At 40.9% G+C, this 288,358-nt stretch overlaps 9 protein-coding genes and 2 long non-coding RNA genes across 23 annotated transcripts in view; 6 read left to right on the top strand and 5 right to left on the bottom strand.

The window, feature by feature from the left end:
- Positions 1–60,047: 60,047 nt before the first annotated feature.
- epha4b (eph receptor A4b) lies at positions 60,048–138,384 on the bottom strand. Of its 3 annotated transcripts, none has more exons than XM_040022007.1 (19): positions 138,182–138,384; positions 124,234–124,298; positions 118,754–118,954; positions 117,502–117,609; positions 117,035–117,386; positions 99,118–99,273; positions 96,444–96,779; positions 95,540–95,652; positions 94,164–94,326; positions 91,824–91,932; positions 79,104–79,171; positions 78,262–78,387; positions 77,936–78,121; positions 70,236–70,297; positions 67,435–67,644; positions 65,906–66,055; positions 65,521–65,714; positions 64,476–64,616; positions 60,048–64,295 (listed from the first exon to the last, which is right to left on the bottom strand). In XM_040022007.1, exons 1-19 carry the CDS (start codon positions 138,294–138,296, stop codon positions 64,196–64,198), a joined length of 2,955 nt encoding a protein of 984 aa, XP_039877941.1. In that variant the 5' UTR covers positions 138,297–138,384; the 3' UTR covers positions 60,048–64,195. The 3 variants fall into 3 exon arrangements, with proteins under 3 accessions (XP_039877941.1, XP_039877942.1, XP_039877943.1); XM_040022008.1 differs by having other exon boundaries at positions 64,476–64,613; XM_040022009.1 differs by lacking the exon at positions 64,476–64,616.
- A 16,638-nt stretch (positions 138,385–155,022) lies between these two features.
- Positions 155,023–160,024, top strand: LOC120727626 (eotaxin-like). 2 transcript variants are annotated; one of them, XM_040022010.1, is made up of 4 exons: positions 155,037–155,205; positions 155,307–155,421; positions 158,105–158,272; positions 159,139–160,024. In XM_040022010.1, the coding sequence occupies exons 1-4, from the start codon at positions 155,139–155,141 to the stop codon at positions 159,368–159,370; spliced, it is 582 nt and encodes a 193-aa protein (XP_039877944.1). In that variant the 5' UTR covers positions 155,037–155,138; the 3' UTR covers positions 159,371–160,024. The 2 variants fall into 2 exon arrangements, with proteins under 2 accessions (XP_039877945.1, XP_039877944.1); XM_040022011.1 differs by lacking the exon at positions 158,105–158,272 and having other exon boundaries at positions 155,023–155,205.
- A 4,136-nt stretch (positions 160,025–164,160) lies between these two features.
- LOC120727627 (eotaxin-like) lies at positions 164,161–166,774 on the top strand. Its single transcript, XM_040022012.1, has 3 exons — positions 164,161–164,398; positions 164,500–164,614; positions 165,591–166,774. Exons 1-3 carry the CDS (start codon positions 164,332–164,334, stop codon positions 165,865–165,867), a joined length of 459 nt encoding a protein of 152 aa, XP_039877946.1. The 5' UTR covers positions 164,161–164,331; the 3' UTR covers positions 165,868–166,774.
- A 4,276-nt stretch (positions 166,775–171,050) lies between these two features.
- LOC120722693 lies at positions 171,051–171,901 on the bottom strand. Its single transcript, XR_005693567.1, has 3 exons — positions 171,759–171,901; positions 171,539–171,647; positions 171,051–171,415 (listed from the first exon to the last, which is right to left on the bottom strand). It is a non-coding gene; the product is annotated as an uncharacterized LOC120722693 (long non-coding RNA).
- A 17,464-nt stretch (positions 171,902–189,365) lies between these two features.
- LOC120727623 (C-C motif chemokine 20-like) lies at positions 189,366–190,859 on the bottom strand. The gene is made up of 4 exons (XM_040022006.1): positions 190,724–190,859; positions 190,492–190,603; positions 189,897–189,974; positions 189,366–189,770 (listed from the first exon to the last, which is right to left on the bottom strand). Exons 1-4 carry the CDS (start codon positions 190,803–190,805, stop codon positions 189,656–189,658), a joined length of 387 nt encoding a protein of 128 aa, XP_039877940.1. The 5' UTR covers positions 190,806–190,859; the 3' UTR covers positions 189,366–189,655.
- Positions 190,860–197,790: 6,931 nt separating this feature from the next.
- Positions 197,791–227,689, top strand: LOC120727621 (ephrin type-A receptor 4-A-like). Its single transcript, XM_040022005.1, has 19 exons — positions 197,791–198,477; positions 199,132–199,199; positions 201,399–201,596; positions 201,912–202,022; positions 202,434–202,788; positions 214,647–214,802; positions 215,394–215,930; positions 218,325–218,449; positions 218,594–218,753; positions 218,843–218,954; positions 219,771–219,829; positions 220,030–220,143; positions 220,243–220,428; positions 220,501–220,562; positions 220,756–220,965; positions 221,275–221,451; positions 223,746–223,933; positions 224,134–224,319; positions 226,637–227,689. Exons 1-19 carry the CDS (start codon positions 198,321–198,323, stop codon positions 226,752–226,754), a joined length of 3,279 nt encoding a protein of 1,092 aa, XP_039877939.1. The 5' UTR covers positions 197,791–198,320; the 3' UTR covers positions 226,755–227,689.
- LOC120727622 lies at positions 205,377–206,423 on the top strand. The gene is made up of 2 exons (XR_005694564.1): positions 205,377–205,425; positions 205,989–206,423. It is a non-coding gene; the product is annotated as an uncharacterized LOC120727622 (long non-coding RNA).
- Positions 227,690–237,564: 9,875 nt separating the features above from the next.
- Positions 237,565–252,970, bottom strand: LOC120727615 (phosphatidylinositol 4-phosphate 5-kinase type-1 gamma-like). 10 transcript variants are annotated; one of them, XR_005694563.1, is made up of 18 exons: positions 251,729–252,970; positions 247,989–248,017; positions 247,758–247,847; positions 247,484–247,614; positions 247,279–247,396; positions 245,439–245,591; positions 244,705–245,004; positions 244,264–244,472; positions 244,102–244,185; positions 243,676–243,724; positions 243,427–243,511; positions 243,166–243,336; positions 242,129–242,285; positions 241,959–242,027; positions 241,277–241,835; positions 241,045–241,079; positions 238,731–238,814; positions 237,565–238,625 (listed from the first exon to the last, which is right to left on the bottom strand). XR_005694563.1 is itself a non-coding variant. In XM_040021995.1 (18 exons), the coding sequence occupies exons 1-18, from the start codon at positions 251,820–251,822 to the stop codon at positions 238,623–238,625; spliced, it is 2,463 nt and encodes an 820-aa protein (XP_039877929.1). In that variant the 5' UTR covers positions 251,823–252,970; the 3' UTR covers positions 237,565–238,622. The 10 variants fall into 10 exon arrangements, 7 of the variants coding, with proteins under 7 accessions (XP_039877929.1, XP_039877931.1, XP_039877932.1 ...); XM_040021995.1 differs by lacking the exon at positions 241,045–241,079 and adding an exon at positions 240,592–240,666 and having other exon boundaries at positions 238,731–238,817; XM_040021997.1 differs by lacking the exon at positions 241,045–241,079 and adding an exon at positions 240,592–240,666.
- Positions 252,971–253,153: 183 nt separating this feature from the next.
- On the bottom strand, positions 253,154–256,799 carry LOC120727619 (phospholipid hydroperoxide glutathione peroxidase-like). Its single transcript, XM_040022004.1, has 7 exons — positions 256,666–256,799; positions 255,837–255,931; positions 255,599–255,743; positions 255,170–255,321; positions 254,262–254,286; positions 254,053–254,112; positions 253,154–253,679 (listed from the first exon to the last, which is right to left on the bottom strand). The coding sequence occupies exons 1-7, from the start codon at positions 256,729–256,731 to the stop codon at positions 253,647–253,649; spliced, it is 576 nt and encodes a 191-aa protein (XP_039877938.1). The 5' UTR covers positions 256,732–256,799; the 3' UTR covers positions 253,154–253,646.
- A 24,601-nt stretch (positions 256,800–281,400) lies between these two features.
- On the top strand, positions 281,401–284,261 carry LOC120727617 (C2 calcium-dependent domain-containing protein 4C-like). The gene is made up of 3 exons (XM_040022001.1): positions 281,401–281,688; positions 282,205–282,952; positions 283,102–284,261. Exons 2-3 carry the CDS (start codon positions 282,236–282,238, stop codon positions 283,654–283,656), a joined length of 1,272 nt encoding a protein of 423 aa, XP_039877935.1. The 5' UTR covers positions 281,401–281,688; positions 282,205–282,235; the 3' UTR covers positions 283,657–284,261.
- A 3,473-nt stretch (positions 284,262–287,734) lies between these two features.
- The window catches only part of fem1a (fem-1 homolog a), a 3,754-nt gene continuing 3,130 nt past the window's right edge, over positions 287,735–288,358 (top strand). Inside the window, exon 1 of the mRNA XM_040022000.1 lies at positions 287,735–288,358. This exon is cut by the window's right edge and continues 3,130 nt beyond it. Coding sequence (XP_039877934.1) covers positions 287,939–288,358 — 420 coding nt within the window. The 5' untranslated portion in view covers positions 287,735–287,938.

The following is a 288,358-nucleotide window of genomic DNA, read 5'->3' as shown; positions in this document are numbered from 1 at the left end:
TTTCTAAAAGACATCACAGCAGGGCTCACTTATCTGTGAGGACTGATATAGCGAATGCGTTTGAAGGTGTGCATTTGTGTGCTTGTGTGAGTCTGTCTGGGTAAGTTCTATAATATTTCAAGCCAAAGATACCTCGTCTACGTGCATATGTGGGCGTGTGTGTGTGTCCCAGGGAGTGTGTGTGCATGGGAACATGCCATAGCAGGCCACAGTGAGCACTCCCACATCCAGGCTATCATCATCTCACCTCCTGCTATTATTACCACTTCTGACAGCCCACTCCTGACTAAATTAATTTCCCCCTCCTTTCCAAGCGCTCATCCCCCCTGCTCAAATCTCTCTCCGTCTGCCATCACCACCCTGACCAACGCATTTTTCTGGCATTTGCGCTCATCCACTTTCTTTTTTTTTTTGTTCTCCCTTTTCCTCTGTGTCTTACAACGCAAGGAAAAGCCGGTTTTCCACGCCGTTTTATTCATTTATACCTCCTAAGAGGTTGCTATGCCTTACTGAGATGTGTCTACATTGAGTATCTAACGTCTGCTGGACATACGCCTCACCCACAAAGACAAACGGAGAAGGGAAAGAAAGAGAAAAAGCAGAAATTGAGAGAAAAAATGGAAAGGAGGCTGCAATTGTTTGGAAACCAATTGGTTGTATTCACTTTGCAGAAACCCATTTGCACATCATTTCCATTTTAAAGCGGAAGACAAAGACTTAGATGGTGGCTACGCAGTGGTTTGAGCTTCTGTAATTTACATGTTTTCAGGGTCTCTTTGGAATATTTTTTCATTTCTGTCACATGCCTGTTCCTCTGGAAAACCCACTTATGACTGTTACACACGCAAATCTTAAATAAAATTAAGTCACAGTCAACTAAGAAAAGGAATCCAGCTCAGACAATTAGACACGCCATCTGTCTCGCCTCCCACCAGTCCCCTATGTGATCGAAGTAAATATCTGCCAAGTTGGTTAAATAAATGCCACCGACCCTCTGCTTCTGTGTTTAGAATGGATGGGCGATTATTAATACGGTTGTATTGTCTAGTATGTTGATGTATGGGAGGACTCTATCTGTGATGTTTACCGAGAAGGGCAGAGGTAAATTGTTAGCTTGATTAAGCTGGGACATATGCTTCAGTCACAGCGAAGAACCCAGAAAACTACACAAAACAACAACAGCCCTGAATCACAATGAAGACGCACTCATTTGCCTGCTGCTCACAGAGGATGCACAGGACCACACAAGATTTGTTGCCTTCTGTCTCCGTAGGCACTTTGCGTTCTGGCGTGTAGCTTAAGATGCAGCTTTATGACAGAAAAGTAAGTATTTTCCTGAGGCGAGGCAATACATGCCTTTATTTGTGCTCTTTTCATATTTTAGTGACTCACTGTTGAACAGCAAATTGGAAGAAGCTGTTTGCGGAGAGTCCCTCTGCAGTGTCATTGTCAAGGTAGATTGGGCCTTGTGCTGATCAGCAAGGAGGTCAACAAGGCTGATCAAGTGCAATTATGTTACGTGTTGTGCCACGAACTTGAGTAATGTTTTAATGAATATGTCGATTTATTTATGGAAGGTATCGCTGAAGTGTGTGATCGTATAACGTGAGAGGAATTTTATTACGAAACCAAATTAATTCAAACTATTGTTGTCAGATTTTGTGAGAGATAATAAACCTTATTAAAACCAACCAAGAATGACGCAAGCGATTTTTGCAAATCACTATATTTCGAGTCATTATGCACTGATTACAAAAAAGCCACCTACTATGATATGATTCAAAAGAAGGCAGGCACAAAGTAGGATAATAAAGTTCTGTTACACAGCCCATAGAAAACCAAAAACCTTTCCTAATGATGCAAATATGGATAATTTCCCTCTTGACCTCTTCCAGCACCCCCCACACTATTTTTTGGATTACTCCTTGGAAGTCCTCTTAGTGCATAGTCATCTCCGATTTCACTGCATCATAGTGACCTTATTATACGTCAAGGATCATCACTGGTGAAGAGGTGGCATGCACCACCTAACCCCGTGGTGGTGGCCACATTGCACAGCACATGTTTTTTAGACACACCAACACAATTTTCTCTCATCAGCCCCACTCTGCCCTGCTCATCAGATTTCTCTCTCAGCGACCTTTGAAAGGTCACTGTTTCGACTCTGTATGAAATCCAGGAGGCGTCACAGTCGCAAAAGCACAAGTGGTCCGAATGAGACATCCAGGGAGCGATCTAAAAATAGCAGCTGTGCTGGAACCATTGCAGAAGTGCCCAAAGAGATTATCTTGAAGGGAAAAATGGACTAAAACCTAAAAATTAGATTTTCTTTTTTTTTAGTCGGTGCACTTGCAGATCCGTGATTGTACAAGGTACGCTGGCGTGGGGGTGGAGGTGGGCGACTCTTCAGTTCTTCAGAAAGTCTTCACTCAAACAGTGCTGTTTCACCATGGCAATGCATTCCTATATCTATTCTTAATAATGGATATTTGAGTACCAGAAAACATAACTTGATTCTGATCACATCTTGTGTGCTCTGTTCTTTGTTCTGTTGAATATAAAAAATGTGTCTAATCCCATTCTATATATTGTATTATATGTATTGTTTTGCCTTTCCGTGTTCTTTATCCCTTATTTTCACCTTATTTCCAAATAGCGCACTGTATATATTTCCTTCCCAACGTATATATTCCTGTACTTCCTTGGGGCATTTTTTCTGCCCTTTCCTTCACCTCTTTTCCTCCCTCTCTCCATCACAGCATGCTGAACTGTGATGAATTAACCTTTCTGAGGAACAATGCCATTACAAGCATGGGTGCATCCCACTATGCATGTGTATGTGTGTCTGCAAACGCGTGTCGTTGGGTAAGCTTGTGTGTACATGACAAACGGCGCACACACAGTCGCAGAGAGTCTTCCTGGGGGAAAACAAGGATACAGCCTTTTGTTTTTGCTCTTGTTTCAGATTACAGTTTGTTTTATTAATGCTATGGTAATCTGGGATCCCCTCCCTGTCTGGTTGTTGTGCTTCTCGAAATGGAGGAAAGCTCAAAGGAACCCACTGATCTAAGCAACCCCAGAGATTTTGTGCCACTCAGGCAGTTTCTACCGTGTCAGTCTTTCATGGAGGTGGAGGAAAGTGGCTGCTGGGGAACTGCAGCAGACAATACGCTTAAAACAAAGGCTTAAAACTCAGCGGAAGGAAAGGCCCGACCCTTAAGGGGCTGCATGGCCAACTTGTTTTTCATTATATGCTTATTTACACCGCTGTTTTCCACTTGACTGAATGAATGCTACAAAATGCCTGCACTAAAGACGTTGCATAATAATGGAGGTAAAAAAAAATAGTGACTGTGTTGCTGTCCTGCTGGATAATGTCAGTCAGCATTTGATTTCATACTTCAAGAAGATTTCACCCAACAAACAATGCATTTAATCCTTTATATGACTAATTTCAGCTGTTTTGGGAAACGCCATCTTTATTTAAAAAAGCAAAAGAAGCAATACTTGAAGTGAATCCTGCAGATTATTCACAAGCACTCTGATTTGTACACATGATCACATGTAGCGCATGTTAGCACATAGAAATTTACATATTTACACAATTTGAATATTCCTTTGTTTGTTTGTCTCTTCTTTTTCTTTTCTTATTTTCATCTCTCCATCGAGTCTTCTTTTGCTTTCACCTGCAGGAGACAGCCTATGAAATATTAATTATGATGCACTATCAAGACTATGTGCTTGGCCTACTGAGAAGCCCCTGTGTGTGTACATGTGTGCCTTTCTCGGGGCTACTGTTCTGCCTGCTAATGACCACTGTTTTTCAGACCTTTTGCCCTTTTTCTCTCTACTCTTGTCTGTCGCTTCCTTCTCTGCCCCTTTCCACCTCTAATCTCGTGCCTCATCCTTCTGTTACTTCTTCCCTTCTCCCACTTCTCCGCTGCCCAACCGCACATGCAGACTCAAACACTAGCCTCGAGCACCGCTTACCCTTCGTCAGCGCAAACCAAATCTTCCCAAAACTCTCGTGTCTTAGCTGTCTCTCTCTGTTTTCACTTTGTGTCAGGGATTATGTGGTAATGAGGGTGTCTTGTTTGTAGAGCAAGGCCTTCCTAACCCTGCTTCTTTTGCTCTCTCTCTCTCTCTCTCGCATGTCGCCACTCTCTCATTCTGTCCTCTCCATCTGCCTTCCTCCTGTTTCATTAATTACAAGTATACGTGGTTGTGTGTGTGGGCCAGAGGTGACCTGGGTGTTAATGTGAAGAGAGAGACCTCAAGGCCTGTTTCAACTGGTTTGTGCTCAAATGTATTTTTAAGTCATTGTGGATTTTTACATGACTGAGTATGCGAGGGATGGCAAGAAATGAGCCTATTACAATTTTTATTAGAGATGACTCTCTGTTTATATGTGTATACGTGTGTATATAGTGTGTTGTAAAGCATACTGTGCTTTACAACACACAAGTATTGGCCATCTTCCTGATTTTCTACTTCTTTGGATATTTGTCACACTTTTTCTCTTGCCAGTCTGACCAGACTTGTTGAATCAAGAAATCACTTGATTTAGGCTAAACAACACATCATGTCACAATCTAAAGAAGTAATTGACATCTATCAGTCTTTAAAGGGTTACAAAGTTAACTTGGACCTCAGTAAGAGACATAATCCATAGGTGAAGAAAACCTGGAACAATGGTGAAGCTTCTCAAGAGTGCCTGGACTACAGTACCAAAATTACTCCAAGAGTGCAACGCTCATCCAGGAACAACCTCACTTGCCTCACTTAAAGTCAGTGCTCTTTGTCCAACAATAAGATTGGGATAAAATGGTATCCATGGGAGAGTACCAAGTTGGAAACCAATGCTGATCAAAAAGAACACAAAGGCTCATCAAAAAAACATCTTGATGATCTCCAAGACTTTGGGGAAAATATCCTGTGGACTGACGAGACAAAAGTTGAACATTTTGTAAGCTTCAAGTCCTGTTATATCTGGTGAAAAACTAATGCAGCATTTCATGAAAGAACATCAAACTGACATTTAAACAAGGTGGTGGTAGTGTGGTGGTGGTTGCTGTTACTGATGTAGACATGAATTCTGCTCAGTACCAGAAAATCCTGAAGGAGAATCTCTGGCCATCAGTTTGTGTCCTAAAGCTCAAGCACATTTGGGTTATGCAGCAGGACAACGATCTGAAAAATACAAGCAAGCCCACCTCTGGAAAAAAAAAAGGTTTTGGAGTCAACTTAAGTTTATTAAGAAGCTTTGGCATGACCTTAAACAGGCTGTTCACATTCGAAACCCCTCTATTGTGACTGAATTAAAACAATTCTGCAAAGACGAGTGGGCCAAAATTCCTCCAGAGTGATGCTTGAAATGCTCAGTTGCAGTGGTTGGTGCCAAGAGTGGCACAACCAGTTATTACATTGACTTTTTCACACAGGGTTAGGCAGGTTTGCATAACCTTTGTTTTTTTCCTTGAATAAATGAGATTATACTTTGAAAACTGCATTTTGTATTTAGGTTATCTTAACCTAATATTACAATTTTGAGTATCTGAAACATTTAAGTGTAACTAATATGCAAAAATGGAAAAAATCCTGGCTGTACAGAAGCTTTTTAGAATAAAGTTGGACAAAACATTATTACAACAGAAACACATGAATGGACAAGTTTTGATCAGTCATTTACATTAAGGTACCTTCCTATCTGTGATGTATTGAAAAAATAGACATATAATACTTTGCTTTACAGCAAATAAATTATTTTTGTTTTCCATTTTTTGTTGTTGTTTTTTTTTTTCAAATGAACTGAAGGTTGTCCTCTTAAAGAAACTTATTTTTCTCTTCTTTCAATTACCTCATTCAAACCCATGTAAAATAATTCCTGCTTCTTAACCGTGTCTTCCATTGCTCCCTCATTTTCCATACAAATATACATGGCATTAATGAAGGCAGTGAAAAGTTGTCCACATGTAATGTGTTTTTGAGTGAGACAGAAATAAATGGTCTTTTTCAGTTACAATCTATTATCATGCATTTGAATCCTCAACAAGAGCCTGGCCCAGCGTGGTAGAAAATGTCACCTGTCACATTAGATGATAATTGTGCCAAGATGAAGGCAGTGGAGGCAGTAGCCCTGCTAAGCTTTTCAGCTTGCAATGTGACTGCATTAGAAATGCACATGCGGGATGAAGGGTTTTGCAAATGGCTCCCCACATAGAAAATTAGACCCTCACTTCATGTGTTCACTTGGTTGGAAAGATTCATGCGCTGTATGTGTCTTGAAAAGAGAGGCTAGAAGGATAGCAATGTGTACAGTGTAGCATTTTTAGAGGCATATAGATGCATGTTGCCCTTTGAGCCAGCTGTGCAACGAATTCCCATGGTGCTCATGGTGACTGACTTCTGGTGGCAGATGACTATTAGTGTCTGTTTGTGTGTGCAGGATGGTGTAAATATTTCTTCAAATGAGGACATCACCGTAAAAAGAGAAGATGTAACAACACAGCCTGCAAAGTAAAAAGATATCTTCATACATACAGCACTGTGCAAAAGACTTGAGCCAACCTTTACTTCTTTATAATTTTCTGGGAAATGGGAAATAGATGCAGTGATTAATTGAAACATGTGCAAACATGCATGGAAGTAAATGAGGCAAAAACAGCGCCAGACTTGTTGAAGGATATTCAAAGTTCTTCTACAGAAAACGCTATGAATGGAAGTAATGTCTTTCTTGTGTAAATGTAAATGTGTATATGCTATTGTGTAAATACTTATGCTATTGTGTACTTCACACACATGGAGAGATGCCAAACTGCCTTTCATTGTTCTTGTAACAGTGACAATAAAGAGCTATTCTATTCTATTCTATTCTATTCTACTCTAAAGAGCGAGATGCATCTCTCAGCTCCTGTGTCAGATCTTTACTAACTTTCTGCCTGCCTGTTTCTTAAGAAAATTAATTTCAAAATCTTGGTCATCTGCTGTAGATAGTTTTTTGTTTACATGTCTTTGTCAAGTTTCTTTGAATTTTTAAGGACACGCACAGAAATTCAATGACAAGTTCTCGGCTAATAGCTCTTTGGGAATCACCTTGTTGTTGCAAAAACACAATTTTATGCCTGTTAAACTGTTATCTTTGGCATTTTTCATAGATTCAACTAAAAACATGAAAACAAATGATCTGTTTTTGTGACAGTCTTAGTAACAAAGTGCTGAAGATACAATTTAAAATTGTAGATGCAACATCGGTTCATCCCTTGCGTTAGGCATCTCTTTTGTCCTTGAATGATTCATAGGTCAGTGTGAAGTGGGCTTACCAAACATTTAGCCAAAAATGGTCAGGTGCAAGGACTGGACTGAAGATGAGTGAAAAAGGATTGGCATTCATAGAGAGTGTGAGGGTCAGGATGGACTGGAGCTGGTTCTGTTGTTTTTTCTCTTTTCCTTTTGTCTGTGAGCAGGTGTGCTTGGGCCGAGCTGCCCAGCTGAGGTGTTTCACTCAGCTGTGCCTCATCTCCCTCATCAAAGTGCTGTGCTTTTAGAAATAGAAATGCAGTATCTCGACAGATGCTTACTCTGGATGGATTTACCCTGATCCCAAGAAACATTGTGAGGAATCATGGAGTCATTTTTGACCAGGATGTGTTCTTCAATACATGTACTGAACAAATATGTCGGACTGCTTTCTTCCATTAGTCCAATATCTTTGAATTTAGAAACATTCTCTCTCACAGTGATTCTGAAAAACTAGTTCATGTGTTTATTGCTTTTAGGCTGGGCTACTGTTATTCTTTATTATCCTAGAGTATTTCAAAGTAGAATGGGTTGCGGCAGATGGCGGCCCCTTCCTGAGCCTGGTTCTGCCGGTGGTTTCTTCCTGTTAAAAAGAAGTTTTTCCTTCCCACTGTCGCCAAAGCGCTTGCTCATAGGGGGTCATATGATTGTTGGAGTTTTCTTTGTTTTCTTTGTATTATTGTAGGGTGTGTACCTTACAATGCAAAGCGCCTTAAAGCAACTGTTGTTTTCATTTGGTCTATATACAGTTTCGCCAAATCATTCTTGGTATCACCCTTCCTGGTAACATTAGATCACTCTAGTCTTTGCTCTAACGCCTCTGTTTCTAGTTCTAACCTTGTTTTTTCCTGTGATATTTCACTCACCCTGCTCTCTCCTGATTCGTGGAATTGTATTTGACTTTCCAGAAGAACTTCACCCCTGCACTTTTCATACACCTGGCTTATCCACTCACCTGGCTGCCCTCCCTCCGCTGCCATCTTGTCTCTCCATCCTGCCCTCTTTCAGTAACCGGCCTCTCTCCTCTCGTCAGTGTGACATGTAGGCGCATTTGTTTGTTCCTGTCATTTTATTTTGATACTCTTTGTTATTTCTAACTCTGGCTCTCTCTCTTTATCAGATCCCTCCTTGAAGTGAAGAGCTGTGTTTTCCTAGTTTCACACTATTTTTATTCTAGAGAGGCATTACAGGGTTAAACTCAGAATCTCACCCCAACTATACTTGCTATTAATTATTTATTTTGTGTAATATAATCATGGTCTATACTCTAGCTACCCCAGTCTACATATAATAGTCCCACTGGAGGTTCTTAACCTGATGTCTTTAGGTACTTAAGATATATTTAGCAGCACAGTTATGTCATAATGGTGAAGTTATACCACTCACCTTGTTAAGCTCCTCCTTGTGCAGGGGCAGGAAAGCACACAGTAGTTAGAGGGGTGCTTCCTCTTATCCACAGCTTAAGATAATTACACAACTCTTTTTCTTTTTCTTTTTTTTACAGTGAAATGCAGACGGTTCCCTGTTAGATTAGTGTAGAGTTAACTCACAGCCCTGATGCATTTTCCTGCTGTTACCACTGAATTAGAGAGAATGACGCTGGTTGTTTTGGCCAAGAGAGACGTGTGTTTCTTCTGTGTTTACATTTGAAACCAGCAATAGAGGCTCCAACTACTCTACTACTACTGACCCAGTTAGGAAGTGAGATATGGAGATAGATCTCTTAGGGGAAAAGTTTGCTGTAATGGGTAACGGCTTTCTTTCTCAGCTCAAAATGAAAAGCGCTGAAATAGCTTCTTGTACAGCAAAATGCACACACACTGTTATCACACTCTTAGTTCATGTTTAAGTCATGACATTTCACAGCTCTTTTGCTTACATCCATTAAGTTTTTGCAAATTCACTTCACCCTTGACTCCCATCCTTAGCAACAACCCTCTAAACTGCATCTGAAAAATGTCCCTTGCCATTTGTTTGGATTCATAAATGAAAACCCCAAAGTTACTGTGTTTATACAGTTGTGTTTTTTTAGTGTACAGCTAAGCCAAACTCCTGCAGAAAATGAGCAGTTGTTTACAGTAATGCACTGCAAGTCTTTATTTCATGAAAAAGAACAAAAAAGAAATTAAACAGTGGCAAAGTGCAGAAAATACACCTTTTACTTGGCTAGTCTTAGGACATAATTGGCTGGTGGGGCATTAATTGTCAGCTGGTGACAATTTTAGAGCTTGATGATGCTTTTGAGTTGAGAAAGATAGGCATGTCCAGTTGATTGGACAAAAAAATCCTAAAAAGCAGGTTTCAGAGCACTTAAAAGGAACTTCTCAAGACCATTTGTAATGTTTCAAACGTTTGCTTGAAATTGGTCTTTTTTTCAGACAATTGAATGTGCATAGTCTCTCTAATAAGACAATATAACATATAACAAACAGAAATTAACTCTTTCTTACTATGCCAGGTGAATTCACCTGCCCGGAGTTCTCAGCTGCATGTGGCATCAGCTTTCTCATAGAGAGCTGGCAAATAAAAGACAGACCATATCCAGCATGATTTTCACATGCACCTCTGTCAAGTACTGTCTAGATCATTTTTGTCTTCATACTACTTGCGTTCATTCCTTCGCCCTACAGCGACAAACCATATCTTCAAACTAAAAGTAGAGGCAAGAGGAAGCGTAATTAAGTTTGAGTATAAACTGTGCAAACATGTCCTCCCAAGTAATAAACACACACACATTACATTTTGTAGCTGAGTATATGGCGAGCCAGATAAGCACAATCAATGCTGGCTAATTATCCTTGTTGCTCTACGTGATTAGCTGTGCATCAGAGTGCCCTCCCTGCATTTATTTGTGTGATGTGCTTTTTTGATAGCTTAATACTGAACTGTTTCTGCATAAAGTGACCATCGGTGTTCTTCGTTATCCGTTGGGACTTGATGAAGGAGCCTTGGTGTATTTTTCTGCCTACTTGATGAAGTGTTTGTAGTTGCAGTGTTCACGCCTAAAAGCTGATACGCATGCAAACAAAGTAATGAGTCTTCTGATGTGGATGATACAAAGCGTAATACTCATGATGTGTGCTGGGTTTTTTTCCCCCCCAAGGCGTTAAACACCTTTGGAAAATGCCTCTTTCAAGGACAAGTGTCCATTTGCACTCATGTCATGCCCTCAAAATGGAACATGAAGATGATAAGGTCAAAAGACTCCCAGCAGACTGTCATGCTGTTTGTAGCCAAGGTCAACATTTCTCAGTCTTTGTGAGAATAAAACACAACGAGACAAGATGTGTTAAAAGTCTAATAGAGATGAATTGTGTGTAAACTGAACGAAATGATAGTTTGCATCTGTTTCTAGAAAGAGGGAGAGAGAAAAAACGAGAAGGAGAGGAAATCAGACAAATAAATCAGGGTCATCCCTCTCTTGCTCTCTTTGCTCGGGGTGATTCATGAGTTGAACACCTCAAAATGGGGCTCCATATTTAATAACCTTGAACGCCTTTCCCTTCTTCCCTCCCCTATCACATTAGCCCACATCCATTCCCTACAGTATAATGTTCACTGAATAACTGCTTTTACTGCTAGTTTGGGTATGATACAGTGTAGGAGGCGGAGAAGGTTAGACCAGGAGGCCAGGATGAGGCATGCAGGAGGAACTCTCTCATGAATTATGGATAGAAGCAAAGGTTCTGTGTAAGACTTGAATATGAATGGCCTCCCCTGCAGTCACCTGGTTAGATCAGTGCTCATACTTACACCTCAGGGAGGTGCTTTGAATGTTAACTCTCTCTTTCTAGTAGGAGGTCATTACACCTATTCTGATAACTTATTATAGGTGACTTGCTGTGGAAGACCACTCCTAGGTGCTGTTAAGTGTTCTGGAGAAAAAATGGCACTTGCAACTGATATTTTAATATATCAGAGCATACCCTGCATTGAACTGCTGAAGCAGAGCAGGTTGTGAATTTTTTTTTTTTTTTATATTTTTGTCCAGTGGTTCTGGTTAAAAAATAGTGGTTTACAATATCTTTTTTTTTTTTTTTTTTTTTTTTAAATTATATTTTTATTGAAAAAAAAAAAAAAAGGGACTTGTTACAATAAAGTGCATTGACATTATTTAGTCAAAAAAAAGAGAAAAGGAAAATAGAAAAACAAAAAAACAAAACCCTTTTTCTTAGTCCTTTTGTTTTACATTCTGGTAGCAAAAAAATAAAATTAACTCATTGGCTTGACAATGTGGTACATAATGCAGCATGTTTAACTTATTTACAAAAACTACATTAGGTACATATTATGAAGTTGAGGGTCAACCTGACATTGTACGATACATGGGAGATACACCAATTCAGGGCTGGTCTTACCTAAATTCAGGGCGGATGGGGGACACAAAACTAATCCATTTATTCCATATTTTGTAGAATTTGTCTTTCCGAATTTTTAAAAAGAATGTCAATTTTTCCATTTTAAATATTTCGAAAACCACATTAAACCAATCCTCAAGTGTTGGCGGAGGGTTTACAACTATCAAACTTGTCTTCTGTCTTTAAAACTCAGTGTGAAATTCGGTACATAAAGCATGGACGCAGCTTCCAGGTCAGAAAAATTAAATGAGTGTGGAACTGCCTTAAAACTGCATGTTATACGAAGGTAAATGGCCTGTATTTATATAGTGCTTTACTAGTCCCTAAGGACCCCAAAGCGCTTTACATATCCAGTCATCCACCCATTCACACACTGCCACAGCCACCCTGGGGCGCACTGACAGAGGCGAGGCTGCCGGATACTGGCGCCACCGGGCCCTCTGACCACCACCAGTAGGCAACGGGTGAAGTGTCTTGCCCAAGGACACAACGACCGAGACTGTCCAAGCTGGGGCTCGAACCGGCAACCTTCCGATTACAAGGCGAACTCCCAACTCTTGAGCCACAATCGCCCCAGAAGGCCACCAGATGGCCACCAGATGGCGATGGCTGTAGTTGTGGACTCATTGAACTCTACAGGAAAACAGCTTTCTGACTTGACCTATCCAAACACTTTCCTGCTGAGTTTATGGTCTCAGACAATCGTTTTTCATTTTATATTGAATAAGAAATCAAGTCTTTTTTTGTAGATCTTGCATATATGATGTTGTGGTATGAAATGTCACAGCCATTGGCCAGTGAGAATAAAGTTTCATACCACAGTTTTCTTTTTTTTCCAAACCAAGATGAAAAAGGAAATTCTCATCTCAAGGCTGTAAGAGGCTTTAGGTACTTCGGATGATGTCAGCTGTAACTACGTCCATTTATTATACCGTCTGTGGTTGTTTTTCTTTGTTGCTGTGTTTTTAGTTGTGTTTCAGGAGCTCAGAGTTGGCTCACTTTCAGAAACTTTTCTTCACTCTCAAACCGATGACTTCACTTACTTTTTGGTAATGAACAGTTTCTGTTTTCAAAAATTAGACTCATATATCACAAAAACATGAAGCAGCAAGCGGATCCCCCTATCTTAGTAAATACACATGCACACACACACAGGCAGGCACACAGACACGCGCACAGATTCAGACACAGGGATTAGGTTTTTTTTTGGTCAGAAGCCACTGATTACAATATGTTTATTGCTCTACAAGCCAACTGCAGAGCTCTTATCAAACACGCACACACACAAACAGAGTTTTTTTGCGCTGCTTGTGAACTGCAGAGTTCTTATTAAAAATTGATCTTCAAGCTGTTGTGTGTCGCTGCTTCGCTGAGGAATTCATTACCGCCTTGCAATGCACCGCTGTAGCTCGCGCGCACGCGTGCACATACAGACACACACGTGGAAGGCGCGCACAGTGCAGACGCTCAGCGTGCCCACGAGCAATCTCGACCTGCCGAGTAAAGCAACACCCTTTCATTTAGAATATTTGCGATGCAAACAAACAAATGCTCCATTGGGAGAGGGGGTGAGACAGGCTGAAGGAAAATGATGAAGACAGACAGACCAAAACAGACACAGGATGAGGAGAGGAAGAAGCAAACAGGCATCGAGATGGTGTGAGGTTGATGAAGAGGAAGACGCGATGACAGGGACACAGCCAGCGAGGAATGGGAAAGAGCAAAACACTTTCCTCATCAGATTGTTCTTTGATGGCAGCTGTTTTAAAGGGAAGTTTGCCTGTGTGTGATGGTATACACGCCTCTCTCTGCATTTCACCCCCTCCTCCCGATTCTTCTGTGGCTTCTCCTTCTCTTACCGCTCTTTCATCTTCTCAAACCCACTACTTTGACAAATCATTCCTCCATCTTTTTTCATCATTTTCTTCTCTCCATCCCTCTCCCCATCTCAGTCCGCTCTCTGTCTCTGCCATAACAACTTCTACTCTCTTCACCTCGCTCATCTATTGCTTAAACCTTCTCCCCCCCCTTCAGAACTGTAAATGTGAACAAACAAGGCGTGAGCAGTAGAAATTGAATTCTGGTTGGATGATTTGCTCGATTTTTACCCACTGTTCTTGTGTATTAACTAAAATGATCCTGATTGAAATTCAGCACCATGCCCTGCAACCTGCCAAGTGTCCCTGAAAACCTTGTTCAGAGTGGAGTGCAGATGAAGACACACATACATACACACGCGCACAGACACACACATCGAGATAAGGGAAACAGAGACAATGATGAGAGGGACCAATCGGTTTTTCTGCCTGTCTATTCTCCTGCCTGTGTGTCTGTCTATCTCCTTTGGTCATAATGACCTCTCCACATGATCAGCGCACCTCAAAGAATAGCTATTCACCTTCTCCTGTCACTGTCATTTTCTTCCTGGCTGCCACTTCTAAGTCACTCCCTTTTTTCTGTAAATCTCACTCTGCTGTAACGATTTCATCTAGTTTCTGTTTTCTGTCTTATTTTATGTCTGAGTTACTTGGTTGGCCATATTACATCTCAGAATCTCTGTAATTTTCTTCTATCTCTTTAATTTCACACGCTGCTCTACCAGTCTGTAGCCATCTTGTAATATATACACACACACAAAAAAGTGAAAAGAATCCTTTACATGTAAAGTTAGGGCTGTGTGTTTTTGGATGATGACACAGTTTTGTAATTTTGCTTCTGTACACCACCAGAGTTGATTTTAAATCAAGCACTCAAGATGCGATTAAAGCTTTAGTTCATGGGATATTCAAAGTATTTTAATATGTGTTCAGGAATGACAGACATTTATATACACACTTCCCCATTTTCAATGTTTAAAAAATAATTGGGCAGCAATTTTATGACCCGGTGTGACCTGGCCTGTTTTATTTTGGGGCAAATTAAGGGAAACAAAAGATCTGGAAATGACTCCAAGTGTTAAACTTGCTTTTCGTATCTTTTCACGGGCAGGCAGTATGAGGCCCAAAGACCGAAAAACTCAAATAAACATATCAGCAAGATAGCAAAATCTTTTGGAGTGGACATATCTACAATGTGGTACATTCTTAAGAAGAATAAATGCACTGGCCAGATCAACAACACCAACACCATATTTCCTGAAAGTGGAAATAAAATTCTTTCCTTGGTTAAGAAAAATCCCTTCACAATATCTAAGGAAGTCAAGAACTCTCATGATTAGGTAGGAATATTATGGTCAAAGACTACAATCAAGAAACACCTTTATCAGTCGAAACCCTCAAGAACAAGAAGGCCAGATTGTACGTACTTTGTCAGAAAACATCTAACAGAGCCTGAAGAGTTTTGAAAATATCAAACTAAACCAAGATGAACTTGTGCCAGAATGACAGGCAGAGAAAAGTATGAGAAATGAAACAGCTCATGAAACGAAGTGTAACACACCATCTGTCAGCCACTATGGAAGCAGTGTTGCGGTATAGGTATGTATAGCTGCCAGTGGAACTGGGTCACTAGTGTTTATTGATGTGATTCCTGAATGAAGTAGCAGGATGAAGTGCACAGGGTTATACTCACTGCTCAGATTCAGACAAACTAATGGCGCAAATGGTTAATGAGTCAAAGCAACCCAACAGTTTCTGAAGGCAAAGTAATGGGATGAATCACCTGGTGTCAGCTCAATAGATCAAGCTTTTCTGTTACTGAAGACAAAGATCCACAAACATACCAGAAGCTGAACATGTTTGCAGTAAAGCCCTCATGGCTTCTACATTTCAGGAGGTCATTGACTGTAAAAGTTAATTCAATTATTTAAAAACAACCCTTATATTTAAAATTATGATCGTTTGTCCAATTGTTAATAAAATCAACTGTGGTGATGTAGAGAAACAAAAAAACAAAAACAATAAAACTATTGTCTCCAGAAAGTAAATTTAAGAAAATTTGAGTTTTTATTTAGCACGTGTTTTCTGGCTCTTTAAGAGAATCAATGTATTATTTCCTTAAATACTGGAAAGCAAACAAAACTGCACAAGAAGACAAAAACAAGTGATGCCACCAAAGTTCTCATAGTGTCATTGTATTGTGATTTATGATGAAAAACGTCTGTTCCTCCAACATGAGACAATTTACAGAGCTGCTCAAATTTGGTATTTTCTCTTTTATATGAATGATTAAATTGTTTGAATCCACCAACAGTTTATGAACCCCATTAAGGAGTACTTGACTTTCTCTTATCTAAGAAAACGAAGTCATGTACTGAGTGTGTATCTGACCAAAGATAACAAAATCTGACACCAGCAACGTGGAATTGTTTCTTTAATAAGTGTGTTGTTGATTTTGAGTATGCAAGCACACCGACCCACACGTTTTATTTTTTTCATAGTATTAACTCATTTATAGAAATTCTAGGCTAAAGCAACAAGTGCAAAGCTGGGCTCCCCCTGAACTGCCCTGATTGTAAAAAAAAGATTGCAATTGTACCTCGCACAGCAGCGACCGAGCCTCAGCTCTCAGATCTCCTTTTGCTCCTTTGCTTTGTGAATTTATTTAGTACAAGATAAGCAAAAATAATCTCAATCACAAGCATATTCATAGTCTTGTTGGATTTTCACAGCATGCTTTTGATTTTGAGCTGATTAGGAGATTATGAAATGGATGTTGAAGCTCTTTGGTATGTTTTATTACTACACATTGATCTTTAGTGCTGGCTGCATGCTGCATTAGAGCCGCTGCTTATCTACAAGCCCAAGGGCGTGGGAAAATCTACCAAGTCAACCTCCAGCTGATTTACAGTTATGGAAGTCAAACAGCATCAGAGCTTCTCTGAGTGCAGTTCAGTGATGTTTAACACTGCAGTAACAGCATGAAGTGTACATATGTGAATTACGAAGATGGATGGTTAATAGCACATTGGCCACAGTATAAAAAAACACCTGGATGATACGAGGTAGTTCTACTCATGCGTGATTTTGCAAGATATGGGCACCATGTGGACACAGGACCATGGGCCTTTGGTGTCTGACAACAGGAAACTGGCAGACAGTGGATTATTTGGATTATTTGGGGCAGTGAATTATTTGGCTTGCTGGGTCAGGCCATCGTGGTTTGGATGCTCAATCATATTTGAGTATTGGGAATTTCGAGGTTGAGTCTTAGGCTCTTTGTCATTTTTCTTGGGTTGATCCAATAATTTTCACAGGATGGCAGAGTGAATTGTCCTGCTGGGGTGTCTGCTTCTATAACGTCCAAAAGAATGCCTGTCTTCCCAACAAACATTGCATTGTAATCCGATTATCCATTTGATTCACTTCAACCTGCAGCGTAATACATCTGTGTGAGGTTTACAAAGTTTCACCTGCTATGACCACATCCTCGTTTAGGTTTGACAGCATTTCTAGTAGATAATGGCAGATTGCTTGAGCATTAATTAAAGCTCCGGTTTGCGGAAGCCCTCACAGGGGACTGGATTTGGCTCCCCATGGACTAATGAGAGGTGAATGAATTGAAAAAGGGAGGGAGGGTGGGGCTCGAAAATAAGAACAAACCGTTTTTAATGCAGGGGTGTCATATATAGGCAGGGAACCAGAAGGTGGTGTGTATGAGGTGTGCTCCTGCTCCTGAAATTCAGATAAATTATCTCACACAGTCCTAAGTTTTCTAGAAAGAATCACCAGCCACAAAAACTTGAAATTCTTGTCTTCTGCTCCTATCTCTATCGCCAGGATTTTTGCTTAGCCACCTTGCCCAAAATAACTTTGGTATGCAAGCTTTACGGGGATGAATATCCTCAAATTTTGGAGCAGTCAGCTCATAAATATTCCACACTCTCACCGATTTTAATTTCACAGAGAGCAAGTGCCATTTAGAGTTTTTGTGCACAGATGAAGGAACACATTTCGAATGTTTTGGAGACTTGCGTTCTTCAGTAAACAAAGTCTTTCCAAGTCTTTTTCTGTCTGTCAAAGAGAGATGGAAATCACCCAAAGGAGAGGCCCTGGCATGCTAAGATAATAGGATATCTGCTTGTCTCTGTGTTGGTTTTGGTCTTTGCAAGAGCCAAACCTGCCACACTAAACACTTTTGAATTCTTCCTTCATGAAATATGGATTTGTGTACAGGCGGGCACAAATGCTAATCACTGGGCAAGTGTGTAAGTGTGTGTGTGTATATCTCTTTGTGCACATGCGTAAATGCTAGTGACTTTGTGTTAAGTATGTGTACGCGTACGTGTATGCACATGTATGTGTGTATTTCACCCAGGCCGAATTAGATTTGGGTTTCGAGGCGAGAAAAGGAAGAGACGCATGGAGGAATTTAGCTATGAGGCTCATAAATAGTTTAGCCACCCAGAGCAGATTCATCAAGTAGCGTGAGGGATAAATCATATTCCTCCCCTCCTTCCTTTACCCCTCCTTCCCCTTCCTTGGCTCCTGTCTCACCCTGAAGAGAGGCATGGAATAAAAGATGCTACATGGTAATCCTGAGACTTCAGAGCACCTAATACCTACTTGTGTTGCTCAGATCCTTGATAGGCATCTAACTGCATGCTCCAAACTGCTTAAGTTTTAGACATGTGCTTGCAGATGCACATAAATGAACAAAACTGCGCATCCACTTATGTGCACATTTTTTACCAACACGTTCAGTGCACTTTCTCTTGCCTGTGTCAGGGAATCTGGCATCAGACAGTATTGACACTAATGAAAAATCATCATCTACACGTAGGTTGATATACTCTAGTTTCTCCTCTCTCTCTCTAAAACACACACACACACACACACACACACACACACACACACACACACATTCGTGCTGACATACCGACTTCACGCAGCAGACCTTTTCCTGTGAATCATGTCACGTAAAACCCGAGCAGTTCAATCGATAGTGATATGTTGCTCTGGATTGTCCAGTGACGTGACAAATATCCCTGTATGCTGCTGCGAGCAACAATTTCCCCCAAATTGAAAGGCCCTGAGGCCCTCTAGGCACTGGTGTTATTTGGCTGCTGTTTTCCCCTCATGGCCATCCAAGGAGGATGAACCTCTCTATATATCATTTCTGTCTCTTTGGATAGAGCCCAAGCTCCATCACCATAGCAATGGGTGTTTAGCCTACATCCCAAGAGACATAGTCATTCTGCAGATTGCCTGAAAGAATGAGATTGTGTGTGTGGCGATGGGTTTTGAGGCTTTGAAAGTGTGTGTGCATACGACTTGTGTTCCTGCTGGTGTTGCCTCCATTTGTCGGTATGAATTATAGATCAGGGTAGCCGTGGGATTTACGATAAAGGCCGAAGAGTCTCCCAGTCACACACCTGAGCCCTGTCGTCTAATTTGAAGCAAGTGGCAACAACTTTGAGGCAACCTGTTTCATAGCAAAGTGCTGAGATGACCACATGACTTTCAAACAATGTATCCTTTTCCAGTGACTCCAGGTAGCTTGTTCTTCACCCCTGCTCTTAATGTCAAATGCATGCAAATGTATTTCCATGCGTGACTCATATCCCCTGCCCCCAGTGCTCTCTAACCTGTACTATCTCATCTCATTTCTTTAGCTCCCTGTCTGTTTCCATTCTTCTGTGCTCCAGACACACTGCTTTCTCCAAACTGCAAGCTGTTTGCTCCTTCATTACTTCATTACTTCACTCTCTCATTCCTCTTCTTCCCAGTGTCTCTCACAGGAGGACTACAGTGGGTTTTCATTACTCAGCAAGCCAATCTTAATCAGAGTGTCCTTTGTGTGCTCTCATTAGCTCAAACGCACATAGTCCCAAACAGATGAATCCAGGTGAACTGCAAGAAGAAGAAAAGAAGAAGAGTGTGTGTGTGTGTCTGTGTGCGTGTCTGCAGTCAGATCCCACATTTAACAGTCTTTGGCCTGCTGGCTCCATGGAAAAAACTACAGAATTTCTGATTGCACCAATGTATGAATAGCACAAATAATAGTCCCGTGTATTCACTGCTAGTAAGTGGGTGTCATGCCCTGCTCCTTTTTCTACACAATGAAGTATTTACAATAATGCACATCAGAATATGTGGGAAATGTCTGACACTTGTCTGAGAAATTGTCCAAAGTTCGTGTGCGAACACACCTTAACAGGGCGGCTCACACTAGAATAAGCAGTGAGACATCGCACATATTATAATATATAATGTGGAATATGTTGTCTTTTCCCCGAAACCCATTAAGTTGTAGTTGCTGTCTTGCTTATCTGCAGTGGGCCTGTGGGAGAGCAAAGCTGCCACACAGAATACCAAGTATGAGTACATGCATATTTACACTTCTCGTTGTTTTCGGTTTGCAAAGAAGCATCATCGTGGAGGCTTATTGTTGAATCAGGGAGATGATTTCAAAGGCTGTATCTTTATACACACATTGTTTTGAGGCTGAGTTACCTGTAGCACAGTGTCTTTGTGTTTGTGCTGTGTTTGTGCGCGTGTGTATGTGTTTATTTCATTACTATTGTCTACTTAGCAATTAATTTGGGAGAATATAAAGTACTTTTTTTCTTGCATGTGCCTCAGAGACCTCGCTGTGTTTGATTGTCTTGAAAATGAACTCCAATGCACACACAAACACACACACACATATGAATTTTATCTCCCCTTGTTTGGAACCTCCAGAGAAGAGACAGTCTGTAGCTGGCTACCACCTTACCACTGAGACAGAATCTTGTTTAGCATTTAGATTGGCCTGATCAACCACCAGTTAGCCACTGTGTGTGTGTGCGCGTCTATGTGTGTAGGCATCTATGAATGTGTGCACCAGCACATATGAAAATGCATAGGCTGCTTTGTTTTGTGCGCATGTGTGTGTGTGTATGTGTCTACGCGTGTCTGCACACCTTTGTGCGACAACTTTTGCTTATATATTGCACAGCGGGTGATTGGTTTTTGTGAGTATGTGCACATGTGTGCATGTGTGTGATGAGCCATGCCTCACAGCACTTGGTGAGCACTCCAGGCCAAGGTTGCCAATGAGACTTAGTGAGGCAGTGAGCTGGGGTCACACAAAGTTACACATTAATCTTTTAGAGGAAAACTTGGCACCGCCATCACCAGAGTGCACCACAGCTTTACCGCACAAGAAATCCCCAGCACCATCTACCTTAACCCTGCTCATACCTGCAGGTGAAAAGCTAAAATAAAATATAATAATCATAACCATAACACTATGCAAATTAAAAGAAAACAATTTTATGTGTTTTTTAAAAACTTTTTTTTTCAGGGAGTACATATATGTTCGCTATGATCATCCCTTGTGTGTCTGATGTGCAAGGGGAATATGGCGGTGCTTTTCTCCAATCCATAATTGATGGGGGATTTCAATAACACTCAATCACTCAGCTGTATTTAAGGGAGGAGGTTTGTAAAGGTTAATGGGATTCTGACTACAGGCATGCACATGCACACACATGCAGGGTTAAATTGAGTGTGTGTGTTCTCGGCTTCCCCGGATGTACATTAAAGTTAAAACCCCATAATTTAAGATTAAAAACATCATCTGTATGTGTCCAAGCAACCTGCAGTTGGCCACACACTATTTGTCATAATACCACTGGGTGTTTATGTGAGTATCTGTCCGTGCACGTGAGTGGCACTGCCTCTCACCTCTCTTCTACCCCGAGTTCAACCAGAGTTCACAGTCTCCCCTACGCCACTTAATGCGTGTGCTGAGGAAGAGAAAGGGAGACACGGAGATACTGTGTCTGCGTCTGTCTTCCGTTCATGCCTCGAGTCTCCCCAAAAGCCACTTACAAGCTCACAAAGTTATAACTGTGTGGAAAGAGACAATTAGCGTGTGTACGTGTGTTCACTGTTGTGTTTATGTCCTGCCCAGGAGTGCGTGTCGGCGTTTGTGACAGATGTCCGGTCTCTGAAGACCTGAGGTTCTGCGATATTGTTGCCCCTGAGCGTCTGTTTTATAGCTCACTATGACATTATGGTTTCAGCTCTATTTCCCTCTATTACACAGCTGACGGATGTGCGGTGTTTGACAAATTACATTAGCTTCTTTTAATACTCCTCCAGAAGAGTTCCACGTGCTTACTACAAAGCAAGCGTCCAACTTCTGTCCTGTCGTTCGTGTAATGCTTTGCCACTCGGTGATTGTGAGCCAGCCAGGAAAGATGAGTATGATGCATTTACTCTGTGTGCACACATGTGTGTATCGGGCTTAAATAATTCAGCCCAGAGGTGGTGTGCTGGTAATGGTGCGCCCAAAGTGAGCCCGTCTTTCTCTTCCTTTCAGGAAAACACACATCACCACAGTCACAGCGATGCGCACTTGTTGTGGTCTGTGGGGAAGAAGGCAGTTGTGTGTTGATGTTCATGTGACGGTAGCACTGTGCAAACAGGACGGAGAGCTAAAGCAGATTTGACAGGCTGTCCACAGCACTAACGCCACAAATGGCTGCTTGGATGGAAATATCTTCATCATCCCAAACAAATAGGCTGTCCCTCATTCCTGCAAAAACTCCTGCAGTGAATCTCGCAGGTAGACACCTTTTTTTTCTTTCTCCCAAACCATCACTTTTGTTTTCATGATCTCTGTTCCTCTGGAGTGAGAGAAACTCCACATTCTGCACATGCATGTGTGGAAAAATAAGTGTATGTGTGGGGGAGATCATAAGTGAGGCAGACACGTGGCCTTTGTTTGAAAAATGAAACCGCTCTCAGCTGTATAATATTACAGCAATAGAACGGCAATCAGACGTTAATTGAATCTGGGCTATGACTTTTCTGTGTTCTTACTCAGCTGAGCGTCTCTCCAATTTTCCCTTTCTGTCTGTCTCCCTCCCACTCTCCTCCGTTTCAGTGACTCTTATTTTCTCATTTTTCCTGTATCACCAGCTAGCTCACTTTCTAACTATCCCAAACATGTATCTCCTGCATCCTGGCCCTATCTCATTTGAACTAATATTGCAACATTAAGCGTGGTCCCCTCTGCTGTTTCACTTACACATTTCATTAAAAGGCCCTTTGGTGAAATGTCACCATCTCAACTACCCTTTGACGTGGGGCACTGATTTCAGAATCTGGACCGATGGGTGTCTTTGTGCATGTAAGTGTCCTCCCATGCATGTCATGGAATCTGCACACTTTCATACTGTCTGTTGCTCTGCGTCTGCATGCCTGTGTGTTCATTTATTCATTCTCACACTAAAGCTAACACTACTTATTACACGACAATATGCGTATATGTGTGTGTGCGCGTGTGCTTCTCCTCCTTCACGAAAGCGGAGACTATCTATTCAGCCTGACCTTTTCCTTAATTGCTTAGTTTGGGTTCTGTCGCAGCTCATTTCAGGAACAGCGGTCTCCCTAAAATGACTTCTGACTCCCAATTGTCTCCGGCAAAACCTCACTTTACCTGTCGCAGGAGACATCCCACAGACCCAGGTTTGAGCAGAGATGCAAAGGCACACATGTACACCGGGAAAACCGGGAAAGTAAGGCAATTTGTTTTTACTGTCACTCAAGGTCATTTGAAAGTATCGATCATGGAGAATGGGGGTTGTAGAGTTTTATGTCATATCTGCATCCTTCTTTATGTTTCATTATGTTTCAGTAGCTAGTACACCTTCAGTATCTATGCTTTGTCATTCGTACGTGGACTATTTTCTCATTATCCCTCTTTTGTATGCTCTTTTAAGGGGTCACCATAACAGATCCCCAGTATCTTCCTCAGTCACACCAACCCTCTGCATGACCTCCCTCACTACATCCATGAATCTTCTCTGTGGTCTTCCTGTTCTCACCCTCTTCATCATCTTGCCACCTCTCAACCTGCCTTCATCCTCTTCTGTTCCTTTGTCTTTGGCCAACAGTAGTAGTTTGCTACTAGTAGTAGCTTTGAAACAGAGCGCTGATAATAAGCTGGATGGTCCATGTTTTCCAAATATGAGGAGATTTGATTGTTAATGATCTCGTACTACAAAATCACAGATAGTCTTCGTCTTCTTTCTCTTTTTCAGAGCTAATTTCTGGTTTTAATGCATTTGAGTTACTCCTGTTTTACAACCTTTGTGGCAAAGGGTAGCTTTACAGTGCAGGTAGTCAATGCTGAATTTGCATTGGCATTGGCGATGGAATTTATAGATTCATGCATACTAAACAAAGGCAAATGAGATGTGCTTTTAAGAGTTTAATCAATGCCGGGAGAGCAACGTTAAAAATCTAATTCTAATCAGTTAGTTTAATTTAGCATCAATGCATAAAATGTGGTGCAATTAAAGGGCAGCGTAGACTAAACAGGCAAAGTTTATCTGGAGGTGATTAACTGAATGCAGTTTTTCATTATTCAAATCTTTGAGATATTTGGGTTAGTGTTCTGCTGAATCTTGCCATTTTTGCACGAGATCTAGGAGACTTTTTTTTTCCTTTGAAAAACGGCTTGGAGGAGCAAGTAGTAATCTCTTTAACTGCTCAGACACTACAAGAATGAATGTGTACTCTAATAAGGACACATTTTCAGGCTAGTAGAAGAGATATTTTGAAAATGGCAGACTGATATGGGCCAAGTGCTATGGTCAGTTTAGTGAGAAGAAAAGAAAAATTTGTCTGAGATTGTCTTGTTTCTCTGTGTTATTCCGTTTGCTTCAAATTGAAGAGGCAACTGTTTCCTCGATCCCATCATCTAATAAAGGGAATCTAAAACCACTGCTTCTCCTTCTTAGCGCACATGGTAGACTAATCAGCTTGCACTTTATTAACCTTGTTAGGTGCACCTGTAGCGTACTAACTCCAGCTCTTGGCACAGTTGCCAGCATTCAAACCAAAGCACTCCACAAAGCTGGGAAATAATGGCGCAGGTTGATTATAGGGTTCATCTGAAAGACATTAATCAGATGAAGTATGATCTAAATCTGTAGTTTATTTGTATAAATTGTTTAATGTTTACATTTGTGCTTAATTAACTGGTTGATTTTATTAGATATTTAAAGCTGGCCTTTAAGATTGTACTTGTAGTCTGAGCAGAATGTGTTCTCAAAGAACTACAATGCACTATCTCGGACATATTGTCTGGGCTCTAGTTGACTTCTCTAAATGAGCATTTCGGCGCTGCCAGCCTACCTAGGCTTTCCTCACTATCTCGTCTCTTCCTTTTTCTCTGTCTAGCTGACAGTCTAATTGTCATGTGGGCAGCCTCTGCTGCATGGATTTAGTGTCGCGCTTGCCTTAATTTAATTGAAAAGCTGCGGAAAGGAAGGAGGAGGGAAAGGAGGGTGGGGATGAAAAACAGATAAATAAAAAGTGGAACCAATCTTTGCCGGGTGCGCTGGGCGGTAAAATGGCTGTGTGTGGTGAATAATGCATGGGGGAGATGGATAGGTCTGTGTGGTTAGAGCCCAGGACTGCTGGCGCTTCATTACTGAGGTGTTTGTATGCTGATGCTGTGATGCTGGTTTCTTCGCTCTGTGACAGAAAAGTGGCTGCAGAGGTGGCACCTCCCTAAGCTATTGCATATTTTGTCATTTATCCCCTCTTTAGGCTTTTTTTCCTCCCTCTTCTGTAAATTTTAACACTTCATTTCCCACAATATTCTTCACTCTTGCCTTATATGCCTTAATTATTACCTCATATGCTCAGATGGTCACACGCACGCACACACAGACACACATGTACACACAAACAGAGCTAGTTTATGGGAAAAACAACCTCTGGGAAGAAAGAAAAGTTCTGCTTTTGACCTTTGACACATGCTGCTCCTGTTCTGTTTGTCCTACAGCTCTTCTATAACAGCCTCTGTACATTATTATTTCTGCTGTAGAGGTTCAATAACAACTGGTTGGTATGTTTGTTTTAGCTTTAACCACAAAGGTCGTGGGACATAAAGGCTTTTTAACCAAAAACATGTTTATATACCTAAACGTAACCTTATTAACTTAAAAAAGCTTTGCCTAACCATGTTTTGAAATCTTGTCTCGTGGTTGGGTTTGGTTGTAGCTTTTTTCTTCTTTACAGGAAAATTGCATTGAAGTTTGATGAGAATGCATTAGCGAATATATGCTGAAGATTTTAGGTTCTCTAAGACCAAAGATGCTTGAAAAGGAGTAAAATGAAACAGTGATGTAGCAAAAAATATTGCTACATCAGTGTGGTATATAATAATATTGTATTATATACTAATATATACTAGTGTAGTATGTAATAAGAGTGTGGTGTCTACTTCAAAGAGAAAGAAGAGAGCTGAATTGTTCTTGATAATTAGATCCACTGGAGCATTGGATTGTGGTTTTTTTTCCTTTACATGATGCATTGATATTAAAGCACAAACAAAAATCAATCATCAAAAACATATTTTAACGCTCTCCGATATTAATATGAATACCACCCAGTGATTTAATTTATAGCAAACTACTGTACAAAGAAAGCAGGTGCTGTGTTCTGTTTGTACTCACTTTGTTTTCAGTACTGTGACTGTTACATTTGAGCAGGGAATGCTGCATGTTACTCAGACAAAGTAAACACCTCACAATGCAGAAGGTACTCTGGAGATTTTTGTTGTTTTGAAAATCCAGGAGAGGGGCGAGGTTGCGTTATTGTTGTTGTCTGTCTCCCACCTTTTCTGCCTTTTTTCACATGAAAGAAAAGCAAAGATGTAAATGCAAATATAGGGGAGGATGTCACTTTACCTCAAGCTCTGATTGCAGAGATTTTGATTTTAATTATCTTGAGGCCGACAGCGCGTTACGTAGCTATCAATAGCTGGAGCAAACGTGGAAAAACAAGTCGAAATTTTCCCCAGTGGTTACTCCTGGGAGTAGAAAAACAGTGCAATATGATTACCCCGTACGCAATATCAACCCTTATGCACTCATTTTACTTTGACTTACAAAAAAAGAAGAAGAAAAAGAAGAAAACGAACAACTCAATTCTGTCTTGTAGCTGTGGTGGGATTTTGTGAGAACCTATTGGTATGCTATGTCGAAGCAGCAGGTATCTGTAAGGACAGGCTTATGGTGTTCCAGCATCCTGTAATGTATTCCTTTTCATTATATTCAACCTCCCAGCCTGCTCTCATCAGTGGATCAGGAGTGTGCCGTCTTGGAGGCATACTGAGATATAATTACTTTCTAACTCGTGAAGAGCAGAGAAAGAGAGTGGCAAAGAGGCAGGGGGAGGATGGAGGAATGAACAATGAAGTTTAATTATGCTTTATGGCAACAATTATGGAAAGAAAACAGTAAGTCAATAGGCAGAAATACTGTCTCATTTTCTCTGCTGAGGTGGACTGGGTTTTCCACGGGACCCGAGGCAAACCAAAATAAGAAACAGTCAAGAGGAAACAGAGAAAAGAGGGAGAACTATGCGGGATCGTATTTATTAAAGAAACAGGAGAACTGGTGCAAACTCCATCTGCAATCCCCCCACTGCTCCTCCGTACTTCCTCGTGCAAACCAAGAGCACTGCTTTTGTTAATTGCACCCTTTACAGGAAATTAGGAGACCATAGTGGACTCCACTTGTAGTCTCTCCACCTTGACACCTCGTAGGTGTGCAGTTTTGCCCTGCTCTGAGAATTCAAGGAGCTCCACATGCTGCATAAATCCTGCCACTTATTTCCAGAGCGCTGGGATCACTGGGTCACATTTGCAGTGTTGCCTACATACAAAGTCGCCCACACAAGTACACAAGCACACTGTGCGCTCACACACACGGACAAACACTCGCTCAGTCAAAGGCAGATTAATTAAAGGGAACAGTCTAATTAGTGCCATTAAGGAAGGAATAATAGAGAGGCTTGTACATGGGGATAAGAACAGAGGCAGGCTGTCAGTGTGTTTACACACACACACACACACACACACACACACACACACACACACACACACACACACACACACACACACACACGCAGACATTCTAGGACACAAATCCCCATCTCTCCTACATGACTTTTCTATTTTATTGATGCCCTTAAGAATAAATAGTGCATCAATTTGTTTGCTGGTGTTTACCTGTGTTGAATCAATAATGCACTGTGTAACACATTTGAGAGGGCACAAGTCTTTTTCTTTTTTGCTCCATTGTTCACCATCGTGCCTCTTTTGTGTCGGACCAGAGCAGACAAAAGTGGACACAGCTGAATTTTTCAACTGCCCAAAAATGCCTCGTGGACTGTTGAACTCAAGCGCCAAGGAGCCAATCAGTAAGATGGTTTCCAAATGCAAATATACAGTTCAGACTGCACAAAAGTACACACGAATACATGCACACACACACACACGCGCACGCGCACACACCTGGGGTTACAAGAGGCAAAATTTATACAAAAAGTAAGATGCCCTGTAGCAGAAAAACCTCTGAACGCCCTCCTCTTTCTTTTTCCTCCCCCTTCATACTCTCATAGAGGCAGACATGAAAAAACAGAGCGTCTCTCTCTCTCTCACACACACACACACACACACTGCTGATTTTATGCTAAAGGCTGCATAAATATGAATCAGGGGTGACAATGGCGTGCAGAGTGGAGCCCTGTGCATCCTATTTTCATCATTTACCTCAGGCTAAATGGATTTGGAACACCGTTGGATGGCTCACCTCTCACATCGGTTTGCCTGCTTAAATGTGAAAAATGGTACAGTTCCAAACTCAACCTTACTTCCTTTCATTTCCCCCCCCATTCTCTCACTCGCCTCCGCTCCAGCACTTACTACCACCAATTCAAGGACTCTTTGGGAAGAAAAAAAGATGACCAAAAAAAATTGCAGAGGTATTATCACTAAAGTAATATGCATTCGCGCCGACGGAGGTGGTTGATGTGCACACATTTCACTTGCAAATGGAGTAGAAACGGCATTAACTGTTACAAAGTGACAAAAGTGGCTAAAAAAGGTTTTTTTTTCCTAGTTTCATGGTTACTCGTAAAAGAAAAGTTGTTTGCAGTAACACCGTATTAAAATGTTTTTTTTTACCCAAATTAATGAAATAATTTTTTTTTAGGGATGTTTTGGTTTTTGCTGATTTATTTGGAGTCTACCATGTTTGTCTCCGAGCTTCACCGCAGTGCAGTGAAGGTGACTTTAAGTTAATGTTTAGAAAAAACCTTTAACGTCTTCCTTAGTCATCTTCCCCTCACCTGCGTCTGTGGGAGTGTTTTTGTCGTTCTCACCTCCTCGTTTCCACTAACCTCTTCTATGCGCTTGTCCTTTGTTGCAACTCTTTACCCTTTCTCCCAGGTCCTCTATTTCTCTCCATGACTCCTTCTCCTTCACTCCCTCCTGATGGTAACATGTTTATCCATTATTGATATTCTGACTGGGCTCACTTCCCGCCCCCCTGTTGCCCCACTTTCCTCCAGCCTGCCCTACTTCACCAGAGTCCTCATGAGACACACACACACAAATGTGCAAGTTTGTGTGTGAGACAAAAGTTGTGATAACCTTGAGTGTTTGTTGAGGGGTGTGTGCTTGCGCGCGCGCGTGTGTGCGTTCAAGCCAGTCAGACAGAAACAGGGAGACTAAGTGAGAGTCCACAGGCAGCAAGAGCAGAGTTCCTATATTTAGGTCCATATAAGAGACTGTTCCCGGCATCCAACTGTGCATACACAAGTCTCAGTAATACATTATTCTCTCAGGTATTTCATCTGCGACCCTCGCAGCTCTGTGGTGCCGTCTCCATGTGCCTTGTGTGCACATACATGCAGCTTCACATACATTAAAAAACAGCATTTTTTCCCTAAAAAAAAGCCTTTCACAGTTTTTAAAGTTCTTTCTCCTGTTTGTTTGCTTTTTTTATTTATCTCTGAGATTTATGTTACATGATGAACAAAAAATGTCTTTCAGTAGACTTTGTGAAGCTTTTGAAACATCAACACATCTTTGGGGGTTTACTGCAATTAACAGTTGGCTACCTTTTCCTTTTATACTCATGGGTCTGTGTGCAAGGGCTGTGTGTGTGTGTGGATCACGGGAAAATGAGAAAAACATATGAACATACATCATGCAACACGGATATACACACATACTGACTGACGTGTATGCGTTCATACTCACCCACTCCGAGGCCTTTGATAAGCCAGACTGTGGAGTGTATTAACTTTATGATTCTTTGAAGAGAAAACATAAAAATGTTTGTTTTGCTTGGAGCAAAAGGTTTGTTTGTAGCTGTCACTGGATTTGGCTCATTTGGGCCCTCCCAGTTGTGGGCTGTTTTTGAAGCTCTTATCAAATAAAGATTTCACAGCTTCTGCTTTTCTCTAGCAGCAGATTGGCGTTAAGCTCTATTGAATCATCTTCCACTTTTATGTACATAAGCTTTGTGGTGATGTGTTCATTCGTCTAAGTCTGGTCTCCTTGAATGTCCTCTGTAAGACTACATTTGCACTTGAGTATTTGCTGAATAGATTAGTAATATTAGTGCATGCCACACACACACACACGCACACACACACACACACACACACACACACACGCCTCAAAAAGATCTTGTAAGTATATGCAGAAAAAAGGAAGGGGGCAAATACCTAATGTGTGTGTATAAATTTTTCCCTCATGCTGACTTTTAATTGTTCAGTGCTTCTGAGAGTGTGTGTTCAGTCCAAAGCAATTGATCTGCAGAGTAATGCTTGGTGAATAGTCCGAGGTCTTCAGAATCACGGTCTGAAACTTTTTATAATTACCTCTGGGAGCACTGGCAATGATGACGGGAGTAGGAGACAGAGTGAGAGCAAATATGTGCAAAGCACAGACATGTGAGGCTCATCTCATGGCAGTAAGAGGTTTCAGAGATTCTTGGGAGCAGATGGGTTTGTTGCCCATTTGTTTGTCTGACTGAAAGAATACACTGATCCCCACTGTGAAAGAAAAGCTCAAAACTCAACAGGCCATCACTTGGTAAATCAATTACTACCTTTAAAATGTTTTAATATTTTTTCCAGTTGGGTATGGGTAAAAATATAAATATAAATAAAATTTAAATTTCTTTGAAAAAAGAAAGAAAACATGACTTCTAAATATTCTGCAGAAGCCCTGCAACACACTGTTCAGTGTGTCTAATGACAGCTGGGATAGGCTCCAGCCCCCCACAGCCTTGAACTGGATGAGCGGTAGAAGATTGTGAAGAACAGGAAGTGCATGGTCTGTATGTCTAGAATAAAGGTAGCGAGTGTTTTTATTTTGTTTGTGCCACAGATTGGAGTTCAGGCCACTTTCTCAGAAGTTGTTAAGCTATTAAGAGGAAAGCAGCTCAGTGTGTGTAAGTTTGTGTGTGTGTGCTGCGATCCAATCAACATCTGACATCCTTGTGCAGGGTAAAGGCCAGAAACAAACACACTCACACACACGCTTCTGAGTTATCAGTGCTAACAAGTACAGGGGTGCAGTGAGCTCCCAGCAGAGTTGCAGGCTTTGGAAAATTGTTTAAGGCCTCTGTCATTGTTTTCTTCTTCTTCGTGCATGTCTGCTTTAACGTGTCATTTTCTGTCAACCGCACAACGTTCAAATTTGAACTGATCCAAATCCAATAGATAAAGGTGAGAACTGATTCGGTGTGTCTTGCGAAGTGATGATGCTCATTTCAGGGGTATTCACGCAAATGGACTTGCATACACAAGCACACAAACACATTCGCCTGCAAACACGGGGGAGATGAACATCATCAGTACCTCCAGCGGTAAAAGCAAATAGCTTTTGTGTCGTTGTTAAGGTATCATCATTTCTCTTTCTCTTTTATTCCTTATCCGTAAAGAGATTACATCGGAAAAAAGCCGGCAGATGAAACCGTGGAGCAAAAGAGCAGAGGGAAAGGGGATAGAAAGAGCGACTGTGCCGAAATGAAAATAGGAGATTACCGATCGACGGGTAACACAGGATGAATATTTGATTCAGCCTTTTTGTGATGTTTTCCCATCTGGAAACACATAATGTTGTTATATTGGTGTGTTAAGAACAAGCAGCGCGGGGAGGTTCAACGCAGACGCAGAGGATTATTGTTAGATAGAACATTTAAAAATCAGCAATTTTGAATGTTGCTGGGGCACCGGAGAGGCTCTGTTGGTGGTGTCATGGTGAAATTGTGTTTCATCTAACAGAGATTTCAGTGTTTGTTCCCTTTTGAATCAAATAAAGCCTTTGGGGCGTTTGAGGCACTTAGTGCTGAACCTTCTAAACTACCACATTGTTGCTGTAGCTTCACACACACATATATAAGTAGTGTCAGTGTGAGCAATACTTAGAAAATTTAGAAGATAAACCAATGTAAACTATGGTACTGATTTAGAAGGGATTTATTACACTACGTGTGCATTACTGGGTTGAAATTACTGCAGGATAAGGATCATGTCCTTGTACTGGAGATCATCTGTAAGCAGTGGTGCATATCAGAGGGCTGATGACATATTAAACATTGATGCAACTTTGAAAATAACGTATTAGGAGTTTATTGGCTTTGAGAGGTAAACGCTGGCAGGTGTGCTTGTGTGTGTGTATATACAGACGTGCAGAGACACACTCACCAGACATCCCTGTCCTTGTAATTGCTCCTCTCATTGCCCCAAGGCACCGTGAGCTGGCATATAAGCTATATAATAAAGAGTATTATCCTGGCTGGTAATGTATTCCTGCCTCCTCTAGCCTGATGACAGCTGGAATTGAGCACTGCGTGCTGCAGAAGGTGATCCACCCTAAATTCCTTTAGGCAGCTTAGAGGTCTGTGTCATAGTCCTGACCTTCTCCTGACAACTAGCATAATGAGTTTTGGAATAGCAGCATCTTTCATGAATGAACAAGGTTGCTATTTAGGTTATTACTTTGAAGTCCCTACACCTAAGGCTTTGATTTCAACCGTCCAGGAAACCTCTGCCTCTCTATATCCTCTAGAGCCAAGTTCGGCTGAGACAATTGAAAAAAGCAGAAACTTCACTTCCCCTTTAACCGTATTTTCTAATCACAGAAGTTAAGCGAGATCAAGGACTTTGAAAAAAAAAAAAAGTGCACAAACAAAAGCAGCAGCATGCCAGTCGAGTAAAGTGATGTGTCCCATTTTGCTCTGATCCGTGGCATCAAAATCAGCTCCAATCCATCTGTCAAGTTGTAAAGGGAGCTGTAAATAGAGTTTTCCTGCCACTCATTTTGTATCCACCTGTACTTGTACAGCTGTGCTTTGACACAACACGGTGCTTTTCCAGTGGAGCAAAAATGCCTGCAGTTTTGGTGATTCTTTGATCTGAGTGAAGCAAACTGTCAGCTGTGCCAGGTTGAAGTGTTTGGTAGTGTTACAACGGAGAGACAGGTGAAGTCAGTCAGAGACAGTGGAAATAAAGCCACAAATAATCCACTTTTTTCCTTGGCTGTAATATGTTGCTACTGTACAGTATATAGCAGGACAGCTTTCACGGAGCTGTGACAGATGGAAATGTGACTGGTCACTGACTGTATATAAAATATGAATGCTGTGACCTTGATGCCACCCATTGGTTATTAGATTAGACTTAGAAGCCTCAAGTTTGGCAAGATGGCAACACATATTTTGCAGCCAGAAATGACCATAAGGGGGGAACGTGCAACATTATGAGCTAACTGGCTTAACAAGGTGCATAGATACTGTATAGATAGCATAAAACATAAATGTGGCTTCTGGGGCAGAAAAAAGTTTGTTAAACCTGCATCTAATCTGGAGACCACCGAATGGCGATAGCTGTGGTGGCAAAAGGACTTTAAAAGGTCCTGTAAAAATCTATGGGAAAGCATAGACTGGAAAGCAAATTGGTCAACTATGTTGTTTTTTAAGTGCTCTATAAATAAAGTTGGATTGGAATTGAATTTATTGAATATTTAAAATGCTTCAGACTGCAGCAAACACTGTCAAGAGGTTCAATTCAATGGTTTGAATTAGTTAATTTTTTACAATTGTTGTATTCGGTTGCAATGTTTTGTTCACGTACAACAATTACAGTAGTAATTACACTGATGTCTTAATCGCTTAAAGCTCATCTAAACTATTATCACATGCACAGCCTTTGTTAAATCTGACCCATCAGGTTAATAATTTCATAAAATGTTTGCTAGTTTGAGTCACATTTCAGTAATTTCATTATTTGCATTTGCTGTCAACAACAACTAAAGACAGTTTAGCCTCGGTTTTTGTTTGAGGCTTTTTCATCGTGTGCTTTGAATTTTAATGTCTTTTAAGCTGAGGGAAGTTTAGATGGCTGTCATCAGGAATTAATCCAGCATTCATTTCTGCTTCTTCAAAGGGACACCCAGCTGAAAGTCACATTACTGCTACATGCACCTGCTGTATGCAACTGCCTTTAAAAATGCTGTTGATAATTCCTTGTTTTGCATATATAAATATCAGCGTGGTGGTCTTCATAGTTTGGGATTTGTGTCAGCTGTTTTAATGATGGATCTAAATTCAGGTAAATGTGGTTCAGAAATATATATATATATATATATAGATATAGATAGATTGATATATTTTTGAAGTTTACATTTCATTACACAACAGGAAGTGCAATTAAATCACTTATTAAAGGAATTATTCTAGTAATGTTATCCTGTTATATGAGGCGATATGAAGTCTAAGAGTATGTCACACTTATTAAACTACTTTGACATTTAGCAAAGCATCAACACAAAACATGAACTACTGATAAGTATCAGTGGAATCCTAAAACAGCTTATACTGTGGATGGTAAAGTCTGATAACTTGCCATTGTTTAATGCAAAATAGATGATCTCATGTAATTTACTTCTTAAATAGAACAGAAGAGAATGTTAATCACAATACAGACAGCTTCAGTGGTTAAACAAGGTTTTTTTTTTTCTGCGACGGGTACATCGTAATAGATGAGGTGTGTAAAAAATGATAGTGTAAAAGCGAGCGTGGCTCCTGCTGTATTCTTCAGTGGTCTGAAGGTGTATGATTCATGCACCATCGTGCTTTTTGTGTCTGTGTGGGCTAATGTTTGTGTGAGCAAACTGATACTGGTGTAAAAATGCCCCAGCGGTATACTTTCGATGTGTATAAAAGAAAAGTGCTGGGGGTTTGCGAGGAGAGAGGGGGAAATGTGAGAGAGAAAGTGTGCGTGTGTGTGAAAGAGAACAGGGGTTATTTAATGATCAGAGCAGTGTAATTACCTCCCAGTGTGTTTCAGCCTTTTAGATGGATGATTATTCAAGGGGAGAAATCTCATTTGCATCTTGTACAGTAATATGTAAAAGTGTTCATTCTACACTAAATTAAATTGCCACATTGATTTTTTACCCTCCCCTTACTTAAAGCACTTTTTTGTCCTTTTTCAGCAGAATTATGGTTTTTAATGTAAATTTATCTGTGAGCCAAAAAAAAAAAAAACGAAAGAAGACTTTCTACATCCATCAGTTTGTATCTCATCGTGTCTCGGGGGTTCAACTCGCAGATCATTAACAAGGTTTTATACTCTGTACTTTATGATAAGGAGCTGGGAAAAGAGACACCATGCAGGGAACCTGTGTCACGGCCTCGCTAAAACTAGGCAGGGAGTACCAGTGAGAATGAACAGTTTCTTGCCATAATTATCAAAACATCTGCAGTACTTAAAACTGCATGTCCTCCCCTTTTCACTCTCTGTAGTGTTAGATTTCACACCAGCCACCCACACATACATACACGTAGACTTACACACACCTACACCTGCTCTTACACACACACACACACACACCTCCCCTTGGCAAGTGCACGGCTGGCTATCAGTCTCTTCAAAGTATGAAATCAAGGACCCTACTTTCATTCACAGCACCTCCAATTACAGTGGGAATGAAATAGCACAGAGTGAGTGTAATGACAGCAATCTAAGCCGTGTGTGGGGAGTGGAGCAGCACATCTTACTGAGCTCATGTCACATTTGTTGCTGTTCCACCTGGGGACAAATGGAGAGCCAGAGGAAAAAGAAGGATTCAGGGGGGAATATAACATTAGGCTTTATTGGATTGTCAGGATAAGAATGCGTAAATAAAGGTGGAGAACAGAGAGAGGTGTGGTGAGATTAAGAAAAAAAATAGAACCCCAGGATGATTGACAGCGAGCCATCTGTTGATCTTCATGCTTATTTGTGTTGCTCTGAGCCTTTCCCCTCCCAGCTAGTCCCCTGCGTGGCTGACTGGGGGTCAGCTGTGACTGATAGTCTGCGCTCCTGTTTTCGGCTGACAGATGGGCGCAGGGACCGACTCTGGTGCAGCCTGAAAAAGGATTCTCCATGCCTCTGTGTGCTGCCACAGCCATTTTACGCAGCTGTCAGTCACAGACAGCATGGTTGACTTTATCAGTTGTACTGCGCTTAACGGTGGAGGTCTGCTCAGAACTGCTGCTGGGTAGGAGTCAAATGGAAAAGACAGTGAGGCTGGGAGGCGACGGAGAAGATGTAGGCACAAAGCAAATGGGTAGAAGTGGGGGGAAAAAGAAAAAGGGTGAAGGCAGGTATGAAATGGAAAATGAAGGAGAGCTATGGCATGTTAGATATGAGTGCAGAGTAATTAAAATGACATCAGACGGCGGGGCCACTAACACTGTCTCCTTCTGTAGACGCACACTTAATGAAGATGGCTTCCAAGGCCTTTGGCTCCGCACCAAGAGCAGAGGGGCTAAAGATGAAGTACAACAAGAGAATCAATTCACTCCTCCCTCCTCTCTGCTTCCACTCAGGGAGAGATTTACAAGCCAAGTTATGACAGCATACAATAACGGCAGCCATATTTTATTCCTGCTGTCTGACAACAGCATCCGTGGCCAATCAAAACTACCACAAAACCAAAGTTGTTATCAGTGATGGGTGTATGCGTGCGTGCGTGCGTGCGTGCGTGCGTGCGTGCGTGTGTGTGTGAGCACGCATGCATGCATGTGTTTGGGTGTTGAAAACTGCTTGTCATTGCTAAATGTGATTGTGCCACACTGAGTTGATCCGCTCAATTTATTGCTGTCAGAGATAAGGGATCCTGAGGATAAGGAGACTTTTATGGGAAACACATTAGAAAAATAAACATCCATAAAAGAGCCGGTTTCAATCACTCAGAGATAAATTGAATGGAAACATGATCGGGAAATGCAGTATGCTCTTAAAAGTTCACCTAAGTCCTAAAGGGGGGGCAAGGGAGATGGAAAAAAGAAAGAAATATGAGCGCGCAAGAGAAAATACGGGATACTTTTGGAGCCTGGACAGCCAAACAGAATGAGGTGGAAAAAAGAATGAGAAGAGGAGATGCAGAGAAAAGGGAAAACAGCAACCAGAGAGTTACTTAAAGCTGGATGAAAGTGTGCATGGATCAATAGATATGGATGTGAATAGGGAGACTTTTAAATAAGGCTCTCGCTTGTGTCCTCAGATCCTGTTTCACAAAGAAACTCAAACTCTGCAGATCAATACCCAGCTCATCTCTCTGGTCTGAGTCCTGTAAAGCCTGTAGCCAGTGGCTCCTTTGTATGCCACTGTCTGTCTGTTTGTCTCTCACAGCACTTGAAACCCACTCAAACAGTCTCTTTATATTTGCATTCCCTGGTTCCCTCAACATCCACACCACCTTTGCTCATTTGCTGCTTGTTTATCCATTTCCCAACAAAGTAACCATCTTTCGAATGACTGCCAAGCAACGATTTGCCATATTTCGATTCCATTTAAATACATGCCAGTTCTGCTCTTCTCTATGGCAGTTTGGTATAACAATGGCAGTGATTCCAGTCTGTACCCAATTCAAGACAGAAAAAGGCTTTATATAATTGCTGTTTTGACATCTGGTATCGGGTAGGACTTGGAAACCTTTAGAAGCATTTTGGTAGTTTTATAGTCCTGACAGCAGTTGGATTTGCCATGAAATTTTGTACACACATTTAATGCCACCCCCAGGATGAAATCTAATAGCTGGCTTGTCATATAACTTTTTGCATTGAGCGCCATTATCAGATCAGATTTTTAGATTCATCCTGTAATGGCCAAAAAGAGTTAGCTTGATATGTTGATACAGATATTTGTAGATATGGTGAACTTAGAAAACAAAGCAGTGCTAGCCAGCCAGTTGCCTGCTAAAAAATAAAAATAAAATATACAGCAAGGATGAGACAAAAACATAATTAAAGAAGACAGATGTCATTTAATAAAAGACTTACATTTGCAGTACAGAAGAACACACATTTTTCATTAATTCCTGACCAGCTAGTGTGAGTCATCGACAGCCCTGAGACGTCTGTTATTGAGATGCAGAGAGACTGCCAATGGTTAGTTTAAACTGAGGCTGTGCTCCACTGCTTCACAGTAGCCTCTGGTCATGTGTGCATCGATACTCCGAATATGCTACATTAGAGCTCTGTTTGACCCGAGGCTTTTTGGATTTTGCTAGGTGTATGCGTGCGTAAGCACAGGTGTGTCAGCATGCACTCCTGGTACTCAAGAAACATTTTATTAGTCACATCTGAGTCAAACAAGCAAAGACACTGTTTTTATGGACCAAAAAGGGTGTTTTGTTACACATGTGTTTGTTTCTCTGTGTGCGAACATACAGATGTAAGGCCATCTCTCTGCCCGCTTTCTTCCTTGTTTTTCTCATTAGTAAATCGTCATTATGCTGTGGCGGTCAGTTCCCACTGTGCAAATGTCACCAGAGCCCTCTCCCTGTGTCACCTCTGTCTGCTTCCTGCTGTCCACTTTGACACCTCTGGGACCCTCCATGCCCTTTCTCTGACAAGGAATCCTGATGAACATGGTATACACACACGCACACACACACACACACACACACACACACACACACACACACACACACACACACACATACACGTACTTTTGCACATGGGCATACAGACTCACTGATGAAAAAATACACAGATACACCGACATTACCATACTAGATGACACCTACGATGTAGCGCGTTGTGCCTGTGGTAAATCTACTTCACACTCCGACAGCGAATCGCTTTGACACAACCTACCTACACAACAAATCCAACATGGCCAAATTAACACTGTCAGATTTGATTTAAACACTACTGTCGTGTCTATATGGGTCCACACCAGAGAGTGTTAATTTAACTCTTTTTGGAGAGTTAGTATATTAGCTCTGATTTAGTGTTAAATACCAAATTTGTCTGGAGTTGATAATTTAACACTTATTAACACTAACTAGAGTTTATATATTAACTCTCATAGAGTATTTTATCTTAACTACATACGAGTTATCTTCTAATTAATTCTAAAAGGTGTAAATTTGACTGTTCTGAATTGTGTATTATTGTAGTGTCTACCTTACAAATATAAAGCGCCTTGAGATGACTGTTGTTCTGATTTGTTCTCTATATAAATGAAATTGAATTGAATTTATCAAAGGGTCTGACGTAGGTGAGATTGGTCAATGCAAATAACAGCATGCTCATTACTCTTTTCTTCAATACGATATGCATGTCCTCCATTAATCACTTTGTGGAACTTTAACATACTTCTGCACTCCCCCATTTTCCACCTTTGCAAGCATATACTGTGTGGAGATTCAATAAAAATTTGTTGTGCAGTAGTTAATTGCACAAATAATCTGGTAAACAACTGCAGCACAGTAAAAAAAGAATCATTTTGAGCCATAAGTTGTGTAAAGTATTTTCCTAAAAGATAATTCTAGATTCCAGATTTCATTGCCCATATTTAAAGGCAACATTATACCCAGAACACATTTGTTAAAATGGTGCTCTCTGAAACAACTGAAGAACACAGACAACAGTTAATGCTGAAATAAACATTATGCCAACATTTCATGATTTAAACATTGTTTTAGCTTTGAGTTTGAGTTTGACTGAATATTCATATGCAAACTTTTTTTTTCAACACTATAGTATTTGCCTGCATACAATAAATTTCAGCGAGCTAAAACAGATTATTATGCTATCACTGAGCAACATGGCTAATGCCTTTCACACAGCTTTACTTCAGCTCAAAAAAAGCCACAGAAGCAAAAGCTGATAATAATGATTAAAACAATCTCAGAAAACACCTCCAGATATGATATAGAATCGCTCGTTTTTAACACGATTTTAAATAATATTATTTTACACCTCAGAGTTTCATGAAAAGAATGTGGCTCTACTTAGAGTAAAATTGACTCTACTTTTCCACAAAGTCTACTAACACCAAAATGTTTAACACTTTTAAATTTGCTGTGTACTATACAACACAATACAACTTTATTTATATAGCACATTTAAAAGCAAAGGTACATCAAAGTGCTTCACAATAATACAATAGATCAAAAAGAAATTTATATAAAAGACATTAACAAAATACAAAACAAGCACTAGCACTAACAGTAGCAGATGGGAAGCACTAATTACACCAGAAGTGTGGGCTAAATAAAGTAGGTATCAGACCTCAATTCGGAGATAGGGTCAATTCATACATATAAAATATCAACTAGGAGGCTAAACAAAGATCCAATAATAGGATTAAAATAGATGAGACGAGATGAGAGCACTGGCTAGTCAGGAATGCTAGATTAAATAGGTAAATTTTCAACCGTGATTTGAAAGATTGGATAGAGTCCGAGGCATGAATAGTAGCAGGAAGGCTGTTCCAGAGGTTAGGCGCACCTGAGACAAAAGCACAATTGCCTCTGGTCCTCAGCTGAGACTTAGGTTGCACCAAGAGTAATTGACCTGATGATCTTAGCGCTCTGGTTGATCATTGAAGTGACCTGGAAAGTGTTATGACCACAACAAAGATTTGACTAAAGACAAACCTAAATACTGCTTCTTATTGTAGCTGGCTATTAGCACCATGGTATTGATGTGCCATGTGGTCGTGATGCTTTCAGTATCCTTCCTGTAACAGTTTACAGTACAGTCTGTTGTAAAAACATTTTATTGCCATGGAAGACTCAAGAAATGTAAACACTTCAGTTAAATTCAAATAAATACTCATGTGCAAAGTGTTAAGGCCAATGTGTGAACCACCTGCCACTGGAACAAAAACAGAGAGGTAAATGTGGGTAAGACGACTGTGTAATAACAAAAACTAACCATGTCTTTTTACTATTTTTAATTTACTTTTTATATAAATAAAAGAATTGATACAAATATGTATTTGTATACATACTTGCGTTTAATTTCAAACTGAATTTCTGTTATTACTGTGGCCCTTCAGGATTCACTGGTTTAAGGTAAAAATCCTACAATAGTAATGAGAAAAGCCCAACAATCTGACTATGAGCAAGCACTTGGCAACAGTGGGAACGAAGAACTCCTTTTTAAGAAGAAGAGATCTCCAGCAGAAGCAGGTTCAGGCCATCTGCTGTGACCAGCTGAGCAGTGAGGCAAAAGAAAAGTGAAGAAAGGAGAGACAAGGACAAAACATAAACTGTAGGAGGTGAGTGAAAACAAGGGAACAACATGAGTGGAGGAGAAATGGGAAGTCCCTCAGCAGCCCGAGCCTATTTCAGCGTAACTAAATCCAATTAAGTATTTTACTGTCGACATAAATCATATTTTTATAATAACACATAAAAAAATTAGTAATTCAGCATGATTAATAAGATTAATAAGACACATCAAAACTCAAATGATAAAACACGTTTTCTGTTAGTCGGTTTAGAAAGAAAAATGAATAGAATGTATGTTTTGTTGTTGGATAAGCCTTTCCTGCCTATATTATTCCTTCTTATTTGTGTAGCCCTTTGCTATGCTTACAGGCTCCAAGAGCTTTGCGAAAACGCCCACAGTCTGATAACAGTAAATGAAAACGACATTGCTGATGTTAGAGTGGCAGTGACAACAAGGGGAAAAACTCCCACAACAGCATCAGCAGGAAGTAATAGATCCTGTGCTCTGATCTTCATGTGCAGAGAGCTATTCAAAACTGTAAATAAAACTATATATATTTTTAGCTCTGATTATGTATTTTCATAAAGTGGTAACTCTACAAAGCAGTTATCTAGATAGTGTATATAAATCCATACCTCAACAGGGCTTTTCATTTTTGTGAAGTTATTGCATTATAATGCCTCGTGTGAATCAGTTTTTAAAAATTTAGATACGTTTAAATTTCTTTTTTGTAGCATTGTTGGCACTGAAGTAGTTTTTTACTGCTCAAAATAATTGGGCTGAAGGAGGAGTGTGAGGCAGCTTTGACCCCCGCTGGTTGCTAAAGGGAGTTGTTTGACTCCGAGCTGACCAAGCCTGGCTGCTCGCCAGCATGCCCTTACAGCAGTCTGGCTCTTGCCTTCCATGTTGTTCATCTCTGTAGAGAAGCTGCTCCTCAGAGGAGAGTATATAAGACAAGAGAGCTGTGGGGGAAACCCCGCTGTGCAGCAGTAGACTGTAGTTCATCTGATGAGAGGATTTAGAGATCAGTAGTTAAAGCGTTGTAGGTATGTAGGCAGAAAGCTGGAAGAATCTGAGAGTTGTTGAAACAATAGCTTGTCTTAACAGCACTGTGGTGTTGAAAGATAAAGACATGGTGTTTGGCACATGTTTACTAAACCTTTTTCTTATTGCGCTGATCCCCTATGCAACAGTTCAGTGCCCTTCCAAAATATGCCTGTCTGGAATTAGCTGATGTTTTCACAAAGCCATCAGAGATACGAAATAGTGGCATGGCTGAGAGTTACAGAGTCGACACAACATGCAACAATCTGAAGTAAATGTTGGTCCATTTGCTCTGGCAAAATCCTGCTAGATTTTCCTACAGGTTGTAAATTAACCGCTGGAGGTTGATCACAGTGCATGCAAAGAGTCACACACTGATAATATGCAGCCTACATTGTATGAAAAAGTTTTGCTCTCTTTCTGATTTCTTTCTGGTTTTTTGGATATTTTTTAAACTTCCATGATTCAGATCATCAAACAAATAAACAAAGACAACCTGAGTAAACACAGTTATTTCATTGTTTCATTCATTAAGAGGGGAAAAAAGCTAATTGGCCCTGTGTGAAAAAGCAATTCTTCACCTTTGTTGAATCATGAATTAAGTTTGATTAACCGCATTTTTTCGGAAAACTGAGTTTAATTTCACCAGCCACAGGCCTGTTGATTTAAGAAATCACTTAAATAGAATCTGTCTGACAAAGTGAAGCAGGTTCAAATATCTCAAAAAGCAACACATTATGCTACAATCTATTGTAAAGAAAATCAAGAAGGGTTACAAAGCTATTTCTAAAGCTGAGAGCCATCTGAGAGCCATTATCCACAAATGGAGAAAACATGGAACAGTGGTGAACCTTCCCAGGATTGGTCGACCTGCTAAAATTACTCCAACAGTGCATCAACAAGTCATGCACTGCTAACAAAAGAATCTAGAACAACATCTAAAGATCTCAGTTAAAGTCAGAGTTCATGATCCAACAATAAGAACGAGATTTTGAAGGTGAAAATCGCTTTTGGCTGAAGAGAACACAAAGGCTCGTCTCACATTTGCCAAACACATGAAGTAGTGTTTGGGAAAAGAGTGCTCAGGAGAAAAACCGAACTTTTTGGAAGGTTTGAGTCTCATTGCATCTGACATAAAACTAACGCAGCATTTAATAAAAAGAACATTATGCCACCAGTGAAACATGGTGCTGGTAGTGTGTCGGTCTGGGGCTGCTTTGCTGCTACAGAACCTGGATGACTTGCTGTAACCATGAATTCTGCTCTTGACTGCTCTTGAGTGCTCAGGTTATGCAGCAGAACAGTGATACGAAACACACCAGCAAGTCCACCTCTTAATGGCCCACAAAAAACCCAAAATGAAGGTTTTGGAGTGGCCTAGTCAAAGTCTAATTGAGATGCTCGAAAACCCTCCAATGTCGCTGAATTAAAACAATTCTGCAAAGAAAAGTGGCCCAAATTGCCTTCACAATGATGTGAAAGATTTATTGCCAGTTATCACAAACACTTGATTGCAGTTCTTGCTGTTAAGGGTGTCACAACCAGTTATTAGGTGTAGAGGATATCTTTTTTCCCTTAATAAGTCATTTAAAAACCACTTTTTTTTTCAGGTTGTCTTTCTTTAATATTAAAATTTGATGATCTGAAACATGTCTGTGTGTTAACTCAGGAATAGGGCGGATACTTTTTCGCAGCACCTTAGGCTATCAGTATGGTTAGCCAAAATACGATCACAACAGTTCAAAATCTGTCAAGAAGCACAAAGTGCACAAACTAAAATCAGAAATATTACTGGACTTAAATGATTGCTAAATCAGACAATCGGGCACACAGCATGACTTTACTTAGTCGTCCTTACACAATGTAACTGCCTCCACCAACACTGGGCTTTGTTTAATAGGAAATACTAAAAAATAAAACAGAAACACACAAACACAAAACAATCCTCAAACAGAATTTCGAATGAGTTAAAAAAGAAGGAAAATAATGAGGTCAAGGACCTTAACACTAAGGAATATATTGATCTCATTCAGATGAAGATAACTAATCAGTACCTCTTCTTTTTACAGTCTTTGTATTACTGTATGTTTTTAGCCTGTCTAGTCTGTATTGTGTGTTATCTGTGACAGCACCAACCAAATCATGCCATCAGTAGCCATTGATGAATGTGCTAGAACTTTGAGCCCTACACTTAAAACATCAAAAGAAAGACTCCAGTAATTGCAGGTGGTGTGTTCAGGGTCAATTATCCATTGAAGTGAACATAAAGGAAGAGCGAGTGTTTAACTCTGTATTAAGATTGTGTATAAGTCATTTAACCTTTAGCTTTAGGCAATTATGAATTGCCCTGTCATGTTTGACCAATGCTACTGAACGCTGTTGTTAGGACTGTATTAATTGGACTTGTCAAAAGCCATAATTTGGTCACCGTGAGCCTGCATCTGCATCCCAGGAGAGGTTATCGCCAGGGATCAGAGCTGAATGGTAATGAGGCTGCATGGGCAGGAGAGATAAACCCAGAGACACGTATGTATGAGAAAGAGAGACTGTTTTGTTGTCTTTGTGGGTGCACGCGTGTTGCAGAGGTACACTGGAGGCTGTGTGTGTGTGTGTGTTTGGAATTTAAATGATGACACCACCTACTGCGGAGTACACTATTGTTCACAAGCATAATACATTCCCTTCACGTTTTCCTTTTTCCTCCCCCTCTTTGAGTGTGTTTATGTATTTGTTTTAATCCCATCATGGAAACACAAATCTGTTCACATTGTCACATTAATGATTGTTAGCGCTTACTTTGGGGGCAAAACGCTCCTCCACAAAAAATACAACTTTTTCTTTGGTCTAATCAACATAGCTATACACAGCTACGTGTAAAATATGTGAAACAGCTCGTGGTGATTAAAACACAGAGCTCCTGCTATTTTACACTGATTAATGTGTAATACTGTTGTTCATGTGACTGGGAGCATCGGCCAGCTGTTTGCAGTGAAAAGGCACTGAAAAACGAACTGTACACGTGCTGTCTGGCTCCAAATGCTAAATAGTGTAGTTACAACTACCTGCTGAACATAGTGAAGGATTTAGTTGCTAAAAACCTGTAAATTTTTCTCAAGAGTTGCTGAAGACTAACTGAAAAGAAACATACGCTTAAGAAGTAATTTATATCTGCCAGATGTGTAAATAGGTAACTGCTTGCTATCAATTCAAGCTTACAAAAGCTTAAAAAAGTGGATTAATTTTCTGTGCATTTTAGTACACAGGAAATTCCCATTTTTGCTCATCAGCAACCCACAATATTTAAGTGAAGACACTGAAAATAAATGTTTTACATGTTCATGGCCAGATACATAATTTGTTTTACTTATCCTTGAGCTACATCTAGAGCCTGATTGGAGTGTGATAAACTGAAATGACTGGGTGCAAATTCCAGGGAGCTTTCCATGGTGTACCAAAGAGTACACAAAGAGCAAAACTTTTTTTTGTCTTTTGTATAGTCCACTCATTAATTGGAAATAGACAGATTTTGTACCTTTAATTACCAAAGGTCCATGAGTTCTAGAGTTGGACAAACTTAATGAATGAACAGCAAGGGCTTTAGGTGGCCAAGAATCTACTGATTAATAAGACAGAGATTGTGTGCATAGGCTGAAGAACCTGCTTGAAGGACAACCGTCTCAGCAGCAGACATCAATCAGGACTTTATGGTACAGTGCCCATGGATAAGTCTCTTTTGACTTCAAGGTACCTGACAGCCTGCTCAGTTGATTAAAGAATTCAGAGATCACGAGAAAAAACATTCTCTTGTCTGGGGAAGATAAAACTTTGCTCTGGAGGGACTTCTGAGCAGCAGGAACAGCAAAACTGGTCAAAAAGAGTGGAGGTTGAATGCAGAGAAATACATGGAGAAAAAAGTGTGCAGATCTCATTAACCCAAGACTGGGTCAGCAGCGTACCTCTCTGTGTGTATTCACTGAAGCATAATGCCAACACTGGCTTCAGGACTGTCGTCAGCATCAGTAGAAAAACATGAACATGGCACTTCACAGATGATAATGCAATCTAATGAATCTGGAGAAGATAAACGCCACAAATTGAGGTGACTTACGTAGACTTACATACGAGGACTCAAGGCGGTATTATTTCCTCTCTGAATTCACTGCATTGCAGATTTTAGGGTAAGCTTAGAGTTAGTATTTATTTCAGGTCATGAGTGATGAGTTTTGGTATCAATGGGTGTGATTGGGATAAGTCAGACTCCAGGGAATGATTAAGAGCCAATAAAAATGTATCATGAGCCAAAACAACCTTGTGTCAATTGAAGAATTGCTGGGTTAGTCTTTGCATGTCATGCAAAAAGTTTTGCCTTCTTGGAGACAAATCTGTTACTCCAGCTGCACACTTTGGGTTAACATAAGTTATGTTATATCGAGAAACCAGAAAATAATGAAGATCACCTTATCACAAGGACTTTTAATTTCTTGCTAAATTACTTAATCATGGGTGAGTGGAATCATTAGATTGCAGTATGCAATATAGTATAAAGCCTTAACGTATGATGTCGGGGTAAAGCCTTAGTGCATAGAGTTTTGCTGAGTGTTGACTGTGTGAGTCTATAACATCAGCGATGCGAGGGCAGTGGGAAGGGTACATTGCTGCCACACACATTTACAATAAAAGTCAGAGGAAACATGCACACACAACGCATTGATTTGTTTGCAGCTGCTGTTTGCTGTTATGGATCGATACAACACAATGACCAAAACCTCTCTTTCTTTTTCTTTTTTTTTTGCTGTCATCAAATGAAACATAGCTTATAAGCTCAAAATGTATTAAATTACCTGCTTTGTGAAACAGAACGTTGATGCTTTTTTTTTTACTTCAGGTTGGGCTGTTAGATGGGTTTTCAGCAGAGTCAGCTTATTCTAAATAATTTTTCTTGTTCCAAATCTGTAATCTTTCCACACAATTCATTGTCTTGATGCTTTATTCCCATTCCGTCCAACAATCATGCATACAAATAACATGCATCCCCTAAATTTGATCAGGTGTCCTCTCCAGCTTCAACTGTGTGGCCTTAAAATCAGCTCTTACCATCCATCACACTTTACAGCACATCACGCATTATAACAATCTGGGAGCACCTAAGAGAGGCAGGGAAATTCTGAAACAGCTATGGTGGGAGGGAGAGGATTAAAAGGAGCAAAACAGCAAGGGAATGTGTGTGTGTGGAGGGGTGGGTGGAGGAAAAAAATTGAGGAGTGGGGGGGAAAAAAGCATCAACCTTTTCTAATCAATATCCATTTCCCCGGGCTGTCATGTTGTTGCGAGAGTGGCTGTTGCATTACCAAACAGAGAGCGTCTGATCCTAAATAAAATATCACCTTCAATGCAAACCATCCCATTCATCTTCATTTAACAAACGCTCAGCTTTTGGCAATACCTTTTATGCACCCTCCCTGCCACAGTTAGAATGAATATGTCAAAATGACAGTTCCTGGCACCTGCATATGGGAGCATTTCTTCACAGAACGACACTTGACTGTTGGTTTCATTATTGCATTGCACAATTCATGCAAGCAACATGCAGTTTAATTTACAGTTCATGACTTATGAGCATATGAACAGTATATTACATTACAATAGTTTTGCTTTTTTATAATGAATTACTATGCAGCAAATCCAAATAGTTTTTTTTTGTGTCTGCAGGGCATTCAATTCAATTCAGTTCTTTTAGCGCCCAATCCCAACAACAGTTAAGTTATATTGTAAGTTTAAAAACTAAGTAATATTCTGGATAAAACCCCAACCATCAAACGATCCCCTGTGAGCAAGCACTTTGCGACAGTGGAAAGGAAAAACTCCCTTTTAACAGGAAGAATCTAGCGGAAGCAGGCTCAGGGAGGGGCGGCCATCTGCTTCGACTGGTTGGGGAAAGAGAAAAGAAGAAATAGAAGAGAAAAAAAGATCGCAAAGGGAGTCAGGACAAAACACAGACTAAGGGAGAGAGAGAAGAGAGTGAGAGTATGCGGTCATTATTTGCTTTATTGGTAAATTCAGTAAAAACACTGTATAACATGCACTTTGTGTCTGTGTGTGTGGGTATGTGCTATAAGTGTCCTAATGACGCAACATCAGTTTAAAAAAAAACAGTTTGTGCGTATAGCTGCGTATGTGTCTGCTTGTGCATATCGACTCCTTTAAATACATCTCGACTGACAGCTGACCTTATCAGCAGAAAGCAGGACCTAATTTGTGTGATGATAAGTCTGAGAAAAATATCTGAACGCACAAATTGGCTGTCCCCTCTCTCTCTTTTCCCCTCCTGGTTTTCCCTCTTTTTCTCTCCTTTCTTCCTCCGCTCTCTGTCCATCCTGAGTATGAGTACGGTATTATGTAAATCATCTGACTGTGTATCAAAAGAAAAAAAGAAGAGCATAATGTCATTACTGACATGCCGCTTGCTTCCGTGATTCTCATGGCTCTCTATCAATAGGGTCTCTGTAGAGGAGAAGAAAAAGAGAGACTCCTTTGGACTGGCTCGTCTCTCTGCTACTGCTCTTGAGTTTAATGCGAATGAGAAGAAAATTGAGTTTTTCGGATGCTGTGCAGCAATTCTGCTTATGTCGCTTGCAGCCTTTCTCTGATTAGTCATCGCAAATGCCAATATCACTGATCAAATTCAGCTGTTATCGTTGTACGCATTAAGATTTCTTTTCTAACAGCAATTTAGCTGATGTCTATCTGCAACTGCACAAGGTTAAAAACTAGCAGTTGCAGCATGGGAATATGCTGAATGTTGCATCTCTAATGAGATTTTGCACACCTGCAGAGCATTTAGTTTGCACAGGGTCCCTAAACCATTCCTGTGTATACCTTCCTGCTCTCCTCATTTGCTCAGTACCTTTCTTCACAAGTAGGCTTAGCACATATTTTTAACAATGTGAAGAAAAGAGCCTCTTCTGGTGGAATTAAAAAAAGAAAACAACTCCCAAAACATTGGTTTGGGTGCATGAAATCAGTTCTGGAAGTCACGTTGAGAATGCAGTGCAGCTGCTCCAAGTGGGATTACGACATGATTTTAATGTTTGTTCAGTATTCCAAGAACAAAACCGCACAGCAGAACCAAATCAGAGTTTGGCTGTAGTTGTAGCAACAGTAACAAAGGACACAATGGAGGCTTAACCGGTTAACGTTAACACAGATTTCAGTTGGGATAAACACTGTGGTCGGGCATCCTGACAGGGGAAGAGTTTAGCTGTTGTTACTCGTGTTTATGTTTACTTAACCTTTTCATCGTCAGTTTTCAGTGCAGATCGAGGTGACTAGAATTTTTTTTTTTTTTAAATGTGTGGACACACGAGGTCTAAACTGTTTTTAAGATACACTGCAGACATGAAAAAGAAAGCAAAAGAGCCCTTCATGTATGAAAGCACTCATTTGTCCGTCTTTGCGCTCTCCTCCTCTCTCGTGGCAGCTTGTCGCTCTGCACTCTGATCTGTGGAGCAGAGACAGGACCCTGATCCTCAGAGCTGCATCTCCACTTCAAGTGCTGAGGCAAATGACCCGCTATGGGGCAGGAGGGTAGGACAGAGGATTATATGCATGCAAGCACATGCAGGCACACTTGCGCATAAAACTATAAGAGGGATTGCGAGGTCTTAACTCGTCCTTGGGGTCTGCCCCGAGATGTCATCTCCTCCAGCAGGCAGTTGCTAAGCAGTCCATTTCAGCCTCTAACCCTGCCTGGGGCCAGCACCTTTGAATAGAGTACTAATGATGCCTTCTTTATGTCTGCGTTTTACTCCCTCTATTCCTCACTGCCTTTATAACTATTTATCTATCATATTTACCCCTCATACTATACTGTACAGTTTTTGCTTTTCATAGCATTTGTTTATAACACTGCCCGTCACTGGCTGCACCTGTTCAATATTCTTGTTTGTGAGCATGTCTGTAATTACGTGCACAGCCTCCCATTTGCAGCTGAACACATCTTTGTAAACCTCAGTGTCCATTAACATTGCATTTACTGTCTCTGTATCATTAAGGACCACAGACGTGTGTCCTAGTAAAAGACTAGGACATAAACTGAAGTGATGTAGCCACGGTCAGACTCACATTATTCTCTGTTCTATTTCCATGGCTGCCTGGGAGCCTAAAAGCCTTCATAAATTACACTGTTATTTGGGTCAAACCTCTGTTAGTAAGCACGTGGCAGATTTAGAGCCTCAACTGCCTACCCTTAGCTGAAAATTTGAGCTGCATGTGTGTATAACCATGTTACTGCACACACACACACATGCATGCACAAAAAATGCACTGTTGTAATGATATAAACAATGAACATTCATTCATGTCACACACAGTTCAACAGCAAGAAACAGACAGGGAGAACAGTTTAAATGTTTTTTTGTTTTTGTGAGTAGACCACAAGAGGAGTTGGAGTCAGCAGTTGCACAATGTTTTAGGAACCCATCTTGTGTGGTCAAACATCAACTATCCCAGCGTGTGAGCTCAGTCCATGTGGTTATGGATGGTGTGTGTGTGTGCGCGCGTATGTTGGTGGGCCTCCAAAGTCGCTGTTAGTTTTCCATGACATTTTACAAACCCCATGCTTGTGGTTTTACACTTCAAAAACCCACCGAGAGTTATTCCTCTCTCAAACTTATAATTTGACTGTCCTGCTGTTTTTTTTCTTTATACCTCATTTTCTTCAATTCTACTCAAGCTGCTCTGTGATTGTGTGCGTACTACTATGAAATGAATGGGATGATTTAACTGAATAGGTTGTCTGAAAGCTACATTGGTTTATAACTTAAACATTGTCAGTCACTATCTATTAAAAAAAAACGTAACCAGAAGGCTGTTAACATCATGTTGCCATAGCTGCAGTACACAGACAGCTTTCGGGTGCAGCACTGAGTTGTAGGATGTCAGAGAGCAATACATAGTCGGGGTAAAATGTGCATTTTCAAATGACTTTTTGGATACAGGAAATCATTTTGCCACCTGTGTGTACAGGTAAATTCATTAGTATATCTTGCTGATTTTAACATTAAGGTTGGAACATGTTCATGAATGCTGGTTTTTACCAGGTATAATGTTTGTAATATTAATCACTAGTTTGCCATGTTAATAATTAGCCCTAAACAAAAGGTTAGCATGTCTTCTTTTCTGTTGACCGCTCCTATTAAGAGTCACCACAGGATCATCTACCTCCATCTCACCCTATCCCTTGCAACTTTTACTGTCACACCATTTCTCTACATGCCCTCCTTCACAACATCCATAAATCTTCTCTGTGGTCTTCCTCTTTTCCTCCTGCGTGGCAGCTCCATCTTCAACACCCTTTGTCCTTTATGTGCACTATCCCTCCTCCGCTCATATCCAAACCGTCTCAGCCTTGTCTCTCTAACTTTGTCTCTAAATCAACCAACCCGAGCTGTCCCTTTGATATACTGGCTTCTAATCCCGTCTATTCTGGTCGTTTCCAATAAAGGTTAGCAGGTATTTACCAAAGTATTCAAAATTTTGACCTTACTGTGGCAGAACCAGAGCAGTAGATCTGGGGCCAGCTAAAAATTAGGATTCTCACCTGAGACAGGAAAACTTAAAACCAGCAAGATGCCAGTGCGTAGATGTTATGTTGTTTTAACAGTTTCCTTCTTCATCCAACCTGTAATCATTTTATATGCAAGAATCTGAAGATTTAAATTCTACTTAGGTTTAATGCTTGCAATAGCTACTTTGTGACAAGTGACATTTTTAAAAAAGTTATAATATAAACAAATAAATGAATAAAACTTTTTTTTTTTTAAATTCCTTTATTTATGTTTTTTTTTTTTTGCAGGGAGGTCAGTTTAAGTACTTTTTATACTCAAAATTTACATTTCCAACACCATTTTGATGAGCTCTGATTAGCAGCACCTCTCAGCCATGCTTCCCTTTTAAGACACTTCGCAAATTCCCAGAGCCATCACCAATCAATCAAAAAGTAGACATGCCCACCTGTCAGTGATGGCCGTTATGTTGATGACAAACTGTAGGGAGTAGGAAGAAGAGGAGATATGAAAGAGGAAAGCAACCAAATCAAGGTAGTGATTTATATAAAGAAAAAAATGCATCCATACATCCCCTTAACTTCACCATATCCTTCATGTAATCAATCATAGCTCCTGACAGAGTAAGAATAATACCACAGCATGGAGACAATTGTGTAACAAAGGCAGCTTTCCCAGCCTAATGATGTCTCTCAGCTTCAAATGTTTCCAAACTGACAGTAAAATGTTGAGAGCGTTCCATTTAAAACTTTGGAAAATTTGACAGACCACTCCACATGTCTGGAATATCATATTGTGGTAGCTACCCAACTTTCTTCAAAGGATCAAAGGATCACAACTGTTACAAAGAAGTACTTTATGTTGGCTCTGATACTTTATTTAATTGGGATTCTGGTGTGCTATGACACAATCGAAAGCAAAACAGTAACGCTGCAACAGCTGCTTCTGCAACACCGTTACTCCATAATCATTCCAGATGGGGGGAAAAAAAATGATTGTAGCAGTTGATGAAGATGAAACAATAAAATAAAAGCAGCGTGTATATCCAGGCTAATGCACAGAACACAACCATATTGTTTTAATGCCTATTTTGCTGTTAAGACATTACAGAGGGCCGCAGATAACCTTGTTTAATGGGCTACAGAAATGCAAATAGTCATTTGTTGGCCCCACAGGTTCTGCAAATCCATTTAATTTAGAAAACAATACCTTTGGATGCTCCAGCAGTAAAACTGCTTCCCCTGGCCCAGCCCCAGCACAAGGAGGGGGTTGCTCCTCCCTGTAACACCAAAGCTTGATTGATGGCACTTGAAGAGCTGTGTTTGATTATACGGGATAGGAGAAACACATAAATATGTGGTGTGTACAAAAGAACTCTGATGTCTCTGCACCCCACAAACACATGTACACACGCAGGCATCAGACGTAGGAAATCATGCAATGTACTGCAATCAGCCGTCAGACACACACACACACACACACACACACACACAGTTTACGAAATGATTTTGCAGGAAGGCAGAAGCAGGCTTGTGCATTTCTGAGTAGGAAGATGTTAGACGTATGTTTATGTTTAAATAAATAAGACCTCTAGAAACACCATCACCCCGCATGAGTCACTGGATCACTCCATGGCTCGTGTGTGTTTATATTTCATAGATCAGAACATGTCATCTTGCTACACTAGGATTAAATTGCGATTTTCATCATTTTTCTGTGTCGATAGAGAGCACGGTCTGAGCGAGAACAAGCTCACCTTTGGTTCGACTCCTATTTGAGTCAGCCAACAGCAGTTCAGCATGTCAGATCTGCCATGCATTAAACAGTGATTTCCACATCTGTAAAGGATTATGTGGTCAATATTATCTCAGTCCTTCCAAACCCCTCCAAGTTTTTCTTCACCTTTTTTCTTTTCCCAAACTCAAATGTTATTTATTTATATCTGCCTCTGCTCCATTTCGAAATCTGTTACTGATTTGGAGAAAGGGGTTCAATAAGGCAGAATTCGTGCTGATTTTGTGTTTCTTGTTAGCTGTTTGGCTTGAGTCAAAATAAACAGCATTAGAAAATTCTTCAGTTTTTTGTTTTATTTGTGATAATCATGGATAGATTACAAGGCGGTCAACTCCACTGCACGGTCTCTCTTCTTAGGGGGTAGTGCCTAGTTGTCACCATCGTTATGCCTTTTTGACTTTTTATTCATTTAGATCTTGCTATATTACAGTATTGCAATATTTAAGTTTTGCAGGTAAGTGTGATGCAGGCTTTTCTAGGAGGTTTTCTGGGTAGTAAAAGGACACAAACAGGTAAGAACAAGGCTGATGAACACTGATCAAACAGGTAAGCAAAGTAAAAGGCTTTAGCTACACTACCACATGAGCAGGATAACAATCTGTGGTGGATTGGTGGAGACTGGGTTTAAATACTGCATCGACTGATGATGGAAAACAGGTGAACCTGGCAGGGGTTTCCTGAGACCACACCCACTACTACAAGAGATCGATTGTTCACACCTAAATTCACAGAGACAGGAGACAAAAAGAGGGGGAGAAGACTGAGAGTGGCCACGACAAGTCTTCTTGTCACTGCAGAGCCTTTGCCTCCGTGTAGTTTTTATCTCAGTGTTTCTCTGTTAAATGATTTTCATTGCTTTATCAGTGAAACTCTACTATTTGCTGAAGGAATAAAGCTGAAATCACAGCCCTGGCAGCATCCATTTTCTTGTTCTACTGCATTCACAAGAACTTGTACACACACTCAGACCATGACGCAGACATACACCCGGGGTGGCGTCTCGTTCCTGTGGCTGATGAGAGCAGGCATGATGGGAGTGAGGCATGTAATGAGATTTATAGAGCCGGGCTCACTTTTCAAATTCAATCAGGAACTTTGATTACTGATGAAAATTTGAGACAGGAAATCGCTTTGATAGCAAACTAAAACCTCATGAGACAGAAGAGCACTGATGTGTGCATGTGTGTTCAGACCCGGGGAATACTGAGCCTGTCTGAACTTGGCCATATTTGATTAGCGCGAACACACGCAATGCAATCAAGAGCTGCAAAGCAGGAACTTCTGTGATTTTTGCCAATGACTGATGAAATCTTTCTCGTGGATCAGATTTTATCTACTTCTCTCATTTTGGCTGCACAAACTCAAATACTCAAAGTAAATAAATAATGTTAAATGAAATTCTGTAAAAAGTCTAATAACTTTACTGAATATTTTTAGTTCCTGTGAGATTTTTTTACTGTTTGAGTTAATCTAACCACCTTTTTAAATAAAATAAAATAAAAATGTGGCCCATTTTGTGGAACAGAATAATATTTTTCCACTTATTTCTGCCATATGTCTGCTAAAATCTGCACTTGCCCTTTGTTTTTTTGTAGCATCCTGAGTAGGCGTATTGGGGAAGTTCTGGATTTGCAGGAGCAAATTAAGGACGGTGGCAAATATTATGCTCATGTTGCAATAATGACGCGTTCTGCTTTTGTGCCATTATGGTTGAATCTCAGTTGCTCAATTTGTGCTTTATTTCACTTCACATTATAGCAGAGCTGTGACACTATTACTTCAGTGGGTTAGTGGGTTGATGAGAATCGTGTTAGCACAGAATTTGACATGTGCAGAATAAAAAATTTGCTTTTTGGAAAAGAAAAGCTCGACAAGGCATTGTTAAAGAATGACTTAGTCCCATTGGTGAAGTAAAAAAAAAAAGTCTTATAACTGATAATATTATATATAAAATTGATCTCTTTGCCTGACCCTTGGCCGAGGTGGTGGATCTATCGATGTTTGCTCCTCTGTGTTATATTAATGGCTGCTGTTGCACATGAGGGGACACTAACCCACACCTGACATCATGACAGAGGAGCCCAATTACCATTCACAGGGGAATGTGTTTCCATGTGTTCATGTGTGTCTGTGGATCACAAAAAAAAGACAGAGAGGGAGAGGGACAGAAACAAAGGCAAAGACTGGAGATGAGAGATAGAGTGCTTGTGCATGTATGTGATACAAATATGACAGGCTCATCAGTCACCAATGGCCTTTTAAAGTGTTCTCCATAGGGACATCTGACCTTTTCACATGATGCCAATAGCAGCTGCATGATGAATCAATCCTGTAAACCTTTGGCTCCTGGTAGCCTCTGTTATCCAGAGTAAATATGTGAGATGACATTCCGCCTGCAGAGACACCTGGAGACTAAAGCCCAAAGTTATGGATCTGCCTTCAATGGTGAGAGGAAACCCATGGTGATAGCAGTAAGACAGAAAGAGGCAATGAACCTCAAAGAGAGAGCTCCATGTGGAGAAAAGTTTTGGATGGATGGGTGGTTGTATAGATGGATGGAGGTGAGGGGAATTAAAAAGCTATGAGAAAAGGGAAAAAGCAAGGAGAGGAAGATAATGGGGTAGTCGAGGTCAGAGAACTGGCCACAACCTTTCCGTCTGTCTGCACAGGATGGATTGGAAGGGGGAGGAAAAAATGGGGATGCACAAGGGCAGCAGGAAGATTAAGAAGAGGGCAGTGGGAGGAGATAGATACTGAGGAAATGGCGAACAGGGCCTGCATTTTTTGCATGTCACGCCTTGTGTGAGTGTGTGTGTGTGTCCGTGTGTGTAGCGATGGTTGAAAGAGGGAGACGGAGTGAGCGAGCGATAGGGGAATATGGAGCCCAATATGATGGGCTAAATGAGGTGTAATGGTGGTAACATAGAGTGACAGCAACTGGGCCAGTGCATTAAGGGGTTAACCAAGGCCAGAAGTCACTGACCTTCCCTTTCCCCTGAGACAGAATTATCTCTCAGTAAGGAACACACACACAGCACACACACATTGACAATGAAGATGTGGTTGCTGGGCTGCTTTATATTGCCATTCAAGAATGTTATGATGGGAATTTCACCAGCGCTATCACCATTAGAGCAGAGCTAGGGACAAAAAAAAACAAAAAAAAAAACCACCATTGGATTTGCCAGCCATGCATGGATTTTATGGTAGGCTGATACTCACCAAAACAACATTTTGTACTGCACCCTTTGGTACACATACAGAAAAATAACCCTTCACAATACTTTCATCTACACATCATTTGTATTTTTTCTTGTTCCACTGAAGTCTTATATGGAAAAAAATATATTAATAAAGCTGACTGAATTTCTTTTATCTGAAACCTGTAAGTAGTATGTGACAGACAAAACACAGACTAAATCCTCAGTATTTCTTCTAATATAATAATATACCTGGACGTTACTTTAAGTTAGTTTCCTTATATATGATTTTAAACTGTTATATTAAATGTGATTTAGGCAAAGATTGTTAAAAAAAAATCTGCAGGTAATGTATATAAGTCCCCCAAGACAACATCATCAGTAATCATGTGTTAGAAACCAATAATAAAATATTCAAAATGAACAATAATGAGATAATGAGTTGTAGGTTACATCTGAATATAACATATAAAAACTTCACCTCATCACTGTGGCTTTGGCTCAGGTAGTAGAGTGAGTTGTCCACTAATCAGTACTGGAGGTTTAATCCCTGAGCCAAATCTTTTGGCCAGACAGTGAAACCACTGAACCCAAAGTGTCTCCCAGTGGCAGGCAAGCACCTTCCCTCGAAGCTACCATTGCTCTCGCTGCGGCTGTGTGTGTGTGTGTGTGTGTGTATGTGTGTGTGTGTGTGTGTGTGTGTTTGAGAGAGAGTGAGAAACAGAATGGGCAAAAAAACTGTAGAGCACTCAGGCTGTTATGGTAAAAACGTGATATAAGCGCAGTGCATTTACTACTAATTGAGAATTTAATTAAAATGGATATATGGAAAACATAGTTTGCCATGTTAGTTTATCCAAACAATACACTTATTATTATAAATCATACTTGTATTAGTATGATTCATAAAACATGACTTAATGTTTTATGAATCATACTATGAGAACTGATTAAGATACCAGTAGAAATATTGCTTTAAGTTTGTTTTTAATTGATGTTTGTTTTGAAATTTTACTAACAAGCACTGCTTGCCTTGGTTGTTCTCACAGAATGTGTTTTATATAAAAAATCTCTCTCTCGCTCCCCTCTGGGGTAATATATGTTTGTTCTTCAAGCTTGGGTCCTCAACCTGAGGCCTCGGCGTTTGAGGGTGCTGTGCAGTATCTTAGCTCTTCCTATGATTGCACGCTTCTGGACAGAAACCTCTGATTGGCCTGGAGCTGGTGGAGTCACTCTTATAGTTTTGACAATTTTTCTGGCTTTTGTGGTTGCCATTCCCATGTCTATCACAAATGCAGTTTTCTGCTCCTTATTGCCCAACACTATTTCTTGTTGGTTGGCCAGCAGTTGCTTGTCTGTCTGGAACTCACCAGGGGTGTTTGGGGACATCTAGTCTGTATGTGGCACCAATGTTCCTGTACACTATGCCACCTGCTTGGTTGTGCCTCTCAGTGTATGCTTTCCCAACTAGCTTCTTACATGTTGCTACTATGTGGTGGGTTTTTTCTTGTACCTGCCTCTATGGGTCTGATGTTTAAGGCCTATTCTTGTGCTGCCATGATCAGAGCCTCTGTACTATCCTTTACATTGGCTTTTTCTAGCTACTTGTAGGATTTCTTGACATCAGCCACTTCTTCTGTCTGTCAATGCTACATCCCATGCAGGGGCTTGGTCATCCATGATAGTTCCTCCTCCTGTTGCTCACCGTCAGTCTTCAGCTGTTTGAGGCTTTCTTGAAACAGCTCATATCAGGGGGCCATCTTAATGATGTGTTTGGGGATGCTCAGTGTTTCATCCTGGATTGTGGCTCTTATTTTTTACCATTCAACTGGTTTCTCAGCCCCTTCTGGAAGTATTTGGCTATGGATAAGATTTGTGCACCTTTATCAGGGTACCTGTTGTGGGAAGCCTAAGTACTTGACGTTGTCTTATATGTTTGCTATTCTACCTTCTGGTAATTCCACCCTTTCACTCCAGATCACCTTCCCTTTCTTGCCAAACATTTGTCCACACCTATGAGTCCAAATGACATCCCGATGACCTTGCTGTAGATCCTGGTGAGGTGAATCAGTCAATATCTTGTTCACTCCCAGCATACATTTCGATGTCATTCATGTATAGAAGGTGGCTGATGGTCGCATCACTCCTGAATCTGTTTATGTAATAGTGGGGACAGTGCATCACCTTCATTTGTCTTCATTTGTTGATGATTTGAGCAGTTGCCTTGGAATTGGCGTCCAGTCCTTAGCAGTCCAATTGAGTTTCTGATGAATGCTATTAGTGCACTATTAGCCTTGTATAATCCCAAGTACTCCAATATCCATGTCTGTCATATAGTCTAAGGAGCTTGGAGAGAAAAGTGTCTGGACTTCTTTAAGTTGATTCAAGAAACTTAAAGAAGCAACTTAAAGAAGTCCAAACACTTTTCTCTCAAGGCTCCTTAGACTACCAAGACCTGGATGACCGAGACCCTTCACAGACATACTGTCTGTCATATACTTTTGTGTAATCAATCTAGGCGGGGGTCAAGTTGGTCCAATTGATCTTAGAGCCCTGTTGTACTGCTTTATCAACCAGGATCTGGCTTGGTGTTATTTCCAATATCTGAGAGGAGCTTCTATGTTGTTGTGAGGGAGGTAATCGGCTGCCGTGATCAAGATTGTTTTGCCCTGTGTTAACCAGTCTGGATGAGTAGCCGCTGTTAGTAGTTTCCTTATTTGTGGTGCTAGGTGACCACTGACTTCTGTTAACTACTTTAGCCAGTAGACATGAATCATGTTAGGTCCCGGTGCTGTCCAGACCTTCATTACGGAGACTCATTGTTGGATGTCTGCCTTTTTAATGTCACTCCGACTCATGGAAGGTGCTGTGATTGGATCTTAGGTCCACCAGCCACTTGGCGCTGGTGTTGTTTGCCATCACTGTTGTAGATATTTTATTGTCCTTCCTTTTCATCCAGGACCTGTCTCTCATGTGCCCATCTTCTTCCTTAATAGTGGCTTCCAGCCTTCTTCTCCATGGGGAACTTTCTCTACATGCATGCTTTATATTATATCCAAGTGCAGCTAGGATTACTGTGGCAATATATATGAGCTCATTGGTTTCAGTGTTACTGACAGTGGGGATGGTGTGTAGAGCAGTGTTCACATCAGCAAGCATCTACTGTAATGGGACTCACTATCAGTATATATATCAGCCTCGATAGTGTAGTGGTAGCAACATTACTGTCATTACTGTCAACACATACAAGGCCAAGGCTGAGAATATGGAATTAATGGAATACCAGCCGACCCAATGAGATGCGTTTTATGCGATACGTGACAACTACAAAGCCATCATCTACACCTGACCACCTAGTAGCTCAGTTCAATAAGTAAAATAAAACGTTAGATGGATGCTGGGACTGCATTTTTTTTGTATATATAATATTTGTAAGCTTTTTCAATTTTCTCTGGGATCTTCTCTCTGAGGGAGCAAGACAAGAAGGAAATTTGTTGAAGAAAAAGACACTGCAGGCTTCAGGTGAGAAATTAGAAATATTAGCATATTTATTACAGCGACATGAAAGACATTAAAATGCCTACACCCTTTACAACAAGCAACGCAGAGGAAATTGGCATGGGGACAAATAAGCCTTGTATGATGGCCAAACAAAGAGAGAGAGGAGGACAAAGAGGGAGATAGAGAGAGTGCTAAAAGTCTCAGATGAGAATCACTCATTAACATTTACGATACAGACTTTGTGGAGAATGGATACAAACACTGTATTTAAGTTCAAGCAAACCAGCCCACGTAGCTAACCTTGACATGGTGAAAAGTGATAAAAACCAGGGAGTTCAGAGTAGAAACCAAAATGGTTTCTTCTAAAGTGAGAGTGCTGATGAATAAGTGGGTCAAAAAAAGGACAATGTCAACAATTCACCGTTATTTTGCAGGCAGTAACATAATGTTAAAAATGCAAGAGGAATTTGGCACTTATAAAGAAAAGAACTGAAATCCAATCATATTCATAATTTGCAAATAAATAACAACACTGTGATTTTCCCCGTCCACTTTTACAGGTCTTCATGTGTGACGGTTCTAATAGTATCTACTTAAAGGTATGGAAGTTATGATGGTACAGTTTGAGGGGGCCTCTGGGATGTTATAAAACCAGGGTGTTAATGTGAGGTCACCTTAAGAACACAGATAAATACACTTTACTCTCAATATCCCCTGTATAGGGCAACAAAACAGAAAAATAGTTCAGAAAATAAGGCATCTAAAAGGCCAGCGGTCACGGGTAGTCCGCTAGAGTGAAATCATAGAGTTAGCAAGAGTAGAATGAACAGTTTCAAACTCTGAATTTGCATCTGCGGCTTATGCTGAAAAAAGCAGAACAGTTTGTCACGCCTCTATTTTACTAGTACTAAAACATTGGGGCCGAACAACACAATTGAAAAAGCAACTTTTCACTGGCAGCAGAGTGGCTCAGATTTTATAACTATCAGGGCTGTCTGGATTTCCCTTCTAGCATGGTGCATGTTACTAATTGTATTTTTGAAATGTTAGACAAACGTAGGTTTCTACTTCAGAATAACAATATGCTAAATTACAACCACCAGGGGCACATTTTATCTGTTGTAGATAACTAATCAATTAAATTTACAGGTTTAGTCAGAGGCGGTACAAAAAATGAAGATAGCTTCTGGGTCCGAAAAGGACTTTAAATCTGCAATCTATTTATTGGCCACTGGGGTTGATACTGGTGGTTGCAAAAACACTTCCAGTCTTGTAGGAGTTGATAGAAAAATGTCACTCTGCTCTAACCTCAGGGGACAGTTTCCTCAGTATGAGGAACGGTGACTCATTTGAAGGCATACTGAATACAATGAATAGCATAATTCATTATTATTATTCAGAATATGATCACTGGCTAATGACATGTGATTGACAAGCCATTAGCAAATGAGAGTGTGGTTTTCCCTCATTAAATCCAGTTTAAAAATGCCAAGATGATGATGAGGTAAACACACACCTTGGGGCTTCAAAGCAGAACTTCACGCGCAAAAGTATGTAAGAGCACATTGGCTACGTCCATCTTTTATACCGTCTATCACCTTAGCTAAGGTCTCTCTTGGCTAACTGAGTTTCCAGGTGACTTCCAAAGCCACATGTACTAATTGGACATATACATGTACTGGATTTAAAATACCCTGTAACTCCAGAAAATAAAGCAATTTAGTAAGTAAAAGATGTACTTCTTAGCCTTTGAAGTAAAGTCTTGTTACAAAGCTAATAGATAAGCTAACAGTCACACTTACATTAGTTCCGACAAACATGCTGCAGAAACCATTTCTTACACTTTTACTCTTTTGCTCTTGACTTTAGGGAAGCAGCATTACCCTTCATACTCTTCACCCTCTAAAAATACTCTTATACCATGCAAACTACTGCAGCATGTATAGAAATGCAATGCTTGACAAGTCTGCTAAGCTCAGCTATCATTTCTAGGGTAAGGAGAGAGCAAATGTTCAATCTGTGATATCAGATCCAAGTTTAAATGGAGGATTTTTCGTGTTAGACTTTTCGTCCTTCCCTCTCCTGAACAAGCATCTTTTTAAAATTGTGTTGTATGCAGTCCAAGGTCAAAAAAGTGCATGTAACGACTCTTTAAGGTGGATATGCAAATGAAGCCAGTGTATCAATAAAGAAAGTCCATTCTACTCATCCTAACGCTATAGTAGAAACTGCAGTCACTCTCACCTGTCAATAAAAGCTGAAGCTTTGCACCATGCTACATTCCTTTGTTCAGACCAACGTATCACCTTCACCTCTGTATGACCCACCCCTGAACGAGAACTTCAGAAATCTCTTTTTCACAATAAAAGTACATCATAGTCATCATCATTGTTATCATTACAAACATTCTAACATTGGAAATCAACACTGTACATATTTTACACTATGATACAATCATATATTCTGTACTTTATGCCACTGTTGGTCCTATGGAGTACCACAAATATTAAAACTGGGTGCAGAAATACACTAAAAGCGGGTTCAGTGCCATTATTACAGTGTACACAAAGAGGGTCCCTTCATATATTACTGTATAATTATTGTGATAGTTATTGTGATAAGCCGCAGTTTCCTTCTAATACAGAAAAAAATGCTGCTTTACGGTTATGGGTATTTCTTTTTAAATAAGGGTGTTCAAAATGACAGATACCAGGGAAGTGATGGAATACAACACGCACAAATCATCTTTCTTTTTTTTAAAGTCAAATTTACCCTCTTGTGGTGGCACCGCTGAAAGTCAACACTGCTTCTATTTCATTTTGCTGAAAAAGGGTCCAATGCTTCTTTTCATCAAGCAGACTATTTGGAAAACACAAACCACTGTAATTATTCTAACTGGCCTTGTGTAACCATCCAGCCACGGGAACTGATGAAAGAAAACCATAGAGTCGGAATGGTGGGTCGTTATTTAGATTTCAAAGTTACTGTACATGGCACAACACTGGAAAAACAAGTCATACGTCCTTAACAGTGTCAAGTCTGTCACGACATCTGTCCTGACATCTGTCTGCATCAACTTTGCTCTTCACAAAACACTATAAACTTCTTAACATACCTGAAATACTGGAAGGCAAACTTCTGGGCTGATGTGTTTGCAACAACACCATACTATAACACCTGTGATAGACTGCTGTTTGGAAAAGACGGCGGAAGAGTAACATTTTCTCTGTGCTAACTGCACCGTAGCTGTTTCTGCTGTATTCTCTGCTGTTAGTTAGGTTGTACTGTAAATGCAAGAGTACTTGCAAACATGCACTGGGTATAGTTTTTATGGAAGTGTGTCTGGGAGCAGTCACTAAGGAAGCCCTGGTCTTGGTCCAATACACTATTTAAAAACGAATCATAGTTCCATCCTGTGTGAGCTAGCAAATCTATATCCCTCTCTATCCCTAAAGGTCCAGTTTTTCAGTTCCCCTCTCCCCAAACCCAAACATTCATTTCATTCAAAATCTTGGCTCATTCACTGGCTTTCTGTGTACAGAGAGCAATGCAAGGGGCCACACGCGTACTAAGTAATTACGTCTGTTAAGGTTGAGCCTATAAACCTCACCAACAATACAAACTTTAGGTCCATCTCTATGGTTGTGAGACACACAGCCCATATAAACATATATCTACACATGTACATACCATCTGACCCTTTTTAAACTCTTCAAGGTGAAAACTCAAAGCCAACAAAATGACAGAAAAAAACAACTGTACACCTAACAGACAGTGATATTATATTCTAATTTGTTTTTTTGTCATTTCTTTTGTTTAAAGTCTTTTTCCCTCCTGTTTTGTTGAGTTGACACGGTGTGAAATGATCAGGGATGCTTCAGGTGCAGCCTTGCAGTTGGAAATGTGTCTCTTTGATGCTCCATAATGGTGACCGTATTGCTGGGACTCTGAGAGCTAAAGCCAGAAGTGCCCACCAAGGATGGTACAAATGGGGAAACTGCGAGAAGGTGAAGGAGGCAAGCGTCCATGTCGTCTCCATCTTAATGTGTCTTCAAATCCAAGAAGGCCCAAGCACAGAGCTTATATCACAACTCTGTTGCTGTGGGGAAACTCTTAACAGGGGCATCCAGTTTGACTTTGTCTCCTCGTGTTTCTCTAATGTTGAAAGTGTTATACTTGGACGTGCGTCCCCTGGGTCTGCAGGCTCTGCACACTGGACAAAATCTTCTTCTGGTGGCCAGCCAGGGACACTCCCATCTTAGCCAGTTCACTAGATGGAAAACACAAAAAAATACAGGCAAAGTATTACGAAGCTATTTTGTTATGAAGAAAATGCATCTGTTTTACATTTAAAATACCAAGTTTCATGCCCAATTCACTGTCTTCACATTCAAATGACACCAAAGTAGATTGTGTTATTACTCGTGCTGAAAATCCTGTAAGTCTGCACCTGACACTGATGTAAAGGATAGAGTCCAAGCTGACATATCCAGCACTGGAAAAGTTCTCCTTGTAGTGGCCCATCTTGATAGCATCTAACCACTCATCCACTGTATTAACACTGAACTCTGGCGTGGACGGGTCCTCCCTGCTGGGATTTAAAAAAAACACAAATACAAATTCAATGAAGCTTTGGCCGGTTAATGGCTAGAAAAACAGTTTGTTGTTACTGCCGAAATCAATAATTTGTGCTTGGACACAGATTCGTAAAAATAAAAACTATTCGCATCAGTCTTGGTTCTGCCGACAGAATCATTATAATTCTGCAATGACCACAGCACGACAGCCTCAAATCCCCGCTGAAAAGAAAAACATAAACTTTAAACCCAACCATTAGCGGGTAAGTATGATTAATGCTGCCCTCACCCCAGAGCAAGCTTGTGTGGTATTACTTATAAAACCCTTGACTTGTTTGCTTGCTTTTTTTTCTTATAAATTGTTAGAAATGATCTATTTGTCATTGCACACTCAAAGGTAACACAATCTTTTTTGCTAAAAGAACTTACGATATTCACTTACATAGTGCAGTATATGCTTTTGTTTAAGCCTGTGTAAGTCTTTTCGTCTTGTTACATAGTTCTCTGAGTCTGCTGTGTTCTGCCTTTTTTTAGAGGGGCCTGCATTTGTTTTTTTCTGTTGAGTATGTCGGAGTGGAAAAGGATTGGAACGTCTGCATGCTGTTTTCATTCTGAGGGTTAGCTAAATGCCTGAAGTTACAAAATGCAAATGCACAAATAATTATATTCAGTGGATGAGTGCAATATAACTGGGGATTAGGGGCATCTACACTGAATGTGAAACAAGCACGCGAGTCTGTATCAATAAATTTCCATTTCATAAATACGGCTTTGTTTATAAAAGATAATAATGTTCTTTCATGTCACCTCATTTACTGCTTTGCACTTTGTACCTCTACTCTCCTACAATTTAATCCAGGCATGGCAAGATTTATCAGTGAAATTTGCAGTCATAATTCACATCTTTCTCTCACTGACCATACTGAGCTGTTTGCCAGCTCTCTGAGACTGGCTGGGTTTCTGATGAGCTTGTCCAGGATTGTGACAATCTGTGCAAACTTTGGCCTGTCGCTTCGCCCCTTCTCCCAGCAATCCAGCATGAGCTGGTGCAACACCACAGGGCAATCCATAGGAGCAGGAAGACGGTAGCCTTCGTCTATTGCTTTGATCACCTGCATGGAGAGAGGTATCGAGTTCTGTGATCAGTACTATACAGGAAAAATGTAAAATGTGCAAACTTCTTGTTATAGATAGGAATTTTACTGAAGACTGAAAAAGTAGCTCTTTATCGCTGGCAGCACTGTGTAAGTGCACTAATTTGATTAACATCGAACCTGAGACCGTGTGTTTATGTGTGACTCACATCCTGGTTGGACATCTCCCAGTAGGGTCTCTCTCCATATGAAATCACCTCCCACATGACAATGCCGTAACTCCACACATCACTTGCTGAGGTAAACTTCCTGTAGGCTATTGCCTCTGGAGCTGTCCATCTGATGGGGATCTTCCCTCCCTGTAAATGGTCCCAGAGGCAGTCAGCATTTATTCACATACTGAATATCAGCCGCTCTGGGCCCACTGCATCGTGCTGCCAATAATAGAGTGAATACTTCAAGGCTGTTGTATTAGCGCTGTAATAAATCAAGATACAGCAGAGTACTGTAGAGGAGAGAAAACAAATTATAAAATGGTTGCTGCAAAGAAGCCTGGTGCAGTGCTGTTTTTAGGAACAGAGCAGGAGAGGTTATACACTAAGCAGCGCTCTGCTTTAATATGACAACAGGGGTTAATGTTTGCTCCAGTGTTTGTTCTTATACTTGTCTTTCTTCTGTTATCTTTTTTTCCCTGCACCGCCGCCCCTGCCTTTGTCGTCGATCCTCAGATCAAAAGGATTCATATAGCCCACTGTATACACACAATAGGCAGCAAGAGCTCTCGCTCTCTTTCACTCTGACACACACACACAGACACATTGTACCTCTATAGGCTCCGTTCAGCTTTTTAACATGCGGCAGCTGCCTCTGCACCACCTAGCATCCCCCATCTCTGCTCGGTCAAAGTCAAATAAAAGGCAAAGCTTCCAAGTCGCTCTGCACTGTACTTTTGTTTCCTCCACCTCTGTACACACCTACCGCACCCCTTTATCTCCCCCCTCCTAACTACGCTTACTCCATCCTTCTGCCACCTTCCCCCCTTTCTCTCGCTCTCTGTTCTCTTCCTGAATCATCTTCGTTTTCGGGCTCTACAACCCCCACCTACTCCCCCCTGCACCCCTCAGTGCCTGCAGCTCTCCATCTACGTCTCCTGACATCAGTAGGAGTTTGTGTGTGATTGCAATAGAGCAGTCAGCGGCTGATACACTCCTCCCAGGGCAATGCTAATGCCATATTAAAAATAACATCCAACCCTTCCTATGAATATGAATAATGCCATCTCCTTGTGGACATTTTAGATGAGTTACTCCGCAGTGGTTTAACTTACTGACATTTAAGTTTCTCCATTCTCTCCGAGCTCAGTGAGAGGATGCTCTCGTTGCCAAAGACTGCTGTGATTTGACTTGACAGCATGGGTTTATGGTATTGGCTGTGAGTAAAGCCTTTGTAGAACAATGTTTAAAACACACTTGCCTAGTGCAGCTTGAGCTTGCATCCTTGAAGAAAAGGGCCAGTGAGGTCACTGCTGAGAATACTGGGAATGTGGAGAGGCAGAGTGCCCACTTTGCATCTAAGACTGTATTCCGGTTGCACACCGTGCAGTAAAACTAATCTGAACTTCCTGAAAGTGGAAATCTCAATAGTGACGAGTGCATGAAAGCTTTCCGTCTACAGTGTTTTGCCTTAGCTGGCTCCAGCTGCTGTTATGACAGCAGTACACTGTGAGAGTGTGTCTTACCCTTGTAGTGTAGGCGGCCTCTGGGTCGTCCTCCAGAACTCGGCTCAGGCCAAAGTCGGACACCTTACACACCAGGTTGCTGTTCACCAGGATGTTTCGAGCTGCCAGGTCTCTGTGCACGTAGCTCATGTCTGACAGGTACTTCATACCTGAAGCGATACCACGGAGCATGCCGACGAGTTGGATCACCGTGAACTGGCCGTCATGTTTCTGGAAGGAAGACCAAAGAGAAAGGTTGATTGAATTGTGCCCAGTTCCAGTATTTCTGTCCTGGGACTCCACTAGAGAATCTTTACACGAGTCGCAGTTCAGCGTATCTTTATTCATCCTTGTTTTTCTTTTACTGGCCATTTATGCAACCATCAGTTTATCCACTGTTTTAACTCTTAATGCCTTTAAAAGCCCACTTTCTTCTGATTGGTAGGCTTTGCTGAAACATTTGTTTTGGGGCAGCAGAAAACTGGTAGATCCATAATACTTGGATAATATTCCCAAAAGTAAAATTTAACACAATTTGTCAAACTTTGACAAATGGCAACTTTTTAATATCCATCCCTTCATGTTTAAATAATACACTGTATTCATAATACGAGCAATGTGTTCAGTAAATTCCATTGCTTACCTGCTCATTGTAAATCATGACAGCCCCACACAGGCTTAAATGTCAACTGAAGTGGAAAAGGTCTGCCGTCAGATTATATGAGTAAAATGTTATTCTGTGGTCACCAAATGACCAGTAAGTCCCAGGATTTGAGCTTCTGCAGTGTCAGCAATACACACTTAGCAAATGTCCTGGTGTAAGGCTGTGAATCTCTTTTAGATCCAGCTAACCCCACAGTTTAACCTCCCTTTGGAGCATGGCAAGCAAAAGATGGATGTCGCCTTCCAGGGATCAATGGAGGATCACATAGAAATCCAACTTGCAGAGGATTGGACCTGACAGAGGAGACAAAAGTTTCCTCTCAAACGCTGACCGCGTGCCCATGCAGAGCTCACTGGATTTCAGATTTGAGCTGTCTTTGGCAGAGAGTGGAGGCCGTTGATCGATGATGGTCCAGCTCACCTTCCTGTGCCAATTATTTCTGCCCTGGGCCAATGGTCCCCGTTAAAAAACCATTCATGTTATCAGTCACCCTCTGTCCTTTATATCAACTCTCCTTCCTCTGTCTCTTTGTTCTCTCCATCCATCTTTGTCTCTCCTCAAGACTGTGTCTCAGAGAGGGAGAAACTCTGTAATACTTTGACTCAGTCTCGATCTCTCCATCCATCTTCCTTCATCTTTCTGCATCTGTGCCTCCCCTACACCCTCTTCCTCTATCGTTTCTTTTCTCTCTCTCTCTCGCTCCCTCCCTCGGCAGCTGTGGACTAAGTTAATTAGCTGGTGGTTTTGTGAGATGCTGATTGATTGGACTGTCTAACAAACCTACAGACTTCCTCTATCAATCTGCCCACCATGTTGCATTGCCAGTAAAGAGGAGGAAGAGTGGAGAGGACAGGGAAAGAGAGATGAGACAAATGCAGGCCAGAGAGGCTGACAATGAGATGAATGAAAGAGATGAGAGAAGCAAGAAGCGGGAATATTAGGCTAATTTGGGCATGTTATTTTATAATAATAATATTTTTTTTTGTTACCTCAAAAAACAGAACAAAAAAATTAGGAACTTAATGGACCGTAAACTATAACCAACTATAAAGATGACTCCATGTTTATACTGCTCCCTGTGGACACGTTTAGGACCCTCGCTACAGTACATGCTCTCACACAAAACGTGTGGCTGTGTGTGGCAGTCACACTGTGCCTGAGCCATTTTTTTTTTGCTTTTACTGTGTTTTGCTTCAGTTTGCTGCCAGGATTGGTGTCTATTAAGCAATGGGCCTATCATCACAGCCTTAATGGCTCTGAGCACTGCAGTGAATTTACTGCCTGACAAACGACACTGAATCTAAATCTGTTCATCTCGGTGTATGGAAACCGTGATTCAGCTAATTTACTACACAATCTTTACTACTTCTACTATATTTCTATTTTGTGCTTGTAGATATCACGATTTTAACATTTTCATAATGCTATCTTTGCTGTCTGAGTAGTTCATTAAAGTATTCAATCGATTAAATAAAAGTATTCACATAGAAATCTGTTACTTAAAGTTAAAACAGAAGCCACCGCTACAGTTTCATTGTTGTTTTTAATATATATCCTGACAGAGCAAAATGCACAAAAAGCAATATACTTTCTTTGTTTTATTGCCTACCAGTCAGCATTCGGATGCAGTTTTCCCCTCTGGAATATGGACTCTAAGTGCATTTCATTGACCGATTATCAAAAACTGTGTGAGGAAAGCATTACCCATCTAAATGTTTCTGTTTGCTTTGCTTTCCCCCCCCCCAAAGTGTTTGTGTTCGTGCTCATAACATGACTACAAACCCTTCTTAAATTCCCTATATATTGTACCCATGACGACAGTGATATTATCCTCCTTTAACTGTACCATTAAGTGAAAATGTGTCTTTTTTATTAAAAAAATGTCAGGTGTTTCCCACCTTTTACCCGATAATAAAGAACATAATAATTTTAGATTCTGTACAACAAAAGCCTTTATAGATATTTTGTTGAAAACTACTTAAAATAATTCCACCAAAGTGTTGGTGGAATGAATTCTTCAGCTTTAAGAGATGAACAACAACTTAAAATTTCAATGTCTCTTCAGCTGGGACATCATTTTCTTTGTGGCATCTGTAAAGACTCGTGGCCCTGACCTTGGAAGAAAAGATGTATTCCTTCCAGCTGAGCCGTGACTCACCTTGAGGAAAGTGTCCAGAGATCCATTTTCCATGAACTCCGTTATGATCATCACTGGCTTACCTACAGAGGAACATTACAAGACAGCTGTTAGTAAGGCTGAGTTACAAGGAAGAAATACACAAACTATAAAGAGCCGAGGACAGAGAGGAGGCAGAGTCCACAGCTGTGACCAGCCGTTCCCTCCGTCTCCGTCTCTCTCTAGGGGATAGCATGGCATGTCGTCATCAGTCACACTGACAGCTTCTAATCAGCCCTCTCCATAAACGCCAGGAGATAATTAGAATAGACCAATCCACCAGAATATGTGTGTGTGTGTGTGTGTGAGTGAGTTTAAGGGGGCCTCCTGAGATCTCATGAATACTAATCAGCCTCAAGGGAAGGGGGTTGTGTTGTTGGATCGCTGTGCACCTGCACCTGCATGAGTGTGTATGTGTGATGAAGGCGTGGGTTGACTGACAGGCCCTGTGCACTATGGTCCCCTGCATGGCATCTGGTGCGGCTTACAAATGATTAACAAAGTACCTGCAATCACATACACACCCATGCACGCACACACGAATACCAAAAACTGCAGTTGTCCGTGCTTTAAGGGGGTTCTCCCTTGGTACCACCCCCTACAGCCGAGCTTTGCCAATCACAAACAAACATACAATGTGCAGTTACAAATGACTGTGCGTATGTGTATGTAGGTGGGTGTGTGAGTAGCTTGTAAACATGATGAATAGGTCACGTTTCCCAAATCAGGCCTCAGAGATGCTGGGAAAAAAACCTAAGGGAAAGATAAATGAGGGAAAAAGTATTTTAAAAAGAGTCTTTCTTGCTTGTATGCATCGAAGTACTTAGCTCAAGTAAGCTCAAGAAAGACAAAAACCATTGGATCAGAGAAGATGGGGAATGATGGAAGGGTGGGGTCTGAAAGCAATGAGGAGACAGGAGGAAAAGGGAGGAAAGGAAAGTATGGATGAGCGAGAGAAGAGAAAGATAAAGAAGAAGAAAGGGAAAGCAGGGGAGAAGAGACGAGAGGAGAGGCGGAGGCGGAGGCGGAGGCGGAGGGATGGTGGGAGGATAGGTCAAAAGCATGTTGTGAAAAGGCAGGAACAACACCACCGAGGCCTACAGTAAGATTGTAGGTAAAGACAGCAATACATCACCTTAAATGAATTCAGTATCTCACCACAGCAAACACACACACACACAAACAGAGTCGGCCGGTCTCTGGTGGTGGTGTCTTCTTTGACAGTAACATTAGTCTCAGGGATAAAAGTGAAAGAGAATTGGATTTTCTTCTGCTGGGGGTGAGGACTGCTGGTCACATTTATCTCCACACGGGGCCTGTGTTGTGTGTGGCCTGTCGCTGTGCTTGTGTGTGTGCGTGGGTGTGTGTGTGAGAGAAAGAGACAGAGAAAAGGAGAACTGAACTCAGGGGTGAGACAACTCAATGATGACTGTTTGATTTCAGCTCAGATCATAGGTGGAGAACGTACGCGAGCGTCTGCGCATGTAAACGCAGCACTGGCAATAATCTGGTCCTGAATGATGACTGAAAGAAGTGCTGACTCTTCATACCGTTTTGTTTACCTGCACGAGATGTGTTTGTTTCAGTTTTTGCGAATGCTTAATTGCACTTTGTGGACTCCATAAACGTGAATGCATGTATGTAATTCTGCGACAAGCATCTGTGCATATGGTATTCTACAAAGCAGACAGCCATGAAATGGAAAAGAGCTGTAAAAGACTAACCCTAAAAACCAATTATGTGTTTGAGTGTGTGTGTGTGTGTTACATGGGTGTCAGCAGCATGTATGTATGCTACAAGTGAAGACTGCCCTCAGGTTTGCAGTGTTGGAAGCGGTCAAGAGTGAAGCACAATGAAACACATTCATCCTTTTGTCTCTGCCTTGTGGGCCGTGTTAGTCTGGCATGTACTCACACACACACACACACTGCTATCACTAGCCATCATCTGTACACCTGCCATACAGAATTACCCCTCCAACTCTAAAAGATAACAGAGGTTACCAATGAAACGGCCACACACACACACACACACACACACACACACACACACACACACACACACACACACACACACACACACACTCATGTTATATATTAGCTCATTTCATCTATTTTTTGTCAGGTGCTCATGCAAACACACACGTGCACACATACACACACATACACACACTTAACGGTACAATGAATCCCTTTTACTTCTTGCAGCAACTTCATCACATGCCATTCACACTTCACTTCAGCTCGTCATGGAGCTCTCTCAGCCAAATCTTCGCAGGCGCTTCTCAATTTCCTCCTGAAAGCACATAATTAACTAATCACATTCATATTCATTCGAATTTATTGCCTTTCATTGGCTTCAGAATTAACACATCCGTTTGCAGAGCCGAAAGTGCCTCCCACTGTATGCACGTACGTGTATGTGTATTTTAGTGCAGACTGCAGATTGGGTCTTGATGTTTTGTGTGCTTTAGTGTGTTATGAAATGGATCAGAAAGGAGTTTGCTCTTATTTTACATCACTTTATTAAGTGAAAGAAGAAGAAAGTGTTGTCTCTTCTCTCTCTGGGATAAAGGTGGGATCATTTAGGCGTTGCACGCATGTGCGTGTGTGCGTAGATGCGTGTGTTTGTGTGAATCTGTGAATTGCCGTGTATGTATGAAAGTGATAGAGACAACATATATACACTCTATCTGGCAAATTACATTATGAGAGGCTGTTTCTGTGCGTGTTGGTGCGAGCGTAAACGAAAGTGATAGACTCTGTGTGTGCGCCAGTGGGCCGCATTACCGCATTATTGAATGAGGCGGCCCAAGGTACAAACGAGAAAATGAAATAACTGCTGTATTGATTAATGTTAAGGGTCTGAACTAAATTATACAATGCTTTTAACACAGGACAGATCTCTGTTCTGGGAAGAGCCACGCGAGGTTGTGGGGGAGCGGAGCAACAGAAAGACAGAAACTCAATAACCTTATCTCCTCTCTTCACCTCTCCTCCTCCCTCTTTGCTTTCTCATCTCCTCTCATTTCCTCACGTTTGTCTCCTCCCTCCTTTCCTCAAATCTCTTTGCACATCTTCCCCCCATCACCCTCATTTATTCCCAAGCCCCATCCTCTTTCATTTCCTCCCTCTTGTATCCTCTCTCATCCATCCATGCCCCCTGCTTCCCCACATCCCGTTGTCACCTTTTCTCTTCGGTCCCCCTCCCGCTTCCCCGTGTCGTTGTCCGTGCAGTCCAATCTACAAAGCTACATGCATATTCAGAATACTTTCAAAGAGTCTGACAGGAAATATTGAAACACCTATTGTTCAGCGCACAAAGGTACACAGTTAAAACTAATCACTAGTTTCTTCAAACAGAAGACGAGAGGAAAATGTGGTTTTGCAGGGTTTAACAGCACCTTTGTAGAGCAGCCTTTTTAATGTTTGTGCGTGTGTGTGCATGTGTGTGTGTGTGTGTGTGTGTCAGATGAGAAGGACTTCGGTAATTGAGGGTTTTCCAAATGGGCCAATTGTTGCAGCGATTGTAAAACGCATAGAGGATGGATGGATAAAATGAGGGACGGTGGAGATAAAAAGGAGATAAGGAGATGGAGAGGGGCAGGGAGGAGGGGATGATGGGATGGGGGTAGATTGCTGCACTTTTCTGATGTGCAGTGAGACAGACAGAAAAAAAGAGCATTTTTTCCCCTCCTTTTCTGCATGTGGCCCTCTAATTACCATGACAATAGCAGCAATCAGGTGATAGACAGCAGAGCAGGTTATTAGTGTGGCACATAGGAGCGGATGAAGGCTTATGAGGTTTTAAGCAGTGAACACAGACACACATACACTCACACTGATAGTCAGAATATTGTGCCAGAACTGTGCCAGATTTGTTACTACTACCACAACTTTGGTTGAATCAGCCACACTTTTACTAAAGATACTTATAGTACTTTTACTATTGGCACATCACAGCCATTTAGATAATTAGTACAACAAAGGCTCCTATTGTACTTCATGTAACAACAAGATCAAGAGCCCCAATGCCGCCAACAGTTAACATTACTCCTGTCTGCACTGTTGAAACAAGTAATCCATTATCCAATTAAAGATCAAAAGAAAATTATGCTGCAGTTATTAAGATAATTTAGTGACTTCTCAAGAAAAATATTACATCATAGCAAAATAGTGTTTGAATTCCGGACTACTTGCAAAAATATGATTTTAGCCTTGAAAATGGAAATACTTATTATCAGGAGTTCTGTTGCAGTACATTCTGTCATTTGTATAAGAAAGTATTGTGCAGTACAACACGACTCCCTTCAAGTTTGAGCTTCTCCGTAATTACACCTACCTACTTACTCCTACTCAAACCAATACTCCACCTTCTACTTGTAAGTCTGCTACTGTTTACACCAACACCTGAGTCTAGATCAGCTGGAGTCAGCCTGTCTGATTAGACTGAGGGTGGTGTAAAAGGACCAGCTGGGGCCGCAGAAAAGGGCCTGAAGGAATTATTGACCCCTCTCAACTCTCACCCCCTCGCCCGCACATGCACACCCGGGGCTGTGACCTGTGAAATTACTGCTTTGCTCGTGAGATTTGTTTCTGAGGGGCTCTATCAGCTTCTCAATGTGCCGTGAAGACAGGTGAGAAGGCAGACACAAAGTAATACGTGTAGAAGAAGGCGAGTGCTCATTAAATACACCTGCTAAAAGCACGCCAAAGCGCATAAACGTATTTTTACATTCAACGAACACTACGAAGTAATGAGTACTTGATTATGTTAAAGCAAATCACTTGTCAAGTCGTTGCTCAGCTCTTTAACCGTCTCCTGTGTCAACCCCGCTGATGTCCTCTGACCCAAAACGTCAAGGATGTGGCAGTAATTCTTCAATTAATTCTGTTTTTTTAAAACAGAATAGTGGCAGTTACTGGAAAAAAAGAGTGCTATAATTACACGTTTACATGTTACATGTCTCTCATGTCTGAAAGAGCAAGAGAGATAGACACAGACAGAGCGAGAGAGAGACAAAGAGAGTGACAGCACAAGAAGAAATTAATAAGAAATGCAGTGAAGTCTCATTTGTAATATGCATGCTGTTGAATATTCATGGGGCCAAATACACATCCAATTAACTTTATGAATTATTAATAATTGCAATAAAAGGCCGTGTATATGCACTTGCTCTTTGTTGGCCTGAGTTGCACTGAACAGCTTGGTGTGATGGACTGAAAATCTTTGTTTGTGTCACTAAGCAGGAAGAGGAGGGAGTCCGATTAGGGGAAAAGCCGAGGCTTATTTTGGTGCCCGTATCTTTATAAATATGACTATTCTCTCTCTTATTTGCTTGTCTATAGACCGCCCTCAAATATCTGTCAGATCAGAAGAAGCTTTCAGATTGAACCTATACTGTGCTGTAATGCAGGCGAGCTAATTGTTAGGGTTGACACATTTTCAGTATTTGTAACTGGGCATCTTAACCATTATAACGTGACTGTTATCCAGTGCTGCACAGCCAAGAGAAATATTTCTGTAAATAACTCTTAATTTGTAAATTATCAGTTAATTAAATATGTAATAATCCATAAAGTTAATTAAACATGAGTAATTCATGTTACTTTGTCGTGTAATCAAATTCTGATGACATCAGCACACAAAAAATTATATTCTTTAGTCATTATTATCATTTTGTTGTAAAAAGTTAAAGTGGACTTGTTTTATTCCCATGGGAGGGTCAATAGGCCACAAGCAAGCAGCATCCGAGAGAGATGGACAATGTGATGAGAATAGTGAGATGGGTGTCAGTCATCATTGATCTTCATTTATATAATGATGCTTGGGCTCTTAAAATCACATTTTAACACAGTGGTAACCTAAGTGTCATTTCTCATCCCACAGGGTCATGTTTGTGAATGGGCCTATTTTGTAAGTGAAAGAAACAAGCAGGGAATAAGCTGTACAATTATTTTTAACTTTAGCGATCCAAATACTGTTTATAGATGCATTACACTGTATTTATTAACAATTTCCAAGGTGCTTTAAACATTAGTTGCAGTTTTACAATAATATCTGATTCATTATAGATGATTTACAAACTAATTATTAACTAATTTGATTACGATGAATAAGAATTAGTTCATTGTTTGTTAACATCCAGATATTAACTGAAGATGAATCAGCTATAAATGTGCAATTGTTAATTGTTGAGAAATGAAAAATCTTCTTAACTTTAATGCCTCCAGCCACTAACAAGTGTGTATGATACTTATTGTAAAATAGTTTTGCAGAAATCCAAAAGTTGAAATTATGATGGGACCACTGACGCAAACAAAATATTGTAGATTACTCAGGCTACAGTCTCAAAGAGCTAGAGACAAGGAAAAATGTACATTTCCCAACTGTTTGGCAAGTAGTTTCTGGAAAATCGGCGGCTAAAGCCCAGTTACACAGGTCTAGAGATTGATCTGTCAGTCCAGTGCAGCTCAACCAGTTACCCACAGTGACTGCCAGCAACCTACTGTAACCACTTCCAACAGTTAGAGAATATGTATTTTTCCCTAGCAACCTGTGGTTGCCAGGGGGTCGCTGATTGATCGCAATGCCTGCATGACTGAGCTGCGCAACAGATTTCATAGTGAAAGCTAGAAACCTCCAGTAACTACTTACCAACTAGTTAGGGAATATGCATTTTTCCCAAGCCTGTGGTTTCCAGGGATTTAACCTGTAAGCCTGAGCGATTGAAACCATAGTACAAAAAAACAGAAAAGATCCTTTTTTTTCCAAAATTAAAAATTGTGACATAAAATCAATAAAATTAATAATTATCTATTGGCTGTCTGCTCATAGTCACATGTATATTTGACATTTTCCTTTATGGATTTTGGTTGTGAACCTGTCATAAGGGCAGATATATCCAGACATAGCAAGAATCAGGATTTCCTTCGAATTGCTTTGATGAATCCTTGCACTTCTTTCAATCTTTGGGCTCAAAGGCATTACGTCGATAGAGATAGTCAGCTGGAGGTGTCCGTGTAGTATTTTCACATTTATCTGGGTAAACGTAGCAGTTACGTTGTCAGACATGGAGTGAGAATGACAAAGAGAGTGAGAGAAAGAGAGTGCTAGAGGGTGAGGAGATGAGACTGGGATTAAGTGAATGAGACAGACAGCGAGAATGGAATAGAGCGAACCAGGGGAGCCACTGAAAGAGAGGGATGGACACTGACTGAGAGAGAAAGCAGCAGCGCGAGATAGGGGTCTGAGACAAGAGCCGAATAGATTTCGAGAAAGATGGAGTGAATGATCGAGAGAGCGTGGCTCAGTGATAACCAATCAACTATCTTGTTGTACCAGCGCTGCCTTATCTAACACGAACACACGCACTCATTCTAATTTGCCTAAAAACAATCCTGTGAAGTAAACAAATGGTCATTTAAGAGGAGGATGGTTACATCACATGCACACTGCCATGCGTCACCGCTGTGTTACCATGGTAATGGAGCTTTTATCTGATCCAGGGTCAGCTTCGATTTACATCACTGACAGCTCTGCTAAGTCTCACACAGGTGTGCGACACACAGAGATCGACACAAGAGAAGGGAGAGGGGAGCGAAGGACTCCTTAAAAACATCGTCGAACCAGCCACAAACAGAATAGTGTAAAGGCTTCGTCACACTGTTGCCTTCACTTACATCTCGTGACGACGCCCTCCAACCTGATGATGTTCGCGTGGTCAAACTGTCCCATAATGGAGGCCTCAGACAGGAAGTCCCGCCTCTGTTTGTCAGAGTATCCTGCTTTCAAACTCTTGATGGCAACGTAGATCTCTCTTTTCCCCTGCATACGCAGCCGGCCACTGCACACCTCGCCAAACTCTCCTACACGTGTGCACAGACACATACATTGAGTTTAACATGGTCTTTTATTGACTCCTTTTAATCCTTAAAATTAAGAAATCATTTAATCCCTTTTTCCTTTATTAAAGTAGTCTACTGCTGGGTTTTTTATGCCAACTCACCAGCTCCGATGACTCTCTCTATGCGAATATTGGAAGCATCTATCTCTTTGGCAAAGTCTCTGACAGCCTGGTTGGGGTCTTCGTAGGTGTGAGGATGGATGTAAGTCCTGCTGCCTGGAAGCTTGACTGCACAAGTGGAAAAGTGAGGAAATGGGCACAGAATTTAATTTGCTTACAGCTTAAAAACATGCACTGTAAGAAAACCAGGCCATGTTGGAGATATGGTCTGGAATATTAGGAAAGTTCATGGAATTTTTATGGTAGTTTGGAAACACTTTCCTCAACACTGACTTAGTGTCTAAGCAGATATTTGCACAGCGTAAATTCGTGTTGAGACGGGAGCTTGAGCGCTTTGTCTGAGTGACATTACAAATGATTACATAATAATAAACACATATCTACTTTGTTAGCAGTGGTGTGAAAATGACTCAGAATTTTAACAGGAACCCATAAGGCGCTTCGCTCTGCCAGCAAACATTTATGCAAGAAACTGTGAAACAATGTGGTTTATTCGGTTAGGATGTGAAAAAATTACAGATTTATGTTCTGGCTCCAACTGTTAAAGTTCTTATTGTACATTTCATTTACAAACAAAGCCCGACTGCATTACATGCATGTGAAAAAATAAGGGGTTAACTCTGAGGACGTTGTCACATTAGTGCTTGCCTTTGTTCATTTACTGAAAAATATCCCACCATCTGTTTGTTGTTTACAGCCATAAATACACGCAGTGATATGATTCATAACATGTGGGTGGCAAGTCTGGTTTTAAGACAAATGACATGCAGATAATATTTATCTAATATAATATTATCTGGATCTGCACATGCTCGTGTCTTTACCTCGCCCATGTTGGAACTGCATCTTTTCTTCATCGGGGTCTTGCTTGGCTTTGATATATCCACAGTGCCTGAAAAAGAGATCATTTGTGTTCTAATGCTGTACAATAAATAACTCTAAGCTCACAGTAGTGACTATTCTTCCACCACAGCAACGTTGTGGACATGCACACTCACTGGCCACTTTGTTAGGTACACCTGTTCAGCTTCTTGTTAATGCAAATATGCAATAAGATAATCACATGACAGCAACTCAGTGCATCTTTGGAACATCATGATGACCTGGGGTACTTTAAATGTAGCATCAAAATAGGGAAGAAAGGTAACTATGAACTGAGCAGGAATGGACTGACTACTCATGGTGAAAATGTCTTATAATGCCACTGGTTAGAGGAGAATGGTCTGCTTTGAGTTAACTGGAAAGCAACAGTAACTCAAATATTCACTCACTACAACCAAGCCATGCAGAAGAGCATCTCTGAATGCACAACACGTGGAAGAAATATGTGGAGGTGCCACAGATGCCAGAGGACACCTAGATTTTGAGGCAGTTTTGAAGGAAAAAGTGGGTCCAATCCAGTACTAGTAAGGTGTACCTACTAAAGTGGACTGTGGAGTATGTAAGTAATTTGCACATATCTGTTTGCTATTTTAAATCAATGTTATTTTCAGGGAAATCTCTCCACACACCTCTTTCCTCTGAATAAAAGAAGGCTGGAGAAAAAAATAAAAACAACCCTTTTTATATTTCTCTGCTTCCAGCGTTCATTGCAGTCCTCCTCTCTGAGCTCTTATGCCCGAGGTTAGAGAATTAATGTGTTTGTATATGTATATGGCAGAGATCAATGCACTAATGCACTCCTCTGTAACTTCCCTTGGACCCTTCTGGCCATCAAGCACCGCTTTTAACTGTGGCCACACACACACCCACATTTATGCCCTTTCCCCAGCCCCCTCTGGGCAGCCTGCAGCAAGGGTCAGCCCAATGATCAAGACAAAATATTGACAAATTGATCAGCTCAATCTTGCACTGCAGCTGTGTGGAAGTGTTAACTTTTTCTGTCTTACAGACCTCGCGGGGGAGGGTTTGTGCTTCCGTGTGTGTTTGTGTGTTCCTGACAGAACGGTGTATTTTCTCTCCACTTTGTTGGTCGTTTGCCTCAAACAGTGTTTAAGAGCTATAATCAACCATAACACTGTCTCTGAGATTTACCGCACCTTTAAATTTAGATCAAAACTTCAGGACAAAAACATAAAATGTAAAAGCAGTATCATATAATGGTTCACTAACCACAACATAAATGCCACATGGTTTCTATTTTTCTCTCCTCCTCTTTCATTTCAAGGTAATTTACAATAAGTGAATTTGTGGATGTTTATTTATTTGTTTTTTCTTTGCTTTGTATTCTTTAGTTTATTACTATAATCTAAGAGGACTGCTAAAGGTCATAGGTCTCCCCTCCTTTCCTCCCTTTTATCACATTCTCCTTGAGTCTTGTACAGGTAAAGGAGGACTTAGCCAGTATGTCTGTCCATCATGAAGACAAATTGATTTGGGCTCAGGGCCAGGAGTAAGAAATCTGAAGCATAGACAGCGCGCGATTTAAGAAAGCAGTGGAGAGGAGGACGAAAGAGAAACGGAGACCGAAAGAAACAGCGAGCCAAGATTTGATAAAGCAAAGGAGAGGAGAAATGAGATAAAGACAAAAATAATAAAAGAGAGGACTACTGAGGGAAGAAGAAATATGATGTGCTCTGACTAAGAATGAAGCACACGGCAACAGAAATGCAGAAAGGTGGGGTTCCACTAGGCTCAGAAAATCTCAGTCATTTGGTGTTTAATCCTTGTGTTGATTTTACACAGCTGAATGCATGGCATAACCCAGACATCAATAGGTTGTCTTGGGAATACACACAAACACATACACACTTAACGGCAGAGACTGGTTACTGGTATTTGAGGATAAAGAGGAGGGGGGCATAATGTTCTTATGAAATGGGAGGTGGGGCCCACCTGGTTATCAGCTGAGCTCAAGCTAGCTGAGCACCAAGGGTCTGTCATTACCCCCTTGACTCACACTCCCACACACAAAGAGCTTTGGGGCATGCGTTTAAAACATATGGGGAATGGGTACATGGGTCACACCTCAACTCTAGCTGTGATAATCTCGTGGGGATGCGTACACACACACACGCAAACACACACGTGTGTATATGATCGGCAAAACACCAAAACCAACGGTTGAAACACCTCCGGATCACTCTTTTAGTTTGTAACCATGGGTGCATGCTGCTTATCTGTGAGTGTGTGTGTGTCTGATGGGAAATGAACACATTTCCATAGTAATTACAGAGCAACTCATTTCTCCTCTCCAGTTAGAAGTGTCATGAATCATTAGCGCTGCAGTTTTAAACACGGTGCAAAACCTGACATGGCTGTGGCTTTTGTTTCCCCCTGACAGCTGTATCTATGTGTGTGCGTCTAAAACAGATATTTAATATCTCCAATTAAACCTGACCTGTGATTGCTCGACTAAAGACGCTGGAATAAGACCTTTCCATTTTTTTACTTGCTAATTTTAGTGATTTTTCACGTTTCACTTTTAAACGAAAATTTACGAATAGTAATAGAAAAATTGCACAGCTGAAAACAAGCATTGCACTGTCAATACTTTGCCATGTTTAAACACTTTAAACAGTTCATCTGCTCCTCCAGTCGAAGGTCATTTTTTTCCCCATACAGTCTAATCTGTTCCATCCATTGATCACAGCTAGTATTCAATCCTAGCATCTGATGTGGTGTGGTTAAAGTCGAGAAGATTTACAAAAATCTTAACCAAACAGTATCTGTTTTAACAGAGTGACAACCTTCCCCCCCGTCTGTTTGCTCTCAGCGTGTTGGGTTTGGCGTCCCAGTTCAAGAGCTAATAAGCAGAGCAGTGAAAGACATCGCAGAATAGCACAGCTTGGGGTGCTTTAGTGGCTTCACAACTTAAGATAATTTTGTTTCTCCTTCCAGGCATCAACACAGTGGTGCACAGTTTCAATGATTTATCCACACACTGCATCCACCCACCTTTCTGGCTTAAATTATTCATTTCCATTTTAGAATCCATGTTCTTGTCATTCACTCGGGATTAATTAACCAAATCTTAGAATATCAGTCTCAGATACTGTGTGCTGTAGGTTAAGATACCCTTCTTTCTCTTTACAAGTGATACAGGAGTCAAGGAGATGATATAGTTGTGTTATGTTTTATAATTATATATACACTGACCAAAAACCGACTGAGTGCAACTGCTTAAAACACTGTGTTGCCCGTGACGTACCCTTGTTCAATTACTAGTTTCTTGCCGCATGGATTTACCATACATTATGAACACTCATAGAGTCTGGTGCAGGAACAGACTTTATAATGAGGAAGTCCTCCTGGATTTCCACTAGCGGATCCTCGATCATGCTGTACTGCACTGTGACGTGAACGGTCCTGGGCTATACTTTGCTGCGTCTGATATAAAGTACACCCACCAATCACGCAAAAACACACATTAATGGACTTCTGTATCAGTATCAAAGCTGGGCTCTCACCTTTCTCTCTGCCTCACTGTTCCACTTCAGTGAGGACAACAGGCTATCCCTGTCCTCCAAAGCCACACACTCCACATTTGCATATCAATTTGCTTTTTAATATAATACTCTGTCACTCGAGACCCATTTGTCATTCGGCAAGAAAGCTTCTACCCTCGCAGAACTCCATCCATATATTATTTTCGTCGTGGCCCCTCCCCGTTTTCTTCCCTCTTCCTTTCCCCCGCTGCACTTTATCTCTCTGAGGTGTTAAATTCTTCCCTAATTCTGCCTTTAAGTGTCTGACTGCCAACATGTCCTCTCTTTCTTCTTTTTGTTGCAATCCATTCATCCCCTCTGAACAGGCCCTGACTTGTGCTCTTTATGTAGTTGTGCTGCTTTCTTTGTCAGAGAGCAAGATTCACCACTAGGAGCTGGAAGGGGGGATAAAGAAAGATATAGGGAGAAGGAAAGGGAGATTGAGAACGAGAGTGCTGACAGGCAAGAATGCACAATAGGGGTCCAAGCCTGCATACCAACTAACAAGCAATCAGATGGAGGGGAAGAGTAAGGCGAGACAGGAAGGCAGCCGTAGGAATAGAAACTCCAAGGTTAACATAAGTGATGTGGACAGAGAGCGGGAGAGCAGGGGTAGCGTTTGTGCTGCAGCAATCTGAGCTGAAGGTAAAGCAGAAGAGAAAGAAGAGATGCAAACAAAAGGGGGAAAAGTTAAACAGATAAAGCAGCAAGGAGAAGTAAAATCTGGAAACAATCCAGTGTAGGCTGTATGAACTGGGGATACAAGGAGACAAGAAGAACGGGATCAGCAAACTGCTGTTCACCCCTTAAGGAAAGAGAAGAAAGAGAGAAAGAATAAAAGACTTGATAGACAGATTGAGAGCAGATGACAAAAAGAAGAGTGTCAGGCACCAGTTTGGCTGCAGGACATGTCCTGAGAAAGAAAGAACAGCATCTATGTGTCTTGGCTAAACCACAAGGTAATAGGGAAAAAGAAGATGAGAAGAACTGGAGAAATTAAGGAGTCGATTGGACAAATAACAGATGTGTTTACTTCATCTTATAAAATACATCATATTCACTCAGTTTTTATTAATCCACGCATTCCTGCTCTAAATTAAAGGAAGCCAGATCATTTCATATTGTTATCCTTGCAGATTACTGCAGTGTATGATGGCAAGAACACACCAAAAAACCTGGCCAGGTTTCCAGTTCATTACAAGACAAGCAGAAGATATATCCACACTGAAATGTACTCAAACAGACACTTTGGGGTAGTCGGCCCACTTGACTCTGGGAGGGTAACAGAGCACACAGAGGTTAACTCACATGGACACGAGGTGAATGCTCGATATCAGACTGTGCCGTTGACACTAATGTGGGCTAAAACATCAGACCTTCCGATGCATGCATCCGTCTTTACTATTAAAGTTTAAGTGATGCGTCTCTCCTCAGGAGGTCAGGATTGTAAAACCTGTAAAATCATCTGGCCTCCTGCATGGATTTTGCTTTGCATGTGGGACATATGCACATTTTAATTTTTCTCATTCTAATTTATACTTTAACCAATTAAATTTTTGTATACAGTTAGCTATTTAATTACAATAAAATAAAAAAAATCTCAGCATTTATTTTGTTTTAGCCGTCATTTGATCACTGAGAAAATATGGTTAAAAGTTATTACACAGAGGTTTCTAACACATTACACACACTACACTAACCCCTGCAGCGCCCTGTTCCAATGATTGTTTTCCTGTGTGTTTGTAAGTCATTTTGTCCTCGTCCTGGATATGTCTTTTTTCAGTTGTTGTCCTGTTTTGTTCATAAACAAAGCAAATTAAAAACTATTTTTAATCTTCATCAGTATTTCACAGTAGCCCAAATATAGATGCCACATGTGTATGAGTGCAGGAAGTGTGAAAAAGCAAGCCCCGTCTTTCTCTGATATTGTCAGTGTTATGCCAAGTCTTCATTTTTTGGTCTATTAGCCTCGGGTTCCATTGCTGCTTCCCATTTTCCCCTCAGTCTGACTCCAAACTATTGAGAGAAAGCGAGTGGGAGACAACACCATCGACAGCAACGAGCTGTGCTGATTTGTGCTTCCTCTGATAATTGAATTAAGTAGTCAGTGATTCTGCTGTCATTTTATTAGACCGGGGCTGGACTAGGTTGCTAAAGCTCATCAGTGCAGTGTGGAATTAGGACAATGACCACTGTCAGATATTGATTGTGTCCTCTGTTCTGTAATATGTTGTTTCAGAGGATGCAATAGCCTGCAGCTTGTAAAAAGCTATTTTGTCAAAGAATCATTAACATCTCTCTATGCTAAACACTGAGTGTAGCATAGAGAGAAGAAAAAGAAAGCTTGGAGTTGGAAGCGCATGGAGCAGCAGAAATACGAGAGGGACGAGTTATAGCGAAAGAGTGAGAATGCAGGCAGGGTGGAGTGGGTGGAGATGGGTGTCAGGGGTGATGTGTTACAGAATAGCGGGAAGAGTGAAAGGGAAGGTTTACAAGCTGGTAGTGAGCTATGATGTATGGTTTGGAAACGGTGGCACTAACAAAAAGCCCGGAGGCGGAGTTGGAGGTGGCACAGCCGATGATGCTAAGATTTTCATCTGAAGTGACCAGGAGGGACAGGATTAGAAAGGAGTATATCATAGGCACAGTTCAGGTTGAGCAGTTTGGAGACAAAGTTAAAGATTCAAGGCTGAGATGGTTGAAAGAAAAAGTGGAGAGTGGAGAACAGTGCCACCTGAGAAAGAACCAGACAGGGACGCAAACAGGCCGATCAAACGAAAGGAAACTTTGGCCGGACAGTATGAGGAGATCGATTTTTCACAAAAGGCAGAGAAAGTTCGAAGGGATGAGAGCGATGCAAATACAGACGGTGGAATAACCTTGAAACTGAGCAGGACAGAGGCCACTCTTTGAAAAAGTATAAAGAGAAGGTCCAAAGACATAAACAAAGCAGCAATGTGAAGCAAAGAGAAGAAGCCAAAGCTGTAACCTTGGACTAGTTTTAGCTTGAACTTGAATGTTCGGGGGGGTAATGACCAGCCATCTTTTATAAGAAGTTAGAAGTCGGCTGTCAACTAAAAAAATGGATACACTCGAAGGTACGGAAGAGTCCAAAGAGGATCATTCGTGTAAAAACTGCATTCATTTCCTTTCCTCTCTTCTCCTCCTCATCTCCTCGCCTGTCACCTCCTCTCTTCCCTCTCGTCACCTCTCATCTCCTCTCCTCTCCTCTTTCATTTCCTGTCTCTCCACATTATTTTCCCACTGCTAATCAGAATGACTAGAAAAATGAAATCAGTAAATCATTAGTCACCCCTCCAGCATGACACAATGAAATGACACATCTATCCACACACATAAATAAAAAACACCCTGCTGTGGGCATCTGCTCTCGTCATTACTCGTGATAATGGTGATTCCATTTAATATCAAGCTATTAAATAAAAAATAATTACTGGGAATGAAATCAATGGATTAAATTCACTCTCATTATTTTCGCAGCAAAACCGAAAACCTGAAAGCTTGAGCGCCGACAAACACTGAGGTGATTGTGGATAATTAATTGAGTCAAAGCAGCATGGAATCAAAAAAACAAACAAACAAACAAAGACAGACTGATTTTTAAAAGTTACTGAGCGTCGATGAACAGAACGAGCGAGTACGATTTCTTCTTCTGGCTCTTTTCACTCTCCATCTTGGCTGCGTCTGGCACCAGCTCAGCACTCTCTGACCACAGTGTAAAAAGATTTACTCAGCTCGGGCTAATTATTAGGAAGGGGAAATGATTAGCTGAAGAGTTATGACTAATAAATCTGTCTATGTTTCATTAACACCCTGTTTGGAAACATTTCATTCCGGTGTCTCTCATTAAAGAGAGTGGAGTCGAAGAAGGAAAGGAAAAAGAAGGCAGGGGAAAGAAAAGGTAGGACGTGAGGGAATCCTAGCAGTGAGGTCTGAAGCCGCGCTTTGGTAATGGGTGTTATGTAGCAGAATCTTTAACAGCACGGTGAAAGGTCAAATTGTACAGGATGCAAAAAGAGAGGGAGAAGCATGTCATCTGTATCATTAAGTGAAGTGCATTTTGTATTTGCAGCGAGATCCGTGTGAAACTAATTTCCCTAATGATGTTACTACACCGACGCAACTTGATTAGGTCATGTTCGTAATATGTGCGCTTATATAAGTGTGTGTGTAGTGGATAAAAGCTTTTAAATGCACCATAAAACCCTGGATGAAAACAGTTTTTGAGGTTTTTCAGATGTTTATAGGGCATTTGATCTGTCCCACTGCAACATCTGCTCATTTGCATAGATCCTGCCTGATACATTCTTGCACCTGCGGCAACTAGCTGCTGTTATTGCACTGTTTGCACGCTACTTTCTAGGCATTCTGCAGACAAAGCTGTATTTGGCTACACCCTACAGCTTAGCTGCATTCGCTGAAAGCGCCGCCATCCAAGCAATACGTACAAATGACACCCTTGCATATGTCTACACGCGTGTCGCCAAACCTGGCCTGTTTTAGATTTTTACACAGAACCTTCTGGCTGACAAACCATTATTAATGTTGTTATTGAGCAAACAGACCAACAGCACCCACAGGGGAAGCTGCATTGGCTGATTTTAACCTCAGTCAAACTCACCGTTTGGAAATAGCAGGTGTGTTGCTTATGCCTTTGTTTTTTTTCTATGTCCTGGGGTGGGGGGTTCTAATTTTTTTCATTTTTTCGAAATACAAACTGAATATCTTTTTCTCACGGCATCTTTGAAATACAAAAACAGCCCCCACCCCCAACACGCTTATACATTTTCGAGCTGTTTTACACTCCGCGTTGTAGATCTTCAGCCTCCTTCTCTCAATGCGTCTTCACTCTGCTCTCTCCTCTCTCAGCAGCGTGTTTTCATTAGCACATGCCTCACGTTTTTTTCATCCTTCCTCTCCTCTTTTGTGTCATTAAGTTTTTAAGAATAACCCTGGGCTCCACAACAGATGCTGTGGTGGTAAAAGAGCTTACACGCACAGACACGATTGCACATCAACAGGATATGCTATTGTGTTTGCGAGGTAGAGCTGTTACCGCTCTCTGTTAGTGAGACTGAAAAGTCTTTCTCCTACTATGACAGCTTACTTTCCTTTGCGTTTCTTTCTCGCCGCCTTTCACCTTTTGTTATTCCGTACTCCGCTTTAAAAAAAAAGTTTCCTTTCTCAGAAATAAGAATAATACATAACAATGAAGATGATAAGATTCGAAACACTGCAAGATGGCGATCAGCAGATTTCTATTAGATCCCAATTCAATGGAAAAATAACAAAAAACACAGCTTTGGTAAATAGTAGTACGTCTTATTTTGAAGTAAGATTCGAGTTGGTTTCTTTTTTTCATATTTCTTTTGACGTTTGCTTTAACAGATTGTGACCCTTGACTCCCTGCCGGATATCTACAGCTCTGACAACAGATGTGCTTCACGCAGGGACAGACTACAGACGAACCAACTTAAAAAACACGGGCATGACATAGATGGAACAACTTCACGCAAACTTCTCGCCAAAACTCCTACTTTAAAAACACGAAAACAGAAAGAAAGAGAAAAAAAGGCATGCAGGAACCTGGCATATAACCAAAATCTACGGCTGTTTGGAAAAGGAGACGGTTGTGAGGCCGAAGGATCATTAGACTGCAAACAAAGCAGAAGCACAAACACACACACGCACACCGATGCTGAGAGGCAGAAGCTGTAACATGTTTAACAAGAAGAACGAGAGAAAGTGAGGAACAGCGGAGAGAGCGTTTTCTGAGTGAAAGGCCATCTGCTGAATCCATGGCTATGCCAGTTGCTTTCTAGCTCCCCATCGTTCGCACCTGCCAGCACGCCAAAGCACCCTCAGGAGGACAAAAGCACCTTCGCATTTTGCACACTTTCGCACACAAACACACACCGTAACGCGTGTACTCGCCTCGCAATAATGGCACGCACACAGCAATAGCGGGTGTGATTTGTCAGCGCAGCGCTGTGTCTGAGGAGCTTTCGATGTTTTTCCATGTTTTCCCTCCTGCGGTAACAATAACATAACCGCACTTTAATAAACGAGAGCAGGACAGAATAGAATAGCTGCAAATCAAACCGTTTATGAGGCTGAGCTGTTCAGCGTGCAGCCAGGAAAGGCTACAGGAAGCTTGTATGTGCTTCTGTGGCTGTGAAACTTTCACAGCCACAGTTGAGCGATAGGAAGCGCTGATCACATTGTTCAAAATGTTGTTAGCATTCTGGACTTAGTAAGGCCCTTTTTACACATGGTTTTAAAATGTATTGCTAGCAATAAGTTTAGAAGTGTCCAGTTAGGAAATAGTGCCGTTTGCACCTGTGTCATCATGATCCTCCAAGGACTTCCTTACTGTATATGTCAAAGAGCCCCTGTGCATCCCTTCATTTGCTGTCTATTGCCAACCAAGTTCCAGGCTTGTTTAGCACGAGCTATAAAAGACAACACAATGGTTTGAGAAGAAAGGTGTGATTTATTTCAGCATCTGAGACTGCCATTTGTCAGGGTGCAGGATAAGATGAAAAACAGCCGCCACATATGGACACATTAGCATTCATACCATGTTAAGAAGCTGGATCAAAATGCATTTCTGCAGTTGCTTACATTTTGTTCTTAGCGCCGCCCACTTGCGATCTGACTGCACTTCCATTCAATTTAGTGATTACTGGGGGAAATTATTTACACAGCGAGTAAAGGTTGGGGAGCTATGGAGAAAAACGCACCACACACGTCTCGTGGAAAATCAATCAAGAACAGAACAGGAAATGAAAACTGAGGAGCCAAAAGACGTCCAAAATAATGAGAAAAGCAGAAGCAGAGAGAGTGAAATTAGAGAAGGGAGAATCTGACTGATTGACAGATACGATGGAACGGGTGAAAAGAGAGAAGAATGGACAACACGAGGAGACATTTGAAAAAATAAAAATGTTCTCCCAGTTCCTCAGAAACCTCAAGGACGACACTCTTATTGCACACAGAAGTGCAATCGCCCACCCATCAGCTCTCCTAGTCTTACTCCACGTCTCTCTCTACTCTTTCAAACTCGCTTGTAATCTGCCTTTTCATCTTTTACCCCTTGCACCTCTGCCTTCTTCCCCTGGCTCTCCTTCTCCTTCCATCTACTTTTCTCTCCTCCTCTTTAAAGCCCACCTCCTCTTTCTCTCTATCTCTCACACCATCTGAAAATGTAGCTCTCTTGTGGCTCAAACATACTTCAAATGTACTTCTCCCCCCCTTTGCTGCAGCCTGTCATTCTCGCTGCCTATCTAATATGTTTATTCTCCACTTGTGTCTCTCCTTTACCTCGCTTCTGTCCATCTCTCTCCCCCCTGAGCTCTCTCTCTCCCGCTCTTGTCTCTCTAGTGATGCAGCTTTGATCCTCGCTTCCTTCCCCAGTTACAAATGCACTCCACCTATGCACGCATGCACACAAATACACACACGCGCACACACTCTTGACAGGTGTACAGATGTTGTTTAATAGAAAGCAGTAATCAACACTGCCTTCTCCCCGGCATCCACACCTCTGTGAGTAAATGAAAGAAAGACAGATACAGAGAGAGAGAATAACAGAGGAAGAGAGGGAGACCTTAAATTGATGGCAGTGCATCGACCCCTCTGTAAAACCTAGTTAACACCTCGCCAGCCTGTGAAACCCGATTAGACAAGCGGTAGTGTGTGTTTGTGTCATCGCGTCGCGTTCAAAGCACAAAATGTTGCACAGGTTGTTTTTCTTTGCAGACGGACAATCCCATTACAGGCTCTTGATTAAAAAAATGTTGATGCGATCCCGTTCACGTGCCTTGAGTGCAGTGTGCGTCTGTGTTTCTTTGCTGATTACCTTCCTCTTACTCAATAGTGAATAGAGCACTCAGCTTGATAAGCAATCACCTGAATCAATACTAATCTTTTAAGCGAGAGCATGTGCATGTTTGCATGGATGCATAGTAGCAAAGTTCTTAAAATGTGGCTAATCTCCTGTAATTTGAACTCATACAGGATAAACATTTAATTACAGGTACAGTGAGTCACGAATGCCTGTCATCCCTACTTCTCTCCCCTCATCCATTTCTTCCTCTCTAAAGAGCCTTCTTTTAACTTACATCCTTTCATCTTCTAGCCTCTCAACCAATCTGCATTCTTTTACTTTCCTTTCTTCTTCTTCTCTCACGTCCTTCTCTTCTACGGCCTTCTGTGGGCCAGAGCATTACCAGCAGTCTAACCTTCAAAGAGAGTGATCATTGAAAGTCCATGCTCTTCACATACAGAATAACACGGCCTTTAGTTGGACTTTGGCGCCTGTGTAAATGTCAAAGTTGGAGGGCCTGCTTTGGCACACCCATGCGTAATCCCTCAGAGACAGACAGAGAGATATGAAGAGCGCTTAGCTTGCGTGTGCATGAATGCACATGTTCATAGGGCTCACTGAATTTAAGTTCAGTCAATTTCAGCCTAAATCTTTTTTGTTGGTGACCCAATAAAGTAGAACAACTGAGAATATAGCTGTCTGGAGTTTAGCTCATTTGCTGTGTTAGAGTGGCCAAAAAACTGTATCCCATCAATTTAAAGGGTAAAATTTCTGATATTTTATGTTCTTTTTATATCTTTCCTCAGGCAAGCCCACTGGTTCATGCTGAACATGGGAACTGTTTAGTCAGAAATATTATATAATTTTATTTTTTTTAAATAACAAAAAAAGCATTTCTTACAACTAGCTGATTTTTTTCAACAATTGTTATTCCAAAGGAGTAAATATTGTGAAAAGAACTTGAAATTGTGGCCCATTTTCAGCTGCGTTTAAGTGCGCCTTTGAGCAACACTGTGCGAAACTGACTCCAAATAAAGTCGCCACATTCAGTGCATCAAAAGAACGTGTCACCCACAGCAACAGTGTAGCTCATAACTGTGCTTTTTAATAGTTGTTGGACAACAATAAAGGTCTGTGGCCCAGCGAGACAGTAAGATGTACCAGGCTTTGGCTACAGGGATTATTTCCAATACATTTAAGAATGGTGACAAAATGACATAATATTAACAGGGAGGTAATTGCCAACCCCTTCTTACTGCTGGCCCTACCTTCCGCTGACAACGAAGCAAGTCACCAGGAAGATGAGGAGAACAATTCCCCCTGCGATCGACACAGCCAGAATGGTAGACTGATTAGGGTCCCCTATGGCCAAAACATCTACAAAAGAGAAAAAGTGAAGACTGTTATTTAATCAAGCATAAATGAGATTGGGAAAAAAAAGTCAGCAATGTTTTCTACAGGGGAAAATTGACAGAAGAAAATACTAAGGAAGGCTGGGAGTTAAAAAAGATAACAAGTGAGAGTGAGAAAGTGGCGGAGGAGGATAGAGATAGAATGAAATATGATAGCAATAGAAAAAGAGGTAAAAGACAGAGGCTGAGGGAGACTGAAAAAAGAGAGGGCCGCAAACGAGTAAAGGAAAGAAAGGGAGGTGGATGGAATAGTAAGTAAGGTCCTTGATGAAAAGCGCTCTCCCTCTCTACATTCCCTGCGAGGGTATGAGAGTAGACATGAAAGCTATTCCCATTCTTCTGTGCTGTCCAAATGGATATGTTAACATTGCACATAACAAGGCTACCACCGAGAACTTTCTGCAAAGATGCATCGATTTTTACGCCACACCAATCGAGCCATTACTCAAAACAAATACCTCATTTATCTGGTTTAGCTAAGCATGAGCAGACATGTGCGACTGAGTGTGTATGCACTGCATATATGTGTGTGCTTGTGCCTGTGTTGAAGAGGCAAATTAAAGCTCCAAGGTAAGTACAGATAAGCATTGATCTCCTGTTATATTTTGTGGTGCACACGTACTCACCCCTTCTTTAACAATCAATAGAATTGATCTAATTAGATTACTGGATCAGCTGCATAAGGCAGATCCTGTATTTTAGAACACTGAACTTGACTGTGAACCTTTATTTGAAGGCACAGCAACAGCTCTATATACTTTTGAGCATAGAAGAAGTGAGATCAGAATTTTCCACGGATTCATCAGCTGACATTCTATAAACTACGGAGTATTTTGGTGACAGCCAAGAAAAGATAATTTACACCTTGTTGTATTAATTAAAATTTGATACTAGGAATTGAAACCATAAACTCAATAGCACACAAATTTAAAGAGGTTACAAATTAATTTAACTGTAGGTATATTTTCCCGTAGACTTGTATAAACTCTAATTTCTTTTTGCCCTCTACTGTCACCCTTAAAGAATGCATAATTTGCACAACTTACGTAATTGTTCTCATTTTTTATGTTTTATATAAACGCTCTAAATATTGAGATGTATATGTTGCATTAGTAGGAGCAATTTAAAGGCATTTGTTGCAGGACCAAGTTTATAATTACTTTAACTGATTACTGAATTACTTGAACTGTCATCCGTATGTATGCTATTCGTATGCCTTCCAGACAGCGTATAGTGCAGTTCCAACCATTTACACATGTATCCCCCTCTACTTTCCTCCACTTTGTCTTGGAATCATTGATCACGTTGAAGAACACATTATGCAACCTCTAAAGTAGAAAATCCTAGCACGCACAATAAGGTGATAATGAAAATGAATGACCCCAACCTTAACATCAACAACAACAATAAAAAGAATCGATGAACACGGGGAATTTGAAAACAACATGACAGAGAAGCAACACAAAGCTGTTTATGAGGCCTGAACAACCCCGCTGAACTTAACCAGGCATGGATTTGCCTTTGGTATAAATTCCTAGTCTATTAAAATCTAAGTATAAGGCATGTATGTCATGTATTAAGCTTTTGCCTTTAATGATGACTGGATATATATATATATATATATATATCCAGTGTTCTGTGCAAATCAAGATTTTCAATCCAACGGCACATCCTTCCTTGTGAAACTGGCTTGTCTCCCTTTCACCTGATAAGTATTCCACAAAACTTTCGAGCCACTGGTTCAGATACATAGATGACAACCTATGAGACTGCCAAGGTGTCTCTGTCTGACAGCAGAACTGAAGAAGCTGTTCGGATGAAAGTAAGATATTCCATAACCATACAGTCGATTGATTTAAACAGCAGGGATGACTTCAAATCTTAGTACACTTGATATAATATGGATGTACATTTTGCTCTAGAGGTAATCTTTGTCCCGTTTTTTTTTTTTTACCAGCACTTTTAGATTTCTAATATTGAGAATGCATACTGCATTTGAAGAACAGGCATGTATTAAACATGGACTGGCTGCTATTCCAATTTTCAGCTGACCACATGGAAATTTAGTAGGAGGAAAAGAGATGAAAAAGAAACAAATCAACTGGACAAAGTGGGACAAAACAGCTGGGAGGAAAACTGAAATATCCGATTCCCTATAAGTAAACAAAAAATCTATTATTCCTTGTTTTACTGTACCTTCGTGACTTGTTTCTAGCTCAATCTCCCCACCGTAGCTCCCATACCCCCCATCAGTCCGAGCCCGGACCCTGAACACATAAGTGGTCCCAGGTTTGAGCCCTTCCACTGTCATCATGTTGGAGCGAGTCTTCAGAACTGTATAGTTCTGTTCTCGTTGGTTCTGGAGCAGAAAAAAAGAGTGAAACAGTGAGTGAAAAAGGAGAGAAACTTAAAATAGATGATATTAAGTGTCCAAGAAATTAAATGAGTCTGGATTTTAAAAAATGGTTGAATATACAAAAACCTCTAAAGAGGTTTATACAGAGCAAATAATAATATATAATATAATAAACAAAAATAGTCTGAAAATAATAAAAACCTCAAATTGTTGAATTTAAATGTCTCCAGGGTCCAAATACACCTCACTAAGTTTTCATTTGTTCATCGCTGGACCATTTGGTGGCATTTATACATGAGCATCTGTCAACTCTCAAATCTTTTCCTCTCCACACTCCAAAGCATTATGCGGTTACTAGTCCCGCTTCACTTCCTTCCTCAACTACCTTGTGGGTGTGCGTGCACTTATATACATGTGTGCAGGAGGATGAATAAAGAATAAGTGTGTCTGTCAGTAAGCTGATTCCCTGCAGAGAGGCTGATACTCTACCTAATGGAAGACACTTTACAACACGGATTAACACTGTTTTACTGGTAATGCCTGCCAGCCCACACACACACATGATCAGATAGCGTGCACGCACACAGACACACAATCTTGTTCCATCGTCCACACGAGGACACTCATTAATCGAATGCAATCCCAAGCCACTTACCCTGACTTAGAACATCAAATTTCAATGCTTTTTCCTAATCCCAAACTATTTCTCAACCTTTTTTCTAAAATAAAGTTTTAACCCTAAAAAAAACACCTATGGGGACTTGTTTGAATGCTTGTCCTTACTGTGACGCAAGTCCCCATACGTTGGTAAGTATTTAGGCTTAAGTCCCCGCCGGAATATAAAAACAAGCTCAAAACCCCCACACATACAGAGACTCAATTTCATCACCTCATCCAGGTTTTACGAGGTTTGTTCAACAGATGTTTGCTTAATTAGCTTGGCATGAACAGTAAAGGAGACGTTAGTGATAAGGCAGTGAAAACATAGAAAGGGAGAAACTGAAAAAAGGCATTGTAGATGTTTGTAATGAACAAGTCATTAGTGATATACCCAAAGGCTGCAGTACAAACAACAAGAAGATTAGAAAATATGTAGTGTTACGGGGTACTCGAGATATTTTCAGCTGCGCATAATGACCTTTTGGGAGAAATACTTATTTAGGTAAGACAGTTTATCCCACTTGTGCATTTTAGTGTATGTGTAGGTCTTACTCACCTTCTCATAGTAGATAACCTCATATTCCACGATCACTCCATTGGGTCTCTCTGGGCCCTGCCAGGCCAAAGTCACACTGTCCTTGCTCCGCCTTTCCTTCAACACTACGCTGACTATAGAAAATAGAAAAAACAAAGGGAGAAAGCGTGAGTAAAAGAGAAAGTAGAGCTCTGCAAGACAGGCTGGTGCAGGACCATGACATGAGAAGACCCATACTGCAATATGTCAGACATTTTATTGTGTTAATGAAACAGCTTACAAGATGTGTGACACTCATGTTATCATGTTATCTGCTCATGTGATCAGTGCAAACCCCAAACCCTACGACTTCCGATCCATTCACACATCGGAGCAGATGCTTGTGCGGTTTGAAAGTGTGTTTGCTTGTGCATGTGTGTGTGTGTGTGTGTATGTGTGTGCATAGTTGAGAGCGACAATCAAGGCATGTGGGGATTTTAATGAGGTTAACAACCTCCCACACCCCTTTCACCTTCCTCCCACCTCTCATACACAGTAGTATGAGACCTGAAAGAGATCGTCACCTTGCTACACTTCTGTTACGCAGTCCCTGCATGTGACATATGCAAATATGATTGCACATGCAGGCAAGGGTGCAAAGATGTCATTTAGAGTCAGAGTGTTAGAGATGCTTCACATCAATGTTTATAGTTCTCACATAAGCATGATGCTATTTATAAACAGAAGATGTTCAGGCCACATAATATGTTGCTTTTTATATATATATTTTTATATTTATCTATTTTTTATAAGTATTTACTGCATATTAAATCCCCAAATGTCTTGAAACATAATAAATAATACTGTGAAAGAGCTTCCCGGCATCAACAAATACATTCATATGCAAATTGGGATGTCTTTGTTTAGGACTTGCACATGTTCTCACCTGTCTGCGATGTTGTGACATTTATCACGACTTTTCCCTTGGGTGTTGGACTTAAGGCCGACACTCCATTCTCACTCTCAATTGTGAAGCTGTAGTTGGAGTCTGGCTCCAAGTCGGTAACCAACACGGTTGTTGATGACAGACCAAAGTTCCTGGGAACAAAATGGACGTTGCTACCGCATTTTGTGCACTTCTTGCCATCACCAGAGCACTTTGTGCAATTGAGGTTGTAGATGATGTCTCCTCTGCCTCCGGTGTCTCTGGGTGGCGCCCACTCCAAGGTGACGCAGGTTTCATTCACAGTTGAGATGGGATTCTCAGGAGCAGATGGAGGACCTGAGAGAATACAAAGGCTCTGATCAGTTTCTGTATCTTTTTACTATTCATTACTTATTTATTACATTGTTTTAAAGTTCCTTTTAAACTGCTTTAACAACACTAAATCTAGTGTAAATGTTTCTAAATGGAAACCTTGGTGAAACTGTGCACAGCATTGGTTAACCATCATTGTCACTGCCTTCAAATGTTGCTTAAAAAGGACTACAAAATCTCACAGGTTACAACTGGATTTAATAATGCACATCCAAATATATAGTCATCTATAAAATAGTATTGCAATACATGTGGCACCCTGCTAATTAATCCAAGCTATTCTAGCTTTTAATTGGTGAGAAGCATGGCATAAAACTGTCTTTATCAGAGCCCCTCCTTGAAATACAGACAAATATTATTTTTTGAAATATCCAGTCTTTCAGTGTGCATCGTCTTCATGCTCATTACCAAATGAATTGCGATTTCTATAAAGAACAGACATCACGCTGATTAAATTACAAATTTAATAATTGACTTCAACCACGAGGTGCATATTTTTCCAGTCTGTTAATTAGCTTTGAAATCGACAGTGATTGAAAGAGTTTGGCAGATTGTCACATCGAAGAATAATGTATCATATTGCACTTTCCAATTTCAATCTTAAACCTTTAAAGAGAATTCGTATAATATTAAATAGCCGATACTTGACTGCACAAAGATTTTTTACCATGTGAAATTAACTCACACCCTGAGAGTGCTCTGCAGATAATAAATAGTAAGAGGACAATGATCTATGGAAAGTGCCCAAAGTAATTCTCACAAGTCAGTTGCATTTTATGATTTAGGTGGTTAAAATCACTCTGAGCTTCAGCTGAAATAATTAGTTTATCAATTTATTTATTATGTCAGTAATCATTCTCAAGGAACCAAAGAAAGTTGCACGCAAATGCTCTCCAATATACCTTTAGATGCAGTGCATTCTTCTTGAAAGACAGATTAATATAATATCCAGAGCTATGTGTTTAACATTCAGAACACCAAACTTAGGAAAATATATTTTAGATTCCATTAAACTCTTTTAAGACCACGGATATATCAGTGGAAAGGTCAGTTCTGAATCTGAAGAATCCTTGAAACACAAACACATCATCAAGGTAAGCTATTCCTGTAGCATGAGAACCACTCATATAGAAACCCCCGACTGTGGATACCCACAGCACAGCAAGGTGCCAGTATTTCAACCATATGGAATTTGGCAGCACATTCCATGCTGACATCTCATCAGGGTCCTGGCTGAGCCGTGAGCCCCAGGAGGGGACCAGCAGAGCTTGAGACTTTCTTGACTGGCCCTCCCAGTGCTGAGACCCGGCAGCATGCGACGGAGCCCCTACTACATATAATTGAGGCCGTTGGTTATAAATCTTCTAAGAGAGTGTGCTGACTTATTCTAATTCTGTCTTTTTTTTCTTTTCTCCATCCTCACTTCCCTTGGCTGCACTTAACTGTCCATCATCACCGTTGGTACTGATCGGTCTTTTATGACACTTAGATTATATGCCTCTGATACTCAACGATTTCCCCCACTGTTCTATTCTTTTCTTATGTCTCGAGTGTCACTCTCCATCTTTCCATGACTAACTCTCTCACCGTTTCTCCTTATTTTCTCATTTTCCTTCCTCAATCCTCCATAGTGCTCTTCACCATTCAAGAGAGATGGCGTGCGCGTGTCTGCCCATACATATTTGAACAAACCGTTACTCATTTCCAGCTGATAACACCTGTCACATCTCACCTGCTACAACGATTAATGAGTGTAATCTACCATAACCTGATAATGGGTTTGAGTATGCATGTGCATGCTTGTGTGTGTGTGTGTGTGTGTGTGTGTGTGTGTGTGCACGCGTTCCTCAATATTTCTCAAGTTCCGTCTCTCTCCTCTGCCATGACAATGTCCTTTCCCGCCTCCACTTCCCTCCGTCTATCTTAATCTATCTGTTTCTGTTTCTCCTGCACACTCAATCATCCCCCATCTTTTTGCGTCCTCTCTGTGTCTTTCCATGACTATGTAGCCCAAACTCTCTGGCTGTATGTGTGTGTGTGTGTGTGTGTGTGTGTGTGTGTGTGTGTGTGTGTGTGTGTGTGTGTGTGTGTCTACGCGTAAGAGAGAACGGAAACCGAAAGAGAGAGCATTTGAACCACGTATCTGTGTGCTGTTCTTGCAGCAATTGTATCCACTGCAAACTGATTAAATGAAAAGTAACTAAATAATTTCATAGCCCAACAATAATTTCACTATAGTGAACTGTAGTGAATATTGTGACTGTGATGGCTTGAACTTTCTGACAGTGTTTGAATCACTCACGTGTGCAAGCCATTGAGCGAGGGTCGTTCTCAGCACGGTAGAAACCTTTCTCACAAATGCACTCTGTGGCTTGTTCCTGTGGGGAGGAGCTGTGAGGGGGGCATTTGGTGCAGTAGGCATCTGTAGCTGAAGCTTTGTAGGTGCCAGGTCTGCATGCTGGAGTGAGGAAAGAAGATGAATATGGAATAAGAAGTTGTACCATTGCAACAAACACAATACACAGTCAGCATTTATTAACCATAAAGAAAAGTGTTGCCAAACACTTTTGTTGTGAACACTTAAACACCAATTTACTATATTGTTGTTTGTAATGTGATGATAAAAGCTAGTAGTTGCAATTGCAGCAGAAATCCCTGCCTTGCTACAATGTGATTGTCTAAATTTGGCTGATTTGGACATAATACTGTCACTTACTGTGACATTGTACAGGCCAAAGAAATTGCTGAGCTCTTAGAACAAAGCTGTGTTGCTAGAGAAACAAGAAATACACACAATCAGATGACTACTTTTGTTTTTATCTCTCGATCAAAAAAATCCAAACAATCTGAATTTATGTCTGCACGTGTCTCATCTGTCATGACGTTTTGTCGTCAAGTCCCCAAATCTTACTTTTAAGTTAATATTGCTATCATAATTTAAAAACATAAATAATACAGAAAGTATACAGAATTATACTTGAAGCCTGCATATAATAAAGAGAAGTCAGAGAAAAACTTACAAGTGTCCTACACTTCTCCAAAAATGATTATTATTGGTCTAAGTTCTTATTTTGACTCTTAGTTATGTTTTAAACATAAGGATGGTCAAGTGTGTAACTGCAAAGTAACATGAGTGCTGGTGTTGCCACTCTTAACTAAAACTACATGCTGCTTCCTAACATAGACCAAATGAACACAAATCACATTTTTTTCCTCTCAACCAAGTAATTGCTTTGCCTAAATGTAACCAAGCAGTTTCAGTGTCAGTGCAAAAACATGTGAAAATAAAAGCAAATGGTACGATTGGAGCTTAAAAACGATCTCTTTGAGACTTCTTAATACATACTTTTTTGGCCTTTTGAAGTAGAAATTGTCTTATATCTCATTTAAAGATCAATATAATTGCTTGTTCAGATAAGATGGTTACAATTCTATAACACGTACCAAAAAATACAAACAATGCAGTAAAAGATTTTTCTTTTCTTCTTTGTTTTTTGCAAAAGATAGATACTACAGATACAGGTGGGTCACAGAATGTGCCATGCAGCGCTCGTGGCAAAGAACAGGAAAACAAAGTCTGATTTAATATGTTGTGACAATAGGTCTACGTGAGCGCCTTTCACATGAGGCCAAAAGACTGGTGTAACAACAGAGTTGTACGATACAATAACACAGTTCAACAGCAGATCAACTGTCATTCCTGTTATATAAGCATTAGATCTTCGGGCAACCGAGGGCTCAAAAATATATACAGCCGCAGTCACAGCAATAGTTACAATAATATAATATGACTACTGGTAGAGCTGTTACAGTAGCTGCACATTAGTCATTATGTGGAGTCATAAAACTGGGGAGGGAAAACCGTGATACCGCTCAACAGGAGCAACCTATTGTAATAGACTGGGGACGTGAATGATTTCCCTTTTGCATCCTAGGCTGGAAAATAGAATTCCTGACTTTCCCTTTGGTAATCTGAATATAGATTACGCATGTATTTATTTATACATTCATAGTCCTGGTATTCCCGTTATTGTGAGGCTTTTTCTGCCACGGTGGTAAATAGTATTACAGTGTACAAAACTCTATGTAAGGAAAATGAGGGTGTCTCAAATGCAATTTGATAGGCGCCTGGCGTGTGTATGTGCACGTTTGTGTGGATATGTATACATGCAGCTATGAACAGGTTGGATCAATGATGCGACCGATTCCACCAGGTGCTGATTGCACCAAGCGCTCCTGTGTGAGAAGGTGTTAAGTATGCAGCGTGTGTGTGTGTGCGAACGCATGTGTTCGCCTGCTGATTGCTTGTGCTGCTGGTGAAGGTCATGGATTTAATCAAGCTACGCGTCACTTGTCCCAGAAAGGCTGTATATTACCACGCTAACACACACACGCACGCATATTCAATGCCGCGGTTAACCTGCAGACAGCGGAATAGAAAAGTGGCCTAAAAGTAGTTTGATTTCTCACTGTGCAGGTAAGTTCCTCCACCTGGATGCTGTGTGCTCACATACAGACAGTATTTTTAGGTAAATCATTCATCATAGGGGAGCAAAGTCCACTGGCACAATCCCCAAAAGACCTGAGAGAACACTGAGAGAAAAAAAAGGGGATGTGGGTGTGTAGGTGTAAAAATGAGAGAAAGAAAACGAGAAAGAAATGAAAGGAAAATAAAGGGAGTAGTAATTCTCAGAGGGTTTCTGCTCTCTTTCCTCCTTCCTGTCAGCCTTTAAGGTAATGGGTGCCTATGTGCTGTGCTGGTGACTGTGTGTGTTCCTGTTGGCTGGGCCGTAGGAGCACGGTGGAAAAGCGTCTTTTCTCCTGGGGGGACGCTGCATCCGGAGAGTCCTGGCTACATGCGCTAGCCAGCCACAGAGGCACAAAGGGCCTCAGCGGTAAAGGACAGACAGGGCACCCTATGCCAGCCTTGGCACACATACAACTGCCTGATCAAAAACTTTGTTCAAGAATGGTGACTTGGCCAGTATGAGTAGAGCTTCCTCATGTGCTGCTTTCTACTCCCCTTTTCCACCTCTTTTACTTTCTTAGTAACCCTTTTCCTTCTCTCTCTCTCCTTCCTCTCTCTCTCTGCTTCTCTCGCTACTTTTCTCAAGCTACTCCCAGAGTCTGCCCCATGGGAAATATGTTACTTGAGTTGGTTCCCTTATGATTAATGATTTACCACAGATATAAAAAAAAAAGGGACAAGAAGCCTGAAGCAGTAAGACAGTGATCGCATAAACATACACACAAAGCAGACACACACAAGAGCAAAAGTTTAGACACAAAAACTATGTCGTAGAACTATGAGCTAACTCCAAATTAACATTTTCCTCAGCTGACGGTGTTGTGTGTGTGTGCGCGCGTGTTTTTCAGATCTGTGTATGCATTTCTGCGTATGATAAAGAGTGGCCTCAGATCCAGTGTCCTATTAATTATTCATGTGGTCACTAGAGAGAGTCGGTGTATTTATGCCAATCGATAGCTCTTAGATATGATATAGTACTGCTACTCAAGACACACCCTCAGTCACCATGCACTGATTGAGATGGGAACAGCACAACTTCTTCCTTTGGGAAAAACACTGTACACAAGAGATGATTGAGTTCTGTTCCACTCCACATCTTATTGTTTTATAGGACCACAAAAACTGATTAGTTCTATAAATCTATTACAAAATGCCAGAAGAAAATAAAATAAACATATTGCAGTTTCCCAGGGCCCTTTGAAGTCCTGTGTGTACACAAACTCCATAGAAAAACTATTCTTAGCTGCCAGGTCTGAAAAGAGTTGCCACTGCTGAAGTGTCTTAAACCTGCAATTATGCACAAGAAGTGACTCCCTTCCAGTTGTAGAGAAGTCTATGACAAAATGACTTTACGTCTTCAGGTTTAATACCTTAGTAAATAGTTTTATAGTTTTTTTTGTGGTCCCAGTACCCAGTTTCAAATCTTATGGAATATACACAGTGTTCATTTTGTATATACACAGTGATGGAACCCTTCGAGTACCCCTCAAGTGCCCAAGAATAAAATAGGTGATTAAACAGGGTGTGTTTTGTGGGATGGCAACCTTGCAATCGATAAGCCGTTGTCATCTGAGCTTGTGGTGCCATCAGTTTCTCAGTCAGAGCCACTTCTTCTCTTAACTTACAGCTTCACAAACTATAGCCAAAGCTCAAAACTTCAGACTTGAAACGCAGGAGTCAATAAACAAACAGGTCCATCATCTATATGGTGTTTATAGGCACTCAGCAAAATATATATTCATCAACAAAGAATTTTCATCCTCTGAGTTTTTTAGTATCTATTAACTCATGGTTTAGGTTTATTTTCCTCACAGTCTGACAGTTCTGGTTCACTCCCAGCACCCATCAGCCTTACTTTCAGCCCAAGGAGACAGTTGTTTTCAGTTAAAAGGTAGTGCGAGGTAGTGTATAACAATGGGGTTTTATAAACCCATTGCTCAACACCAAATGACAGACAGTTAGCAGCTAAAAAAGCCAGTAAAGCATTTAGCAGATGAAATAGCAAACACCTGCCTCAGGAATCGCTGGAGGGAAAAGAAACGCAAATGTTCGGCTACAAGAGTTCATCAGGTGATCAGATTCTTGAATTATTTTTTCTCGTGTTTGCATTCAGCATATGAGACTCTTTTCATACAGATTTTCGAGGTTTAATGATTAAACCTGAGCAAACGCTCCTTGAATCTCATAAGAAAAAAGGAAAACTGCTAATGTTCACATGCCAGAAGCTGTGACAGTTTGTGACCATTTTTTTTCTTGACAAACGACTCAAATCGTCACCAAAATAGCAGTTAACGTCCTCTTTACTGACAAATTACATGCACGTTTATTCCCAGTCACTTTCCTCCTTTTAGTAGGCATAAAACCAACGTGCTGTGTTAGAACAGTGGTTCACAGCCTTTTTATTCCTTCCCTCGAGGATGAATATATTACAATCTCATCCTACACTTCTGCACACGTAGCCTTTACAGTCAATTTAAATTATCCTGTTCAAGGGTCACGTATGTATGGAGCTGGTTGACTGTCTGTGGGCAAAGCTCTGACCTATGCCGTGATTAATGATTCCTGGCAGCTTTGATGACCCCTCGAGCCAGTTCAGGATACATTCTAACACGTTAGCTGTGTTTCTCTATGAACCGCTACGCTTCAGCAGTGATTAAATGCTTACACGAAAAACAGAAGCTGCTGACTGCAATAGTTCAGGAAATGTGTTCCATTAATGTTCAATAGGGCCTTTACAGATTTAGACGCAAGTGTACGCACAGGAACGCGAGCCCGATATCTCACCGTCAGAATCATTACACGCTAATTGCATTCAACCAGGCACCTCTGAACGTATGCAAAATCACCTCCGCTGCATTCTTCTGACACAAACACTTCCTCTGGATGACGGTGAGCGCTCTCCTCCTCTTCACTTCCCTTACAAAAGTTTAAGAGCTAATTGCTCCGTTCTTTCGCTTACTGTCGCGCTCGGTTCAAGTCAAATATTGGCTCTCGGCCGGATTTACCATAAAGGGCAGAAAAGAGGAGAAAATTGTGCGTGTGTTTGTGCATAGGTGGGGGGTACACTGTGTGTGTGAAAGGCCGTGTTCAGCTGGGAGGAAAGTTGTGTAAAGCTTGCTGGCCCATGGGAGATGAGCTCCATAATTGTCACCATGGCAACAGCCTTTCAAGATGGAACCCTTCGAGTACCCCTCAAGTGCCACAGCTCCCGGAGCACAGAGCAGTCTGTGTTCGAGTGAGAGTGTGTGTCTGTGTGTAAGTGCGTGTGTATATATACACATCCCCGAGTTGAAGCCAGCTACTTAAAAATTGATACATCAAGCGTCAGTGGAGAAATCTGACGAGATTGAAAGTGACGTCCTTTATGGCCACCGGGGTCACATCTGTAGGTGGGTTTGTTTGTGTTCATGCGTACATGCCTGTGAAACGTGTTTTCAGTCCAACTGACATTGTTGTCACACAAAACAAACTTCAGAAAGATGGTCAAAAATAGCATACGTGAAAAAAATTATGTGCAATAAAAAGAAATGAAGAAAAATGGCGGCCATCGAGCCAGGTTTACACCAAACGTGTGATACACAGAACAAAATACACAGTTCCATTACACGCTTAGTGGTGCTTCACTATATAAACACATTATTTTGATTAATTGATTAACTGGAGCACAGCAAAGAGTGTGTACCTTTTAACAGCGGCAGAGGAGCATAACCCATGTGACTTTATTAACTGAAAATGTGCCGGTGACGTAAGTGATTTCAAACGTTAATAAGTGGAAGTAGCGTATGAGGTGTTGTGTGCGGTGTAGAGTTCTGTTTATAGAGACCCAAGTAAAGTGTGTGTGGAGCTCTGTGTATGTGTGTGTAGTAATGAGGAGATCTGTGTGAGATAGAGATGTCAGCATCCAGAGTCCAGCCCCCTGCTGAGATCCTCTAATCCTTAATCGGAGTTCATAACAACATTTAACACCATAATATTCCCCATTACTACTAATCCTGCCCCACACATGCACGCTCACACAAACACACAATTCCCGTGGAAGCATTCTGGGTTAAGAAATATCCCAAAGAAAGAAGGTATGTGCCTTATTTTAAAGTCAAGTTTGACACAAATCTATATGAAATTATTGGCAAAACTGTCACCTGCAAGCACAAGTTGCATTGCAGAGTGCATAGGCTCATTTGCAAACACACTAAAGCTGACAGCAATGCTAATGTGAATGTTTGTTCACTAGCATGCTGGGATTCAGTGCGCTAAAAAAATACATTTTAATGACTCATTCGGATATTTGTAGACTCTGATTTTTTAACATCAGAGAGATTTACTTGTTCTAGCAGGAAAGGCTACTGAAAAAAACAATATATTGCAAATAGGAAACAAACAGAACAGACGTTGCCAGTATCAAGGGATATTTGCTGTACATGCATTTAGCTGCATAATTACAATAAATGAAGAAATGCCATATGAGATGAAAATCTATGTGTATAGACAGTCCATCCCACCATAGAAAAGGTGTTAAAATACGCTGCCAAGATGTTTATGATAGAATCCATTTATTTACAAATGTAGGACTACGAGGGATATGGCTTATAGAAAAACACCTCATAATTAATCAGAAGCATATCTGTTCTCTGTGAGTGACAGTTCTGGAAATGCTCTGCTGTTAAAGACACGGGCCTTGAGGTTTTAGTGTACAGTGAGTTTACATTACTGACACCCAGTTCAGCTGCTACTGCTCAACACATGTGAGTGAAGCTCACAGTGGGGTTATTCTTAAAACTCTGATGTTTTCTTTGGAAGCACATGATGTAGAGCAGCAGTTGCTTTTAACTGACTCTGGCAAGTTAGGATCACATGTTTGCAGAGCGGGCATGAGCCGTGACCACATGGAAGCCATAGACCTCTATGATTGATGCCTCTGGACAGACCCTTACTCTATTTATGCCGTCTTACAACTTCTCTGACACGCGCGTGCATAAAGGCACAAGACCACAGTGGATATGAAATGGTTTGTGATGTCCAGTACATGAAGCACATGAGTACACCCAGGCTGATTTCTGATCTACTCTCTGTCCCTTGGACATCAGCCAATTACTGAGAGCGGCCAAGGGGAACTACAGGATGAAGGCCTCTCTCTCTTCCTAATTCTCTCCATATCTGTCTTTTTTCTGCCTTTCTTTGTTTCTGTTTTTCTCTACTTTCTGTGTCCCCCACTGTCTGTCTACTTATGTTTTACTTCCATTCTCACCATCTCTATTTGATTCTCATTATGCATGTGTGTGTGTGTGTGTGTCAGAGAGAGAGAGAGTGAGAGAGCAAAAGAAAGACTGCGTATGTATGTGTGTCTTTATTTCCCAGTGGGCTGTCTGTCATACTTTGACCCTGACCTTCTCCAGAGCTCTTGCACAAATATTTACTCTCTCGTTGACAGGCACACACACATACACAAACCGCTCAAAAAAAAAAAAGAAAAAAGAAAAAAAAAATCAGGGAAAGAGAGCGAAAAAGAGAGAGCTCAATTTCAGTACAATTAAAGCAAACCACATCTACACAGAAACGCACTTTTCTAGTGGTAACCCTAGATGATGGCACGCTAATTTTGAGCCTGGGTGATTATCTTGCCGTCTAAAAACAGATAAAATAGATCCCAGGTGCATGTGTGTTTCTGTGTGAGCGGGGTCATGGGCGAGGGACGGAAAGAAAGAGAGGGAGAAAGCATGACAGGCCAATAGAAGTCTGCTGGGAGTTTGACTCACAGTCTGAATAACTTATTCTTCTGTCTGTTTTGCCATCAAGATAAAAGGCTGTAGGAACACAGCATCTCCTTTTGAACAAAGCCCACCAGACCGACACAAAAACACACGCAAAGAACAAACTTTTACTATTAACGCACAACTTTTTGCCTCAGTAGCCACGTGCAGCTTAAATATCTTCATTAAAACATTACACACACACACACACGGCAGTAAACGTGCCCACATCGGCCGGCCCCGTGACCAGAAGAGTGTGTGTAGGAGGGGCAGTGAGCCTCCTTTACTCATCCACGTTATTTTCAGTTCATCACTCTCAATAATTCATTTTCTGAGGCAGGCAAGGAAAGGAGAGCCCTGTGGCTGTTTCTCTGTGTCAGTCATAAACACACTCCGCCAGATGTACCTGTCATGTGGGACGCCATATTTTCACTGCCTTTAATCTGTGTGTGGGCAGTGGATGACTTTGTCAGCCAAACTCGCAGCAAATCGAATTGAGATAGCACAAATTTGCACTTGTATGTTTCAATCTCTTTCAAAGTTGAAGACCGCAACATGGTTAGGATTTAGAAAGAGCTAACACTAAAGCAGCAGAAAAACAATGTTTAAGCTTCCTGCCTTCCTCAAGGTCACACTGGATCAAAAAAGTATTTAGAGTTAGTTTCTAAGTGTGTGCTTATTTATGATACCTCTATTTCTCTGTGTGTGAGTGTCTGTGCTTCAATCTATATCTGAGAGATAAAGAGTTGCCTGGTTAAGAGTAAAGTGTTCCATAAATACATCCCCTTACTATATGTATGCCCCTTACTCAAGGTAAAGCAAGTCAAGGTTGTCACGGGAAAAATACCAATACATGTTTTACATTAAAAAAAAATGCTCAATTCAGTCCTGCAGAAGCTTTTTATCTGAATAAATATCGACAAAACAATTAGATCTCCGGCCAGATCAACAAATGAAGCAGCCTTGAAAGCTAATGACACCCGTAGACCTAAATGATGTCCTTTTAGCATGGGAATGCAGCTGGGTGGCAAGAAGCCATAAGGAGAGGACTCTGCCATTCATGCTGCTATTTTCAGCCTAATTTAAATGATTTAGACTCAAATTGTATGTTTGCAGTTTGTTTGTTTGGAGATGTTAGTCTCTTGTTCTTCAACAACTATTCTTTATAACCTATAATACATTCACGAGTACAATGAAACAGTGTCCTTGGGTTGTCCTTGTTGCTCTTGGAAAATAAAATAGACAAACAGACACCATTAGAAGTTTAGCATAGCAACCTTGCTATGTGCACACGATATTCTGAAGTTTTTCAAAACTTGATCAGCTAAAATATCGACAAAAACATTTAGGTGTGATTATTAGGTAAGTTCTAGAGGTTTATGGAGGATCTATCACGTAGCGTTCTCATTTTGTCACACAGAAAATTACAATATTAGAAAGAAACTCCAATGATCACATGACCCCCTATGAGCAAGTGCATGGCGACAGAGGGAAGGAAAAACTCCATTTTAACAGAAAAAAGATTTTGGAAGGACCAGACTCAGGGACGGACGCCCATTTGCTGTGACGGCCAGTTGGGTGTGACCAGAAGGAGACAGGATAATAGACACACTATGGGAGGGAGTGTTTAAACACAGTAATAAACACACACCTCTAGTGCAGCCTAAACCTTTTGCAGGGATGTTCAGGTCACCGGATCCAGCCCTAACTATCACGATAAGGAATGAATGTATTACTAAATATAGTTTTATGCCTAATCTTAAAAGTAAAGTGTCTCTTTCAGGAGCCTGATAGCTGAAGGCTCTACTTCTTATTTGACTTTTAGAAACTCTAGTAAATGGTATAAGACAGTAATGTCTTTGTATCCAGTTTTGCCAAGACTCCATGAAAAAGTATTTTTTTCATAATGTTGACAAGCAGGCAAAAAATACCGAGTTCTCCTTTTCAGACCACTGACATTCACCTCTCTCTGCAAATTCTTTGCCTCGCATCTCTTCCCAGAAAAAGGCAAATCATTTCCAGTAAACAGTTTTTACTACCTGGACAAGGCGTCCTTCAAGCCAACAGGCAACGCTGAAAATTTCTACCTATACCACTACAGCAGCTGGTCTGGAAAGCAATATTTATAACAAAGAGAAAATTAATGATGTAACTATGCGCTTTGTTCTTGCTCTTTGTTCCGTCTAACGCTGCAGCTGAAAAGTCATTTGGAATCTTTGTGAATGTTACCTTCTGGCTGTGAAACAATAGTACAGCTGTAATAAATAGAAAAGCAGCAGCGAATTGAACTACATCTGTACAATGAAGCTGAACAACCAGGCCTGTGCAGTGCCAGACCTATCAACCTGACAGGCTGATCGTACATCTGGAAGTAATCCATAAACTAGAAAGAGAAAGAGGGGAAAGGGTCAATGGCCGCCTTCCTGTTCTTGTGCTTCCTGTTCAACAAACCCACTGGCTACATGTAGGCGCCTTTGATTTTAAACTGAGAAAACTGGAGACTGATTCAAGACCATAGAAATGTGAAAATTATGAGCTTTCCCATGAGTGCGCACATGTTTATCCCTAACTGGAACTCAACGGCATATGGAAGATGCCAATTAATGGGAACTGTACCCAAAGGAAACACACTCTCCCCTCTATACCTCTCCTCGCTCTCTCACTGCTTCCGTCTGTGGGGAATAGTGCTAAATAAGGACGTGAAGAGTTGAAACATGCGTTAACAGTTTCTCAGTCCTTGGCCTGCTTTTTCTCTTTTCCTCTTAGGGTTTGTTCACACGGTTCAACCCACTGCACCAGACTCAGCTATACAATGTCCCGTCACTTCAAAGCCACCTTTGTGTCCTCTGGTTTTGTTGCTTCAAAAGGCACAAACGCCACCTTGGTGTTAAGGTGGCATTTGGCAGCTCGTCTTATGTGTGGCGAGTGATCAGCCATCGCAGAAGAAGCGCTTTGCGACTGTGCATGAATAGACATTATCTGGGTCAGTGTTGTGTGGGTATGTAGATGGGGACTACGTGTGTATGGAGGATATAGCGAGAGCCTAAGCCTTTGTGATTTCATGTCATTTATTCAAACACAAAAGAGAGGAGATGAGAAAGAGGGAGAGGGGAAAAGGGATGGAGTTAAGGAGGGACATGTGAGAGAGAGGAGATAAAGGAGAATAAAGGAGTAATGAAGGAAAATGTGGCTGTCATTAACCAAATAAATGAACAGGGAAGTCAGACAGCCAGTGCAGCAGAAAGGCACGCACTCGCACAGACAGGTAGAAGGACAGAAAACTGGCCTCCACTTGGCACATGTATCCGTTTGTCCTTTAAGAACATCTGGATCGTAATAACACCCTGCTTCCTAACACTTCAGTAGCTTGCTGCCCCCGTGCCTGCAGCAGCGTGCACACGTACACTTCATATACTGTATGCACACAAAAATCTTCTGACTAGCTGTCTAAATCCTTCTGTTAGCCGCCCACTACCTTCCTATCCACACCTACATGCTCTCAAGCTCCCTGAGCTGCCAGCATGAGAACAGCAATGAAATAAGAGGTGTGTGTGTGTTTGTGTGTACATGTGTGTGAGACATAACATACAGTAGGGAGCTCTTGACCTTCAAAAGTCTGTATCTGATCAAAATAAAATGCTTGCTTTACCCACTGCTTCAACTGTCCACATTAGCCATTCACACATGCACACACACCCACTCTTCTGCTGTTGAGGGTAGAGGGAATAAAAAAAAAGAGGTAGGTTTCCTACTGAGCTTTCAGCATACACATGCGCACACACATAAACACACACACACACAAAAGCTCAGTCTCTTTCATAGGTGTGAAGATTAGCCTTTCCCTGTGTCTGCTCCCTCTTTAGACCTTTCATTATGAAGGGAGGACTGAAATCCTCTTATGAGATATAAAGTGTAAAATTCTATTGTAAATATGCTTCTGAGCATTATGCATTTTCCTGATACTTTTGCATGTCCAAAAGTCTTGGAACATCTCCATGTTTCCCCAAACATCTGATTTGTCTGATTCACTGAACGCCTGAGTCGGGGGGATTTTTATTTCTACGTTGACTGACTTTTGTACACTATGTATGAAAGGACAAATTTGTCATTGGATCAACAACAATTTGTCTTTATTACAAGCACTTCAAAAAAGCTTTTGTTTGTAGGATTCAGTCGTTGAGCAAAGATTTCGGTTTTGATCTCTTTGCATCCTCAGTGATACCAAACATGGTTACCTCCATTCAAAAATGCCCCAACAACAAACATCTTTGCATATAACCACCTACATAACACTCTGTATGTTTCATTATTTTATTTATGCATTGATTCTAAGAAATCCATCCATCCATCCACTGTAACCCCCAGGACACCTGGGATAGGCTGTCACCTCACTTAGACGTTGAAGTGGTGTGTTAAGAGATATAACAAGTTATTTGTTGAGTTTGAGAAGCTCGTGTAGGGGATTTTATTAACTTTGATTAAGTTTCAGTCTTTATGCTAAGTTAAACAGTTTATACTCTTTTATTAATGAGTCTAACTATTAAAATATTCTGTGTAGCAACCCAGTGTCTCTGTAGTGATAAGCGATCAGATAATTCACACCAAATCAGATGCACATTGGTCTCGTTCCTCAGTATTTCGCGCTTTGGTTTCGATCCAATTGGAGAAGTGAAAAGAACAGCAGGAGAGCTGAGTGGAATCAGTATGAGGAATGTGGTGTTACTTTGAAAAGTTCCTCTTGTAAACTACTTCATGGCAGCATCAAAAAAGCAAACGAATAAGAAAAAGGGGAAAAAAGACTATCAGACAAGTGGACGGACAGACGTGTGATGCTGACCCATATTATTTTCAGCTCAGAAAGAAGGAGAGAAGAGGAAGGGAGGAAAACTTGTGTTGAGGTGACATGTGTCTGCCCTCCTTCAATTCGTCTCCTCCATCTCTCCACATCTGAGGCAGTAATTGGTGCTGTCAGACCCACAGAGAAGGACAGAACACGTAGGTGACACAGCTACATACATACACACCCACACACGCTCCTGCCCTTCAGCATGTACCCCTAGGGCTTAAAGCAGGAGAGGTTTGAGAGGAGTATTCACTACATCCCCTACTAGCTATGAAAGACAGAGACAACAGGAGAGGGCAAGGGAGTATGCAGTGAAAATAGAGGGGATAGAAGAAAACAGTGGCAGACAGAAACAGAGAGGGCGAGCAGGACTAGAATGCACAAGAGACAAAGGCACATAGAATAAAGAAAGCAGGAGAAGGAAAGAGGAGGGAGTGGAGGAGCGGGGCTTTGGCTACGCAGACAGAGGCTTCTGCATGGGGTGGAGAGAGACGGAGTTGAACTGACAAGGTACTGCAAAAGCTACACAGAGGGAGAGAAGGAGAGAGAGGGCGATTATGCAACTTCAGTAGTGACAAAGCAGATGAGTATGATTTCTTGAGACTGAGCAAAGGAGTTAAAGGCCATTGCAGTAACACTGCTTTTAGTGCATGGCTGAAAACACAACTAATGGCATTAGCAGAGTGCATCTACTGCCATAGCCAGTAACCTGAATCAAAATTTTTAATGAAGGTGATCCAGGTCAGTACTAAAGGTTGGTCAGGTCCTTCTTGGTAGATGGTCCCTTCTGTTTTTAAACTTTATATTAAAAGCCCCATAAGTTTCTTATTAAAAAAAAAATAGAGGGGGTATAAGACAGCATCTTCAAGAATGAACAATCAAGAATAAACTTTAATTCATCATATTGGTTATCACAATATAGAATATTTTAGTCTATGAACCAAAAAATGTTCCAGGGACTTTTGAAAGAAATTCCTTTGAAAGGTTGATACCTCTAAAAGTATTGTTTCTTGGGTCTTTCTCAGAAATAGAAGGTGAAGGTACCGAATTAAACAGTTTACTTCCAGGAAATCTCAGAAGAAATTATTCGACCTGTAAAAGTAAAGCAAATAAATCTTTGTCCCTGATTTTAATGACTGTCTTTAATAGGACTGGATAAGAGTGAGTGCCACAGGCAAGTTAGCAAAAGCCAAAAAGCATTACCGTTAATTTGTTTTGGTCCTTTAATGAGATTTCCAGGCAATAAGAAGAACATGGAGTCATATATCATCACTGTCGCATTAATTATGATAACTCAGTAAAAATATATCAAGATGACAGAAGACTGTTTACATCTCAACCTCGTGGTTTGTTTTTGCTTATGTTATTCAAAATTAAGACCACATTTCCCATGAATACCACTGTATCCTATTCCACAGTCTGTTGATATGTGTGCTGTTTATCCTGGACAATGTATTTCCCCTTATATGTCATGAAACAACCCGCCGGATTAAATCTAGCACAGTGCCCTCGATTAACAAGATCAAAACACACATATCCATACATTTAAACACACTTAGCTTCACACTCTCTCCGGGGAACGGGAAGCATTGGGTTGGAAAAGGGAAGAAGAGAAAGATGAACCCATGATCTATAAATGTTTAACAAGTGCAGACAGAGGAGATAAGGGCTGCTAGGAGGAGAAGTGAGACAGAAAGAAAAATGGTGAGGTGGAAAAAAAAAAAAGAAGACAATGGCAGAGGAGGCGGGTGGGGAGCAAAATGGGTGGCTTGTCGAAAACGAGAGGTGGAGAACAGTCCCATAATAGAAGGAGACATCGCAAAAAAGGTTAGAAAATCGACAAGGGGAGGGGAAAGAGACAGAAATTGTGAAAAAAAGCTGTAATTGGAGGTGCCTGGTGGTTGTCTAACACAGAGGGGCTAGTAATGATTCCATTAGCGCTTTGCACCGTGAGAAAGAAAAGACAGAAAAACAGAGAGAAAGGAAGGCAGAGGGAAAGAATGACAGAGAGAGAAAGAGAAGCCAAAGACAAGGAAAAGATTCACAGAGAACACAGGACGATAACGGTGAATGTCAAAGGTGCTAAATGGTAGAAAAGAAAAAAAAACAAGCACAGAAAAGGAACAAGAAGGAAGGAGAGAATTGAAGACATCCATTAAATGGCTCGCTCACTTGTGCTACAATGACAATTACAAAATGCCCTCCTGAAGCTCTCCCCCCGAACCTCACCTCTTCATCTCTTTGTGTGACAGCAAACGGGAGCGGATGATTTAAATGCATTAGCAGAGTGTGTTTTCCCTATGGAAGACCTCCAGACCTCCAGACTGTTTCAGGCCAGGAACCTTTTGTTTGGAGCTGATGCAGAGCGCTGAGAGGACCCTTTAAAAGCCTGGCTGTTGTTCTCTCAGGAACACATTAAAGTGCAACGTACTGAGTTGATGTACTTTTTTTTTGTTGTGTGTCCTCTCATGTCTTTTGTGAATCCGCTTGCTAAAATGAGGCTGATTACGGATGCAGCTGCATTAGCTGGCTAAGTGAATTCTGACAAGGTAAGGTGATAGTATGAAAATAGAAGCATGTTCATGCAAACGCAGCACAGGCACAAAGTTATTTAAAACAAAAGAAAGACGGTTTCCAGGGAGTGAATTTTTGGCATTATTATGTTTGGCTGATATGTTTGGCTGACACTGGTGGGACAGCGAATTCTCCTGCTGTATGAGGAAATTTCATTGCTATGCAAATCCTTCCCATGATCCTACAAAAAATGTTTTTCCTAATACCGAGTAGGTGGCGCAGACATCCCTGCGGGAGGGAAGATCCAATTCACCACAAAGGAATTAAAATCTATTGAAAATGTTTATTTTATTTATTTATTTCTTTTTGTTCCCAGAATAATTGCTACATATGAACTGAATACAGAAACCTGGCTTTCCTTCCCATGTTGAACGCAGTGGACACCTGTTTTCCCTGCATCTCTGGTGACCCTAACCTATTAGACATGGGCCGTATATATATTCCTGACATGTGACCTCAGACTGTCAATAAGACTCCATCATTACCTTTGCACGCAACTGCAGCACACACACATACGTGCGCACACAAAACCTAGACTGTTTAGATTTTAGAGTTTAAGCCAGCTTGTTAAATCCTCCTTTATTACTCTATTTATTCTCTCTGGAGTGAGAAGAGTCAAGAATCTGGCCGACGAGGTCATGGAGATCACTGAGGTCAAGCACCCTGCTGTGTCAGACTGACTTTAAATAGTTTTTAGTACTGTGACAAAGACCTGCGTAGTGTAAACATCTGCCAGCTAGCTCACCTGTCAAATAACTACAGTGTGTACGTTTACAAGACAGGCATGTAGCTCAACAGTCTGCGTTTCATGATTGAGATGCAGCTCGAGTTCTGCCACAATCTGCGCACATTACCAGTCTGCAAACTGCAGAGTACAGCTTGTTCTTATTCACTTGTCTCTAAGGCCCAACTGCCAAGTTTTCTGGGCGTCTTGGCTGCTGCTTCTCCCAAACAACTGAAATTGCATTATGCGCACCGATTTCAAGTCTGCAGTGATGAATATCTACGATTCCATTTTCTTTTCGGCGAGGAAGTGAGCCCGTAGGGACAGGTGACAGCATGAGCTTAATACAGCTTGCTCACTCAAACGCATGCATGCACAGTATGTACACACAAACTCACACATGCTGCACACACCATCTGGGGAGTTTTACAACTCAATAATCTGCTTCCTAAGGCATACCTTTTCCTCCCCTCCTGCAACACAACACACATCAATAAGCAGTTTCTCACACACACTCATACTGCTCGCCTCTACTTGAGAAGGGAAAATGAGACGTTCAGCTCTGTCAGACACACACACTCACACACACACACACAAAAGAGGAGATGCCTTAAAGCAACTTCTACTCTTTCCTCTACAAAAGCTGTTTTCACTGTATTGGGAGGGATGACACACACACACACACACACACAGAGTTAAAAAAAACCACATTCACACAAAGTGTGTCCCTAACCTAAATACATACAGTCATTGTCATTCCATCCTCTGTGTCACTGCAAAATTCACTACAGTGCATCTGCACGCAGAGGCAGCCACATAGATATGTACACACTTTTATACACAACACCACTTCCAAAAAAGTGGGGACACTGTGAAAAATGTGAATAAAAACAATAAAATAAACTGTAAATCTTTTAAAACTACTCACAGTACAACCTTTGAAAGTGAGATACTTCAGTGTTTTGGGAAAAACATGAGCTTATTTTGAATTTGATCTGATTTGTGTCTCAAAAAAGTTGGGACTGAAAGTAGCAGCAAAATGGTGCAGCGAGAGTGCAGACAGGGACTAGAAAGAGAGCATATTTCTACCAAACTGGCTTTTCTTTATTGGCTCTCCTTTAAATTTAGAATTCTCATTGTTTACAAGGTTTTGAATAATCAGACCCCATCTTATCTTAAAGACCTCATAGTACCGTATCACCCCCATCAGAGCACTTCACTCATAGACTGCAGGCTTACTTGTTATTCCTAGAGTATTTAAAAGTAGAACGGGAGGCAGAGCCTTCAGCTTTCAGGCTCCTCTTCTGTGGAACAGCTCCCAGTTTGGATTCGGGAGACAGACACATCTCTCTGCATTTAATCATTAGTTATTATTAATCTCTGTCTGTCTTCCACAGTGTGTCTTTGTCCTGTCTTCCTCCACTCACAGCCAATGGCAGAGGTGCCCCTCCGTGAGGCTGGTTCAGCTGGAAGTGTCTTTCTGCTAAAAGGGAGTTTTTTTATTCCGTCTGTCGCCAAAGCGCTTGCTCATAGAGGTCATCTGATTGTCGGGGTGTTCTTTGTATTATTGTATGGTCTTTACTTTACAATATAAAGCACCCTAAGGAAACCTTGTCGTGATTTGCTGCTATATAAATAAAAATTACTTGAATTGAACTGAATTGAATTAATCACCAAAACATGTCAGCACCTCACTTTTTCCTCATTTGTCCTGTCTCTGTCTGTCTCTCCCACACAAATGCACAAACACTTGCACGCTTACATTCTGTCCCCTACATGCCTGAGGACCCCAGCCCCACTCACGTTGGCACATGTCCTTGTTCTCCTCGAAGCCTGGTTTGCACACACACCTCCCGATGGGAACCAGCCATCCGCCGTCTGCACTGCAGTACATCTTGGGAGGCTCAAACTCCTCAGAGGCGTTCACACACACACCGTGCACCTCAACCAGTGCCGTTTCTCCACCCGTTATTGTGTCAGGAAACTGGGCCAAATTTAGCACAGTGAGTGGACATTTCTTGTAGAAGACCCTCACGGAGACCAGAGCAATGCAGGCGCCCAGGTCCTGGAAGGCCAAGTAGAAACCCTTTTTACTCAAGTTGTTGATGGTCCGCACTTCCGTGTTTAGCTTCATGACACGGTCGCCAACGTCCACCTGTGAACAAAAGATATATTTTACATGTGAGTTTGGTGAATGGGATAATGCAATCTTTAGCAAACTGAAAGCAATTGAAAATGTTCTTATGCTTTCTCTGTGTGAGTATCCATACCTGTGTAAAGCTCTCATCTGCAGCAATAGTGTCAATTTTGATGTACTGACTTTCCTTGATAAACCACAGGTTTGCATTGTTGGACTCATAGTAGTACATGTTGAATGTCTGCAAAAACAAACAGCATCCATCAGAACGACGCACAGTTAACCGAGACAGATAAAAAGTATGAGCGGGTCCATCCAATGTGAAATTTTAACAAGCCATCCACTGTTCTGCAGCTCTTCAGCAGCTTGTCTCCGTATCTCAGTGCATCTGTCTGGATTGAAAGTCAGCAACGCTGTCTGCAGCTTCATGAGAGCGCAGCTCTAAACTGTCACATTAAGCCCATTATTTATTCTGGAGATGTAGTAAGACTGAAAGGCATATAAGGGACAGACGAATTGAAATGTATACAGAACAGAGCAGTGTTATAAGAGAATGGAGGGCGGGAAAAAGATGAATAAAAAGAACGAAAAAAGCCTGTAGAATAAACTTTGATTTATTCTCCAGCTATTGCTTCGTGTTATTTTTCTGTGTTTCCCTGTTTGTGTTTAGTATTCTGACTGGAAACGGATGAAAAATAAGTTGTTTTGTATTTTTTAACTGCATTACAGTAACTAGATTACACACACCTCCTTTTGACAGACCTGTTGATAATACACATGTTAACAACCTTCATATAAGAACAGGAAACACACAGAATGGTGAGGCGATGGTCTTAAATATGCCTTAAATGTGCTTCCATTCATACAGTTCACAGCACAGCAATAAATAAACTGCATTTAATGTGTCTAATTTGTAAATGATCTACTTAGTGGTCTAATTAAGATGTATCTACTAAGTCACACATTTGAGGAGTTACAGAAGATGCTGCAAATGCTGCCGAGCACAGTGGATAGTCAGAGAATATTCTGCAGGAGTGCAAACAACTGCAAACAAAAAACCACTCAACTTGACATATAACTTACCCGTGTGCTATTGATCTAAAAAAAAAAAAAAAACACTAAGGAAATGTATTCTTTTTTCTTCGTACTTCACACCAAAAATATTTCAAAGAGCAGACAGCTACACAGCAGAAGCCACGGAGCCTATCAACACTCAATGTTTTGCTCAGGACGAGTGGGCAAACGAGCAGCATAAATGCAACAGGAGGCCTTAAACACAAACACACACACCAGCTGCATCGGCATTTGTTATCTAACCGAAAAGCCCACATGCTGATCATGTGTTTATGAAGCTTGCTTGTGTATTATGCTTGTGTGATGCAAACCTCTTTGCAGGTACCAGGGACCCCGGGTAGACTGTTACAGTCTCTTAGGGTGAATTTGATCTCAATGTGGACGCGCTGCGCTTCTTCCCGGCTGATGTGGCGCGTTCTCAGCCAGTTGTTTTGGTTGGCTTCCATGACGTTACACACCTGGTAGGTCCTCATCGGGGTATTCCTCTCATCCATGACACTGATCTCCTCCCACTGAGAATAAGAAACAGGAGGTAAATAGAGATGATTTATAATGATGTTTTCATTTGCTAGTTTAGGTTTTTCAAGCATATTTGGGACATTGCATATTAAAATAATTCCATTATTTAGCTTGGGGGCAAAGAAAGAATTTGGGTAGAAGGAGAAAGATTGCATGAAGCTGCAAAGAAGAGGGAGGGAAGAAAAAAGGAAGAGAGAGTGAAAGGGGGAGTAAGTGGATGAGTGATGAGGGGATGGAGGAAGGAAAAGAGAAGTGATGAGGGCTGCTGAGAAGTATTTGTGTTAAAGGGGAAATCTCTTTAACTAAAACATAAATTTCAAATCAAAGAGCAAGGGAACGTGAAACTGAGTCAGGGTGACGCTCAGCGGCACTGGGCCCAGGCTGACAACAGCACCACTCCCTTTCATCGTTAGCGCGTGGACAAAGAGGATCTCAGTTTAAAGACTGGTTACAGGGAAACTGGGTCTAAGTTCAATGAACTGTGGTTTAGTGCAAAGCAACACTGCTCTGCAAGTTCTGTTTTCATGTATGGGTGACTATGAGTGATGATGTGTGTCAAGATCACTGAAGGACTGTCTTTGTCTATGCTGCACGTGTTCGCAAAGTGGGTATGTTTTTCCTGAAGTGAACGGGCGATTTAACGCTTAAGAGGTAGACGTGTGTGTGAGACGTGCAGAGAGAGAGAGAGAGAAAGACAGAGAAGGAGAGAAAGAAGGAGTAGGTAGGACAGAGCTACTTTGTCTCCCATCATCCACTACCATCTGTTTCCACTTCTGACTACGGCTGTAATTGAGAACACTTCTCGCATGAGCAGGAAAACATTTCTATCTACTCACACATAGACAAGCACCCACATGCGTATACCACTCTCAGACAGACACACAAAGAAAAAGAACATTTTTATTCCTTAAAGAAAAGGAAAATAAACCAATGTGGTTTCAGTGTCTCAAGATATCTGATCCATTCAAGAGGACGCTAACTCAATTTTCTTTGACACACACACACACACACACACACACACAGGATAGGCTCTAGTTTGTGGCTAGGACTGAAGAGACCACCATCTTTGTTCTGAGCTCCTGTCATCATCTTAAGGCTGAAGCCTTTAAGCTCCAGAGTGACGAGCACAGAGTTACTTACATGTTCTCGTTACCCACCGTACTACAGTATACACAAATACGCTAACCTGTGCAAAATCAAACAACAGTGGACCCAGACCACGACCCACCAAGGTAAACACCAATTATCTCTGACATGTCCCAAAAGTCCAGAGAAATAAAGAAGAGACGGGCAAGGAAAGAGCCGAGTAAGCAGCAAAAATGCAGAGAGAAACTTTCAGACAAGCGAAGTCCAAGCTGAGGTTGAATTCTTGAGGTTAATCTGATGTGACAGCCCAACAACCCGGCAAAAGCCTGACGCATTTCACCTCGAAGTCCTGAGCACTAAAACAGAGGCACATAAAAACACACATTCTCACACACATTTGCGCTCACTCGCCAGCTCTCCTGTGCGCTCAGATGCTTTTAATCTCCACAGCCTCTTCTACTGTGTATGAATTGGAGCTTGAACAAAACCAGCTCTCTCTTGATCCTGACCTTAACAGTACTTCAACAGACACAGAAATTCGAAGAAGAAGAAGAAAACAAGAGAATAAGAAGAAAAAGAAGAAGAAGAAGCAGAGGATTATTTAAGATGCTACAGTCAGCTGACACAAATGTCCCTGACAGGCAGTTAAGAGTTGGAGATTATACACAGCATAAAGGACGTATTACAGCTCGACGATTTTACAAACGCAGCGGCTGAGACTCGCTGTGATCAGCTGCACTCGATTCAACTGAAAGAACAAAAACGTAAGACCGAGGGAGGAAAAAAAATGAAGAAAGACAGTGAGAGAAAGAGAGAGAGAGAGGAATGAATGTTGGTAAATAACAGGCACGACTGGCAGCTAAATAGATCCATCTGTGCAGAGCGGAGACCAGTCGGACATCACAGGACGGTCACACATACCCACCCACACAAACACACAAAGCTGAGTCCCCGGGGAGGGGTGATTAAAGCATTTATGGGAATAGTCATTGAGGGATAAAAAGGGCTTTATAATGTCTTTGTTTATTTCTTTGTAGGCAGAGATTGGAGTGGCTGGATTGCTGCCACTTCCTGTTGAGCAACTTATTTCCCTGCTCGCAAAGTCTGCTCGTTGTCACTTCTGCCGGGTGTGAGACGCAGGTGTGCTTAGGAAGTTGAGAACAACCGGGCTTTGCTAATTTGCTAATGATACAGATACGTCACACAACTGAGAGAAAGTCTCCTAAAAATACAACTGAGGAAACGTTGGGATAGGCTCAAGGGTTTCAGCTTTCTTGTTTAAGACGCAAGTGCACAAACACAAACACACATGCACAAACACAAACACACATGCACACACAACTTATAACTATTGCCAGGGCTTTGTTGGCTCAAATTGAAACCCTCCTCCCTGAACTCTTAATCACCTCGGCCAATCAGTGCAGAGCCAGCTTGATTGCTTTGAAGTGAAGCAGAGACGTCGGCTCAGCGTTTAGATTCAAGCATTCACCGGCTTAACATAACATCCCTCCTTCTGCAATCATCTGATGGGTACACCTATGAGGACATAATTGGCCGCCAAACTCTGGAACAAGCTCTGGCTTAGTGAGGGGGAGGAAAAAAAAAAGAAAGACAAATGACAGGGTAGGGGATAAAAAGTTGAGAAAAAATGTCAGGGGACCAGTGAGGGCCGCGGAGCCTCTGGGGAAGCCGAGAGGCAGTTGGGCCTCCCATTTTCAAACATCATTAAGACATATCTGTTTTGTGTCCCTCACTGCTTTGTGGTGACATAAATGGGTCGCTCCACTCAGTCTCAGCCACATCCGGCCCTGCACGGCTCGGATTAAGCGTGACCCGTGAGGGTCAAGTGTGATTTTGGACTAATTCAGGTAGACATTGGCCTGATATTGGTGGGAATTGCCTCTCACTGAGAATAATCCTCAGGTTTAAAGCTTAAAGGTCAACTAGATAATCCCCCTGATATAAAACACAAGGCATTCTCACCACCCTAACACATTTTCTCTCCTCTCTGAGTCTCTTATCGCTCTATTACTTCTCTTCTACACAAGTTAGTAAATCTTTACGACATTCATTTTTAGACATATGCAGAATCATCATAAACAAACAGCACTTTTGCCAGCACGATTGGCAGCCCTTGTTGGTCTCTATACTGTTTTTTTTTTATGTTGAATGCCACCAGCTGAAAATTAAATAGATAGTTTGCAGCTTTACAAATAGAGATACAGTCCATGACTTGAATTGTGCAGAAATTGCAAGCAGTAAAATCTTGTGGCAAGAAATTTTTAGCTTTATTGGATCTTGTAAGAATAAACTTCCAGTAGAAGGCCAAACTGTGCCAGGAGCTACTGTGAAGACTTAAACAGCGCTGGCGTATTGGTTTCCCTGAGGATAGGTGGCAAGGTAAATGCATTTTTTACTCCAAGGACCATCACAATGAAATAGAAAAGTAAAGATTCAGCAACTGTAAAACTTTGGGCTAAAAGGTTTAAAGTAGTAATTTGGCCCATGGCCTGCCTTAACACTCTCCAAGGAAAGTTTTTCTCAACCAAACAAATTAAGAAAAAAATGAAAACTGATTAAAACAAGTAACAAAAAACAAAATCATAAAGAGCTGACATGAGTTATGTTTCAAGCTCATTTGCTTAGTGCTAAAGCGGATAAGTACAAAGTGGGATGAAAAGTAATGTGAGGCAGAGGCTTCAAATAAAATTACTTTTATCAATTATAAAAGTTTGCCACAACTAAACTGTTGAATTTCGGTTGATTTATAGTGGTTACACTTTGCAAGTCTCTCGTTTTTTAATTTTTGAGGAGTCCTTCAGTTGCACTCCCTTTTATTTGCTCTGTACCTGATTACCCTCAAACGTCAATAAAGAATAGATTTTTATTTTTGTGGCAACATCATAGCTCACTGTAGAAACTTGTATATTTTCTTAAATTACCAGATGAAAAAGAGCGATCCAAGTGGGAGATAACGTCGGCTCCGTGTATCAAACGACCGCATGAGATGGGCAATGAAAGCAAAAGATTTTACAAACTAATTTCCGTGATCTGATTAAAGAAGCTGATAAAAAGTAAAGACTCTAAACACTTTTATTTTTGCAAAGTCTCGGGTGGATAAAAGGAGGCTATATTTATAGTATTTATTTCACAGAGGTATTGTGTGGAGACCAGCGTCTCCCCATCTGACAGTCCATGAAAAAAAGATATTCAGGATGGGGTACGCTTCACTTTCCAGCCAACACATTTCTTTGAGGGTAAACTAACAACACGTGTTCACCCCAACCTGAACTACATATTCAATAAAAGTAACTTAAATTAGATTGACCTGCTTAGTTTAGCCACAGATGGAACACATTCTGCTCTTTCTACAGGGACCGCAGAAAAAATAAAAACATCCACAAACATCTACAATATGACCGCACAATAAGAGCATTTCAATTAAGCGAACTCGATACCCTTGATTGCCTGAGAAAACAACTTTGCCTGGCTCTGCACACATCAGCTGCCTCTCCACTTCACACAACCATGAAACCGCGTGTGGCATCCTGCAATTTAACACACTGATGCTGAATAGTGGAGAGGGAAGACGAGCGAGAGAGAAGTGTGACTCAAGAGGAAATAGAATTAATTCAGTGCCATTCAACAGCCCCTGCACTACAGTGACATACAGAATCCGCTCTATTGAATGCACTTCTTCATTCTTCCTCTATATGCTCTTCCTCTTCTCACTGCTCTGATTCATGATAGCTGCACTCCAAACTCCCGTGGTCCCCCATGACCAAGAAAGTCTAGTTATGCAACACACCCACCCTGCAGGCACATGTACACAATGCAGAAACACTAGGATGCATATGCCATCTCCTCTTATGTAGGGATATTTACTCCCCCCATCGTGTCCCTTCACTCCATCCCAAAAATCGCAGCCTGTAATAAATGCAGGCTCCAGCACCACAGCGTTTTCAGCGTAGCAGAAATAATTTGTAAATTCCCACTGAAAACTCCCGATTTAGCAAAGACTGCTTATGAACCCAGTGCTCTCTAAAACACACACTCCAGTCCTCCTGCTAGCTTTGAGTCCTTACCTCTTCCCCTGAAATAATGCAAGCCAACATAACATCTTATTTTGTGCCAGATCATATATATCTATGTGTGTGTGTGTGTGTTGCACACTGCAGGTACTCACCCCCTCATTAGGATAAGCCTCCCAGCCCAGGTCGGCCAAAGCTGACATTGAGTCCAGCAAAGTAACTGTGACAACACAAGGAAGATAAAAAAAAAAAAAAGAGAAAATGTTAACAGACACATACAGGACATTTTTGTGGCATTTGTTGATCCCTGCCTCCTTAAAGAACGACTGATGTTTTCCAGACATGGTGCGGCATGTTTCTCTCTTGAATGTATAACATAACATTATGTCGCATTGTAAGTTTTCCACAAAGACACTTTCAAAATGTGTTCCACAAGGGCATCTTTTGTTGTGTTGGAGTACACCAGCAATGGAATCAGAAGCACTGGTGAACCTATAATTTTAACTCCAAGATTACTGTGGTTGCGCTGCAGCTGTTCCAGTTCAAGGGGACACAAAGTCATTCAACGAAGCCGTAAGAAAGACTGTATTTACAGTTGAAATTGGCTTCAGACAATACAGTGAGTAGTCAGACGAAAATGCTGGTTACATGTTATATATATTTTTTAAGGCTCACTTCAGTTCAGTTGGTGGCTAGAAGGAGATTATTGTGCTGTTAAGTGCAGGAATAGTACAATAATAATCTGCTTGCCTTTTGATGCATTATTTTAAGTACATTAGTTGTCGATTGAAGACGTGTGCATGTCTGGTTTACTCTAGATTCAACGTGCTGTTTCCAGTGTGTGGTCTCTGCATAACAAGAGGAAGTAGAGGGGGGATGCAGGAAGGTGAGAGTGAAAAGTGAGAAGACGCTGTGGCAGGCTGACCTATGGGAGGCACAATGAAAACCTGTTTAGATTGCACAGCACGGTTCTGCACCTGTGTGTGTGTTTATCACTTGTTAGTAGAGCCTGAGCGATATAGGACTTTTAAGGCTCATACTGATATTTAATTATTTCAAAGTCTGATACATTTTTATCATATTTTTGTTTCTTCTAGACACGTTCCAGCAGATCTCCCCGACATTTGTAATGTGCAGTTGTTTAGGAGTTCCTGTTAAGAAAATATGGCACAACATTTCATGGATTGCGCTTTTATGCGGTGCCAAACTCTTCCAGACTTGCAGAGAAGTTGCAGCATGCCCTCTTGCAGGCAAAGTATGCAACATCAATGCTCATAACATGGTTGAAGGGTGTCTCTTCTTTATGTTTTTAATTTTCATTTATCAGCTGTTATAAATGCTGATACTGGCTGATACCAATGTATCGCCAAATTGCTAATACCACAGATATATGGTCGTGGTACTTGCTAGTGCATTTATAGATGAGCGGCACTGTTCATTCTTGGCTCACTCAGGTCCTAATCAAGCCTTCAACACTGCTGACCATCAATATTTAATCAGTATCCATCTGCAGAGACTTCTGCTTTGCTCTTTCTTCGCTCTCTCTCATATTGTGTGTGCTTCACAGGTTACCCTTCCTCTGTGAAAAGGTTTGAATGTATGCTTTCAATCCACAGATCCAAGATCAGCTGTGTGAGTCGCTGATGTGACACAATTTAAACAAGAAGCATCCCTCTTAAGCAGCGCACTTTCATATTCACTCCAATTTTTATAAGGTAGGAGCAGTGACCTGGAAAAACTATTTACCGCTACTGTAAAGTTTGCTCTCCTGAATGCAAATGAGGCTAATCGCTCAATTGAAAAGGGCTGAACGTGTCTGTTTACAAGGCCCTCTGTGTATCCATACTGCTAGTAGGTATAACAAAGGGACTGTAAAATTGGTCCAGCCTCCTCTTTTCCTTCCCTTCTCTTCTTCTTGTGCTCATGCTGCTCATCAGCTCAAACTGAAACCCAGCCGTTCCCCTCAGCTCAGCACACTGTGTGACAGCAGGGAGGCGTGTCATGCTGTAATAATGCGTGTATATATATGTGCACTGTGCGCGTGTCATAGCACACATATCTGCGTGTGTCTGCTTGCACTTGCACAAAGCGGTATGCGAGTGAGAAAACAGCCACAAAGAAAGTAGCGCGCATGGTATAATGAAGTAGAGAGAGGCGCTGCACAGTGGAGCTGGGGTGAGAGAGAGATAGATTAAATGAGAGGGATGAGACAGAAACAGTGGTGGAGAGGTGCTGCGCAGCGAAAGGTCAGACGGAGCCTCCAGCCCATGGTGTATTTAGAGGAACTAAAGACCATTTAGACTGCTTTGCTCAGTTCATGGGCTTTGGAGTGGCACAGAGAAATGGGACATAATAGTATAATAATATATGATTTCAGAATCCAACAAAGAGGCACACATCCACGCACACACACACACAGGCACACACGTTATTTTCCCCCACACTCTCATATCTCTGCGCGAAGATAAAAGCTTCCTATCAACAAGGAATTTAGCAAAATTGCCTGTTTCAAATACAAGCAATTATGAATTATGTGATATTCTCTGTGATTCACTTCTTTTAGTACCGTTTTATGTATTTCACAGAGAGTATAACCGAGTACCTTTGACAGTTATAAAGGGTCAATTCACCCAAATTACAAAAAAGACCATTCATCTCCACAACACAGTGCAGATGATTGGAAGATTAAAACTTTAAATTAACTCAGCTGAAATTCTGAATCACCGTGTCTGTCTATAAATAAGTTACTTTGTCTGGATAAAATACAGGTCACTTTGTATTAATTTTCTTTCTCAACTGCTTTCGACCAAAGGAACTGTCTGAATAAAAAACGTTGATAATATTTTGTGGAATATATACCTGAAATTTGTGGAATTTGACAGCCAAACTGTCCTGTAAAAGCTCCCTAGTCTAAAACTTGATTCTGCCACAGATAAGTTAAAGTTCATGTCATTATCCAAATTTTGAGTTTTTTTCTTAAAAGTTAGCATTATTAAGTCAAAATTTTGAGATATGTAGTTTGAAATTGTGAGATAATGACCATTGAATAATAGTTTTAAAGGTTGAAGCAAACTTCCATAACCTGTTGACCTTGAAAAAGACAGCAGGTTTAAGACACTTTTATTATTCTAGTGTATGGAATTAGCCTAGCCTAGCAAACAGCTAAATGCTAAAACTCACCAGTTAACATCTTAGGGGCCAGATTTATATAGCATATAAGCACAATATCCAAACAGTGCTCATAGTGTTGGTTCGTTTTACAGGCAACTTAAAACGAACAAGTTGCACTATTTTCTAAACACAGCCAGAATCTGTTTATTTCAAGCACAAAAAATGATATGCATTTTTGGTATTAGCAGTTAGCATTAAATTGCACGTAGCAAACATCATTAAATCCAGCTTCTTGAAATGTTCTGTCTTTGTAAATATCCGCAGTAACTAATCCTTTTTTATGTCCAATTTAGATTTTGTCTCAAACATGTGAATTTTTTTTTTATTTTGTTTGTTTTTTGTAGTTGCTGCTTTTTTCTCATTATAGCAAAATATGTCTTATTGTTGTCTAGTCAGCTAAAGCATTACTAGGTCAATACATAGACCTACTTTAAAGCCATTTTGCAGCCCACTGGGAAAACACAACCACATAAACCTACAGATCAACACTTTTTCTTTTCTCCCAACACCTGTCAATACCTCTTATCACTTGTAATCATTGACTGGACACATCAATAATGTATTAGGTATAGTTTCCTGGCTGCTGACACAGCCAGCATGTACAGACTATACTGTATGCATGGCTGTGTATCTGTACGTGACATGTGTCAAAGACAAAGATGCAGAGAAATTATGTAAATACATTCCAGTCTTCCCCAAACAAACACAAAGCCACACCTCAGTCTATCTAAACACTTTCATCATGTCTCATTTTATCTCTTCTTCCCCTTCTCAGGGGAAATTGCCTGAATTGTGTGTGAGTGTGAAATCTAAGCCTGGTCAAGACCTGCCTTGGCCCAGAATAAAAACTCAAAGCTCATCACTCAGTCACTCAGACCAGGTTCATATTTGATCTAATGACTGGTCTCTCTCTCACACACACACACACATACACACACAAACATGCACAGGCAATCTCCAGGCCGTGAGCATCTAAACATGACAGCTGAACATCTTCCAAGTGTGGAGAGACCATGTGAAAGAAAAGAGACATCTACTAAGAAGGTTTTTCCCAACCTTTCTGGCTAACAATACGCCTTCCGGGGGACCCAACAATTTCGCTCACGGACACCCAAACATTACTTTAATTGCCTGAGGCCTTTGTCAGAGGACACAAGTGCACAGATCCGTAATCGTGCACATGTGACCCGATTACTGTGAGAGTTGTTTTGTTACAGAGAAACAAGCTGTCGTATTGATTTTCAACACCAGACTGTGAGGTTTACATTCTGAGAGTGAAAGATGAGGAGGAGGTGGGGGTGGAGGGTGTGAATTTGTGAATTAGAAATTCCTGTACAAAAGCAGTAAAACACTGAAACTGCAACTACTTATAGAACAATGCGGAGAATGTGCAAAACTTTTTTTTTCTGTTTCTTTGTCTCTTCATCTCCTTCTGTGTCTGTCTATTTTTCCTTCACACTCCCGCTTCCTCCCTCTGTGGTGTCTGTCTCTCTCTGTCTTCCTCTCTCTTTCTTATTCGCTGTCTTTTTAGGTCTCTCGACCGCTCGCTCACTGGATGGTATCCACCGCTTCAGCTGGGCTGCAAGAAGCTGTGATCCACCTGCCAAGAATCAAACAGCACTGCCAACAGCCAGACTGGTGCACAAAGAGACCAGGATGCTTACACACACACACACACACACCTTAAGACTGTGCCAGTGCCACAAAGAGAGGGACTGCACAATAAGACCACCACACAGGCTCAATCTACAGGACAATATGTGACTACATAATGAGTTTATAAGATCCTTTTCATCTCAGAACACATCATATTAAACTAAAACGAGTAGGCTTAGTGGATCCTGAAGAGTCCTGCTGACGCTACATTAAATATGCTGATATCTCACTGTCTTCTCCTTCTATAAATATAAAACCCAGGCTTTTATGCTTCTGTTTTGTGTTACAATAAAAATGTTAATCACAACTTGCAAATTCAAACATACCTGATAAATTCAATTGCAAATTCAGAAAAAATCTAAAGGGAGATAAATGAGATGCTGCGAAGCTTAAGCAAGCAGCGGCTGCACTTGAAGGAAGTTTTTAGAATTTTGCATAAAATCAGCCAGTTCCAATATGATCATCACAGGCTTAAAAAACAAGCAATCAAACAAACAGTATGGTCCTAGCACCAACAGTAAACTGACTAATTCCATCTTTTATATATAGTCTGCCTTAGATATTTCCCACATGACTGAATGATAGTGTTTTCGCAGGTAGAAAACTTCCATAATCAGTCGTCGTGTAGCTATATTATAAAGGGGTAATAACTGTTACCTTAGCGCAACAAAAATTGTGGAAACAGGGAAACAGCTAGCCAAGAATGTAGGACCATTCCTTTGAGTTCAACAAAATGTCAATAGGCTTTAAGAATGCAGGACAAATTTCTCAACACATAAAACAGCTAAAAAAAAAGAGCATGCACACAAAACGCACACCTTTATCCACTCCACTGAGGGTGCAGTTCAACGAGTAAGAGCGTTGTCAGGGCAACAAATGAGCTGATGGAGAGCAGGATGAAGGAGTGGGAAGACTTGAGCCCTGAACTTTAGGAATACACTGGCGTCACACCAAGACTGCTACCCTTGCTGTCTTTTCATCAGCCCTCTCTCCAGTCATTCACCAACCACTAGAGGTTCTCAATCAGCCCTGTGCTTTTCTCTCTCCATCTGCTCTCTCATCCTTGCGCTCATGCCATTTTATTAAAACTGAGCGATACAGTATATCCTTTGTATCCTTATCTTCAGTGACTTCCCGGCATTTTGTTATACACAACATCCCTTTCCCCTGTTTTTATGTTTCCATTGAATGCCACACGGAGGCAACGGTGAATAGAGTCAAGTATTTATAGGTTTATTTGTACTGAGCACCCTGGATGCAGAGCATGTTAAGATAAAAGTTGCAGCTGTGAGGGCAGCACTCTGTTGTGGTGGATGCCGTTCAAAATATCTCTATTATATAATCAGCAATGACAAGACATTAAGTCACTCGACGTTCACTATAAATTTTTAATGGATTACCTCATAGCTTCGATGGTCTGTTTTAACCTTATGAGCTAAAAGCAGTTTTCCTTTTATAACTCAGACACATGAACATCATTATGTCACATATGGAAAAGTTTTTACTACATTTCAGGCAATATTATGTGCCCTTTATGGATGTGGCGTTTAATTATTTCTTTTATGAAAGAATCCTAAGAAGAAGAATGTTATATTTTCTTTATAACTGTCTGCAAACCGAATGGATCTATGAATAATTCAGCTGATTTGATTTAAATTCTAATCCCGATCCTTCATTAAGTCAGTTCTGTTTCTTGCTGCTTTCCCACTATGCATCTGTTCAAATAACTTATGTTGGTTTACTACACTTCAACAGGCGCAAAATTAAGTCAGCTTTAATCAAAGTCATGTCGTCAAAAGCATTCATTCGCTCTGTCTTTATCGTGAAGCTGCAACAATTTCTCTATTAAAGTGATTCAGCAAAATCAAACACAGAGGCTTGTTGCATTCAAATCAAGCCATCTGCACAAAAACAAACCTGACAAAGGACAGAAAACCTACATCATTTGTAGGGAGAACTTTTCATAATACAGAATCACCTTTTGCCAAGTAAAAATGTATTCAGTTAAATGTAATTTTATTTATATAGCTTCAATTCACAACAACAGTTGCCTCAAGGTGCTTTATATTGCAAAGTAAAGACTCTACAATATTAGACCTAAAATCCAACAATCACATGACCCTCCGATCAGCAAGCACTTGGCGACAGTAAGAAGGAAAAACTCTCTTTTAACAGGAAGAAACGTCCAGCAGAAAGGAAGGGGCAACCATCTGCCACGACCTGCTGGGAGTGATGGGAGGGAGAAAAGAGAAGAGAGACGGGACAAAAGGTAAACTATGGGAGGAAGAGTCAAATTTTACTAACTGTTAATTATAAATATAGTAGTAGTGTATAAATACACAAGGAATGAAAAGAAAAGAGTGAAGAAGAAACACTTAGTGCATCATGGGAAGCCCCTCGCAGCCTAAGCCTATTGCAACATAACCAAAGGAGGGTTCAGGGTCACCCGATCCAGCACTAACTATACGCTTTATGAAAAGGAAAGTTGTAAGCCTAATCTTAAAAGTAGCGAAGGTGTCTGTCTCCTGAATCTAAACTAGGAGCTGGTTCCACATGACGGGCCTGAAACCTGAAGGCTCTGCCTCCTGTTCTACTTTTGGAAAATTCTGGGAAACATAAGTGAGCCAGCAGGTTGAGATGACAGCCATGAGATACATTTTATGAGGAGGTCAGGAATAAGGTCAAACAATGTTTTAGAAAACCCAATTCAATGCAATGACTTTTGTGAAGTTTTTTTAAATTTATTTTTAAAAAGGGGAGATTTGAATAGGAAAAAAGCTCCAGCAACCTAAAAGGCATATCGTGCAAAATCCCCCCCAAAATATTAAAATATTCAAGTATGTGATAAACTTCGGCTTGTTCAGCTTGCACTTTTGGAATTACATTGTAGCAGAGGGCAGATTAGCCTACTCTGCTATTTCACAAACTGGAAACAGTAGCAGGACAGAAACAATGATATTCTGACAGACTATGACAGGAGCACTGCCCTAGTTTGTCGCTTGAAGAGGCTCTGGAGTGCGAGCGTGAGGGCATGGCTTCGTCTGTGTATGCTCGTCGAATGCTTACGGGGTTGAAGTGTGACACCCAGTCAGATCCAGACACTTGTTTTCTTTAATAAGCTTCTTCCACCAGTATGCCAACAACTCATCAAGGGCAAGGAACGGCAAACACACAGACACACACACACACAGTGGTGTGCACACACAAACAAACGTAAACCAGAGACCCTGAAAATTCAGAAATAACCTGCAGTAGAAACAACCACACATGCTGTATGCCTCCACATGTGTCTCACACACACTGACACTGTGGCACGGATTTAAAAATGCTTTTTTTTTCTTCTGTTTTGTTGTTGATAAAATACAACATCTGCAAACACTTCCATGCTTATTTCTCTCCTTTTTTTGCTTTTCTGCTTCTTGTTGATCTTTTTTTTTGTGCCCTGTTAGTTCTTAAAGACATTCCTGTTGATCAGACAAGAGCACAAACACACACATTCACACACACAGAGACAGGCAGCTGTCACACAGTGGTTGGTCACAGGAGGGCAAATTGGCCCGGAATCTCTGGGGTGATCCTCAGCAGTCGAGACAGAGGAAATCACATGTCAGATTAAAGCGTGCTCACCCAGGTTTTCTACTGATGTTGCACCCGGCCAACTATCAGCACATGCACACACATCACTGTTTGTCTTTACCACACGCACAGTAGATGCCTAGCAGATTGCGTATCTGTTACAGCGCCTTCATGTGACAAACAGAAAAATCAGATGGAGCTAAAAAACGACTGAAGTTAAAATGCTTCAGCAAATGCTGTTTGACGTTTAAAACAGGGAAAGACACTGTAACTACATTTGATCCATTTCAAATTCAAGGGTAGCTGTCAGTATTTTCTGGAAGCATTCCAGGTGTTTTGCTCTCAGCCGCTCCTCTGCACAAAAAAGAAAAAAAAAGGAAAAAAGTCTGAAGCACTGGCCAGTAAAGATGTTACATCAACGACTGAACCAAATGCTAAGATGTTTGCTTGCAAAGCTGGTTAACGTAGGCTTTCACAGCCGCAGCAACAACCACAAAAAAGACCGAATATGAGAGAGAGAAAGGAGTGAGGAGACACGGAAACAACCTAATTCAATTTAGCCAAAAATAAATAAATAAGCAAAAACTAACATATCCGGGACGAAGGACGCCAGGGGTGTGCTGGGTGTGTGAGTGAGGAAGGACAGTTAGAGGGAAAAGAAGGAGAGCTTGAGGGTGGTGGGTAGATGGTAGTCAAGGCCCAGTGATCAGTAATTTGACCAGCAGTCAAGGGCTTGTTCATATCAGAGAGGGGGAAGGGGTCAGCAGATGTGGTGGTGGCAGAAAATGGGGGAGGGGCCACATAGCCAAACTTCACTACAGCCATCACACATCGCAAGCCGAGGAAGGTTTCCTTTGACATTAATGAACTCGACATCCGAAGGGAATCATTCAAGCCTAAAAACTGTTCATGTTCAAGCCTCAGCTGGTTGAGACTTGCACATATTCATCCCCGTGGTGGGAACTGAGATAAAAATAATCTCCTGTCTCACAACACTTCTGAATATAAAATACAAAAACAGCCCATATCGTTTCCAAAAGTGAAAATAAACATATGGATACACAGGAAATATGCATATGGCATTCATAATTTAGATCCTTATCTTGTCTTTTTTTTAAGAGCTGCTTGAAAGATCTATATCTTGTTTCTCATACATGAATAAACCCGAGTGCTAAAAGAAGGTATGGCTGTTTTTGGGGGAGTGATATTGTTCTGAATTGTAACATGAATGGAAACTTAATGAATACTTAATATTATTTTTCTGTCTTTAAAGGAATAGATTGAAGAACATCTGCCACATTCACATCTGTACAACACACATAAATCGCAGTAAATAAAAATGATGGTGGACTACATGTTGGCAGTGACCTAACTAAGAGACCGAGACCATCAGCGACACTACTGTACCATGCATAGCCATTTTTAGACTTTACACACACAGACAAAATAAACAAAATAAATACAGACAGACATAATGCATTAATTTGGGGAGTTTAGGGGGTCAGACCAGAGTGGAGTTAAGCTAAGCTGGCTAGCTTCTGGCTTGAGCTTCATGTCTGGCACAGAGACATGACACTGATTTCAGTCTTCTCGTCAGACTCTCATCAAAAAAGCAACTCCACGAAACTCCACGATAATATTTTAAAAAAACTACTAGGTTAAGTGTAATACAAACCCTCTTAGCCACCGATGACTAAGTATGACTAAGTATGACTAAGTATAACACGACACAAAGGCTCTTGTGGGTGCTGTTATGGATGCTCTGCTCAGTAGGGCTCAGAGATATGGTTGAGCTCTTCAGCTGTTTTTTTTTAACTACATTCCCCCGTCTGTCTTTCTTCTTGTTCTCCTTATGCATTTTGCTTTGTCTCACACTTTTTAAAAAATCCCAGTCTCTCAGCCTTTCTCTCACTCACGTACACACTTAAACACACACACTTAAACACACACAGCCTCACACACAATGAGTCCATGAGGTGAAGCGCGCACAGCAGAATCATTCTCTGTCACTGAGTTGTATTTATAACCCCATCTATCAGCCAGCCCCCGGAATATGTGCCACTATTCTCTGGACCGAGACCACCAAACTGCCCCCCAGCCATGCATTAAGATAGGATAAGTGTGGGAGAGTGTGTGCACGCGTGTGTGTGTGCACGAGTGCGCACACATCCATTCGCGCTCGCGTGTGAGCCTTTGTTAAGCAGTTGTAGGAGCTCCACCTGATTACAGAAAGCGTACGGGAGCTCCCACCTTACTGTTACACTGGAGGTCAGAGAAATAGAGAAGGAAGAGGAGAAGAAAACAAAAGATAAAAACAATCAGGGACAAAGAGATGGAGGCCACGAGGGAGGCTGATAGAAAGGAGAGAAGGGCAGATATAAAAGACCGGGATTAGAGCGAGCTCGGAGTGGAGGCAGAAAAGAAAAACAGGAGGGTGCTCGCACTTGCTGCTTTCCTCTGCTGCTCTCTGATGAGAAAGGAGATCTATATCCTCTTCTGTCCAAGGTCATGGCTGTTACATGGGAGCAGAACAATCTCATGGACTCTCGCGTGCACACACACACACGCGTGCGCGCGGCGGCACATCGTGAGGTATGGTTCTGCCGATAACTACAAGCAGCCATTATAGATTAAAGCAATTAAACCAGATGAGACCTTTGACCCAACATTATACCACAGTCAGGATCTTGTGTGAATCATAATGTGTGTGTGTGTGTGTGTGTGTGTGTGTGTGTGTGTGTGTGTGTGTGTGTGTGTGTGTGTGTGTGTGTGTGTGTGTGTGTGTGTGTCGAAGCAGAGGGCATGCTTTACATATGCTTGCCTCTGCACTAACTGCTCACCCCCGTGTTAACCTTAAGAAGCAATACAGCAATCTCCCGCAGCACCCTAAGGTCAATTCAATTTTTAAAAAAAGATTCAAGTGCGTTCCCATGAGCAATTACAGATTACAGTAAACCTCGAGACTAAAAAAAAACCCTCGGTTAATTCATCTGTACGTCCACTTGCACAGAGATTTACGCTTTAATATGAAATTAAATCAACATCCAGAGTTGGAATGGAAAGAAGCACGGGGTTCCTTATTTTCTAGGAGTGAGGAGGTAAATTTAGAGGCAGAGAGGAAAGACACAAAAATAGAAAGGTGTGATAGTCTGCTCCTTTCCCCAGCACGATTCGGCACAAGAAGGATGAGAGAGAGAAAAAAAATCGCAGGGAGAACTAGGTGCAAAGCAACAGAGAAAAGAAACAAGACATGTTGTACCTCTGCATAAGAGAGGATACAGACTGAGAGCAAAGAAGGGTGGGAGATGGTACGGCAACCAAGGGGGGAAACCTGTGAGCATCCACCCTGCTGTTACATCAGTATGCCCTCGGGGTCCAGACAGAGGGAATGGAGGGCTCCCTCTGCTGGTGCGCAATAACTCACAAAGTCCTTTTCCTCCGTTCACTGGTGATAACAAAGACCTTCAGACCAGTTTTCTCACTCTTTATCTCACAATTTATGAATGAACCCATTTCTGCAGAGTCTTATGGGCCCCATGGAGATGCAATTACAGCAACAATTTCAAGCGGTTCTTTCAATTTTACCAAAGCCCTCTGTTACGACAACCGAGTTTCTTGTAAATGCCAACCAATTTTGGAGCGGATCAATAGCTCTGGTGGTAAACTAAGCTTTGTGACAGCTTAACACTATTTTTCCTGCTAACGCTATCATCTCTATCAAAGGGATTGTGTTCTTAATTGAGCCCTGAGAGCTGTATCTCTCCTTTTATGACAGCCTCGCTTCTAGTACGAGACAGACTCAGAGGGAAGATTTCCTGGAATAACACGACTACCGAGAGGCGTGGGTGGAGAGTATGCACACTTATAGGCAAACACAGGGTACACACACGCACGCACGCACGCACACATAGACACACACACTGGCACAAAGAAGCACAATCCCTTAGCTAAGCACGTGCGGTCACAGCAGGAAAACTGGCAGGCCAAAAGGTAAAAGCGAGCCACAGAGTAGCTGACAAAAGTGGCTTCGTTGGATTACTGTCCCACTGGTGAACGTATACACACACACAGACCAGACACCACACACACAGATACCGGCACATGGAGCAGTGGGCTTAAAGGTGCCAATTAGGCCAACAGTCTGAAACAGCAGGAACTGGCTGGAGGATGACTAACTTGTAGCACATTATTTAAAAAGTGCATTTAGAAGTAATGAAAACCCTCTGACCCGTCAGTCACCCCACATGAACATGATCCACATGTGCCTGCAAACATTCACAGCGGCTCACATGCTTCTGTGTTTATTTATCGAAATCAACAGGAGTTTCCTTTGGCTTCCAGATGGTTTCATCATTCGTGCTCTCTCCACTGAATATTTCAGCAGTGTGTTAGTGTCTCCTTCACATCCATTGTCTCCTGCAATTAAAAAACCCTCCTGCTCCTCCACTCCATCTCTACTCTCCCTCTCGTCCGCTGCCGTTCTGTCCTTCAAAACCTTTGTTCTGCGTGAACTCCTCCGGGCTGTGACATACATTTAGCAGCAATGTATGTACACGCAGCTTATACTGTTAAGTCAGCCGGAGACAGGAGATCCCATTTAACCTCAGTGGGGCCTGTCATTGTATGAGTGTCCCAGAGCTCACTGTTTAATCTATGTAAGCCTGGAGTTGAGGTCTCTCCGTATCTGTGTATGTGTGTGATAGTGATTGAGAAAATACAGAGAAAAATATATATCAATGAAAGGCAACTCATAGTGACAGAAAAGCTTTGTTGAGCTTCAAAACAAGACTCAGTGGAGCTTTTGGGGGAACACTGAACAAAATGATTCACAGTCACAGCTGTATCATCTCCAGCCAGACTGTCTGACAGCCAACAAGCAAAACAACACCACAGACTTCCAATTTAATCCAAATAACCTGCTTCATAAACTAATAATTGTTTTGTTTTTTGTTTTTCTGGCTATGACTTTAGCACATTGATCTGCTGTTTTCTCCATTTAGTGCAAGTTCAACTTCCCTTTAAACAAGCCAGCCCCCATGTTTCAACCCAGCAAGCAGTCAGGAGTAGTTAGTAAGTAAATACATTGGCTAATTTCAGGCTGAGCATCGATGTTAATACAATAACCGAGAGAGGCTCAGCAGCAGCGTGTGACAAATTTAATGTAATTGCTGCTCCTCATTTGCAGACTGAGGCAGTGGCAACAGTCCACGGCAGAGAAGAAAACATTTATCAGTCTGTAATAATAATGAAGATATCTATAATTAAGAGGAATTTTGACAGAGATGCCAATGCTGCTTTGGCATAATCATTATAAGTTAGTATTCTTTGACGCAGGGAAAAATAGTCCACTGATTAATAAAATGTCACAAAGTGACAAGTCGACCTCAGCATTCTCTGGATGATACACGACAGGTTTGCCTGCGCTTATATGTCATAAAAATTTCATGTCAGCATGCTCGGAAAAGAAAAAAACGTGACGAACACTATTTTTGTCTCTCTTACTCCCTCTCTCCGCTTTCCTTTATGCATGATTTATAAGCAGCACTTAACGGGAGTCTCCGCCGCTGCGCTGCGCTCCTTCGCCGGCGAGTGGAGAGCCGCGGGATGGGGCTCCCCATCCAACAACTCAGCGCACGACCAAGTCATCTAAACTCACTCGACTTTAAAGCTCCACGAAACACGTCGGGGGCAAAAACCCACCTTCATTCTCCGGGTAATTCCGTAAGGCTCGGCATGGCGGAAAAGCGTGGAAAAGAAGCAGAGAGGATAGGAGGGAAAGGGACGGATAGATCCACAGTACGCGTGGTGATGCCATTTTTCAGGCTGCGCTGCGCCCTCGCTGCATCCCTGTTCGCCGTGTCGAGTCGGTGAGCGCAGCCTCGCAATTGAGGCAGGGAGAGAGAGCAGAGGAGAGGACGGGAGAGCAGAGAGAGAGAGGAGGAGACGCTGGGAAGGAGGGTCCACAGTCAGCCAAGTTCTGTCAATCAGCCGCCTGGCTTTTTGGGTGATGTAAAAGGCCTGTGGAGACTCTGTATTACACTGCAAAAAATCAACATATGATAATGTGATTTGGCTTCATGTTGACTTTTATGAAAAAACATTACAAGCGGCCGAGTGACAGAGTAAAATTTCAAAGCTAACTGAGCGCAGTAGCCTTCATAGTTGCTCTTGAAGAATAATTATTGGCTGAAATGTCACAGCAAAACCAAACGTCATTCATTTCTGTAAATCCAACTTCGTAGATCTTGAACATTTCAAAGATTATGTATTTATAGCAAAGATACTTTTATCTAGCTCACTGTTTAGCTCATTTATATTAATAGCAATGCATAATTTGACATTTGTCACCGGTTATGTTGGTAATGAGAACTGTAAGCACTGAAAAATAGAAGCAAATTGGCAAACCCCAAAGAGGCCTTGTTTAAGGGGTGAATTATGCCTATTAAAAATGATGCCAGATCATTCTCTTATGGAAAATGCCAGAACAATAGTCCTTGGCAGAGCAAACTATTACAAAGCCAGTCATCTCATTACTGTTTGGGTAACATTGTAGGAAATGCTGTCAACTATTTTGTTAAGAGTCGTGGCCTCACAGTGATTACTGTGCAGGTATCAGCTCGGCCTCTTTCTCTCCATGTGTCTTTGCCCAGTTCCTGGTATTGTTGCTTTGGAAGCAACCAGCAGTAGACAGCATTGGCATGCACAACAGATCTCCTTATGGAGATTTATTCAGCCCATATTACATGTATGTGTGGGCTGGGTATATGTGTTGGTAAGTCTTGAGCAAGCTGTCCTTAAACATGAATAAATAATGTGTTTGTCCTGTCATATGAAACCTGAGGAAGAGCTGAGAGTCTGCAAGGTCGACCTTTCTATCTTCCACTTTTTAGCACGTCCCACTGTCAGAGCTGGTGGGACGTGCCCCTGAAGTTAAAAAAATGTGACATTTCACCTCCTGAGAGTGTCCATTTATGTTTGTATTCATATACAGAATCTGAATCATGGTTTTAAATTATTTCCCTGAAAACCAGACATTTCACGAGAATATGGCACATATAAAGCTAAAGTTACTAACAGTTAAATGAGACCTGTGATTATTCTGAGCCATTCAATTCATATTATTAGCAATAGGGCTTAATTGGAACTACTAAAGGCAGTATCCCAAGAAAAATGTTTATTTACTTTATTGCTAAGAGGTATAAGAATGATGGCACTCTCAATTATATCAACCTAACTTTGTTATGTGAGCTTTCAGAATATAAAACTTCCTAATAATTATGGATTCGAGTCAGACAGAGAAAGGCTAGAGTTTTTCCTTACATTTGGGCTTTGTGCTGAACTAGTGCGGTTGGTTACATTTCAGAAAGGAGAGTGGCATCGGTATTCTCATGTAACCCTTTTACAAAGAAAGCAGATTACCACACTTCCCCCAAAACAGACTAACTATTCCTTAAATAGCGTATCTGTGTACATATTCTTGGCACGTTTCCCTCTGTGAATTCCCAGTGAGAAAAACTAAAGCAATCTCAGGTGACTTGTAGGTCACCTGATGCGCTGGGATTTTTTCCCCCCCCCCGTGGAGCCTCCAGGCAAATGTGATGTAACCATCCCCTGATTTATTGAAGGACCATGACCACAATTATATTTGCCACGGGTAACGTTCCTCTATCACGCTTCTATCCCAAATGAGGCTCCTGAAAGAGCTATAAAACTGTCAAACATACCCTGATTTATGCTGAAATTCTGCTTTACCTCCTCCCAGCCATGTGTGCCGTTTTGCAATTGTGTTTTGGCTTTTGTGTTTTTTTCTCGTTCGTGTGTGTGTGTGTGCGTGTGTGTATCCACCACCTCCACACATTTGTTAAGGCTCCAATTATGATGATGATTTGTTCTTTGCAATGGTTTTACTTGGATGACCTAATTTCCTTATTGAGTGTGGGAAGAAGAAGAAGAAGAAGAAGAAAAAAATCTTCCCTTCCTTCTACTCACTCCATCCCCGCGCGTTTCTTCCACTTCTCCTTCTTCTTCTGCTGCCATGATGCTGCAGCCATCCATGCGCTGACAAAACAGTGCTGTCATGACTTCCCGCAGCGATGGAGTGACACAGTCCCTCAAACTCGTGTCACCCCCTCCACCACAGACATGCACACATGCATGCACCCAAACACACACCCATTTTCCATGCTTTGTGGAAGACTCTGGTTTTGCATAATGACACGCCGAGGACACACACACACATAGACACACGCTAACACATGCGGTGACAATCCACTGACAGAGCTGACACCAGTCTAACAAATGTTTGAAATGTTGTCATGTGTTTCTTTATGCCTTTATGCTCATGTTTCTATCTGCATCTCCATGTTCTGACACCTTTTCACCCTCCTAACTTCACATGCATTTCCACAAGGAAATACGGATTTCTTTGCAACCTGTAATTTATTTGCAGACGGATTCTTCTTTCATTCATTTTTCTTTCTCTTTTGACCTCTAGATTCTAACCCTTCACCCTGATTAGCCTGACTGGGTCAGCGATTCACTACAGTGGTCCACTAACCAGCCAACTTATTTCTGTGCCGTTTCCTTACAAACAAATAAACACATTGTTGGAGCGCTCCCTTTCCAATAAAACCGAGAGAAGTTACAGACTCGGACTAGCACAAAAGGAAGTGAAGCAGGAGTGCGTGCTGCATGCATGTGTCATTGGCGGCGATTGCTTGTTTGACAAGGGGGCAGAGGTGATGGCAGGGTTGTCTGCCTTGCCAGGAACTCCCCCGCTCACCGCTCACCCTCCACACTCTCTATATACACACACCCTTAGCCTTATTCAAAGCCACTCACTCATGTGGTAATGTCTCTATTGTGACGCCCTGAACGCTTTTTGGGCAACAGCTTGGTGCTGGCATTTGGGCAGAGGCATGTGTGCGCATATGAGCATGTGCATGTGTGGCTGCGTCTGGCTCATGCACTGAGGAATCTGCCCATGCAGAGCTTGAAGCATTGAGTTTTCTGCCTCACCCTGGTGACAAACTGAGGGAGATTTGGGGGACAAGGGATGGGAAATGTTGGCAGCTTCATGTACTGAGATTAAAGGACACCTCTCCAACCCACACACACACCTATATATCTGCACGCACACATCAATTCATCTCACTCCATTCTTACTTTCTGATACCGCCACCATCTCAGTGAAGAAGGCAAAGCGATTCGTCATGTCAGAGAGCCCTGGTGTTGCCATACAACAAAAGGTGAAAGGGAGTGTGGGAAAGGGCTGGTGCACAAAGCCCTCCCTGCCCCTGTCTGTCGCCCTGTCTCGGTTGCATACGCGAAGCTGAGAGCCCCTTCAGCATCCCCCACCCTGTAGCACATGAGGTCCCCTATCTGCAAAAACACATCCAATCTCCCTAAACCAGGATATATACACTTCCATATCTCAAGCTTGCTTCTGCTGTGGTATCCCCTAGTTGAGGCATTAACACTAACACAGCCAGGAGGGATTTCTATTCTGGCCACTAAGCCTAAATATATATGTTCATAGATAGTGTGCCAAAATATCTCAATATCAGGTCTCAGCAACATCTAGAAAAAAAAAATCCTTTAACTCAGGCCAGACAGCCATTCAGCAAGAGAGATTGAGGAAGGGGAAGACAGTGGGACAGAGGGAGAGAGAAAGAGATAAAAACAGCTATTCAGGGAGAAAAATCTGCTGGTGTCCGTCAGCTCTGCCCAGAAAAAGGGAGCAGGAAAGAGAAGGAGGATCTCCTTGAGACTGACGCCAGCTTTGCAGACAGAGAGGCAAACAAGCAGACAGACAAACAAATAGAAGGGCAGAGCGAGGAGGATACTGTTCACACTCTTCCAAATGTCTCGTCATCTGGGCTTTATTTGTACCTGATTTACTCGGGTTGCTCGCATTCAACTATTTGGGATACAGACACACACACACACCGACGAGCACACATAGAGTCGTGCTCAGTAACAGGCAAAGTGAATACTGTTTGGCATATAGCTTAGAAAGTATATGTACTGTAAGCCTGCTGGGGGAAAAGCAGTCCATGTCTTCCCATCTTAATCGCGTCCTTCTCAAACAAAGGACTGATTAAACAATCAATGAAAACTGACCTTGCCTCCCTTTATCACATTCCCACTGGTGCTGACCTATTAGCCAGCGATGAGAAAACATGCAGATTTGCCAGCAGACGTGAGCAAAAATTGAAATAACATTTGGAATCAAAACAATGTTTCCTCCAAAACATTTTCTCACTGAATAAAAGAAAATCTGTCTTCATGTCGCCTACATTATCTTGAATACGACAAAAAACAAAAGGGAATGAGCCAGAGTGCTTATGTTACCGGCTTCAGCCAATGCCACATCATTTTAATAGTGCTAATGGAAAAGGAAATGAATGGATAAAAGGTAGAATGGAGTCAGCATGATGCATTGGAGCGTCCCCAAACAGTGACAGTGTCTTGGCAAGAGAAGAGGTAGAGATGCCCAATTCGGAGCTCCTCTTGCTCGCTTAGTGCCAGATATCAGTGCAGTGGTTGATATCAAGCTGAATATGAAGAAATTTAGACTTCACGTTATATATCACTCATAAAAGCTGGCAATTGATTTCTATGCTGTGACTTTTATAGGGGCCGATCCCTCGATGAGTTTTATTTTACACACTATTGTTTAAACCAGTGAAGACATGGGCAGAGCTGCCTCTGACGGTAAGATTTTATTCCCTTGACCATAAAGATTCTGGAGTCATAAACAGCAGATGTATTTCACTCTCATGTTTTGCTACACTTTTTTTTCTTGTGGCCACCACTCGGACAGTTATGACACAGTTGTTTGTGTGCATGGAGACACTGTGTGTACTTAATATCATGTCTTTGCAACAAGCTCTTTTGATTATGTTTTTAACCATCACATGAAGTAGAATTACCTGAACCTTCTTGCCCAAGTTTCCATGGTCTTTTCGCAAAAAAACAAAACATGTAAATGAAGAGTCGTTGTTTTGTTTGTTAGCATTTCTATGCTTGTAATCATATTAAGAAGTTCTACAGTCAGGAACTGTCCTTGGCACAGCAATGTGTGACAGGAATGTTGGAGAAATTTGTTAGTTTGTGTGTTAACAAGCATTATTATTTCATTATCACAAAAACTAAATAAAGTAAAATACAAGTAAACATAGTGATTTATTTGGACCTAACAAACTGATAAGGGTAAGTTAATGTAATGCGATTAAAAATAACGGATTATGTTTTCCATCTTCCCTTCTTGCCCCCTCACTTTCACTATGTCAGCTTTGACGTAAACAGGGAGGCTTTTACTTGTGATAAGATACCAAGCTGTCGTCAAGTGAACTGAAATGATTTAATTGAGGAACTACCAGACCCCCGTCATCAACGAGTGCCCAGTGGAGAGAGTGGACAGCTTCAAATACCTCGGAGTTCACATCACGCAGGACCTGTCATGGTCCTGTCACATCAACACCGTGGTGAAAAAGGCCCGACAGCGTCTCTACCACCTCAGACGCTTGAGAGACTTCCAACTGCCCTCCAAGGTGCTCAGGAACTTTTACTCGTGCACCATAGAGAGCATCCTGGCGGGAAACATCTTAACCTGGTTCGGGAACAGCACCATGCAGGACAGACGAGCTCTACAGAGGGTTGTGCGGTCAGCTGAGCGCACCATCCGTTCCGAGCTCCCTGACCTGCACTCAATCTACAGCAGGCGGTGCTGGACCAAGGCCAGGAAGATCGTGAAGGACCTCAGCCATCCCAACAACAGACTGTTCTCTCTGTTGAGGTCAGGAAAGCGATTCCGCTCCCTGAAGACCAACACAGAGAGACTGAGGAGGAGCTTCTTCCCGCAGGCGATACGGTCTCTCAATCACACCACCACACAGTACTGACCCACACATATGGTTCTTACACACACACTGGACTTTCTGGACTTTGTTTTTGCACAACACTGGTCACTATATTCTTCATTTCCGGTTAATACTTGTACAGCTGCTGTTATTGTGTATATATTTATTTATATTTAGATTTCTTCATACATTCTTATATAGTTCTATATTGTGTATTGTGTATTTTGTTGTACAGTTATTTTATTTTCAACTTTAATTTATATATTTTATCTTATTCTTCCCAGTTAAATTTACCCTTCATTCTAATTTGTGTTGTACAGTTATTTCATTTTTAACCTTAATTTATATTTTATTCCTTCCTAGTTAAATTTACCCTTTTTAATTTTTCTTTTTAATTTTTCATATTTATTTCCTATCTTATTCATAGCCTTTCCTTTTTTGTTTTCTTTGGGTCACGAGCAGTTGTCCAAGCATTTCACTGCATATCGTACTGTGTATGACTGTGTACGTGACAAATAAAATTTGAATTTGAAATTTGAATTTGAAATTTCACCCACCCGAGTCTGTTCCACTCCATGTTTGAGGAGGAACACAGGGCATGAAAAATTTCTGCTGTGACAAAGACCTTTTGCATCATCACTTTTCATTATGAATTCTGAAATCATTTGTTTATGGGTGTTGTTGTAGGTTGTAACTGGTCTTATTATGCTTATTCCTCATTCCGTATTTTTGTTCTTGAAAGTAGCTTCACATGATTGGCGTTGATAATTATACACTGGACTTTTTAATCAGAATATAAGGTCAAGTCAGTTAAACTTCTGCAATATTCATTTGATCAGCTGAGTAGGAGAAGTGATGTTGATCAGTTTCTGCTGAAATTACCAGCACGTGCAGTGAGACAGCCTCCAAAACAAGAATGGTTTTAGAGGCGGAGATCACTGACATTTTACACTCACCATCGTTTCTGACAGCTTTTTTCACTGGTGTTGCATTTGGCTGGGGTCGCTACTTGGAGATAAATTATTTGAATTTCAGGAGTGGGATCACACCTCCAAACACGCCCCTTCTGGGTCTTATCTATATATGACCTCCCCCAGTTCTACAAACTGCTCATTCTCGGTTTCATGCCCGTCTCTCCGTACCCTTTTTTCAATTCTTTCTTTACTTCTCATTAGTACATCTGCCAGGCCTGGGAGCTGCCGCCAGTCCCCATCGAGGCCTTCCCCAAACCGCAGCTCAATTCTTGGTCAATCCATTCATCTTTATCTACTAAAAACTGCCGCCTAACCTAGAATGAGGATGTGGGCCTACAGACCCTACAGAGGTTGCATAGGTAGCCTAACTCCAAAAATCTGAAACATGAGGGTGGCCCGAGGGCCCAACATTCTGTAGTGGTCCCTGTGCTCACTGCCCAGTACCATGAAGCCCGATTAGTATTTGCCATAGGATACCAGAATTGGCAAGTCTGCCACTAGTGCCCTGCGCTTTTCATTGATGAGAGCAGGTTCACCCAGAGGACATAATGTGAAAAGAGTCTGGAGAAGCCATGGAGAGTGTTATGCCTGTAACATTGTTCACCATAACCGGTTTAGTGGTAGGTCAGTGATAGTCTGGAGGAGACATATCTATGGTAGGACACACAGGCAAAGGCACCCTGAATGCCATTAGGCTTAGAACAAAATCCTTGAACATTGTCAGACCCTACGCTGGTGCAGTGTGTCCTAGGATCCTCTTTGTGCACGACAATGCCGGCCTCCTGTGGTGAGAGCATGCAGGTATTTGCTGGAGGATGAACGAACTGATACCACTGACTTAACCCCACCCCACGCTCGTCTGACCTAAATCCAAAAGAACACCCCTGGACATTGTGTGTCACTCCACACAGCGCTGCTACGTTGCGCCACAGAGTGTCCAGGAGCTCAGTGATACCTTGGTCCAGGTCTGGGAGGAGAGGCCCAAGGACCCCATCCATCGTCTCATCAGAAGCATTCCTCAAAACAACAACTTGGGGATCACACAAAATACTGAGTACCATTTTGAGTTGCTACCATTTTGAATTTCTGCAAAATAGACGAGGCAGCTACTTCAGTTTTTCACTCTCATTTTCAGAGTGTCTTTGAATTCAGCCCTCTGTAGGTTGATCATTTTCATTCCCATTAAATGATATGACATCCTTTGGTTCCTAACACATTACCCAGTCCATATCAGTATAGATATCAAACATGATTTCTTTTTCCAGTGAGATCTGATGTGTTTTCAAAGTGCTCCTTTTTATATATTATTATATTTATCCATTCATACAATTTAAATATTTCAGACTGCATGACAAACTGAATGGTGCTTGAATCAAATAAATGAAGCAGGGAGAAATGTCTACAAGTGAAGAGTAAATATGCTCGGCAGCCTGGTGTCTCTCAGGTGTTAAAGCCACATTAATCATTTTGTCCATTTAATGGCAGTAAGCAGCAACAGTAGCAGGGTACATAATATTATTGTATTACAGGTAGCACAGAAACCTTCCTGCTGCGCTGACTTAATTCGATAACGTGAAGTGCAGACGTACAGAAAGTCTCTCTGTTTGACTCGTGCAAGGCAAAACAAAGAGCTCCAACTGGCTGATACCCTTTCAAAAAAGAATGATATTTATTTCAAAGTAACTAAAGGTAAATACATGTTTTCTAATGAAGTATGAGGTGTTTCACATTTTCCCCATTCACAATAATGAACACAGAGCAGAGGCACATGCTGGTGTGATTTGTCACCATCTCCCTAGGCCTACACTAATGGACAGACACTCTTTGTGTGCTAAACAAATTAGCTCCATTACTAAGAAGCAGAGAAGGGTGAGACAGACACATAAGGGGGAGAGAGAGAGAGAGAGGTTTAAGATAAGGGACATGCAAGGAAATAAATGTAGTGAAAGGTAAGCATAAAAGGGAAGGAGTGTGGGGAAGTGATTCATGTATTCTATACGCTGAATAAGTGGGAAAGAAGTCTTATCTAACACCATTTTGTGCGAGTGTATGTGTGAGCCAGGCTAGACATCTAAGCACTCCGAGCCCTCGTGAGAGAGGGCAAATGTGCATTATCGTCCATCCATCACTCACTCATTACTCATTCACTTACTTACACTGAGAAACACGTGCGCACATACACACACACACGCATGCACACACACCCACACACATCCACATACATGAATGCTGATACGCCCTAATACATGCACTTAACACCAGACTGGATGCGAGTGAGACACATTTATCTCCATACAGCTGTGTGGAAACCATTCTGAGTGCATTTGCGAATGTGTATATGTGTGAGTGAACGTGATCCGCCAGGTTTCAGGTCAAAGCAATTCTCTGTTAATCTGATTGACAGGGAGACACCCTCGCCTTCCCCGTCTTCTGTCTTTTTCACCATTTATCACCCATTTTCTCATTTTTCCACCCTTCCTCCTGAATACGTTCCTCCGTTCCTTTCACAAGTTCTCACCTCTTCCTGCCCGTTACACGTTCAATCCTTCAATCGTCACGCTGCTTTTCAGTGTCGTGCCTGTCCTCGCCTCCTCCCTCCTTTTTGCTACTCTTCATCATCCTCCCTCCATCTTGTTTCACCCTTGATGACATAAACACATCATTCTGCCTGCGCCGTGATCGCATTACCTGTGGTAACACGGCTTATAACCACAGCGCCTCTGCCATCCGGAAGTGTGCATGCGTGTGTGGAAACTCCTCAATGCAAGCTTGTGTAAAAATGTGCCCTGAATGGTCAAAGTTAATGAAAAGCGAAGCACAAAGACTTTCTTCTCATTGATGGAAGTGTTGTAGTAGGCCTTGAATCTTTTCACTGGAATTACTACAGTCACATATAAAGTTGTATTAAGTGGAAGGTCATTGCGTTTCAGTGTTAACGTTCTGCAGCATTATGGAGATATCAGCTAGACCTCACGGAAAATTAAATCTGACTGAGTACATTTGTCACACGTCATCCTCACTCTCTCTCTTTTCACTGTTTCTATTTCTAATTAAGGCATTAAAACACTCCCTCCGTATGGTATAAGAGGTGGAATACATACTGAGCAGTGCATCACACAGTAAACATATTTATAACCTGCATTTATTGGACACAGCGATGGGAATGTTGGTCGGATAATTTGGTCCTTTCAAAACATTTGCCAGAAATGTGTCTACTATTGGGTAAATTGTCAACAAAACTTGCTACATATACTAGATTTATGTAATATAAAGCAGGCTTAACAGCAAACCCAGCTGCAACAAAATGACAAGGTTAAAAACTGTGATAACGATGGCAAAGCTGTAATGATTACAGCACGACATCTTTGTAAAATATTCTTCAAGGTATCCTCGTTCACCGGTGCAGTTTTCTCAGAGTTTTTTCATTCAGTAGTTTTCACTGGCTAAATAACAGTCCTTGTAACGTGCAGAGAGTGAGCTTCATTTACATATCTGGAAAAGCAGCAAAAGAACAGCTAAGAGGGAAAACATCAAAAGAAAGCAAAGAGTCTATATCGATCCTGTGAAGGAAAAAGATCCCCTGAACCACCACAGAGCGGTGAAGACTCTGAGGAAAGATTCTGAAAGTAGTTTTTTTTTTTTGTTTGTGTGCATTAATCTTTGGGTAAATCCAGGAGTGAAACTGACATGGAGGGCAGAGTATGCTGAACCTCTGCACCTATAAGGTTAAAGCTATTGTATCCTAATCAGCAGAGGTTCCACAGCTCTGGCCTAACAACGTCTAACCCCTTGTATGGACGTATTTGAAGTGCGAGTCAAAGGTGATGATGCAACCAGAAGTGCAATACTCACACAAATTGGCTCTTGTTTAGAGGCTAAAAAAGAGAAATGCTTTGCTGGTGTCTCCTTAGACATTATCATAGTGATTTAATGATATGCTGCAGGCCTCATTTAAACTCTTAGCAGCTGCTTGGGATCTATACCGCCATGTCGCTCAGCAATCAATATCCCTTACACACACACACTCGCACACGTACTCATGCCCTGGGAGGAATTTCTTTTATCGGGAAACATCAGATCAAGCTGATACACTTGAATGGCTATTGGGGCCAGATTGACTCACAGTGAGGGGACTCAGGATCAATGTTTTTGCTCGGAAGCCAAACTCGTCCGGTTGTTTTGTGTATGTGTGTGTGTGTGTGTGTGTGTGTGTGTGTGTGTGTGTGTGTGTGTGTGTGCTGGAGCGTGTGTAGAGGGAGTGTTAGCCTGCTCAACCAGCTGTCTGCTTATTCATGGCATATTAATATTAAGATGGCAGAGGCGAGGATCAGAGGACAGACCGGCAGCTCCAGAACAGGCCGAGCGCATCCGTGGACTCGCCTGACAAGAAAGGCCCCTAGCTGAGCTCTCCCGCTGGGTTCAAGAGACAAAGACAAGTGCCTGTGTTTCCAAACATCAGCCCCTCTCACCGCCCAGAGGTCAGGAACTTGAAATAATCTAGCTCAAGCAGGAGGGACCAGGCTTCCCTTGTGCACGCGCAGACTTACAGACACACACACACACACACACACACACACACACACACACACACACACACACACACACACATTTAGGGATTAAAGCTTTGATACGACCCTGCTTAACCCAACAGCGGAACAAATGGCGGGGTGTCACAGGGGAAGAGGGGGGCTGAGGGAAGAAAGTTCTGAAGGGTGGGGGGTCTACGTGGGCAGAAAGACAAAATATGGCGGTGAAGGGGATTATGGCAATCAAGGGGCATGTGCTCGACAGACAGATATCTAACGCATGTTCCCTAACAGACTTCAGAAGAAGCAAGAGGGTGATATGGACTGAATGGACTGTATGATCAAAGCAGACAAATAAAGAGAGGATGTAGAGACGGGAGAGACCTTGATGCAGTGAGTTATGAATGAGCTTTGGTGGTCTAAAAGCGACTTGTGCTCTTTGATCTGCCTCTAATAATGTTTCTCAGACACAACCTCATCTGAGATGCCACTGCCAAAGGGAGACAAATGTCTGACGACCAGATACAAAAAAATCAATCAGTCGATTTATCAGCTGTCTGCGCGCTGCATCACTTTTTTAAGCATAACAAACCGCTCGACTTTATTTGTGATGTTTAGAACGGGAAGTCTAAATTATTCTGGGCCCGCTGACATTTTTTGGCCTCACGCTATACTGAAGAGGAGAATAATGTCAGCTATAGCCTAGGGGTTGCAGCGGCTGTATTTTTTGCCACTCTGGTCTATTGGGCTAAATTTGGATGACTCTCTCAGAGCCTGTCAAGCGCCAGCTTTCATTTACTCACTGAAGAGAAAGCACGCCATCTAGTGCACCAGTATGAAAGCTCACAAGTCGAAAAGCAGATCACGCGTTAGAGCAGTACATCAGTGTGTGTCATCTACGGAGAAGAAGTGACGCTTTACTGGAGTAAGAAGAAGATGACTGTAGAGTAAGATCTGTGCTGACTCATTTAAGTTCAGTTGCAGCTGAGAAGAAAAGTTGTGTCGATGATGGCTCATAGCACGTTTTATTTACTCATAGTTGGGAAAAGTTGAAAATTAGATGGAGTACTGCAAAGACAATTATTTATCCTGTGGAGATGACAACAAGGTAGGATGTGAAGAATTTAGGGTGCAAATATATTTTAAATCTTTTCTAAGTCCCACAGTATTTTAATGGTGTACCTCAAATTGAATAAAAATGTGTGTTATCTGGTCTAATGTTGGGTTTTTCTCATCTTGGGAAACAGCCAAGATGATTTAAATGCCACATTATTTTTATTTTCCACAACTTCACACTGGGATCTCCTGGAAGATACACAAAATGAAATGAAGAATAAATGCAAATGCTGATGTTATCCTTTCTGGATGTTCATATATTACTTCACAATTACATCAACAAAGAAATAAATATTCTTAGACTTGGAACACAGTATTCACCAAGTCCTGATTAACACCACAAAACACTGGGGAAAAAAAGCGCACCTCCCCCTCTGGACTAATGGGCCCATTTTACCAAATCTATGAAGAGGAGTGGACAATTTGCTGTCTATAATAGCACAGGCCAAAAGAGACAGGTTACTCAGGCGAAGAAACCCCACTCCATCTGAAATGATCATGCTGGATCAGTTGTGGCATTGCGCGTCTCCCAACCGTGAAGAACTGCGAGCCGAGGGCTCCTATAATTAAAGCGCTTATTGATTAGACTTTGCGCTCCTGCGTCCCCTGAACCGTGAGCCAGAGGCACGGGGCGGGTCGGTCACTCTCACAGACATTCAAATCACCCCAGAGCCACAGGGGCAATGTCTATGCTAATGTCTATGGTAATATAGCCCCCAGTTTAAGTCGATTATTGATGCTTTCTCTAAATGGACGGTTGATCCACAATTGAAGCTTTATGTGAACGGGTCAATAGCAAGGAGATTGATACTGGGCATGGGGTCAGTCTCATTTCAACCTCACCGGTTTCAGGAAATGAATTGCGAATTGCTTTGTTAATTGGAGCATTAATTGGAAAGTAAATGACATTTCTCAATTCCAAGTGGGATTTCTGTTCGTCCCTCGGCACTGAACAGAAATATACAATATCCATGTATAAAGGCCCCGGGGAAGAGGTCAGAGACCCTCATTTGCTGAGGATCAATCTGTCGCTAGTTTTAATTCAGACGTTTCTTTCCTTTTTAATAAGTTTTGTCAAATAGTTTCTGTTTTTGCACGTGTGTATGTGTGTGTGTTTAAGAAGAAGACAGAGGGGGAGAAAAATGAAAAGAGCATAAGAACATATAGAGTACTGCGAGTCCCAAGGTAAAAGTCAACAGGAGAACTGATCTTACGTATATCTGGACCAGACAATAACAATGGTTGATAGTTGATAGACCTCTGGTGGGCGCTGGTGTTGGGGCCAAAGCAGAGCATCGTGCAATCAGTCTGAGAAAGGTCGGCGTATTGATCGGTGCGTATGGCTCCACTGTTACATATCAAAAACATCTTTGCTCTTCCCAACACTGACTTGAAGTACACTGCTCTTTACAACCGTCCGTCCCCAGACAGCCATTCAGCTTGTGAAGCTGAGGCAACATCATCTTTTAGGCTCCAAACCCAGACCTATAGTTCTTTGTTACCACATTTGTGGCCTTTATAGGAGTTCCCCGGCAGTATCTTCTTATTTGTGCTTGAGATAAATGGAAAGATGTCTGTTTGATCACAATAATGCCGCAAAAATTAAAATCTTTCCCAAACTGATTAATATAAGCCCTCAGTGTTAGGTGGGGGAGATTAAAATTAAACCTTGATCTATCTGGAGTCGATTCTTCATCAAACAAAGAGAGGGGACACAGCCAAAAACACGCATCTGATGAGACACTTCTTTAATTACTGGTGTCATTTCCATTATGCCACTCAAACTGTGTCTTTGCCTGTAGGTGCTCTGAACTGTGCTCTAACCACTGATCTGTGTCATGTGGGAAAACTCTATTTTTCACCCCGGTCTGATCCCACACACACTTTAAGAAGCTGGCACAGAAAAGTACAAAGAGGGCACGACCGTACATGACTCATGACGAGGTGTGAATTAGGTCTACACAGTACGATGAGAAAGCAGCGGTTTGAGGCACGGGTTTTTGGCTTCCTTCGTCTTTTATTTGTATGGTTTCTGAAACAACCACTGCAATTAATGCAGCTTCACTTTGCTTCACGTGTGAATATGTTCTTAAGTAGGCCCTCATGTCCACGTATAGGGGCATGACAGTGTGCTTCTCATTCCCATTTGCAGTCGATATTGGATGAGGATATGAGAGTTGGTATTGATTGCAATTTCCTGCAACGCTACGTTCCACTCTCTTGCTTTATCAGGAGACTAATTCCTATCAGCTACGCTGTCGGCCAACCAACAGCCTTGGCTGCTGCCCAGGACAACAGCTAATGAATAAGAGAGGAGTGAATAATCCAGCGAGGCATTTCTCCTCTGACAAACAGGTTGCTACGGGGACGATAATGATGAGTCTGGGATATTGGCTGTGGGGAAATGTGTACGTGTATTAGTGCGCATCAGCAGCCAGGTTGCGTTTGTTTGCATGTGTGCCTGTGCGCTTCAGTATGTGTATTTGTAAGATGTTTGTGCTCCATGAATGCTTGCACCAGCCAAGTCTTCACTGATTTTAATGGCGAGATGTTTGGGATGTCAGACATTTGCGTGCCTTGGGATTTGCTGTTGTTGAGTGAAGTCATCAAGGGCATGAAGCCAGTATTTCCACCCTGACAGCAGCTGGAGAGCCAATCAGGTGTTTGTTTTTGCTATAATTGTGGAGCTAAGTAATAATGTTGTCCTTCCTGAGATGCATCAGGGTCCAGGTATACAGTGAAAGTTTTACTTTTTTGTTGTCTTTTTTTCTTTTCATACCAGTTTCAATAGGAGAATCTCTTTTAAAAAACATAGCACTTGTTTTAGTGGACTACATCCACTGTCCAAACCTTTTTTTTTTTACTATATCCACTTTTTTTCCTTTTAAATTTCATCCCTCTTCCTGTTTTTTGTTAGTTTGAGTTTTAAACCGAGTTGATTATACTGTAAGTCTCTGTGGCTGAAATGCTGCTTTAAATCTCTAAATATCCTGCTGCACACATTTCAGGTGCCTACTCTTTTCCATACCACTTGCTTCCATCTCCCCGATTAAGCATTTATCCTTTCTTCTTAGTTATTCTAGTTTAAAATAAAACGGCCTACAATGTCTTTCATCAATAGCTGCAACCCTATTTGTGTTTTGACTTAGTGTGAAAGTGGCAGGAACATGCACGGCACCCATAAAGTGATTCAAATGCTTTTGTTTTTGTGTTCATGCTGGAAATAATTCTGATGTAACTGTAAGTTTTGACGTGGCTTCCAATATTCCAATAGCCAAAAAAATTTCAACCTTCTGTTGGGGGGTTGCCAATGCAGGGCCATTAGCCAAAGTGTAGTTGTGTTGTTGATAACCTATTCAAATTCAGTCAGTCACTGATATTAATCCACTAACTGACTGTGAGAAAAGTGTACAGTTCTTGTAAGCGCCAGACGTCTGCTTTATATTTTTATTTACGATTGAGTTCATGTTTGTTTTATAATTCATAGATTCATTACATAAGTCATCTTTTCAGGATTAACAAATGTGAAAATATATGTGTTTACATAAAGTAATTTTAAGTCACTGTTTTGGGATTGGAACCTAAAAGGGGGTACCTCTCACTTTAAGTATGTAAGTGCAATAGTAGCATGAAACCCTGTGTGAGAGGGAAGGGGAGGAGCATGGACAGAGAGGTTAGGAGTCTCACGGTTTTCTGACCGTGTGCACAGGTAGTTCTGGATAACTGCTATTTTTTGGAACTTTCATGCTTATTTAGGAAGGAGTTCATTGTTACATCTTCAGTTTGTAATAAATAAACAGTCTTCAAATCATAATGCAACTGGAAGCATTTCTTTTGGAAACCAGGAACACGCGTCAGCCATAGACTCCCCTTTTTGAACTTGGTTTATTGGAAATTACCCTACAGTTCTAATGAAATCTGTTAAAGTTTGTGGCTTGCATCAACTTCTAGCTTTAGTGATAAGTATCTCTGTGTCTATGTGCAGTATATGTACAAGTAGTTATGATCATGCACATGTGGTTTTACCTCTGAGCTCTATATGTCGTATTATGGGTTGGCATGCGGTGAACAGAACAGTTGCTATCTTTTCTGTTAAATTTTAGGCTGTGCAGACCATTTGCATTCACAGAATTGAAGCTTGACTTCTGAAGAACAAGCCTAAAGTAGAGTACTGAAGATGCAGTCAAGTTTGATTGTAGCCGCTCTTCTCTGTTTCACAACCTGGATGAGCTCAGTCCGTGCAAGTGAGTACTGCAAGGAAGAAATAGTTTTTCATTTACTTTATGGTCTGACTGTTTTTAACGGATAAAATTAATGCAACTTTTTCTGTGTGTGACATTTTCAGCCCCTATAAGCATACGCAGTTGTTGTGTCGTGTGGTCCAAAACCAGAGTCCCACTTGACCGAATTGTGAATTACTCCATTCAGACTGAAGAACACTGTCGCATCAAAGCAGTACAGTAAGTTTATAGACAGCTTCACACTGTATTGAAAAATATATACTTGCTCTTCATTCAAAGGTGTTGGCCAGCTGTTGTGGGCAGAGTTTCCTACTCCAGTCCGAAGACATGCTTGATAGATTAACTAATTACTCTAAATTGACAGCAGGGTTAGATGTGAACTTGAATGCTTGTAAGTGTTCACATCGCTTCACAACAGGGATACATTAATGTATCCCTTTACTGAAAACATTTTAATGTTGCTCGATGAAAATGCCTCCCCATCATCTGTTGGTGAAAATATTTTCCTGTTGATATCCAACACAAATTCTACAGAAAGCTATGAATTTACAGATTTTTTTTACATAATGTTAAAAAAAAAACATTAAGTAAAAAGTAAACTCATAGCATGACCCAATAGACCCAATAGAAACTAATTAAAAAACTCACGAGGTTTTATTGTACAGAATGAGTTGCTTGCACATCTCAGAAATGGAACTGGGAATGAAAAAGCAACAGATGTAGAACTGAGGAGCATAAGATAGATGCTCCACTCAAAGGTAAGGCCACCTGCTCAACGCAGACCTCAAAAAAAAAGAGCAAATAGAGCAATACAAAACTCAAGCGCAAACTAGTGCCTACTACGATGAGACCATGTGAAATTTCAAAAAGCAGTTATTCTGACCTGCAAAAATTCAAATGACTTTCAGTGTACCTATAATCACAAATAACTGACAAATATGAAGTTACTTGAAAAAAGTCATCAGTAACTAATTACTGATTACTTATTTTCAAAAGTAATTAATTACTTAGTTACTTAGTTAGTTACTTTTTAAAAACACGATTTACAACCTGAAGAGGTGATAAAGCGATAGATCTTTCAGCCCAATTCTACTTTTTCTGCATAATCCATCATACAAAATGTAATCAAATGGAAAAGTCTCTTTTTTTAACTTGTTTTATTTGTTTTAATCTTTTAACTTTATGCATCAAGCAAAAATTAAATTATATGCAACATTCTCTGACTGGAAGAAATTTGTTTAATATTTAAACCTATTTTCTGCACATTCCAGCACATAAAATATTTTTTTGTGTGTTTACACTCACTCTTTCAAATAGATGCAAGTAAAACACAGCAGAAAATAAATAAAAAGACTAGCGGCCCTGTTGCTCTAGTTTCACCTGTATAGCAGGAGTGACGTAGGCGGAGGTTTACCCTGGTGCAGGTGTGCCGCAGCGGTCAGTGGAAGAATCCGCGAGTTTCTCTGTGAGTTTCCCAATACATCATTGCGCACTCGGTGCTTGCAGAAGTTTAGGGGTTTTTTCGCTGTAAAAAGAAGTTTTCTTCCCACGCAGTGAACAGCGGACACTAATGTTTTTGTCACTTTTTATGGAATCAAACTCAAAGTAAGGTCAGTACTTCCACGCTTTAAACGCTGCACGCTCATACTCTCTCCGCACTCGATATATTATCCATTGTTGATCTGCACACAGCTGTTGTCACGAACGGCATACTCGCTTACGTCATTGTCATGAAACATTCTCGCAAAAAACTCACGGTTTTAGTAACGCAGTAACGCAGCGTTCCTACGGGAAAGTAACAGTAATCTAATTACCGTTTTTGCAATAATAATCCCTTACTTTACTTGTTAAATGAAAAAAGTATAGGTGCAGACCACAGAGAAAACATGCAAATTCCATTCCTTATCGATTCCAGTATCAATTCTTATTGGTTGCAGTTTGAGAGTCACCACCCTCTCTAAGCAGCATATCAAAGAAATTCCATTCATCCAAAATAATAAGAAGCTGTGTTGTCAAATGTTTGTGCATGTTGGAGGCATTTTTCCACTTTTTTGTGATCAGTTCTGAGTAAAAAAGTAATTATTGCACATATTACACAGAACACTTTTCTTAAAAGTAATGCAGTGTGTTACATTATTACCCCCAGGAGAAAGACATACATTATACTAGTCATTATGTTGCTTTCATGTTGCTCTGTAAAATGATCTGAACACTGTCTCATAATTATCAAACAGCAATATAAACCTACAGGCTATAGCCCAACACACCAAATCAAACCCCTAAATTCCTAATGAGGACATATCTAAATCTGATTGTACCTACCAGTATATACAAATAATGTTAAAAAAAACTTTAGGCATAAAGATCAAATCACCAATTGTAGTGAAAGTGCAAGAACTGATAAGTGGGATCAATAGGCAGGCAGAACTACAAGAACTGGTTCTCGATTCCTGTCCCAACAGAGGTAACCAATGTCTGTGTCTTCAAATTTAACTGAACATCTCTGTGTTTGATTAGAAATAATGTCAAAATTGCACTACAGTGTCATTAATGACTAACAATTGCAGGTTATGGACCGTGCTTGGAAAGATAATTTTCACCAACCCGATGCTGTGTGGACAAAAAAAGCTATTCAGAAGGTGGACAAGAAGTACTTAAAAGAGAAAAAGAGAAAAAAAAACTTCATAAGCAAGAAGTGAAACTTTTTAGATCAAGAATCTTTTTTGCGATTGGTTCCTGTTTCTAGATAGGTAGAGACCACCTATCTAGACACAGGACGCAGAAAATGAGAGAACAAGCAGGCTTGCTGTGAGGCCTCTAAATCTGTTTGCACCTACCAGTATATACAAATAATGTTAAAAAATATATTACAATGCCATTAATAGCCAACCAACAATTGCAAGTTACGGACCGTGCTTGGAAAGACAATCTGTGCCAAACCAGGCGCTGACTGGACAAGAAAAGCAATTGAGAAGGTGGACAGGGAGAATTCGCAAAAGGGATTCACAAGTGACATGATGCCAACAGGATCCACACCAGCAACATCCACTGCATCCCCCAAACCTGAAATGTATGGATGGGTATAAAACAATAAAAATCAAGTAACCTGAATGTTTTTAAATTTTCTTCATAAATTAAATAACAAATAAAGAATTTAACCCTCCAAGCAAAGAGATGGTCCAGGAAAAGGTTCTTGAAAACTAAGTGAGAAAGAAAAAAAATAGGCCTTTCATTCACTGTGTGGTCTTTCTTCAGGGTAAAAATTTATGTGACTTTGTCTGTGTGACTTTTTCAGCCTATAGACCTGTAAAAAGCTGTTGTGTCTCGTGGTCCAAAACCAAAATCCCACTTCGTCAAATTGTGAATTATGCCATTCAGTCTGAAGATACCTGTCCAGGAAAAGTTTCTTAAAAACTAAGAGAGTGCATATTGAACTTGCAAATGTTAAAAAATGAACATGTTAGAAAAAGAATCCTTTTAGATGAGAAGTGAAACTTCTTCATTTAACTGCAGTACAGTCGCCCTCTTTTCAAGTTCTTATGACTACCATGACCTAGATGACCGAGAACGGACTCCGACAACGTAACACTAGGTGTAACTGAGAGGGAAGAATTTTGCTATAAATATTAACTTTTATTTTATAGGGGAAGTGAAACGTTTTAGACAAAAAACTCTTTGTGGGAATGTCATTGGCCTAGAAAATCAACTATTACCGGTAATATTATTGAGAGTCAGGAGAAACCAGAGCACAGAGAGAACATGCAAACTCCACACAGACCATGCCCAGATTTGAACTCAGGGCCGCCACACAGTGAGGCAACAGAGCCAACCAGCCTCTTTCTTTAAACTTAACATGTACCAAATATGCCAGAATATATTTAGAAATAATGTCAAAACTGTATTTCAGTGCAATTAATGACTGACTAACAATTACAGGTTACGGACCGTGCTTGGAAAGACAATATGCGCCAATCCCAATGCTGACTGGACAATACAAGCAATGGAGTGGGTGGACAAGAAGAAAGCACCAACAACATCCACTGCATCCCCAACATCAGGAAACATCACTCAGAAGGACAAGGAGACAGGGCAGAGCCTGACTATGTTATGTCGAATACACTGCTGTGTAGTTCCATGGACTAAGACCACGTTGTGTCCCACTAACTAGCTAAGCAGCAGCAACAGTAAGTGACATTACACCAGCAGCGTTAAAAACACACACACTTAAAGACTGGCAGATTGGGGAAAGAATACAGGGAAAAAAACAAGAGAGGGAAAAAGGGCAAAGACATGAAAAGACTTCAAAGTTGCCATAATCAGCAAATGTTGCTCTGTTTAGTTAAACCCATCATGGTATGTGTATAAATACAGGTTTTAATTCTACACTGTCTTCTTATTGATGCTTCTCTGTTTTGTAAACATTTTTTCTGTGGTCTTTGCATGCATTGCCCTGACCTCTCCTACTATATACAGCACAGTAGTCACTCACTTATTTCCTTTTTCAGATTCACCCATCATCTATTTCTTTGTCATTTTAAAATGAGACAATTACATTATTGGTCTCCATGACTGGTTGTGAAATGCTGCCTTTATGCTCTAGGACTGGCATGTGCTGCCTCCTGCACACACTATTGATGCCTACTCTTTCCTGTATACTACTTCCTTCCTTCCTGCTCTCCAATACAGCTTTTACCCTTTCTTCTGGTTTGTTCTACTGTAGTATGAAATAAAACTGCCTGCAGTCTCTCTCACGAGCAGCTGTGAGGGACGCCACTCATGTTTGTACTTATTCTGAAAATAAAAGAAACACGTATTTAACCCAGAAATATACCCAGAAACTTTGTTTTGTTTATTTGTGGGAATTTATTCTAATGTAACTCCAAGCTGTGACACATCTTCAGATGTTCTAACAATATGTTGACATGATTATAGTATATAGTAGTTTACAAAGGGGACAATATCATTGTCCTCTTAAATCCTCTGCATTTCCAGTGTTGAATTACGAGTCCTGTTCTGCTCCTGACTGTGAGGATTTGGTTGATGTTTAAAGTCAGTTTCCCAGGATTCCACATGCTAAAACTGCTGATTTCCTGATTTAATTGTTAATTTAAAAGAAGGAAATTAAGCTTAACGGTCCTGCGATGTTAGTCACTACACACCCATACAATTGCGAGAAAGGGCCAAAAATAAATGTAACCTCTTGTATGGGTATAGCATATGTGTAAAGGGCTACTGACGAAGGCTTAGCTGAGAACCACCCTTTCATGTATGATTCTGTGGTTGACAGCAGGATGAAAGAGGTGACTTAATTCTCTCATAGATGTTTTAGATAAGAATTAATCAAATTCAAACACTCACTGAATTCAATTCACTGATTGACTGTGTGAAATCCCCACTTTCCTAATTAACATTCAGTATTAATTCACGCTCAAATTCAATGTTTCTTTAAGCTAGCAAACTTTTCAAACTCGTAGTGACAGTGGAGGCAATTGTGGCTTTCAGAGTGAGCACAAAGGGAAGTGATGAGTATCTCTCTGTGTGTACAAGTAACTATGCTTATGTGTGTTTGTATTTCTATACGCTGCTGTTTGTGTTGCATTGTGGGCAGGTCTGTGGTGAAAGGACTGTTTGTCATTTTTAGCTTGTAACAGATGAAGTCAATATTTCCTTTCCTCACTATGTGGCCATAGTGACTATCCCCCCATGATGAAAGGTCTGGGTGGGGTGGGGGAGTAGCAGAGGGGCTTATGTTTTATAAGAGGCGAGATCAAAAATTTAATGCTCAGAATGACTGAGAGAACTTCACAAGCTGGAAACATCATATACCCCACGCCTGCTGCGTGAGCAACACTGCTTTGATTCGACACTCCGTTATCTGATCAGAAAGGAGTAAGATTACTTAGCAGGCTGTAAAGGTTTGCACTGACAGAATCAAGACTCAACTTCTGAAGAGCAAACCCAAAGCGCAATACTGAAGATGAAGTCCAGCCTGGTTGTAACCACTCTTCTCTGCTTCACCACCTGGATGAGCTTGGCCTTTGCCAGTGAGTATTGCAAGGAAAGAAAAAAAAAGGCTTTTCATTCACTGTGTGGTTTTTCTTCAGGGTAAAAATTAATGTGACTTTGTCTGTGTGACTTTTTCAGGACCCGGAGAAAGCTGTTGTGTCTCGTGGTCCAAAACCAGAGTCCCACTTGACCGAATTGTGAATTATGCCATTCAGTCTGAAGATGCTTGTCGCATCAAAGCAGTACAGTAAGTGTTAATAAAATCTCACACTGTATTTTAACTTGTATTTTAGGAAAGATTTTTTTTGTAAAAATAAAACACGTGCGGCATGAAGATTCTGGGTTCAAAGCTGTTGGCCAGCTGGGGTCTTTTCTAGATGTTTCAACAGTCCAAAGACAGGCCTGAGTAACTAGTCATTCTAAATTGACATCAGGTGTAAATGTACATGTGAATGACTGTATGTGGTCCTGTGATGGACCGGCGACCTGTCCAGGGTCCACTTTGCCTCTCGCCTTAGGCTGACTTTGGGCGAGAGTACTCTTCCCAAACCTGAAATGTATGGATGGGTATAAAATAATAAAAATCAAATAACCTGAATGTTTTTAAATTGTCTTCATAAATGATATAACAAATAAATAATTTAACCCTCTAAGCAAAGAGATGGTCCAGGAAAAGTTTCTTAAAAACTGAGTGCATATTGAACTGTTAGAAAAAGAATCCTTTTAGATGAGAAGCGAAACTTCTTCATTTAACTGCAGTACAGTCGCCCTCTTTTCAAGTTCTTATGACTACCATGACCTAGATGACCGAGAACGGACTCCGACAACGTAACACTAGGTGTAACTGAGAGGGAAGAATTTTGCTATAAATATTAACTTTTAATTTATAGGGGAAGTGAAACGTTTTAGACAAAAAACTCTTTGTGGGAATGTCATTGGCCTAGAAAATCAACTATTACCGGTAATATTATTGAGAGTCAGGAGAAACCAGAGCACAGAGAGAACATGCAAACTCCACACAGACCGTGCCCAGATTTGAACTCAGAGCCGCCACACAGTGAGGCAACAGAGCCAACCAGCCTCTCTTTCTTTAAACTTAACATGTACCAAATATGCCAGAATATATTTAGAAATAATGTCAAAACTGTATTTCAGTGCAATTAATGACTGACTAACAATTACAGGTTACGGACCGTGCTTGGAAAGACAATATGCGCCAATCCCAATGCTGACTGGACAAAAGAAGCAATGGAGTGGGTGGACAAGAAGAAAGCACCAACAACATCCACAACAACAACATCCACACCAACAACATCCACAACAACAACATCCACACCAGCATCCACACCAGAAGCATCCTCACTATCAACATCCGCACCAACAACATCCGCAACAACAACATCCACATCAACAACATCCGCACCAACAACATCCACACCAACAACATACAAACCAGCATCCACACCAGAAACATCCTCACTCTCAACATCTGCACCAACAACATCCACATCAACAACATCCACAACAACAACATCTACAACAACAACATCCACACCAACAACATCTGCACCAACAACATCCACAAAAACAACATCCACAACAACAACATCCACAACAACAACATCCACAACAACAACATCTACAACAACAACATCTACACCAACAACATCCACAACAACAGCATCCGCACCAACAACATCCGCACCAACAACATCCACACCAACAACATCCACAACAACAACATCCACACCAACAACATCCGCACCAACAACATCCGCACCAACAACATCCACACCAACAACATCCACAACAACAACATCCACAACAACAACATCCACAACAACAACATCCACAACTAAAACATCTACAACAACAAAATCCTCACTATCAACAACATCCACACCACCAGCATCCGCACCAACAACATCCACAACAACAACATCCACAACAACAACAACATCCACAACAACAACAACATCCACAACAACAACAACATCCACAAAATCAAAAAATATCTCTCTGACGAAGTGCAGAAGAAGGAAAGGACAGAGGAAAAGGCCATGAGAGGGAACAAGAAACGATGTGTTTGAGAAATCACAAAACATTTCAAACTTATCATAGTCGGCAAATGTTGCTCTTTTTTATTGTACTCTTCCTGCTTTATTTCATCAACAGTACCTGATAAAAGTAACATTAATCTCTCTATATATTACCATATATCACCATTCTTTGTTTTCATATTGTTTTTATGAAAATGTACAAAAATGTATTTTAAAGTTTTCCCACTTTTAACTGCCAATAAAGCACTTTCCAGCAAATATTGTGTTTTTGTCATAATCAGTTAAAACAGGATTTAATTAGAATTATTCATACTCTGGTCGCTGTCGTTGCTCGTACCTTTAACTGCACACTAACCTCTAATGTTTGTCAAATGAGGAAACTCTGCTTTCTGAACCTACTCACTCTTTATTTACTATAATAAAGTGATTTTAATTTAACCCAATCTCTCTCATTTTAAAAACTGACTCGATTACATCATCAGTTTGCCTAGTGATGTAATCATTAGTATCAGTCTGCTAAAACTTTTCAGACTGATGCTTTTCAAATTCAATCACTCACTGATCTTAACTCACTTTCTCACCGTGAAAACTTTCCACGGTTTAAATTACCACGCCACATGCCACCTAAAATGCAGGTCACCTGTGGCTTTCAGATTGAACATAAAGGAAGTGGATTAATCTGTTTCTGTGCATGCACATAGTTACGATTATTTATGAGTTTGTATTTCTGATGCTGTTGTACTTGTTGCATTGTTAACAGTTTAATTATAAATGATGAACTCAGTGGTTTTTTACCCCATTGTGTTGGTAAAATGAGAACGAGCGCAAAGGGGCCTTTTTTTTTTATTAGAATCAACATCAAAACCTGATTGCTCAGAAAGACCACACTAGGAAATACCATGAACGCATGCACTGCGTCTGCCATGTGAGCAAGACTCATTTGATTCGATACTCTGATAAAAGCTCAGGGAGGCACAGAGATTATTTAACAGGCTGTGAAGGTTTGTGCCGACAGCTTTGAGGCTCAGCTTCTGAAGAACAAACCTAAAGCGGAATACTAAAGATGCAGCCCAGCCTGGTTTTAGCCGCTTTTCTCTGTTTCACTACCTGGATGAGCTCAGTCCGTACAAGTGAGTACTGCAAGGAAGAAATAATTTTTCATTTACTTTATAGCTTGACTGTTTTTAAGGGATAAAATTAATGCGACTTTTTCTGTGTGTGACATTTTCAGCCCCTATAAGCATACGCAGTTGTTGTGTCGTGTGGTCCAAAACCAGAGTCCCACTTGACCGAATTGTGAATTACTCCATTCAGACTGAAGATACTTGTCGCATCAAAGCAGTACAGTAAGTGTTCAATAAAAAACCTCACACTGTATTTTAACTTGTATTTTATGAATATAAACACATGTAGCATGAAGGTTCTGGGTTGAGTTTTTTTATATTCCACATTGCTTCGAAAACCATACTTGTTCAATTAAAAATGACTATAAACTTACAGTAAGTGCAGATGTGAGAGGGAATGGATGCCCGTCTCTTTCTGTGTTAACTCCTGGATGATCAGCTGACATCTGACACTGTGCTTTCCGTTTAGTCAGCTGGGACAGACTTTAACCTCACTGTCTTCACCGCTTAAAAAAAGGAATAGATATAATTTAATAAAGTTTATACACTCCATCCAACTATTTTAAAATAACATTAAAATGACAAATAAATGACCTATAATATAAAAACACATTTTCCTGTGGTGATATCCAGTCATTCTGAGAGGTTTGGTTCTACATGTTTGACTGTTCTATACTTTGATTTTCACCACTATACCAATTAAATTGGCCATTTGGGACTTTAGTAGTCATGTCATTCCTAACGATCCAAAAATCTGTCAGCAGTTCTCACTGAAACCTCTTTGCACTGGAGGAAATTCTTTGAAAACATGTTCACAGGAAGGCCTTCGAGTTTCAGAAACCACTCTGTAAAGAGATGCTGCAGGGGAAAATATTTGATAAGCAAATTTACTGTGTACTGAGAATGGAGATGTTCAATACAAGCTAACTGCATGCCACTAGATGCAACAGAGGTGAAAATATATTTTTTTATTAACTTTTAAAAGCAAGAAGTGAAGCATTTGAGAATCAAGAATCTCTTTTGTAAGAGTGTCCTGGGTCTAGATAGGTGCAGACCACCTATCTAGACCCAGGACCCACAACATGAGAGAACATGCAGGCTTGCTGTGAGGCCTCTAAATCTGTTTGCACCTACCAGTATATACAAATAATGTTAGAAATGTATTACAATGCCATTAATAGCCAACCAACAATTGCAGGTTACGGACTGTGCTTGGAAAGACAATCTGTGCCAAACCAGACGCTGACTGGACAAGAAAAGCAATTGAGAAGGTGGACAGGGAGAATTCGCAAAAGGGATTCACAAGTGACATGATGCCAACAGGATCCACTCCAGCAACATCCACACCAGCAACATCCACTGCACCCCCAACATCAGAGCAGATCCCTCAAAAGAATGTCACTTTGGGAGAGGACACGCAGGATGGAGGAACAAGGAGCAGTGAAAATGTGTCTGAGAAATCCCCCCCAAATTAAAGCTTACTAAAATCAGTGCCACTCTACTTAGCTTTACCGCTTTTGCTATATGTCATCACTAAAGTTAAAAAAAGGAATACTATAGCTACATAGTATAATATAATATATAAATATATATAAATATAAATGTCAGTTTGTCATGTTTCATTGTCATAAATATGTTTGTTTTAAAAAAAAGTATATATTTGAAGCTTTCCCACAATCAATTAAAGTTACTTTTAAGCAAATGTTGCGTTTGTTGTAAAATATGAAAAATGTGGGTGAGGAATGTTCCTGGGAACTCTTGTTCTTACTAAGTCTCACTGTTTTTGTACAAAAACGGAAATAACCAATGTGCAGGACGGAAGCCAATATAGAAATGCAGCTAAACACTGATAGCAATCTGGAGATGTGCATCATTTACATCATTAGGGCATGGTAAACAGACTTGTGCCAGCTGTCAAACAAACCTTGCACCAATAACCTGTACTAAAAGTTGAGTGATAGTTTCAATGCCAGTCTAGGGGTTAAGGGAAGGTGGTATGTGTGGTTTTGATCTTTATCACTTTGCCTTTGCCAATACCCTCAAAGCAGCTCTACTAAGGAGTCTCTTCACTTTTCTTTTCACTTGTTGCTATAATTTTGCCAGACAATAACATCACCCAACAGTGCAGTGTGCTAACAATTAACAACCAACTAACCAGATATTAAACCAGCTAGCACATCTCTGTATCCTCCAACATGCTGCTCAACCAATCAAACGACAACATGCTTAGAGTAGTACCACTCAAAACTATGCTGCTAATCACTGTCCTAATCACTTAAGCTAACTCAGTTGCCTCACCTTCATAACTGCCAAAGTGCAGTGTAAAACCTAAAATTATAACTGATATTTCTTTTACTGTAGTTATAGGTAAAGAGGAACATTTTTATTAACTGACCAATGCGTTTCAGCTTGTGGCCTTCATCAGGGTCATGATGGGTCAGGATGGTGAGGAATACCCTGATGACGCATTGGTCAGTTAATAAAGTTGTTCCCTCAGCAACCTTTAAGTGTTGCTGGAGTGCCTGCATTGTTAGTTTCTCGTCCTCTCCATGCACCTTGGAAGTAGGTGAAGTTGTTGCTATCCTTTCACTGTAGTTCTAAAATTAATATGCAATGACGTTATATATTTCCATTATGGAGATTGCATGGTAATTTTAAAGAAAATTGGACATCACATGGTCTGGCTTAACAGCTTGTTCTGATATAAAGCTGACTTAGGCCTAAAATAGCAGAGAGGCTCACGTACCGTGTTAGTATCAGGGTGTAAAAGCTGCAGTGTTTTTCCTTTCTATTTTAATGCACAAGTCAGGTTCATGCAAACAGTCTACTTGTTATGGGTGTGCAGAAGAACAGACACATCTCTGACTGATCACCATGATAACTGATGACATTTGCTACTCACGTACATTCAAAAATTCTAGATAAGCTAATGTTATAGATAGTAATTGCATTTGAGAATTATCAATTTCGCAATCTGTATGGGTTTTTTTCTTTATTTGTGACGCACATAAAATGCCACAAAAACACCTTGTGGTGCACAGAAACCCAAAATACAAGTACATATTATAAGATGTAAATATGCATTATATTAGTTGTATATTATATGTTAACATGTAACTTTTCCCCCTAATATCTGTTTGTTAATGGAAGACTAGTTTTTTCCATGAGTAAGAACAAAATGAGATAGAAAATTCAGAGTAGGTGTTGTTGCTTTCAGCATGAGCATAAAGGTTTTAAACGTTTAATTGTGCTGGGGCAATTTTTTTTAAATATAGGTCATATTCCTGCAATATTTTTGCATTTATGTTTCAGGGTCGAGTTTGGTTTTCTCTGAAACTGGGTGCCTGTGATATCACGCTAACCACCACATCCTGAGTACACTTGAGCAGGTGGGATGAGTTTACGCTTACGGGGTCTAATTTAGCAGAAGGCTAATATAGGGGCTATTTCCTCTCTTCTAAGAACATTAGGCACGTTTCAGTAGTCCGTGCAACATGAAATAGCTGACACAGACAAATATGTACAAGGTGTATTTATAGGAATACTTGAATACTTTGTCATACTTTTGCCTTAACAATAGAAAAAAAATACTGTGTGCTAGGTGACAGATGAGAGATGAATGTGGATATAAATAAATGACAGATTTCAGCATCTTTTAACTCACTGTTTTGGTCCTACAGCCTGCGGTTTTGAGTCATTCCTGCATTTGTCATCTACCTCCACAAAGCATGTAATGAGGCATTAAAAAGGATTGAATCAAATTCATTGATAAAAGGTGAAATCTTTGGGGGAATGAATCCTAAATTGATTTCACATTTACAACAGCATTGATCTGGCCTAAGACTTTAGCACCTAATGTAGGTTAAAAAGCATTTCAGGAAGTTGTTCATAGAGTTGGGGTCAAAAGGCGACTCAGGAATCGTGTTGATGCAAAAATTAACTTTTGACCTGCATTTGTTATTAAAACTGATAAAATAAGTTGGCCGAGGTAAAAGGTAGGACTATTTTCTTCATATAATCTTACGTCTTTTTGCCTGCAATAGTATATATTGCCACATATCCTCTAGTATTCGGCCCTACATATGCATTTTGTGGTAGACCCGCACAGAGGAAAGTGCGACCTCACGTAGTTCTTTTGGTTCCGTGCAACGTGAGTATAATTTAGTCACTGAGGCATGGGAAGTTATTCATTGTCACCTTCATACTGCACATGCATGCACCCACACAAGCATTTGCAGTTTTATGAAAAAGTGTGAAAAATAATGCAATACAGTACAAAGTAAATAAAACTTCACAGAGATTCTTCTGAAACCTACTGTAAACTGAACCGTGCGCAGTACTTTTGACTCGGCGGCACATGAATGTGACAACTGAAAGAAAAGCCTTAGCCCCAGTGGTTTTTTTTGCAATGTTTACGCCACACTTTTGTTTAACTACGGTTTAATTTGTAGTTTAGGGTTTTTGCTTAAATGTTTAACAGCTCTGTCATGCAAATAGCAACAATGGCGGACCACTAAGGTGGGTTCAGGGCTGGGAAAAACCCATTACTCTTTAGCGCGAGTAAAATGTCTCATCGACCTCAAACGCTCTCAGCCCCTCAGACCTCCCCCAGCTCTAGCACACTGAGACAGAGCTGTACTTTCTCTTTCTACCCACACATAGTAAACGTGGTTTTTAATAGCTTTTTTTTTTTTTTTTTAATCACACATCATTGTGTTAGAACACCGGAATGGAGGAAACATGCAAAGTAAAGCCCCTAAAACTTCCACCTGGTCTGCCTGAAGCCCACCACGTCTTAGTAAGGGACATGGAACACGGTGACCACTAAAGAAGCAAAAATGATTAAGCTGTCAATGCAAATGACTCAGCCAAGATCGTGAGAAGATTCAGACTTTTGATCAACAAAAATGTGTCTGTTTTGATGTTTTGCTTGCGGTTTTAATTATGATTTATGAAAGTGGCTTTAGAGACAACGTGTACTTATGCCTATTTTTATGTGTTTAAATCCCCATCATTTTGAAAATTACATATTACACCAGTTATCTATGACTGCATGTCACAGGATAGTTAAAATATTAGAAACATTAGCTCACTACTACACTAGTTGGCAGGTCATCTGGTCAGTTTGTTGGTCGATATGCCTAAATTGAAAACCATTGGCTGGACAATGCCCACTCTTGCTTTCATATTGAGAAACACACTGAAAACCTTCATTTTTTATTTATTTGAATTCTTCCAAAAGAGACACTCATTTAATACATTTACTAAGTCTTTACTCTGAATCCTTCCTGTCTGCAGTCCTTAAACAGTGCAGACTTGAGGATGGACAAGGAGCATTTGGGCCTGTCCATGCTTAGTTGTGTGAATTATGTTTCAATCTGTGTACAGTCATCGTAAAATAGAAAGCACTGCAGTGATCAGTTCTAAAGTTTTCTGTATCAGAACATTTAAAAATTGTCTGGTCCTAAGCAGGCCTTAACTTTAGGTAAATACAGCCTCAGACGAACAACAACACATGACATGTTACACTGTGTCCTTATTCGTTTAACAGAAACTTGGACAACACAAAGTGCATCTCATTATTATGGCTTGCAGAGCCACCCTTGACAGCAATAACTTAAGGTGATCATTTTCTGTACTTCCAGTCTGTCATATCATCCTGGACCACTCTTCTTTACAGCTCAGTGAGGTTTGTGGGTATTCAGTTATGCACAATTATCCCACCACAGTATTTTGGTCAGGTTGAGGTCCGGACCTTCACTAGGCCACTGCAACACTTTGATTCCTTTCTTCTTTTAGCCATTCCTTGTACATTTGGGCCTATGCTTGGGATCGTTGTACTGATACCTGACCAAATTTCGGCCAAGCTTTAGCTGTCGGACAGATGGTCTCACATTTGACTTGAGAATACTTTGGTTTACACAGGAGTTCATGGTTGACTCAGTGACTGCAAGGTGCCCAGGTGCTGTGGCTGCAAAGCAAGCCCAAACCATCCCCCCTCCTCCCCCTGTACTTGGCAGATGGTATGAGGTGTTTCTGTTCATGCGCTGAGTTTGGTTTTTGCCAAACATCCCGTTGCACATCGTGGCCGAACATCTTCACTTTGGTCTTGTGTTGAAGATTGAGTCTTGTGGTTTGCAAAGACTCAACTTCACAAAGCCTCCTTCCGTTAGAATTTATTTAAAACTTCCCCAACCATATTAACAGTAAAAATTTTATCATCTATTATTCCATCATTGACAATCTATTTAGTAAATGTATAATAAAGCCTACTAAGCCATTGGACATCACACTTACCTTTACTTAAGCAGCATTTTAAATTACGTTTAGAAACCTTCTAGCATGGTTTCTGTCTCTATTTTAGTAAAGGCCTTGAACTATAAATGTTTTAGACCTGGCAGATCTTTTAGATGTGGGATTTATTTTGGATCGCTTCTCCGTTTTAAAACTCTCTAACATCAGTGCTGAGGATGACATTCCTCATCGACTTAGCCATCTTACTAAAGGAATGTTTTGGTTTTGTCATATTCTCGTGAAGATGAGACATTTAGAAACATCAGATAAAGAGGTGAAGAAATGCTCAAGATATCAGCTTTTCTCGCTGGACGCACCTAGATGCAATAGTAATCTTAAAAAAAAAAATACAGTCACCACAATATAGCCATTACGGTGTGACAGCTTTTATTACCCAATCTCAATCTATATCATTTCCAATATGTGGAAATATGCAATAACAATTTATTTACATATTTACATGCAGAAATCCAATGAAGACAATCAATATCATATTAACTTCACGAAAGTTATATAAGGTAGAAAAATAAGCAAATATTCAAGGTTCGTGGCAAAATCTGTACTTTAAATAGTAATGTCAATTTTGGGTGAACGTAGATTTTGTGTCACTATTTCTTTGCCGCAATATTTTCTTTTTGCCAGTTTTTTCCATCAAGATAGGCCATGCTGGTCTGCGTCCATGTTTTCGAACTGTCCGAGCAGATTCTCCTGCCACTAATTGTGGTGAATCTGTTGAAAATCACAAACAGAGAAAATTAACAGTCAACAAAGGAAGAATATACATGAACAATTTGGGCTCAACATTTTAAAAACTTAAAGATACTTTAATATTGGATCATTTTTCTGACTTACACCACTGCAGGTATAGAACACGACGGCGGCTGCTGGATGTAGTATCTCTTCAGCAGGTCTCGATGGATTTGGGTGTTCGAGGTTCTCTGACAACATCTTGAAATTCCACCTTGAAATAAAGATAAAAGATTACAGTGTTATCATCGGAATGATCCAAATCTAACATGAAATCGTGCAAAAACGAACTCAATATTCATCCATAGAAGAATCCATGCATTACCTTAGGCAGCGGCTTTGGATACCATGATAGCTACAAGCAAAAGCAAGATAACTGTAAGTCCCTTCATCGTGTGGCCGTGGCTGAAACAGATTTGACTTTTGTACTGCTCTGCAAGCCCTTTTAAAGACCACCGACACATTCAGCATTCAGTTATGCTGCTTGCAGCAAGGTGTGAGGCACCCACAGATACGCACACGGCTGGAAAGTAGTAGAACAATTTCCTCCCACAACAGCTCACCAGTGTTGCACTTTGTTTCTCCACTCTCATCAACGGTGGTCTGAGGGTGTTAAGGCATTTTCCACTGCAGTTGAATGTGGTCTGTAACGATCATTATAATTTATTTTCATAATGAAAATTATATGGAAAATACCTGTAGCTACAACATGAAGATCTTAGAACACCATCTTAACAACTATGGCAAGTGGATATGATGTGATTCCTCTTTGTTTCTTTTAATTTTTAATTAAAAGAAGTGATTTGTTGACTCCTTCACATAGTTTTATTTCCATCATTAAGTGACAAAGAAGCTGGTGAAATATATAAGTACTTTGTTAAACTCAAAGGAATCTGGAAAATGATGTGGAAATAAGGACTTTAATGTAACTGCATATGTTATGGTGAATTCCTCTCACTTTCTAGCACGGAAGCTTTCTACTGTTAGGTTTTTGAGGTGAGCGTCTCTCTGTGCGCTCAGTGCCGATGTACTCATTTCTGCAACCACACTGCAGAAATACATTTCCCCATGTCGGTGTCATGGCATTTAAGACTATATGTGAGGTTATACTTAAATCCGCACTCATGCAGTGATGCTGGAAATGTTACATCATCCCACTTTAATCTATATGGTTTAAGGTCATCTATTCTTTTGGAAGAGCATAGGAGGAGTTATATTTAGCTCTGTTTAGACTTTGGGTGTCATGGCTGTTGTGCAGTTCAGCTGTTATGGTTGGAGAAGATATGGATAAATGTTACAAAGTGGTAACATCTCTACAGAAGTTCACAAAATCCCACACCTGGCATCAGGGAGAGGTGAGAGCAGTCATTCTTTCACAAAAAGAGAAAGACTTCTTTAATTAAGGTGATACTAACACTAAACTGAACAGTTAACATCCTCATGAATGTATGGAGGCGCTATATATTTACAAGGGTTAGACCTACCAATCATACAGAGTAGTTAAGGAATATAAGGAATTGTTGCATTTTTCCAAGCTATCCATGGAAGGGTACTGGGACTTGAAGATATCTGTGAGGAGAAGGAAAGAAAACCAGCAGAGGTCAAGATGCAAGGTACCCAAAATGTTTGACTGACATTTACGACATATAAAGAGATCTAAATGTTTGCATCCAAATCTAAAATGTTGTGATCTGAATAAATAAATTGTGAATGTTTTTTTATGCTGCTGTTAGCTTACACACTGATGGCCTGTTGAATCATAGCTGTGTTTTCTAATTTAAAAATAGTTTATGTTATAAATAAGAATGAAATGAGAATATATATAATTAAATGTCCAATTGGAAAATTAATTTTAGCTGGATTTTATATTCTCTGCTGATGCACAAACTTGCACAAATCTTTTTTTTTTTTTTTTTGCTTTTCTGGCCCATTGGTCCCTACTTAACATGCTCCAGTGACAATCTGATGCTTCAGTCTACCCTAGGTCAGAAAGATTGTGGTGCTGTTAGTGTGGCAATGTAAGCAATGTAATATGAACTCAAACTTGTATACTTCTGTGTAACCTAAAGCAGCGGTCCCCAACCTCTGTATTTATCCGCGACACCTTAAAGGCCGGTCCGTGAAAATATTGTCGGACATAAACCGGTCCGTGGCGCAAAAAAGGTTGGGGACTGCCGAACTAAAGAACATTTAACAATGTTGGTGATTACCTGTGTAATGTTGAGAAGGTGTTACTGTACAAGAAAACCTTCCAAAAATCAATGTATAATGTTTCATGTATAAAAGAAGCAAAAATGTTACATTTTTTTGGTTGAAGAAAACTGAAATCAAACCTTTCCTTCTCACATCACAAGATACATCACTCATGAAGAAACTACATTAAATATATGTAATAATTAGCATTTTAGAAGCCTTTTAGGTGTGTGTTTGGTGAAAAGGGTTTCTGTCTGATTCTGTGTCAGTGAGGTTACTGCAGCTGTGCTCGCACACATGAAATACCGCAGGGATTTATTAATGTAGAAAGGAAACCACTGACACACAGCAAGCTGAGGGAAACAAACCGGGTGTCAGTGACTAATTTTCTGCAAAATTTCAAAATGGCAACTAAATGGTATGTTGTTACGCTTTAGACATCTCAGCTTAGCAACAATCTAGCCTTCTTAGATGGTCTAAAGCTCTGAACTTTAGACCATCAAAAATGGTTTGCAAAATTTTGACAAATGTTATGATGTGTTGAAGATGCAATAGTATAGCAAAATAACCAAAATGAGGCAAAACAGACTACATGAACTTTAATTTGTGAAGCTAAGACACTGATGTACACTGCTGACTAAAGACACACACAAACTCAAATCTGTGTAGAAGTGAAAGAAAAGTTGAGACAGGGATGCTTCGGCAAACTGATGAACTGTTCACTTCCTACTTTTACATTAAATTAATTAATTCTGTTGTATTAAAAAGCATTACAAAAGGCCAAAATATGCAAGGCTCTGCTTGAAACAGCTGCTTCCTAATTTATATAAACTCACTGATGTGTTAGATTATTGTCCTGCAGTATATTGTACATTGCCAAAACACGGTATCATGGTAGAGATCTTTTTCATTGGTGTACATCTCATGATAGCATTGTGTTATGATGTATCTGTTACTGTATGTACTCTCTGATTCCCACTCCTAAATCTTACCTTACCTCTTACAAGTGACATATCATAAAGCAATTATTTAACTGTTGTTCATTATGTTTAACCCCTTAATGCCTCGTGTATCATATTTGATACTGTGACACAGGACCCACATACACACAGGTCTGGGTTGTGCTTGTAACTGTGCTTTATTGAAAAATACACTCTTTTCCTCCAGCGGTTTCCGGCACCAGTTTCGGATGCAGCCACTCCGTCACTCCCAGTGAGTGATCCTTCTCACTGCCAAAGACATAAGACAGGTCTCCCTCATTAAACAGTCCTGTACACCTGTTCCTTCCCCGCCTCCGTGCTGCCCTGTGAGCTCACTGCGCCACCCCTCCTCTGCAGCAGGCCAAAGACCACGCCCCCACCACAGATACATACAGTTTTTAGATCTTTTGAGACTTCTACACCATCAGTTTTCCCCCCTCGAAAAACCAAAACAAAGAGCACACTACATTTCTAAGCAATAGATTGCAAAAAATAAAATAAGATATAGCAAATATGATGCAAATTAAAGCTAAAATATACAAATTAAATATTGAATAATATTTAATTTTCAAAATACTTGGATTTCTGGTAGTTATTTCATGAGTCAGGCTTTAAAGAGTTACAGGCAAAAATTTCTAACAATTTAGTGGTACATATGTGTTTCATAATATTTCTTTTTATAATTTAGCCATGTGTGTTTTACTTATTATACTTTAAAGAACACATAGGTATTTGTTTAATTGGTATAACACAAAAAGCACCATGGATACTGGCATTATGCTGATATGAATGTGGACTCTTTTTTGAGGGACTTTCCATCAAGATAGGCCATACTCTGTGTCCACAGTCTCATGGTGTCAGAGCAGATTCTCCTGCCACACGCTGTGGTGAATCTGATACAAAGTACAGACAAAACAATGCGCTACAGCTTTTCTCAAAAGAGCATTTTTAGATGAGCTGTGTTCACAAATCTAATACTAGATCCCATTTCTGACTTACACCACAGTAGTTACAGAACATGACAGTGGCTGCTGGATGTAGTAACTCTTCAGCCGGTCTTGATGGATTTAGATAGTTGAGTTTTTTTCACAACAACTTGACACACCCTAAAGTAGAGACACAAGACTGTAATGTTGTATTCATCATTACTATAATCTGAAATCAAATTTATAATCAACAGAGTCGACATGAACACGGACAAGCTAGTTCCTCATGCATGCAAATATTCAAATTAACCTTACTTTGAGAACTGCATGAAAGGCTACGAAGCACAAGTGATACGAAGACAAGAATTAGCATTGCCTATCAGAAGTACAAGCCTTTTAAAGACCAGCAACACTGAAAGCATACACCTACAGTGCTTGCATACTTTCCTCACTGGCACTCTGAGAAATTTACAGTATTAACTAAATCCCTGCATTACTCATCACTGGTGGCTGGAGGTAATTTTTCTGCTGTTGTAGTAGTTAAAATATTCACACCTCAAGGATCTTAGATCACTTGCTTTACTAGGTTTGTTTTAAGGAATCAATATTTTTGTTGACATTTTCAATCAGACCAGTTTTCTCCTAAAGTAGAAACCCTAATTTATAATTGGGGTTGGATGATTGAAATAGTCCAACCACTTGGGGTCAGGGGATTAGCCTAATTGGCAGAACTGCCATTTATGGCATTCCCTGCCAATCAAGCTGCATTGCAAGTAGGCACTAAACATCACTGAAACTTCATGCCACGCCAAGCTCGTATAGTTTGTTTTGGACAGTTTGTTTGGCAGCTTCTGGTCTGTCTTGCAAAAAGGAGCAGATACACGTACGCCTGCTGTGTTGGTGCTCTCCTTTAGTCCTGTTCAGTTCTCCCTGTGTAGTGGCACATATCCTGGTATCAGCTCCATATACTTGAGACTCTGCTGGAAGACAAAGTAAACCTTCTTGTGATTGCATGTATGGCATATATTACATTAAAACAAACATAATATGTAAGAGATCCCTCATGAAGAACCTACATTAAAGTGTATTTTAGAATAATTTTAGTTGTGTGTTTAGTGAAAAATTGCTTTCTGTCTGATTCTGTGTCAGTGAGATTACTGCAGCTGTGCTAGCACACATTACTCTCACCTCTTACATTCTGCCACCGCAGGTATTTGTTAATGTCTATAAAAAACCCAACACGGATGGCTGAGGGAAACAAATAAAATGTCAGTGACTCATGTTCTTCACATTGCTAGCTATATTTTGACTGCTGTTGAAATATGTGTTATAGATGCACTAGTAGAGAGAAATAACCAAAATGGGGCAACAAAGCTTACATGAACTCTGAATTCTGAAGCTGACACCTGTGTGCATTGCTGACTAAGTAGCCAGAGATGGGACGTAACCAAATACAAATAGTGTTACTTTTACTCCCAACATTTTTAAACCAATGTCTGTAATATCCTTTCTCCTCCTTGCATTTTCAAAACAGACTCGTTACTTCGTTACTTCTTCCAAAGCATTTACACGGGTGGGGGGATTTAAACCGGAAGTACAGCAGGTGTGTCCGTATGCTGTGTTTGTGGTACTTCCGACTCTAGCTAGCGCTACAGAAGAGGAGGAAGCACTAAGGAAGTTCTGTGTAGATCCACAAATAGCAGCAGGTTAGCTGATTACAGCACCTACACTAACCTACATAACAGATTGAAGCTTTCACGAGAATTCAAATTTAGATTTGAATAATATTTGCATTCTCCTGTACTAATATTGTTTTATATTATGTTATAAATGTTATGTTGTATATTATATAGCACAAGGTTCAGTTACCTTTTTGCAAAGATGATTAGTAGAATAGTCCTTCAAGGAGCTCATTTTTTACTTTCTTACTTTGAGTACATTTCAGAGCCTGTACTTTTTCACTTTTACTTGAGTAAAGAGTTGCTTCAGTACTTCAACTTTTACTGGAGCATTTCTAAACACAGGTGTCTGTACTTCTACTTAAGTAAAAAAAGATTGTACTTTTGCCACCTCTGTAAATGACACATATGGACATTCCATCCTGAAGGAGCTGGTTTGCTTGTGCCGTTGCCGACGCCATCTCATACTACCAGTACTGAGAAGGTTACTAGCATCAAGCGCAACGTCACTCAGGAGGGATAAGGGGAGAGTAATGGTCTGTGGCCACCATTCCAGAATGTGGTTTATTATTTAGGACAAACTGAAATCCCTGAAGTTGAACTCAGTGTATTTGATCTTACATGAGAATTATTATCTAAGTACTTTTTGTTTTTTGGCTAAACACACATTTGTGACATTTCCTGCCATAATATCAGTCCACTCTGTGCAAGCAGTGGGGAGTCATGCCACCCGTCTACAATGCTGCTGGTAAATTCACCAACAGACACTTGTGAAACACATGTGGGATGAGGTGCCACATGGTGCTGTTAGTTTCGGGACTGATAAAGCAGTTTTTGAATAATTGTGTGGCTGCCCCCAACTTTATGTGCCTCGCAGTGTCTTTGTCACATTGTCCACAGAGTAATTTCTGGAAGTCAGGCTTCTCTGTGCGTTTTTCAGCAGCTGTGGAAAGTGCGCCTCAAGGACTGCATTGTTGTGAAGTTGCCAGTGCACTGTGGTCCTTCCTGTTTCTTTTAAATCTCTGGAAATGTCAGTGGTGACTCAACTCCACTCAGGGGCTGCTTCCTTATGATTAACCTAAAACAGAAGTTTTAAGCTCCAACAAAAGTTGTAGCCCATAAAGATATGGCACAGCAGATAGTAGTCTGGCTGGATTCCTGAATGATCACATGCAGTGACACCTATAATGAAATAGTGGATTTCATTGTTAGATTGGGAACCGTGGTGTTGGATACAACCTGTCTTTTTCAGTTTCTTATGGTCATGCTTCCTTCCTCATTGTGAGTTATCATTTCTGCTTTCCTTTGACAAGTATTTTTAACATTATTGAAAATGACCAGATCCAGTGAAATATCCCATCAGCTGACATTACTGTGACTTGATGTCATTGTGCTGTGAAGCATGTTACAGAGCCAAGAACTTTTCACATATTTAGTAACTCTTAATCTCAAAAGTCTGCTACCAAACCCAGTAAATGAAGAGATGACACGCTACGCATTTTGTGCTGTAGCTGTTTGAGATCTCATAATATTTCACTTTAAATGTTAAAGGTAAATGGGGAAATATCTTTTAGCATTTTAAACCATTTATACAGCTATGTCTGTTGAGGATAACTCAAGACTGAGACCATTGCATTTATTCATTTCATTAAAAAATACCTCAATATTCTTGTTAGTGACACGGTTATATGGTTAATATGTTCAGGCCACACAGTGGTGCAGTGGTTAGTACTTTGTGTCATATTAGTCAGATGGGCCTTTCTGTATGAAGTTTGCCGTTTCTTCTTCCATCTTTGTGTGTTTCTTGTGGTTGCTCTGGTTTTGCCCACAGTCCAAAGACATGCTTGTTGGGTCAACTGGTGAGTCTAAATTGTTCTAAATGTAGCTGTCTGTCTCTCTGTTTTAGGTCTGTGATGGGCCGGTGATCTATTGAGCCTTAAACAGTGAGAACATTAGGCAGCAATCTAAAAGTCCTTGTGTAATAAAGGCTACATTACAACGACAGCTTGGTGAGATTAAAGTGAATTGGGGGTAACTGAAGGTTAGGAAGTGCAGACAAGAGGACCTTCTGTGAAATGATAAAAACCTGTATTTGAAAGCAGTTGTTTCATTTATAACAATGACAGTGGTTCCCTGAGCAGATTAGACTTGGGGATATCTGAATATCAGATTCTAATGAATGTTTCTGAAATACAAAACATAACAAATACTACAATCTGAATTATTTTTTCACAAGTAATCTCCTAATTAAAATACTAGTGGTTTGATCTTTGTTTCTTACACATGAACCACAGGCCAAAGCCTGTCACTGTCAACTGACTTACATAGTTAGAAAAGTTATTAAATATAGCCTGTTTACAATCAGCGCAATTTTATATTAATTCACAAGGCAAATAAGTGCTTAACTTTGGGTGAAGTCTTTGCCATGAATTTATGGTTAGAGATTTGACCAGATTTGCCTAAATAGTGGCCACAGACCTTTTACTTCCCTTTTAAGACAGGTAATCTTTAATGAACAGAAATGTCAAATTAAAATGTAACATTTAAAATATCCAACGTATTATTTAATATTAATAAAAGCTACGGCGAGCAGGTTCATTTGTTCTTCTTTTGCTTGCAAAAAAAGCTTTTAACTAAAAAATTGGTATTTCAAATAAAAGTAAATAAATGCTCCAATTTGAATATGTTATTATCATTTTATAAGAAAAAATATAGTTATAGGTTTGCATTTTTTTTTTTTTTTAACTTTTCCTACTTGGTTAAATCTTGAAGGATCATTGAACAAGTTCAGACATGTAGCTTTACTTAGAAATGACGGAATGACCAAATTTGGATGGAGGAGGCTCGGAAATCGGTGGTTTGTGGTGGAACCCTTAGGAAATGCTTCCTTCCCTTTTCCTTGTACTTGTAATAGCTGTCAGCATCAGAAAAAAAAGAGGGATAAAAAGGAAGATAGAGATTGTGTCAAGTGGCGTTCATGATATGACGCGTAATTGCTTAAATCAGCAGATTTAACTAAAATCTTATTAATGCCTGATTATTAGACACAGATTAAAAACTGTCAACTTTAATTTGAAGTTAAAGATAACAGTTATCTAAATGCAAATGCCCACCAACTCAATTTATCCACACTGCGTTCTTGCTTACCTTGTTAACAGTAATACTGTGGAGTGTTGCTGAGCAGACACATACAGATGAGCAAAACAAAGTCAGTTTATTTACTTTACTTCATGTTTTTAACTGCAGTTTAACACATTACTAAGACTGTAATACTAGGAAATCAAGCATAATAAACAAAGATTACCAAGTGTCCTTTAAGTGGACATAGTGTGCCTTAATATAGGATCAGAATAATTATCACTGGATTGCTTCAGGTGTGTGTTATAATATTTGCAATGCACATCACTTTGTTATTTACTTAGGTAATATTAAAAAAAAAAGTAAAATAAAAAGTCATGAACATGATTTCTTAACTCCTGTGCGAAAGTGGTGATGAAATTTATTTAAAAAAAGGAAATGAGAGTCTCAGTGTCACCCAAGTCGTCCTGTCCCCCACCCTGATGCAAATGGATACTGTAGAAAAAGAAAGACACAATTCATCCGGTCAGTATGGCCTGATTCCTCTTTTTTCAACGGGATAAAAGCCAGAGGTCTGCTGCAGGGAGTCAGACTTCATCTGCAAGATCTACAGGTCACCTGCTGCAAAGAACCTCAGAAAGATCTTACGCGATAACCATGCAGCTGTGCATCAGAAGACTCGCATGCCAGGCCTTTCTCGTCGGGGTTCTGTTAGTGGCTGCAGCTGCTGGTAAGTTTCCTGTCAGACTCCTCCGCAATATTGTTCTTATATTTATACTATAGTTTTAACTCTACAGTCTTCTGCTATGACTATCATTACTTGTAAAGAAATGTTTGAAATTCTGTTTTTGTTTCCTAAAAGCAGAGACCAAGACAAGTGACTGCTGCAAAGTGATCAGTCTCAATCCCATCACAGCTCCAATCATTGGCTACAGGATGCAGAAGAAGAACCCACCCTGTGTCAACGCTGTCATGTAAGATTTATCTCCCTGTTTTATCAAAGAAAGACATGATTAAAACATTTTCTTGGAAAAGCAAGTTTATCAAAGTAAGCCGAGTGAAAAATATGGGCTAAAGTTTGAGTTTTTGTCTTTTCTCCACCCAGATTTGAGACAACAGAAGGGGAAGTCTGCAGCCACTGGAAACAGGACTGGGTATATGAAAAGATCAAGGAGCTAGAGTGAGTATGCCTCCTTATCTCAGCTTGTTTCCTGTTTCGAGAAGTTATTGGTTTCTTTGCACATGAAGTTGCTGAGGTATACCACAAGCTTGTTTTAACCATTATCCACCGTGTGTGTATTTTACAGGCATGCACGCAGAGCAAGGAAGACTGCTCTCAAAACTACTGCCACTACCACTACTACTACCACTACTCCAACTTCCAGCCCATAGAGAGCATCCCTCTTCACTCTAAACAGCTAGAAACATTTGTTTTAATCTTAAATAATTTAAAATGCTTTCTAATGTTATCTGTATATCATATTTATAATTGGCGGTATTTATTTTTTCTGTTGTCTCTTTTTCTTTATGTTTCTCTGCCTATGATAGTTGTTCGCTCTGTGCAGAGACACATCTTTATGATGAGACATGATGAGATATGGTGTTTGTTATAAATAAAAGGATTGATCCTGTCATCTGTCCATAGTCTTCGTTATTCTTGCCAATTATCTGGTTTTGTATTATTTATCTATAAAATGTAATCTTGTCTAAATCTAAGCTTATAATTAACATTTCTGACTTTATTGAACATATTCATTGAGAAGACACCAAATATGTGAGCATGTTACTGTTCGTATTAGTAATCAGGAACTATTTATTACATTCATAGTGCTTATAGTCCCCCCACGCCTCGTGATACACAGACAGACAGAGATGGACAACAACTATATAACTATTACCGTTTGATTAGCATAAGCAGATTAACTTAAATGGATACATAGAAGCAGATCATTTCAAAATGTTTTATGCACCTTAAACATATTGTAATGACTACCAAGGTGTACGATGTGCCTGACTAAGGTATGTTGTTTTAATGATTAATCCTGCCATCTAGTGGGTGCTTTGATTGATAGCCATGTTCTTTCAGTCGAACAAGTGTCTCATTGAGGGACTTACCTTGTCAGATAAACCCTTTCAGGTGTACACAATGTGCTCATGTAGTGTCATACAAGTAAAATACACACCATCTGCATCATTTATGGATCTCCTGTCACTCACTGACTGGAAAATATTCCCTAAATCAATGATTGCGTTTCCATCTGAACTAAGGATATTGCACGTTACATGATTTTCTTTGTTAAATGTACATTATGGTGATAGAGTATTGTTTGATTAGATAAACATAGACAGAGTTTCACTGCTGTGAAATAAATTCATATATTTGTGAGAAATGCAGTTGGTATATTTTAAGAGATTAATTTGGTTACGCAGCAAATCCATTGCTATGAATAAAACACAACAGATGTTCATATAAACATTTATTGACAGACTGATCAAATAAGCACCATCATTTGTTTAAATCTGTTCTTCTGAGTTTTGATACTGAGTACTAAGTCTGAGGCTGATGAAGTTAAAGGATAAAGTAAAAGATAAGGTAAAGCACAGTTTGTCAATGAGTTTCAAGAGATAATATCCTCAGCGTTAACTTGACGGCACAAGCTTGAGATTCTTTTAGACTAAGATTTGGAAACTGAAATTTTTTAGTCTGTTTTTTGCTAATTGCTGTTAAGGAAAGCCTCTTTTATACAGAAAAAATATCCACGTTGAAGATATGCGTACGTAGCTTATTTGAGAGTTTAGAAATGTGTTAGGTAGGATGTAGAATTATTGTAGAGACGCTGACACTGCCCTGGATGCAATAAAGGCCTGAGTGTGTCATGAATTTAGGAGTAGATTTCTAGGGGGCCCTCCCCCACTTTGAACTGTGAAAGTAAGACAAAGAGAAGTTAATGTTGAGTGGAAATTCCCCAGGGGAGACCTGGGTGCGGGCCTCAATGTTTGTAATATCTTAACTCTGTTTTCTCTGTTGTGTAGAGGAATTTGGTGTAGCTTGGGTGAGGAGATTACTTTTATGACCAGCAGGAAGTCACGTACACAGAGACACACACACAGTGCTTTGACTGTTATGACGCAACGCACAGTCACTCACATGCACTCACATAGACACACGTGTACGCGCACACACAGGCACACACATGCTCGTGCATACACACACAGACACAGAGTTTCCAGCACACCATGAGGGTTTTATGATGGGGTCACTTCAACAAAACTGTGTTTCACAGACAAAGCAGTGAAGATCTGCAGAGGGACACCGGCCTTGCATGTCTTCCCTTCTAGAAGATGCATGCTTAAATGAAGATGAATAAAGGTTTTGTGAAATGACTACCTGAGTTCCGGTGCCGTCTCTGGATGCCCGAGGAATAAAAAGAACCGGCTGAAACTGATTTCATAACAACGTCCATCACCGGCTGAAGCGTTTCCAGTTTTCTTCACTGATGTTTACCTCCATCTGAGCCACCCTCGGACATGACCAGTTTTAAACTAAAAAATAAGTAGTTCTCCCAAGTGATATCCCAAAAACCAAATGCTTTTTATTTAGATTGATCATGCCTGCAGAGATCTTAAGCAACATCTAATTGATATTTAAATGTGAGTCAGCATCTCATACTGGAGTATTTCCAGAGTTTCCCTCACCCACTCAGCTTTCAGATTTGCGCACACCTGCTTGTTTGCAATAACATACTATGACCATTATATTCAAATATTATAGAGTGAGACTTAGAGGTTGCAGGCAAAGTTGGATGGCTTGGAAGAGAGAGTATTACATGATATATATGGTAGTCATCACTATATTTTGCATCCCTTGATACAGGTCAAACGCACTGGCTTCAGCTTGTAGCTTGCAAAGTGTGTTTTGCTCATGTGGGCATCTGATGCACACACACATGCACCCACAGGACATCATAAACATCAATCATATTGGCATTATTGACTGACCAAAAGTTAAATGTGACAAAATAAAGTTAAAGGCAGGCAGAACTGAACTTAGCATGCTCAGTATGAAACAGGAGAAGGGACATCAGGGTGACCATAGCTCTTGGAGCAATGTTGACAATACAAAATACAAACGTGGCAGAGCATTCACTGACATGACCTCTGCACATATATATGAAGAGTCACTGCACTACTGATGCTTTTTTTGTAGCCTGTGGCTCCTAAACTGGGGACAGGAAGCCCAGTGTTGTATCACAGCAACCAATACTGCATATTTTGCACCTTGGTTACAATTTAGACATGTATGTATTCAGTTCATATTTCAGTAAAATTCAGCACACAGCTGCAACTTTATCTCTCAGTGTGTATGGCTACATTTACACCTGAATGCAATTTGTTACACATGATAATGTCTTATAGTGTTGCAGTGCTACAAAAGAAAAAAAAAGACTGGCATAGCCTTATTCATGCAATATTTTGACATTGTAGCATAAAGCTGCTGTCAGGATGTTTTACATCACCAGTAACTTTGAAATTGTTTTGTGGTGAAAACTCCCCGCCCCCTTCCCCTGGTTACCGTGACCTATTTAGTGTGCCAAAAGGGGAGAACACAACTGCAGCATCTTCAAGTGGTAAATGCTTTCTAGCATACAGTTTATATGAAAAACAACAAGTTGTTAATTAATAGATGCAAAATTAACACCTGAAATTAACTTCTGCAATATTTAGACAAGAGTTTCTGAATGTTTTGCAATTAACAGGAGTTTAATTGCACCACATGCTCTGTGTGAGTGGCCTTTTCAGTGGGAAATCAGGAGTGTGAAGGCCAGCAACATATCACTACCACTTTTGTTGAAAGGAATTCATAGCCTTGCTCAAGGACACTTCAGAAGCACACATGCTTGTTCACACAGTGTGGAGACAGCTATAGAGAAGACTACTACTCGAATACGTGTTGAAGGTTTTGCTTGGTTAATAAACATGCTCTTGCCAGAAACTGCTTATTCATGTCCAGCCTCACAGAGCAATTTATGTAATTTTCATGGCAAATGTTTTTCCTATTATGTGTCTTTGAGTATAAGGTAATTCATTCGTTAGTAAGTATAAACACCGTAGTTAAAATATGAGCAAATTAATGCTGTAGGTACGATAATCATCTTATATTTTTAAAAGAAAAAGATCTAGTTCAACTCTTCTTTTGTAATCTTTCTTACTTATTGAAATCATAAAAGCTTACTAAGCAAGCAGGAATCTGTGGTTTTTGGTGGAAAGCCTTAGGACCGCTTTCCTTCCCGTTTTCTTATAATAAACATAACTGTCAACACCAGAGAAAAGGGAAGACTAAGATTAGTGATTGGTGTCAAAATTAAATATTTCTTTGTCATTGTTAATATATATATATATATATCCAGCACATAACAGCAGGGTGCAAGATGCTAGCAGGCAAGGCATACATGGAACGCCATAACCAAGTGGCCGGCATAGTGTACAGGAACATCTGTGCCGAGTATAACCTGGAAGTCCCAAGGTCAAAATGGGAGATGCCCCCAAGGGTGGTGGGGAATGACCGAGCTAAGATCCTGTGGGACTTCCAGATACAGACGGACAAAATGGTGGTGGCTAACCAACCGGACATAGTGGTGGTAGACAAACAGAAGAAGACGGCCGTAGTGATCGATGTAGCGGTTCCGAATAACAGCAATATCAGGAAGAAGGAACACGAGAAGCTGGAGAAATACAATGGGCTCAGAGAAGAGCTCGAGAGGATGTGGAGGGTGAAGGTAACGGTGGTCCCCGTGGTAATCGGAGCACTAGGTGCGGTGACTCCCAAGCTAGGCGAGTGGCTCCAGCAGATCCCGGGAATAACATCGGAGATCTCTGTCCAGAAGAGCGCAGTCCTGGGAACAGCTAAGATACTGCGCAGGACCCTCAAGCTCCCAGGCCTCTGGTAGAGGACCCGAGCTTGAAGGATAAACTGGGTGTTTATATATATATATATATATATATATATATATATATATATATATATATATATATATATATATATATATATATATATATATATAAAATTCTACACACTACCTCGAAATGGAACAGATACAAATAAAACACACACACATACATATACACCTCAAGATGTTCACATATGTTTAAGATGTGAGTAAAAGGAGTAAAAAAAAAATGATGATAGGGACAGCGAAACAGTGGTGAGGTGTACAGTAGGAATAACGGATGGTTTCAAAGCGGGATTGGGATTACATCAGGGATCAGCTCTGAGCACCTTCCTGTTTGCAGTGGGGATGCACTGCTTTATAAGTACCAGCCCATTTACCAAGTCAGTACAAGCAACACAGTTCCCCTCCTACAGGGCAGGATGATGTCTTTGCAGTCAGTTTGTCACTTCTTTATTTACTTTATGTGCGTAATCAGAGTGTGGTTTGTGTTAAAAGCGTAGGTGGGGGGTATGTTTTTGTTTTTCCCATGTAAATCCCCTATCCCCCACAGCAAACTGAGTCCTGCATGTAAAAACAAAATAAGAGTAATAGTCACAAACACGAGTGCTGAAGTCCTCTGTCAAAGTCATAATGAAATCACGTCAAACGGAAATGCAGTGTCATCCAAGTCATCCTGTCCATCACGCTGATGTAAACAGACACTATAGAAAAAACTAATACGGAATTCACCCAGTCAGTATGGCCTGCTTTCTCCATTCATGAGATAAAAGCTACAAGTCTGCTTCAAGAAGATCAGTTTTCTCCACCTACAGGATCCTCTGATCAGCTTATACAGAAGCCATACAGCTGTGCATCAGAAGCGGTCTCTGGTAAGTTTCCCATCAGACTATTATTGTTACAATTTACATTACAGTTGTAACTACAGTTCTCTGCTATGGCTGTCATTACCTGTCAGAAAATGCAAGGACTTTTCATAATATTGAACAGCTTTATTGTTTCCTAAAAACAGAGATCAAGACAAGTGACTGCAGCAAAGAGGTCAGTCTCAATCCCATCACAGAGGAAGAACCCACCCTGTGTTATGTAAGATTTATTTCCTTATTTATTTCAAAGAAAGACGTGATCAAAACATTTTACATTTATAATTTTGATGCAGTTGGAAAAGCAAGTTTATGAAAGTAAGCCAGGTGAAAAATATGGGCTCAAGTTTGAGTTTTTTTCTTTTCTCCACCCGGATTTGAGACAACAGAAGGGGAAGTCTGCAGCCACTGGAAACAAGACTGGGTATATGAAAAGATCAAGGAGTTAGAGTGAGTATGCCTCCTTATCTCAGCCTGTTTCCTGTTTCGAGAAGTTATTGGTTTCTTTGGATATAATGTTGCCTAAGTATACCACAAGCTTGTTTTAACCATTATCCACTGTATGTGTGTTTTACAGGCATGCACGCAGAGGAGTAAGACTGCTCTCAACTCCAGCTCATAGAGAGCATCCTTCTTTATTACGAATAGAAAGGACTACAGACATTTGTTTTAATTTGAAATACTTTTAAATGCTTTCTAATTTCATCTCTATTGTATATTTATAACCAGGGATGTTTATTTTTTCTGTTTTGCCTTTTTAATTTAAATTTCCGCTTATGGTATGTGCTTGCTCTTTTCAAACACACCGTATATCTCCATGACAAGAGTAATACAGCTGAGACTTTTATGGTGTTTTTCATAAATGAAATGACTGATCCCATCATGTATCCACAGTCTTGTTGTTATCTGATTTTCTTTGCTCGGTTACAACTCCCTTACTTGACTTCACTGAACACATCCATAAAACAGAGAAGTGATGCTTTGAGAACACACCAAACCCAACATTTGAATGCAATACTAGCTGTTTACAGTTACACTGCTGATGGAAGAAGTAAGCAATTTGACATCATTCTTCCCTCCTGAACCACTTATCAGCCATCTTCTTAGGATGTCAGTGACTTTCTTGAGGTTATTCCGAAGCATTTAAGCCTGGGCTCTGTCAGATCTCTCAAAGTGTTGTTCTGTAGTGGATTAACTTCAGTCTTTACAGTCATTCTCCTACTGCGAACTTCTAGTGAGCTTCTGGCAAAAGAAACCACAAAGCATGATGCTTCCTCCTTTTCATGTTGCTGTGTGTCTTCCCATGTCTCATTTTTGTCAATCTACTAAAAACAGGTGAGTGCTGTTGTGCGCCTGAAGCATGCAAGCTTTTTTCTTTCTTTTTTTTTTTAGCTTCATGGTGTATATGCAACCCTGAATTAGTATTTATGTGAGGTGGATATTTGAAGAGACATTAAACAAGTCAAATTATTCCTTTAAATCACTCTTATTCTACTTGCCTTTTTTTTTTTTTAGCTCACAGCAAAGTAACTTTAAGACATGACTAATAACAACTGGTTTAATGAAATTGTGGATATAAACTCCTCTGACTTCTCTCTGTTTGTGAGGCATAGACCTTGAAAAAGAGAAGAGCCTTGATGTTTTGAAAATAGAGCATTTCAAAAAATGTTCATGTCCTTGTAGCCAGACTATCAAAATCTCATGACGCAGCAGACAATGGTGTTATTCTCAGATTCATTCTGCCCTCTAGTGGGTGCTTTAAGTGACTGCAGTGCATATTCAGTCAAAGGAGTGTGTCACCTTGCATGACTGGTACACCAACCTCTTGGGGTGTTAATCTGAAATAGCACAGGAAACTGCCTCCCTAACAGCCATGTCATACATTTACATGAGCTCAGAGATCAGTATTACTCATCAAGTTTTCACCATCCAACACTTAAGTACAAGTGCTTAAAGTGTTCCTTAACTAACTTAACTCATTAATTGATTGGAAAATATTCTCTAAATGAATGGTTGGGTTACCTGAAATATTTTGTGAAACTGGTTAACAAGTTCTAAAGGCACTCAAATAACTTTAAAATCCATTCAGTGAAAGTGACATGGCAGATTTTAGCTGCAATTTGACTAAAGAAATGTAGACAACAGCGTTACATTACCCTGAAATAAATTCATTTACTTGTCTGAAATGCAATATATGTATATTTTACCTCATTCATTTGTTTACGCAGCAGATTCATTGCAGTGAATGAAACAAAACAGATGTTATTGTAAAAATTTATTGAGAGAATGAACAAATAATCAACAACATTTGTCTCAAATCTGTTCTTAATACAGTCTTAATACAGGAGTACTGAATTTAGACTTGAGGCTGAAGAAGTTAAGAGCGAACAGTAAAGCAAAGGCATTACACATTCAGTTTTTCAAGGGACAGTGCCCTCAGCATTAACTTGATTATAAATGCTTGAGTATCTTTATAACAAATGTATAGGCACACTGGCTAATTCTGCATGCCGATTTCTTTACATCGAGCTGTCTAAGGCGACACCTGGTTTTTGCTAATAAGCAGTGAAAGCCTCTGTTGCAGTGAGGTCAGATCCACTTCCATCACGACCTGAAGCGTTTCCAGTTTTCTTCACTGAGCCACCCTTGGACATGTTCTTCAGTTTTGCGCTAAAAAAATAAGTAGTTCTTACATGTGAAATGCCAAAAACAAACCTTTTTATGCTTTTACAGATCTTCAGGTGAGCATCTAAACAGCCCCTAATTGACATTTTAAAGTGAGTAAGCATGTCATACCTGAGTTGTTCGAGGAGTTTTTTCACCCATTCAGCTTTCGGATTGGCACACATCTGCCTGTTTGCAACCGTGTAGAAACTATAACAGCGAGACACATCATTAGAGTAACACAGAGTATCATAGTACTAGTAAGTGTATTCATTTATGCTGCATGTATATGTGTTGGTATATGATAAATAATATCATATGCCAGAGTCTCTGCTTCAATAATTTAATAACTCAATTTAAGGATTTTAGGTTTTATAATATAAATATAATATGAATCAAAAGTGGTTAAGTTTTGTTGGATTAGACTGATTCAGAACAACCTCAACTTTAATTAAATTTTGATTTATGATTTAACAACATTAAAATGTTAAAAATAAAAGTCTTATTTTTATTCCACAAAAATCTGCAGAAATAACTTTAATACGTCTCGCCACAAAAAACTACCAATGTATTTGGAATATTTTGGAATAGATCCAATCCACCCCGTTAGTCCCCACCAATCCACTTGCAAATGTTTGGCAATGTTTGCTATGATTGTTCTAGTCAAGTATTATAATGAGTAATTTAGAGGTTGCAGGCAAAGTTGGATGGTTTAGAAGAGTCTTACATGATTGCCTCGATGCGACAGTTTTCCCAGTTACGTTGTTCTCTGTATCCCTTGATGCGATTGAAGGACACGGGCGTCTTACTGTAGCTGGTACAGCAGGATGTACGGGCACCTAATGCACACACAGACACAGATGCAAAGGCACCAGATCATTAACATGTCATCTTTGAGTCGTTATGTCATATTGTCATTATTAACTGACCAAAAGTTAAATGCAACAAAATAAACTTACATTCAGCTGGAGCTGGACAAAGTATCCCCAGTATGAAGCAGAGGAGAAGGGCCGTCAGGGTGATCGTACCTCTCGGAGCCATGTTGACAGTGCAAAAAGGGTGGCAGGGGACTCACTGAATACATGGTCTCTGCACATATATATATACTTTTTCCACTACTGATGTTTTTGCATCTTGTGGCTCCTAAATTGAGGACAGGAAGCCCACTGTTGCATCATGCTGCAACTTTGCATCTTCATTACCAATTTAGGCATGTACCATGCTATTACGCAACGCTAGGATTTGTTTATGTGGGATGATATGGGCCTGGTGCTCTGATGCAGTTAGTTCACATATCTCCTTTGGCTCTAATATGGATTTATACTTTCTGCATATGCATGTCATACTTTCTTTCTGAACAGTTGTTCAGTGAAGTTCTCCATATATGGCACAGCAGATTTGAATCGTTATATAGCTTAGCTTTACTTTGATTTCTCTTGATTTCATGGCTGCATCTTCATGTGTGAGTGCATATGCCCACATGGCTACATGCGAATGCACGTGACACTCACATGCGATATTCCCATAGCGTGTTGTAGTCCTACCAAAACATGACTGCCATAGCCTTTGTCGTACAGTAGTTTCACATTGTAGCTTGAAGCGGTTGTCTATCTTGGGTTTTTGATGTTATCAGCAATCTTGGGATTGTTTTGTGGTGAAAACTCAAAGTGTATGTGAAGGTTGTCAAACTTCCCCGCCCCCTTCCCCTGGTTCTGGTTAGCATGACCTATTTAGTCTGCAGAAAGCTGACAATTTCAGATCTCGCTCAGCTGACCTAGATAGGTGCAACAGCTTCAAGTTGTAGCACATACAATAAGTATACAATATGTTTCAAAAACAGCATAAACAGGTTGTTTACAAGTACGTGTAAAAATAAACAGCTCCATTACAGTAAAATACTGATATCTACAGTATTTTATTTAGGGACAAATATGAATGTTTTGCAATCAACATGAGTTTATTTGCACCACATACTCCACGTGATTGGCCTTTATCAGTGGGAAATCAGAAGTGTGAAGGCCAGCCACGCATTTATATCCAGTGCAGTTGATAGGAATCTGTGGCCTTGCTCAAGGACACTTCAGAAGCATAAATGCTTGTTGACACAGCATCTATAGAGAGGACCGCTACTTGAGTAAGTCTTCAGAGTCTCACTGAGTCAACTGTCAGCTGTTTGATTAACACATGTGCTCTTGCCAGAGGCTGGTTTTTCATCCATCCACGTCCATCATCACGGAGTAATTATGAAAACGAGTCATTTTCATGGTAACCATTTTCTTTCCCCTGAAATTTATGTGTCTTAGAGCATAAAGTAATTCAGTAATTCGAGAACAAAATGCCTAAAATGTATTTATTTTCATTGTTGTTTATGCATGCTGATAGCTTTTATAACGAATCTGATGAGACAGATGAGAAGTCATCTGAAGCCTGAAGTTGTGATCCTAAATTAATTCTGACTCTTGTGAGCTTTGTGTCATTATGACTTGCACAACTCCTGCCCTTCTTGAAACCTTTGCTGTCCTCCTACTTGGCAGGCTGACCCACACATCTAATTTAAAGCATCACACATGCACGGACCACGCTTGTTGGTGTCCTCCAGCAGTTTTTGCTTCCTTCTTTTATCCCTTTATCCATAGGGGGAACTGTGGTCATGGCCCGTTGATGGATGCCCAGCAAGATTTAATAAATAGAAATAAAGCAAATCTAGCCACTTTTTTTCTAGCCCACGGCAGTACAATTGTTTTTCATACCACCAACAAGAATTGCCCTGTATTTGTAAAATTCTAATTGTTTGTTTTATTTTTTATTTTTTATTTTCTCTTTTTATATAAAACATGTTGTGGGGCAAGCAACTTTTCTCAGCAAATTTTTATTTGTGTCATTGAGTAAAAGAAATGAAGAAACTCTCACGGTACCAAAAGAAAGCGTGTGGGAGTCACCTACATATCAAAATCAAAATGAGTCAGGTTCAAATCAACACAAGAATTAAGGTAACTCATTAACATCCCACCTTCTATTTTAACCTCTCTGTTTCTACACATGTAGGCGTTTGCGTGTGAAATCTGCGGCACACACTGATAAAGGGAAAGGTGGCATGATTAACTCAGCAACGCCTGGTTTAACAGCCTAATCCCTGCTAATCCGACATAAAACACAGCCTCTTGCCGTCCTGTCTCCTCCACTTAAAGAAAAACAAACACCTTCCTGTGAGGTTACAGCCGCACTGAGTCTTTATTACAGAGAATTTACTCATCGTTTTTAAGGACCCAGTCAGCTGTTTGCCTGAAATCACTCTAATAGTCTTTCATCTATAAATTTATATTGTATTTTCTTTTTACACATTATCGAGAAAAGTAACCAGTTAATGCAGAAATGCCAGGATGATGATTATTATTTAAGCCTAAAAAGATCCAGATGAATGTTACACCTTGAAATAGTTTTCTTGCTCGAAAATATTAACTACTGTATTTCATTGTATTGAAGTAGCGTTGTGTTTTGGCGCCATGCAAACTATTAGTCCACCTCTAACTGGTTGTTGCTTTTTAACAGCTCTTACTATCTGCCCCCACCTTCTAAATTCTCCAATAAATACTTGATAGGCAGTGCATACAACTGTATGCCATTGCACAGGTAGTACAGAGTGTTTCTCACTGAAAATGCTTGCTTTATGTGACTTGAAGCATTGTTTCTGCAGCTACAGTGAACAGAAAAAGTGACACTAGCAACATAATTCAAACAACACTGTGTCACAGAGAGGATTTAGCAATTTCCTTGTGGGCTGATCACTGTAAATACCATCTTTTTCAATAAAGTAACTCCTTCCTTATATTGTTGTTTCCTGTATTGCCCTTTTCATTTTTCTGTTTGGTTCTTATATTATTGGTTTGTTTGCTAAAGTGCTGTTATTATTTTACTCTGTGAAGTAGTGGTTAGTTATGTGATCCTCAGGAAAAATGGTTGCTGCCTCTGTAGCAGCTAATTGGGATCCAAACAAACCAGAAACAATTTAATGAGATGCAGATAAAGATCGTTTGTGATTATTTTCAGTTTGACTAACTTTTTGCTCAGCTAGTTTTTGTTATTAGTCATGCTTTATCACTTGTATATACATAAACTACTTCTTCACAGTCAAAGGGCACACACTCACACACACACATATTTATCTATCTATCTATCTATATATATATATTCTTGTATCATCTTCTTTTTATAGATGTATTTTTGGTGATTGTTTGCTTTAGAGTGGGTGTGAAGTAGACTTTTTCTCCTCATAGGCCCCTCTCCTTCGTTTTGAACTTATGCTGTTGGACGGAGGACAAGAAAAGAGAGAAAGGGAGGAGAGACGAGAGGGTAAGGGGGTGGTGGTGGGGGCGGGGAGTGGGGGGGGGGGGGGGGGGTCACCATTGAGTTGTCCACCCACACAAGGCCCCCTCTGGTCACCTGCGTGGGTTTAGGCCCAAAGAAGGGCGAGGATGCACGCACACACGCACACACACACAAAGAACAAAACGGCAGCTTTTCTAACCCCAAATGTCAAACGTACCAAAGTACTTTGGAATAAAAGCATTTTAAATGAGCAAAAAAGAACTTCCTCGAATCAACGGAGAGGGGGCATTGTCAGGATCCTTAAAAGCACTCCACAGCAGAGATGAGTTTAGCCAGAGAGAGAATCGGCAGAGAGATTAAGAAAAAATCTCCCAAAGCTCTTGGCTGTGGCATGATCTTCAAAAAATCATCATAATTAGTATCGTTCCAGACTGTCGAACCCGTGAGGCACGGAAAAAACAATGCACTCTTCAATATTTTATTGCGTTATGGTAAATTATTTGATGTGTAATTAAGTGAGCCCGGCAGATTCTGTCCTCATCGTTTTCCTCCTACATGCCATCTGCCCCGTGTGTCCAGACTGTGGGTGACTGAAGTAGCTGCGGGGGGAGATGAGGAATTATTGTGGAAAATTATAAGAAAACTTGTGATGTAACAGTCTGAGTTACACTTTTGTTGTTCAAACCAACACTGCAACATCCACGGCCTCCAATAGAATGAGTAGTAGAAGATGAAAAGGGGGGAAAATATAGAATTAGAAGACCTCTGTGACTCTAGGAAGCGCCCAGAGGTATTTTAGTCTGGCAGAAGCTAACTCCTGGCCGGGGAGACTCCGGAGGATAGAGTGAGCCAGAAGAGGTGAAGCGAACAGAGGGGAAGCGAGTAAGTTGGTAGAAAGATGAGTATTTTTAGGGTGGTCTGTTATCTGTGGAGACGAGGGCGTGCGGTATCAGAGCCGGGTCATATCGCTGAGGGGGGAAACAGCACGGGCTCTCGGCTGGGACGATAGATAAGGAGGATGGGAACAATGAGTTCTTTCTCTGTCTCTTGTACATGCATACACTCATACAAAAACACACATGCACACAAAAAAACAAAACAACCACATCCACAGGAAGATACACCATAGCTTCACTCATACACGGCTTCTCGCAAATACTTAGAAACCCTCAACCGTGTTAAAAAATGGTTTCAGAATGGAACCAGAGAGCTGTTACAGGTGACCCAGGAGTGTGTATTTACTCTAAAGAGTGTACAACAAAAACCAACAATATTGCAGAATCTCGTCACTGCACTACTTATCTCGCTTTCTTGCATTTTCCCTATCTGTCTCTCCTCTATTGTAGCCCTCTTAAGATGTAAATGCCAGCAGAACAGATGGATGGAGGGAACATCTCATCACTCTGACACCATGTTTATGCAATCACATGCAAACACACCACACAAACACACGCGGCATGCACGCGCACAAACACATATACACTCCATAGAAAGATGCTGATGGAGATTTCTTCAGTCATCAAAGTGAGCACATGATGCACAGCACACATACACACACACACACACACTTTTGGTGTTTTGGTGTTTTTGATGAAACCTTCTGTTCGCTTCTTCCTTTGTTGATACTGAGCGCACGCGTGCGTGGACACGGACGCACATCCACACACGAATTGAGTAATTCGCCAGACTAGCAGCTGTTATGGAGAAAACCGGGTACCAGCGAAACGCCTCTGACATGCTAATGACGCTCTGTCGACCCAAGGAGTTCAACCACACACGCTCGCACCATACAGATTTAGAAAATCTGATTATTAACTGTCATGTAGCCCCGGGAATATCAGCCTGGTTTTGTGAATATTAAATGGTTTTAGCTCCCAGTGCGATGTAAGCACTCTGTGTAGGACTGCAAGCCAAATGAAACCTTAGCTCGCTCCAGGAATATCTTAGAGAGGCTTTGAGGGAAGATCCCTTTTCAACACCCAGCCACCCCCCACCCTCCACACGCACACATACACCACCACCACCCACCCACCCAATCAAATCCTCACTGGCAATGCGCTGCTCCTCATCTCTCTTCCCTGCTTCTTTTGTTCATCTCTCTCAGCCGCCCACACACCTACCGTCCCTCGGGCTTTTCTCTTAACACTCTCACGCACATGCACAAATTTACATTTGGCTACTTTGTATGTACTTTGCTTAAATTTCTTCCTCTTCTCTCTGTTCTCCTCATCGCTGTTTGACACTTGGCGATTCTGGATGTCTTTAAATGCTGGTTCTCATGCGTTCATACGCTAACAAGCGCCTGTATCTAGTGGTCAACAATACACATGTGTGGGCAGGAGCCATCTGGGGCCTCGCAAGGAACAAAAAAGCGTGTAGGGATGTGTGTTTGTGTGTGGCGTAGGGCTAAGGGCCAAACGTAAAGTAGGGGTTCGACGCCGGGGGATCTTTGTGCAAACCCCCCTCCAGAAAGCTGTGATTCTCAGGGGAGAGTGGGAAAAACATTTCGACCGTCATCAATCAAAACTTTGGTGACACAAATGACCAGAAACAACGGCGCATTCTCCATCCATGTCACCGTGTCCCCTCCGCCTCGCTGCCATGTCCCACCCACCTGTGCCGCTGCCCCATTGGCCTTCGCCATACGACGCCCGATGCGATTGGCTCGCTGGTCCCCGAGCGAAATCGTGGTCCCCTCTCGGCTAATTGGGCCTTTGTGATTGCGCATTCTATCGTGGGCCTGGCGAAGAATGAAACGTGAAAACGTTATTATGGCGGGTGGGGGAAGAGTGGCAGGTCGATGCGGGGAGATCGTTTTTGCCGCCTCAAAGTGCCAGATGCTCTTCCTGGGTCCATTATGATGCCACACAGGGCTTTGAGATGGTTTCGGCGTAGCAACTGTGCAGACACAAAAGCAAGATGGAGACCAGCTCGCACAAACACATACTTGCAAACGCAGGCACGCACACACTCACACATGAAGTCTCACATACAGAGAGTCCCCAAAAAGTCCTGGAAACTAGACAATCACCTGCCATTTAGTGCTCTTTGTTGCTGGTCTTCAACAGGGGTCATCAGAGCTTACCTTTGTACGTGTTAAACAAGGACTGAACATGATGGAGCAAGTCTTTGCTTCACCTTTTGTTGTTAAAATGGACGACAGAGGAGAGAAAACCAGACTGGGTCGATATAAATCGAGGAATTTACTTCTTCAAGCTGCGCGGCCCCTCAGCAGTGATTCGTTTTCCAGGGTCTCTGAGAGAAGGAGCGTGTAGGAGGACAGGTCATGAGCCTGGCTCTTTGTGCGCTCCATCACACTTACACACAAGGCCGGGCTCTCGAGCCTTTTTGTTTACGAGTGTTTTTCTTCTTTAATTAAGAACATGCTCATTTCTTTACAACCATGTGGGATTTGAAAAAATACTAAAAACTGTAGCTGACAGACGGCAGAGAAATGACTGAAGCTCCATCAACCCTCCTGTTCTCAGCCTTAAAATAACCAACAGCCCACTGTGAAATGATCCTGACCATTCTTTGGGTTTCTCCTCCTTCACCCGGCAACCATCAACAACAGGTGGCGCTGTAGTCACATTCATGGGTATTTCGCTTCTCAGGACAAAGGACAACCTCAACTCCAATCAGGCACTTCAGGCCTTTATCAGGAGAATGTGACATATTCCTGTTTTGAAATGCACGTGACTATGTGATTATTTTTTAAGTGCAGCATTGTGACGTTTATGGCCTCCTGTACCCCAGCTGGCCCTCCTTTGGGTTATCACTGCTAAATGCCACTTCTGACGTGCGCCAGACAGCTTCTACTGACTACAGCATTCATTTACTCCATCATTATGTTTCTCAGATTAGGTGTTTTAAAGTGGGCTGACTATGTTTTGTGGTCGAATCAGTGAAAAACGTCTCAATTAATTTTTTTTTTTTTTTTTACAATTTTATGCAGTTTAAATTTACAGCCAGAGCGAAGTTATTCGTTTCAACTAATGTCACCCGTTTTTAAACACAGAAGCTGCGGATCTGCATTTGCCTTCTTGGAAACGTTAACAAAGATGCTGAAGGATAACACACCGACGCTCGTATAGTCTAGAACAGTCATTTGCCTCGTGTCATTTATCATTACTGGAAGCATAGGAAGTGTAGGAGACCGCCCCAGTACCCACTGCTGCATCCAACTCGCGTTCACACTTGGTTTCATTCAAACACTTTTTTCCCACCGGGATGGAGCTGCTAGAGCGAGTGCGCGGAGCCGACGGGGAACGCACACGCTTCCACGCTGCACACATGGCTGCAAATCTGTGGCGAACGTTTTCTTCTACTATCTGGATATTAACATTAGTTTCAAGTTCGAGAACAAGGATTTATCCGCCAAATGAAGGTAAGGAAGGAGGGACTCGAATCCGTGTTGCTTGTGTGGCACAGTCGGGTCTTTTTTTCCGCTGTTGCGAGCTGGGAGAGATCCTGCGTGCGCTCAAGGCGCGTCCTAGGATAGCAAAGAACAGGGAAAAATTTGCAAACATCTAGAAGAGGAAAAAAAGTTGAATTCTTAGATATCTTTGTAATATTTGTGCAGTCCAGCTGGGAGCTTTTTCTTCCTTTAAATATGTTTCCCTTTTCTTCTTTTTGTTTGTTTCTTTATGTTTGTGGGTTTGGTCATGGTGGAGAACACTGAGCACCTCTGTGTTTTTGTTATAAACAGTTAAACCGTTGAATTCATAGTTTGTGGTTTGGGGTTTTGTATATGAATAAAGCTCCGAGGTCTTAAATCAACAGTTTAAAATTCTGTGAAAAATATAAATGTATGTGATATTAAATGTACATATATGACTCTGTGCAGTGGAAATAAGATAAAATTTTTAAACCTAATGGACGCCTGCTTTTACTTCCATAACTGTTCACAGCTTAACCATCACTTATTTCTTGTGAGAAGTCTGTCAAATTAATTTTCTCTGCTTAAGAGCAATTTAAAAAAAAAATATTCCAGACTGGTTGTCCTGAATACACCTGCATGTGTGTGTGTATGCAATTTTAGTGACCCTGCTGGATACCAGGACAGTGCCAGGAGAGCTGAAATGGGCAGCCAGTCCTGCAGAGGGAGGGGTGAGTGGGAGCTGCCTGTTCTTTTTTCTTTTTTCTTTTTTTTCTTTATGAATACACTGTTTACAACCTGTTCTCTCTTTGGAAAACACACTCACACACCCTCTCTCGTTCCTCACACGCGCACATGCACATGCTCGGTCTGGAAACTGTAAATAATCATCCCACAGATTTTGAAATGTGCTGTTGTTCACCAAGCCTAAGTGCTAATATGAGACTGCTGCCATTGCGTTTGGCACAAGTAAAGGCATAAACCAGCTTGGTGGTGGGTGTCATTTTTTAGGAATTTTTACTACCGTACAGTTGCCAGAATGAATCCTGGTGATATCTGTTTCAGATTTGATCTTCTCTTTGTGTTTTTTTGTCATTGTCGTGATCTGCCATCCATAGTTCTTCCTCTCTTTCTCTCTCTCTCTCTCTCTCTCTCTTTCTTTGTCGTTCAGTGTCTCTCTTACCTCTTTTGTTGGTTTAAGAGTTAGTGGTGAACTTGCCTGTTATTTCTTCACTTGCCATTGCCCTTATACTCTCACATGCTGCTTGATTGACAGGGTCCTGGTCTGCACGCACTGAGCTTTTGATTACAGGCACTCCCCCCACCTTCCTCACCCCTTAGCTACACACATACATACAAAACTCCATTTCTGTATGTTTTTTTCCTTCTCCCTTGACAGCTGCGTAGGCTGACAAAAACTCTGAAGGAGACTAGACACAGAGACATCATACCCCATGTCAGCTTTTATACAGCTAACTTCCTCAACCCGCAAAGACACTACAACAGCACACAAACCCTCACACTATGTGGGCATGTGCACACCCTCACACTCACACACATTTTAACACACTGTACATAAAGAAATGCGTGGCTTACAAAAGATCAGTCTCGATTAGATATTCCAGGCCAATAGCAATGCTGATACATTTTGAGTATTAAATCAATAAAGAATGGGCTCAAAATGTACATAAAACTGTAAAGACTAACATATTTACTGCACCGCTTACAAATCACCCAACATATACATAATATTATTATTAGCTGATAGCATATAGGCAATAAGCCCACATTAGACAACGAAATCGACTCTGATGGCATATCGATCAGTCTAAAGACACACACTGACACACAAGCATGTCCTTCAAGCACACACACACACATTCTTCTGTCATTCCTCTCACTCTCTTTTTCTCTCTTTGGACACGGTGCATTTAGTGTGTATACAGCTCTCACTAGCAGGGAGAGAGCAGATTATTATTCAGTGGCAATAAAAAGCCAATTTGGACTTGGGAGGCTCAGCGGTCATTTGAAGGGTCACAGTACAAGGCAAATAATCGGCTCTATTGAGATGGATGGTGCGGTGAAGGTTGAGCCTGCTTCACTCGTATGGAAATGTGCCTGCAAAAACCTTGGAGTCGCAACAAATCTGAACCACCGTCCACTGCAGAATATTGATGCAAGAATGAGCATTAGCCCGTGAGGCTTCACAGAGCAGCGGTGAATCAGAGGGTGGACACCGGCATCTGAAATTTATTTTGTATATATGATGACTAGAAGTACCCCCCAGTGGACAGGCAACCTAAGTTTTTCACAGTGTGCACTTTTTTGCCAGCCACCGCTGCTTATGTGTGTGTTTAAAGCTTGTGCCTACGCTGAAGAGTTCAACTTTATGCGACGTATGCAGTCATTTTCAGTTCACGCCAGCACAGTATGAAAATCAACTTTCAGACACTTTAACATTGCTGCCATCACAGCGGCTATTTAGATGCTTTTGTCAAAATTATATAACAGTCTGCAGCTGCCAGCATGGAAGGGTTTTGAAAACCCTTCTCTGTTGGTACATTGTGGGAAATTAAACTGGCGTGTCATCTGAAATTTGAGTGTCAGCAGCCTTTTTAAATGACTGCTGCTTGGCAAATGACTTTTTTAATTTAAAAAAAATCAGACTATCTTGAATTAAGAGAAGTTTGGGAAAGCTGTTCTCCACATGACAGTTACATTTCATTAATATCAAGTCATTCATCAAGGCAACTTTGATGGAACATCTGCTTCAGTTCAATTCCAGTCACTTCAAAGTTGGTCTTCGTGATGTTGGCCTGAACTAAATGCATTTTTCGAATGTAGTCTAACGCCTGTAGGCAGCAACATATGTCTTACATGCACAATCATTGCTCTAACTAACGCAGTTATACAAATGTGCTTGTTTGAAGTGGGAAGAGGTGAGCATTATGGATGAGAAAAACATCCCCATCAGGACGTACCAGGTATGCAATGTCCTGGAACCCAATCAAAACAACTGGCTCAGGACAGACTGGATCCCTCGGTCTGGAGCTCAGCGGGTCTACGTCGAAGTCAAGTTCACCCTGAGAGACTGTAACAGCCTCCCAGGGGTCACCGGCACCTGTAAGGTACGTGAAAGCGTGCTCAGGATGTGTAGCGTGCTGGTGAATGTATGGCCTGACTGCGGTAAAAAGTTTTAACAAAACAGCAAAGAATTCTGATAAAGGGTCTGACCTTTTTTAATATGTTAACTCTCATGATAATTACTTAATGGACAGACTGCCGCTAATGGACCTTTATTTTATATTACAGCTGCTGTTTATTCAAGCACAAACCCCACTTTGACTCATTATCATATTAAGAGAAAAGATGAGTGCTGGTGCTGACGATAAATAGGTGCCTCAGTCTGTCCCTTTTTTTTAAATTCCCCTTTTGTCTTGTAGGAGACATTCAATCTGTACTACCATGAGTCAAACGAAGACAGAGAGAGCTACATCAAAGAGAGCAGCTTCATTAAGGTGGATACGGTGGCAGCAGACGAAAGCTTCACCCAGGTAACACCGAACAACTGAGTCAGGCTTTGAGTTCCCTCCGCCACTCAGTGTAATTTGCTCCTATGTGGAAAATAAACCCCCCCAAAAGCACTTAGCTGTAATGTTTTTATTTGTTTTACAAGCACTTTTATCTTAGATGTCTGTTTTGCTGTCCCGGGAATGTTGGCAAGGTGCTTTTGCTCAGTCTTTGCTAAAGTGACTTAGATTCTAATCTTGCAGGCCGTAAAGCTTGTTTTGCCTTAGCAATCAATAAAAGTTATTCTGAATCGGAGCCAAGTGCTGAAGATGTGGAGATCAGCGGCGGTTCAATTGAAACGCCCACTTTAAGTTGAACAAGCAAATTGAATTAATAAGGGGTGACACGGTTTACTGCACTGTTTATTAATGCAATGCTGTTTTCTCTCAATTCAGGTGGATGTTGGAGACCGCATCATGAAACTGAACACAGAGGTGCGAGATGTAAAAGTCACGACCCGGAAGGGCTTCTATCTAGCCTTTCAGGATGTGGGCGCCTGCATTGCTTTGGTTTCTGTCAGAGTTTTCTACAAAACCTGCCCGCTAACCGTTCGTAACCTGGCAACATTTCCCGACACCATTACCGGGGCCGACACGTCCTCCTTAGTGGAGGTCCGGGGGTCCTGTGTCAACCAATCGGAAGAAAGAGAGGAACCTAAAATGTACTGCGGTGCTGATGGAGAGTGGTTGGTTCCTATTGGTGGATGTCTCTGTAACCCCGGATATGAGGAGAGGGGAGGTGCATGTAAAGGTAAGTGGTGCTGGCTACAGCAGAGCTACTTCTCTTTTGTGCACTCCTGAATTAATGTGTTGTCACTTTGAAGTTTAGCATCTCTGTGAACAACAATCACAAATGTGCTCAGCTTAACAAGCTACTCTGATAATATTGATATTTGGTTCTTTTCGTTTTTAAAGGGGCACTCGCTAGCTTGGCAAATGTGGTTTAGAGAGGACAACATAACAAATTTTATTCTGTTGCAGAAACAGTAGATAGTGGCACTTTTTTAGTGTTTTGTAAGGTATCCAACTGAAATTGCAAATTACACAAAAGAACACAAAAGAAAATTGACCTAATTCAAACTCTAATAATATTCAGATTGCAGGTTACAAGCTGAGAACAGAGAAAAGAGATAAGATGGGTCATTCTGAAGGTGATAAAATCCATTTATGAACGTCTTTAATCAAATTAATGGGTTTTCTTTTTCTGGTGTTTCCGCTGGATACTTAGCAACTGCACGGCAAAGTCAAAAAGCAATGTGTAAAAGTGTAATTTTCACTTGATTTTTAGTAAAAATTCAACAACTTTTAAAATCAGTGACCTTTAGTGGTGCAGTCCATATTGGCCTGCTCAGATCAACAGGGTGGCATGCACTGGGAGCATTTATCTGTATGGACACATGCCCAGCCATCATTTAGAGTGGGTTAAATTAAGACCGATCTTTTTGTTGCAAGTTGAAGTTCTGCTTTGTGTACCGAGCGCTAAGGTCTCCATATGAGGTGTGCTCGCATAACCACAGCCATCTGGACAAAAATGTCTTTCTGTCGCTTACAAATTTGGTCTGAACTTTACTGTAACAAATATGCAAGCTGTTCACACCTTTCACCGACTCACATGTGGCTCGGATGACGTGTAATATTTGGAAACGACTGTTGTGATAGTGAAGACTGCAAATGTCCGCGCTTATGTGACAAAGTGGGGTGAACGGGGTTGGACAGACTTAGTGGAGACACTTTTACAACATGGCTCGACTCTCTCCATTCATGTTCACTCAAACACACAACACACATACACAGATGGACAGAGACCAATAGAAGAAGAGCTGTGGGGGTGGGGGTGAACGATTCACTGATGTGCTCCCTCGGTTTTATTTATGAAGCCCATCCCAGCAGGCTAATTGTATAACAAACAGACCCATAATTCAAAGAGAAAAGAGGGGACACTGAGAAAGAGAAATATACAGAGATGGACATAAAAAAAGAGCGATGCATTGCCAGTTGGCCAGTTGGTGATTAAGAGAGAAAAAAACATGACTTTTTTCTTTGCAATGAGAGATGCAGTTGCCAAAATTCTGTATGAATATGAATAGTATGTGTCTCAGATGTTCTCTGAAACCGTCACCCGGCTTAGCTCATTTGTTTCATCTGAAAGGAGGGGGAGGTTTGTGGGGTGGTCCCTGAAGCCTGAAAGATGTTCCTCCTCAACTAGATTTAGGAGAGACCCTTGACTCTGTTGAACCTCCAGCAGATGTGAAGTGCCATCTATCTATCTGCTGCTCTCTTCTTCATCTCCCTACTCTCTCTGCCTGTCAGGTTGTTGGCTGGGCGCAGCTGCCTCAGTGGAAATTCATCAAAGTCTGAATGAATTCAGAATGCATCTCTCCAAAACCTCTGACCCGACTGAATTAGACAGACACCTTAACTCTTCTCCTATTTTAAGTTTAAAATTTGCAGAGAGAAACAGAACAGGAGGGCGTAGCGGGATGGAGGGAAGAGAAATAGATTTCGGAAGAGATTAAGATGATCTGTCTCTCAACATGTCACACACACTAAGAGATTTCTGGATCATGTAGACTCATGTGCCATCTCTGAGTCGGCACAACGCGTTCAGGTGAAGACAAAACCAGGCAAACTAACCTTGGCTGGCAATACGTCATTAGAAGCTGGGCTCATTTTGCACTTGAAAGACAATCGTATGTCTGAGTTTGGAGTCTTCTCTTAGCACTGCAACTTACAGTTGTCATGCTTGTAAGTTAGAGTTGTCATCTAATGTAGTAATGTTAGACCCGTGATGCACAGACCTAGAGACCTGTCTAAGATTATCTATCAGCCACCAGTTGGAAGGAAAAATGTATATTTACTATGAAATTGATTGCTAACGCCCAGTTCATGCAGGTCAGCGACCCTTGTGTATGGGCAGAAATTTGTGCCATCAGAAACTGAATTTGAATAAGTTCAATTTGAATTTGAATTGCTCAGATTGAATCTGAATTGTAACTTGAATAAATGCTTTTGAAAACTGAATTTGAATTAGTCTCATTTGAAATTGAATTTATGGTTTGAAAATGATCATCACTAAATTGAAATTGAATTTTATATTTTGAAAATGAATTGATTTGCTTTGAAACTGCATTTTATCCTTTAAAAATTCAGCTCTCGAATAATTTCAGTTTCACTTCTCACCATTCAGTTTCAGTTCTACAATTCAATTTCAGTTCCAAAATTCAGTTTTTTGGAACTTACATCCGGTTCCGGTTCAAGCGCAGATTAATAGAACTACGTTTTACTAGCGGACCGAAAGTGTTACTGACGGGAATCTACAGCGTCTTGAGCTGAATTAAGTCTTCAGAAGTCATTCGTCATGTCGAATGACCAGCGGATAAACTCTCAGGTTGGTAATAAATGTATTACATGTATGAGAACAAATGTCATGTTAACAAATGATAGCCGTACAGTAACTGTTATGCTTATTGTAGCTGTTAGCTAAAAACGCTAATTTAGCGTAGTTTGCCCTGAATTCAGTTTTGACAAACAAATATGATCGACTGTTTCTAGTAGAATTCCAAAGCTTTCATCTTGTACCCTCTCAGAGTACCCCCTCTGTATGCTTGAAGAGACCCCTACAGTAGGGAAACATGCAAAACGGTGTCCAAACCTTTGTATTTTAGCTTTATTTATGCCTTACACAGCATCCCAACTCTTTAGCTAACTTAATAACTTTAGCTAAAGCGAATAGTTAGTCTAATTCATTAGTGCAGCATTACTGGATCACCTCTGTTTGAAGTGATATAATGTGATATACAACTATCACTGTGTTTAACTACCATAATAATTCTTAGGGTACTGAGTGCATGCTTAATTCGATTTTTTTTTTTTTTTAAACATACTGCTCCATTAATATGTTTGACAGGCTGAAGTTGTCGGGTCACCTCCTAAATCGACCATCTTTTACAGGTGTTTTGTGCCAGAAATGGAGTGTCCACTGAAGACTGAAGATACTGAATCTCTACGCCTTGCCATCGATCCCTCTTGTGCCTTCATCTAGACAAGAGACATTAACTTAACCACTCTCATATGCTCTGTACCTACATCACCTTCCCTGACAGTCGTAGCTTGGCTCATCTGAGGGTGAAATCATAAGAATGTGTTATTTTGCAAAGTGCTCTCTAGGGTTCCTAAATAAAATATGGCATTGAGGTCATTTCTTTTGAATTAATCCCTTCTTCTGAAATATAAGAACCTCTCCTGGTTTTAATGGCACTTTGGATTTCTTTACTTTCTGTTCCACTTCCAAACCCAAATAGATGCTGACAAGCTGACACAGTAACATGGAAGAGGGAAAGACGTTGGAAAGGACTACTACAAATAAACCTAATGCCTAACAATGAAGTGTAAAATAAGAACAACAATAATAATAATAAAAGATAAAAGATGAAGTAACAAGTTTTTAGTTTTTTGTTTATTCCAAATGATCATCCAGATGTCTGTGACATGTGATGACAAACACCATAATGGAAGGCCTTAGTCATCAAATGCTTAAACTCATCATATATTTTTGCATATGCTGAACAGGCAGTCAGACATGCTGTAACTGTGGGGTAGAAAACTGCATGAACACCATACGGCAGGGGTCTCAAACTCCACACCTGTCATATTCCATATGACAGGGGTGGTTGAACTGCATGAAGACTCTGAAGTTTCTCTTCTCTTCTGGCAGGACAGGAATGTGGCCTTGTCCTGTGAGCCACTGTAAGGATGTACTTAGAGTAGAACTGGACTGTCACCGGCCTCAGGCTCTTCACCCTTTTCAAAAACAAAGTAGTCATTTAGATAAAATATTAGATATTGTTTACCTGTAAATGCACAAAGTAAATTTAGAAATGTTATTATTGTCAAGAGTGAACAAGCACTGATAGTGTAATCTACAGCTGTGGCCAAACGTTTAGAGAATGAGAAGTGTTGTTTGCTTATTTACAAAGTTTGCTGTTTCAGTGATAGTTGTATATCACATTATATCACTTCAAACAGAGGTGATCCAGTAATGCTGCACTAATGAATTAGACTAACTATTCACTTTAGCTAAAGTTATTAAGTTAGTTAAAGAGTTGGGATGCTGTGTAAGACATAAATAAAGCTAAAATACAAAGGTTTGGGCACCGTTTTGCATGTTTCCCTACTGTAGGGGTCTCTGCAAGCATACTGAGAGGGTACAAGATGACAACTTTGGAATTCTACTAGAAACAGTCGATCATATTTGTTTGTCAAAGCTGAATTCAGGGCAAACTACGCTAAATTAGCGTTTTTAGCTAACAGCTACAATAAGCATAAAACTTACCGTACGGCTATCATTTGTTAACATGATGCTTGTTCTCATACATGTAATACATTTATTACCAACCTGATAGTTTATCCGCTGGTCATTCGACATGACGAATGACTTCTGAAGTCTTAATTCAGCTCAAGACGCTGTAGATTCCCGTCAGTAACACTTTCGGTCCGCTAGTAAAACGTAGTTCTATTAATCTGCGCTTGAACCGGAACCGGATGTAAGTTCCAAAAAACTGAATTTTGGAACTGAAATTGAATTGTAGAACTGAAACTGAATGGTGAGAAGTGAAACTGAAATTATTCGAGAGCTGAATTTTTAAAGGATAAAATGCAGTTTCAAAGCAAATCAATTCACTTTCAAAATATAAAATTCAATTTCAATTTAGTGATGATCATTTTCAAACCATAAATTCAATTTCAAATTAGACTAATTCAAATTCAGTTTTCAAAAGCATTTATTCAAGTTACAATTCAGATTCAATCTGAGCAATTCAAATTCAAATTGAACTTATTCAAATTCAGTTTCTGATGGCACAGATTTCTGCCCATACCTTGTGAGTACTTTTGCTAGTGATAAATGTGTATTCTGAAACTGGTTAGGGAGTGGTTGCTTTAGCTTTCTGGCATCAAGTAAAATTTGTGCCTTTGTAATTTGTTGTTACACTGATAAGGCACAACTTTGCACAAGTTTGCATTGCACTTTTTCCAACTTTCAGTACAACTTGGAGAGGGAATTGAGTGTATTTGGAAGGCAAGTCAGCATCTTCCATGCTAACTACAGCCAAGAGTGGCAATCTGCTATCAACCAAAGTGATCACAAGGAGGTTTTTGGTGCAGCACTCTTTTTGCAACCAATTTCACCTGGTAGCAACCACTCACCCACTTGTCAAGGAATAGAAAATTTGCCACAAAAACCAGAGATTACCGGGGGTTGGTGACCTGTTTCTAGGCCTGTGCAGCGTTATCTCACGTTGAACATCAACATCAGCTGTCAGCATCTTAAAAATGTGCTCTTAGCTAGCTAGCAAGGATTAGCATTAACAACATTCCTCTTAATGCTTTAAAAGATTTTGGTGATTCATCCCTCCTGCTATACAAGCTCAAGCGACCGTTGATGGGTCACACTCAGGTTTGAGAGTTATCACTAGACAATCTAGGTTCTCCTAGTGCACTAAATGTCAGTGTGAGTGCACTGAAATGGCAACTGTCAGTGTGGAAGTATGAGTTCTGTGACGCAGTAAGAGAAAAATAATTCACACAAGCAAGGATTAGTTTGATTACCTCCTAAATAACTCCCACTTTCTCTTTTTGCATGAGTTTTTAAGGTGTTTATAAAGACACAGGAGAAAAATCTAGTCTGATAGTAAAACACCAAACAAGTACATTTAATTATAAATGAAAAATCTATGCTTGTCTGCTGGAAATGTTTCATAGTTATGTCTCCTGGTTCGATGGATTGTTACCCACATTAATATTATCTGCATGTGCACTTTTGCACTGGTAATGCATTTAAGCTTCTGCGACAGTTGCGGTTAATTTAAACTGAAACAAGTGTAGATTTAAAGGAGTAAAATGTGAGAAGTTCATTTTCAGTGTTGACGCAAAATAATGAGGATGGAGAGGATGAGCGGAGAAGCTCTGGAGAGGAAGAAGGGATTAGATCATGAATGGGGTGAGAGAGGGGTTGAAAGAAGGCCACTGACAGCAGAAGGCATCAATACAGAGCTCCCCCTCCCCTGCTGGGGGTTTGTCACTTGGTGCAAAGGGGGCGAGTGGAGAAACACAAGAGAGAGGGAACTCCCCCTCTTTCTAAACCCTTGGTTAAGACCGAGGTCATGACTGAGCCTTATGAAGACGTCAAAAACTTTGGCTGACAGCCACACACACACACACACACACACACTTGCAGAAAGAGTTTAGTCGCACAGAGCGGGGTCACGACCGAGGTGGATGAAGACGTCAAAAGTTTGACAGCTGCGATCCGTCTGGGAGGATCGGAAACGAGGGAGGAGAGACAACAGAGAGAATGTGAAATGTGAACGGCTGAAGAGGTGGAATGAAAGCAGAGCCTCCTGGTTTTCTCTCTCTCTGCTGGCCTCCTTTTTCTCTGTCGTCCGAATCTCCTCAATTCTGCTCAGTGCCTGGGAGGGTTGGAATGTTTCTGTGTGCGAGCGTGTTTGCATGTGTGTTCCCTCCATCCAGAGAGATTTCATGGTTGTGCTTCTTTCCAACGCACCTGCAGTGTCTCGTCAACAGCAGAAAGCAGTTGGACAGAAAGAGGCAGAGGGAGAGACGGCAACACTGAAAGAGAGATGATAGAAAGAGCAAGCGGATGATAGAATGAGTGCGTAATCGCTGTATTCAGTCCCTCTAATTATTGCATCGCATTTCTGGACTCCGGACATGTTGGACTGCTGACTTAGAGTGTGTGTATGTGCGAGTGTGAACAAGTGCACGTGTGTGTGTGACTGTGTCTGTCTGTGTACTGTATCTCTGATTTTCTGCCTAACAAAGCCCTCCTTCCAATATACTCACAGTTTGGAGGACTGCCCAGGAATGCCTAGAGAAGAGTGTGATGGGGCAAACAGAGAGGGAGGAGTTTGTGTCTCTGTGTGTGCATGTGTGTTTGTGTATATGTGCACGTATAGCAGGTGACGAGGCAAGCAAAGACACTGGAATAGCACGAGTGATTGTTTGAAGTGAGCCAAACTCAGGTGGGGGAAATGCTTTGCATTCCTCCATAACAATCAGAGTGCGTGTGTGTGTGTCTGTCTGCGTGTGTGCTATTGTCTGCCTCTCCCAGGTTGTTCTTAATGTACAGGAGGTTTGCCAGCTTCACCAGGCTGTGTTGTAGCTCCCTGGCATGGGCACAAGCTCCGCTCTCCCTCTCTGTCTTGCTCCTATTATCCCTCCTTTCGCTTCTCCAACTCCTCTCCCCGATCCACAGTCAGGGGGTGGGGGTGTTGCTGCTGCTGTGGTGGTGGCAGGGGGTGATGTGTGTCTGATAGGGAGGGGGGGTTATTGTTGCAGAGTCCCTTTCACATGCTAATGTTCAACACTGTTGGCTTTAGGCAGACACACACACTCACAAATCCACACACTTCTCGCTTCCGACCACCAGTTTATGTGAATATTTAAATTTAGACAAACTTAAAGCTGCAGCCTCGTTTGACGTTTTAAATGCAAGACTCCATTGACCCTGTAAAATACACGCTAAAATTGGCTACAGGGAAACTTTGATTTTGGAGCCAGGCGGTCCATTCTAGGAAGTCCTACACTTGAAAAAGATAAGGATCCGATCCTATCTTCAGCCTCATCTCCAGCCTTTCCCCCAGCGTTTCCTTGGGCGTTAATTAAAATGGGGCATGACCCCTGCGATTAACAGCGTCCCTCCTTCTCGCGTGACGGTCTATCAATCCGTCAATCCATCCCTCCCTCCATCCATCACGCAGACAGGTGTCAGACCGAAGCAGTGAGGGGTACTTCCTCCATCTCCACCCCTCTGCTGGGAAGAACCAAGGGACGATGACAGCTAACACGGGGTCAAGGAGAATTCACGCAAACGCACACACACCCACCCTCACACACACACATGCATGCATACAGTGTGCCGACGAGGCTTTTAGTTGGATTTGGAATGAGCTGCATTTGCATTTTGGGTAGCAGAAGAATGCATATGCAAATGAAGACAATGCTGATAGTAATCAAAGGGCACCTTCTCCTGCATGTCTCTCCCTTCTCCCTCTCACTTCGTCTCCCCTCTCTTCATCTCTTTATCTTTCGCTTCTTGTCAGTGTTTTTCTCGTGCTGCCTCTCCCAGTCAACCTTCCCAATCCTTTACACTCTGTCACTTTGTCTCGCTTGTCTCAAGCAGCCGAACAGCTGATTGCTTTGTAATTATCGTCCTGTCTAACAGGCAGAATGTTAATGTGCCCACAGACACACACACACACACGCGTCTTTGTTTTTTTTCAAATTTCCACCTTATCAGTAAGTGTGCTTCCCTATCGCTGCTGCTTTACCGGTCAAACCCAAGCTCTCGCGCGGCCTTCGGTAGCATAGGGTTAATGTCGGGTTAATGACACCCTCATGGGCTCTCATTCCAGGTCACCAAAAACCCACCCTCCTCCAGTAACCGGTGCTAAAGGAGACACAAAAGACTACAGAGAAAAGAGGGAATAGAGACATAAGAGGGCGCTGAAGGAAGTTTATGGCTTCAAATGCTTGCTTGCTTCTTTCTCTCCCCCCTTCAGTGTGTCGTCTTTGTTTGTGAGGAGGATGGAGGATTAGATGGGACAGAAACAAAAAGCAGTGTGCTACCCCTCTGGCAGATTCTTGTTGAGCCTTGTAATCAACCTCTAAGTCCTCCTCAGAGGTTCAGATAATTTTCTGTCTTACCTACACTGTTGATAAAGGAATGCAGAGAACAGCTGGAGAATGACTGTACTTTTTATTTTGCACTTTATTGTCTAAACTGCCACAACACGATGAGTCACTCGCCACATGAAAGCCGTTCTTATCACCCGTGTGTGCGTTTTATGAATTTACAGGTTTCGACCGAGTAGTTTTCAGCTGTGTGTACTTGTGCACGGCACCCCTGGTATCGATATGGGGGTATAAAGAATGCCAGCCAACGCTTCAAAGGTTTCTCGTGGCTTGATACTGCGAGAGGAGAGCGATGTATGGAGAAGAGTTATCGGAGAAAGACAGATAAGTGGAGGTCGAGGAGGAAGTGCATGGGGAGCGAAGGAGGGAGACTGTGAAATGTGAAAGGGAGGGCAAATGAGTGTGTGAAAGAGCAAATCTGTGGAGGCTCACACACAGATGGGGCAGGATGGTTGGTCTGAGTAGATTACAGAGGAGACTTCCTCCCTCTCATCTACCGACGAGAGTGTCATAAAGCATACTAACGCACTTAAACACAAACACGCACACACACACATCATTCCCAGATTCCTATCCACTCTCACTGGGATGTCTTCATCTCCCTGTGCAAATGTGAAAAGGGCTGGGGGGGGGAAAAGCGGAGAATTGGGAAAGACGGTGGGATCGAGGAAGGAGAGTGAATAGGGTGTGATGATGAAAAAAGAAGGTGTTGAAAAAATGATTGCAGTGGAAACAAATAAAGGATTTCCTTCTGAAAGTAAAGAGAGAGAAGAAATTGCTCTAAGCAGCCATGCCTTGCCATCTCTTTTGCTTCACCAGTGGATGTCAAGCAGTATAATTATGCACTCATTTATTGTATTGTTGTTCTGTCAATGCATGAACTCCCTGGTATACAGAGAGAAGATGTATCTCCCTCCACTCTTCCTCTGTCTCTCTCTCAGCCCCTCTCCTTCTCTGTTTCTCCTCTTTCATATATTTAAATGTCAATTATATTTGTGTGGGCTGCCGGCGCTGAGGAGTTTTGATGTATTCAGTTCTAGTGTTTCTGGTTTCTGCGTGTGAGTGGGAGCTGATCAGTAAGTGTTCTTTTAGGTGTTCCTTTCTTTGCTCATCAAAGTTAAAGATAAAAGAAGTCAACGTGCCCCTCCCCCCTCGCGCTGGATCTGTTTCTCTCTCCAGATTTTTCCTTAGCAGTTGTTTGTCTTCGGATCAAAACGCTGTCCAAGGAAAAACCTACTCTGCTTGTCAGTTTGAATTTTGCAAAGGCTCTCTAAGCATTCAATACAGGCAAAAACAAAGAACTGTATCAAGGGTTAGGACCTTGGAAGTAAATGTTGACAGCACTAATTACAGCCTGCAGCGGGGTGGACTTTAACTCCTATAATCTCATTATTTATTAATATGTTTGTAAAGATATCTTGCACAACGTTTCACACCAAAAATTATTGGGTGTATATTTGGAATCTAATACGCTCAGAATGTATTTCACTGCCTATAAAGAATTTATACATTTCATTTCAAATTTATTAGAAGTTATGAATTGAATTCATGAACTGATTTTTAAACTAGATGTGTTTGGCATGTAATAAATGTAGAAAACTGCATAATGCCACCTGTGTGACTGGGCGCACAGTCGGAGCCAACATCAGAGCGAACTGCATAAATCCCAGACAGGTTAACACTAAAACAACACAATTATTTTCTCCGCTTAGATATACAGCCCTGTGCAAAAGTTTGAAGCACCCTTTATTTCTCTATATTTTGCTGGGTACATGGTAAATACTAAGAGATAGTGCTTTTCTACTCTTTCTGCAACCTCTGTTTTACACAACATACCTCGTTTATACAAATACATTTTTATGCTTAAGTGCTTTCCATATAACATTTACACTCTGATGGATGCATCGGAGAGCACAATTTTAAATTCGAACCTGTTGCCACTGATTTTCAGTCCAGCCATATCAGGTTTTTTCAGCTAACAGCTCTTTGGGAGTCACCTTGTTGGTGGAAAGATTATGCCTCTCAAATTGTGATAATGTCTTCATAGATTCAACTAAAGAAATGGGAAAAAACAATGTGTTTTTGCATAGGAGCCACGATCTGTGGCGATCGTGGCTCAAGAGTTGGGAGTTCACCTTGTAATCGGAAGATTGCCGGTTCGAGCCCCGGCTCAGACAGTCTTGGTCGTTGTGTCCTTGGGCAAGACACTTCACCTACCGCCTACTGGTGTTGGCTAGATATGGCAGCCTTGCTTCTGTCAGTTTGCCCCAGGGCAGCTGTGGCTACAACTATAGCTGCCTCCACCAGTGTGTGAATGTGTGTGTGAATGGGTGGATGACTGGGTGTGTAAAGCACTTTGGGGTCCCTAGGTGGGACTAGTAAAAGCGCTATACAAATACAGGCCATTTACCATAGGTTGCTAGTAACAACGTGCCCTGACTTAGCAAACAGAAGATTATTTCCCTGAAAATGGTCAGGTAGAAAGACTGGACTGAAAATGAGTGAAGAAGTTGCCAGTGTTGAAATCCTGAGACACCTTCAAAAAGCCTGGAGAATAATTCCTCAAGAACACTTTAAAAAATGAATTTAATTTCATCTGAAGTTGTCCTTTATTCTTTGTACCACATAGCAAAAATAGTGAGGTTCAGACATGTTTCACCTCTGAAAATACTCATTTACAAAGCAAGGGTGGAAGGAAGGTGTGATGCATGAGGTCAGCGTTTTTATGTTACGAAGTAGTGGACCAGCACAGCAGTGCTCCTGCAGCAATGCAAATGCAGTTTTTTGTGCTCTCCAAAAAATAATGTTCATGTTTGAGTCAGTGTGGCCTGTTTTTATCATTGTTTTTTTTAATGCAGATGTTTCAAATGGAATCTTTCTTTCTCTGTGTCTCTGCAGCCTGTCGTGCTGGTTTCTACAAGGCCAAGTCTACAGATCCAGGATGTGCCAAGTGTCCTCCACATAGCCACTCACTCAGAGATGGAGCAACTATCTGTGATTGCCATGCTGGATTCTTCCGTGCTGATACTGACCCTCCCTCCATGGCCTGTACCCGTAAGAGTACACACGCAGACACAAACGATACGTGTATGCATTTGCACAAACAAAAGCAATAAGCACACACACGTCTTTACCCAAAGTCTATATCTCTAACAAACAGAGGGGCACACAAATGTGTCTGAATGCCACTCCTGTTTCACAATCCCATTCCTTATGACTAAGCCACCATCTACATTCTGTTAGGGAGTGATAACTAAAGACATCAGGAAGTGAATAAATGCTCCCCCCTTTCTCTCTCGCTGTGTAAGTCTATGAGTAGGTTCTGTGTGACAGACTTGGTGGCCTTGGTTAACTTAATTATGCCTATATACAGCACATGGTTTTCTTGGCCTGGGAAAAGCAAAAACACATACACACAATCTCTCAGGCACACATACAAAAAAATAAAGGCCACAGACGAAAACATCAACCCCATCAAAAACATCTCACAGCCGTATGATTTTCAGTCTAATGCCAGATGTCTGCATTTTAGGCTGTGCCAGAAGCCCTGCACATTCCATTTACCTCCACATTTTGAATTCACAGTATATGGTTGATTTCATTTATGTTTATGCCCTCCCCCCACCCCTTACGCTCTTCTTTCAGAGCCACCATCAGCCCCACAGCAGCTCATTTCGGTGGTGAATGAGACCTCAGTGGTCTTGGAATGGACCCCCCCTCATCGTTTGGGAGGAAGAAGTGACACAAGCTACAGTCTGGAGTGTCTCATCTGTCAGACTGGGAGCCACAGCCACACTGGTGGTAGAGCCATTCCTAGGAATCGCAGCATCTCTCAGCCTGAGGCTCAGCATAGTGGGCTGGGAATGCAGTCAGACCAGGGGATTGTGGGACCCGAAGCTTCTCATCTAGGCAGAGGTGTCTTCCAGAGCAGGCCTGGAGATTTTCCCCGGCCTGGCTCTGGCGGCGGCTCCGTCTCCAGCTCTCAGTTCTGCGCGCCCTGCGGCTCAGATGTGCTCTTCTCTCCCGGTCAGACGGGCCTCATGACCACCAGGGTGGTGGTGAGCGAGCTCAGGGCCCACACGCACTACACCTTCATTGTCCATGCGCGCAATGGGGTTTCCCAGGCCAGTGGTGCAGGGGCAGCACAGAGCGTGTCTGTGAGCGTCACCACCAACCAAGCTGGTGAGAAAGAGAAGTGTTTGTTTGTGATAAATCTGTTTGTCAGATTGTTGACTGTAACACAAAATCTGCTTATAGATGTTGTCCGTAAGTGGGTCAGCAGAATACAAGCCGCTACTCAGTGCGTGCGAAGGCCCACGGGAAGTTAGGTCGCATGAGTAAAGCTCAAAACTGTAGATTGCACAAGCAGATATGCACATGCTCTGCATGTAGGTATACTGCATCTGTGTGTATTGAAAGTAGCATCTGCTGTAAGCACTTTAAAGCTGTAAAACAATGGCAATTTTCCCACTTGTGATAGGAAGTAAAGGTACATATTGGTTTGCAATGAATGGAAAACACAGTTTCATTTGAAAATTGAGAAGGTTCTGGATAACATGTGAGAAGCAGAAACATGACGGCCAGTGGGGCTAAACCTTTCTGTATGTGTGGAGCTGTATGTGAGAACGCAAATGTACCACACAATGGGATATTTTAATTTAGCTACTTGCAAGAATTTAGCAGGTAATGATGTGGAGAATTCACAGTGAGCCAGTGGTCCTGTCTCCTGCCCCTCTGCCTCCTGCATGCTTTACTTAGGAATACTTTGTTTAGCTCCTTGGTTAAACAGTATCCTGGTAGTGAGATCACATCTAAAAGCAGACTACTACTTTTAATGTCATCCTGGCTTCATTGTCTCCACGTTGTTCAGGCTTCATGTGTGAAAACTGGTTAAGTTGTTAATGGAGAAACACACGACAAGGCCCGTGTCGTGCTCTCTTCCAGCCGGAAACTTGTTCTCTTACTATCACTGTCACAGTTGCCATAGTTATTACTCTGTCCTCCTACACCTAACAACAGCTGAATTAATTATAGGGGTGTTTTCAAGAGGATGTCAGAAAGCATTCTGGAAAATGTAAATCACAGACTTAAAAACAAATAGAGAGAGTTGGTTAAAGGGGGAAACGGATGCAATAAAAAGTAAATCGCCACACTTAAATAACTGAGCAGAATCGTGTCGACACTCAACAGCGCCGGCGTACCAAAGGGTGGGATTTTCCTCTTTTTTTTTTGCCCTAAAATGCTTAACCGCAAAACTATTTGAAAAGTCACTCACATTTTATGAAGTGTTTCATTTTAGTTGTGAAGGTGTCAGCTGGTGTGTGGCGTTCCTCGCACATGTTCTCCATTAGTTTTCAGCGTGTGCTTTTATTTATTTCTTTTTTTGATGCTGTTACATCTCAACTGTCATTGCTGTAAGTCTTTATGGTGGCATTTAGAAAGCAGCGCACCTGCCTGGTTCCAGGTGCCCCGGGGAAATAACTTAGCAGCGTGTGCACAGCATGAGAGCGTGCCTGGGATCTGTCAAGCCCAACCTGCACTACCATATGGCTCGATATCGTATGAGCAGCCACAAAGGAGGACAAAGAGAGAGTTAAAAGGAGGGAAATGTGGAGGGATTTAAGGGGAGAGAGTGCAGAATGGAGTTTGTCTCTGTGGAATAGGAAGGAACGAGATGTAGGTCAGTTCTCGGGTGCACTGGGTCAATGGGACTGTTGATAAACAGCCATTCTGAGCTGCGTTCAGTGACGCCAAACTATCATATGGTTTACCTTAGAATCAGCATTAGAGCATATTCAGTTTGTCATTCTGCATATGTTATATTGATGCTCCTCAAACTTTCTTTAAATAATGCAAACTATTTAAAATATTTCAAGGCCAATATGATGTAAAAGTGTCAGTGTCAGTTAATAAAAATACAAACCGTTACATTTTGCATTTACCGATTGCAAAAGTGGTGGAAATCCACCAAAGACAGCCGGAATTTCACTGAACCGAGTCTTTCTTGTGGGTTGCACCTCAGATTTAGTAACAAACAGGGACTCGTGCATCACTGAGGATTTTTGTCATTTTCTGTGCCAGAGAGGCAACTGCAGCGATCAAACTCTTTTCCAGGCACAGTCGGTGTCTTTGCTTTGTTTTGATCAGAGTCATTACACAAAGAGAAGCTTAGCACAAATATATGGATCACCTCTTTTTCTGTGGTGTCTGTACTTGTGCTACGCTTGAAACTCTGTACCATTTTCACGATTTTCGTCTGTCATTAAATATCTGGATGTGGTTCTGTGCTCACAGTAGACGGGATTGTACTTGGTGCTTTTTCCTTCTGTGAGGTATTGCGGCAGTTGGATGAAAATAGGAATATGGAAAATGAAATGTAGTTCAGCGAGCTTTTGTTATTGAAATAATTGTTGCTAAAATATGTTTGGCTCATATATCATTAAATTACCATTTAGGAAAAAAAAAGTACCTCCTGCAGTACTCTGAAGTGCCCCTAGGGGTATGAGTACCATTTGAGAAACACTGGGTTAGACTATTGTCTTTGTATTAGTTCTCATCATGTTTCTCTCCTCTCAGCACCCTCTCCAGTGTCGTCTATCCAAGCCACTGATGTCACCAGGCACAGTTTGTCGTTGTCGTGGCAACAGCCGGATCGACCCAACGGGGTCATCCTGGAGTACGAGGTCAAGTTCTATGAAAAGGTGAGCTGCCCGCAGGTTAATTCAGCTCAGGCAGCTGTTTGGAATGTCAATATGCCGGCTCGCTGTTCGCATTGCACTGATGGTGAGGATGGATTTGCATTCAGACACTGAATAGATACCCTTCTTTTTGTCCCGGCTAATCAGGATCAGAGAGAGAGGTCGTACCGCATAATGAGGACCTTCTCTCGGAGTGTCGATGTCACGGGTCTCAACCCCCTCACTGTTTACGTGTTTCATGTGCGCGCTCGCACAGCTGCTGGATATGGAGAGTTCAGCACTCCCTTCGAATTCTCCACAAATTCAGGTATTCAAACAGCGCTGTTCAGTAGTGGGAGTTTTAAAAGAAGCAGCTATCACTTTTTGGTTGGTGACTTCTGTGTCCTTCCTCCTTAGATCCCTTCCCTCTGATTGGAGAAGGAGTCAACTCTGCCTTCCTGCTGCTGTCTGTCAGCGGGGTTGGAATTTTACTGCTGATATCTGCAGCTGTCTTCATCATTAGTCGCAGGTATATACACACACACACACACACACACACACACACACACACACACACACACACACACACACACAGCAACACAGACATACAAACACAAAAGATCCAGTAGCCATACACACCTATAGACTTGTTAGGCCGGCTAGAAAGTTCTCATCAGTGCAAAGCTGACGTCAACACGAGTGCAGCCTTTCTGTTAACTACTGCTTCTGACCAAACTGCTTCAGCGCACACAAACAACAGCCACAGTTCCCCTGCTATTGTGGGCCTAAATAATGTGTGTGTGTTACCTGAAGCTTTTAAAAGGGATTAAAGTGGAGACAGTGATAATCCCTTTGTCCCTGACTTGTCATTACAGTCTCTTCAGCAACATAGCATGTGTGTCAGCTTCCGCTGGCGTGCACCTTCACCAGCATGCGCAGATGCCCACACACACACACTCACGCACACACCTGCTCAGACACAAAGGTGTTTTTGACAGTCTCTTTGTTTAATGGAAAACACCTTTTATCTTGCGCTACCTGAGGCGTTGTGCCTCCTCCCTCTCTCGCTTAAATGCTTTGATCTGGTCGTTCTATGCTTTCCTGCAGCCCGTTGCTCTGCCTTCCTCATTGTCACTGCTTTCTGTTGCGGCAAATCCTTGAAAATCCAGCGAAAGGCACAGCCCTGCTAGAAGAGAAAGCACACAAAGTTAAAAGCAGTGTGACACACGTGGCCTTTTGTCAGGTCAAATGACTAAAAATCACAGCACAAAAGACCCAATAAATGAAAAAGATGGCTACGAGCTCACTTATCTTCATTGTCTGTCCCTCATTTATGTCTCATCAGGAGGAGCAAGTACAGTAAAACAAAGCAGGACTCGGAGGAAGAGAAACATCTTAACCCAGGTACTGCATATGTGCACGTAAGGTCTCGTGGATGCTATTTCTCCAACTATTCCTTCAGATCCACCTGCACATCTTATACGCATACCGCCAAAAGATATTTACATAACATATGCAGTTATACAACAATTTCTCACCCTCCTCTGCATCCCTCCTTCTCCTCCTTCATCTCGTCTCCTCTCCCGCCTCTCCTACCTTTGCAGGAGTGAAAATCTATGTGGACCCGTTCACCTATGAAGACCCCGATCAGGCCATCCACGAGTTTGCCAAAGAGATTGATGTCAGCAGTATTCACATTGAGAAGGTTATTGGCATGGGTAAGCCTGGCATCGGTGCTCGCGCACACTCACAAACCCACACACACATGCTTACTTGGCGCTGACGCTGCTGTTTTTGCTATCTCTGTGTGTGTGTAGGAGAGTTTGGGGAGGTGTGCAGCGGTCGGCTGCGTGTGCAGGGGAAGAGGGAGATCTATGTGGCCATCAAGAGTCTGAAGGCAGGATACTCTGACAAACAGAGGCGGGACTTCCTGTCTGAGGCATCCATCATGGGACAGTTTGACCACCCGAACATCATCAGGCTGGAGGGTGTCGTCACGAGATGTGAGTAGTGCTCAGCTTAGAACTCAGTGTGGAGATTTTGCCTGATATTTATAAAACTCTTTACCTCTTCAGGTAAACCATTGATGATCATCACAGAATATATGGAAAATGGATCTCTGGATGCATTTCTTCGGGTATGGGCCCTTTTATTATGCTGTCATCTCCTGTTATGAAATGAATATAAATTTTGGTTCTGAGTGGTATTTTAAAAAAATGTGGTGAAAAAGATTTAAATCACAGATGAAATGCAGTCAGTCATGACTGTACTGCTAGCTGTGGGTGTCTGTGTTAACTTGCCTTCCTGTCTCTGCAATTGTACCGTTTCAGAAACATGACGGCCAGTTTACAGTGATCCAGCTGGTCGGCATGCTGCGCGGCATCGCCTCAGGTATGAAGTACCTGTCAGACATGAACTACGTGCACAGAGACCTGGCAGCACGAAACATCCTGGTGAACAGCAACCTGGTGTGTAAGGTGTCCGACTTTGGCCTGAGCCGAGTTCTGGAGGACGACCCAGAGGCCGCCTACACTACAAGGGTAAGACACACTGTTATTTTCCTCATGTTAAAACAATGCTTTGCTTTTAATGATTGCAAATTCATTATTCTTTATCACTTACATATTTCATATATATATGTGGTATCACATCTTCAGTTCACACATTTGTTGTTAAAGGCGGCCAAAAAGCTGTAGAATTCATCAAATGAATAGACGCCGCTGAAAGAGCGAAGCTTAGAGCAATAAACATTAGCAGTGAGGAGGTTTTTTCGCCCCCGACTGATTAAATGAAATCATAAAAAACATAAATTATTCAATTAACCAGTGTGACTTTTACTGCTGTTTTAGGAGGCCACTGGGACTTATCTTTCTCCTGGGGGGAAAATCCCCATCAGATGGACTGCTCCAGAAGCTATAGCCTACAGGAAGTTCACCACAGCCAGCGATGTGTGGAGTTATGGTATCGTTATGTGGGAGGTGGTTTCATATGGAGAGAGACCCTACTGGGACATGAACAACCAAGATGTGAGTAATTTTAATATTATTGAATCCATGCGATGCCTTGTAGAAAAAAAGAAAAAGAATGCTGGAATTCTTGATGTGTGTGAATGATCTTTATCCTCGAAGAAAGAGTGAAAGTAAAAACAATGGCTTATGTGATGTAACACAAAGCTGTGTTTTTGGACATGTGATCAGCTCTGAAGCTAAAATGACATATACGCATATACTACAGCTTCTGAGCCACAAGCATTAACATTAATTAGAATTTTCGCAAACAAGTTGTGAGCTGTGACTTTCTCTAGAAGTCAAATTAAACTTTTGCTAATGTTCACACAGGAAATGGGACTTAAATTAACCCCGTCTACATAACACACCCCGCTTCTTTTGCATATTTCAAACAAAAATAAACTGTCCTCTGTGCACTTCTCTCTGAGCAGTGTCTTTGACCTCTGTGCTGTTTGTAAAATGCAAAAAAAAAAAAGTGCAAAATTTGGGTTTGAGATCCTTGGGTAAGTTGAAAGCAATCAGAGGACGTTTTATTGAAGATAAATATTGAGACTTATATGAATTGGCTGCTTAGAGTCATTCCTCAGCCAAGCCAGGCAGTAATTGTGTTTTTAGGACTCTGCACCAGCGACAGATGCAGCTGGAGGCATTATGTTTTCTGCTTTTCCATCCATCATTAGTCTCTCTCTTACTTGTTAACATGATATCTCAGGAATGCCTTCAGGGGAATTTTTTTCAAGTCTGGCACAAACGTTCAAAGGTGAAGGTCACTATGGCGGGAAAGGATTTCATTACATATGTTTACTTGGATTTAAGGGCGGACTGATTCGATTAGACTGATTTTCTGGATAAACGTCACTGTGACCTCATAGAACAAGCTTTTTGGACATAGCTCAAGAATTCATACGCTAATTACACTGGAGAGGGTAAAGAGATGAAGTGATTAAATTATATATCATCATGCGCTGCAAATGTGCTTTCGGTGTTGTAAGCCAGTAATAGAAGGGGAAATGGATGTAAAATATTACTTGATCTGTTCGAGGAGATACCGACCGAGTCGGCTGTACTTTGTAAACTTTTATCGACATATGAAGAAAAATGGTGTTACAGAGTTCATTTGGAGCAGTTGAAATAACTAAGATGACTTGTGGACATGTCTGCAATGTGATGGATTTCATCTGCAGCACTGTTTGGACATTTAGTTGATTTTTATTTTGTCTAAAAGGGGGAAATTTGCACAAGCAGAGGTGCACTATGCACTTTATTAGCTTATTTTTTGTAGTGCATAGATTTATATTATAAACTTACTTCACTAACAGAAACAAGTGAACTTTGTTTTCTTTCTTTATGAATATCCTGGCTATACTTTTCATACCGAGACGGGTTTTGACTGAGTAGCATTTTAGTATCGCAAAGGTTTACAGAGTGCGTTGCAGACATGTGCTGCTTGATATCTGCACTGCACACAGGAAAATGCAGAGCTGCACACATCTGCAGGAAATTAAAATCAATCGCAGTCAGTGGTGAGACGACTTTGGGAACCGTTTGGAAAACAACAAGCGAGTAATAAATCTTCAGGGAGAAGAATTTGCTTTGCTATTGGTGAAGTTTAAACGGCAGTCGCACGATTTTCATCATTTCCTTACAAAAACCACAGATTTATTTAAAAGTCTAAAAAAAAGTGTTTTCTGACAGTAAGTATACACCACAGCATTTTTTTTTAGCTAAGTGACTGTACAAGTTTTAGATGGGTTGCCATAATATTTTACCCAGATATTTGTGGTTCACAGAGAATGAATCATAATAATATTTGTCATCCTTATTTTTTCCGGAGCTGCAGAAAAGCAAGAGCGGGTCAAAGTTGGTCACTAAATGTTTGAAAGCTATCATCCAAATTTAAGATGATGAACATGGTGAACATTACACATTGTCATTAGGTAGATTAGTGTAGCGCCCATTCAGTGAGAGCGTAACCCGGGTTATTTGGCTAGAATTTACATGACAGGCTGTTACCATAAAAGCTAACAGATAAGCAGCTGATGCTACTGCTTTGAAAAGAAGGACAATTAGTAAATGGACGTTTTATGCTTCTTAAAAAGCAACACATGAACTGTGCTCTGCATGAGGATAATTACCAATGCTAACCAAGTCAGCTGCTAAGTAATCAGGAAAGCTCATCTTATAGCTTCAAATATATAAACAGGTGCAGTTTCACATTTTCTTGTGTTTGGTCTGCGTTTAACAATTTTCACATGTGACCAAATTTTTGGAACATCTTGGGTTTTCTGATAACAATGTGAAACCTTTTTTAGGTGATCAAAGCAATAGAAGAGGGCTACCGACTGCCTGCGCCCATGGACTGCCCTGTGGTGCTGCACCAGCTCATGTTGGACTGTTGGGAGAGGGATCGAGCAGAGAGACCCACGTTCAGCCAGATCCTCAACATGTTGGATAAACTCATACGCAACCCTGGGACTTTGCGCCGGACAGGAGGGGAAAGGTACTTACAGTGCACGAAAGCAAAGACAGAAATTTCCTCAAGCAAAGTAGCAATTACATGCACATCCACACATATCCACATTCATATTGTGCTCACACCCACTCCCACATCTTTATGATTTTTTTTCTTCAGTTATGACTTCACACTCCTATTTCAGTCCCTTGCCACCACCAACCTGCTGTTTTTTTCTGCACATATAGACCCACAGGCACAATACTGGAGTCAGGGGTGGGTTCAGAGGTGTGTGTGGCGGTCATACCGGAGATGTGTGTGCCCGAGTGGTCGCTGTGTGAGTGGCTGCAGTCCATTGGGTTGGAGAGGTACAGAGACACCCTTGCAGCAGCGGGTTACACCAGCCTTGACAGTCTTCTGGCTCTCACACACCAGTAAGTGTACCTTCATGTGAAAATGGATTGAAATAGGAGCCACTCTGGCATTAAAAATGTCTTAAAAATGGAATCTGTGATTTTTTTTTAAGCATTGGGCATAATCGAGTTAAAACTAGCAACAGAAACCCACTCGTATTTCTGAATCAAAATTCAGTGTCATGAAAAGCTGAAACAGGGTGTAAGAAATTTATTTATTCTGTATAATCGCAGCTTTCATTCTGTCCTGTAATATTTAACACTTTAATGATCTCAATGCTTATTAACTGAAAAACGTCAGTGATGATCCATATTACAGTCTTTTTAAAGTACCTTCTGTTTGTAAGCCTTGTTTAGTTTAACCAGAAACATAATTAGGGGGGAAAGTGAGTGATAAAAGCTACTCATGACTATAACATTACATCATTTAAAAAGCTAGTGTCACCTCATAATCTTACAAATGCTTCTTTTTGTGTTAATTGGATGTTCTCATTAGCAGCGAGTTTAGCTCGCACTCACTCTTAATGGCATTAAAACAGACCTGTTTTGCATTTGTAGACTGTATATAAAAGAAGGATGCAACCTTCTGTGATGAATAGTGATGAGACAAACCCAGCGTGAGGCACAGAGGCAGGGGAGGTAAAAAGCAAAAGAGCCTTTGTTGGCAGAGAGTCTAAAAGGTAAAAATTAAGCGTAAAACTAGAACCGAGCAGAAACAGCTGAGATTATAAAAATGCGTCATAACGGAGAAGAAGACAATGACTATAAATACGCTGTGAGCTAATTACACAGCAAAACACAGGAGGGAGCAGGATAGAGGTGGAAATAATGAATCCCAGGTGAAATAAAGCAGGAATAAATAGAGAATCACAAAGATGAAAACAAAAGAAATAAAAACTAACCTTCAATGTTAACTAGGGATTAACCAAACGACAAATAACACTGATAAAAGTAGAAAGACGACGATACACAACTCGTGTAAGGCATGAGTTACTAGGAAGAGAGAAGGAAGAGGGAAACGCTGGGGGGGATTATAAAGGTAATAAATTAACTCAAGAACCAGAACACAAAATCAAAACAACCCAAAACCAAAGGAAGTTAAAAACTAAAAATGTCACAAACTTCTCAAAAACATGGGACTGTGACACATCCATCCATCCATCGTCCTCTGCTTCCTCACTTCAGGTTTAGCTCTGAAATGCTGGATTCTTTCTAATAGTCAGCAGGGTTCAATCACTCCAGTTGCAGAAAAGCAAAGGTCCAAATCTTTTTTCTAGATTTACAAACCCGTAAACTGAACCACTATTACGAAGACTTTTTTTTAACAAAGAGTAATGTTTATTTTGTAAATTTTAGTCCCATTTAAATGTAAAAGGCAGAAATGTTTTGTACGTGGCTACACTCCAACTGAGAAATCATTGACTAGCTCGTTCTCACTCCCGAGGCATAATATAGGCGAGGCGTTACTGAGTAACGCGAAAGGTGACCTACTGCGTTCTTATGCTACACGGTAATACACATTCCAGCCATGTATTCGAGCCCTAACTCTAACCTTATCCCTAACTTTAACCAGCACTTTAATGACGTTAGCTAATGTTTTCCAAAGCGATTTAAGTTAAACGAACATATATGTGTAGATTCATTCCAAAAGGCTCTCATGTTTCCTCATTTTTCTGACCTCGTAATATAAGGACGTGTTGGGTGGCAGGAAGCGTATTAAACTGACGATTTGTCACCTAGCATAAAATGTTACGTTTTGGGAATGAGAACGTGCTGCATTGACATGTGAGCATGCAGTGTCCTCGACTTCTAAGCCACACCCACTCCTCACTCATCATGTCTGCTTTTTTTTTATTTTTCTTAAAGCAAGTAGGCGATCATTTCAATATTTCAAGCCCTGAAGATGGGAACCCACAGACCAATTCACGTTAGACATCACATTAGCTGCAGTTGCCATCTTTTATATACAGTCTTTGTTTTATTAGCATGTGGTTTCTTGATTACGTTGCTTCGTTTTGTTGCTTTACTCTTTTAGTGCTGGGAGACAATGGTGTTTGCGGTGCAAAGGCATGAAGTATATTAAACTCTTCATATTACGGCTGTAGTTTAATTGATAGACCGCTGGCCTGTTATTACCCAGTGATTTAAATGCATAGTTGAGCAGATGCGAAACCCTAAATATCTCCAAATGTTTGTGTGTGGTGAAAGTCAAAGTGTCGGTCAATTTAAAATAAGTAGACTCGTGATCAAAAGAAAATAACAGCCAGCCTTATCCCTTAAATACTGCATATTGTGCCTTTGTGTGTCTGAACATTTATCTCTGTCTGTGCACCCACAGGGAGATGGACAGACTTGGAATAATCACACCGTCACATCAGGACATACTAATTGCTAGTGTGCAGCAAGAAATATTCTCTCAAATGCAACACATGCAGCACACTATGGTTCCAGTCTGAGCTGGCGAACGGATACAAACCTGTTTCATTTACCTCATCTGTGCACTTTAGAGGGACTTTTCACCAGTGGGAATATAAAGGAGCGGCGTAAAGTAGAAACGCAAAGCGAGACGGAAGAAAGGAAGATTGAAAAGCAGCACTTTTTGTGAACTTCCATCCTGTGGAGTTTTCTATAAACCGTGATCTGGACGTGGTCGCCGATAGCGTTGAGCTACCGGCAGCTTAGACTGAAGCCTCATCCTCTTATCCAGTTTCACTTCTTCTCCTCTTTTCTCATCTGTTTTCTGAAGGCTGACATGTGCATAAGCAGAATGGCTTCCAACCTAGTTTGTCCCTTTGGCTGCTTTTGTGCTCGACTTGAACAAAATGTATTTTGTTTGCTCGTGTGTCTGTGTTTGTGCGTGTGTTTGTGCGGCGTGCGTAGCGTGAGTGCATCCTACATGAATTCTCCCTCGTCAAGATGTCAGCTATCATTGAATAACCTTAATATGCAACGTTAAAGAGGGAGCAGGAGAAGCCGGAAAGAATGTATCATTACGAGCTCTTACTAGTTTCATACAGGAGGATGATGCTAACCAATTGTATGATTTCGCTTGTGTTTTTCTTTTTTTATATTCATGTTTTTATTTTAAACTGTATGAACTTTTGATTCTGTTGAAGTAAACATTTAGATTAGGATGTTGTCCATCGGTGTCCGTGTACTTGTCACTTGTTTGATGCTAAGAAATAGATACATGAAGCAGTTTGTTTATTTATGAGCTTTTTTTAAAAAAAAAAATCTAGTTTGTGCATAGTAAAATAGAAACACTGAGAAATGTTGTAATGAGTGCCATATTGCATTGCAATAAATGCCAAACCATCAGTGTATGTAGGTTTTTAATTGTGTTTGAACAGAAGTTTGGAACTGTAATATATTTAAAGTTCACTGTAATGCACTCTCCGGGCTCTTTATGTTTATAATTTCTCCGTTTTGGCAGAAGAAAGTGTCCTCTGTGAAAGTCGAGACTTAGTCAGAGGTGCCTGTAACAAGGAAAACAACTCCAGAAGAACACCCAGCTGAAAGTCTGCTGGTGTTATCGCACACAGTGTTGCGTTTGAGTGGGTACGAAAGAGAAAAGAGACACAGAAGAAGAGAAAAGAAGGAGACAGAGTGGGAGAAAGGAAAAGCTGTGAGGAGAAAACAAACTTAAATTAAAAGAAGAGAAAATTAAGAGTGGGCTGTCACCAAGAGCATCTGTGTGGCCTCGTGCTTTTTTAAAAAAATTTTGGTTTCTTTCTTTCTTCTTCAGTTTTTTTCTCACTAAATTGGGCTGAGCCTGCAGTGCAAACATGTCAAATCAGCAAACATCTGTCTCCCGCTACACCGCCACACAAACATACACTGCATATATATGTGCATACTGCAACACACACAAACACACACCAGCGAGTTGATTGGAGGAACCCTTTGATATATATATAAAAAAGGCAAAGATATGATTGGGTTTCATTCTGGCAAAAAATGTCAATGTTTTTCCGTCCTAATGAGAGTTGCCTGCGCACCAAGAAGCGAATACACACACACGACCCCCTGCCTCCCTCTCAGTACGTCCAAATCACACACAGCAAGCAAAATGCTGATGGTGGTTAATGAGGCGGAAGCCTCTGAGTAAGAGACAGAAAGAGGAAGAGAGAGACAGAGGGAAAGAGTTGTGTTGGCTTGGAGCAATGAAACAGGCAGCTTTCGTCAAATAATGAGACACTGACACCACATTTAGCAGGTAGCCTTTTGGAATGATGCATCAATGCACTGAACTCTACCTGGAAAAAAAAGAAACAGAGTAGCAGCTGTCTTATTAAGAAAAACTCTTCAACGGTTGAATAAACTCACTATCCACTGTTTCAAACTTGGCTGTATGGATGTAGCGTGTGTGACTAAGCTGGTAGATGTGCTCTGCAGGTGACTCTGTTGGTTTTGTCGTCACTTAGAAATTTGAATCCTGCTGATTTTGGTGATTACCTGATATTTCCTATAGTGGTGCCATCAGGCAAAAGCACGGGAAAGAGCCTCTCTCATCAGTCGTTCCCGTTTCTCTCCCTTATCTCACTTTTTTTTAAGTAATGAAAACACTGTATCTCAGCTTCAGTCATTCCAGTCCACTCTTAGGACATCATCGCTAAAACAACACAGTCCGACTTGTTCCTCGCTTCACTGTGTTGCTTTTAATTTGAAATCGTCGTGTTATTAGCCAGACGTCGTTTTTCTGTGTCAAACGCTACTTTTAAAGCGTAGCACCCTACTTTTAAGGAGCTTTCACATGGCACATCAACACATTTTAACCTTTAGCGCATCTTTTCAGACACTTTCATCGCCACTATGGAAAGGTCATGATAAATTAGCACCGGTAAAGTCAAAACTTTACCGCCTAGGGCAGGTGTTTATTAGTCATAGGTTCAGGAGTTTGAGTCTTCTTGGTTTGTGAAATGTCAGCAGCTGTTGAATGGACAGTAATGAAATTTAATGCAAACATTTGTAATTCAAAGACGATGTTATCTTTGGTTTTTGCTCCAGTGTCAGCATGTTGATCCTTTCCCTCTCTGGCTTTGACCAATTAACTTTTCTTGTGTTGTGTTCAGTGTCAAGCACAAACTGTTAGCATGTCAAAACACTAAGATGTGAACCATCAATACGTTAGCTTATTTAGCTCTAATCGCTGTAAACCCTTGAAAAGATTCACCTTTGCATATCCAGAAGTCTATGACAAAGTTTTTTTTAGCAAAGATATTTCATGCACCACTTTAAGGTTACATTTTCATTGCATTTATTACTATAAAGTCGCCTGTAGGCATTCCGAGTTGTCGTCAAATTGATCAATCACGGGGATAAAAAGGACACAGTTTAGTGCTGAATCCACATTGACTGATGGTAGAGTGAGCAGTAGATATTTTAACCCTAAAAGACACTCTTGTTATATCGAGAAGGGCAGATCAAATTGAATCTTTCTGTCTACGTGTCTCAGTGGGAGGCGATTGTGGGTTTTTGTCCCTAGATTAGGGTGGGTACAGAGCCGGCTAATCCTACCCGCTCTTCCATGTGGGAGTGGCAGTGGGGTATCTTTGCTGTGCAGCCAGCCGTAATCTAATGGGAGCGAGATCGTGCTTTGTACACGGGCACGCTCGCTCACACACAGCTGGAGACGCACAACACAAAGTCTAGATTTGTTTCAGGATTAAAAGCATCACCTCAGTAACTGACATAGTGCCACAAGCATTCCCACGGTAAGCCCGATGAGGTTGCCTCTGTGTGCACATGTGCATGTGAGGCCGTGAGCGTGCCAAGCGTATGCGTGAATGCGGCTGTATTTCTATCTGCTGCTCTTGAGCGTTATATATGTATACCGGTATATGAAAATCAGAGGGAAAAAAAGAAATGAGCGGAGACAAATTTATGTACACGCTCACATCCAGACACACAAACTCGCAGCATTCAGTACCACTGGAGAAGCAGCTGCCTAAGTTGGCAGCCCATGTCCCTCTCATTATGCTGGCCAGTCACTCGTGTCCTGGCGCTCTCTCTCCCCTGCTGCTGCTGCTGGACAGGTAGCATCTGACACACATTAGCCTGCTATTAATAACTTCTGTTGCAGCCATTATCACACACTTAGGGAAAACGATCCCCAGGGTGCCATTTTTGCAGAGACATGCATTAAATATCCAAAACCACCCGATTTTCTCTGAAGTTCTGCAAGCAAAGCAACCTTTTTGTAAGACAAGATTCAGTTTTGGAAACTCTTGTCAGTTGCAGTGCAATGATTCGATTACCCCTTTGTGTCTTTTTTAAAATGAGATTTTATGCCTTTTTAATGAAGATAGTAGACACTTTAGGATTAATCCAGGATGTCTGTGAGCTCAGAAGTAAATCCTAAGGAATGTGTGTGGGTGTCGTCCATGGACCTCACCCAATAGAAAGGGAATACCACAGTGATTAAGATTAATCCTACTGGTTCGGACAATCAACACAAATACCATCACAGGATCTCCACCATCAATATCCTGTGGTGCTCTTTCTTGGGTTCTTTACAACCTGATTCAGTGTTGACATTGTGTCTGTTCAAATAAAGGCTTTATTGGGTCATGGAACAATATTTCTTACAAGGATCATGGTGTGTTAGGTTAGCCTATATGTTTACCCTTCTTATAAATGATGCCTCCAGGATTGGCAGGAGGTCAAGGATTCAACCCTTGGTGCAATAAACCTTTGTGAGTGTATAGAAACATATACAGTGAATTGGGGCCTTAGATGGATTTGACTGTAATACCGTTGTTGCTTTTGGTAGTAACTTACTTTATTGGCGACCGAACCTATGATCACAGGAGCAAAATTCTGTTTATTATAGTTTTTCAAAAAGCCTTTAATATCTTCAAAATAGCCCCTCAGAGACTAGTAGCTATGCTAAAGTCAATAAAAAATATATTACGTAAAAGTTACATATTGATTTGCATGTTACTGAGTGAAATAAGTATTTCATCAACAAGCTAACATGACTTTCTGGAAAAATCCTTGTTCTTACCCATAGCAGAGAGGCGTTTCTTGTAGATGATCACTGGGTTTGCATAAATCTCAGGAGTTCCTCATAAATTCTCTAAATCCTTAAGATTTCTTGGTTGCTGCTTGGCAACTTGAAGTTTCAGCTCCCTCTGCAGATTTTAGGACTAAGTTCTGGGGACTGGCTAGGCCACTCCATGACCTTAGTGTGCTTCTTCCTTATCTGCTCCTTTGTTTCCTTGGCAGGATGTTTTGGACTATAGCAATGCTGGAAGACTCAGTCACAAATGATCTACAGTGTGCTTAAGGGAAGGAGGTTCTAGTCCAGGTTCGACAGTGCGGCACACGGACAGATTCATTGTCTCCTCAACATGTTGAAATCATCCTGTACCCTTAGCAGAAAAACAGCCCAAAGCATAATGTTCCCTCCTCTGTGCTCGACTCAACAAACTTAGAAATTCAGCTGGAGACCAAATCATTGTTTCCTCACATTACTTCCACAGTGTCTCACTGAGCTTTTTTCTATCTGAGGTATCTTCCTGTTAAAAGGGAGTTTTCCCCTCCCCTCCCGCTGTCGCTAACTGCTTGCTCATAGAGACTCATCTAATTCCTGAGGTCTTCTCTGTATTATTGTAGGATCTTTACCTGTCAATATAAAACACCCTGTGATTACTGTTGTTGTGATTTGGTGCCAATTGAATTGAATTGAATTGAATTGAATTGAATTGAACTGAAGGAGGAAATTGTTTGAATAATTTGAATAAATCTGAAACCTAACATAACATAACCGTAACATATAACATTTGTCTTATTTGGAATAAGTATGGAACAAATCCACGTCACTCTCCTTTATCTGCTACCCATGCACCTCTAGAGAGAAATAACCAATGAGAGCTGGCACACAGAAACATACAGGACTAGTCAAGCATCCAGTCCAGAGCTTCAGCAATATCTGATTTAAGATCAGGTAGTTGGGGGAATGCTTTTCTGACTCTGTTTAAGCAGGGCAGAGGAGAAATGTAATAAGTGATAAGTGGTCAATCCAATCTTGCTCTGCATGCATCTTTGTGCCTCTATGTGTGCAGTGCATTCGTCCACATTAGTCCATTTTAATATACAGGCAAAACCTTGACAGCTCTGCTCTCTTCTAGTTCTGATAAAGCTCCACAAAGGTACCAAGCTGGATTTGTTTTATGTTCCACCGCAAACCACGTTAAATTGACGGGAACCCCACGAGCAAAAGAGACAGATTAAGAAGACATGGGCAGAGGCGAAGCACGGCAGCACGCTGTCAGGGAAAGTTTTGTCCTTCATCAGCCCTCCATCCCTTTATTCATCCATCTCATTAAGGATGGCTAGATGATCAATAGGAGAGAAGCAGTAGAAGGGGATTAGGATTAGAAATCGATGGCTTTGTTTTCTTCAGCCTGCCAAAGATAAACACTGCCTTAAGACACTGTCAACGCAGTGGAGAGTCTTTCAAGGCTTTTCATGTGTGTGTGAGAGGGCACAGCATTCCCTCCGCGTGGACGCGCAGACATCTGTTAGCAGCTTCTCACGCCAAGTTAAAAAGAGATGTTTCGATCCCTGCAATGAGACTGGGAAAGGGGGGAGATGGGCTCTGATCCAACTTAGCGGGAATCTTCTATGGTAAGATTCAACCAAGGCTCTAGCTGGGATTTTAGTAGACTTTTCTTCCAGCGCACTTCATCACTCCATTGTCAGCAGTGTTGAACTGTGAGTGGGAGATACAGGTTATGCATCACAGATCAGAGACTGGCTTCACATCAAGTCACCATTTCAAGACTCTCTCAGAATAGCTGGAGATGACTGATGAAGAGGTAGTATCATAATTTGCTGGCTGCAAAGAAAAGTGATGCTCCTAAAAACCTGAGTGGGCTGCAAGGAGTGAGGCAAGGCATTCTGGGTAGGTGAGGCTCCACCTCCCACACAGAGATTCAAAAACATACCCCCTGCTTTGATCTCTCTTTCTCTGCTTTCTCTCTCTGCTCCTCTTCTTCTCTCTTCTTTTCACGTGCATGTGCAGACGCACACACACACTGCACACTCACCCTGTTTGTTCTGGCTTTCGCCCCTCTCTGCTTTGAAAGAACAAAGCCATTTGTTTATGTTTCCTGCAGATGAAAGCTCAGCTTTGTGATGGCCCATTCACCCCAGGTACAGATGCTGCCGCTCCACCGTGTTTCTTTAAATCTGTGAATTATTTCGAAATATTTTTAGTTTATTATTCCTCGTCTATGGTCTATGTTTCATTCCCCAACCTCTTTGTTTCTTCTTTTTGTGATAATCACCATGATAATATTACTTTTCAAAGTCACAGGTGTCTGATGTCTATCCCAGCCTGCATGCGAGCAGAAAGCAAGGGGAGGAGCAGAAATAGATTGGAAAGGAAAGATAGTCATACAGTTTCCAGTGCATCTAATATGCATGTGATTGGCTTTGGAGCTTACAAAACAGCCTCAAGCGGACGTTAGGAGAACATGCAAACTCCAAGCTAGGAAACATCATGCAGGTCTGATGCAACTATTTCACACTAAAGAATTTTTTTTTTTCGTTTTAGCGCTCATCAAGCGAGCCCATTTTTTATCTAATGAAGACACGTTTCTACAAATGGTCAAAAATATAGACCGGGGTTTAAGATTCAAGAAAACCCCACCAATCAAGAAAGCACTTGGTGACAGTGGGAAGGACAAACTCCCTTTAACAAGAGCAAACCTGAAGCAGAACCAGGTACAGCCATCTGCCACAACCAGTGGGGGGTGAGAGTGGTGTAAGATGTAAAATAATCACTTGAAGAGAAGATAAATGTAGTGAATTTTAATGAGGACTCTTTTTCTATTGCAGGTGAATGTACAGCAGTGGTACAGTGTACGTACTGGATCAGTGCACAGTAAACGGTACCCATGCCATATTCGTTAAAACTGGATAACATGCCTGCTTGTGTTACTGTGTGGATTAGTAATGTTTTACCAGTACATGTTTGACTGTTATGGTGCTCTATGGCAAAGTGGAATAAAGTACTGTTCACTGTTCTATCAAACTTTGGCTACACAGATTTTTTTTTTGTGTTATTTGTTCTCACTTATAATTTAAAAAAAAAAAAAAAAAGTCTGTCTGCCCCTCTGTACATCTGGTCTTCACTCCGTTTGGTGGTTAAAAGTTGGTCACATTCACCAAAGTAAACCCAAAGCAGAGGTTCTCAACATGTGAAAATAAAACTGCGAAAACAAACAGACAATAGTCCGATGATGCTATCATGTTGACCTGCGTTTCGATAGATTCAGCATGTATCTTTTATTTTTTTGTTTAAATGATGCTCAGTTGGCACTAAGAGGCCCAAAGCATGCCAAGAAAATATTCCCTAAACCATTACAGCACCATCAGCAGCCTGAACCATTGATACCAGGCAGGATGGATCCATGCTTTCGTGTTGTTTACGCTGAATTCTGACCCTATCATCTGAATGAGCTCGAGACTTGTCAGGCCGAGCAATGCCTTAGCTTCCTGTTCTTACCTAACTGGAATGATGCCCTGTATACTTTCCTGCTGCTGTAGCCCAGGTGCTTCAAGGTTTGACATGTAGTGGATACTGAGATGCTTTTCTGCATACCTTAGTTGGAACAAGTGGTTATTTAACTTGCTCTTGCTTTCCTGTCAGCTCAAAGCAATCTGGCCATTCGCCCCTGACCTCTGGCATCAGCAAGGCTTTTTGGCACGGAGAAGCGCCGCTCACTGGATATTTTCTCTTTTCAGAACATTCTCTGTAAACCCTAGAGATGGTTGTGTGGGAAAATCCCAGTAGATCAGTGGTTTCTCACTTTACTCAGACTTGGCTCATTAGATATTTGTATTAACGAGGCACTGAACAAGTGCACCTAATGAAGTGACCAGTAAATGTGTATATATACACACACCCACAAACGCACACACAGAGGCTTTTTTTACTCACAAGTTTAACTATTATAAAAAAAAATGCCCAGTCACACCACAACCTTAATTTAAACCTTATTCTAACTTTAGCTCTAAAACCAGGTCTTAACTCTAAAACGGCTGCATTTGCTTAAGGTGTGAAAAAATTTGAGCCAGCCAAAATGTTCTACCTTTCACAAAATTTCATCGCTCTGGGCACTCAAATCGCTTCTCGCTAAGATAGCGGCACATGTTTTCATTTTCTAAAATGTATTTTTGCTTTGGTTTCTGTTGAGAAATGACTACAATCACACACCTAGCTGAGCAGTGCTTGAGAAAGCTGCAACCCACAGCCTGAACAGACAGGTATTTTTTAACAGGCACAATCACACACACGTTGAGCAAGTGTATCCTTGCAGCTGTCCTCTTTTGAAAAAAGTATCTCGATGATTGCCTGAGTGGACAGTTGTGAAATGTAGCTACAAAAACATGGCTTTAAACATGGAGTTAGTTGCACTTCTGGGTTCGTTAAAGAATATCCTTTTGGCTGAAAATCAGGAAGTAGGCATTAAATAGGATGGAGAGGGGGGAAAGGGTGTGTGTGTGTGTGTGTGTGTGTGTGTGTGTGTGTGTGTGTGTGTGTGTGTGTGTGTGTGTGTGTGTGTGTGTGTGTATGCGTGTGCACTGAAAGGTAGAAGGACAAAAAAGTGGAAAATCAAGAGAGGGACAATTTCATTCTCGGACAATTGGGCAGGTGGCTGCTGATCTTTGTCCATCACACATTCCATCAGTGCCCGACATGCCTGACTTGTCACCCTGACTGACATTCGCAACTCTGGCCCACACAAGCACGCAGCAATACAAGTGTACCTGCACCAGCAGTCAGCAAATTCACTGCACACTTGATTAGATTTACTCTGCACTTTATTTGTATTTTACTTTTTCTCAAAGCAAATGTGTTCATATGCTTACAAATTAAAGGAAAACTTGAACTCTGAGGCCCTTTTGCCGGCATGATTTGGGTCCACGTTTCCCCTTCGAGGAGAGAGACTGCTGAATCCAGCGATAAGCTTTATCCTGCGGCGAAACATTTCTTTCCAGTGACAGCAGTCTCTTCCGAGATGACGACGCTCCCATTCATGAGGCACGAGGGGTGGCTTGACGAGTGTAAAAATGATGTGAATCATATGCTTCAGCATTCACAGTCACCAGAACAACTTTGGCAGATTTCTGGATCTCTCCACTGCTATCATCAAAACACCAAATGACTGAGTATATTTTGTAAGGGTGCTGTGTCATCTCTCCAGTTGTGTTACAGACATTTAGAGAATCATTATTAAAACACCTTTATGCTGTTTTATCCTTTAATTTGTCCCCCATCTGTGTATAGGCTACACCCAAGTGCGTGCTGTAGTTCAGTATATTTCCTCAGTATTTTTTACTGCTTATAATTAGCATCACGCTGTCTTTCCTCTGTTCTCTGTTCATTATAATAGAAACCACTATGACCAGCATCACTTTATGCAGACTATCAGCTAAAATTTCTGGTGAGCTGTTTTGGTTGAAGCCCTGTCTCTTTCGAATGGCGCCGCATTTATAGCAGTAAGTCCTCTGGTGATTTATGAAAATAAATACATAAATACAATCTCCAGAAAAGCAGTCGAGATGTCATATCATTATGTTTGCATGCCTTGAAATGTCAGTGTGATGTGGAGGAGTGGGATGCGTGGCTTTAAATACAAGCCCCCCTTTTATCATCCATTAGAAACACAATAAAATGACCTATAAGCAGCTGATATTCTGGTATATGTCTTTATGCAATTTAATTCTACGGTTCAACTAAAAGGGGTGAGAAACACTGTGCGACGTTTCAGGCACTGAGAATTCCTTTTCTGAGACACTCTGGTGCCATCTAGTGGACAACTTGTTTGTGACCGTGATTTAGAAAACAACAACAACAACAAATTACACAATATAATTTAATTATAATTTTACACAGTGATCAGCTACAAACACCGTCGCCTACAACGAGGCAGGTTAACTTCAAATAATACAGTGATGTGGTGCAGTGCTGCTTATGGACACAGTCAGGGGGACAAACTTGCTTTAGCAAGCATCACAGTGTGTGGAAGAAGGATAGTACGGCGTGCCTTTTCTTGGATGCTTCAGTTCGTACTTTGTTTAATTTGGTAAATCTTGATTAATCTGGGGTGGCTGAAGACTCGGCCGATTCGACTCTTCTCGCGTAGCCAGCAGGCGTGCAGCTGCTTCGGACTTTCATGGCCTTGAACAGCGATAGCAACTTTTTGACAAACAAAAAATATACGCATGCAAACACATGCACAGACAGAGACATAAGGGCACAGATGCATGTGGTACAGCACACACAGATTATCAGCAATTTACAAAAGACCTTTTTTCTCATTTTTTCCCCTCTCTTGACCTCTTTGAATATGGAAAACGAGTAATTGCTTGGCCGATTTCTTGTTTAAACTGCTATAAAACGCAGTTTCTCACAGTCGCATATGGATTTAAGAGTTTGTGTTCGTTACATATTATCAGAAAATATGAATAAACAACTGTTACGATTATACCTTAGTTAAAATCAGTAAGGCAATGTAAACAAAGCTTTCATCGTGAGATCAGAGTTTGTCGAGTGGACTGGAAGAGAGAGAACACTGCACGCACGACACCCACAACATCAACTGTGTTTGAGTGTGTTTTCGACCAACAGCTGACGACAAGATAATAAAACACATAATTATAATAAAAAGACCTTAGCCACTGGTACACCGATAAAGTGCTAGGAATAAAGTTACACACAGCTTTGACATGCCTCTAGTGAAAAAGACAAATGGACACACAAATAAAGCATGAAGTAGTAAAGTCGGGTAGAGTCAAAAACAAAGAAGTACCACGTACAGTATGTCCATATTGCATAGCCAGAGCTGGAGAGAGTGATATCTGGACTATGTTGCTTCGCCTGCCTCCAGCCGGCAACCTGATTCTGGATAAGAGGCAGAAAATAAGCACGTGAAGGTTTGGTATCTCTGGAAACTTTGGGATCAACTCTAAAATTTATCATGTTGTGTTTGTTGCACAGAGAGCCCCGTTTTTATAACACTGAAAGCATTCACAGTGCCAGCGTGATACCTCCACTTGATATCAGTAAGATTGTCCTGGAGCTGATGCTTTAAAATGTTGACCATAATACTGTAAGGTTTTTGATTGTTTCTTCAGCTCAGCTAAATACTTCCAAAAAAGTTCACTCCTTTGGTTTTTATTGGCAAAGCAAGCTCTCACATGCAGCTTGGCCAATCAGCGTGAACTCTTCGTAGCGTCCTGGTGGTTTCATCATTAAAGTCTCACAGATGACCTCTGGCTGCACCCACCGATGCTGCCTCCTCTGTGAGTTACTGGAGAACGAGAAGATTAACATTAGAGAGGCTGGCAAAGCAAATGCGTCCACTCGTGTCTGTTCTGTGATTTAACTTTGACTCATGAATGAACCGTGCACCTACTGGTTCACTCTCCCCATCTGAGCCCCGTCTGGACTCTGAGCTGCAGTGCAGAGGAGAGTACGCCCAGCTCCGATCCTCCTGAGTCTGCTGTTACCAAACACAGCCAGCAGAGGGCAGCGCAAGAAGAAAGAAGAGCAGAGGACTTAAAACTGATTTGGGAAACAGAGCTCTGCAGAGACAATCCCTATTCCCGGAACAGTTTAAAGCTGCAATGTGCAATTTTGCATGTTGTGGCTTCTGAAGGTGATGCACGTATAAACATTAAAATCAGAATCTGAAATAAAAGCCTCATCATCAGATCAAGCCATAGCCACTCTGTCCAAATCATGCAGATCAGCTTTAAGGGCGACTTCTCCAACTTCTCTATAATTTCAAAAGGGAAACTAGGTCTGTGTGAAGTAGATGTTACTTCCCCTCTTTGTTGCTTGTAAATTATTTCGCTGCTGCTTTTTAAAGTCACAAATAATTAATGTAATATGGAAACTTAAAATGTTAGCGTCGTGGTCATTTACTGCCTCAGAAAGGATGATTACATTCAAAGAGGTTCAAAGAAGCTTGAACATCACTAAAAGCACAAAGCAAGTACAAATTACAGTCAATTAAATGTAGCACAAAAAGTAAGGACATTTGTGTTTGGTTGTTCATTTCTTTGTTGTAACAAAGAAATGCTTCTTGCCAAGGATTTCCTGGTGGAAATCCTGTTTCTGCTGCCACACTTGTAAGGAAAATGCATTTGTGGGTCGAGGCCATGAAAAACTTGCCAAATCTTCTCTGCTAATGCCAAACAGCTTATTCTGCTGTTGACTCTTGTTTCGAGCCTCTGGTACCCCAGGTGCTGACAATGAATTGGCTGATTTGTGCCTGATTAGCAGCACCTGTGAGCATGGACCCTGTTGCAACGGTCAGTTGGCGTCTTCCCCCAGCGTGCCACATTTTACTGGTCTGGATGAGCTCCTTGATTGTATGTTCCACAAAACTAAGCTGCATTATTATTTGGAGTGAACCCAAGTGCAATCTCTAAATTGAAGGATACAGCCGATATCTGCACAGCTCCCACTGTCCCAAGAACATTAATAAAATCCTTTAAGACCCATCTCACCTTGGTCATTTATGGATCTGAAACATCTGCCTGAAGGGAGATGTTTCAGATCCATACTGACAAAAACAGACTAAGGAACAGCTTTGATCCCTCAGCCATCACCACGCTGAATGCTGCTAGATTTTAGACAATCAGATCCAATACCACTTTGATGTACAATGTTTACATTAATACAACACAATATCATGTTTACATATTAACAACTGCAGTTAACATTGGTATTTACATCAACACCAATTTTTTTAATTTGTATTTTTATTTTATTCTTCATCTAGAGACCTCACTTTCTTTGTCCAATGTTTCATTGTTACCACGGCAATATAGATTCTCACCCTGTCAGCACTTAGGAACCGTAGGCATGCTTTTACCCTACAAAAGTGGGACATTTTAAGGGGAAAAACTGGCTTTCCAATGGAATAAGATTTACTGCTAAAAAGCATTGTTACAACAATCAAATCATCAACCAAACACACATTTATCCTTACCTATTGTACTACGTTTATTTAGAGGTCCAGAAACCTACACGTTCCAACTAATCTTTACTGCCAACAAGCTACATGACATGCAGTTTTATATGCAGCGCCCTTTCTTGTGACATCTGCATGAAATAAATCATAGGAACCAGACTTTATTTTACCTTCAAAGATCATTAAGTAGCTATGTGTGCAACAGGCCCAATGGAACAGTTACTACCAGTGTAGTCTAGTGTGTACAAACATCACCTGGACTAATGCACAGCTAACTACTTTGATGGTGACTTACATTGTAACTTGAACTAGAGTTTAGCTTACGACGGCCAAGAACTGGAGAGTACACCCAATATCTGCCATCTGCATACTGATGGATGGACACACACACATGGACACACACATGAAAATGAAGTGATCTGAGCATAAAATTATATGGAAAAATAAGATGCATGAGAATATAGAAGAAGAACATAAAGCAGAAAATGTGGAATGAATGGAAGAATGCAGCAAAGACAAACAAAATCCCACAAAGGACAGAGCTGTGGAGAGCTGTGAGTGAAGCTGAGAGGAGGAATGACTGCAGATCAGCAGCTAAGAATCATGCTGTGCAGAAAAGGCAACAATCAAAAAGCATGGACGGTGGCTCCTGGCAGCCTCATGCTTCAGTTGAAATAAAGCATTTTGAAAAGCAAGAGCATTTCCTATAGTGCGTGCAAACAGATAGAGCCCCCTCTCCCCCCCTCACCATCATAACTCTACCACGCTGTCCTGACTGGGCCACTGCAAAAGACCCAGCAGATCAAAGACAAACATCAGATAAAATCATCTTTACTCCCTGAAAATGGATTTTCCCATAAATCAGCTGTATGATCATTGTGGTTTGTTTTACCTCCTTTAAACTGGTTAGTATCTAGTGTGGAATATTTTCTGCAAAACAAGAACCAGAAGAATTGGAGCGCGAAAACGGGGGAACTTACAAAGTATATGTCGGAAACCTGCACCTCCCCATCCAGTGAGTTGTGGCTGCTGGAGACAGACAGCTGATTGCGCGACGTACGTGGTGACTGCTGACACACCTGGGGGCTTTGAGGGACAGAGGAGGGGGGCGTCGATGGCAGGTGGTGAGAGGAGTTGTGGGAGTAGGAGTGAGAGGATGCTGGACAGATGGGGGTGAATGCTGATGCAGGAGGAAGGGTGGAGCTGTTTGGACCTGTGGATCGTGCAGCAGAATGACAGACTGGAGAAGAAAGGCTTAAAGACTGAGCAGAAGCAGGAGATGCGAGTGGCTTGGTGGACGGACGGATTGATGAAGTAAGTGTGGAGGATGAATACCCGCTGCACTGAGAGGTGGTGGAGGAGGAGGAGGACACAAAGGAAGGAGGAAGGCTGGGTGATGAATACTGAGAGCAGGGGTTAACAGAAGGAGGAGTGGATGACATAGATGATGCAGTGACAGGAAGCAGAGGATCAGCTGTTGGATGGCTGGATGTGGGGATTTCTGTCATCTGTGTGAGCTCCGTGCTCTTTGGGATTTTACTGCATTAACCAAGACATAGAACAATATTAGAATCCCACTAATCCCAATATTAGGTATATTAGAATACCACATATGAATAAATGGAAACCATCCTGGGATTTTTGCACTGCATATGCATCTACCTGAGCTCCACCTCCACTGTTATGGTGTCCTGGCGTTCACCGTGAACCTCAACTATCTCTTTTTGTGACCTGAAAGCAGACAGAAGCACAGAGCAAGCATGACCGTGGAAGAACAATATCATAAGAGCAGAGATTAGATATAACATTTTATATTCATCAGATACTCTCACCTGGAAATGTTTGGTGAAAGCATTTGCCTCCTGTAGCGAGGGTGCTCAGGTGTATCGAATGGGGTGGTGGGTAGGGAGTTGTTTGATGACAGAGTGGTAGCGATAGATGCTGTGGTGGCATCTTCAAATGAAGGAGGGGTGCAGGGTGGTTCCTTTCCTGAGGGGCATAGTTAAGTAAGAGACCATGAGCTGTGTGCGCAAGAGAGATGAAAAAACGAACAGGACATAAATTCTTTAAGAAACAGAGCACACTAACATTAAAGGTGCACCTCAGGAGGCTGTACCACAGAACAGAGATCTATCTGAGTGTACGACACTGCACTGCACTCTTCTCTGAACCTCTGATATCTGAACTCTGCCATATGCTTGCAGTGGTCCTTAAACTCAGTTACCTGTACAAAATTCAAATTTAATTGTCTTCTTACATTCTTGCTCTTACAGGTCTTAGAAAGTTTACATATTTTTCCTTTTTTACTGAAGTAATATCCATCTGGTATTGTTGTGCACACCTCATATTATTCCCTTCCTGTGTCATCTAGTATTGATTTGTTACTTTTACTTATACTTTTTTTCTGATGCTGCTATGCTGCTGCTTCATCACTGCACGTTAATAATAAACAATAATTTTTGATTTATTTTACTTAAAGGGAAAAGGAGCACTCAGCTGCAGAGAATAGAGGACGTCAGTGTCAAGGTTAGAAAGCTGTGCTGTGAAATCACCATTGCAACTGGGCAATCGCGTTGCTGTATTAGCTTTTAACTTGGTGTAAAAACAACAACAACAAAGGAGACGTAAGCTTTCTTAAGGAACTTCCTAACACACAAATCACAACAGTAGTTCCCTCAAGGTGCTTTAGACTGTAAGGTAAAGGTAAAGCCCCTAATGCGCAAGCGGTTTAGCGACAATGGGAAGGAAAAACTCCCTTCCACCAGAAAGAAAGAAAACCCTTAAAGGAAACCTTTGTGCACCCTGTGGGAAATATTTCTCTGTTCTTATCAAGTCATTTTTTTCCATTAAAGCTTAGAAAAGGTCATACCATTGTCCTCCAGCATGGGGAAACTGCGAGCTCCTCTTAGGTTCTCCAAGTTGTCCAAGTTTTCTGGCCTGTCATCAGTCAGTGAAGGACGCTGCCCCGTCGAGCTGGCTCCTGCACTGGACTTGGACATTAGAACCCCTCGTCCTCTCTTGGATGGAGACGATCGCAGTGCTGTAAATTCAGCAGACGGATTACTTGGACTCGTTCCCTTTATTAGGACCAGAGGAAACACTACAAACTGCGACCTGTGCACGAACTCACAGCAGCTCTTCTTGAACACAACTGTGCTACAGAACTTGTAGAACCTCTCAGCATAGAAGCTCGGTCTGTGAACCGACACAGTGTCCTGTGGGAGAATACAGGTCCCAATAAAGAAAGAGTGAAGATAAAATATATAAACATTTTCTATCCTTAATATATGCCGTAAAACAAAAAACAAGATATGGTTTAGACTGGTCTGTTGGGCTTGGATTCAAACTATTACATAACAGTTACATAAAAGATACTCACTCCATCATGGATGAGGGACTTCCAGGAATGCTCCAGTTTCTTGATCAGCCTGCCAGATGGAAAAATTCAATTATTTATTAGGTGCCGCACATATCTAGCAGTTTACTGCTAAATCAGTGGCTAATATTGCCGACATAAAGCAATCTTCCCAAATAAAAAGAAAAATAGAAATCAACCTTTATGTAGATCCTCATTCCTTCCACCTGCATATTATTATTAAATGATTTTGCAGCTATTTAAAATATGACATGCTTGATGACATAAGTAGTTCCCAGTAAAAAAAACTAAGGGTTTGAGTATTAACAGTGCATTTTTTTCTTAATAATCTTCCCAGAACGGTGCTACTTCTGCACCCAACTAAGCCTTAGTTGTTGCATTTTCTTCAGTGGCACACTGTCTCACAAGTAGCACACACTGATCACCTACCTGTAGGACTGCAGAATGTCAATGATTCCAATGAACAGCAGGAGGCGCTCCCCTTTAGCACCCATAGCTGGAATCCCACCCATACTAAAGAGAGCAGAAAAGTTACCCTGTGTGCATATTTGAGGTGAGGATGAGGAGAGGCTTTTTGAAGTGCTGTCTTACGTGTCATCCTGCTCCAGAGTGTCCCTGCATGTGGAGCCTCCCTGTATTGACTCCATGGCACTGGAATACAAGGATCTCTGCCCTGCGGGCCTCTTTTCATCCCCTCCTTTAATGGGTGAGCCCTGAGACTGACGCTCTCTCTCTGCTTGGGTCTTGTTGTGGACCCCAAGCAGCAAACTGTAGTCCATAATCTTAAAACTCTCCAGAACCTGATGTAAAACACATAAAATGCAATAATTATTTATGAAATCTTTGAGGAAAACTATGAATATTTGAGTATGGAATTAATGTTAGAGCCTTTTAATTTTTTTTTTCTGCTTTCCTCAAATTCTTTCATGAACTACCAGGAAGATGTGTGGTTGGCTTGGCTGCTAGATGCACAGTGTTAATCTACTTTTACAAAGACCAGTTTATCCAGCTCCTTTCTATTCGCCCTCTTACCAGGCAGTCTCTTTGCAGCGTTTTGACCAGAGCGCCGTATGTGTCCTGGTCCAGTGTGAGGCCTTCAGGAATATCACTCAGAAAGTCCAGGTCTTTAAAAGTGGGTTTGGACTTCTCTCTTTCCTTCTTGGATGCTCGCCGCTTGTATGTTGAGCCCTTTAAGTCGAACTTGAGGTGCATGCGCACGGAGCGTGGTAGAATATTGTTCATCACAACCACTCTGATGTTCTTTCCTCCACACTGGACACAGTAGAGGCCAAAAAACTTTGGCAGTAAAGTCCGGGGGTTCTGGTTCAAGTTCTGGAGAGGGATTTATAGAGGGAGGGAGAGAGGCGCAGGGAAGAAAATGTGGCACATTAGTGGTTCATTTTGGTTGCAATCTGTGGATTCCACCCCATTTCAGTACCATGCACATGCGAAACAGCGTGACTCAACACCAGGCCTCAGCTCATGCTTGTGTTTCTCCACCGTGTCCGTGCTTCACCAATTAAGGAGTACCCAGCCTAACTCCGTGCTCTCACCTATCACAACACCACCACCTGCTGACATCACCGCTAACCTGTGCCAACCGCGGAGGTTTGGATTAAGAGGATAAAGGTGACTCGAAGTTTCTGTGGCATGTGCAGTTCAAACCCAAAGCAAGATTTCATTCTCCAACTCCTAACATATTATCACACTTATGGAAATCATTCATTTTACTTTCCCAAAATGATTCTAATGGATGAGATACTTACCATGTAGTATCCAGGGAGCAATTTCTGCAGAAACTCAGCCTCTTTGTGCAGCACAGTTTTGATGATAAACTCATCATCACGGGTCACGTAGAAGATTGAGCCACTAGCTCCTGGATTTGACAGCTCAATCAGTGGCTCATTACACAGAGAATACTAGACAGAAGCACAGATAAGACACAGAGTATAATTTCACCTGGTGCATTTCCTCAATTCAAACAGTCTGACTTTACAATCTCTGGAAATATGTTTTTAACATGCAAATGCTACAAAAGCAAACTAATTCATTAATTTCATATTATGCTTGTGTCACCTGTTTTGACAGAATAATTAGATAGTCAGAAGTTTGTACAATATTCATTATGTCTTTTTTGGGTGGCTGCATAGCTTTGCTCATGTTTGAGCCACTAGAGCTTTCCACCATCCAACCAAAGGACTAATGCATCTACCCACTCACTCGACATTACTCATCAGCACAAAAAAGAAACTATGTGTGTATAGACTGTTGAGATTACTACAAATTAATGCTGTATTAGTCACTCAAATGAACTTACTATCTTTACTGTTGCATTCATTTATCTTATGAAAGTGTGCAGAAAGCAGGGATGATGTTTTACCAAAGCTCGTTAGGCTTTAGCTTAATGGAGGCATTCCAGTAGCATCAGCAAACTTCTCACTATATCTGACATCTGAGGTATTTGAGGTAATTCTCTGGTTGGAGGCTGGAGAAATGAGCTGAGAGGTAAGCACGTACCCTTTGATTGTAGCTAATTTGCCTCACATAGGAAGGCAATTTTCTATGGCTTAGCTGACAAAATGCAATTATCTCATTACTCCACCCCTCCACCGGCAGCACAAACACATGCAGACACAAAAACAAACCGCTCTGACCGTCTGCTGCCACTACTTGGAATTTTAAAAGGAAGGCTTTAGTCAGCTAATCTCCCTCTGGCACAGGTAGAGTGTGAGCTTAAATGTGCTGCTGAGAACACGCTATGTCACCACATGTGCACATGCACAGTGTGTGAATGGTCGTGCAACTGAGAACTGGGACCTTGATCTTGACCTTGACCTTGGGCATGATTTGAGTGGAAACTCATTAGGTTATCATTGTGTGCAAGTTTCACTGAAATCTGACCAATGCTTTAGGGAGAAGAGTAATTCTTGTAAACATGTAAAGGTGCTCACGGCACAGCAACTATTACTTTGACCTTGAGCACAACACGGGTGAAGATCATTATGTGTAAGTTTTAATATATTCTGACTAATACTCCAGGATGAGGACTGATATTTAAATTGTGGATGGACACATGATGGGCGCCTTGCCATGTCACATGATCATCTGAGTTAAAAATATTGCGTCATGTCTAATAACTGGTGGAAATGATATTGACATACTGCTTTTCCCACAATGTTCCTACTATGCAAATACAATTCCAGCTAAATATTGACAAATAGGAGGTCTTGGGCAGGATTATATAGTTTGAGAGAGAACAGTTAAATTACAGTGAAATACTCGGAATCAAGTCACACATTTCAGTCAGGATGACTTTGGAGGTGGGTTACAAAGTGGCTTGCAGAGACAGTGACAATTGTAGGCAGGCTAATGCAACTTAAATAATGTGCTTTATATGAGATTTTCCACTAGGATGTGTAGAAGGATATTAGCTGATGAATTGAGACTGATGGCTAAGCTATGCTATGCTATGCTATCTTTAGTTTATGAAAATCTTCACTGTTCATCCCATGTGTAAAGGAATAACAGTTTAGTTACACTGTAATTTAGATGATACTTAAATACACTGAGTGCATTGTGAGTCACCAGAGAAAATAAGTATCTCACCAGGTAATCATCCGGTCGGATCCCAAAAAGCTCTCTGAAGTAGCGGAAGGCCACAGGGGCGTAGGTTTTAAACCTGAAGTCTGGGAAGTGGTGGGCTGGTGTGAGGTTACTGCCTTCGCTGTATGGAGTAAAGTGCAACAACAGAAAGAGGATAAGAAGCAATATCTCATGGATATTGTATGCACATCTACTGATATGAATGTACCTGGGGAAGAAGATGCTTTCAACCACGTAGAAGTCCTGCATGAGCACATCTCTCTCGGGCTTGGAGCTGAGGTTGCCAACAGTATATCCGATACCCAACTGGATGGCACCTTTCAAAGCAGAGGAGGTTGTCTGGAGGCGGACAACAAAGAAAAGAGCAACAGACCAAGGTGTGGGTGGCAAACAGTTGAAATCGTGATGCCACGAAAACCTACAAACAGTATTAAGAGACAAACAGGTAAAAAAAAGGAAAAAAAGAACAATAAAAGAAAAACCTTCTTGTAAGTCGTCTCTCCAGAGGCATCGACCCTCCTGTGGCCAATCTTCTTCTCATGCCCTTGGCTTGATCCGAATGGGGACGGCATCTGTCACAGATAATGTGTATTATTCCCATGAAAGTTACAATGAAATGAACTATTCAAGCAACAAATAGATGAGAGAACAGATCGAGCAGATGCAAGACACAGAGACAGGTGAGGGTGTAGAATGTGAAGCAACAATGGCACCTCTGTTATTTGAGCCTTCCTGCTTGAATCTGTGGACAGAGGCAGAAAGAAGGAGAAAAATGTTTAGCTGTAAACTCTTCACACTTCACTCACTCAGTGCCCACATCTGTACATTACTCAGCATGAGTGAGTGTGCACCTCTAGCTTTAATATCAAGCTAAATAATTAGCCCCAAATTAGACTGAAAGCACACGTCAAACATCCCAAAGTGAAAGAAACAGCCAGACTCATTCTGTGGATGCTCAGGATCCTAGTTCAGAGTAGCAACATAGATTATGAGCACTACATGATAGTATGCAACATCAGCTCAAACTTTCTTAATGTTGTAGGTTTTAACTCGAAAAACTTTATCTGCAGAGCTTGAAAAAGCCAGTATAGCAGCATTGTCATTAGCATTCTGTTCCACATTCCTTGGCTCAGGGTCATTTCATTTTAGTTCATTTAAAAATGGAAATGTTCAAACGCTACTTCTGCAGCATTTATTAATCTTGCCAAGTAAATTGGTGTTTAAACTCACCGCAGAAGAGTTTAGTCTCTACAAGTTAAAAATTGTTTGATAATCCAGAAAGAAAAACAAGATACTGGATGCAGTGAAACTGACATCCAACAGTCAGGCTGCTGCAGCGTACCGTCTGTGTTTTCTATTCCTGGATCAGTGAGATTTGTAGAGAGAAGGTAAAAACTCTATTGGATTGACTTCCTTCTTAATCTGAGTGCTGCCATTGGCCGAGGTGTCCAGATCACATCACCGACCAATCACACGCAAGGATTAGGAAAAAATCTTTCCAAGCGGCAGGAAGGACGCAACTAGGCTGTGTTTGTATGTATTTAATAGGATGAGAGAGCAGGAAGAAACTTCATGGTAACTTTCATGTTGTATGAGAGTCAAGGTTAACAAAACATTGCTGAGATAATGCATGAGAAAGCCATGTTAAAGTACACAGCAGACACTGTAGCAGATGTTGCTGTCAGTTAATCATAACAGAGCAGTTTGCTGATCACATAATTTGCAAGTATGATCTCAACTGTCATAAACTTAAACTAACATGCAGAATATTTGATTTAACAACAGTATGGGTAGCATACAGTCCTCCAAGGCCATTAATACAAGTGTATTCTCCTCTTACCGACTCTGCTTCAAAATAGCAGCTGTTCACTATCTCAGTGGGGCGTTTGCTGAGTAGCTCTAAAGACAATGCACAGCTGAGGCTCCCAGGAGTGTCATTAGTTTTGCATGTGTTTGCTCATGAGTACAATGTTCCTAGGTTACAGTTACAGGATGCTAACAGTTAATGGAGTTCATCTTTTAATGCCAATTGTTAGGACCAGAGCTAGAGAAAGATTTTTAAAACTGACACCAATATTTGACAGTTTAGAAATCCAATATATCAGCAATTATTTTCTTCTTTCCAACACATGAAACATAAATAGATCTCTCCAACATTTATTGTGTGCAGTTACTTATGAGTTCTTGTTAAGATGATATGACAACACAGTGTAAAAATAATCTTGTTAGTGTATTACTTGTTTATGCTCAGCTCAGGTACCAACAGGAAAGTGCAAAGTGCCCTCTGGTGGACAAACTATGCAACATAACCACTCATAACACGGATGAGCGGTGTTTCTTCCCTCTCTTCTTTGCCTTTGTAACCATAGTTACTCCACTAGCATTTATTTTTGGTCACATGCCATTTGTGTAACTTTTGCTGTTGATTTATAATGCACATCAGGTTTTATAATACAATTTTATGGTTTTTCATTATTAAGTTTATTAATTACTATTTATCTCAACATACCTATTGCAAAGTAATTTTGGTTCCTACCTTGCAGTGTTTGTGGTGGGATTGTTTTTAGAGTGCAAGATTTTATTTGTCAGGGAGACAACAGAGAAAAAATTGGAGTACACACTGTTCTGTTGGTATTTACTATAGAAGATATTTTTAAGAGAAACTAAAGCCTGCCATAAACCCACAGCAACAGCCAAAGAGATTGGAGGACACTACCACGACCGTGACACTTTTAAAATGTGTATTTTTCTGATATAATAAATACCAGGATCAATATATTGAAGAATAGCTCATATCGGCTGGTCCATCGCCCCACAAATATATTGGTCAGGCACTAAGTTCAAAGCCTAAAAGGTGAACTGTGTAGTGTCAGTGAAAATGTGAGGGGATCACCAAAGGTGTTCATCCTCCGGAAACAATTATTGGTCATTACAATCAATCCAATATGTGTTAGACAAACTGACTGATTACAACTTGACATCACCATAGGTAAAATCGAAAATGCTCAATCATTATTTTGCACACACACACAAAAACCATTATTTGAACACATGATGCGCACGATTGCACAAACAAAAATAAGTGGATGATGAAGAATTAAATGATTTCTTTGAGGGGAGGTTAAGTGGACTGTTTTGAGTGGCAATGGGGCAAAAAGTTCTGCCTTTTGTCAGGATGTATGCACCTGTAGACTGCAGATTAGTACTGCAACAAAGCCTCTCAGGCAAAACAATGAGAAGGAGTATCCTGGGGTGGACGTGCACACAAAGAGTCTCTGTGGGATTAGGGTCAGGCTAGAATAATGTGTCACTGAGCTGCAAGCAATAAACAGGACAAACCCCACTGTGTCATCTGAGATTAGTATGTGGGTGACAGGCCACCTGTAAGATGAATTTACTTTGAATGTGTAATAAAAGAGTTTAAAGGACATGTGCAGTAACTGAGAGCTCACTGAGGTATTCTTGTTATGACATATTTTGTGTCAGTGTTGAGAGAAATATGCCTTAAGGGCTGTGCGTTTGATGGCAAAGAGGATTATAGCTTTTCCTTATCAGCTGGGGGGAAGAAATGGTGGCCTGTTGCTGTGACATTAATGTGAAACTAGACACGGGGATACTCTTTGCATTCAGATATATTTTGTGAACCGCTTACGCCTGAGCATGCACAGAAAGGAAATTTGCTGCAAAATTAAATAACAAAATTAAAATGCCATGGCATGCTCTGTGGTATGTGAAGCAGTGGTGTCCACAGCAATGCCTGAAAATGATATGCATTTAAGAGATTACTGTGTGATTTATGTTTTAATTCCACAAGAGATTACATGAGCCACTCTCCAGATATAGCTCGGAAGAGGACCAGACAGATGGCAAGAATTATGAGGACGGAGAGAAGCGGAGGAGAATAAAATGACACCTGACAGAGACCGAGAGAGCACACAACGTTTACCAATGGATGCTCAACAGCTCATGGTGTGTTTGTCAGCCTGTTAATGATGATGCACATACAAATGACTGCTGTCGTGTGTTTGCCATGCAAGTAAACACTTCTACGTACTCATTTGGGAAAATTAACTTTCATCTCAGCTCAGCTTTATTTGGTCTTGTGGGAATGTGTGGACACATCCCTAATGTGCACCTTGTGCTGGTGCCAGCCTGCGGTGAGTCAGTGGCATTTAAAAAAACACAGTGACTTCAATCTTGAGTTATTCAACCCACCAATCTATTGTTTAGTCCCACACTTTAGTGGGATTACCCTGGGCTACTACTCTGTGGATCTGTTTTGGTGTGATTTTCTCGTCTGTGCCTAGCTGTGTCCACGCACTGTTTGCAGGGTAGGATGCTGCCCAGCTATGCCCAACTTCCCGGGTTAGATCAGCTTTCATACGCGGCGGCTATTAATAAAACCGCCACCAAAAATGATGGCAGTTTGACAATTTCACTAAAACATACGAACCAGGGTCCCCGAATTCAAGCTGCATAGATGGGCCAGCGGCCGCTGCCTCGCTCGGGCTGCCGTCATCCCCGGTTCCCGCAGTCCCCGCTTCCATCTCCCGGACGGTTCCTGATCACGATGCGCAGCCGCGTCCTTCCTCAGCGGGAACCAGATGTTGCTGGATGCAGAACCCCGGTCCGATGTTTTTTGCTATAAATGCCCACCACATAACTCCACGGATGCAGGTTTTATCGCTGTGGAAGTGTAGCGGCGCGGACATGCTCAGTGCCAGCGGTGCCGATCATCTCTGCCGCTGTTCTGCGTCATCGTCATTATCACGCACCGGGTAGGGCGCGTGCCACTACAGCGTGAGCCCGCAGCTCTCAGCAAAGTAACAGCAGGCCGGGATACACTGGAGGGCAACGATAGGCCTGTACGTGTGAGTAAGAAGGTGCTGCTTCAAACTTAGAAAAGTAAGAAGCTTCTGTAAATATAAGGACGTTGAAACAATGGCGCAGAAAGCTGCATTTGGTCACAAGGAAAAAACAAAAACACACGAACTATAAAGAGTTGGATGTATTGGTGCATATTAAAGGGCTGGTATGATGCAAGGATGCCAGTGGTTACACTGTCATGCAATAAAGAGGATATATGTTGTGTTACAAGACACCAGTGGCCAACAAAATATCCACAATAACACAACCTATTTATTCTTCCATTATCTCTTCTAAGAAAACCCCCCCCAACTATTTTTAGGTATAAATGAGACAAAGTTCCCCAAAATAAACAATTCGTTTTTACAAGTATTTTAAGGATATACAAGTTGGGGGGTGGATTGACTTTATTCTCAAAATGAATACTAGTTTTTTTGTTTTTTTCTTAATGTGGCCCTAACCCTCAGTTATACTGTTTATCTGCTGTAGATCACTTTTAAGGCCTGCCACTTCTTTTGGCTTCCACTTGACCAGTTTCCACAAATTCCTTACACTGATTTTTAGGAATGACCTCACTGGTGAAAAACAAAAAAACATTTTATGTATTTCAAGCTCTGGGATTTTGCATAGATTCAACTTAAAAAGTAAATATAAAATAAAACTGGATCTTTGTTTAGTTTTCTGTTATGTGTAGACAACACAGGTTGATGAATCATACTTAGATAATTTATAGATCAGTGTTAAGTTACTTAACAAACAAGCATTCCTCTAAAAATGGTCAAGGACTGGACTGAAAATGACAGAACAAAACAAAAACCCAAAACAAACAAGCAATCAAACAAACAAAAACAAGGCCTTGAGAACTATATGGAAAAATATGTGTTAAAAAAAATGCTGTGTGGTTCAAAGCTTTTACATACTCTATCAGAAATAAACAGACACTTCTAGCAATTTAGAATTACCATCATTTACTTCTGTTGTGCAGGTGCATAAACAACACATCAACACAATATTCACAACTACATTTATTTTCTAATTTCATTATATAAGCCATGATTTTCAGGTACAACATTGGGCCCTTTGTCGTTTCAAGTGCAAACAATAATATCAGTAGCTATGCAGAAATCTATTAAATTTATTGCCTTCGGTGTTTTCACATAAAACTGACAAAGACACATAAACAAACTTGTCAAAGTAACATTCAGAACAGAGGGTATTTGTATTGGACTTAAAAAAAAAAAAAAAAAAAAAGCAATGACTGTTTGAAGTATGCTGTGAAGTGCCTCTACTTTGGTTAACCAGTGGATGTTCTCTCTTATGGTCATACGAGGTTTAGTGTGAGTGGGCTCTGGAGATAAGTTGCACGTAAGGGATCATCAGGCCATGCCCCACCCAGTGCTGGGTTTACAGGCAGGCCGTCACTGGTCCAGGCACACAGACACAACCCTGAAGTCCATAAGAGAGGTCAAAGGTGAAATAAACACATGGGAGATGAGACTGTATTATTACAGGTACGTGGGCAGGTCTTTCTCCACCACCTGCACAGAGAAACAAATGCAAATGTTACTACGGCAGAGTTGAAGAATAGCAGCAAATACTACATATAACACACAGATAAGTGTACTGGGCAGACCAGATGGTTACAGAGCTGGGATGCTGAGTGATGAGACGCACTGTGCAAAAGTCACAAACAACCTACTGTCTCAAAATCTGAAGAGTTTCAGTCGTCCTCTGACATTAACATCAGCATAGAAACTGTGCACAGGGCCTCTTTGCCCATATATTAACAGAAATGACTAGAATATGCACACAGAGGTTGAAAGCGTCTTATACCTCCACATCCTTCAAAAGGTGCCGTATTCTAGAGAATGCACAAGTATATACTGGAGAAAAAGTGTAGTTGCGGCTTACACTGGGATCATCTGTTGGGCCATATCTCTTCACTACTTGTCCTTCTCTACTTATAAGAAACTGGTGAGAAATAAGAGAGCAATGAAAAGCATTAATTTTCAAATGCAGTTGTAGTTAAAAACAACAACACCCCCCCAAAAAAAACAAAAACAGCATTAAGTACTGAAGAGCATTGCAGTTCTGAGTTCTGACTGTATTAGCTTAGTTACCTTAGTGAAGTTCCATTTGATGTTGCTGTTGGGAAAGGAAAAAAAAAAAAAAAGTACAAATGAAAACCATACTGCAAACATTAAAAGTCTGTTGTTTATTTAAACTGGAATTCTGTGGTTTACACTGATGTGCAGATTTTGCTGTTGTTTTTTGGCTACACCACCTTTTATCCTACTCCCAGTTAAAACATACAAAAAAATATCAATAATTATGCAAATCCCTGTATATGGAAATTAGATTCCTACCCACAGATGTGAGTAATGAGGATATTCTGCATATAACAAACAATAGTTGACATTTCGCATAGCAACACGATCCATTCCTTTACTTTATTTTGTCACTGATACTTTATGCATTTTACTGTATGATTTCTTTGCCTGCTGTTATGTGAATTGTGTTCTTTATTGGAAGGAAAGTGTACAAAACTTAGTCAAAAAAGAGGGTTTTGACGTCCCTTGTTGAGTTCATCTACAACGCAGCAAAGTGTAGACAGTGCAAGAAATGAAATCATGTAAACGTCTTTCTACAAACTCAGCAGAAAACGACAAGAAGCAGGGAGGATGAAGGCAGTGGGATTAAGAGCAACTCCCATTTCAGGGTAAAATGACGTCATGCCTGCCTGCTGTTTCAACACCGCGTGGAACATTATAATAGTTACAAAATACTTTAAACTCAGTCCGTTCCATGGCTACAATTTTAAGCTTCCACACTTGAAACTGTGTAGAAACACAGAATTTGTATTTATCCATGACCAGAATTTCAGTCACAGACTTCACTTATGAGATTGCAGGTGACACAGGAAGGTTTTGTTGCAGGAGGACATGAATGATACGACATTAACATTGTCACTGTACACTTTTAAAAGACAGACATATTGCCAAGAAAACAGAAACATAGATTAACTTACTTTCCCAGGGTTCCCTTGCCTTTGGGCTGAGCCTTCATCCACTTCCACAGAGGGTGAGCGTTGTCTCCATTCACCTCAATCTTACTGAAGAGATCAAACTCAGCATTGTAACCTTTGGCAAACTCTTTAATCTCTGCTTCTGTCCCTGGTTCCTGAATGCCACAAAAACAACAAACAACTACTAAATTAAGCTAGAAAATGTTAGCATGCACAGATATAAATATAACCAATTGGAAAATAGATCCGAAGTATGCAACAGTCTAGCACGCATGTTTGGTACAGAGTGCAAATCAATTAGTACGTCTCCTCTCTGCCAGCCCACTTTATTCACACAGAACAGTGAAATTAACTCGTGTTGCATTTATGGCCACATAAATAATTTGTTTGAGAAAGCACAAAATAAAGAAGGCTGGAGTTTATCCACCTTACCTGTCCTCCAAACTGGTTGCATGGGAATCCCAGGATGCGTAAACCTTTCTCAGCATAGGAGGCGTGCATTCCCGCTAGCTGAGTGTAGTTTACCCTGGTCTTCCCTCATTTAGAGGCTACGTTTACGATTATGCACACATACCCTCTGGCGAAACAGAGCACAAAGTGAGGTTAAAATGCTAATTTCAAGCATTAACTACTGGTGCCAAGTGGTTGATTGTGTTAATATTACTTTTACCTGTATTTCTCCAGAGACACCTCATCCCCATCTATGTCCTTGGCAGAAAACTCATAGATGGACTTGGCACTGTGCCAGTCTCCCACCTGAGCACACTGCACAGAGGTGAAGAAAGGAAAGCGTGCATGAGTGAGGCTGTGTGGTTAAGTAACAGCAGAGGATGGGTTTATTATAGGGCCTAAGAGAAACCAAGTTAGTCAGTGTTCTCAATGATAGGTGCCCTTTGGCCCATCTGTGTCACCACTCACGTCTCCGCCCATCAGTTTCTACACATAACAAGTTTAATCTGTAAAGGCAACATTTCGTACCTTTACACAAGCCTGCCTCTAATAAGCAGAGGAGGGGGTGAGGGGTGGGAAGCTGATTAAAACAAATGTCTCCAGTCAGCCTAAGTTTTAATTCCCAATAGCAGCTTTAATCGGTCTAAATGAGGAAATAAAGCGATTACACAAAAACACTGACTCTCTCTGACGTTAGCTTACGTCACCTAGCTCTCTTATCACCGGGAATGACTAGCAACTTTAGAGGTGTTTTTAATCTTCATACAGACAACCCAAGCATTGTAGCATCACAAAATACATCTATTATAAGCTCGAACAGAGTCCGCTGTGTGCAGCGACTGAGGCTGAACCGTTAAATAGCGCCCCTGGTCCGCTATAAACGGGTTTAAGCTAGCGTTAGCAGCTGCAGCAACACAAACATCGGATCCATTTATCTGTTGCACTGCACTTAATGTTTTACAGCGGATATAAGAAGACATATTCGCGTTTTTTAGACTCCTGACAATATAAAGCAGGGGACAGGTTTTATCTGTGCTATGTCTACTTACCATACTTCTCACTACTCCTCTGCTCCCTACCACACTCAAGACTGCGGACGATCTCCACAGCCACATGGTGGGCACACTGATCACGTTACCTTTTCGGCCCTCCGGCTCCGCCCACAAAGAGCCTAGCAAAGGGGTTGGTGTTACATGGGATCAGCTGTGATTTTGTAAGCACAGAATATCCTGCGTAAAATCATGCAAATACAGAGCCCTAACAAGCGACAGCAGCAGCTTCCTTCTCGCTGCGTCGCTGAAATAACTTTGAGTGCATTGCATCCCATTACAGCGTTATGGCTTGTAAAGTAGACTTTTTAAAATGAATCAACGTTAATTAAGTCTTACAGGGTAACATTACCTAAATGGACCTGATATTTAGAATAACATCCATAATATTCCTCACCTTTTTTCTTCCTCTTCTTTTTTTCGTCCTTTTGTAAATTAAACCAAAAGTTTCAGTTTTGCATTTCTGTATTAATGTAGGGTCTTTACCTTACTATATAAAGTGTGTAGAGTCGACTGCTGTTGTGTTTTGGCGCTATATAAATAAAATTAAATTGAACATTTTCATCGTAAGCTTGTCATTTTAGTATTCCCTTGAAAAATTAATTGCATCATCCCCAGTTTTCCTCTACTGGAGTTTGTTTCTAAAAGAAATACTGGCAACTGCCAATGCTCCCCCTCAGCCTTTTTGTAGACACACCTATGGTATTAATTTGTCACCATGGGTGACCTCTTTCTTGAGTTACCACATTCATTTTCAGAGTTTCAGAGAAATTGACCTCTGACCTTGACTTTGACATTTTGATTATAGTATACATTTGATACTATTTCAGAAAATATGATCTCTATCTTGACCATGAGGTTACACTCACTAAGATTCAAACTCTGCACTGATGGCATCAACATTGCCTTATTCATGAAGAGCCATTAGTGACCACCTAAAGCTCGACATTCTCAATCAGTTTCTGTGAGAGAGAGCCTTAGATTCAAGTTGTAGCAAACACCCACAAAGAGAATGTGCTACAAAACTGATTCAGGGCTCAAAACAAGGACAGACTTTGTTCCTTCCTACAGTAGCGTTAAAGGCTGAGATTTGTGCTTACTCACTCACTGGGTAACAACTTGCAGCAGGACCACTCAGGGAATACCTCATTTAAGTTTGTGTCTAAATATGCTTGTGAAATCAGAAAGAGCCAGATGCTTTGGATGCACAGCCTTGTCACAGCAACAGAGACACACTGATTGTCCATTAGAAAAACTATAATAATGCAGGCTCACCTCTTCCATAGATTACATATATATTTTATTAATTGCTGTCATGTTGTCTTTTTTCACTACTGCCACATGACAAGGAGATGGGAGAAGTCAAGTTTAAGTCATGACATTGGCATTTATATATATATATATATATATATGTATAAACACGGAGATGTAGAGCCTAAAAGATGGGCGAGACTGTGAGTAGTGCTGGCTTAACAGATGCCATTGAGGCCTGAGGTGCTGTCACTCCTGACTGCTTATTTTTGTAAACGAGACTGTGAGAAATGGATAAAACACTGGACTGAATGTGTTTATTCTCTATCATGAGCACACTATATTGGATAATTCATAATACAGCCTATTTTACTGTATGTAAACACATGAAAATATTAAAGAAGTATCATATTTTATATATAATGAAGTGAAGATCTCAAGGACCACTGGATACCTACACTCACTTAGCAGATATACACTAATCTAATGTGATACTTGACTTTTTAAAACCACGTGAGCCTATAATTCATGATGTCCAGAAAAGCAAAAGAAGGGGGAAAAAAAGCACCATAGTTTCATTATTCTTCCAACAGAGGGCACTACGCCATTGTAGAAAAGTTTACTATGTTCAGTTGATAACTTTTAAGTCCTGGAAAGAATAATGAGATTTAAGTTGAGAAAGAAAAACAAGACTGTGGTTTATGAAACTCATTTTTATTTTAGGCTGGTGGCTTATTCCTTTATACCTTTGATCTGGGACTCTGCAGTGGTTTAATGTCAGACCCCTTAAGACAAAGTTTTGCACCTTTAATTTGGATGCGATCCTTCCTCAAACTAGTTACTGGAGTTGGCTTTAAAACACAAAGGAATAACTTAAAAGTGTAAATCAAGAGGTTATTGTTTACAGAAAAGTTGGCCTGTAATTTCTTTTTCAAATAAAATGTTGTGTGTCATTTTATTGGATTAATAAAAGATTTTTTTAATTTACTTGCTTATTACCACTTGTGATTTCTGTTTTTTAATAAAATGCGACATATTAGAGTTATCTGTTACAAACATAAAGACCTGGATTTACTATATTTCCACTGTATTCATGAGATCTTATTTAATGCAAAGAAAAACTAAAAGCTACAAGTGTAGAAATGTGAACATGGACTGATAAGCTGGATTGTGTCACATCACAGCGATATAACTGAGTCACCTGAGCAGAGAAAATCTGTAACATTTCCAGTTAGTTACTTTTTTCTGCAATATGTTTAATGAGCTGATGAAATGGACTAAAAATTCACATTTTATAAGACACTGAATGATTGAGATTTGACACATAGCGTGTATGTGGGCATAATTTCTGGCACAAATGGAGCCTCATAGCTTAGAATTTTGATTCGTCCAAATTGGTTTGATAATGAGGGCAAAGGACGGCCTTGCATAATTGCAAGGATTCCCATGCAAACCTGCCGTTAATATTCCTGCACGGCGTAACGCTCAGTGAGTTTGGCTGATGTGGATGCCTTCAGAGGAAAAAAGCTTTTAATTAGGATATGACAAAACGCAGAATCCACCACAGGTTTCCACCTGAATCATTTGAAGACGATAATTAAGCACCTCACATATAGCCAATTAAAACTTGAATCAAAGGGGTTCTTCTGTAAAAGGAATCAGTAGCATCAATGTGGTGTGCGCGTGTGTGTGTGTGGACGCTGTAATTAGCTGCTCTGCGTGTACTGCCGAAGTGAATGTTTATGAAATGATACAGTTTTCTGGTGTGCAGGTGGTTTGGGGTTTTGTTTCCTCCGCGTAGCACAGCTGAAACAAATTAGTGTGTAACTGTGTCACATGAACTGTGTTCATTTATAATACAGTGTCAAGCTGAGACAATATTATGCACAATGCATCGCGCCAGGCTGGACAAATATCCTGAAATATTGTTAATATGTATCAACACCTGTTGCAGACAAGCGCACACACAAGCAAAGAGAGTCACAAATACAGGTTTAATCACAACAACGGGGGATAATAAGGTCACAAGATGACATTTCAAACTGATGCATGACACAAGTCATCCTAATGACTGTATAACGAGCTCGATGTTGTTTAAAAGCCTGATAAATAAACGGTTTATTTATTTGTATGTCGATTGTGGCAAAGAGGTTGCTCTCATCTGAGGCAGAACTAAGCAGCCAGCCAACAGCTGTTTGTTATAGGTCAGATATTCACAAATAAGTAGGCATGCGTATGGAAAATCTGTGTGCAAGTGAACAACATAGCATTGAGGCAAACCAATTACAGCAGGTTTTCAGCTGAAGTTTGGATGGAAAAAGTGAAGGCGAAAACTGCATATGTCTCTGTGTCAACTAAAGAGGCTAATAAATACAAGCATGTAAAAAAAAAAAATAAGAAGCTTGGCCTGAAAGTGTGAGAATATTTCCACTCCATCAAAGTCTGCACTGCAGATAGTTACCCCTGGAAAATAGCTGTCCAAACATGTATAATGTAATTAAAAGTATTTATAAAAGCAACTTTGTGGTTATTTGTTGTCATTTAATCATCACAGAGTTATGTTGGCTCATACGCCACAGAACCAGACAACCCTGCCCTAATGATGAAAAGTCATATTTATGAAAAAATGAGAGATAATGAATAGGAAACGACAGAGAACACAGAAGAACAAACAAGTTTCACATAAAAAAAAACAAAAAACAGTTGCCTAGAAACAACCTCTGCTAAACCTGACTCCCCCACCCCCCGCAATACACACACACGCACACAGCCACATTCGCACACGCGCACACACTTACACGCAGAGCTATGTGCACCATGGGAGATAAGATCAGATGCTTCAAGAAAAGTTAGGGTTATTTCTCACTGTTCCTAAGCAACAAGTTTGCAGTTTTCTTGCCTTCACCCTCCGTCGGCTCCGCTGGAGATTAATAGTCAGATATAAATTAAATTGACCACCAAACTTTATGAATTTCTCAGAAGTTGACTTTATTTTTATTGGCACAGTAAAACCCCGCATCACCTCACTTGGACCACTGAGAGTTAAAGGGACGGCTCGATCACATCATTTTACATCAAATGTTCTGGTATTTACTGGGTTTAAATTTTTTACCCCAAATGTGCAGGCCAGCTAACATTCCCACATTGGCCGTTGCTATTAATTTGGAGTATGGCGGATGTGTTATGAGGGCCCCACGTGTGCCTGCTATCATACCCCAGTTCCTTGTAAGGCATAGGATGGTGTTGTAATTACTATCTGAATATGCACGTTACTCTCACAGCAAAAAAAAAAAAAAAAAGGATCATGCTGAGAAGGGACCACTCACCAGAACACCTACACCACCATGCTACATTCTTACATGTTTTTGGAATACAGAACAAAAGGAGTGTAATGGAAACAGATGGCAACCTATATTTGCATTGGCAGAGAATCTTTTTACATTTAACCCTCATACTCTGAGGGGTTTGGTTGGCAAGGCAACATGTTCTGCAGTCTGTTTCCCACGACTGCATCTCAACAGTCCAGATCAGCCTGCTTATCCATCTATCTTCCTGGAGAGAATAGTAGTAAGACCAGGCAGGCATGCCCTGTGTTGAAATGTTCGACGTTATGCTGATAAGCAACTGGCAGCCAGCTCACTGCATTTCACTTCAATAGCTCTTAAATTTTTCCTCAGGATCGACACCTATAGTTTCAGAAGCCACTGCCTGACATTCTATCAGAAACCTCAATCTGACAGCATATTATAACTTCACATGTCGTAAACATAAAACTTCAAGGGGTTTTATTTTCCTAAATGCCTTTTTAAAATAACTGGGCAAAGACACTATTACAGAACATCTCAAGCCTCATTAAAAAAATATAAGGTGTAGCGTATTTGCTGGCGGCCACTTCAGGTTTCCAGCAGTCTCATTTGTTTCCTCAGTTTGGGGACACTCTGTTTACCTGCTAAAGAAGGTAACAGCAACAACAAATAAAATCTTCTTCTCACATTTCATGTGTTGTCATTATTACATAAACATATTTGTTCAGAACTGCAGTAAAAGACACTTAACAAAAGCATGTCTAGAGATGACAAAACATACAGCTAATATAGTTAAAAAACAAACAAACGCTCCGCCATCAGATAAAAAAAAGAATTGTGGTCTAATGAAATCAGAAATGAACTGTTTGGCTGTAACTGAAAGTGCTATGTCTGGAATCCAGGCACAGCTCATTAAGCATTTAACATTACCCCACAGTGAGGCAATGAGGCGACAGCAGTGTTGCTGAGTGGCAAGGCCGTTTGAATGCGAGGTACAGTGGACATGAAATGAGAAACATTTCATATATGCACACTGGTGCTGACCATTTTCCAACACAAGCCAAGTAAGTCTTAAAGTCTTAAAACCTGGTAAGGTGAAGACTTTGCAGTAAAATTGGCAAATTTGTGACACCTTTAAAGATTTGACTAAAGCATTTTACTTTTCCTTGTATTGTTCAGCTTCCCCTTTTGTGTCCGTGAGGATCGTTTCTAATTTAAAGAAGGTGTCAAACTGCACTTTTGTCGGATAAGCCAGTTTCTTTCTTATTAAAACAGAGGGAAAGGAATTCCTTCATTTTCATCATTACCGCTCTCAGAGGTGAAGAAAGGCCGCGTGCTAATTTAGAATCTCACCTGACTGGTGGGTTTATGGGCTCCATTTCTCACAGAGTGACACCGATATGTTTGAAACAAGCTGCAGAAGAGTAGAAGCTCAATCACAGCCTGTTGTGAGATAAATGACTTGAAGGAACAGATTTTTTTCCCCTAAAAGTCAATGAATCAATGAAAACGGATACTTTTTTTTTTTTTTGTAGCTTCACTATGACTCAAAAAGAGAAACTGAACACGATTCATGTGATAGACTACAGAGAAAGCGCCTCGGTTGGAAATGTACTCGTTCGAATTTGTGCCATTTTATACTATTAAGCTGCCTGATGTGCTGCTGGCTATCACAGCACCACAACTCTGCTCTTTTAAAAGGGGGATGAGTGTGTCAGCAATGTCACAAAAGGGAGCGTAATACACCAGTGTTCACCTGCTGCCTCACAGCATGGCTTACCTCAGCAGCTGTCTTTAAATGAGGTCTTTCTCTTTCATGTCTGTTTGTTGTATTTCTTTTGCTTCCTTTACTACTGCCCCTCTGCTTTAAAAACAAAAAATCCTCAGCATTAGTCTTTCCTTGTGTCTCTATTTGTCACGATGTCCCTGATGTGTGTTTTTACGTGGCAGTGTGTCTTTTTCCTGTGATATCGCAGAGTAAAAATGAGATATAAGGCGATTTCTTCTCAGTTTTTTAGCAATTAATAAAAACATTTTGTAACAATGTACAACATGTTTATCTATGACAGTTATTTTCTTCAAATGAAAAAAAAAACATACAGTCAAACTTATTGCAGCACAGACTCAACATTATTCAGTTTTAAAGAAAGCAAATTGTTTTAATAAGCTGAACTTTCACTTATTTTTGTGAAATTCGTGTAGTGTGTCTCAACCACCTGCTTAGATGAAACTGAAGAAAATGATGTGATGGAACATCGGAAGAAAGTAATATCTCTACGTTCCACCCCTAACCACCTCTGTAAGACCCCTCCAGATATTCACACAGGAATTAACTTGGTGAATATCAAAAAAGACCCCATGGAGCTATTTGAGCAGATTTATTATTTTGTGTTTTAAAGGTATTCAAACTCTGCTTCACAGAAAGGGTTTCTTTGCTATCATGGGAAGATAAATACAGAAAAAAGCACATCTAAGAACAATGTATGCAAACCAGCTTCATTAAGAAAATAATGTTCTCCCCGTGTTTGCGTGGGTTCCCTCCGGGTTCCGGCTTCCTCCCACCGTCCAAAGACATGCAGCTTGTGGGGATAGGTTAATTGGATAATCCAAATTGCCACTAGGTGTGAATGTGCGAGTGAATGTGAGTGTGAAAGGTTGTCTGTCCCTGTGTATTGGCCCTGCGACAGACTGGCGACCTGTCCAGGGTGTACCCCGCCTCTCACCCTATGACAGCTGGGATAGGCGACCCTGAAAAGGATAAGCGGAAGCGAATGGATGGATGGATGGATGGATGCAACCATGTATTGTTATATATGTTGCATAGTTATTATATTTACTATATAATAATAAATATTACATATGATATTTTGTGAATTAACAAAATTGTCCAGTGACTTTTATGTCTTGCATTACTGGGACCAGAGGCATTGTGTTTTCATGTTCACTGGTGTTGAAAGCTTGAGAGGATTTCTTTTAATTGGTCCTGAACTTTCACATGGATATAATCGGGAAATTGTTTGGACGTTTGTGGGCAAAGATCTAAGATCTAGTCAAGGTCACCGTAACCTCACGTCATAAACTAATGTCAATTCTTACAAAGGCATCTTGAGTGAATTTCATTACAGCTGACACGATTGCTGAGATGAATGAGCGGAATAAGCTGATTAAAAATATCGTCACAAAAAATGGATGTAGCAACTGTTATGTCACCCACTGGTTTGCAAAGCCATAAGTTCAGGATTTTAAACACTGTATCTTGATTGTTTTAAAATCATTTTTGCTCGTGACATAACGGACACCGTAACCTGCTTTATCCCACGTTAAACTGCATCATGATTTACTACATGAACTGAAATACTGTATATGAGAAACTACAACAGAGACCATAAACTCATCAGTTTACTAAGATATCAAATGAAAAAAAAAAAATCTTGTTTTTTAACTTCACTTCTTTTTGAAACCCAATCTATGTCAGTTACGACTAGTGGTGCAACGGATCAAAAATTTTAAGTCACGGATCGGATCAATTTTCGAATAAGCATAAATAGAAAAAAAAGACAAAAATTCGACTCGCTGTTTACTTCTTTAAGTATTTTTTGCCTATTAAAAAACATTCAACTGAAGACTCATTCCACGCACTTATGTAAAAACAAATTAAGGTGCAATAAGGACATTATGGACCATGCTGGGCATCCTCTGCACACGGCCATAAACAACCAGAGGAGTCTGTTCAGTGACAGGTTGCTTCTCCCAAAGTCAAGGACCAGCAGACTTAAAAACTCCTTTGTCCCACACGCCATCAAACTGTTTAACTCCTCGCTGGAAGGGAAACAGGAGGACAAAGGAGGGGGGAACAAGTAAGCTGTAGGGCCTTTTCACTGTGCAATAGTTTTTGTTAATATAATAATTACACAAGCCACTGAGTTTATTTAAAATCTTATATGCCTATATATAACTTAACTGCAGAACAGATGCGTCTTTACGAGGTACTTAAGTACATCGAAGATGTTATTACATATGCAGCACAGAGCATCACTGCCATTATTCAGGCTCTAAGTTTTATTGTCTGTTTTCTGCTTCTACATATGGAATTACATAGCTGTTTGTGGGAGCTGTCATCAGCATGGGTTGGATTGCAGCGAGGAATTCTGCAGAAGCTGTTAGACCCATACCACCAGAGACATGAGTAATTACACACTCCTGTGGTTATGAAGCATAACCTAGTGAGGAGGCATATATTTGCCATGCTATAAATAAAACTTGATTGAAAGGATAATTATTTGGAAGACAGAACATGGATTAAAACAGACCCTCCCTTGTATTGTCACACTTTCAAATGCTTGAAGGGTACTAGTCAAAATGATTTCTTTCTTTTTTTTACCACCCTCTTCTCTTTCTGTAATTGTCCACAGCTGACATGGTTTAAAGAGTGGACGATGGAAGGCTTTGACAGGTGGAGATGGTCTGGTGGACTTGACACAGACGCAGTGCATACAATTTCAGGAAATGTTATTTCCCTCTTTCTCAAACACACACATGGACATACTGGAAACAATTCTCTGAGATTTTGACACAATTGCATCATGGAGCTGCTGCAGATTTATCAGCTGCACATCCACGATGCAAATCCCTTGTTCCACTACATCCCAGACTTGCTTTATTTGATGGAGTTCTGGTGACTGTGGAGTCCATTTATACACAGTGAACTCAGTGGGATGTTTAAGAAACCAGTTTGAGCTTTCTGACATGGCGAGTTACCATCAGAGGATGAGTATACTGTGACTGTGACATGATCGGCAACTCAAGAAGGCTGTGGCATTTAAACAATTCTCAGTTAGCTGTATAGAGCCAAAAGTGTGCCAAGAAAATATCCCCCACACCACCACAGTCACTAACTGTTGTCCAATTTCCTGTTGCCCAATCATAGTGAGCCCCTGTAAATTATACAGTTTAGCCTCAGTTTCCTGTTGCCAGCTGACAGGAGGGTACCTGGTGTGGTTGGGCTGCTGTAGCCCAACTACTTCAAGGTTCACCATATTGTGTATTCAAAGGTGTTCTTCTACATACCTTGGCTGCAACAAGTGTGTTATTGTGTTATTACAGCCTTTGACCTCTGACATTAGGCAACAACAAGGCTTAAAAACAGCCTTTTCCCCGTTCTGATCCTTGGTTTGAACTTTAGTAGCTTAAACTCCTGAATTAAAGCTGAAAGTTTGCACTTCAATCACATCTCAATTTCTTTTTAATTAAACTGTGATCAATGAGTCACCTAAACATGTACAGTACAAAATATACACCCCCCCCCCCCCCCCCCCAGTTTTCTTCACACATCAGTGTTTTTTGCATTACTAACCTTTCAATGTCCATGCAGCTTTGTATCGTAACCTTACCGTTTCACTCATATGGCATGGTATCATCAGCAGCCTGATTATGTTCTGAAATGAAATCCTCAGTCACCAAAGATTGGTTTGTCACCTTTTCCTAATATATTGGATTAGTCACACAAATGAACCACAATCATTAAATGTTGGGCTACTGACTACAAATTCCTACCCTATTGACTGATGTCATTTTTATCAGTGTTCAGAAATGCACGAGTAAACAGTCTTTCTGACTGTGGATCCTCAACAATAACCATCTTTTAAAGTCACTTAGCTCTTTCCCCCTTTCATCCTCAATCAGAGTAATCTGAGCTCAGCCACAGAGCACGTGTCACGTGTTCCACAGAGCATGACTGGTTGCTAATTGCTGTGTGGAAACATCTGTACTTGTGCCGAAACATCTGCATTCACTGCATTCCCTCACTCATTTATTCATATTTATCTTTCAGGTTGTCATCTGTCTGTGCACACAACCCACGGAGGGAGATGTGTAGGCATGTCCATCCTGTATCAACAGTCGCTTGCATAACAGCCGCAATAATTTTTCCATGGTTTTCCATGGTTTTTGAAATCCCAGTAATGAACCTGTATAAAGGCAACCGAGTTATAGATGCTGCTTTTGGTCAAATTTTGGCAGGGGAAAATGTAATCCATTAAAATCATAATACTGATGACATCCAAGTTAGCTGGCACCTGATAAGTCTCCAACTGTAGTTTGTGGGAGTGCGAACAATATAAATAAACACAGGGTCTGTTGTGCTAAGTGTGGCCTGTTATTGTCTCACCACCTCCATTTCCAACACTCTTAAAGCCAGGCCGGCAGTGTGAGCACCTTAACAGAGAAAAGGCGACAGCAAGGACACTGAACCTTTACACGAAAGATTGTTAATAAGATAGCAAAAGCCCTGCTGGTCACATTCACCAAACGTGTAGGCTTGTCTTAAGTCACAAATAACAGCTCTGCACATGAATGAGTCAGTGCGTATAACAAGCCAGACAGCTAGAAATAAAATATAAAAACCAAAGAAAGACATTTGGGTTGAATTTATTCAAGTGTGTGTAGGCTTTTTAAAAAAAATCATCCCTCTGTAAAGCTTTTTACCTTTGTTGATTCTTCAAGCTTATCTTATAATATGACAGGTGCCGCATTTCTCACGGTTACATCACGCACACTGTAACAAGACGACTTCTGAGGGTTTTGACAGGGCCTGTCGAGAGAGATGATTTAAAGGATTCTGACAAGCAGGCTTCCCCACATCACCTGAGACTGGAAATTCATGTTGGATGTTCCAAGTGGTGAACTGATGGAGCGATGGTCACGCTTCAACAACTGACCAAGTCCTCCTAGTTTCCGTTCTCAAGCTCTTCAAAACATTTTATACAGTTAATTGTGAAAGATTTACCTCTTGTTTTGTCGTAATTTTGAAAACAAAGAGAGAAAAAAGCAAATATTGGAACAATCTGATTAGTCTGACATTCCTGATAAATTTTTAGTCTCACACGTCGAGTGCCATCTAATTATAATATAGTTCATTTTACTACTTCGTAACATATTGTACATTTTGTGATATTTTAATGTTAAGATCAATCGATTTAGGATATTTTCAACTAAATAAAACCTCATTAAACAGTCTTTTACAGAATTTTGTCCATTGGTGTGTTGCATGTGAAGTGTGCAGTGGATCACAGTATGTGCATTCTTCTTTCTTTCTTTTGTCCCTAGCTGGCGGTGGGCAGGGGAGGTCGTCCACGAAGCCAATACACTGGTGTGGGTGCCCTAGGGTTTCTATTTTGGTCAATGATGCACTTGAAGGCTTTGCGATCTCTGGCCTTGACCTTTGCTTTCTTGAGGGTTAGACGTTGTTGCTTAAGATAGTCTTCAGTTTGCTTTATCAAAGTCTTCTTGGGTGCGTGACCCTTGATTGTCCAGTGGGCGGGGTGCTGCTGCAGCAGAAGGTGATGCGGCAGGGGAAGGTTGTTCATGCGGCAAATGTGACCAAACCATTGCAGTCGTCACTTCTGGATCAGCTCTTCCATCGAGGGTTGATGGTGACATTGACTACGTATCGCGCTGTTGCTGAGACACGGAGGGATACTTGGAGAATCTGACGCAAACAGCACATTTGGAAGACCTCAAGCTTGTTGAGGTCGTGCTTGAGGATGACCCAGGTTTCAGATCCATAGAGAAGAATGGGCAATACCAGTGTGCCGTACAGGCGGATTTTGGTGAAGAGGGTAACGTTTGTCTGCTTTCAGATGCACCACTGGAGAGAGGCGAAAGCTGCCACCGCTTGAGCGATTCTTGAGTGTATTTCTGCCATTGATGCCACTTTCTTTTCTTGCACCAGATACTGAGGTATTTGAATTCCCACACTAGTTCAATTAGCACGCCTTTGAGATGCACAGTAGCTGGTCACCTGTCAGTAGTAAGGACTTTGGTCTTCTCGGCACTGATCTTGAGGACATTTGGTTGAGCAAGTTGGGCGACTTTGTCGTATGTACATTAACCACCCACTTTATAAAGTACCTGTTTTCAGCACTTGATAACAAAAACGTCTAAACACATGGCAGCAACTTGGTGGATTAAACTATGTAGACATGATCAAAAAGACTTGCCGAAGTAAAACCAGAGAATCAGGATTTAGACAAAAAGTGATTTAAGTGAATGTTAAATGTGGCATGTTTGTTGGTGCCTGATGGGACTGTGTATTTCAAAAACTGTTGATCTGCTTGGATTTTCCCACACTGTCATCTCTAGGGTTTACAGAGAATGATCTGAACAGGAGAAAATATCCAGTGGGTGGCAAATCTCTGGGTAACAATTCCTTGTTGATGCCAGCAGTCAGAGGAAGGCAGCAGTAACTCAAATAGCCACTCATTACATCCAAGGTATATAGAAGAGCTCAAGATGTAAAACCTGGAGCAGAAGACCACACTGGAGGGGGAGGTCATGCCTGTCAGTTAAGAAAAGGAAACTGGGCTCACCAAAATTGGACAACAGTAAACTGGAAAAACACTGCCTGGTCTGATGAGTTTTAATTTCTCCTGTTACAGTCAGATGGTTGAGTCAGACTGTTATAAATAACATGAAAGCATGAATCTATCCTGCCTTGTATCACCAGATCAGGTTCTTTGGTAATGGTGTGGGAGATATTTTCTTGGCACACTTTGGGTCCCTTAGTTACAACTGATCATTGTTTAAATGCCACAGCCTACCTGACTATTGTTGCTCACCATGTCCCTCTCTTTTTGACCACAGAGTACCAGTCATCAGATGACTTCTTCCAGGAGCATAACGCACCATCTCACAAAGCTCAGATCACACCAACTTGTTTTTTTTTTACATGAGAATGAGTTCACCGTAGGCAAATAGCCTCTAATAGAGTAGCTGAAAAATCTGCAGCAACTCTGTGATGCTGGCATTTTGTTGAATCTGTGCCATGAAGAATTAAAGGAACTCTGAAGGCATAAAAGGAGGTCTAATCCAGTACTTATAAGGTGTACTAAAAAGACAGACTGAAACTGTGAAACAGCTATGACTCTTTACTGCGATCCCAATTATGGATTGCGAAGTGCTCCTGAGAGTCACGCTGAACATCTCCAGTCTCACTGCCCTGCTGTTACCTTTCCCCTTTTCCTGCTGCTGCTTCGCCCTATACAATAAATACCAGCAATCATTCACATTTACTCTGTGAAGTAAGGCAATGAGTCATCCACATGTTGCCCTTATAAAAGGTCGGCAAAAGCACTGTTCAGGATGTTATATACTAAAGGAGCCTTAAGGGTCCACGATTCATTTAATTCTTCTTATTAGAAATGTACTTCAGTCCTTGCCATTTCCTTTTGTTCCCCTCAAGCTCTGAGTTGATGCTGAGTAGTTAATTCGAAGACAGCGGGAAGTTTTTTCTGTTTTTTTTTTTTGCTTCTGCAGACTGTGAATTAATTAAAAATAGGCATTATAAATGGAAACATTTTTCCCTGTGAAAAGCAACAGGAAATAAAGTGTGCAGAGACACAGCAGACCTGTGATCACCTCGTGTTCAATGGCAGTGTGCTGGAAGTGTGAGAATCATGTTAAAGTGCCACTATTTTCATTTTTCACGCCAAAGTCCTAACGATGCTCTGGGTGATTGCGAACATGTCCTACACTTATGCAGTCTTCTAAAACAACTGAGCAAGAAAACAAATCCTGCTTATCTCCTTTGACTCGAATTAGACGATTAACTCCTGGAAGAAACGAGCGTCGTGGACATCGATCAGTAGTTTCGAGAAGTATTGACAACTGTTGATGGTGGAACAAAATCAAGCTTCTCTTGTTCCTCGGCCAGTCGGCGTCTGCCATGATTCATTCATCGATTTATTTATACTGGTGATGAACCCAGGCTGTTGTGTTTATCTTCTTGTCAAAAATATGCAGTGTACCATTTGGTCGATCTTCTTTTCTCTCTGTCTGTTTGAGAGACACTGTTCGTTGCCAGCATATTGTGTAAGGATTCATCATGCTGTCGTTGTCAACAGATTTAACTGTCACACACTTGTCAAAATGCCAAGCAGTCGCAAGGGATGGAGAGAGCTCACACATAAACACAAAAGTATAAATGCAAGGAGGAGGAGATCCAAAAGTAGCCAAGTAACTGAAGGAGTTCATGCTGTCTTTCAAAGAGGAGTTGGGGGGGAAGAAAGCTCAAATAGACAAAAATACTTTTTGACATTTAAAAGTACATTATAGTACACTTAAATGGTATTGGGCCAGACCTGTAAGATACGTTGTACTTTATTTGAAAAGTCAAACCACGTGTAAAATTGCCGACAAGTCTTGACTTAAACGTGGCAGAAATTCGATGCACAAACTGCACAAACAGTTGAAGTCATGTTGCCTTCAGGGGTAATTTGATAGCTTTATATGAATGTATTTGATCTTCTTTTGCCTGTTGATGAATTGTCAATACCTGTACTGATACATGTTGGTAAATGTCAGAGCCGCACAAGAATTCAGATGTGACTTGAAAAGGACAGATATTGTAAGAAAAAGTACCTTCTTTGTCTATTTCACAAGCTAGAGTGCTCAGGAGACTCGGATATGTATGGCGCTGATAATATCTTTGCTGCACACTCAGAGGTTGACGTGCTGCATGTCCTCATCGCTCTACTGGCCTTTCTTTAGTGCCTATAAAGCAGCTGGAGAATGCAGAAGAAACAATATAAAGACATCTGAAGAATTTTGCCGCATTAATGATGCATTTTATTGAGTAATCAGTAAGTAAGTACACATAAGCATGTAACTGTCTGTGGTATCACATTTAAAGGTGGAACGTGCACCAATGCATTAACATGGGAGCGTTACTTGTGTAGGTTATATGTAGGTGTGGGCTTTTTATGTAGCAGAGAAAATGTATGCTGTAAAAATAGAAACAGGAGGTATGTTATAGCTGTTGGTTCCTATTTCCTGTGCAGTGGCAGAGAATTTGATGTGACTAAACAGTGGTCATGGCACTTTTTTATCAAGAGTGCTCTCAGGAGTTACATGTGTATGTGTGTTTTGAAACTTTTCTTTCAAAATAAAACTTTGGATTGTTCATAATTTGTGGTCATTATAACCACGATGCATCCATATTACAGACTGTGGTTAAGGATGAGGGAAGTGAGGAAAGAGCTCTACAAACAGAAGTGGATGGATGGATGGATGGATGGATGGACTCAAAACATCTACAGAAGAAAAGTTGGAAATGTATCCTTCCATTTAAAACTTTAGTAGATAACCAAGCATCTCACTAAAAAAATGAATGATGATGTAATTCATTAACTACCAAATTGTGTGAAAAGTTGTGTTCATGGATGAGCTGTTTGTGTTTGGGTGTATTAATTAGTGTCAGAATGTGTGTGTGTGCAGATCGTGGACACGCTCCTTATTTGTGTGAAGCCTCATTAAAAGGGTGGGAATTTGCACTTCAGACAGGTTTTGACCATTTTTTTTCTTTCTGTTCTGTTCTATGAGCAGTAAATAAACCTTTGCTGTTCAAATGATTTTAAACTGAGAATAATTTGTGTCTATCGCTGCTTTAAGAACTAAGGACGCCTTATTTCTCGTGTGCTTTTATGCTCGTGTGCTACTTGTGAAACATTGATGCATTCTGGTTTTCTTATTCCTTTCTCGTGCACTCTATTTCTCCCAAATGTTTTACAGATGGTGTTGGTCCACTTTTCACTTTTTACATGCTTCATCTTGTACTGTCTTCACCCCCTCTCCATCTGTCTTCTCTTTTTTTTCCGTCTTCTTCCTTTCCTTTTTTTTCCTTCTTGTTTACTTGTTGTGCACACTCATGGCTTCTGGTCGGTTGGTCTGTATATGTGATAATCCTCTAACAAATTTATCATCATAACTTCGAATACCAACACTAAGCAGCTCCAGATCCACTCTGTCTTCAGCTGCCTGCGCTTGGTGTTTGTTTACCTCCGTGCAGCCCCTAACCAGATGGGCTGTTTGTCTCCAAGCCATAAAGAAGATATCAGTACAGCAACGGAACGAGTCTTGCGCCAGCCAACATGCTGTTATCTAATAATGTGTATTTTCTGCTCAGTGACACAGTAACTTACGACGTGGTAGTAGTAGTTTACACTGGGATCTTTTACATGTGATGACAGAGATATCGCATTAATGACAGCGGATATTTTTGTTAAAGAAATGTTAGATTCTCAACATCTCCTGTCAGTTATCATATTTTGTCTGCACTGCGAATCACTGTGAAAATGATTATTTTTTTTATGTTTGGATAGTTTTGATACAAAGTAATATCAATCACTGTATCCTTGATTTTAATAAATATGTTGAATATCGCTGTGTAACAATAATAAATGTTTGGATTCTTTCCAAACTAAGTAAAATCCTACTATATGAACATGACTCAGCTCACTACCATCCTCTCATCTCAGCCTCAGTGGGGCCATGACTCACACTGAAAGCTTCTGACTTTATTAAGGGCTATTATCTTATGTGCTCACATTATATATAATTCAATATTCTATATTACAGGCCATAATTACTATAGTCTAGCACTGAGGCATCTGCAGCTTCCATCCAGTGAAGCAAAATCAAGATGGAAGACGTGACAGGTTTTTGTTAACTTTTTTAATACTGAGTCACTAAAAATATACTTGGAACAATGATGAACAAATATAGGAATAAAAAGAGATTAGCACAAAGTACAGTAAAAGTATCTGAAAAAAGTTTTTAACTTGCAAACGTAACTTCAGGGAAAATTAAATCTTAAATCTTCTTCTTATTTCGGCTGTTCCTTTTAGGGGTCACCTGCAGTGACGTTAAAGAAGGTTCACCAAGCCATTCCCAAAAACAATTTCAATCTTAAGTAGAAAACATTCACATCAGCTGTCAATCACCCAGTGGCACCTGCAATTTTCTAATCTTTAAAGGACCAGATCATTTTATTTTTTTCCTTATACTGTACATGTACACGCATCCACCTGCCAGAAACACAGAAATGTTCATTTAATGAAACTATAATTATTCAAAATAGGCTTAGAAAATAGACTAAACAAGCTAGAGTTTGATTTGGGACAAATTTAGTGTGGAGGAAAATGCTTGGAATCATTGCTCTGAATGAATAAAATGCAATTATAAGTTGTTCTGGGACAAGAAAGAGTGGAAAATGCAAAAGCAAAAGTATTTATTCATCTCGTGAAATTCTGAAATAGAAATGTTTTAAAATGCCTTATAGAAACATAGTAATGCATGCAGCAATAATCCCTGTGACATTTCATTTGACATTTACTTTAAGTTTTCAGTACTGTTTCTCTGAGAAAAATTCAACCCTCAACATTGACTACGCCAGTAATGAGAAATCAATCTTCCGTTCCCGTTATACTTCTGGCACATCTTGTGCAAAGATGAGTGAAAAGGAAGAGACGGAGATGCTATTTTCCCTCTGATGGGGGACCAATTTTTGCCCATCAGGCCAATAATAATGACGGCCAAATAACATCCAGTGGTGAATATACCCTAATGAAGGTAATTCTGCCAAAACGTGTGGGTGGACTTTTGCATTTCAGCTATTGTCTACGGTCTCCTGTTTTTAAACCACATTTGTTCTGAGATAGGTGCTCTCTTTTTCTTTTTCTTTTTCTTTTTAAATCATTGGATTTCATTCATCAACCTGTATTGTAAGAGAATCACCTTATGAAAATCCACTGACAGCTATATAAAGTTATTGGGGCGATATTTTTTTAGATGTATAACACATCAGAGATCATAGTAACTGCGTTCAGCCTGTGTAAAGCATCCAAAATCAATAGTTTGAAAAAAGTTATGCATAAAAATACTATAAAGCATTTTAATATTGGGCAAATTGTGCTTTGAGATAAATGTTAACATTGACATCTTACTCACAACCATGGTATGTGGTAATAATTAGGAAGCATGTTTACCATGTTCACAAGGTCACTTTAGTGTGTCAGAATCCTGGTAGACTGAACATGAAATATCTGATTGTGATGCAAAATAAAAGAGTCTACTAAAAGGGATTATAATGGATCATACATATACATGATCCCCAAGTCAGAATCACATTTCTGTACAGCATCATCCTCTAAAGATTCCCTAATTGGGGTCTGGGGACCTCAAGGAGTTACTGACCCAAAGCCAAAGTCTTCTGAAAATAATTTACAATAAAATCACAAAATAATTCAATATCCATTAAAAGTGAATTTGTACACATGGGGACCATTATGCAAATAAAACAGCATAATGACTCTGTTACTGTGTCTTCCATCCTCATCTTTGGACCAGGTGAGACTGGAAAGAGACGTCATATTTTGCCTTTTTAATGATTTCCTCTTAAATGAAGAATTTATTTCAAAATCCTTTAACACACAGTCATGAATGAGCAGGCCCCATCATATGGCAAAGTCCTCACAGTACCATATTAACCTATTGGAGTACTTTGCTCTCAAAGTGCAGCCTTACTTGTGGTTCCAAAAATAGAAAGAGAGGCAGGGCTTTTAGCTGTCAGGCTGCTCTCCGGTGGACGTTTGGATTCAGGAGACAGAATCTGCTCTACCTAAAGGCTCCAAGGGCTTAAAAGTTTCATTTTTTGGTGAAAGGTTTTATATTTAGGGCTGGATCAGATCACCCTAAACCATCTATTAGTTGTGCTGCTTAAGGCTCAAGTCTGTTTTTATTGTAAAACCGGATATGTGCTAACATTCAGCCCTCCAAAAAATGAATAGCAGGTACCTCAGCATATGTTATGTGTAAGTCAGATGCTGACTGGTTTGAATTGTGTTGGAACAGGAAAAAGGGTGACAGTGGAGTTCAGCATGAATGGGAGAAACATGACAAAAGGCATCAAAGAAAATCAAAAACTGCTCAAAATCATCAAAAACTGCTTGAGAAGCACAGACAGGCTGAAGTCGGCAGTTTTCTTTGTTTGCTTTTAAGACTTCATTTCAGCTCTGTTTACATTAGCTGGAAGGCCAAGAAATAAACTAGAAAGTGTGGCCCACAGGCTCTTGTTAGTGATATGTAGATATCAGTCTACAAAGCTATCTGTCAGCGCTGCGTAAGACCAATGTAAAAGCATGAAAAAGCCTTCTGGCTGCTGGGGGATTTCCAGTGATGCAGAGCTCTATTTCACTCCCCTACTTTCATTTCCCATGTGTTTATATGCCGCGTGTTGTTCTACTGCGTGTTGTTAACTTTTGCCTTCTCGCTCCCATAGTTTGTGTTTTGTACTCTCTCCGTGCTCCTCTTTTCAGTCTCCTCATTCCTTTTACTCCCCACTTGGTTACACACTCCATGATGGACGGATGGTTCTGATGGATTTCTCTTCCAGTTAAAAATCACCTTTTCCTTCACATCATGGCCAAAGGTTTGCTCAAAGAGAGTCTGATGTAATATAGTATAAAACACAGTTTTACATCAGGGCCAATAAGGTTTGACAAACCCTGCTCTAGAGGGTTTTTGCAGCAAATTTTAAACAATTTTATTCAATAGTTGTTAAAATAGCCTCTATAACAGGATAAATGAAGAGTCTGACCCAAAAGAAAGCTGCTTTTAGTGAAAGGTCACTAAAATCAGCTGGATTCCTCCTGCAGGTACGCATACTAAATGTCTTGATCATACAATGGTTGTAGAGATAGTCCAGTCTGGACCTAATTGGTGGATTGTTATACAAGCACTGACATCCATAAGTGCTAATGTGAAAGAAAAATAATAACAGAACAAAAAAATAATAAAAGAAAAAAGCCGAAATGATGGAGGACACATCAAACAAATGTTGCAATAGGTAGAACTAAAAGCCAAAACAGATAAACAAAATCCCACTGCTCATAAGAATGGCTCACAATAACAATACATTGACAGTAAAGAAAAAGCCCACATTGATTCCACTCTGAAACATGATTGGTGATTATCTGGATGAGCTGATGCTTAGCTGAAGTGATATGAGTAGCTGAAGACAGTCAACAGCTGACACTTAATTGGAGCAAAAAAAAAAACTATGCTGAGTTCGATCCTGTAGGTTGGTTGCAGAGGCAAGGAAGAATCGGTTAAGTGAGGAAGGCTTCGTTATAAACAGAAGCACAAAAGCATCGGTCCAATTAAAACTGACAGAGGTACACGATCCTGCTCGCTTGTTTGTGTCTGCGTACACAAATGTCTGTTTACTGTGTTGGTATGATTTGTGAGAGAAGAGTTTTAGAGAATAATATGTATATATGGAGAGAGAGAGAGAGAGAGAGAGAGGGACAGAGAGAGAGGGGGAGATTATAAAGTAGGTCGAGTTTCGTATATTTTAACTGCCAATATTAGAAATCAAAAGAGCCCAGCATTTATCTTTTCTCACTTTATTCTAATGTGTTGTGTGTGTGTGTGTGCAACATTGCCAGTATTTAGGTAACACACATGTTTTCCTTTTAAACAACAAAACAGTGCAGATTGAATCTTTATTCCTCTGCATTACACATAGTTCAGAGCTGGATTGAATGTGTTTGTCTGACTGCTTCTGAAGTATCTTTATTTTCTAACGTTTGTGCTAGTTTTAATGGTTTCTATTGTTTTATTATTTATAAACTTTTTAGAAATAAAATCATATAATATCACACAACCCAGTTAAATCACGTTCACTTTGACATACTTTGAGAATATCATGACTGCAGTGATACTGTACAAGTTTAAAATTTTCAAAATAATAGTAGTAGTTCATTTAGAGGTGTTCCCTCTGCTATTCTCTGAGATACACTCTTCCACAGTGCTTCTTTGTCCCTTCATCCCTAACCAGTCACGGCAGACGGCTGCTCCTCTGTGAAGCTGGCTGTGCTGGAGGTTTCTTCCTGTTAAAAGGGAGGTTTTCCTTCCCACTGCTGCCAAGTGATTGCTGATAGGGGATCATCTGTTTGCTGGGGTTTCCCTGTATTATTGTACTGTCTTTACCATACAATATAAAGATCCTTGTGATCTGGTGCTATATAAATAAAGTTGAATTGAATTGAATTGAATTGAATGTATGGTTAAACAGTTGCAATGCTTTTTATCCACTATCATCATATTTTTTTTGTTCTTATTATTATTTTGTGTTTTTTATGGAATAAATTGAAAACCTCACTGGACTGCTCGATTGCAGTACATGTCTGTCCTCCGTGCAGGGATAAAACATGCATTTCCAAATGGGATCAGTAAATAGTTGCCTGGCTTAATGTCTGCGTTCACAGCTAGACCAGTGGATAATTCATACAAATCTAATGGCTCATCATTTATCTATAATTGACAACGGTCTACTTTCAGAAAAAAAAATAGCATGAATGGCTCTCATTTACATAATTATTTCAGACCTATATTTAGTTCTTTGTAAATGTCCCATTGGCACAAATTACAGCTGAGACTCTTGAGTATTGTTGAGTAAGTTCACACATCTGCATTGGTGGGTCATGTGAGACTATATTTTCCTTTTTTTTAAGCATTAAAGTATAAATGTTCTTGCTGTACATCCAGAAAAATGGTGAATGCAGATCGTTCTCACACGCCTTCTTCCTCTGCTTTCCATGTGAATCCCCTCTGTCTGCTGTCAGGCAGTAAAAATATTAAATATCATCTATTAATATATGTCTGAAAATACTTATTGAGTTTCATCATAATTAGATCAGGTCAAAACTTATACCAAGGCTCAAATGTCTTCTCCTACTCTCTACTCTGCTAATTCACATTTTCTGAATGCAGTTTTTTTATGAGAAAAATGGTTAATAACTATAATAATCAAATGACTTGAAAGTATATACATTGAAATAAATGTTAAAAACTAATTGGCTTTTATCTCCCAGGTACAGCGCTCATGTGTCCAACTGGTAAGACCTGTTGTTCACAATTGTGCAGATTGAGGTTTTGACTAAACTGATGAAAAGAAATAGTCTTTTAAAGGCAAATGACATGGAAATAAATTCAGTGGTTTAATAACATAAAGACAAAGGTTTGCTGTTGGAGACAGGATTGCCCACTTTCACTGTGAATCAAGCCAAGCAGATCCGATTCTGACCACAAGGAGATTTAAGGATGCATGTATCAGACCCTACGGCGCCTTTAACTGCAACAGTAGTTTAATGATCCTGTCACGTAAGGCCACGTACACAAACACACATATAGTCTTATATCTGCTTTTGCTGATAGGCTTAATGTATAATGATGGGCAGACTTTCCAAATAGTGAAAACAACAAGTCATACACACATTAGAAATGTTTGGCAAGGTCTGGCTAGATTGTGGATTTTTGCTTTAATATTTATATCTCCAAGGTATTCAGCTGATTCTCTAAAATGGCTTTGTATTTATTGGCCGTTTTTAAAACCCTGCAGAACACCGACTGGTCCAAATGACTCCTACGAGATGGCTGCTCATACCATGACAGATCCACCTCCATGTTTAACACCTGGCAAAAGACACTGTGGGTTGAGTTATTATTTTTTTATTTTTTTTATTTGGCTGTCTCCAAACAAAAACAGGCCCAGATAAGACAAAGGCAAATTGTCAATTAATGTTACTTTTGCATTGTTCAGGGTTTTTTTTTATTTATTTATTTGTTTTACCATTAAATATTGTAGATCTTTTGAGCAGTACATGGTTACAATTGAACAAATGCAATGTTTTCAGGAAAAGTGTCTTGACCACATTCAGGCTTTCAGAGTTGTCTTTCTTTTTTGTTTTGTTTTCTTAGACTTCCCCCATTTCAAATTATGTAATTTTGTAGTTTTGTGATCAGATCTACTATCCAGGCTTGGCATATTTCAGATGCCTTATGTTGTTTGGAAAACTCAGCAAGTGACTGGCTCTGTTTCACACAGGAGATGCCTTTATTTTTAGCTTTCAAGAGCACGAAATAAATGTATAATTCGGTTGTTGTTTTACTATAGTCCATTCATTTGCATTCATACCCCAGCTCACACATAGCAGAGGAGATATTTTTGCCATTCAATAATGAAAATTTAAATCAACTACATTAAGAAAAGAAGAGACTGTGAGTTATTTGAAAGCTTTATAAACTGTGGCAATTTGAAAATATAAATAAAATCCAAAACGGTGAGAAAAAAAAGAGAAAATCGTGAACTGACACAATCAAAAAAACTGGGGGGATGAATGTTGAAAAGTACTACTAGCAATACTGTTTTTTTTTTTTTAAGGTCTGGTATTTTGTTATGAAGCACTTTGTGATATTTGTCTTTAAAAGTGCTACAGAAATAAGAAAGAAAATAGAAATAAAATTTTACTTAACTCAAACATACTAAAGTAATTTGATGATCGTCCTTGATTTCTGATTCGTTCCTGATTTGGTGATTGGTTAATTGGTTTGAAAATGTCTACAACTTAAGTCCAACAAAGTGAAGATGCTGCTATTAGAGGAGATGAAGAGAGGCCAAAAATCTTGGCAGGTTAGAAAGTAAAGCAGTGAATATTTGTACCTGTACGTTTATTATTATTATTAGTAGTAGTAATAAAGCTTGTTTGTTTTGTTATTTTCTTTTTGGGGGTTTTGTCAGCCAATATTTTCAACATGTTGTTTCAGCTCTAAGTATCCTGTGCTTCATTCATCTGATGTTCTCCTTTGATTTGCCTTCCTCAGATCAACAGGAGTTCCATCTCGAGAGAAACTGAAGGCAGCTTTGCCACAGGTCTATGTCAGAGTTTTTGGTACAGAGAGCAGAGAGTCATTGGATCCGAGCTCTTGTTCTCTGGCAGTATATCAGACTCAGTCCATGGTTAAACAGTGGAATTTTAGAGAAATATTCAATGCCTAAGCTTCAAAATGTAATACTGTGAGGTCTTTTTCATTAGTTGAATGTGATGCATAGAAAGGAGGAGCTAAGTGGTCATTTGCCTCAGTTTAACTTGCTTTCTGATGGTCATTAAAATTGTTTTTCATTGTTTTCTTTCTCTCTTTTTAAAATATATATTATGACGTGTTTTCTGTTTTCCCGTTTTTTACTTCAGTTTCTCTGCGCGAGCTTTCCCCTGCATCATCACTGGGAAATGAGTTTCAGATGGTTGGTATAAATGCAGCATATTGTCAGACCATATAACGCTCAGTTTGCCATCAGGAAGTCCAATTAAGGTCCCCTGTTTGCATGCATTAGACCCATGTAATACACGGTGCACTATCTCACAGTCCATTAGAGACTAGCTCTCACGTGAGTGCCAAATGCAATCACAGTGTTCTCTCTAAAATCCAACGAAGCAGTGAGATATAAAACCCACATAATTTGCAACACTTTGTGGGTGATGAAGCAACAGCTTTCAAAATGAGTACCCCCACCGCCACCCTCCCCTTCCATGCCTGCGCCGGGAACAGTTTCATGGTAAATATCATGGGAAGGCTTCACGATCATCTCATTGGCTCAGAAGTCAGAGACCCCATCATATAAAACGAGAGCGACTGGTCTAACAGCCCTTTCCCACTGGCGAGGGTAGTGGATCACACTTGGGCTCCAACTGTCGGGAAAATACCTTTTACGCACAGAGTGTCTGGAAAGGTTAAGCGAGTCCGCGCGCCAGCGATCAGAATTTTTGAAGCGAAAGAGTCATACAGCCAACAGGTGGGTTTATTCGGCTGCAGCTGTGCAGCGCAGCGGGACTTAACTTGGCTTTATCTGGTGGGGAAAAGTTATTTAGACTCGTCTTTGCGCATGCATTTATAATATTACTTTGAATATTTGCGTTTTCGGTGATTTAAATGACTGCGGAGTGATGAAAAAATAGTTAAACTTAATGAAAACGTTTTTTTTCGCATTGTTCGTTTAAATTATCTAGATGAAATTTAATTTTAGCTCGTGTTCTCACTAATTCCACATTCATTAAAGTCTTCTTTGTAGCTGGTTAGATAAGCGGTTTTTTTAATTGTTTTGTTTTAATGCTACTTCTGGTTTAAAGGTTTAGTCATCATTTCACTCACCCGCTGAATCTGAAGCGTATTTTTCTACTGAGGTGTAAAGGGCAAAACAAATTTGATCTAGGGTTAATGTCTTCTGGGAACCCACGTTTGAACTCCGATCAATGGATGCGTTTCTTTTGATTCTATCTGCCTTTTCTGTGCATCACTCTTCTCTTAATAGAAAAACTGTTAGCTGGGGCGTCTGAGTAGGCATGTGGCTATTGGAGAAGCTCCGCAGTGGGACTCAATCCCAGCCTCCGCAGACAACAGAGGCCATTCCTGTTTCTGTGTATGCCAATGTACTCACTCCAGAGAAGATTCCCGATTTCTTCATCCCACCCAAACTTATCTGCTGCCCCCCAGAAGAATCTGTCACCCCAGAAACTCAGCACTGCTCCAAAATCAGACCCTCAGCCTCTGACCATGCCATCTGCAGCCAGAGCCCCAGAGCTAGGAGCAGCAAGAACCCCTGCAGCCCTCGCCTCTTTTCCCGCAATCTCCAGAAATCAGCCAACCGGCACATCATCCAGATAGAGAGCGCTGATGAGCCTGGTGCTGGATCTATGGACAGGGTCGGTATTGATGTAAACACTAATGCTGACCCACAGTCACAGACTGCAATGTCTCTGCCATATGTCCCAAAGGCTCAGACCTCCTATGGCTTTTCCACCCTGATGGAGTCTCCTCATACCCGACGCAAGGAGAGCCTTTTCCACAGCGACCCCAGCAGCCCTCTCACCTCCCCAAACTCCCAGAGGCGCTCCCAAGGGGGAACCCTACTGGCCCCGGCTGACCCCAACCCCTACCGCTATTTCAGCGGTGGTGAGAGTGACACCTGCTCCTCAGCCGAGTCATCTCCCTTTAACTCACCTCTCCTTTCCCGATCTGCCTCTCTCCTGCGCTCTATTACACAGGAGACACAAGCCAAGGTGAGGACTTGTGCTCTATATGCTCATGTATGGCCACGATGTATAATTCAAAATCATCAGTGAGTGTGTAACAGTTTTTTCCTCCTAGTTTGATTCAGCTAGTGGCTTATTTCTGTATGTTTACAGTTGCTTTTCCTCTCTCCCCCAAGGTGTCTCGTGCCAAACGCTCCCTGGCACGCCACAGTTCCCTCTCCACTGATGAATGCAGCTCAGCAGACAACAGCCCCAACATGCAGCGCCGCCGAATGCGCTGCCCTCCCTCTCCCGCCTTCCGTGGATGTAAAAGCGGTGGCTTGAGGGGAGCAGCGGCATCGGACCTCTGTCAGCGCGAGCACACTATAAACCTCAACAAGGGGGGGAAACTGAGGCTGAGCACTCACTATGACAGGGAGGCAGCCCGGCTGAGGGTGCGCGTGCTCGCAGCCGAGGCCCTTTACGACAGGCAGACAGACCTTAAAAGCATCAACTGCTGCGTAGCACTCTACCTGAATCCTGGTAAGAAGCAGAAACAAAGGAGCACCATCATTAAGAACAGCAGGAATCCGGTGTTCAATGAAGACTTTTTTTTCGATGCTCTGCCTCAGGCACAGGTAAAGACTCTGGCCATGAAAGTAAAGGTAGTGAACAAAGGAACCAGCCTGAAGAGAGATGTGCTTCTTGGAGAAAGAGAAGTGCTGCTCAGTGAGCTGCTCGCAGGCCTCTAGGGAGCCCCTGTCAAGACTCTGGCGGACACGAGCTGGTCCACACCTTGAGGGCCCCCAGTCTTTTTATCCCACCTCGCCCTTCTGACAAATACTGGACAGGAGCAAGCACACAGATGACAAGGAAGATGTTTCTTCCACACTGGGTTATATATGCGCACAGAAAAAAATGAAGGTCTCTGTTAAAGTCTCGCTTTGCCAATTCTTCAAATTCAAAATTAGGGGCAGCCCACAATAACCTATAGGCTTATCAGTGAAGTGACTATGTGAACAGTGGGGCTGTGATCCTCGCTTGTGCGTATTTCTCTTTGAGTATTGAGTTACAAACAGTTTTACTCTCACCGATGAGCATTGTATTGTGGCTCAGTGTCATATCAGTTGGTATGCAATCTTGTTTAAGTTGGAGTTGCTTATTGTTTCGTAATGAATGCAGTGATATTATCTGTAAGCATTTGCACGTCACTGTGGAAATTAATAATGGCTCTGTGTGCTTGAGAGAATTTATATATAGGGAAGATATTCGATTTTAATTGCTAGTAAATGTAATGTTGATATGACTGTTGTTTTGTGATATGCTTTTGAACTCACGAATAAAAACCATGCTAGGGCTTTTGTCTCGCCTTGCACTTTTTGTCTGTGGTTTTTGTCTTTGAATTAACCCCCAGGATCACATGAAATCCCCAGAAATGATAATAAACCTCTCATTTTCTCACTCGAGTTTTAAATTATTGCAAACAACCCTCAGGTGGGGTCCTCTGAGCCAGGCACAAGCTGGGTGTCATTTGTGAGCCTTTTGATTCCAAATACCCCCCCCAACCCCAATATTGTTTCTGTGTGCATTCAAAATCCCTGTTTAATTTTAAAAGCATGTTTCCTATTCAGTCCTGCAGTGAGTTTCAAATAGTTATTAAGAAGGCTGGTGGTAATCACAGTTACTGGCACACACTTGTCTTTCTCTGGAAATAATCCGTCTGCACAGGGAGGTTATTGGTCTCGATTTATGAGTTCAACATTTGGGTTGACAAGTGGAAATGTATTTGTGCTACTATAGGATAATAAAAAAAAAATGTAGAAGACACACTGCAATCCACACTTGTACATTTGGCAGACATACATGGCAGAAGTCCCACTACTAAAAAAGAAAAAGAAAAAATATCAAACGTGGACTTTTGCCTCCTCTGCTGGTGCAACAGCAGAATGACATGCAAGTGAGCTAAATCATCAAAACGTCACTTCATCTTTATAAAATAAGTGCTGAGACAGCCTTTGTTTCAATCACCACCTGCCCCCCGATATATCAGGCAGACAGTTTGGTGACCCAGAGCAGAAAATAATCCAGGATTTCATTAAAAATGTAAAAACTTGGGAGACGACGCTCAAGTTTGTGCACAAGAGTGATGACCTCTATTTATTCACTGATATAAGCCTGTGGGAAACATTCATCTGTAAGCTAAAAGGAGATGCATTTCCTACAAACTCAAGAGCAGAGCGATAAAACTCAAAGAAAATTAAGTGTGTTAGCTGCCGTAGTGGTAATACTCAAGAAGGGAAATTATGAAACTTGAACCATCTAATAACCTCCTAACTGGAAAAAAAAAAATCCAGAGCTCAACAACAGCTTACAAATGAAGATGAAGGGTCTTTTTGTTTTTAACTTGAGGTAATCAAAAGCAGAAATTAAAAGTCCTGATTGTTTCTGTGAGTGCAGTTGTTGGTTTGAGGTTTGCGGGTCTCGCTGGAAAATCTTCTCACACATGCATAAAGACATTTCCACACGGCAACCAGGGTCCATCAAAAATCTCCTTATTCATTAACAGACTGTTTGCAGCACAGTCAGATGGTTTTTAAAAAAATATTCAGCTCTGACGACTTAAAAAACAAACAAACACTTATGTAAGCATAAAAGCTTTAATTAATGTGACCAAATAATGTCTTCTCCCCCCCCAAAATGTTACTTTTATGATTTCATGAGACAGACTGGAAATGATATTTTTAAGAGGCTTTAAAAGAGAAGCACAGTGGAAGCTTTTATTTGCATTCAGACTGCGTTTCCTCTTCATGTTTTACTGTATGCAAGGACTGAAAATGACTGCCGTGTAGCAGCATTTATCCTCTGAATTCATTTAATGTTTTAATCCAGTCACTGCTCAACCATCAGCTATAGCAACTCTCCATGCCACGGTGTATTTATACATATGTTATATGTTTCCAGTTTCCACTTTACAAATAAGATAAAGTCATATGAAGCACGTAGGCTACAGATTTTGGCACTGAACATTCAAGTCAATACTCTGGCCCCTAGCGTTGAGTAGGAGGACAGAGTGATGTGACCTAACAACTGTTGGGATCAGTGGTGTAGGTTTCCAGCTCCTTACTGTTTTCATTTGGATTTTTTTTTTTAACTAAAAATGAATCTCATCCCTGCTGTCAAATTTAAAACAGGTTAATGTTATGGGGATAACACAAAGTAATAATCTTCCAAAGTAATATGTAGTCATAGTTAATGGCAAGTAGGGGATGATGGTGACTGTTTGCTCACAGTGCAGGAGGCCTCGCTGCCTGTGAGATAGGATTCTGTCATTTGATTATTCAGTGATAATCATTAGATTTAGAATATTATGCTATTTAATTCAGACTGACTGAAACTCCTGATTTGAATTAAGAGCTGGTAGGATTCATGCACATTCAAAATGTGCATGCAGACAGTCACAGTTCGGCACAACACAGCTAAAGGAGGAGAATCCAACATTTCAGCTGCCTGCAACAGGAGTTTTTTGTTTATCTGTTTTGTTTAATTTTATTGTTATTTATTTATTTTTCATCGTTTTTTTCTCAAAACTGACCTAAGAATCATGCAAGCTTAAAAAGATACCTGACTTAAGGGATGAACTAGAGAACAAATTTTAAATTGTCTCTTTTGGTGCTTTGTTACTCTCAGACTGTCACAAAAACAACAACTACTTTGACTGACTCTATGAAAAATGCATAAGAAGATCCCACAGATCCCATCATCTTCTTATTTCAAGGTGAGCCCCACGGAACTTTCAGGCAAAAATGTGACATCTGGGCAAGATGTGCAGGGTGTCCTTAAAATGTTTGAGGAAACCAGACCAAGTGGAGGATGAAAGAACTATTTACAGCAAATGAACAGTATCTGAAAGTCATATTCTTAAGAAGCAGAAAAAAAATCCAGCAATGACCTGACACAGAACCTGAGAGATGCATCTGACCCTTTGGTTCCTCCATCTGCTGTTCAATGACACATCATCACAAGGACTCAGTGGCTGGCTGTCAAGAAGCCATTCTTAAGGAAGGGAAACAGGGGGAAGGCTGACGTACGCCAGATCGCACCTGGACTGAAAATCAGTGGCAACAGGTCTGATGGAGTGATGAATGTATATTTGCATCCAAATTTCCCTTCTTTATTTTTTTTTTTGTTCAAATCATCATTAATATGTATGAAGAAGACATCAATAAAACACGGAGAAGGATTTTCATCCACCACATGGAAAGAAACTGATTGGTGCCAATTTTATTTTTTTAGCGTGACAATGAACCAAAACATCCGGATAAGAACTTTGATTGTCCTATTCCTGAATACTACTTAAAGAAATTGAAAGAAAGCTCAATTAAGGCTGAGTTGAAAAGCAAAACAAATATTGATTCTGTTCGAAGTTTTGTTTGTTTTTGTATATACACTTTTTCCTCGCAAAATATAAAGAAATGAAGAGCGGCTCGAGGCTTCTGCACAGTACTGTATAATAACGGTGTACAGTTTTGTGAGACTAAACTATATATCAAACACAGCATATGTTCCACCAGCGGGTGGATTACACCGACTTTTATTATAAGTAGCCACTACCGTTTTCATTACAACTCTTTTCGGGTATACTTGCTTTGTAAGCGCGGAATCAGCTGGAAACACTGCGCTTTGTTGGTGCGATCACCACAACAAACGAACCCATCAGCTGGCAGCTCTTTAACTGACACACATCACGGGAAATGTAGTTTATCTTCCAGGAAACGCCTCCTGCTCTTGAGAACTGGAAATTCCCCCAACACTACATCACCCACAATGCCTCACCGTCATCGTAAACATAGACCTGTCAAACAACATAGACGCCATCTTGACAGCACCCTCAAAATGGCAGAAAGATGTGAGCTAGAAACCGAGTCCAAACTAAGATCTCAGCGCTCTGCTATTTAAAACCAGTCGGCGCCGTTTTTCCCCAACCGCGGGTGGTTATGGAGTTGGAGCCCAGCGAGGCAGCACAGAGCCTGTAACATGGATATATCGACGGCGGTTTTCAACGCGGCCAGAGATGGTAAGCTGAAACTTATCCAGAAGTTGCTGAGCAACAAAAGTCCAGAGGAGCTGGAGGCTTTGGCTGAGGAGAAAACACAGGGGGGAACCCCTTTGCTGATAGCCTCTCGATACGGACATTTAGAGGTGGTGGACTACCTCCTTGAACATTGTAAAGCGAATGTTGAACTCGGGGGTTCGGTGAACTTTGACGGCGAGACCATCGAGGGGGCTCCGCCGCTCTGGGCGGCTTCGGCAGCCGGTCACCTCCTTGTGGTGAAGACGCTACTGAAACACGGTGCCTCAGTAAACAATGCAACACTAACTAACTCAACGCCGCTCCGAGCTGCCTGCTTCGACGGTCACCTGGAGATCGTCCGCTACCTGGTGGAGCACAGAGCC

This window comes from Simochromis diagramma, unplaced genomic scaffold (assembly GCF_900408965.1).
Source record: "Simochromis diagramma unplaced genomic scaffold, fSimDia1.1 OVJJ01000205.1, whole genome shotgun sequence".
In the NCBI taxonomy this organism is placed as follows: domain Eukaryota; kingdom Metazoa; phylum Chordata; class Actinopteri; order Cichliformes; family Cichlidae; genus Simochromis; species Simochromis diagramma.
The sequence above is the reverse complement of the archived record's forward strand: the minus strand, read 5'-3'. Positions and strand labels throughout refer to the sequence as shown.

Excerpts from the sequence above, each read along its gene's own strand:
- epha4b (XM_040022007.1), bottom strand. The coding sequence starts at position 138,296 with ATGGCATCACCACGCGTACTGTGGATCTATCCGTCCCTTTCCCTCCTA. Across the intron at positions 95,653-96,443 it reads TGTCACAACATCGCAGACAG|TCAGCGTAGTGTTGAAGGAA; the intron begins GTGAGAACATGT and ends TATTTTCTATAG. Across the intron at positions 79,172-91,823 it reads TGCTTCGTTGTCAGCGGAAG|GCACTGTGGATATATCAAAG; the intron begins GTAGGGCCAGCA and ends TCTCTTTTTCAG.
- LOC120727626 (XM_040022010.1), top strand. The coding sequence starts at position 155,139 with ATGCAGTCAAGTTTGATTGTAGCCGCTCTTCTCTGTTTCACAACCTGG. Across the intron at positions 155,206-155,306 it reads GATGAGCTCAGTCCGTGCAA|CCCCTATAAGCATACGCAGT; the intron begins GTGAGTACTGCA and ends TGACATTTTCAG. Across the intron at positions 158,273-159,138 it reads GCATCCCCCAAACCTGAAAT|GTTACGGACCGTGCTTGGAA; the intron begins GTATGGATGGGT and ends TAACAATTACAG.
- LOC120727627 (XM_040022012.1), top strand. The coding sequence starts at position 164,332 with ATGCAGCCCAGCCTGGTTTTAGCCGCTTTTCTCTGTTTCACTACCTGG. Across the intron at positions 164,399-164,499 it reads GATGAGCTCAGTCCGTACAA|CCCCTATAAGCATACGCAGT; the intron begins GTGAGTACTGCA and ends TGACATTTTCAG. Across the intron at positions 164,615-165,590 it reads TGTCGCATCAAAGCAGTACA|GTTACGGACTGTGCTTGGAA; the intron begins GTAAGTGTTCAA and ends CAACAATTGCAG.
- LOC120727623 (XM_040022006.1), bottom strand. The coding sequence starts at position 190,805 with ATGGCTCCGAGAGGTACGATCACCCTGACGGCCCTTCTCCTCTGCTTC. Across the intron at positions 190,604-190,723 it reads TTGTCCAGCTCCAGCTGAAT|GTGCCCGTACATCCTGCTGT; the intron begins GTAAGTTTATTT and ends TGTGTGCATTAG. Across the intron at positions 189,771-189,896 it reads AAACTCCTCGAACAACTCAG|CGCAAAACTGAAGAACATGT; the intron begins GTATGACATGCT and ends TTATTTTTTTAG.
- LOC120727621 (XM_040022005.1), top strand. The coding sequence starts at position 198,321 with ATGGAGCTGCTAGAGCGAGTGCGCGGAGCCGACGGGGAACGCACACGC. Across the intron at positions 215,931-218,324 it reads CGTCACCACCAACCAAGCTG|CACCCTCTCCAGTGTCGTCT; the intron begins GTGAGAAAGAGA and ends CTCTCCTCTCAG. Across the intron at positions 220,144-220,242 it reads TGAGAAGGTTATTGGCATGG|GAGAGTTTGGGGAGGTGTGC; the intron begins GTAAGCCTGGCA and ends GTGTGTGTGTAG.
- LOC120727615 (XM_040021992.1), bottom strand. The coding sequence starts at position 251,822 with ATGGAAGCGGGGACTGCGGGAACCGGGGATGACGGCAGCCCGAGCGAG. Across the intron at positions 247,615-247,757 it reads GAGAGACGACTTACAAGAAG|ACAACCTCCTCTGCTTTGAA; the intron begins GTTTTTCTTTTA and ends GTCCGCCTCCAG. Across the intron at positions 238,818-240,591 it reads ACTCTAGTTCAAGTTACAAT|CAGACTCAGGAGGATCGGAG; the intron begins GTAAGTCACCAT and ends GTTTGGTAACAG.
- LOC120727617 (XM_040022001.1), top strand. The coding sequence starts at position 282,236 with ATGTGGCTATTGGAGAAGCTCCGCAGTGGGACTCAATCCCAGCCTCCG. Across the intron at positions 282,953-283,101 it reads CACAGGAGACACAAGCCAAG|GTGTCTCGTGCCAAACGCTC; the intron begins GTGAGGACTTGT and ends CTCTCCCCCAAG.